The following is a 286,047-nucleotide window of genomic DNA, read 5'->3' on the forward strand; positions in this document are numbered from 1 at the left end:
AACACAGCCTTCACAGAGGGGTCAAGTCTCATGAAGTTACTTGAATTCTCTGATTATACTTTTAATAAACATATGGCCAAAAAAGATATATTTGATATAATCTACTTTCAACTCCAAAATGCATCTAGCAAGGTTTACTGTTAGAGGCTCTTAAAGAAGCAAACTAACGTGGACAAGAGGAAAGGTCTTCATGTAGCCAAATGGCTAGAAAACAAAGGGTAAGAATACCTTCTTAGCTTTAATGTTGTGGGGTCATTGAATCTCTGCTTGGGACCACACCATTCCCCTATGCGTGGGGGCTGTCAGTGTTTGTTAAACAATACCAAGTTATGCCAGGTAAGAAAGATGCCAGCTGACTGCAGAAATGTAGATGGCCCTTCCCACCGAGTGACTGAAACACAAAATGGCAGAAAAGTTCAGTGCAGGTAAATCTCAAAATGATACAGAAGAGGGAAATTCTAATTGTATGTTTATGATGCTGAGCTCTGAGCTGGCAGTTGCCACTCAGGAATAAGGCCACTGGGTAATTCCATTAAATAGTTTGATAACCTCATAAAAAATACAAACAATTATATTAAGAGTACTGGAGGGCAAAGTATCACAGGTCACAATGCAGTCAACTACATCTACAAAACTGCAGGAAATTCTTATTCCTCCATATCAAAATGATAGGAAAAAAATCACTAAATGCTGCTCATTTCTTACATTCTTACCTAAGCATCTGCTATTGACCTCTCTTTCAGGTGGCAAGGCTTCATGGGCCTCCTATTGTCTAATGAATACCATTTTTATTCTTTAGTATCTTACAATTTATCTATTTAAGAAAATTTGTTCTTCCTACTACTGTAATATAATGCTTCAAATCCAGTAAGCAGTGTGCCAGGAACACTTCCAGTCCTGGCAACTGGTGAGACAGTGATTTCAGTTTTACCACAAGTCCTTTTAATCTATCAAAACTTTTTGTATATATGCAAGCTTGAAAAAACAAAATGGTAGAACTTTGAAAGGCAGATGCTTGACATTTCATGCTTATGCCAGTTCACATTTGCTCCTGACTGTACAGTTTCTCAATGTTTTTCTCTATTCTCTAATTCCTAAGAGATGTTTTTTCTATGGCTAATATATCTCATGTCATTTCCCAGAGGTTGTGTCACTGTAATTTTCAGTCTCTACACATGGCAAAGACATCTGTGAGAATTTTAAACACCCACCCTGAAACTGCAATCTTAACTTAGGCAAAATTTCCTTTTGAATAAATGTGAATGGCCCTTCTTGAAAAAAAGCCAGAGGCCTGTAGCTGTAAGCACAGGAAGAACTCAAATTGCTTTAGAAATAATGAAGTAAGAGCAAGTGTTTTTCAGCACACTGTGTACTAGGCTGCAATCTGATCATTACATCCACTCAGTCCCCTTGTAACACAGAATATTCTATTATTTCACAAATAATCAGGTGGTCTCATTCTGAACAGCGTGATTTCTCCTCGATACGGTTAAACTGTTTCAAAATGAACTGTATGATTTTCTCTTGTTTCTCTCTACAGCAAAGCAGTATCCCAATTTGACACTTAGGTATGTCACAAGTTAAACTCAATCAAAACATGCAAGAACAGGTGGTGACTAAATACATCTCGCCTTCACCACCAAATAAGCACACAAAAATCTACTTCATATAGATGCATTTTACAGGCTTCTAGGTCCTCAACTAAACAAGAAGCTGCTCCCATTACCATCCCTCAATTTTATTACCAAAAAATACAGATCTTCTGCAATCTTACTTCTTTGACAATAGCAAATTGAAACATGAAGCTGAAGTAATAGGTGTTAGAGAAACACAGAGCAGATTCCACACCATCTGAAAGCCCTCACACAGTTCTTTGTCCTTTACTTTGGACATTTTTCCCCATTATGGACCGCATTTCTGTCTTTAGGGGGTTGACAGGTAATACATATTTTCAGCATGTGCCCATGGTAACATTTATTTCATTAAAAAAGAGTGCACATGCTGCACTGGCAACAAATTGACAGTATCAAAACTAATTCCAAAAATAATAATTACACTTTTTCACACTGTCAACACAGAAATTGCTAGCAACATCCCCAGTGTCAAATACTTACTCAATCCACTCCTGAACTCGACTTCTGTTTAAAACTAACCCCTTCCAGGAAATATCTGACAGTGTAAGTCTTGTATTGCTAAGGAACTACCAAAATAAGTTTGTACTGAAGACAGATACGAATTGACCAGAGAACTCTATACCAAGATTCTCAGGTTCATGTTTCAAAAAAAGCATCAAATGCCTTTTAACAAAGGCAGAGTGTCTGAGTTCAGCCCTCTCATGTATTTACGTAGTTGGAATAAGTTGCCTGTTCAGCACTTTACAGATTAATATTTACTTTCTTGGGTTATTGCTATACCAGTGGGATTTATGATGCCTCCAGCGATGGCTTCATTGTTATCTGAATGAAGCATAATTGCATATGATGATGGCAGAGTGTGTTTTCTTAATTTACTGCCTTAAATTTTGGATCCTTCTTAAACCTTGCATGGCCCAGTGCTCCCATCCAGGTTAATGCCTGAAGATGTTTCTCCTAGAATCATAGAATCACAGGATGTTCTGGGTTGGAAGGGAACTTAAAGATTATCTAAATCCAACCTCACTGCCATGGGTGGGGACAACTTCCACCAGAACTTGTATGCAATATACACAGTACTCTTGTACACAATAAATATAGTAGTACTGCTAAAGTTTGTAAGTCCTCACAAAATACACACATGTCACTTCTCTTTCAGGTAAGCATGCCAGCACTGATTCCAGCAGCAGAGTGGCTTCCTTGCCAGGTTAGGACAAAGTTAATATTCTTTGGAAAATTCAGTACAAATTAGCAGATCATTATCAGAACATTTCAAAGAAAATTAATTCTTTCAGGTTCTGCTGTAAGTGGACATCATTGTCAGTGGCTTCTAAAACTGGAAAGAACTCTAGAGAACATTTGGTACAGCACAACCCTTCATGCTCACAGAAAACTTGATAACCTCCTAAACATATCCTGTCTGTGTTAGATTTCAGCACCTGTGGCCTCTCAGTCATTAGGCCAGGTTGAAAGGTGTCTACCATCATCTTGAAAAGCTTATTAAATTCTACTTGGATATTAATGAGGTTGTAGAGGTCTGATGTATAATTCCAGTTCATGCCTCCAAGGTAAATGTATGTGAAGCAGTTCAGTCATCCAGAAGAGATGATTAAGGATGCTGACTAATTATATGTGCCCCACACCCATCGAACAAGCCCCATTCCCTATGCTTTATTAATGAATGCACTATTGGAAAATCCATGATCAATGTTCTTATTATGCAAAGGTCACAGATTGCATTAGCATTTGCAATACAGCAGTTTTTCTATAGGTTGTGCAAGTCAGTCACTTGTCAGATATGCAGCCATATAAAGTGCCCATAATCTTCCTCTCATTCACTCTCACCTAGGCTCAGAGCATAACCTCTCAGAAGTCAAGAATTTTGTAAGCACCAAGAAGGCATTTTTATCCATATTGCTCATATTTCCTCTAGGACACCCATTTTCTACAAAACATCTGCCTACAGAGATCTTCTGAAAAGCAGCACAGTTGAAAGTATCTAGGTCCCAGCATGTCTCAATGAATTTCTGTATGTTTTTTTTTGTGTTTTTTTGGTTTTGTTTGTTTTTCCAGGATAAAAATTTTGCCTGCCACTAATTTCTCAAATAAATGTCAGTGTTGTTCCCAAAGCACCGGAAACCCTACTTAGAAGACAAATAGGGATGAAAAACACAACAGTTTTTTCTTATACAGTTAACAATCCTTACAGAATTCTGAGGTCAAAGGATGTTGACATTCAGATCTTGATAATGAACATGACATTTTCACAGCTACATTATCTTCTCCAAATGTCAGAACAGAGTACTCCGGTCACAACACATTATTGCAAAACAATCAGGGCACTCAGAGGGATCTGATGTTCCATTCTCTCACACCAGCTTTATATCTGTTTGACTTCACTTATATTAATGAAAATGTTAAAAAAAAAAAAAAAAAGGAATAAAAGGAATATAGCAGAGGATTGGACCCAGTAATGATTTCTGAATTTCTGTGGGGAATATTTCTGTCTATACAATATCTTGGGTATTGTAAGAGCTGTAAAGATGATTATAATTTAGGAAGAAATCAACTCAGCCATTCTCTAATATTTTAGACAGTACAATGTCTGGAGCTTTTTTCTGATCTAAACCAAAACTGACATTTTCTCTGGTGTTTGGTACCTCTGTAAATGACCCTGAAAATTTGAACTAGACTTGCAGAAAGACATTTGCAAATCGGTAAGCAGAAACTGAAAAGAGCAAGCATAAAAGAAAGAACCAAACCCACAAACATTGGAGCATGTCCTTCAGGACAACCACCCCAAAAATTTAATTTTTTTTGGTCAGAATGCTTGGGAGAAAATATGAGAGCAATATGGGCACTTAAACAGTTAGAGGAGCTATAGTGCTGAGACTATCCACCGTATCACCATTTGCTGCATATGCAAAACATCGTAGTGAAAGCTAAAACAATCTCTGGCTCCTTATCTCTATTTATTTGTCAGGTACATCAAATTACTAGATTCAGAACTTGTAGTACAAAAAGAAGGAATAATAAGGGAGCACTTAATTTTTAGATCTCAACTTTATGCACCCCATACTCTCATAATGACATTTTTCCTTTAAATACCTTTTCAAAGGTATAGTTAAATAAATGCATATGCACATAAATACATAAATAGCTTTGATAACTTGTGTTTGCAACCTTGAGTGGAAAAAAAAAAAAAAAAAAAAAAAAGTATAATTTGGAAAATGAGAAAGTACCTTAGAAAGCAGAGAAAATGACAAGGGTATGATAGCATTACCAAATGAATGCAAGCTCAGAGCAATTTAATTCTAGGTAAGAGCAAAAATGCAACCTTACAGTGCATTAGCAGACACTTTCAGTAGAAGTGGTGAAATGGTAATCATTCTGTACATAGTTTTTTGTCCAGTCCTCATGTCACACTGACAAGGGTTCAGAAAGCAGTTCAAACAATTGTTCCATATCCAGAGAGAGCTTTGTTATCAAGGAATTAAAAGCTTTGTCTACTCAGTTTATCTAATGCAAGGTGAACAGAGCTTGATCAGTCTAGATATCTACACAGAAGAGGAATTTCTAAAAGCGTATGGGTCATAGCTAGCAGAGGAAAGACAGTAGGAGATTCAGCATGTAGATATGTAAACGGGTCTGTCCTAAAAGTAGGTGAGCAAAACCTTTGAAGCAAAACTAGATGAGGTTCTAAAGGCTATTAGCAATCATGGCAGTTAACAGTTAACACAAAAGATAGTGAAGAATAATAACAGTGATTTTTCATGAATAGTTTCTTTAATTCAGGACATGTTTACACCTGGACACTGTAACTACCAACAACATTTACAATATACAGGTATTATTGCAAGAACTTTCAAAACCAAAGCATTACAGTTAAATGTGTTGACTTATTTGGGACAGTCTGACTTCCAATTGGCCCCTCTCCCCAGACCACTGGTTCGGCATCATTTAAAGAAGATCACACATTACAATTTATTTTTTTTTCCCATGTGCAACTGTTTAAAAGGGTTTTCTCTGTTCTTATTAACTCCTAGCACTAGAATATAAGAAATCACACTATATAGAGAGAACAAGATGGCCATTTGCAGATGAAGCAAAGGAGGAACTATAAAGAGGAAGAAATTGAAAAGCAAGTTACTTCTGGTCTGATGCAACACCTCACCTATCCAATGGCTGGACACAGACCAGCAGGACACAGATATCACAGTCAGGCAGACTGAGATGTAGCCTTCAGAAAAGCAAGAACTGTGGGCAGTAGCTTCTCCTTGCTTCCTTAAATAAAGTGCATTTCTCTTGTATAGTGAGCCTGATCTGTTCAAATCACTCCTGTGTGGAACAAACAGTAGTTCTGATAAATGATGCTTTACATTAATATGATATCAAGGTGTAAGCATCACTTGTTTTTTATCACGTGTAATTTCATAATCTTTGACCTAAAAATTACTTTATTTGAAAAGCTTAAGTTATTTATATCTGTGATTTAATATGGTGATGAACACAGAAATAATGATTCCAAGAATCAGTAACTATAATATCTATTAAAACGCTTCAGTAAATCATATAATAACATAGTAGCCATATGATGAAGCATTTGGACCACTGGTAGGTGTGTTACTTCATTTTTAGCATGCTTTTTAGAAACCCCTTCTCCATCACTTGTTAGTAAAAAGAGACAGAAATATACAATGTCTTCCAAGTGCAGTTTTTTAAACATTTTAGATGATGAAGTGAATAACTGTATAAAGATTTTGTTTTGTTTTGTTTTCCTCATTAATTTCTTTTCCCACACTTTTATTCTCTCTCATTATTTTTGAAGTATCCATTCCAGCACTGTCTCTCACACCAAATGGCAAAATTGCAGATCCAGTGTTGTGTTTGACCACTGCACAATCAACAGTGAGATCTTGCTAACATGTATATATCTCATTGCTTAGCTTTGTGTTCTTGTGCATGTATTCAGCAAATCTTACTTGCTAGACTGTCTTGTTTTTGGATGTGGACACTCAATCAGCTGATTACCAAATTTATCACTTTGGTAAAAGATTTTTTTCTAAATTCTCAGTGTATGGAGAACACTTTAGAAAATTTAACTCTTAAGTTCTCTACAGTACTGAGACCACAGACAACAGCCCACTGAGAAGGGTGCCATATGATATCAAAACATGGACTTGAATCCAGTCATCTTCAGAAACCTGGTGGAGACAGTTATAGTTAAACTGCTAGAGACAAATCCCCTGCTGGCTTACAAAGACTCAAATTTGTATCGCAAACACTAGTCCAGAAAGGATCTGCTCCCAGTGGTTTGTATTCTGCACAGCTGCAAGCTGACAATCTTTTGCACATCTTTGTTCACTACACACTTACCTGAAGGGCAGTTGTTAGATCTTGAGTGGTTTGTAGCCTCTGACAGACCCAATTTCAAGATCTTTTTCATCTTGATATGATAAAAACTAAGATGCTCCATTTGTAAATAATTTATTTATTCTGCTATAGTTATTACTTAATGTTGTCTGCCTAACATTACAGGGTTATTTACTTTTCCTGATGAACCTTTTCTGTCTCACAGCTGTATTCATTTTTTATCATGACTAAAACAGTTTCATGTGAGTTACATGAGTTGACAAAAGATATTACAGAGAATAAAATATAGGAAATCTCTTAGCAGAATAAGCAAAACTAATCCAAAACTTTTTTTTTTTTTTGGCAATAACAATGTCGTTCTCTTACCCAGTCTCTCATTGCATGCTTGACAATGTCACATAAAGGTATTTTTCTTCTTCCCATTTCTTTAGTGAAATATTCACATTAAAAACTAGGTTAGATTGGATTATATTAGATCAGATTAGATTAGATTAGATTAGATTGGATTAATTAGATTTTGCTAACATTTGATATAAGTGAGAGAATGCACTTATGAAAGTCCATCTCCTTGTGTGTTGGTTCCCTCTCCTTCAATGAGCTGTGAGTGCTCAAAGCACTCTGCCACAGCAACGTAATAGAGTTTAAACCAGCTCCCAGAGGAAAGGCTATCAAAAGGGCAATCATTCAAAAGCCTCTGACTTGCTTCTCCACAGAGACATTGTGGAATGCCTTCTTTAAACAGCTTTTAAAAATAAAGCTCTTGGGAAAAAAAAAAAAAAAAAAAAAAAAAAAAAAGGAAAGAAAGGAAGTGGGTTAGTTCTCAGTGCTGATCCTTCCTAACTTACTCTACCTCCCAGTTAGCCTAAAAACTTTTGTCTCCACAAGGGTCTTCACCAGGGCCTTGTGCACAGTAGTATTCTTAGGGAATGTGCTTCACCTTTCTGAACCACAAGTGTATAGCAAGTAGCTCCTAGCGAGCCCTAGCAGCACTGATGTGGGTGCTTACATGGTTTCTGACCTCTGCATGCTCTCCCCTCCCTCCCAGCACAGCAGGCAAGCCTTCGTGCTCAGTGCCAGCAGCAGAGCTCCCAAGAGGAAGGCTGCCACAGTGGAGATGCTGAAGGATGCTTTCTGACCTCCATACGCATCCAGCAGGATGGTTATTCCAGCCCTCCATGTTCCTTGTGATGGAAAGCTCCTTCTGCTTGAGCTCTGCGACAAATGGGAAAGCCATGCTGCCTCCCTGCACACCCTTCATCTTTCTAACTTACAACTCAGCAGACTCATGAAGGACCGAAGGAAGCAGAAAGAGAAGAAATTCTTTTAATTCTCTGTTGCTCAGCAAGACATCAGGTTACGACCCCCGTGTCTGGTTTCTGTTGTATATGTACCTCACCACTTCGTCAATGCAATGAGGGGAAAGCTTTCCTCAGGAAACATTCCTAATCCCAGTTCCTCTGATTTTGTGGTTTACACTAGTTAAACCTTCTCCACAGTCACCCTACGCATAAAAGCCCTCCAGCCTTTCTTAGCATTGGCTTCAAAGAGAGGAATTAGCAGATCTGAATGCAACAAGAAGGGAGGTGAAGCAGGTCCAGTATCACACCTGCTGCCCAACCCATGGTATCATAAACATCCAGGCGAGGTGATAACATGGGGTCAGACGGAGAAAGCTACAATTTCGTACAGAGTAAACAGGCCTGCACTACTCAGGCCCATGAGATCTGTGGCTATAGAATTGTGTCCAAGCCAAAGGCCAAGTGAGTAGACTTAACTTCCACAGCCAGCCAAGCACTTCCCACATCATGAATCAGGCTCATCCACAGTCCAGCCTTTCCAACACCATCTCTCTGTCTTGCTCTATTTCACACCTTTGTTTCTTATTTTTCTAAAGCTTTTTTAAATTCAGGTAATTTCAAAATGGCCTGGAAAGAACTGGAGTATTTCCTAATTCATTAAAACAACACAGCACTGAAGAAATGCTTGTCCCAAAATGTTCTTTGAAAAATGAGGTAAGATTCATGTATTTTAAGTAGTCCAACACTGTAATGTTCTGTACTAGGCTATAAAAAAAGCAAGAAATAAAGTTCATAATGGTACCTTATTTTAAAAAAAAGCAATATGGATGGCATCCAATATAACTCAAGTTAATCCTCAACCAGGTTTTCTCTTACACACAAAAACAATCTTTACTTCAACTGGATCAGGACCAGTTACAAAGCTTTGTTATTTTTGGTAATGGTAGCAGTAACCATAGCAGTGAAAAAATAGCTTTAGTAATTTAAATGGTATTTCAAGCATTTTTAAAAACACAAGTTATTTTCTACATTATTGAAAATTCATTAGTCATTCATTTTGTAATGTTTGGGGAAAGTTTTATAGGATTGTAATTCAATGTATGACTGAGTGTTGTCAAACTACAAAAGATAGTATTAATATTAGTCTTTACATTGTATTGTGACAAATTCATATGAATTTATAGAAAGGCTTTGCAATGTGTGAGATGCCTTGATACATTTAGATAGCTATAGAAATGTATAAAGATCTCTAGAAATCCATCTACCACCTTTTTTTAACATGTTAGCCTCTCTCATGGTCGCAGAGACCCTTACAAGCAAGAGACAAGTTCATCCAGGAATACCTACCTAAGTACACAGCTGTAAGTCCCTCTTTGATGGACTATCTGTCTTAAAGCACCTAAAAGGCATCTGGAATCAAAACTACCTAATCAAGAACCAGTCATAATACTGGCTCGGGTGGGCTGGCACTGGAGTGAAAATAGTTGTGTTAGCGCTTGAGAGCTGGGTCACATACAAAAATAAGAGAGAAGCCTTTAAAGGAAAGGAAAGGAAACGGAAAGAAACCTGAAGTAGCCAGGCAGTTGGACTTGATGACCATTGGAGGTCCTATCCAGCTGAACTATTTTACATTGTCACCCTGGCCTGCAGCAGGTGCAGAGAGAAAAAAGTGAACAAAACACAATACAGCCTAAAGTGGACCAGATCTTCTTACTGAATTGCAAACGTAAACAAAAGGCACTGAATATATCAGAAGGACATATATACCATCCTCTTTGCCCTCTGTGCAACTTCCCTGCTGATATCAATAGTTAAGAGCTTTGTTCTTTGGGTAATTCACTGTCCTGATGTTATAGTCCTGGCTGCATGAACTATGTTACACCTAATTGAATTCTGGAATTCATTAGCACAACATGCCAGAGAGATTCTATGCATAAATAGGTTTAATATAATTAAACACATTATGGAGAGAAGATCTGTCAATAACTATTAAACATGATTAATATCTAACTTACTCCAGAAGCTAGAAGGAGAAACCTGGGGAAGAGGCAATCTGTACCCATAATGTTTCCCTATGCATCCACTGTTTACCACTGCTTGATAGAATCCCAGATTCACTGAAGTTGAAAGGGACCTCTGGAGATCATCTACTCCAATAGCCCTGCTTAAAGCAGAGTCACCTAGTGCAGGTTGTTCACAGCCATGTTCAGTCAGGTTTTGAATATCTTCAAGAAGAAAGACTTCACAACCTCTCTGGGCAACCTCTTCCAGTGTTTGACCACCTTCCCAATAAGAAAGCTTTTTCTTATGTTCAAACAGAATTCCCTTTTACTCCATTTGTTCCCATTGCCTCTTGTCCTGTCATTGGAAACCACTGAGAATTCTCTGGCTCCATCCTCTTTACACACTCTTATTTATACACACTGATAAGGACCCCTGACCCTTCTTAACTCCAGGATAGACAGTTCCAGTTCTCTAAACCTCTCTTCACTAAGGAAGCCCTTAATCATCTTCATGGCCTTTCACTGGCCTTGCTCCAGTATGTCCCTCGTACTCCCTTCCTTGTCTTCCCAGCTTGTCTCTCCCATTCATTGCAGCTATCCTACCACACTACAGTGATCACAGTGAGTCTGTAGCCCCACAACTGCATGCAGACCTGTAACTCCTGCTGTTCGCTCCTGACACTGCATGCACTAGCATACAGGCACTACAGAAAGGTACTTGGTGATGCTGATCTAGTGTCTCAGTTTAATCTTCGGTCTGATCCTATAAGGCCACTCTAATAAACTGGTGTTTTTCTGAGTTTTTACCTTTTCAGCATCAATATTGTAGGTAGTTACCATAAATTCATAAGTAATAGGTAGAGAAGGAACATTAAAAGGCCACCTGTTCTAACAGATGTGTTATATAGTTCAAGGCATCCTATCTCCCCCGTTATTCACATCCCTGGACAAGCCCCATCCCTTCAATTTTCTTTTCATTGGCTGTGCTCTCCTGTTCCCTGACAAACCCATCTGCTTTCCTTGGGACTCTCTCTGACCAGTCCACTATTTTCTTGGCACGCCTCCCCAAAATTGGTGTAATAGAGCAGTCAAGCCTGTCAAATAGAAAAAGTATGATAACTATTTTTCAGATGATACTTGACTTGTTCACAAAAGCATATCATTATGGACTCACATTTAGTTCATGACTTCTGAAGTATATAACTTTAAAATCCTTTCATAAAATACATACAGGCTCAGTTTACATCTTGGCTGAGGACTCCACAATACAATGTCTGATGGAAGAAAGTGGCACTTATTGGTCTTGGGGAAAAACCTCTCCCAACAATGGCTGAAAAAGGTTGCCACTACAGAACATGGGTGCAATAGCAGTCACAGAGGAGACATGGCAAAGACAGATGAAGATGGTGCTGCTTCTATTCAGCAAAGCATTTGTCTTTCCCAGAAGCCTGTAACACAGTTAAGTGCCCGACTCTGAAGACTCCTTAATTTTCTTTGAAGGGTATTAAACTGCATCACCTTGCATGAACATAGTGTATGGTATCTATTAACTTCTATGTTACTATTGAAGATAAAGCATGCAAGGGCCACTTGGCAAGGGTTTAAATGGCAAGGTTCTGGTAGCAGGGGACTGCAGGGGTTGCCTCTGTGAGCAGAGTCCAGAAGCTGCCCCCATGTTAGATTGAGAGACAGTTTAGCTGGTGCCAAAGGGACCTGCTGCTGGACAGAGCCAAGTCAGTAAGTGATGTTGGTTGCGCCTCTGGGAGAGCAGATGGAAGGAAGGGGAAATCTGCAGCTGGGAGAGAGGGGTGAGAGCTGAGAGAGCAGCAGCCCTGCAGCCCCCAAGGGGAGTGCAGCAGGAGGGCAGGAGGTGCTCCAGGCACAAGGCAGCACAAGTTCCCCTGCGGCCCCTGGAGAGGCCCCTGCTGGAGCAGGCTGTCCCCCTGCAGCCCATGGGTCCCACATGGAGCAGATCTCCACGCTGCAGCCCCCCCATGGGTGGAGGAGCCCCCGGTGGAGCAGGTGGATGTGGCCTGGAGGAGGCTGCGGCCCATGGAGAGCCCCCGCAGGAGCAGGCCCCGGGCCGGAGCTGCAGCCCGTGGAGAGGAGCCCACGCAGGAGCAGGGGGTCTGGGGGGAGCTGCCGCCCACCCGTGGGGGACCCGTGCTGGAGCAGTTTGGGACTGGGGGATGGACCCCGTGGGACGGAGCCGTGTGGGAGCAGTTCCTGAAGAGCTGCAGCCTGTGGGCAGCCCCCGCAGGCTCAGTTCGGGAAGGACGGCATCCATGGGAGGGACCCCACGGGGAGCAGGGTCAGAGAGGGACCCTGAGGGAGCGGCGGAGACGAAGTGCCAGGGACTGACCGCAGCCCCCATTGCCCGTTCCCCTGTGCTGCTCAGGGGGAGTTAGTAGGAGAGTGTGATGATGGGGGAAAGGTGGTTTTAGTTTGTTTTCTTTGTTTTTCACTGCTCTAGTCTACTAGTAATAGGCAATAAATCATTTTAATCTCCCTATGTTGAGCCTGTTTTGCCCATGACGATAATCATTGAGTGTTCTCCTTGTCCCTATCTCAACCCTTGAGCCCTTTTCATCAAATTTTCTTCCCCCTTCCCTCTGAGGAGGGGGAGTGAGAGAGTGGTTGTGGTGGAGTACAGCTGCCCAGCTGGGTAAAACCACCACAGCCACCCCTGTGAAATAAAAGCTCTATGTCTTCATTTACTTATTGCAAAGTAGTGCAAATACCCCATTATGAATTACCTGCTTTTTGTTTTGCATGACTCCTTACTGGTGAGACAGCTCCTCTGTTTCTTTGAAGGACAAAATTAGTTCAGTGTCATTCTACTTACTCTGTATCAAACTCCCATTAATCCAGGCTAAAATCAATCCGAAAACAGACCTTGCATCACTCATTCAATAGTACACAGAGCTCACACAGCTTTCCAAGTGGGAGAGGCCCCGGGAACACCTTTGCTACAACAGCAGGTTCACACAGAAGATCCACTGAAGTGACACACTCCTTACTTCAAGGGTTTCAAGCACAAGAGCTGACAGAAAACAAGGCTGTAACAACTTCTGAACTTTGTTTAAAAAGGTCATCAAGTGTTTTGTTTGTTTGTTTGTTTTTGAGTAGATCCAGCTTACAAGATCACAGGGCAAGCTAAATATTTAAAAATACAGAAACCAGTAAACTTCCATATGACCTATCAAAAGCTTATGATCTCATATACATGTATATTTGGGCATAGGAATTGTTTTGTGAAAGTGCTAGTGCCTTGTGGAAATGTGGCACTTCTGAAAATCAAAAATGTCTAAACCATTTTTAACATAGCAGATTAATTACATTAAATGAGGTCATCTTGCAGTTTAATGATTATTTTCACTTCCTCTTTTGATGCAGTGTATAACCCAACCTTTCCTTCTGGGCAGAAGTTCAAGCCAGTATTAGCATTGTAGTCAGAGCAAGGACAAAAGAAATAAATAAAGGGGCAATAAAAGCTGCATTTGGATTCTGACGGGAATTATGAATATTACAGACACTGTATTATTCAAGCCTGGAACCTGGAACGTGGAACTGAGTAGCCTTCTTCCTCTTCATAATAATTATGCAGGTGTTTGAGGTACCATATTTACAAATCCAGGTAGGTGATCTCAGGGGAAATCCCTCTATTAAACTAGGTTTTCTGGTCCCTCTAGCTTACTCTTCCCAATAACAGCTATTACAGATTGCCAAAGTCTTATTAGTTATTACCAGCCACCTGCAGATTTCTGTTGTGGAGAAGAAAAAAAAAAAAATTAATTTTAAAGTATTACAGTTGATACTTTATCCTAGGGAAAGAAGAGAGCAATATCCATCAGTCTTTAAATCCCTTTGTTTACTGTACCACTAGACTTTATGTAATGTTGTTTTTCTTCCTGAAATACATCTGCCAGTGATATGAAATGATCACAATGTAATATCCTAAATGTTTTCATCGTGTGTAATTATTTATTTTCATGCCATTCTGAAATCCTAGGCAGATTGCCGACGTGATGATCATGTTTTCCCCTACAAAACACTTAATAGTCAAAGACAAAAGCCTTAAAAGGATCAGAAATAGAAATGTTTACATAACCTGCCACTTGAATCATCAGAAAGTAAATGCTGTATTTTATTAGAAAAACACAAACAAGCTTGTTCTTATCAATGGCTTTTTATTTATTGTTTGCCTTAAACCTTTATCAACTAATTATAGCAATAGCTACAAAATAAAATAAAATAAAATAAAATAAAATAAAATAAAATAAAATAAAATAAAATAAAAGCTGACTGCACTCATTTGTATAATCTTGGAAAAAGGCTGACATGTAATTTCAGTTAATATTATTAATCTAATTGAATGTTTCTAGAACTGCAGTTATATTAATTCAATTTACAGAAATTTGCAAATACATTTTACAGTGTAGGCTATAGTTGTTAACCTGGATGAAGAGAAACCAGTAATGGCACCACAATCCCTTTTATTTGTGGGGAAAAAAGAAAAAAAAAAGAAAAAAAAAAAAACAGTAAATTTTTATAAGAGCTCAACTAAATCTGAAGTCTGCCACCAGGGTGGATAAAAATGTGACTTCAGGAGCATGGGATGGTCTCTTTAATGCAGCAGCATGAAAAATGCACTTTCTGCACACTTCTTCAAACCTTCACGTGTAGTAAATAATTACACTTTGGTCTTCTCTCAGTCAAGCAGGAAGCATTAATAAATCCTAAATCTAGTACATGGTTAATGTGCATGGACAGAACGCCTGAGAACTTATACAGGTTGGACTGAAGAGAAAACTTTTCTAGGCATATTAATAGACAGAACCATTTGGGTGGGATTCAGCTGAAGTTTGTAACGTAGATGTCTCTATCTCAGCTAGTCTCTGCAAGTTCCCATTATGGTCAACAGAGACGATAGGCAGTGTGACTCATCTGCTTTGCTTTAAACATCTCCTTGAGAAGTCAGAGACCAGTATTCTAAAAGTGCCTGTTCCTCTTCACTAATTAGAAGAGAATGGTCCAATGAATCATGTCCACATTGCAAACGTCTAGGAATCCATGTGCTTATAAACTGACTCTTGAGGTGGAAAACAAATGCCTGCTAGGGTTGCAGACATGATCACAAGTAGCAGAGAGACGGTAATCTGCTCTTCCCTGGGTCCTATGTCATTCTTGCCAGCTTATTCACAGGTAGGGCCTGTAAATGTTTTCAAAACATTTCATGTGATGTCATTGTGAATCTTCCAGGAGGAATCTGATGAAGCCATGCTGTTGTTTTGCCATCTTTACTTTTTCCCAGCCTGAGGTAGGTTATAATGCAGAACGACATAGTTTAACTGGATTATCTATAAAAGTTGATAATCCTTTTGAAGTCAAACCTTTTCATATTACTACAGGGAACCTGGAAAATACAATGTTCTTATTAGCCTCAAGTCTTAACAAAATTTACAAACTCTTATCAGTCCTAAGAAGAGCTTCTACTGCTACGTTAGCAGAAAAAAATAAACAAGGTAAATAAAACCAGGTAAAATTTTCAACAGAGTATTTTGGGCAGGGATTAATACATTTTTTATCAGATTTTCTCTCCTTAGTGTTTTCTTTCATATCTCCTTTCTTTCAGTTTGGCAATAATCTTCCTTGAAGTCCACATCCAGAAACTGCTGAACCAACCTCTTAATGACATGCCACAACTGAACAGACCACACAGAACTCTGTCTGGGAAGGATGGTTTTTAAGAGCTCTTGACCCAAAAAAAGTAAAAAATAAAATAAAATAAAATAAATAAAATAAAATAAAATAAAATAAAATAAAATAAAATAAAATAAAATAAAATAAAATAAAATAAAATAAAAATAAAATAAAATAAAATAAAAAAGGCATAAACTTTCAAGCCAAACTTTAGGCTCTTTCTTGGATTCATTAGCAACTCCAGGATAAGAACAACTTGACTTGGGGTTCTAAACGTATCCAGAACTGTTGGTGACCTGTTTGGGAAGACTGAAAAAAACTGGCCAGGGATGAAATGATCAGCTTTGCCTGGAATGTGACTGAGCCCCTTTGTACATGGAAATGTACTCAGAGGAATTCCTAGCATTTCTGATTTCCTGGTATTTTCCATTATTTTAATCAAGGCATGCTTGAAAAGTTTGGATTTGCTTTTCTCCTTGTTCCAGCCACTTCTCTTTTCTCCAATCTGGCTGTGTATGTGGTTCAGTTTGGAAGAACAGGTTTTGCATTTTCCGTTTAGAAATCCAGTGAGTCCTGGAATATATGTGATTTAGAGGGAAGAGCTTCCACATATAATTTCAGCCTGACAAGTGGGACTGTAGAAATGGAGAAAGCAACATGGAGAGAAAATCCAGCAAAGCCTTACCTTCACACAAGACAAACAGACACTGGAAAATCTTGAGGTTTTTGTCTCGTGATTAATGTATGTCATAAATTCTCGTTAAATATTCTCTGGAATGGTACAAATCTGAGACACGTGATACGTATTCACAGACAAGCCTAGAAGAGAGGGATCTGGGGGTCGTGGTAGACAGCAAATTGAATATGAGCCAGCAGTGTGCCCTGGCAGCCAGGAGGGCCAACCGTGTCCTGGGGTGCATCAAGCACGGCATCGCTAGTAGGTCAAGGGAGGTGATTGTCCCGCTCTACTCTGCGCTGGTGCGGCCTCACCTCGAGTACTGTGTGCAGTTCTGGGCACCACAGTATAAAAAGGACATGAAACTGTTGGAAAGTGTCCAGAGGAGGGCTACGAAGATGGTGAAAGGCCTGGAGGGGAAGACGTACGAAGAACGGCTGAGGTCACTGGGCCTGTTCAGCCTGGAGAAGAGGAGGCTGAGGGGAGACCTCATCACAGTCTACAACTTCCTCGTAAGGGGGTGTCGAGAGGCAGGAGACCTTTTCTCCATTAACACCAGTGACAGGACCCGCAGGAACGGGGTTAAGCTGAGGCAGGGGAAATTTAGGCTTGACGTCAGGAGGGGGTTCTTCACAGAGAGGGTGGTTGCACACTGGAACAGGCTCCCCAGGGAAGTGGTCACTGCACCGAGCCTGTCTGAATTTAAGAAGAGATTGGACTGTGCACTTAGGCACATGGTCTGAACTTTTGGGTAGACCTGTGCGGTGTCAAGAGTTGGACTTGATGATCCTTAAGGGTCCCTTCCAACTCAGGATATTCTGTGATTCTATGATTCTATGAAACAAGCTCTTGTCTGAATTAAGGTGCCAGAATGCCTGTTATAGGACGTGTAGGCATGTACTTCAACTGCTCTTCAAAATTTCTCACTGCTCTCCATCAGACTACAGTGGAAGGATTGTATCTTAATGTAAAGGAAAGTTTTTTGCCATTCCCAGTCCAAACAGTGTCATCGCTGCTAAAGTTAAGGCATCAACCAAAATTTTAATTGGGATTTTTTCACTCAAAACGTATTTTGCTCGTGCTATCAAATAGATTATGTACAACTACTTAAATACTGTTATCATAAATGGATTTAAAACATACATACAGCTAATCATGTATCTGAAATAAGCGTGTACAAGTTTCATGGTATGCATGCTGAATCATCTTGCTGTGGTTGGATGTAGTTCTCCAAAAATACAGGCACTGTATGCCATTATCACTCTACAATATTAAATTTTTATTAGGCCTTCATTTGATCACCAGGGTTAGAATCTATTGGTATGGAAATAAAAGCAAAGATATACTGGTCCATACCAAAAGACAATTAGTTAAAGTGGCCTTATGTCTTTCTTTGGCCATAAATGGTTGGTTAGAGCAAAAACATAAATATGGGCAAGAGTGGAATGATGCTTCTTTTAGTAGACTCTCTAGCTAACAGGACTTAGAGACTAAAAGAGCTATGACAGATTATGTCTGTATCATCCTGTCTAATAGTTCTTCTGGTCTAATTCGCAGACCATAAAATTGACTGATAGTATTTTAATACATTTATTCACCTGTAGGAACTAATTTTTATTGTTAACTTATGGATTGTTTTCTAAAGTACTTCTTGCTTAATGTAAGTCTGTCACTTGATCATTTTATCACGTCCCTTCTGGTTCTTATGTTACTTAGAAGGAATGAGCAATCATGCCTTCCTACAAAAAACTATCACATACTCTGTTCCTTCAGCGACATCCATCCTAAGCTGCAGAGTTATAGCCCATGTAAGCCTTTCCCAATGGAAATATCCGTATATTTCTAATCATTCACGGTGATCTTTATCTCTGACTTCAACTGCAAAGAACAAGAGTATGTTCCTGCTCATGGTTTGGAGTCATTTTTCCTTTTATGTTCTGTATGGCAATTATGAACCTCAATTTCATGCTCAGCATCATATGAATGTACTAAACAATAGTTTTCTTCACCAATAAAAGTTATTAACCATATATTTCAATCATTATTCCAGAAGAAAAAAAAAAAAAAAAGAGAGAGAAAAAAACAATGACAGATAGCTACACGAAAAAGGAAGCAGCCATTAGTACCAGCCAAGGTAAACAAAGAGAATTTCTGTTCATGTTCTCTTATTGTACTTCGAAAGTGAAACTTAAAATACAGATCTTTTTTTTTTTTTTTTTGATTCAACAAAAGCTCTCGGTGTGTTAATTCCCATATGCTGTATACACAGTAGCAACACTCAAACAGCAGATGTGCACCCAAAAAAAGAACAATACAACGATCATTTCTGGGAACAGTAGGTACAGGAGGCGTGCACTCATAGCTTTCTCTGGGACCACAAACATAGTGTTCATTGTGTTTTTAATACACTTTATGTAGGGTGTGACAGATTTAAAATTAAAATGTGCTCAGTCCTGAGAATATGTCTCACTTGCCTAGCAGTCTCTTTAAATTCTCATTTTCCTTTTGTCATTGATTCCATTACTCATTGTTTTTTCTTTACATATGAATAACACAAAAACCTTAAGAACTCTACCTTGTAGTAAAACACATAAATACCTTTACTAGCATAGGCAGAATTGATAGTAATTACAATGCCAGGGATTGGAATGGGTGTGGAACAGGGAAGTAATCCTGTTCAGTTAAGCAACATCACGACTATTGGTAAAGCAACAGAATTTAGAGCCAGAATTATGTGCTATTTCCCAGGGGTATTACCACTCCTACTAACCATCCAACTCCTTTGTCCACAGTTTTGGACAAAACATCACAAAACAGACAAAATATGCAAGGGGAGTTTATGACAGAATAACTAACTTGTTCGAGGTCATACAAGGAGTTACTGGAGGATTACTGTACTGAACTCTCATTTCAGGAGTTTCAACATCCAATCTCAAAACCATCAGACACGACTTTATTAACCATTGGAATAGTCCTTACCCTCCCTTCATCAATGCCCATTTTCAATGCATATGAAGAATCGTAACTAGTAAATCCTCTAAATGCCTTATTAAGAAACCAACTATTTTATGTGTGTTGGTTATAAAAGACAAAGAAGCTGGTAGTTTTGACTTCCAGAGAATTCCAGCAGGAGAGGCCAAAACTGAGCAGCCCAGTGTGATGGCTGAGAAGCTTATGCACGTGGTAAATCGTATCCTGAACAATCTGCTGTGAAGGGAGCCTCATTGCATATTTGCATCTTGAACTGCTGAAACTCTCTTTCTGTACAAAGACTGAAAGAGTACTGCTGATGCTTTCACTTTCATCTTTCATAGGTGTGATTCCTATAATCTTCTCAAAATTTAGTCCTCTACAAAAGGAAACCCACGCATGAATAAAGACGCAATTATATTTATTGAAGAAATTGAGAATTAATTAATAATGCAAAAGCATTTGTCCAAATGAATCCTCATTTCAGACTCTGAAAAATACAGGACTATTTTAACTTCAAGAATTTTTAATTTTCTGGTTGCTTCAAGAGATGAAAACATGTATCATCACATGTGTTCAGATTGTTCTTAGAGATGTTCTTCCTACTAAGGAAAGTTTCCTTTTATGCTCTCACATTGATTTTACAATGGTCAGTCTCCCACAAATTAAAACAAATGAAAATTTGACACAGTTTCTGTTTGAAAACTAGATATGTAAGAGAGTATACAGCACCAGCTCTAGCACCACTGACTGTTGAAATAGGAACTACTAAAATCCAAAAGGGAAGTAAGGGAAGCTGACAGATTTGATGTCACATGTAGTATCTACTAAGTCTCATCCCCAATAGATAGAGCCAAATGCACTGAGACTAACAGAATTTCAGCTTCCCCATGGTATTTGACCTGCTCTCATATTCAGGTCTTTCATCTAGCATCTCCTGTGATGTGCCTGCCCTCAGCCTTTACAACATGAAAATCAAAACTGGGAAATGCCCGGAAACTGATTAAAAACAAAAGTGAGATTCACAAATTTATAATCACAGTTCCAGATCCTGAATGTGCCTTTACAAACAAACAAACTAATGAAATGAAAATCAGGTACACTATACAAAAATCATAGCTAAACAAGATATCTAAACATGAATACCTAGCCTAGAGATATGAATAGTCCTTTTGGCTTCAAAGATGCAAACTGATTGAAGAAAAATTTTAATAGTCCTAAAGTTAGGCATATAGCTTACTGGATGAAGGTCATGGCAGAACCGTGTCTCCAGGGTAATTCCACCTACAAAGGGGCATCAACTGTATCATTAAGCAGCCTGTTCCAGGTTGTCCTGTTCTGACAACCCTCATGGTAAAGAAATTTTTCCTAATGTCCAGTCTGAACCTCCCCTGGCACAGCTTTGTATCTCACATTCTTCCCATTTTCACAAATAAAACCAGTATTACTATCCCAGTCAATGTTTGTTCTCTTAATCATAGGACCAGATCATGGCATTTATCTCAGCCTCCATCATGATGTATAGTGCATAGATGTTGACCAGAAAGACCTTGAAGGAAAACAGAATAAATATTTTCTCTGCCCGTTTCAGGTGAGTCATTCTGACCACTCATAGCCTTAGCACATGAAGTTGCAGCGCAGGTTATGACCAAATCTCCCTCCTAGCATGTTTTTCATACAGAATCTCTACTGATAGAAGAAGAGACCACACAGACATAACAGAGTGGTTATGTTTCTCTTAAGCCTTTGCCTCCAAGACCTCTGAATTTGACTAGCTAATAATTTTCATCTTTGAAAAACAAACATGCTACAGTGTGGCATGTGGTTACAATTTGCGTATAACTACCCTGGATCCAGTTAGTTTGGACAGTAATGCACAAAAAAAAAAAAAAAAAAAGACAACACTGCAAGCTTCACTGTGGACTGTAAACCAGACCATCTGGTTGCCCAGGTTACTGTGTCTTCACTGTCTTGCAAACAACCTGTGTGAAACATGGCTCGAGTTGTTCCTCCATGGATGAGCAGATCTATGGCAGTCAAAACTACATGCAGTCTTCTCAGCATGGTGCATTACAATATTTTCTGCAACATTATATTCCACAGACTATGGAAACACCATTAATGTAGTCTCATCCCACTTGGTTTCTGAAAGCAGCTGCACAGAGCCATGCTCTGTTGTTTGGTGTTATTTTTTTCTTTCCTGGAGAGCTTCTAGTTGTTCTGGAATACATATGCATGTATGCAGTTGAAATATTTGTCTCCAAAAAGCGTTGCTTAGCATTTGTCAGTGTTGGGTTCACATGTTACTCAAATACTGCTATTCCTTAGGCTCTAGTAAAGTTTCCTGAAGGCTCTGTGTACCTTTAGTATTTTTAGAGGCATGTTTTAAAATCATCTAAACGATAAAGGAGCAGCTTAAAGATACATTATATGACTGAGTAAAAACAAATTACAAGCCTACTCACCAGCATGCTCCTCTCAGCTATGTGTTTAGAACCTAAGAACATACGTACACATTTTATTCTGTACTAACTAAACAGTAATTTATATTCCAAAGATTTTGACTAAAAAGAATATTTCATGAAGAGGAATCTCAGATAAAAAATTTTACAGAGAAACCAAGTTTCTTTAAGATTTTAAAATCAAAGAGAAAACTTGGTTTGCCTAGAGACAGAATTTCATTTTCAGTGAGTGTAAGAGTGGCTGATCTGTAACACGCATTTCAGAAAGATGTCAACATCTTTTAGACATCTACATACTCATAAATGTAGTTGAAAAGCCCCCAGATAAAGCTCAGTGCCTACAAAAGCCTTCAGTCAGACCTCACAGAATACAGCAGTCTCTCTCTGTGATACTCAGTTCTATATTAGGGCCCAACTCTGTGCCTTGCTAGAAAATGCTGTGTTTCAGAAGTTGAAAGCTGAAGTCAGAAAAATGTCTTCTACTTGTTTATGGAGTCTTTATTTCCAGTTATCTTTTCTCTATTCGTACTACGTGGTCATAGTCTTTTCAATAAAAGTAAATAAAATTGGGAATATGTGCTCAGCCTTGCTGGTGGCTGGCCCTGGAGGCACAGAGCCGCAACAGCCTCACCTCTGCTGGGCTCCCGAAGTCAGCAACTGAACACAACGGGCAGAGCTCACTCGCAGTCCAGCCTCTGGCTGCCACTTCCCTGCACAGCCAAGCAGATGGAGCTTAAACAAGAAGGACAGTGGAACAGTCGCACTAAAAAGCTTGAAAGATGAGTATTAGAGGATGAAAGCTTGCTTCGAATGTAAAAGTTGTGTTACAAAAATCACAGTAATACTTTTCATCAAGATCTTTGATACCTATGAATTTTCATGTAATACTTTAACTATGAATATATCTGAAGACAGATTTGGCAAATTTCTTACAAGTTGTAGGACAGAACAACAAAAAAATGTAATGGAAGCAGCCTCACTTCAGTACTGATGCCACAAAACTACTTCTGACCAAACTGTCCACCATCACATTTACAGATGGTTTGTTGGTTTCAACCATCAGGGTGGGTAAGGAAAAGGCACCTGGCACACTCTGCAATTAAATTCATGAGTAGAGAATCAGATAAATAGTAGCTTCTGCATGTAAGCAATGAATAACAGCTACTATGAGGAAATGCCCATGTAACAACAGCCACTGACTGCATGGTTAAATGCAAGAAAGTCTGCATGAATTACAGAATCACAGAATCACAGAATTTCTAGGTTGGAAGAGACCTCAAGATCATCGAGTCCAACCTCTGCCCTAAGACTAACCAGTCCTCCGCTAAACCATTTCCCTAAGCTCTACATCTAAACGTCTTTTAAAGACCTCCAGGGATGGTGACTCCACCACTTCCCTGGGCAACCTGTTCCAATGCCTCACAACCCTTTCGGTAAGAATGGATCCAGCTCACTTCGTGGCCAGAAGCACTAGTAGTAACACAGGGGAAGAGTAAACACACAGCTGGGACCAGAAAAAGGCCAGGCACACCTTTTCAGAAACACCACAGGTTTCAGTCAACCTTAACCAGTCATAAAAAGTCATTTTAGGCACAGTGATGAGATCAACACATTAGCTGAAGATGAGTAAACATAAACTTTTACTAGAATGACAGTATCCAGCTAATACTGTTGTAGAAAATTAACTACTCACAATGATAAAAGAAGATTCACAGAAGAAAATACTAACCATAGTGTTACAGCAGAAATTATGCAAATTGGGTCATTTTAGAAATCACTGATATGTACATGCTGGCTAACAAAATGCCTGATGCTCTTGAAAAGCCTGATTGCATTTGTAGTATAAATAACCTAAACCTGGGATACTTCAGAAAAATATTATGAGCCAGAAACTGTGGGTGAGGAGCTGAGAGCAAGTACAGTGCACTCCCTCGTGTACCAGTGTCTTCCTGTTAGACCACAGTGTTTTAAGATTATTTGTCTAGTTTGTGTAAACCTTAGAAACTGGACAATTCAACTGTTAATCCTATGAAATCATTGATGAAATTCTACTTCCAATAAGCCTGCACATCCACTATCTACATACACTGCTTTTGGCCCTTCCTAGTGTAAGATAGAGGGTCCCCTTTCTTCTTTTAACACAAGTGCGGCCCCTCCCATAACATTTAGGGGAAAACTGTTTTTCTACTTACCATGTAATCACATGGATGTACTACAGAAAAAAATCCAATGATTACATACCAATTAACTCAGACACATATTCGCAGAATTTGTCATTTAAATTAAAAAAAAAAAAAAAAAAAGTCTAAAGAGTCCATTTTTAGTGCATTTAATCATTTAATGGTTAAATTTTGAAAGCAGAAATTCTTTCAGAGAAAGGGAAAGATATAGAGGAAGAGAAAAAAAAAGGATGCATTTGAAGAAATAAAAACTGCTACATGTTCCTGGCTGGAAGCTGGTCTACAGAATATATATGCATTTTCAACCTATATTTGACGATGATTTTTAAATATAACTATGCTGTTCACACCGAAGACAGTCTATTCAGTGTTGTCTTTGCCGTAGTGTCCTTTCTGCTATAGACAAAGCTACAGAAGCGGCTGAGATCACACAAGTGAAAGGCATCAGGACCGGTGAGCCCACCCATGGTTGATCCATGCTGCCATCTCGTGGCTCCCAAATAGAAGCACTGACGTTTTGCAATGAATTTTAAATATTATCTTGTAAAATCCAGAAACCATGGTAATGTTCTCTCAATAGCTGGTGGCACAGACAGAAAATCTCCATTATTTTCTGTACATTTACTGTGGTCTTTTCTGAAATATTAAACCAAATCGCCATTTTTGTGATCAGATTCTCAGAGTGGTATGAACCTAAAACTGAAGGGGTGCAGCTTATGGTCATTGTATGTATATTTTGACAAAGATACAAACAATACACGCATGATAGATAAAATAACATGTATGTATATATTTTATAATTCCTTGTAATTTGTGGGAGAGGTGTAGAGGATAGTATGCATGGCTATATTTTATGAATTTTAGCTAGCAGCAGAAAATAGTAAAAATATACTAAAACTAATTAGCAGAAAAATCTTAACTATCATGAGCATTTGTTGTTATTGTTCATTCACTTGTTAAATGCAACTAAAAATAAAAGCAAGGATGCACTATCATCTCGCCAAAGAGCTAATTAGGACTAATTAGGCTTCTCATCAAAGAGACGGTTAGGCTACTTTCTAGACAATCTTAGACACTGCTGGTTTAAAATTTCATTTAGACCTTTAATTCAGATAATCTTTCCTATAGTTTCCTTTTCTCGGCTACATTTAAAACAAGTCCATCATCACCTACCCTACATTTTACACTTCAGTCATTATTCACAATGTTCTTAGGTAACATTAATACAGGTATTTTTTTAAGCAGGAATTAGCTTAGAGTGTGGAACATAAAAACAAAATCTTGTGTGCACAAGCCTTTTGTCACCTTTGAAACAAAGGAAGCAATTTTCAAAGCTAAACTGAAGCTGAGAAAATTCCTAAGATTATTATTTCATTGAGATAATTGGTTGGACAATCAAAGGGAAAAGGCAACTGGTATTTACCGTGCAGGAGGAGGGGGATTAGCTCCTGTGGTTTGGAAAACGAGAGGGTTAATTGTCATCTGTCAAACATGAATTAACTGAAGACGCAAAAATGATGAAGTGCCATGGAACCAGTATCTAAATTGAGTCTATGAATTTTGATGTCAAGGAGAAACATGAATTTCAGTTCTCATCCCTGTCTTTTGATATTTTGTAGAACTACTTTGGAGATTGACTCTGAAAAACACTGGTAACAGGAATTTGTATTACACATGCAACTTCAGCCTCGTACATACTGATTTGCAGTCTCACAGAGAACAAGCTGGGGATGAGTATTTTAGGTGAGGTACATCTGCAAGGTCTGTAGCATTGCCACTGATTCAGCTGTGGTATGACAGTCACTGTAGTAGCTGTGGAAATCCATCGGTAGCTGTCACATTTGTTGTTCAGTCCTGGTTACTTCCATTAAACATGTCAACCCACTAGAGTTCACCTAATAAGAGACTGGATGCCTCGTCAAAGTCTGTCATGTAGGTTGTGGGGCAATTTTGCAATGGACTCCTCTCAGTGCTGGTTGTAATCGAGTTTCAAAATACCATCCCAATAAGGATGGTAAATGGCAACCGGGACTGCACAATCAGCAGGAGTGGGTCTTTTTGTATTAAAGAAAGTTTGAACCTAATTTGTTCAATGGTGTCATCTACCTCCCTGGGGAGTATCCTCACTGGGCAAATGCCCTCTTCAGTGAGCAGCACCGTATTTTTCTTGACAAATCTGACAATATCTAAGGGCCCATTTCTGCCTCACAGCCTTTTTGATGTAATACGTGTGAGTTTGTTCTTGCAGTGATGCATCTTTATTTTTTATGCACTTTGCTATTTACCAAGTGTAGAAAAAATCTTGATGAATAGGTTGTGGCTACCTAATCAGGGTTGAAATTATTAAGAGTCCACTTTTTGAGTCTAAGTATAGAAGATACCATCTGCGAGTTAGAGATGTGGGACTGGTTAATGCAAAGGCAACTAGGTTCCCTGGCCAGCAGATCTGGTGGAGCACACGGAAAACCCCAGGGTCAAGGCAGCAGTTTGATGTTGCTGGAGCTGTCTGGAAAGGGAATGTATTTGGGAATCTTTATTCAAAATTGAAATATAAACTGGTTTTGGTGTCTTTGTAGCAGGTGATACATGTTAGCCTCGCTGATGCACTGTCTGCAGTTCAAATTTACTATAGACTGCTGGATCAGTCACTACTTGGAGGACCTAGACTTGAAGATCTTTTCACAAATATCCCTCCCAACCTCCTAGAAGCCTTCAGCCTTACTAAATCTACAAGAATCAAATTTTCTGTAGGCCAAACCACAGCAAAGATATGCAGACTGGACACGAGGCACTGCTATAAAATTTTACAAGTCTCTATGAGAATTTCATACAAAGTTGAGTTTAATCAGGTCCTGGTTAACAAAGAGGGCTTCTGAGGGAAAGCGCTGGATCAACTTAAGGATAACTTGTAGAAATTTCTGTTCTTCTCAACCAAGTCATGCTGCAAAGCATACTCAAGTATGAATATTCAATTAATTAATTTACTAAAAGTAGTTGAGGAGCTAGCACCATAGAATTGGGTAATTTTGAACTCTACTGATCCTTTCTTCATGTTTGTTTGTTTTTTCCATTGAACTAGTCTCTATTGTGAATAAAGCGTAAGCAAATTTCACATGACCTTTTGAATTCTGCCTTTTTGAGTCAAAACCCCAACCTAACAAACACTTTTTTAGCACTGTTAAGGTCTTGGGGTAGAACCTAGATTTACTGTGCGAACAGTGCAAAGATTCAAATAACCTAAGGCTTGTTAGGACACCTGCTTCTTTGACAGCTGGCTTGGTTCATGATTTGGCAATTAAAGCATCTAAAAGTTGTGAGAGAATATCAGTGTATTTAACTATACTTTACTACAGGTGAATTAAACAGAAATCTGGAATAAAGTAACCCCAAAACTTCTAGAAAAGGAGAAGCCATTTTCAAAATCGGTCTCCAGCCCAGCCCTTGGGACGCCATTTCGCCCCAGCCCCACCTCGCCTCGCCTCAAAGCAAGAACATGGCGGCAGAGCCCGCCCGCCCGGGCCGCAGCGAGCACCGCCCTCCCCCTCCCGCCTCTCTGTGATTGGCTGAAAGGGGCAGGAGGGCTGACGAGACGCTCGCTGATTGGCGGGGAGGGGAGCTATCTTGGCGCGCGAAGGGCAGCGTGTGGCGATCCTGCCTTGGCGCTGTGGGGAGGCGGCGGTCGGTGCCCGGCGGCCTCGGTGCGGTCCCGTTATAAAGCGGTGGGGCCCGCAGGGAAGGCGGCCGTGTTGGGGCTGTGCCAGCAGGAAACCATCAGGAAAGGGTTGTGGAAACCCGTACTGGTAAGGGTTGGGGTGTGCCTAGTGGGGTATCTGGGCAGCACGAGGCAGGCGGACCAGCCTTCTGTTAATGTCAAAAGATTTCTGAGGAAAACACACCTCACGAGAATTCCACGTCTCTTTATTTTCCTTTCAATCCTTACAAAGGGAAGTAATCTGTATTTGCTTAAGTGAGGAAATGTGCACATTGAAGTAGGTCTGTCTCTTCTTTTTTTCCTTCTAAAGTCAGGCACACGATGAGTAGAAAGGACTTCATGGATGGCAGCAGTGAAGAGCTTACAAGAAGAAAATTAAAAGCTATAAGGCATGTAAATATTAAGACTACTTTAGTGATTTCATGTTCTTTCTGTTCTGCCTCTGTAATTTTTAGGAAGTAGCACTGAAGAAGCATAGAAGTAATGTTTGAATCGTGTGTTGTTGCAGATGAGTTTTTATGTACTATGTATGAAGATGTACAGTAATGGCATGCATAAAGTTTTAAAATTTGGGAAAGGAAAGGTTGAACTTAGAGTTTCAGAGTTCTTGGTATTTTAGAATTTGGTAAAGGTTTAAAGAAAGATATTTTAAGTGATTCTTGGGATGTTTTCAAATACTGGCTTATTAGGTTACCAGTATCTTCTATTGATCTAGGTATTTCACAAGTAAATAAGGCATTGATACATTCCACATACTTTCGGTTAAATAACTACATAAAACAAATGTGATTTAAATTGTTATATAGCCAGTTAGTGGTGGTTCTAGTGACTCTGAAAACTGGTTCTGGTTGCTTAAAAATTTCAGTATCACCTTCATGGGCAGTAAACTCAGTATCATGGAGGTAATGATCTGCCTTGAGTTAGAAGAGGATAATTATTCTGTGCAAGTGCTCTATGTCTCATTAACTGAACCTTTTTTCTGCATAATGTCACTTGGTAAAAAGCGGGTGAGCTTAGTTCTAAGAGCTGGGAGTTAGAATTCATGTTTGGTTTATGTCCCTAAAGATTTTAAACCTCTACTTCTATTTCTGAAGGCAGTGCCTTAAGATACTGGAAGAGGACTTAACAGAAGAAAGTCACAGAAGTGATCTGTGTCGTATATTAAATGATACGAGTGTGAAAGGTGAGATTTTTGGTTCTTGACTTCTATTGCCAGCAATTCTGTTTTGTGCAATATTCACTGTTCCATGTTTCTCACTTAAGTTTCAGGTGGTCTCCCAAAGATAATAAACAAGCTGCCAAATTTGATTTTATTTTTTTTTTTGCTTGGTGGTTTGTAAAATTTTGAGTATCTAGTATCTATGGAGGCTTTATGAAATCTGTTTTTTCCTGCAATATAGCTACACATTTTCAATGTGTTTTCTTTGCCTTTTTGCCTTCCCTTCCATGTGGTTTTCTTGTCCCTCATGTAGCAGCAGTATAACATACATATCATGCAAATAATGCCCTAAATCATTAAAGGTAGGTAAATTTTTGTAATTCTGTGTAACCTTTCATATCTATATATCTGGGCTTACTGTTGGTGTAATGTATTTGTAGAAGACTGTTGTAGTGATCATGTATTCCTTTTTGTGTCACTAGTTAAGGTGCCTTTTGGCTTAAACACTCACAGTCACAGAATCACAGAATTTTCTAGGTTGGAAGAGACCTCAAGGTCATCGAGTCCAACCTCCAACCTAACGCTAACAGCCCTCCACTAAACCATATCCCTAAGCTCTACATCTAAACGTCTTTTGAAGACTTCCAGGGATGGTGACTCCACCACTTCCCTGGGCAGCCTGTTCCAGTCGAGTGTTACCTGTGCTTGCTTTTGTAGAGATCAGTGATGGGGATGAAGAGACTGATTTTTCTGGTTCCTCTTCTACAGAGGTAGGTTGATGTAAATCTTTCTGTTCTGAAATCACTGCAGTGCTCCAAAATGGTATTACAGAATTCTCTAGGCTTCTATTGAAAGTGGCTAAAGCCTGGCTCCAGTCAGACAAGTGTGTGCCCTTTGTAGACTTGCGCTCTGCCAGCAAGTCCTTGCTAGCATTTCCAGCAGTGCAGTATCCCTGTGAAGTGCTCACCTGTTGTCCAAAGTCTGGTTTTAGAAAAATTGGTTTTACAATTACTGTTTTTTGTTGCTGACTCCATTCTAGCTTCTCATCTGCACATAAATGTGCAAAAAAGAACTGGTATAAATGTGTATTTAAAAAAAGTCTCCCTGTCAGTTCCCAAGTAAAGAGAAGATTTCTCTAAAAGACAATTTCTGTTTGAACAGTACCGTGTGCCTTACGAATGTTTCTCTCTTTTAACATAAGAAAACTGCTCTGCTTGTGAATACTTCGTGTTACAACATCCTAATGCCATTTTGGACAAACTGCATTTTTTTCAAGGTATTTTTAATGTAATCTGAAAGGTGGGGTGTGGCCATTCTGGTACTTCCATTGTGAAACTCAAATTCAGCTGCTATTGCAAAACACAAATATTCAAGGTAATTAAACCAATTCATTAAACTCTACTGAAGTTATTTCAGTAAAATTACTGAAAAATCAAGTTCACTGTTGCAGTATACTGGAAGCACTTACTAGTTTCGTGTAACAGTGGGGAAAAGTACTAAGAGCAAACAGGAAATTGCCATTCCATTTACTAGAAACACTATTGCAAGGATATGTTGACTACGAACTTCAGCTTGGAATCTGTTTTGTTGCACAACTGGTTGCTCAATCAACAGTGCTCGTTTTGAAGCTTGGCCTCATTGGAATATGTGGGGTGGGGGGTGGTTTGCTGAAGGTGAGAAGGGATTTGTAGGCTGTTTACAGTGGGAGTTCAATTTTACCCTGTATTTGAACTTGTTTTACTTTTCCCTCTGAATTTAGCCCAATTTGGATGTTAAACTTGGATTGAGTGGTAGCAGCTCAGAAGATCTAGGAAGGTAAACCTTCATAACTCAACTTTTTTATGTGGTTAGATGCCACACTGGGGTGGGAATTGACTGAGTAAGAAATTCCAGAAATTTCTCCAGCTGATTTTTTTGCTTCTATTTTTTAATGTGACTTAAACTTTACCAATGTGTTCTCAGGATGGCTGCCTGGTGCAACCAAAACACAACTTAATTGAGGGCATCAGACAAGCACTGAGGGCCTCCTGTGTTTCTAACATCTAAATATGAGTAGTATTTCATCGAAAGGGGGGAAAAAACAGATTTGGTTTAACTTGAAGTAGTTGGGACTGAAGGTTTTAAATGCTGTTCACGGTAACTCTGTGATAAGGGGTTAGGGAGACAGAACCACTGAAACACCCTGTTGGAGGCAGTCCTTCCTACATAAAGTGCATCTCCAGCTGCTCCTGGCACCATTGCACCTACTGCTTAGGTAACCAATTACTAGAAATATCAAAATTAGATGCTGGCAAAGTTCTTTGGTATTGCCATATTACATTTACTTAGCTATCTAGGCTATGTGAACTTGAAGTCTTAAAGAGGGTGTGTTTCCCTTACTGTTGTTGCCATGGAGAGTCATCTTCATATAAATAAGAATAGTTCCAGGTAATTCTTAGGGTTTTGTTACATGAGTGTAAGGGATGTATGGGAATTAATCTTTTGCGATAGGTGCAGATAAGATGGTAAGACACGTCAAAACTTGACCAAAATAAGGTAAATCTTAAGATTTTGTGTATGGGTGTCAGCCTGTGCAGCAGTGTTTGCCAAGTCCTCTCACAGTCCATCACACAGGAAATGGAATGTAGAAGAAACAACGCTGCTTTCTTACTGCAGTTTAGTTGTTCTTTGCAGGCTGTTTTTGTGAGGGTCTTGACAGCTGTTTACCATTACCATATACTTCATAAGAGAGCTGTGTGACCAGACAACAGAATTGAAGAGGCTTCCCGTATTGTTTTGGTATAATCTGTCTTCTATTAAAAGAACTTAAACAGCCTAGTACCTGATGGGATAGCTAAAAGAAAATACATGGGCAACAAAAGTGAATCTTGGAATATGAATGGGCATGCATTTGAGTTTCATTGGAGTGAAAAATCACTAATGCGTTGTAAGCTTTTGTTCCTGTCTTTTTTTTAAGATGAATTGTAAGCTAAAATAGTAGATCATACAGTTGAATTTTAAGGTGATGCTGCTAGGAAGGGACCTTGACAAAAGAATGAGGTATGTCTAGAACATGACCATGTAAACTGAACTGTTTTAAGAACAGTTGTGCACATGTGTTTAATGACAAATTCTGAAATGCTCAAATAGTGTATTTACATCTTTCAGGGAAGTATGTTTTTATTTAATGTGAGTGGGTCTTTCCTTAAAGTTCTGTTTTGCAGGCCCTCCAGTTCCAACACTGAAGAGAAAAATGTTCAGTGCCTGATTTCCTCAAATAGCTGTAAACCAGTTGTAGCTCCATCAGCAGACATGGTGTGTTAATATTGAATTTCTTTGTCACTTTTTTAGTAAGCATAATACTGCACTTCTTAAAACAAACCTGCAATCTTAACTATTAAGTGCTATTTTTCCATCCTGTTATGGGTTTGATGTACAACTATGGTGTTAACAAAATAATTTGACTAAAGTTTGTTCATTTTATTTAAAATGCTGTTCACACCCAACCAGGCTGTAGCTGAGGAAGACTGTTCAGCTGGCTGTGCTATCAGGTGTTTTGAACATAAAAATAAAAAGGTTTCACAGTATTTGATTTTGGGGTTTTCTTTTCAAATAGAAGACAACTGCAGGGCATCCTTAAGGCAGTCTAGTGGTTTATCAAGGCAACATGATGGGACAAATGGATCTCTGAAAACATTGTTAGGTTTTCTAACATGATCTTCCTGAAAGAGGTTTGTGAAGTTCAAGGCAAAAAAATAAGCTGACTTGTTGCATGTTTTAAAGTTCCAATAAAATGGAAATTAATGGAACATCCTCTGCCAGTCCCATGTTCTTGGATGGAGACTATCCTGTATGGTTACCTTGAAAGTATCTTAATTGCATATGCTTGTTTCCTAATACAGTTTTTGTTAGTGCCTGTTAAAGTTTGAAAATGGTTATTTTCTGAACATCTTTGGGAGATTTATCAGAAATAAATCTGCATCATGTTACCTTAAACTTCAATATATTATGTTAATAAAATACTAAACCAAATCATCTGAAGTCATCTTTAGAGTATATCATGTTTGAGGTCATAAGCAGTCTTTTGATGGTAGTTGAACTTCTGTGAACAGAAGTTATCTATTTGAAAAACTTGAGAATGAGTGGTGTCTGCATCATGAGTTCAAAGGATGGAAAAGTAACTTCCACTGAGATCGTAGTCTAATCTTGATGAGCTTCTGCTTCCTTTTGTGTTTTTTTTCCGTTTTTTCTCCAGAGTACTTTATTTGTGGCTGGTGACTTCATAGTCTGGCAGGATCACTTCTTAGATCACTGGATGAGAATATCCATGTTTTGAAAGGATATTTATTTATTGTCACTGACCATAATGATAACCATGAAGCAGATGGGTTACATGTTACTCCATGTGCTTTAACCTTATGTCTCCTTATACATGTATTTTATATCTTCAGGTTGGGTGGCATCGGAATGTGTAATTTGGAGGGCTTTCTGCTCTTAATTTTCTCTTGAAGATGAGACGTAGTTGATCTGAGCTGATCAGCTCCATTAGTTGTGTATCTGTTCTAGAGACGAAGGTATTAACAAGCATCTTAACAAAAAAAAAAAAAAACTCCAGATCATGCTATGGCAGCACTTTCATCCACCTACCGGATTGTTTGATCAGAGGCAGAACTGTTCCAGGTTTTCAAACTTGAGCTTTAACTTTTCTTTAGCTTGTATTTCTTAACTGATAAGTAACCCTTTAGAAATGAAGATATTTGCCAAAGGCAACTTAACAGACATGTAATGGAAGTGGGTTTCCCAATAGTGACAGATTTTACTAGCACCAGCCCTGACTCTTTGAGGCATCTTCAACTGATGATGATCAGTTAGCGAAATGCCAGCCCTCTTAACACTAACTTTAGTAATGACAGTGGTGGAAGAACACACTTATGTGTATACATTTGCTTCTATTCCAGTTCATACCAGAGTATTTCACTCTCTTGCATCAGCATTACACTGAGTTTATAACAGTTTCTTGCTGTTTTATCCCCAAGTAAAACTCCTAAATGCAGCACTTCTCTAAGCCACAGAATTTCCTTTATTCTCTCCTGCGTGCTTTCTTTGCTTTGTATTTGGAACTTTGTCCTGGTTTTTCTGTATGCTTCCTTTGATTCTGTTATTCTTTTGTGTATACATGCAAATATTTATGTATTTAGCAAAATCTGATACAGAGTCAGATACTCCAAAGTAATGTTCTTAGCCCACCTGAATTATGTTTACAAGTTATTCCATGCCTGTTGGCAGCTGTGGAGCTAGTCAGAGACATACAAAGTTCACCAGGGTCACCTACCTCAAGTCTGTCAAAAATGGAACTGTGTATAGCCTATCTTTCCAATCAACTTGCTTTCATTCCCCAGGAAAACAAAACTCTGGAAGGCATTGATGAAGCTTTGTGGATTGGTATTTGTAATCTCAGCCGCTTGCAAGATGCAGATGAGGTAGGTGAAAATATTGAAATCTGAAATGTTATGTGCTAGCCTTGATTAAAGCTTCTTGTCTTGACTACTCATGGAAATGTACTGTTAAAGGCACTAAGAGCATGTTTAAACTTCTTTACTTCAGCTGTTTGGACTGTTTCTGTGCATACACAGCATGTAACTCTGGACTGTGAGGAGTACCTGAGCATGTCTGTAACTTGTTCCTAGGTATATCTGTGTATTCGACGTAACCATGTATAAGCAAAACTTAAAGTACTGAGCTTGTTTCCTCAGAGCAGGGTGAAATCACACTTGCTTTTGCTTTGGCAGCTAAGTTAATTTGTGTTTTCTCTTGCTTCTTGGATTTAAAGGTAGAAAAGAAAAGGTGTTACGGCTTGCATTTGTCTACCATTTTACATTCCATTTGTATTCTAAGGTACACAGGCATGGAGGTGTTTAATGATTTTACTTTAAGCTTTTGGATCATTCTGTTTGGCACGGAGAGTCACTAAAACCCGTTTTCTACTCCCTCTCTAACTTGTTTTGTTGCAGTGGCTGATCTGCCAGTTAAGCAAAGTTAGGTTAAGTACCTGCTTCGGATACTAACTGCGTCATGTAAAATCCTTGCATTTCAACAGCTCTAACAACTCATGCATTTACAACTGGGGTCTTCTAACAGCTTGTCAGCAAAGGCTGAGTATTGCCAAAGCAGTTGTATTTCTGAGATTTTTTTCCCCAATAATCTCTTCATTAGATGTAGCTATAGCAACAGAAAACACCTGCTTAGCTGCAGGAATAAACTTACTTCTTTTTCTAGGTGCTCACAGTGAGTTTAAACAGTAGGAACCTTAGCTTGCTAACTACCTCTGTGTGGTGCTGTGTTAGAATGTCATGAAGAAAGTGAGACAGTGGGCCCAAGGTCACAGGATCCCAGGATGACTGGGGTTGGCAGGGACCTCTGGAGGTCACCTGGTGCCAGCCCTTCCCAAGCAGGGACACCCAGAGCAGGCTGCCCAGGACCATCTCCAGGCAGCTTTTGGAGCTCCCCAAGGAGGAGACCCCACAGCCTCTCTGGGCAGCCTGTGCCAGGGCTCCCTCACTCACACAGCACAGCAGTGCTGCCTGGTGCTCAGGCAGAACTTGTATTCCAGTTCCTGTTTTTTGCCTGTTGTATCTGGACACTTCAGTGGCCATGAAAATCCAGACAGTGCAAGCTGACTAGAAGTTAAAGAAAACAAAATGATTAATGATCTATAGCTATTCTTCCATTGTATTTGTGTAACGATCCTCTGATTGGTTTGCTCTCCTTTGTACCAATCACAGCACAGTTCAGTGTTAATTCCTCATGCTGGAGTGTTCATCGCTGCCTGGCTATTCTTTGGTTCTATTCTATTTTTTGAGTTTAAAAAATCATGAATAAACATGTTCACTCTATACTGAATGGAATAGATGCTGAAGTGCTTCGAATTGAAAATGAAGCAGGAAGGAGACAAAGTTGCAGAAACTGCAGATAGAAAATTTGATGAGCTTCTAACTTCTGTCCTGTCAAGGTAATGTTCTCATCTGTGAGATGGGGCAATGGGCGAGTTATTCAGATAAAAAGAATAACAGTCCAGGATTTCTTACTACAGTACTTCGTAATACCTGTATTTAACTCTTACACAGTATTTGTTCTTTCATAGTGGTATCTAGTTCTTGAAGCTAGCTTGTGTGGTTGGAAACCAGTAGCATGTTCAGCTTCTGCTTTCAAAGAAAATCTCAGAATAGCATTAATGACTTTTTTCCTGAAATAGCTTGGGGGGTGGGGGTGATGCTGCCACTAGGGGAATGATCAGTTTAAGGAGAATAACTTGAAGAATAAAGGCTTTCTGCAAGTGTTCAAGCTGATAAAAAAAAAAAAAAACATTCTTTTAAAGAATATTTGTCTTCAGCTTTTTATACATTAAAGCAGTACTTTAAGCAGTGCATGTCTGTTGCAAAGCTTAGTAGTACAGAAGAGCCTCTGCAAGGGGCATCTAATCTTTAATCCAACCATTAAGCTTATTTTTTTTAGGAGTTGGACTTGATGATCCTTGTGGGTCCCTTCCAACTCAGGACTTTCTGTGATTATCAGCTGGATGCATATGGAGGTACCAGTAGGCCTCAGTGGACGTGTTCTTCAAGTTTCTTCACAGAAAAAGGTTCACGGCTGTGAACTGTTCTGCTTCTCCTGATTTATCTTAGCTTTCTGTGCTGTCTGCACCTAACTATAAGAATAATGGAATTTCTGTGAGATGCATCCACTTTGTGGTATAAGTGGCAATTGTACTTTGTAGGCAAAGTTGGAATTTGCACTGCTGAGTGCTTACTGAATTCTGAAAAGTAATGTGTTTTTTTTTAATACAGGAAAAAGGAACTGTGTGCAGAATTGGTGGAGAGCATCAACAACTACAGTGCTGATGTTGCAAAAGCTAAGCAATTAATTGAAGAGAAGAAAAAAGGCTTGAATGGTGCCGTTAGGATAGCAAGGGAATTAAAAATTACACCTTCTGTAATAACCTACTGTGATCTGACTCAGGTAGTTACTGTGAAATTTTAGTGAAGAACAAACTCGTATTTGTATTGAAAGCTTCCATGATTTTTTTTAGTTCAATTTAAATATTGAAATTTCTACAGTCATGTACTCTGCCAACCCGTCTCTACACATGCACTGCCAGTCTAAATTTGGCCTTGGTCACAAATCAGTCTTGTGACTCAATTTAAACAAAAAAGGTGGGCCTGGTCTCAAAGAGCTTGCTATTGGCAATGGCAAATGGAGGGGAGTGACAGGAAACTGAGCCAGTAGTGTGTGAAAGGGCAGTGTTCTCAAGATCTTAGGCTCAAGTCTTCCCCATTGTAAAGTTCTCCAGCCTTCACGCTGAATGAACGACACCAGAGTTCAGTCTGTTCTCCTGGTCCAGGCCTCTGCTTCTATGTTTGTTCCCTGTCGTAGCCTCTACTTACAGGAACATGATACCTGCTGTACTGTATCAGAACAAAGCTCCTGGCACTGAGATATCCTGTCTGTGTCAACAGAGAAGGTGCTTGGAGGAAAATCTAAGAACCTGGGCATGTAGAGGTTAAGGGTTTTCACTGTGTATGTGTGTACATCTGTACTTTGCCATATGTGGTGACAGCTTGTTCCATGTTCTGGTACTTGTAATGAGGTGTGCATAGAGTTGTTCCCTCTGTCATTCTAAGTCTGTCACCTGGCTCTTTGATTCGGAGGCTTTGTAGTCCTTGTGTTAAGAAAAAAAAAAGTAACAATTGGTCACCAGCCATTCTTGCATGCAGCTTGATTTTTTTAAACTCATGTTTCCTGCAGTCACTTACTGCTTTCCATGTGAAGAAACTTGATCTCTCTCATCTGACCCAGGAAGGAATTCCAATCCCTCCTTTCTTCATGCATTTGTTTGCTCAGTGTGAACTCTGGAGGCTGGTGCCCACCTTTTTGTTTAGAATTTACCTTCCCAGTGGCTGTTCATGTAAAAGGAAATGTCAACTCCTGCTTCTAGTCTCATGCTACAGCTACAAAATACCACAGTGTTAAAGCCTTGTCAGTGCAAGACATAACTGACTATATAAGATTAACAGTTGGCTATTGGCTGTTAATGAGTAAACTTTTTGGTAGAATTAAATGTTATACTCAGACTGTCATATCATAGTTAATAGGCACCTGCATAATTCTCTGTGTATATTGCAGACTAAGACTGCGCTCCTTAATTTCAGGTTATTCATGATTTGAAGTTGCCGGTTGATGCTGAGCTCTCAGCAGTGAATAGTTTGAAGGAAAAAACATCTCCAAGGTAAATGACTGGAGTGGGAGGTATACTGGCAGATAAATAGGTGTGCTTGTTATTTTAATTACAAAAGCTGTCTGGTTAACAGTTAAGTGGCATTAATTAAGCTGCCTGGCCTAAATAGTTCTGAAACTGCTAGTTCAGGTGTGTACAAACATACTGCTGAAAAGGCATGATTGCCTTCATCTGAGGTGTCAGGAGAAAGCACAAAATTTGATGCTATATAAGCAAATACATGCATTAATATATTCTGACAGACCTGTGCAACTTCTAAACACTCTTCCAACTAGAAAGTAGGGAAAACGTTGGTTTAATTCTTTTTAAATAAAACTTTTTAACTTCAACAAAGACACCAGTATGTAAGAAGAAACTCATGGTGGTAGGTTAAGATGCAGAAACTCAGTAAGTAATGTAGAACCACTCTGTATGAGAAGTGGAGCAAGAGGCAGGAGAGTTCTAAGTGTGAATGTGAAAACAAATGAGCAACCAAATCGATTCATAGAAGTGGAGAAGTGAAATTAGAGTAGCTAATCACATATGACATGGAGTAAAAGATTGAATTTTGTGCTGAAAGACATGTATCACACAAGACATGTTTGATATATAGGTGTCATACATCAGTGATACAGGTATTTGTAATGTTTCTTCTCTCGAGATTTCTCCTGAACACTGATGAGATCACATCTTTTTTAAAGAATCTGGGGAAGATAGAATGGGGAGCATCTGGATAGTAAGTATTTCTTAATGAAGAGGAACAGGTACAGTAATTCAGTGTTTCTTAATAGTTAAATACTTATTGGAGACTAAATTTTAAAAAGTCCATGCTTATTAGTTTTTGTGTAAAGAACCAAAACTTTTTTGTTAAATGCTTGTGTTAGCATTCCAGTTGATCCATTTCAATTTTACTTTTCACTTAACTATATTCCCTAGTTTTTATGCTGTTTTATCAGCTTTAACGTTGATTGATAATAGAAGTGTTTATCACTTTGGCATATGAAAATTGGTTCATGAAAGTGTAAATCTCAGATCAACAAATACTGGAATTTGTAGTATTCCAGCTTCATGATCTCAATACTGAGCATGTATGCCAGAACAGGTGACATCAAAAAGTTACAATTGCTTTCATATTTGTCCTCTTCATTTTTTTCCTGTGCTCTTAGACAGAAACTTGAAAAATGGAATGGAGTTGTTGTGAAGGCTCTTCTGGTCAGCACTGGTTATGTTAAAAAGATTTACTGACTGTAACTGTCAGTAGTAAGACATCTAGCATGTCTTTTTTTTTTGCATGAACATCTCACACTACTGATGTTTTTCAAGTGCTTTGTGTTCATACCTGTGCTGTCTGATTATTGAAGCAGGGACAATTCTGTGTACTCAGCTGTGCCCAAGAACGTGTACCAGTTCTGTGCCAATTCTTTCTAGGTTTCAGAAATCCTGTGCTGCTGTCTTGGTATTGGAAAAACTACATAATACAGTTTTGTTTCAATGAGCTTTCACGAGGTGTTTTCAGAACAGTGATATTTTCTTAATAAAACCTCTGGTTTGACTTGTGTGCTTCTCTGAAAACAGATTGGATTAATGTGTCTAAAAATAAACCTTTTCCCAAATGCAGTGAAGATAATGGACAGAATGCTCTTAGCCTTGGTGACAAAAAAGAAATGCCAAGCTCTGATACTCAGCTCTCTGTAGACAATACGATTCCACCACCTTGCAGAGAAAGTAAAATAAAGGCTCGGGTGAATAAACCTGGTGTTCGCAAAGCAGTGAAAAATGTGCAAGTACAAGAATCACTTGCTGTGGTACCTCATCAGAACACTCCTGCTCCACCCAAGAGCCCGTCCAGCCCAGATGTCATCATAGAAGAAATAATTGAAGATGACCTGGAAAGTAAGTTCCTGAATACCTGATGCTTACAATGTTCAGATGGCAAGCACAATGTTACTTATGTTTGTAGTTAGCTTAGTGCAAGCTGTGCAGTGATAACTGTATTGTACTTTATTTTCCTTTGAACTCCTGTAGTACATCTTTCACTTCATTTAGCTTGCCTTAGGGAAGATGTTTCTCACAAGCTTTTTCATGTCTGCCTGGATGGTTCTTCAAATCTCTTAATCATTAGTCCCTTTCAGAGCGTGTCATTGGCTCTGTTCTGGCAGTTTGCTGGGCTTCTGAATCTTTTGAAGGCATTGTCATACCTTACCTGGCAACAGCAGTTAAGTTCTTCAGCTTGTTAGCTTTTCCCAGGGCAGTGTTAGTATAGCTCACAGGTCCAGCCTGTGGTACTGCCCCTCTGGTAGGTGCTCGACAAGACTGGATCCAGAGCGCTGTGCCCAGTCTTGGACCCTGCAGTACTGGCAGTCAGCAGCACACTGGAATGAGTCCTCCAAAGTCCTCCAAGGTAGAGTCCAGGAGGTGGCAGGGCAGAAGGCATCAGGAATGACTCGGAATGTGGAAATAGCACTTAAGGGGGGAAAAAGAGGACTATGGGGGGTGGTCAGTGACCAGTGCACCTGTAATGAGAAGAGCAACATCTCTGCTTGGAGTGGGTACAAAAGTAAGCTCAATAGAGTTGTAGGGAAGTTGGATTTTTCACATTCTCTAGTTCTATTAAAGTGGATGAAGCCACTTCAGAACCAACAATGGCTGGCTTTGAGAAGAGCTAATACTGTGGTACTTCAGCTACTGCCATACCTGCTTTGAAATAAAGGAACAACTCAGGGAACTGGTAATTTACTTCTCGCTCACAGAAGTCTGAAGAACTAATGAACTGTTCCTTGATCTTGTGAGGACTGTTGTTCACCCTGCTGTTTCTGTGAGGGGAAAAGAGTCCCATCAAACATTTCTGCCTGGAACAAGATAGAAAGGCTTCCATCTTACCTGGTGATGGATCTCACTCCTTTGGCACACACCTACTGTTGTGGTACTAAATGAAACCTAAGTGGGTTCAGATCTGGTTGGGTACCCAGAGAGCATTTCAAATGGTTTGCAGTTTAAGTGGGAGGGTCCTAAAATTTTTTTTAAAAAACAACTTGATAGTACAGATTTATGTTGCATTTAGTAGCAAAGAAGTTAGTACTAATTAGGGATTGAGTCTGCAGTCTGTTAAGATTGGGTCAGGATTAGGATACCAAATGCACTTCAGAAGTGCTTATGGAAAAATGGACTGTAGTTTGATAATGTATTGAGTTATGTTTCAGTTAAGCAGAAAACATCAGAGTGGAAAACAACTATACTGATGGCAGATCTTCAGGAAAATTGATCAGTGTTTGTGGTGATCAGTCTGACTGCTGAATGCCTTTTCATAGACTGGAAAAGAGCAACACTGGTAGATGCAATTGCTTTCCACCTCATGATAAGGATGTTGCGTTATTCTCACTGACAAAACAACCTTGTTCTTTGTCTAAGGCCAGGGAAGGGTTTGTTCCTAGAGGCTATTCTAGCTAAGCCAGTTAAGTTCTGTGTCTGGGCTGGATGCGATTCTCCTAAAGCAAAGCTGTCCTGAACTGTTTAGTATTGAATAATAGTGGTGTCTTTGGTGCACTTCAGCACTTAATTGTAAATCTGAGCCTTTGTTCAACACGTGTTGATAGCTTTTTTCCAAAAGTTATGTGCTGTATGAGTGAAAGATCTGGCCTCTCTACAGGACCTGGACTTAAATAATCACCTGGTCTGAGCTGATGGCAACTTCTCTGTCCATAGGAATAATGTTTGCAAAGATGGAAATGTGAAAAGTTGGGATAATGGTGATCTCCTTTATGTTTTTGTTCAGTGTTGTTAATTCATCCCATGTTTGTCAAGGAATATTCGTGTCTTCAGATCCTAGTATCTATTTCTCAATAAAGGAGTTGCTGCCTGTGTTAACAATCTGTGCTCTCTGAAACAACAGAAATCATGAAGCTTGCTGTCTTGTATTCACACTGCCTTGAATTCAGGATAAATTTAGGTGCTCCTGTCACTCAACACAAAGGATTTTAGCATGTGCCATCTACCTGTTGTTGCTCAAATGATGTCATTGCAAGGGCAGATGAGGTGGTAGAGGAAAGCTTTTAGATCAGGCACCAAACGAGGGGCTGTAGATCAGTGTAGCCTTCCATGCTTCAGACAGAGTATGCCCAGAGGGTTCCTTCCAAAAGCACTCATTCCTGGGGTGCTTCTGTCACATTGCATGTAGGAGTGACAGGCTTCTCCCTGAGCTTACTTTTAAGGTTTTTTTTTCCCCAAGTAGTTGAAATGTGACAATAAGACAATAAATTCCTTCAGCTTGCAATGAAGTTTTCACCTATTTATGCACATATTCAAAAGCCTTAGGTACAGGGTAAGCTTATTTAAAGGCAAAGTGAATACTGGAAGGTTGTAATATTAAAGTGGGAGAAACTACTACCAGCAGTGACATGGGGCTACTTAGAGGAGGCAGGTGACATTAGTGGCCTTTCCAGCTGCTTGTACCTGGGTGAAGTATCGTTCCTGGAGCTCTGCACATCTGTTAAAGCACCATACACCATTGCTGATTCTCAAACATGAGAACTGCCAAAGCATTTAAGCAGTTGAGAGGATGCCTGCTTTGGTGTAAATAGATGCTGTTGGAGTCTTCCAGGAGGGCATATGCACATTCATCTCAATTTTGTAGAGTAAATAAAGATGCTGTCAGTGCTGCAAGGGCAGAAAACCTCTTACCTAATGTCTTACCTAATGTGACACAGATGCACTCTCACAGTGGAGAGTGCAGATTGCCAGTCCATCCTGAGTTCTTGTTTCGTCTGTGTTCTTGTCAACACATAGTGTGGGGTTCTTCCATAATGAAGTTGTTTAACTTCAGCATGTTCTTTTTCTCATTACTCCACAAACATACTGGGTTTAACAGTCTGTGGTTGGTGACTTGGAGAAGGTGGGGATGATATGTAGGAGCATCTGTGGAAGCCTATGTTGTGTTGAGGGTGGGGTAAATTTCTTGATCCAGCTGTCTAAAAGCATATTCAATAATCTCAGTGGACTTTACGAAATGGTCAGAAAAATCCTTCAAGAAGCAGTGTAAAATGAGTTAGGCCTGTCTTCAGTTGTCTTCATGATAGGATTGTAACACTGGATTTAGTATGTGGGCTGGCCATTTATACGTAGCCTCTGCATCTATTTCAGTACATCTATTTCAGTCACACCAGGTATGAAAATGGTTACACACAAAAAAAGGATAGCAAATTTCCAGCTGGTCTGTGCCAACCCCAGAGAGGGCCTAGGAAGCAAAGTGGGGAATTAAAAGCATAAATATTTGTGTCCATGAAATGCCCCAGACTTTTCAGATGTGTGGGTACAATGAACTTGACCCATCACTAATTAATCCATGCTATTGAATTACAGTAATACTTGTCAAAGGAGCTCCTTACCTTTTAATCCAGGCATCCTTGGAGTCAGCTAATAGTTACTCTAACAGACCTTGGGAAGGCTTTCAAGGATAAGTTAGAGGGGCAGGGATGCGAGCACTAGCCTTGTTTTCCCCTCAAGTCTAATAATTGGCCATCCTGATAGTAAAGCCCTTACCTGCAGAGCTGGGCTCTCCTTGCAATGACCTGGTGTCCTTCAGCTCGCATACCCAGATGTGTATAACCCCAAAATCCTCAGCAGAACTTGAGTGGTAGCATGTGATACAAACCAACACTGTGTAGTAGCATGATGGGTATGAGTGTTAAGAAATTTTTATCAGTCTGCAGTGTTAATACAATATGTGTAACCTCTGTATTGTGCTTGCTGCTTTACTGCATATGTGTAAATAATCACCTAATCTAATTGACTAAACTTCTCTCCTAAAACAATAAACAGAGCTTTCCCCAGAACGCCACAATAAATGGAGGAAGAAACTTTCCAAGAAGGAAACACGTTCTGAACACAAAGCTGGTTAGTGATTTTCCTGTCTAGAAAGAGATTCTGATTCTAGAGATTCTGGCTAGTTAACACATACTTGTTGGTGTGTAAGAGCAGTCACCAGGCTCCTGAATTCCTTCGAGTTCAGATTAGTCTGGAAGGTGCTTATACTGCTCATGTCATTAGCACTAGCAGCGTAACTTAGCAGAAATGCTCCCTAATCAGCTCTCCTTACCAACGTAAAAACTATCCCGCTTTTGACATTTGTTCTAGAATGACTTGATTAGAAGATGTAATACGCTAAGTCCCAAGCAACTCTCAGAAACTCAATATTGGCAGTGATTCAGCACGTGGTAGATACGTGATGTGGTGGCATCAGCTTTCAAATAACTTGTACATTCACTAGCTGCTTTGTCAGAGTTGTGGCACGGTAGTAGGGAATGTAAGCAGTTTGAGTTCGTAACTTCTGTGGAAGTACATCATAGAGAAATTCTAATGCCCACAGTGAAGTTGGACTGTAGAGTTCGCTGCCGCTTCGTTACAGCGCAGAGTTTTTGTGGAGAAACATCAGTTATATCTGAGCCTTCCCAGGCTCTTAAGTTTGGGCTTCTGTCATGAATACACTATGAAAATCAGATCCCAGAGTTGAAATTATCATAGAATTGTTTGCTATGATCAGTTTTATTAGTAATATGCTGAAATAAGTGTTCCAGAGCTTTATGGATTATGGAAAGGACAGTTCAAAGCCTTATCAGTGGTCTAGCAAAGTAAAATGCATGCTTTTCCTAGTCTACTTGGGGCAAGCTAGAGACTGATGCAGTAACACTGAATTGCTGTACAAAAGCGCTTAGGATTTCTGTTCTCAGAAGCAGCTGTATTAAGCTTTCCAGCTTACTTTCTAGGAGCTTTGTACTTCTCTGTTAAGTAGAGGGAATAAAAGCTCTGAATTACCTCCGTAAGTTCAGGAGGCCACTTTGTAAGTATCGAGACAGCCTTCAGTTTTACAGGGTGGCTCAGGGGAGGTAGTTCTTACTCATTAAAAAGAACAAACTTAATCAGGAGGCAAATGTGTAACTCGCTTGAAACAAGTGCAAGCAGACTTCACATTGAAAGCTGTTTGAGGTAATGAGATATTACACGATTGCAACATAACTAATCCCGTGTCTAATAGTGTCTCACTGGAGTCACTTGGACAGCGTTTGATCAGTGTGGTTTTTTTGTCTTGCTCAGGTTCAACAGAGCTAGTGTTTGTAAGCCATGTTGTAAATCCATGCCACTTCTATATTCGTCGGTACTCGCAGAAGAAAGAAGGTGCTTTTTTGGAGGAGAAATTGAATAACTTCTGTTGTTGTAAAAGTTCCTATTTCTTGCCTTCAGATGTTCTGGAACTAGGTAAATGAATCATTTCTAAATGCATGAGCTAGCTTAAATTACCATCCTTTAGTATATCTTCTTCAGTAAGGTCTTCTTTCTCTATTTCTTTTTTTCCTTTCCCATTCCTTTTCCAAGGGAAGTATTTCAGTGTATTCTGGAATCTACAATTAAAACTGTTTTGTAAAGTAGACTTGTATTAAATCTTAAAAATGGAAATTAAGGAAACACAAAAAAGTTTCTTCACTAACTGGCCTTACCAAATCCAGTGTATAAACTAACAGCAGGAACACGCCTGGCTGTAAATGTTGATGTCTTCCAGTGTTAGGTGATGCTTGTTAGCTGTTAAGGTCTTTTTTAGAATACTGATCGTAATGAACAGACTTGTTCTTTCATTACCTCAGTAAATTTGCTTTCTCTTATGCAAGCAACGTGCCACTTCTGGTAGGTAGATGGTTTATGTTTACAGTTCACTTACTGGATAGAAACCATTCTGCAAATAAAATGAAAGACAAAGTAAGAATGTATGGCTAAGTAACTAAAAAAAAAAAATACTCGGCCTTACATGTTGACAATGTTACTTATTCCTAGAAGGTGTTCAGAAAAGTGATAAAAAGTATGTTACAATCCTGAATACAGAGCAGAATCAAAAATCACATTGGAAAGTATAGGTGGTTTTATTACAGTGTTTTTTCTGAATTTTGGAGATGAAAATTGAAAATTTTCAATTGAAAATTGATGAACATTGGGTATGTTATGCAGAAGTAGGGAACTTGTGAAGTATGTATATTTTCGAATGTTTTGATGTTTGTGGAGTAGACTTTTTTTCATACAGGTTTTCTTATGTGACTTTGACAGAACTATTTGTGACTCGACTAGACTTTAATGGCATTTCAGTAAAAGGTATAGAAGGCTTACCAGAAATGATTTGTTAATATAAGCCAACTGTCTCCTAGCTGCACAGACATTGTGTAAATGAATGAGGGGACACAGATACTAAGACAAGGTTATTAATGGTTTTGTGTCTTTGTTTAGCAGCACTGATCTTACTACCTGTGTGGAAGATGGACAACAACGGAATGTCAGGCAGAACAGAAATAATACTTAGAGTGTAAAATATATATTAATTCTTAATTTAGGCTTTTTTTCCTTCCATGTAGGTGTTGAAATTTTCATAAAGAGCAAGGAAACTGGAATGTGGTGTCGTGGAACTATCACCAAACTAATCCCTGTAAAAAGTAAAAAAGAAGAGAAGCCTTCTGATCCAATAAGATACAAAGTTTGTGATGTGGCAGTGATGGAAGTATTTCTGATTGATGTTGGGAGTTCAGAAGCTTTAATTTTCTCAGGGTATGTTCACAAAGAGTTGTTCTCTGCATTTGTCCTTTGAGAGTTGATACTTAAGAGTTTTTCTGTTAAGAAACAGTCAGCAAATATGCTTCAGTAGCTTTTTTTTTTCCTCATTGGCAATAGGTATGATGCTGCTGAACAACCTGAACCTTCTCCTTTGCAAACTATTGAACCTGATGACATCTGCTTGTTTGTAAGGAAGCCAGATAAGAATATTGAGGCAGAACTTGGAGCTGTTCCTCCTTTAGCAGTCCAGTGTTCATTGAAAGATATTGTTCCCAAAAATGCAGTAAGTAAAAGTTGTCTCTGCTACTTCAGGAGAATTTTATTCATTTTAAGATTTACATTAAAGAATTTGAGTGCATAATGTACCACAATCTTACTCCAGTCTAAACAGAATAAAACTTACTAATACAGAGTATATTTTAAAGTATATGTGTATCTATTAAAAGATGGCTTGCGTTGCTTTAGTTGGAAAGGAAACAAACTTAACAGCAGTCTGCCTTTAGAAAGCCTCTGGGTTTATGCTCATACATTTCAGATTTTAATATCAGCTTGACTTAGTTTTATGCAGTTAAAATACTTAATGGTCTATCACAAAATGATATTATCTTGTGTTGTCCTGGATATGAACTAAACAATCTGTGCTCTTAGGAAATACTGAATGCACTTCTGTTCAGATGCATCCATGCTCACTTCCTTGTTTCTGTCTTCTTTGACTCTCAGATATTATCAGGACTTTTGTTTTCTCTCTAACAGAGTGAAAGTTGGGGAGAGGAAGCAAAGACAAACTTTTTAGGGATGGTCAATAATAAAGTTGTTCTAATGACCATATTTAGAGAAGAGAATGGCGTTCTCATTGTGGATTTGAAAAAACCTCCACATAATAAAATCAGCAGTGACATGCCCGTATCCCTCAAGGATGCGTTAGTTTTTTTGGACTTGGCAAGGTAAGTGTCATCTGGTCTATGCTCTTATGACAGAAATGATAATGGAGTAATGATAATGTCATAAATGATACTGGAACTTAAAAAGTGAAGTTGATTGAGCAAGTTGTTTTTGCAGTGTTCGGTGTGTTAGTGTGTGATGTGTTCATGTTCAGCAATATCCGTTGATGCCCTTTTTTGCCTCCACTAATAAACACTAAACGTTCATTTTCTCTAATCAGAACTTTAATTGGACAATGAACTTTATTTCAGAAAACTATCAAATCTAAATTTCTGTGTAAGTTTGAGAACAATGGTTTCTCCTTTTACCCCCATGTCATTCAGCATCCCCTGCTGAGAGAAAAGCATGCCAAAACCAGCCTTGTATCTTTGATTTGGACGGGAGGCAGTGACAGCCAGGCTGGTCACAGTAGGGTGGGTATAAGGGGGAGCTTGACGTTGGCATTGGGACAGAAGGGGGCTGTTTCGGAGGGACTAACAAAAGAGACAGGAGATAGAAAAGAACAGTGAGTGCTTTGGTGGTTATTAGGCTGATGGTAATGATACGTGGGAGATGACTTCTGCTGCATCTGCATTCCTCTGGTAATTGTTTTCCTCTCATAAGTGAGGGAAAGAAGACTTAAAAATGTTCTGTCAATATAGTGGGTTTCGCCTTTTTGGGGGGTAGAGAGGGGACAATTTAAATGCACATTTCTGTTTCCCAAATAAAATACTTAAAGGGGACAGCTGGCAGATATCTTACTACTGTGGTAGATCTGTTGGGGGAGAAATTAGAATTGGCTGTGCAAACTGCAAGAAGGAAAGTTCAAGCTATTCACACAAATGTGGAACAAGTTACTTTTGAAATGTTTTTTTTCATTTTTTTATAGTAAAACTGACATACGAATATAGGTCTTCCTTCTCAGTCAACTTTGACAAAAGTTACTCAAACTCTTTTTGTACCTTAGGTTTAAGTCACATCTTCCTAATCACTTAGAAAATAATACGGTCTTGCGGTATAAACCACCTAAGATACCAGAAGAAAAAGAAGTCTTTGTTGTAGTTTGCCACATAAATAGTCCGAGTGATTTCTATCTGCAATTGGTAAGTTTAGAAATGAGGTCTGTTTAAATAGAACTCTGTACAGGTATTTTTATGTTGAGCTACTTGGAGTAAACAACAAATGAGTTACAGTTTCCATTATTTTCTGATGTTAGTCGTCATAGGATTTCTGGAATTAACATACTAGATTAGCTGTAAGAATTCTAGATTAATCCTAATTAAATGCAGGAATTTCTGGAATGCCCTCAAATTTTTTGACAGTTTGCTTACATGGTTAATTTCCATGGGGGTGTGTGGTAGTTTGGTGTTAAGAATAGTGACTGAGCAGGGCAATATTCAATAATCTTTAGGGTCTTTAGTTACGAACACGTGAAGTGAATTATTGGTCAGTATGGGGGTAAGGAGTACAAAATACACTGCCAGAAATAATTTCCTTTAAAAGAACAAAAATACTGCTGAAAATTAAGAATTCTGATCTGTATGTGTTACAGAATGTTTTGTTGCTCTTAATTTAGGTAGATAGCCTGGATACTTCAGCTTTTCCAAAGAAAAACAAAGAGAGACACAAATACCAGGATAGCAAAGACTTGCAAATTGTCTGCCCAGTTGAAGGCCAACCCTGTATTGCAAAACACAAAGATGGGAATTGGTACAGAGCACAAATTACAGGTTCTGGTTCTTCTGCTGTAATGCTAAGTAACAAAATCAGATGTGCCGCTTGATCAGTCACCCGTTGGATGTGAATAATGAATAAAAAACCGACTGTTACATCTATTAGGCAGTCATTCTAACAGCTAGGTTCATAAATTCAATACTGCTAATGTTTGTTGTATTTTTTTCTTACTCTGTGCTTCATATCCCTTGACGCAAAAGAAATGGTACAATTACTTTTTGGTATTGAAATTCTATTACATATTTTAATATTTCACATTAGCTTCAGCTACAGATTTGTCTATTATATCCAACTTCTGGTTGTAATTAGTATGGGGTAGTAATTCCTGTAGTAATTGCCAAAGTATTGGAGGCAGAGGGAGACCTCTAAGACGCCTGTATGGGCAGTGTACTTAATGTGCATGGATGTGTGCTTGCATGTCTCCTTGGCATGTAGTTCATATGCCAGCATCTCTTAAAATGATGAGATGTATCGGGTTCAGAATGCTTAAACTTAAGTCAAGAATCCAAAAGAGCTGACTCTTACATTTAAACAAACAAAAAAAAAATCATTAGCTTGTAGATCATGTGAAAATGTGATATTTTTAAAAGGGTGTAAATGTGGACTTTGCTTTGAAATTCTGATGATTTTGCTTGGATTTGATACTCCTTTTTGTTTGTAATAACTTGAAGATTTTGTCCCTGGATTGTTTTTCTTGAAGGGCTGCCACGTTCACAAGAAGTTGTGGTCAAATACGTTGACCTTGGCAGCGTCGCTAATGTAACTCTTAAAGACATATGCAAAGCAGAAGATGAGATTCTCAGCTTTCCAGAAAAGGTAAGTTATTGCTCAAACTAACAACTGAAAATAAATAAAATGCAGATGGATGGAAAGGGAAATACAGAATTGCTAAGATTATCAAGTAAATGAAATGTCAATTAAGTGATGTCAGTTTCAATTGAAATCCAGTGTTACCTTGGGTTGGGGTGTGTATGTGGGTGTGTATGTTTATTCAAATACTTCCTTTTACTCCATCATAGAAAGCATAATTAATTTTCACATTGTAACATTTTCAAATAGTAATCTAATAGAACTGTATCTTTGTTTTAAAGCATTTGAAGTTGGGTATTTTCTAAACTTTTCGTCTTGAAGGGAGTTTCCCCTCCTGGCAAGGAAAAAAATGGGTGGGAAAAAGTATTTCTGTCAAACAAAAAATGCACGCAAGTTTAAAAAAAAAAAAAAACTTCTATTGTTCATCAGATAGTTCTGGTTGTCAATCCTAATTTTTCTAAGCTTTAAAACTTGATGTGTTTGTTGATAGGTTTTATAGCCTGTTTTAGGCCACGGAAGTAGTGACTGTTGTAACTAACATTGGCTGGCATCTTGTACAAAAAACAGGATTTAGCTGTTTATATTTTGAACAGATGTTTCTGGGAAGAGTTTCAACAGAAATAATTCAGCTGTTCTATAATGACAGCAAGGGAGAGGAAACACTGAAAATGGCAAAATGCTTTTGCTGTTGCAGGAATTTAAGAAATACTTCCTATCGCTATTAGGTTTAAGGCAAGTAGTAGAAAGATGCGCAGGCCTGCATTTGCTTGCATTATTATGGTTTCATATCTCTTCAATTAAAAGAAAAAAAAAGGATTTAAAATCCTCTGAAACATGAATGAATACAACACTGCAAAACCAAGGATTCAGAAGGTAGGAGTATCAGAAGTGAAGCTGCTTGTGTGCAGGTCTGTCCTGTTGCACGTAAGCATTGTTAACTCTTAATACACGATCATGTATTCTGTAGACGTAAGTGTGAATTGGTTGTTACAAGAGATGTTAATTAGGCTGTTAAAGGAGAAGCCCGTTAATGCAGTTTGCACTCATTTTAAATGACTTTGGTACTGCAGAAATAGTGCCAAAACTGGAATGAGAAGTGTGTCGTGGTTTAACCCGACCGGCAGCTAAACACCACGCAGCCGTTCGCTCACCCTCCCCCCTCCCTCTCTGGGACGGGGGAGAGAAATGGAAAGTGAAGCCCGTGAGTTGAGATAAAGACAGTTTAATAAGACAGGAAAAAAAAATAACAAAAATAATAATAACAATAATAATAATGATGATACAATGGGGATAATACGAAAGTAATAATAGTATGTACAAACAAGTGATGCACAATGCAATTGCTCACCACCCGCTGACCGATGCCCAGCCTAACCCCGAGCAGTCCGGCCCCCTCCCCCGGCTAGCCACCCCTATATATTGTTTAGCATGACGTCAGATGGTATGGAATACCCCTTTGGCTAGTTTGGGTCACCTGTCCTGGGTCTGTCCCCTCCCAGCTCTTACTGCACCCCCCAGCCTGCCCGTTGGCAGGACAGAGCAAAGGCTGAGATGTCCTTGGCTTAGTATAAGCACTGCTCTGCAACAATTAAAGCATCGGGGTGTTATCAGCACTCTTCTCATTCTAAGCCAAAACACAGCATTCCACCAGCTACTAGGAAGAAAATTAATTCTGTGCTAACTGAAACCAGGACAGAAGTGTTAAAGTATTGTTGGTTTTGGCATCCACAGCCCTTTTTGTCTAACAGTTATTTAACCTGTCAGTCAGTCTTACTTTCTTATTCCTGACTGACTGTATCCTAAGAATATCTCCCAAACATGTTTATTTCCATTACCCTTATTTCCTTTCTCTTTTTTTTCCCAGCCTCTGTTACTCTTCTTACTTTTCGTGCAATAAACAAGAAGGAAGAAATAGTAATATTCAGTTAACTAACTTAAAATTGAGCTGTAGTATAGGTACCAAGCTTTGAAGTAAAGATGCTAAAGAGGAATTATTTTAAACAAAGTACTTCTCATCAGATTTGTCTTTTTTTTTTTTTTTTTTTTGTCATCATAATACCTTACCAAAACCTCCAAAAACCTCCAGAAGTATTCTGACATAAGTTCTGTGGTGTTCTGGCATCTCTGTAAAATCCTTGTTGTAGTCACGTTAGGCTTAAATGTTTTAAGTTTGTGTCGCTACATTAAGTTAAGCAAAACAGGTTTAAAGTTTTCCTCTTAATCTCTCTGTAATAACCTTTGTTGTCCTCTGCAGACAATTCTGTACCTACCCATGAAGGGAGGCAAGGAGAAGTAAGCTCTATTTCAGCAAGACTGTTACTGAGTTTGAGCTTTATGTCCATCTGCAGGCTACAGGGTTGGGGGACCACGTGGGTCTTAAGTCTGATCAAATGTTGTTAAAGTGGAATCCTGGTCATGCTGTCCTGCATGGGTGCAAAATCAAGGTGTTGTTTGGTTTTATTCTAATGGGATGGTACTGATACGTGATGGCAAATGGATAATTTGAGTTATTTTTCAGGCAATCAAGTGTAGGCTGGCTTACATTGAGCCTTACAAAGCAGCAGATGAGTGGAACAGAGAAGCCACAAGAAGATTTGAAGAAATGACTGAAGATAAATTTATGGTGTGTTCAATTGTTGGTAAGTTATCACAAGTGTGTTGGTTTCTGCTTAAGTATTATTAAATGAACTCAAATATAGAAACATGTACTATTACGTCTTTGAAATGTTTATATCCGTACTTGTGATGGGTAGCCTGGAGTGTGCACATCCAGACATGAACTAACTGAAGGAGGTGTAAAAGACACAACCTCAGATGAAAGTTCTGTTACATCTCTTGTTGTGGGCCACGCTGGTGGAACAGGATTTAAATATCCTGGTTTATAAGATGACCTTGTTTCCAAAATTCCAGTAACTCTCAACAATTCCTGACTTTAATGGTAGCTGTGAATGTGATTGTTGTTGCTCTAAAACATCCCCAACCCCCAAAAACAAATTTTGATTAACATATGTATGCCTTAGTAGAACTTTTCTCAATACCAGTTATTGTTAATATGCAGGTAGTTGTTTTTCAATATGCACAGAACAGTGGTTTGGAGCCTATCTAATACTTGAAATTACATGCAGCAGTTGGTTTCTTGTAATTAGTGTCTTCTGATTTTACAGATGTGTGCAAAGCTAAACCTCTCTATCTTGTTGATGGCTCAGAATCAATTCTATAAATCATATGTAATTTCACAAAATTTGTTGCTTCATGCCATTTGCTGTGTCTCTGGAAGAATAAGTGGTCTTTACTGTAATTGATTAATACTATGTTTGTTATTAATTCACAGAGGTTTTGAAGAACAACATTTTATCTGTTAAACTCTTTGACTCCCACGCTCCTCATGGAAGAGGCTCCAGTATTAACTGCCAGCTGGTTAAAGAGAACCTTGCATCCTACATACCTGGGTATGTGTTTGCTCTGCATAACTCAAAATAACTCAAAAGTCTTTGGAAATACTGGATTTGTGAAACAGAACTGTTGGCTTTAGTATGTCACCTGAGTGGCTGGAATTGGCCACTTTTGTGATGAATCTTCCCAAACTGGTTATTAAGGTTCCCATTCTTTTGTATTAAGAAAAGAAATATCCACCCTTACGTGTTTGAAGTACACTTAAGGTAACTCATCTCTTTGGAAGTTCTGCTACTAGAAGAGAAACTCTTGGGTAACCAACTACAACAGCGACAGACAGAAGAGTTGGGAAGAGATGAGGCCTTTGGAGACAGTCCTGCTCCATGTAGTTTGTTGGCTTTTAGAAAAGATATAATCCATGAGTATATTCGTGAAGATCAATAATTATTCCTTAATAACTTCTGACTGCTGATGAGAATAAAACGATTGTTAAATAGCTTTTGTTTTGAAAGTGGAATTCAAGTTCTGCTTTTTTCAAGAGGAAGCAAGTAATTGGCTTTTCATCTCTTAGTTCAGAAATACAAATAAATCCTAAGAACACTATTATTGTACCGATGACATTTTTAATAGCTTTTTGTAAAGTTAAGCAGCTTTATTTAAACCTGAATTGTTTCTGTTGGATTGCTTTGTTGTCACTAGGGTATTTTCTTTTGTTGTGGTTCAGCTATACTTAAAAGCCTGGTGTCAGCCTGCAAACAAATGGATATGTTACCTTCATATAAGATGCTGTAAGACTTTGGTAACTTGAGTGATCTGTTGGGTTTTAACTATGTGTGGTGGGTTGGCCTCAGCCATACAGTTGTTTGTTCACTCACACCTCCATATTTATACAGCAGGGAAAACAGAACCAGGAACAAGAAAACTCATGGCTTAAAACAAAGCCAGGGAAAGCACTTACCAAGTGCTGTTACTGGCAAAACAGACTCAACTTGGGAAATTTAACTTAATTCATTATTGATTAACATAAATTGTTAATATAACAATTGTTAATAGATTCAGGTACTGGAAAACAGAAGGCAAACATAATTCCTGTCTTCCCCCTTTAAATCTTCATTCCTAATCTTACTTCGATTCAAACACCTCACTCCTCCTCCCTCCTTTGGTCCCTTCTTACAGAAGCTCCCCTTGCAGACCTTGCCTTGCAACCACCAACACTTTAAATTCTATACTCAATATTCCTTTTAGTTGGAATGATCCTTATATTAGTGGGGGGTGGTAAAGGGATTGCTCTGTTTTTTTCAGAGGGTCTTGGCTTACGTTGTTTTACGCTTGTGGCTCTGGCCCTCCATAGATAATTTGTTGCACTTTTCTCCCTGAATTTTGCATTTGTGAAGACAGATGGCCTGCAACAAAGCGAGAGACTGGAGATGAATTTAAACCTATTTTTAGAACATCCAGAATCACATCTGTCATATGCTTACTCTGTTCAGTGATGTTCAGGAACACCAACGTCAGCTCTAAATGAGTGTGAGATGGTGTAAGCAGGAGAGCACAGTGGTCCAGTAAAGAATACTTGCTGAGAAGCAATATTAATTAGCAAACATCAGTAACTCTACTCCTGAGTTAAGTACATAAAGTTAAAGAAAAACTCCTGAACTCTGAAGTTCATTCCAAATTTATTTTTTTTCTGATGGTCTGCAATAATAATGCTATACTGGAGTTACCAGAGGGGGCTCTAGGGTGTGTAACATGTTTCTAATTTGGAGGTGCTTGCCACAGCAGACTGCCTCTGGGTGGGGACCATGTGATTGTTCAGACTCCTTGTACATGAGGCAGGCGTATAGATGAATTGTGGTGCTCATTTCAGGATGTTGTGAATGACTCAATACCTAAATAGTAAGGAATATTATCTCCAATAGTTTAATTCCTGTGAATGAAAAGAGAGGTAGTAGATCTCTGAAAACTTGGAATTTTCTCCTTGGAGGCCCAGAAATGGTAAGCAGTTAAACTCAAGCTTGCTGTTTCCCTCAGTCTGTGGTATTTTCAATAAGCCAGTTCTTTTTGCATTAACAGATGATTTTTCCAAGCTGTAGGCTGGGCTGTTTCCCAAATGGATTGCTGTGTACCAGCCAAGGCTTGATTGCTTTTGGGCTTTATTCTGTCTGGTTCACACTATTAAAACAAATTTTCATCAGGGTATTCACATGACCAGCTTCATGGAGTACTCTAATTAGGAAAGGTGTTATGTTGTATCCTCAGGGAATGCTAGAAAGGTAAAGGTTTCATGGGCTTAGTATTTCCTTACTTCTGAAACAGTTATGTACATATCTCGATGTTGCAAGTTTCACCCAGAGGCAACATTACTAATAGCATGCTTCTGGAAAGCAATTTGGTATCTTTTATCCAGACATGAGCATTAATCTTTTGCAGTTTGTTTTATATCAGGCTTGCTTCTCTTCTGGCAGCCTACATTTGACTGTAAAATTTGCAAGGATACTTCCTGAAGGAACATTAAAAGAAAGTTACTATCATGAGTGTTGAAGGACTATTCACAAATGCTTTTGGTTTTTTTCTTTTTCTGCTTTTCTAAGTTTTTTCTTTGTTCTTAATGTGTTCAGTTGTAACCGCTGAGCTCCTCTTGATTGTTGAAAATGTGTTTGATATTCGGATTCTGATTATTTCATGTTCTTTACAGGTACGTTGAAAGTACTTCTGTAAGGCCCAATGAAATATGGGATGTTCCCGTAGAAGAAACTGCTGAAAACTTGAAAGATTTAAATCCTATAAACATGAGACCACTGGAGGAAGAAAGGGATTTCAGATCGCTTGCTAAGAAAGAGCTACAAGTGAGAATTAGCCATGTGGTGTCTCCAAGTAAAATCTTTATACAATGGCTGTCATCAGGAAGTATACTGAAAAGGTACTCGCATGCAGCTTTTCTAGAGAGATGTTTATGTTATAAATGGATGAAGTATAGTTAGAGCAAACTGCTTAGGATTGCATTTAGCAGTGGGTACTCTTCAAATGTTTTTGATTTGTTCTGCTTTGAAAAAAGTACAGGAACAAAACACAGATACGCACTACGTTGTAATTCATTAAATATTTGTGATTCCAAATTAAGTACATGATCTAACTCCTATTGCAAATTACACTTCATGTACTAAGTACACTACCCAGAAAGACTAAATATTTCTGCTTTTTCTTCTCCTCTTTTCTTTGTTAGAAATCTAAATAGCAATATCTTTTAAGTCTTGTAACTTCAGTTAAATTATTTCTTTCTCCATGATTCTAATATGCTGTTAGAAAAGCTTGAAAGCAACTTCTAAACAACATACCAACTTTACTTGGGTACCTGGAAGCAGTCTGCTTAGGTAACGCTACCTGCTGCTTGAAGATGTTGAAATCAATGTCAGTGCCTAGTGCAAGTTCCTTATTTGCTGCCTCTTACTTTTCCTTCCTTTCTTCTTTTTACTTCCTTGCATCTGCCTATCTAGACTCCCATTAAATTAGTCATGGTGCTAAATGAATGCCACACACTAAAGTCGTAAAGAGAAAATAGTCCATTTTTCAAATAGTGCCATACAGAAGGTCCATAATCCCTCAGATAAATTCATCTGTTCAAGAAAGTGCTGTTCAAGAATCTTAAATGGATTGCATCTGTTTTTACAGTCTCGTTTCATGTATTCCTTATGTGCCATAAAGTAAAACTGTAGCATTATGTGTCTGTTAAACAACTTCTAAAATTGTTAGTGTATGCTAGTTAACTAGTAATTGACTAAATAATACCCTGCACTCATCCGATAAAATTTTACCACTAGGAATGTGCGTTGTTCAATGTTAGTTTACAGGAGAAGATGGCTGCCTTCTACAAAGAATCCCAGCCAGAGTCAGTGAAGTGGGAGTGTAATATGCACTGTGCTGTGTATGTACACGAATTGAAACAGTGGCAAAGAGGTCAGATAAGCAAGATTGTCTCTGAAACAACTGCAGAGGTAAGCTCCCATCATAAGAGGGTTCATTTTTTTTTTAAGTTTGTAATCATGCATTGATTAAATAATCTAAAACTTAAGCTGCTTCTCTGCTAGTATTTTCTCGTATGGCTTTTTGCTTTAGTCAAGCCTTTTAAGTTGCACTGTACATTGTTACAAATGAGATTACTGCCTCATAAAGCTCAAACGCATTTAGCAGGGAACCTGATAGTCAAAAAAGGCTCACGAGGTTGACTTTGTGTCTGTTCGTGCTGCACTTGGCAGCACAGCACAGATTGCCCAGCTGCAGCCCAGCAGTTCAGCTCAGATTCCAGAAGCAGTGCAAACCTGAGGGGGATGTTAAGTCAAACCTAATGAGCCTTGCTTGGAAGATGGGGCCAGCTGAACCAAGTGCCACGCTGCAGGAACATGGAGTCGTGCTCTTCCTTGAACCCTGTGCTGGTGACGAAGCACTGTGCCATGGAGGTGTAACTTCACCTGGCCTGATGGCCGCAGACGGGTCCCTATCTTTTAGGGGAAAAAGGATCCTGGGCCAGGAACTGGCAGGGCTCATTGAGAGGGCTTTAAACTAGGTAGGAAGGGGGATGGGGCTGAGGCTAGGATTGTTGGGGCTGTGCCAGGGGGAACAATGGCAAGGCTGGAGGATAAGGCTATGGCCCAGCTGAAGTGCACCTACACCAATGCACGCAGCATGGGTAACAAACAGGAGGAGCTGGAAGCCATCGTGCGGCAGGCAGGCTACGACTTGGTTGCCATCACGGAGACGTGGTGGGACCAGTCTCATGACTGGAGTGCTGCAATGCCTGGCTATAAGCTCTATAGAAGGGACAGGCAGCATAGAAGGGGTGGTGGTGTGGCTCTCTATATTAGAGAGTCTTTCGAGGTTGTAGAACTCGAGGTTGGGAATGACAAGGTCGAGTCCCTTTGGGTTAGGATCGGCAGGGACAACAAGGCTAGTGTCCTGGTCGGGGTCTGCTATAGACCGCCGAACCAGGATGAGGAGACGGATGAGGAATTCTACAGGCAGCTGACAGAGGTTGCTAAATCATCAGCTCTTGTACTCGTAGGGGACTTCAACTTCCCTGACATATCCTGGAAGCACAACACAGCCCTGAGAAAGCAGTCTAGGAGGTTTCTGGAGAGCGTGGAAGATAGCTTCCTGATGCAGCTGGTTAGTGAGCCTACCAGGGGTGGTGCCCCGCTAGACCTTCTCTTCACAAACAGAGAAGGACTGGTGGAGGACGTGATCGTCGGGAGCTGTCTTGGGCAGAGTGACCACGCAATGGTGGAGTTCACTATTCTTGGCGAGGCCAGGAAGGGGACCAGTAAAACCGCTGTATTGGACTTTCGAAGGGCTGACTTTGAGCTGCTCAGGACACTGGTTGGTGGAGTCCCTTGGGAGGTGGTTCTGAAGGGCAGAGGGGTCCAGGAAGGCTGGGCGCTCTTCAAGAGGGAAGTCTTAATGGCGCAGGAACGGTCTGTCCCCACGTGCCCAAAGACGAGCTGGCGGGGAAGAAGACCGGCCTGGCTCAACAGAGAATTGTGGCTTGATCTTAGGAGGAAAAAGAGGGTTTATAAGCTTTGGAAAAGTGGGCAGGCCACTAAGGAGGACTTTAAAGAAGTAGCGAGGCTGTGCAGGGACAAAATTAGGAAGGCCAAAGCTCATCTGGAGCTCAATCTGGCTACTGCCGTTAAAGATAACAAAAAACGTTTCTATAAATACATCAACACAAAAAGGAGGACTAAGGAGAATCTCCATCCTTTACTGGATGCGGGGGGAAACTTAGTTACAAGAGATGAGGAAAAGGCGGAGGTGCTCAATGCCTTCTTTGCCTCAGTCTTTAGCGGCAATACCGGATGTTCTCTGGATACTCAGTACCCTGAGCTGGTGGAAGGCGATGGGGAGCAGGATGTGGCCCTCATTATCCATGAAGAACTGGTTGGTGACCTGCTACGGCACTTAGATGTGCACAAGTCGATGGGGCCGGATGGGATCCACCCAAGGGTACTGAGGGAACTGGCAGAGGAGCTGGCCAAGCCACTTTCCATCATTTATCAACAGTCCTGGCTATCAGGGGAGGTTCCAATCGACTGGCGGCTAGCAAACGTGACGCCCATCTACAAGAAGGGCCGGAGGGCAGACCCGGGAAACTACAGGCCTGTCAGTTTGACCTCAGTGCCAGGAAAGCTCATGGAGCAGATCCTCCTGAGAGTCATCATGCAGCAATTGCAGGGGAAGCAGGCGATCAGGCCCAGTCAGCATGGCTTTATGAAAGGCAGGTCATGCCTGACGAACCTGATCTCCTTCTATGACAGAGTGACGCGCTGGGTGGATGAGGGAAAGGCTGTGGATGTGGTCTACCTTGACTTCAGCAAGGCTTTTGACACCGTCTCCCACAGCATTCTCCTCAAGAAACTGGCTGCTCTTGGCTTGGACTGGCGCACGCTTCGCTGGGTTAGAAACTGGCTGGATAGCCGGGCCCAAAGAGTCGTGGTGAATGGAGCCAAGTCCAGTTGGAGGCCAGTCACTAGTGGCGTCCCCCAGGGCTCGGTGCTGGGGCCGGTCCTCTTTAATATCTTCATCGATGATCTGGACGAGGGCATCGAGTGCACCCTCAGTAAGTTCGCAGATGACACCAAGTTAGGTGCGTGTGTCGATCTGCTCGAGGGTAGGAAAGCTCTGCAGGAGGATCTGGATAGGCTGCACCGATGGGCTGAGGTCAACTGCATGAAGTTCAACAAGGCCAAGTGCCGGGTCCTGCACCTGGGGCGCAATAACCCCAAGCAGAGCTACAGGCTGGGAGAGGAATGGTTGGAGAGCTGCCAGGCAGAGAAGGACCTGGGAGTGATGGTGGATAGTCGGCTGAATATGAGCCAGCAGTGTGCTCAGGTGGCCAAGAAGGCCAACGGCATCCTGGCTTGTATCAGGAACAGCGTGACCAGCAGGGCTAGGGAGGTGATCGTCCCCCTGTACTCAGCTCTGGTGAGGCCGCACCTCGAGTACTGTGTTCAGTTTTGGGCCCCTCACTACAGGAAGGACATCGAGGTGCTTGAGCGGGTGCAGAGAAGGGCGACGAAGCTGGTGAGGGGCCTGGAGAACAAGTCCTACGAGGAGCGGCTGAGGGAGCTGGGCTTGTTCAGCCTGGAGAAGAGGAGGCTCAGGGGTGACCTTATCGCTCTTTTTAGGTACCTCAAGGGAGGCTGTAGCGAGGTGGGGGTTGGTCTGTTCTCCCACGTGCCTGGTGACAGGACGAGGGGGAATGGGCTTAAGTTGCGCCAGGGGAGTTTTAGGTTAGATGTTAGGAAGAACTTCTTCACTGAAAGGGTTGTGAGGCACTGGAACAGGCTGCCCAGGGAAGTGGTGGAGTCACCATCCCTGGAAGTCTTCAAAAGACGTTTAGATGTAGAGCTTAGGGATATGGTTTAGTGGAGGGCTGTTAGCGTTAGGTTGGAGGTTGGACTCGATGACCTTGAGGTCTCTTCCAACCTAGAAATTCTGTGATTCTGTGATTCTGTGATTCTGTGAACTTCTCACACAGTCCTAGATGCGGGTAGATGACTGCTTCCTTCAGAAGCCTGGCTTTGTAGTAATACCGATTATCCAGGGCTGGTTTACAGCTGGTTCTCCCCAGCATCACCACATTACGCCTCAGGGATGCGCTTCATAGGAAGGAAAAGCGGGACTTCCTATGCTTATTTTGCATCATCACCTGCTTTCTGAGGCTGAGAGCCCGCAAAAAGCCATGTCAGTTACCATGTCAGTTGGAAATGCTGGAATTAACACAACTTTTTAAAGTTACGATTCTACAGATAGCAATTATTTATTGTTATATTGATTGCATGAAATGTTAGCTGCATGAAGGGCCAGTCAACCTTTACGAGAGAGAGCTGCTGGAAGACACAGTGCTTTTGCCAGCTGAGAGTTTATGGGTTAGAATTAGAGGGCAAACTGCTGTGGGTACTGTGGTGGATGTATGCTACAGATCACCTGATGTGGAAGCAGAAGACTTACTAGGACAACTGGAAAAAGCCAGTTTTCAGGCTCAGGTCCTCATGGGTTATCTGTTGGAAGGGCAACACAGTAAAGCAGAAGCAATCCTGGAGTTTTCTGGAGTGCATTGATGATGATTTTCCAACACAGGTGACTGAAGAGCTGGCATGGGGAAGTAGTTTGCTAAAACTGATGTTGATGAACAAGGAAAAACTGGTCAAGAATGTGAAAGTAGTGGGCAGCCTTCACTGCAGTGACCAGAAGGTGGTAGAACTCAGGATCTGAGAAGAAGAAGTAAGGAAAGGGCAGGATCCTGAAGGCCTGGGACTTCAGGAGAGCCAACTTGGGCTTCCTTCAGGAATCTACTTGAATGAATCCAATAGGATGAAGTTCCAGAGGGAAGAGAGGTCCAAGAGTTATTTTCAAGCATCATTTCCAAGGTCAAGGTGGATCCATCCCACATGGAAGAAGTCAAGCAAAGGCAGTAGGAGGCCTGCCTGGATGACCATGGAGCTCCTGACAAAACTCGTGACAAACCATGGGAAGGAGGATAGAAGAGGTTGAAGCAGGAGGGCAGGAGCAGCATGGAGATGCTGTCTGGTCATGCTAGGACAAGGTCAGGAAAGCCAAAGCCTACCTGGAGTTGATAGTTTGTGGGATGTGAAAGACTGCAAGAAAGGTTTCTACAAGTATAATGGCAATAAAAGAAATAGAGGAAATGTGGGCCTTCCACTGAATGGGGTGGGAGGCATGGTGCAAAGGACATGGAAGCAGCCAAGGTACCTGATGCCTTTTTCACCTTGCTGTGCTAGTAAGGTGCACCTTCAGGATAAGCTTGGCCCAGTAAGAAAGTTTGGAGCAAGAAAGACAGAAGAGAATGAGGATCAGGTATGGAAAACCCTTAAATAAAGGGGACATACACAAGTCGCTGGCCCCTGATGGGATGCACCCCTGAGGGCTGAGGGAGGGAGCTGACCAATATGCAAGGCTTCTCTCTATAATCTCTGAGATGTCATGGTGGTCGGGGGATGTTCCTGGGTCCTGGAAGACAGCGAATGCTATGCTAATCTTGAGGAAGGACAAGGAGGAGGATCTGAAGAACTACAGTCTGATAAGCCTCACTTCACTCTCTGGAAATAAGATAGAGAAAATATTCAAAACCCGTTTCAAAACATACAGCAGGAAGTGAGAAGTGAGCATGGATTTCAAGTGGGAAACTGTGCTTGACAAACATGTTCACGATGAGGTGATTAGCTCAGCGATAAGAGGGGAGCAGGGGTCTTGTCTTGACTTTAGCAAGGTATGCGGTGTTTATAGGTTTAGAAATTGAAATACACTGACACAACTGAGGGAAAATAAATTAGCTTAAGCAAGTTAACGGTCTCTGTAAAGTTGCTTACATGTGAAAACATTTGTGTTTTGTCCTGTCAGTGATCTCTTACTGCCACTTTTGTTGTGAGAAGGTCATTGATCATTGTGTACCTTGATGATTTCACTCCATTATAAATCTTGGTAATGTTAGGCTAAATTTTCTTTCCCCTGTTCAGGCATGCTTGGAGTTATCATGTTGTTACAGGCAATGTTAAGAGAGTGGTTTCTGTTTTGTTTCTTGTTTGTAACAGGTAATGCTCTATGATTCTGGAGCTGAAAAAACAGTGGATATCAGCTGTCTAAGAAAACTTGAGGAAAGCATGAAGAGAATTAAGACATTAGCAATTGAATGCTCCTTAGTAGACATAAGGTAGCCTTTCCCTTACACTGAAGCTGCAGCATTAGAAACCTGATAACGACATAGCGCAATATTTTCCTGTATTAATGGTGATGACCTAAGATCTGGATGTGGTTTGCTCCTTGGATAAAAAAAAGAGCAGTGAGAGTTGTCATTTCTTTTGCAAAGGTTTTGTTGTGTGTTTGTTTGTTTTCTAAGAGTTAGGCTACATACCAGTAAAAACAAACTGTGATACAGAACTAAAGTTTCAAGGGATGAATTATACAAAACTCTGGATAGATAATGCAGGGTTTTCTTATTTCACTGAATGTTTCTTGCCTTGACTGAAAATTTGAGGTGCATCAGAGCTCATGAAAATGTAAAGGATTTTTTATAGAGACAATAGGAGAGAGAATTGGCGTATTCCTCTCCGCATTTGTGTGCTTTTGTCTATAATGTGCAGAAAAACATACTTGTAATACTCATTCCATAAATTAATATAAAAGGCTCAGTTTGCAGGCGAAGTCTGGATTTGTCACCTATCTTAAAAGAATCGAGAAATACTTCTAGATCTGATCATTCTCCTCAGTTTAAAACTTTAGGGCTTATATTTATGAATTCTTCCTGTACTATAGACTGAGAGACAAATAACCATTCCTTTTTACTGTTGACTGTAATGCAGATTGTGTTTTGTTTTTTTTTTTCCCCTGACAGTGCAGGCAGTTTCAAAACATATCAAAACCTCAGTAAAGGGTAACTTCTCTTGTACTAAAGGCAATAATCTTTTTTGTTAGTCCAACAGGTGGAAGCACACAGTGGACAGCAACAGTGTGTGACTGTATATCCTATTACCTGACTGGGGCACAAGCAAAAATAATCATACAGGTTTGTAATCAAAATATTTTTGCCATATTTATAAAATCTGTATCAAGTTGTTCGTTACTTTTTTTTCTGGATATTCACACTCTTCAGAGAGTTCTGAAAGTAATTACTTTGTTCACTGGTAAATTAAAAGATGCTTTTGCTTTTTTCCACTCTTCACTGGAGCATTAGAGCACTTTGACTACCTGGTGGAGGGAAAAAATAATAATCCTAAATAATCCTTATTTAATGAAGAATAGCATTTATATCTTCATCTTCAGGATCACTGGCTGCTGACAAACCTAACAGGTGGATGGTCTTTTCAGTCAGATGCACTCACGGTCTTGAAGAGAATTACTTTAGCACCTACTATGTTAGTTTTCAAGCTTTAGAAGTTGAAAGAATGGGTCGGTTTTAGGTACAGTGTTGTTGTACTTCCATCAATTACCAAAACTGAATTACCACGAGTGTTGGATTTTTATTTTCTTTAATGTCTATGGGCAGCTGCCACTCGGGTTTTAAAATGTGTCTAGAAATAAAAGCAGTGATGAGAAAGTTACCCATGAGGGGGTTCCTGCTGTAGAATAAATTAATTACTTGTTAATTCTATCAAAACAGATAAGGGAAGAAGCAAGGTTCTGTTGTTACTTCATTTGAAGTCATGTTTAGAGCAGTTGGTAAAATGACGAGAACTGTGATATGGAGTAAGTAAACGTGTGCTCTGATGGGAGCATCAGTTGTTAAGTCTGATTTGCAGTCTGATGAACTAAAAACTGTGCCAGTAGTTTAGTGGAAGTGCCTATAACAATGTTTTAAAGCTCTCCAAACTTCTTGCAGGAAAGTGACACGGCTTGTGCGTTGCCTGTGAAAATTTTTTGCAAGGATGAAGCAGGACAATTAATTGATATTTCAGAACACCTTATTAAAAAGGGTTTGGCTTTTAGAAACAACAGGTTTGGATTCTTCTTTTATATTCTTTCAGAATTGATCTTCAGACTTTTATATTCTTTCAGACTTGATCTACATTGTGCAAAACTAATGAGTAAAATAAAACTGGATGTTCTACAGTGTATATAGCAACAAAACACCATCTTAAGTGAAGTTTCTTGAGTATTTTATGTTCTCCCATTCCACATTTCAGTTCTTTAAGTTGGTTAGTGAGATATTTAACACTGTGTAAAGAAGCATTTTCTATCTTCTGTATGTGTTTTTTTTAATTCCATTATCTTATTTCACACTTCCAAGTTCTTTACCAGTTAACGTGTTGTGATTTGATTGAATCTGCTAGAACTCACAAAGCTGCTGTGGCTTGTGCAGTCCCCAAGAAACATCCTGAAGTACGTCTAGAGGAAGAGAACCCACAACTGAACAGTTGTGATTCAGAAACTGCATGCGTAAGAGACGGCGCTGCTGAAGAGAAAGATGGGGATGTTTCAGAGAGTGAACAGAAGCCACGTAAAACGTACAAGTCATTGGTTCGTTTGGAAATGCATGAAATATATAAAGCCCCCATCATACCTGAAGCGAAAATTTTTCAAGCTGTAGTGAGTTGTGTTGGACATGATGGAACTATTTATGTGATACCAAAATTATTTGGTAAGATTGCATGCAAGAAAATACATTTATGTCTATGAACCTGATCACACTGGTACATCAGAATGTACCGGATAGGTGTTCTTCTAGACATGTTCTGAATCAGAACGTTGTTACACAAGGGTCATGTTTGGGAGTGCTGCTCTTGGGATGGGGACCTCATGGGATGAGGACCTCAGCTTGGGAGTGAGGGCTGTGCTCACCTGGGTAGGGGTTGCACTGCTGTCAGACAAGGAAAAAAAAAAAAGATGCCCACAAGATGGCACCACAAGAGGCTGGAATCCAGAATCACTGATGGCCTCACTGCTGGAAAAACAATGTCTAAGTGGTCATGTTTGCGTCTACTAGAAATTGAACGTATCTATTTTATCAGTATTGAAAACATTTTTTGGAGCAGTACGTGTATTTTATGTTTACACGTCTCTTCATGGAATGTGCTGACTTCAAGTGATCAAAATAATTTGTGGTTGAAAGTTAGACTGAATTTTGTGTAGACAACTGTTGTATTGTTGTTGGTTTGTTGCTTTTTTCCAGAAAGTAAACTAAAGGAATTGATGAGTGAAATACAAAGTAACTTCAAATGCCTTGGTCTTCTAGAACCCTATTGTTGGAAAAAAGGAGAAGCTTGTGTTATAAGAGGGTCAGATACCCTTTGGTATCGAGGTAAAGTTGTAGAACTTGGCGGTGGTACTCTCCAGGTAAGTTGGACTGTATTTTGTCTGTGCGTGTGAACGTTTGCACGTATATGGTAAATATAAATAACTGATTTGACTCTCTAAAATGTATAACTTCTATTTTTGTTCAGCTGATATCACTGCTCATTCTGCTTCAAATTTTGATCACTTTGCTGATTTTACATTTATCTTAAGTTGAATTCTGTCTGCTTATTTCAGTTGTTATTATTTTCCCATGGTAATCCTGTTGATGATAAATGTTCTTAAGCATAAAGCTGTCTTTGATCCCTTGATTACCTGTAGGTAATCCAATTTTGGTTTTTTTTGCTTTTTTGTTAGGATCATAAGCAGAATGCCTTGAAAATATTTTTGTTTTAGCTTGCACCTACCAAGCAAGTAGTTGTTGACTGTGAATTCTTTCTATGTTGTAGTTGCTATATGTTGTTATAGTTGCTATGTTATAGAGCTCCTTTTTCCAATTAGTAGTTATTAGTAGTTAGTATTATCTAATCTCCTGAGTCTATGCATGCTTTTTGGTTATAGATTTGCAGCTCTGACAAGTTCTGAGCTTACAGTGGTTTTTATTTCAGTTTTAAACTGCTGTAGCTTGCTTCAGAAGAGGCAGATCTCTTGAAAGATAAATGTCTTAGCAGTTCTTCAGTCTCTTCCTTAGCTATTTTCTTCCTCTGGAAAAATGATGCTATAAATAAGCCCTTTGCTTTTTGACCTTAAAAGCAGGAATTATTTTAGAAAAACCTTTTTGTGTAGGTACAGTACATCGACCGTGGCTATATAGAGAAGGTCCCTCAGTGTCATCTGTATCCAACTACGTTGTATACTGATACTCCTCCATTTTGCATACCATGTCAGCTCTACAAGACAGTACCAGTGAGTAAGGCTAAATTTTGAAGACTTTTTAGGTGTTTACTCAATTGATGATACTGCTCAGTCATACAAAGGTTGAGAGTAGTTGCTGGTGTTTTTGCTTTCCTCTAAGAACTCAGGGAATAGCTGATAAGGATCACTTCAGCAAGGCAGTCTTCTATCAGAAAATAATGGATTGCTTTACGAAACAATCATGCTTCAAAAGCAGCTGTCACTGGAATGAAATCCTTGAGTCAGGACACCACAGTGGCTGGCAGTGGCAGGATGATACTCTGAAGCGGCAGTTTGTTTTTTACAATAGCAGCAACAAGAAGCAAGTCCTGGATTTCTTACTGTAGAATGGCCAGAAAATTGCAAACTCTCGAGTCAGTTTTGTTACTCTAATTTGAGAATGGTGCATTTAGTAAGTGTGAATTACTGAAATGGCTAGCTTACCTTATACTTTTTTAAAGAAAACTATTTTATTGCTAGAAGCAGTTCAGATGGGTGAAAAAAGGGGTTTATGGGGAAAGATAGGCCTGTGGGTTGGCACGCAAATGGATATTGCAGAGTATTGAAAGTACCCAGTATCTTTGTTCTGTTATCTTCAAGTTTAATTCTGTATCTTCTGGTTATGTTTCATGTAATTTGCACATATACATGACAATTTGTATGTAGTACGGGTTAGACTTGGCAAGCAGCATCTCTTTCTAAGTCACTACAAGATCTGAAAATTGCTGGTCAGCATTGTTACACAAGGAGCTGTAGTGTACCAAATAGCAGACAGCGTATAAACTGTTGTAGACAACTCAGGCTAATTATGTGTGCTTTCAAAGAAGTTGCTCAATAAGACACATTTTCATCTCTTTTAAGAATAATAGTGTTACTTATAAGAATAATAGTATTATTTATAAGCACCTCACTCTTTAGGGGTTTCTTGCTTTTTACCAAATAGGTTGGAAATTTTTGGCAGCGGGATGCAGTGCACATCCTTCAAGAACTACTTACAAACGAAGAGGTTGAAATACATGTTCAGGTAACTTTGTTTATTCATAGATGTGGAGCAATGCTTACCTTTTTTTTTTTTTTGCTTTCTTTTTAACTTCTATTATGACTGTTAGGTGAAGGAATGTAGCAAAAAATGTATTTCTTAGATAAAACATTTTATCCTTAGTCTTTACGTCCTCTGAGAGGGAAGAATTGAAAGCTAAAGTTATTTCTCCAGTGACTTCAAGGCCTTAAATTTATCCTTTAGAGGTATTAACACTTTTGCTGATGTTTGTATTCTGTCAACATCTTACCTACCAACATTGTAAATTCTTCTAAATACAATTTTAAGTGATGAATGTTGGACATAATTTGAACATAATCCAGAAGTTGGACTCAATCTTATGGGGTCCCTTCCAACTCAGGATATTCTATGATTCTATGATAATTGAATGTGGGCATGCTTAAATTCATATATTAGCTTTATAGGAAAACAAATACCTATTGTCTGGGAAAAAAAATGCAATTTCAAATAATTTCTAGTGGTAAATTGTGAAAGGAAAGGGTTTATCGTTAAGCGAGCAAACCTGGGATGATGTTTCAGTGTTACACAGGTTAGGTGGTGCTGCCATTCCAGAGACAGATGCAGTCACGTTCCAGTTTGTGCCGTAATTGGTGTTAAGAAATCCTTACTGCTTTTGTGTCTTTGAGGGAATGAGTGTGGTGTCATTAGGAATAGCAGGTTAGAATCTCCTGGTCAGTACTTCCAAAACATCAGTCGTGCTATTACTGTTGTAATCTTATTCTGCCTTGTGTAAGTAGCAGCTACCGGATAACCCATGGGGCAAGCTGTCTGTCAGCCTGTATTTCGATGGAATGTCACTTTCCTCCTTCATGGCCTACCAGCAGTTCTGTGTCACTAAAGACTGTCAGGACATACCAAAGCAGGTGAGATTTTGGGCTTCTGCTGTTGTTACTCTAAAGAGTACCCAGTTTCTTGTTGTGACCTTCGGTTGATTGCTATTTTTTATATTGCAAAACCGTACAGAAATATAAACTGTATTAAGATCAAGTACACTGCTCCTGAGCATAACAAGTGTAGGTGTGATTTCGTCAGGGTATTTCTCTGGTAGTATATTTTTTTGAAGCAGCGACTCATGCTGGAAAGAAAACAATTCTGCAGTACAATGTGTACTGCTGTCACTGCTCATTTAAATTGTAGCATGCGAGCCAGTATCATTGTGATACAGTTCACGGAATTTGTGTGTATTAGGACTGAATAACCATGGAAAACCTAATTATAAATTAGTCTCTCATAGCACTTGATTTATATGTTTATCAAGGACATGTTGCTGCTAGATAATTCCTTTGACCAGAAATCACACACAAGCCAAGCTTGCATTTTATTACAAAATCTGACTCTTAACTAAAGTCCGTCTTGGTCTAGGAGCTGCTTGAAGGAAGCGCTCAAGTTTTGCCTTCATACACATTGCCACCACTGCCTGTTCCAGGAGATACCTTTCCTGTCAGAGTTACCCATTTTGTGTCCCCTAAGGAGGTGAGTGTTGATAACATCTCATACACTGCAGACAGAAAATGCTGCGGTCTCATCATGCTGATGATCACAGCTAACAAGTTTAGATAATAGAAAAATAGGTCACAAAATGCTACTTATGTATTGATACAGGTGGTCAAGTACTGCAGCTATCTGTATATGAGCTCATTTCAAATAACCCGGGGGAGCAGGTGGATAGTGAAATAAATACTACCTGTTGCCCTAAAAAAATCGGAATTGCAAGGTTTGTAGTATGGTACTTAATTCACCTTGTATAATAAGGAAGTGGGTCATTGAATTTTAACTTAGCAGAACACTAAGGATTTATATTCTTTATTCCCAAAAATTAAATTTCTGGGATATTGTTTAATAATGTGAACAGTTTGTGGCTATTACAGTCATCTGGCTGTCTCCGGTCGATGACTGGTCATTGATTTTTTTGTGCATACCCACACAGCTGCCCTGTGCAGTCTCCCAGGCAAAAGGGCAAATGTAACACTGATGATCAAAAAAAAAAAAAAAAAACATTCCTGTGTGGACTTCGAATATTGGATGAGACTGGAAAACAAAGCAGCGAGAAGATGATTGTCTCAAAAATGTTTTTTGAGTGGGTTGATTTATGTTGAAGTGCTTGTATTGTTTTGGTAAATCTGTAAATAACAGGTTTTACAGTATAGAAGCAGTTGCCTTAAGTTTCAGTATTACGGTTTGGTTACAAAGTCACTACGCTAACTTACTTACATGCATCTTCCCCAGAAAATGTATATTCTATGCAGACGATTGTTTTGACTAAATACAGGATGAAAGTGTTAGGATACATTAGAAAAGGGCTTTTCTTGGATTCTCCTCATGTTTCCCCTGTAAGAGGGGAAGGAGATAACCAACATGTATTTGGTTCATTTTTTGCAAATTATTTAACTTGTGCTTTTTATCATGGTATATAATCACAGACACCAGGCCCTGCTCTGGACTCATATATTTAAGTATCAGTTGCATGATGGAGTTGTGGCTTGGTTATAGATCCGTGTACAAGTAAGAAAATGAAAATTAATTTTCTTCCTGGCTGGTGAATCATAATGCTGAATTTACAAATACTGATAGCCTACTCATTAATTACTAGGACTATCTGTAGAATATCAATGTTATGCGATGTCCCTGTTTAAAAAACAAGACATTTTAAGTGATCTAAAATCTGAATGACTTGTCTATGTGTTGGTTAAAGTTTCATTTTCTTGGACCTGCAGCCTTATACTGATGACCCAGTTAGAAATCAAATGAATGGAATGTCTTTGCATAGCAAATAAAATGCAGTTTCAGAACTTCTTGCACTAATTTTAAAATTAATCTGGTTTGCCATTATAAAGTGAGATTCTTTACCCCAAGTGGTAGGAGGGAGGAACCCTAATGAGGGACACCTGTGAAATCTCACATGGGTATGTTCTCTATGAAGTGCATTCCTTTGCTTCTTTCTTTTTAATATTGAAATGTGGTGTTAATAAATGGTTACTCTGTTCTACTTTGGGGGGAAAAATGTGTAACTAGAAAGTTATTTGTAAGTTGAGGAAAGAAGAAAGGGGAGAGGTAAGTGCTGAAACCTTTCCAGGATGGAAATAGGTAATATTCTAATAATCCTTGATTAGTGGTGGAATTTGAAGGTCATAAAAAGCCTACAAAAATTGTAATATGGGAGCCTTTTCTTTGGATAGGTATACATCTGTCTTAATCCTTCTGAGAACGTTACCAAGCCGTCTGCCACAGAGGGAGATGCTAGCTGCAACTTGGACAGCCTCAATGAAGCCCTCAAATGGTGCAATAAAAATCTGGATTCTCTTCCTCTCCTGACAAACTTCAGAACAGGTATGTTAGTTTATTTATCTTCCCACCTGTTTTTCCATGTGTATAAACAAAAGCCTGAAATTCTTTTCAAAGAATCAGAATAATTCTGTTACTTACGGATATTTGAATAAATCTAATAGAGTAAAAAGTAAATCTGTATGATAATCATATGATACACTATGCGTTCTTTGCGTGAAATGGAGACTTCTCTGTTACTGTTTTTCAGTGGGATGATGAAAATAATTCAAATTTTGTTGTGTGTTGAAGCTGATGAATAGCATTTAGATTGAATATGGCAATAATAAAATTCTTCCCTGAAGTTATGGCTCTGGAAGTCTACTAAATACTCAAAAGACATAAGATCTGTACTGAAAATCTAGAGTTGGAAATTACTTGAACCCTAGAGAGTGTCATCTTGCTTTAATTCTGAATTTCTCAGATCAGGCATGGCATACTGCAGTTCTCCTGTCCACAGCTAGAGGGCCTAAAATAATAAACTGCACTCATCTAGAACTTTGTGAAGAAACTACTTAGTGCTAGTTCTTGTTTCTAGTAACTTGTAAAGTTCTGGTTTTATGCAGTATCCACCTTAAAAGACTGATCTGTTTGCTAACTGAAGTGTACAGGAGAGTCAAAGTGGAAATTACCAACATGAAGCAGTTTGGCTGTTTTTAACTTGACTAAAATTACATCCTAGTGATTGTGAATTGAATTTCAGAGAGAATATTACGAATTAGAGAAAGAATAGAATCGCAGTCACAAAGCAGAATTGATGACAAGAATTAGTTTGTATGGCACTGAGTGTATTTTGGGGCTTTTGTTTTTGCAGAAATGCCTTGCCTTGTAGAATACAGAGATGGTTTGTGGTATAGAGCGAAGCTCCTCTCTGTTGAAGAACTCAACCCTGATAAGATCCTGATTCAGTTTGTTGACTATGGCAATTTTTCAGTTGTTCCAACAAGCAAGTAAATAATCAGAAAAAAATGCATGTAAAATGTGGATGTGTGTGCATGTGTATGTATGTATATATGTGCTTATATCATAAGTATTTACAGGTGCGTGTATTTTCACAAATGCATTAATCACATGTCTATAGCTATAGATACACGGTAAGTAATAGTGCAGCATTAGATTTCAGTTGGAGAGAAAGTTAGGTGGCTGGTTACACAATTTGCCTGCAGAGCACTAGGGTGTGCACCTGCTTCTGTCTCTGGGGTAGTTGGGAGAAGCCCGTTACTATAATACCAGGTTTCTCCATCATTGGGTTACTGAACTTCATACCCTGTGAGGTAGGCTTGGGTTCACAATCTGCCTTTGCACCCAAGAAGGTTTTACCTGGAGGGCTTAGTCCCTGGTTTCTGTACAAATAAATCCTCTGACCCTTTGCAGCTCAACCTGTGTAGAAGACAGCTCGGGAATAAGATAAGGAAGTGACTGAACAAAGCACGCCCCACGCTGCTTATGAGGAAGCTGGAAGTTCAGATCCCTGTTCTTGCCTGATGCTGAGCTGCTAGGAACTACTCCTCAAGCACCAGTGCACAGGCATAGATGTCCCAGACGCTAGGCTTTCATGGTCCCCTAAGCTTCTCTGAATTATTTCTCTTGAAGCACTTGCATTTTATATAAATAAGTCACACTGACTTGCTTTTGATGTAGACTGATGTAGCAGTTTTGTTAGCTGCTCACTGGAGCAGCTACAGATTTACTTAATGGGGATTTGAACAGATTTCCTGCTTCCTGGGCTGTTACAGTCTTAGGAGATACACTTCAGGGTTGCGCTTCTTGTTCAGCATCCCTATTCTTTTATTTCTGGGATGGAAAGAGGGAGGTGAATGATGAGATGATAAAAACAAAACTAAGGTACTACATCAAGTAGTTGGACTAGGACATTTGAGTGAAGCAGTTTGAACTGCAAAGATCTACATCATTGTCCAGATGCACCAGGTGTAGAGGCTGCATTGTGTCCCTTGGTTTTCTTGGAAGTCCTGCTCTTCTGTTCTTCACTCCAGTCTATGTTGGGCACCTGAGACTCCTCCGTGGGTGCTGTAATGGGGAGCCAGCGTGCCTGGTGTATGACACTGGCCTACTTCATGATAGTTAGGATGCCAAAGTCCTTCAGAGACCCCAGCCATGGTGAATTGTTCAGCGTGACACCAGCAGGCTATTGTAGAGCAGGGCCCCTGACCCCATTTCCACACCTTAAAACCGTCCCATGAACCATTAAAACCGTCTCTTTGTTTTCAGTGACAGTTTTGCTTGACAGGTAGGTTCTTGCAGGCAAACACTTCATTTTTGTTGCAGGCTGCGCTGCATACCTCATCACCTGCTGCAGTATCCTGTTCAGGCAGTGCGAGCTCTGCTGGCTGGATTTAAACCTCTGTTAAGTGATACAAATGCAAAAAGAATCCCATATTGTCCCGAGTGGAGCGTGGAAGCACTGTGGGCTATGATGGACTGCACTGAAGGAAAACAGCTCTCTGCTTCCATACTTGTGAGAAACAGCAGTTTTTCTTCATTCTTGCTCAGCTCAGCCTAAAATTCTTTCTGGCAATCTTTGTATAATTTCTGAGTACTTGTTCTCCTGTGGACACTCATAATTTAAAATCTTGAACCATTTACCATGAAGGAACTGCTACTGAAGTGAAAAAATCATGTGGCTCTTTCCTGAAGTCTGCAATCAAAAAAAAAAATTGCTGAGCATTCCTGGTTTGGGGGGGAAAAAAAAGTTTCTTTAATTTCCTTTACAGAAATACTCTCTGTATTCACAGTTCCATTTGGTAGTGAGAATAGCCAGCAAAGTCCTTTTTACAATTAGTTGGTCTGTGAGGTTTAAACAGATCATTGTCATGTTTCTGAAAACTGTTAAAACTTTGATTTTCAGGCTTCTTCACCAGAGGTCACCATTTCCTTGTATGAAGATGATCAAAAACTAGTTCATATGAAACTGATAGAAATGGGACTTGCAGAGTTGGAGGAGTGACGTGTGAGTACTGTGAATACGAATTACAAATTCATATCATCACGAAGAGGCATTGTTTCAAAAGTTTTAAGTTAGGGTCTCAATATGCTAACTGATTGACCACAAACAGAATTAGATTTAAAAAAAAAAAATTCTTCTGTCCACACTTCCACTCTTCTAATTAAATAAAAGTTGTTTAAAAATGGAATTTAGTTAGTTACACATAACTGAAGCACACACAGCTTTAAGGACTAACAGGTACTGGAACGTAGGAGTGTTAAGGCAATAATAAGAGGAGCATCTGCTGGTAGTCATTGAAGAAGGTTCCTAGCAGGTGAGTGGCAGTGTACTCTATCCAAACAATCATATTAATAAATTATTTTCTTAATTTTCAGCATTTGTTCTCAACGTCCTGGGCCAGTGGTTCTCATACTGGGCTCTGTAACTCCTGGATGTCCATCCCTCTGAACACAGAATACTTGAATTGAAAAGCTTTACACCATGTGGTTTCTACAGAGAATACTGAAGACTGGTTTGGGTTTTGGCTTTTCGAATTCCTTAACCAACTTGATGTTATGTAGTTCTTTTCCCTCCCACTTAAGAAGCGCTCTCCTAATCTGCATTTATAGATTTTTACAATTTTGACTCTTAATTGAGATGTAAATAGATAGCTTCGCTATCTATCTATTCACATACAGCCTTAAGTGGTGTTTTGTGATAATTCTTCAATAAGAGTAGCTGGAATGAATGTGTAGTAGTAAGGAAATAGATGAAGAAATAATGTTGAGGATAGTTTTATTACTGTGATGTAACTCTTGTTCATATTTCAGTCAACTTTGGTGATAGTTTCCTGGTACCAGTCTGGAGCTAGGAATGAACAGCTGGGAGGTGGGGAATGTTACTCGTTTTGTTTTGAAACACATTTGCATTGTTGCTGTGTTTTGTTTTTGGCTTGGGTGTCCTTGCGCCTCCTTCCTACTCCAGGCACTGTAGCGTTCAACTCAAAGTGTTAGAATAAACTGGAGCCTGCTCAGCATACATCTGAAAGCTTCCTTCTCTTTCCTGCTATAAAGAGACATTCAAAGAAACCTTTTTAGTGTAGTGCATCCTTTATATTCAGTGCTCAGCTGCTTCAGTCACCCCATGGAGAATTTCATCTAGATTATCAAGGGAAAACAGAGGAAATTAGTGTAGCAAAATACAAGTCTTGAAATCAGACACAAGTGAAGGTGATAGTCTCTTTAAACAAAACTGACTCCAGCCTCTCATTCTCTTAGAGGTCTTTGTTACACTCACTTTCTCACAAATACCTAAATAGATAAATTCACCTGGATTGCTTGTGTCTGCCCCTGGACATGGCTTGAATCTCATTACAACCAGCTGGGTTTTAGGTGCTCTGTATGTCCTAGAAATCTGGTAGTGACAATGTGAGACTTCTGCTTCATTTTATTTGGTACTCCCTGATTTTTGGCATGACCTTTTGTAGTTTCTTACTTTGACCGTAGCCCTTAGAGTGGAGGAGGCTGGGCATCTTTAACTTTGTAGTCCTGCATTCAGTGCAAGTTCCTGTTTTTGGTAGAAGTATTTTCAGAAGTAAGCTCCAGTTGAGTCCCTGCTCGGATGGTGTTGAAAATGGCTACTTAAGTGTGACCAGAATATCTATGACCAAAACCATTCTTTCTCCTTTCTGCCCTCTGTAAAGATCAGAAGAGGTGTGTTTCTGTCCCAGCAAGTGCTGCTTGAGCTCCACCCTTGTTTCTTTGTGGTAGTAGCTGGAACTCAGTTTGCTGAAGTTACATTTTGCTCATTTTTTTGCCAAGTTAACAAGATGAACAGAGTTAGAGGGAAGGCAGCATTGTCCAGTTCAGGCTGTTGCAGCAGATGGGCTTGTACCATTGAATCACAGAGTGTTGTCACCTGCGTAGCCATTTCTTTACATTCAGGGGGAACCTCCTGACCACCCATCCCCTTGTGCATTTCTGTGTTTGACATGAATACGTGTACAAAACTTAACTACAGAGTTTACAGCCAGTCTGTGCACTAAGTGTTGCAAGTTGCCAGTTTATACTAGCACTGGAAGGATTAGTTCATGGGTTTAGTATGTGTTTTGGTGCTGAAACGTCCTACATGCCGTTCTAAATACCAGAGGTGTTACAATCATCTTTCAAATGTAATGTTGTTCTTATATCTATTAAAAATCATATACAACCATTGTGACAGAGACATGGGCCTGAATTACATTAAGAACTGCCACTTTGGGCTGCCAGAACTGCCATGACCAGCCTCTACAGCCCACCACCCACCTTCTAGCTGAGTAAGTGTACATCCCAGTGCGAGTTAATTTACTCCTTCAGTAAAATAGAGCACAGTAATTACAGAGCTTGCTTTCCCCAAGGAAAAGGGCAGTTAGGGCGTAGGGGCAGGAGGTATCTTCCACACTGCAAAAAGCAAGTGAAATAAACTTAGAATAGCCGAATTGGAAGGGACCAACAAGAATTATTACATCTACGTTGTCAGCATCCGCTGCAGCAGACATAGCAGCAGTAACAAGACTTTTACATGCTGGGGAATTTTTAAAGATGAGCCAGCTTACAAGTCTGCAACTGGATGAGGTGGAAGAATGGGATGAGAAGATTACCTTTGGTGGTTTCTGATGTTTACTCCCCCTTTTCTTTGAACAGCATGGAGAATTAACCTATTTCACAGTTGCTTTTGCTAGCCTTAAAGACGAGCAGTTTACAAAATATAGTTTGGGTTTGATGATGCTCATTTCCCAACTCAGATGAAAGAAAAATAAAGAATAAGCTTCAGCCTGACTGAAACACGCCCTTGATTTACTCTAACACAAGCAACTTTCACCTTAGATGGAATGGCTTTTCTCTTCGACTTCTAAAATAAGTTCATCTACAGCTGTTTGATGAATTTTCACTGACAGCCAAGGATTTAAAGGACACCCTTTAAACTACACCTCATAGAACACAATGAATAAACAACTTCTGAAAAGTAGAAATAGGCAAAACAACTGAAAGTAGTAATGTAGTAATACCAACTGAAAAATAAATTTATTTCAGGAAAACTATAAACAATATATACAAAATGTAAGTTTAAAAGTTGGTTCTTTTTGTTTACAGGAATGTACAATAGTTTTGCTGATGTGCCAACAGGATCAGCATGAACTTACTACACCTTGGTGTCCATGAGGATATTGCCATCCTTGTCCTTTACTCTTACTCTCCCAGAGACATACTTGGTTTCCTGGTGTCCATTCGTATACACAGTCTTAACAGTACCATCTGGATACTCCCGTCTCTTAAACTGTGATGTGTGTAGCTCTCTCTGGCCATTATTGAACTCAATAGTTTTGCTTCCATCTCTGCATTAAATACATATATTTAAGTGATTTTTGTTTGTAAAATTATAAGGACTGTAAGTAGGCTTAGATTTGTTCTTGGAACAAGCGTTGAATACATAAGCCTAAACGAAGAAATTAATACAGTATTTTTGAAAGGCCTCTTTTATTAAATACCATCCCAGGTGGTTGGTACTCAAACATGTTTCTCCAAAAGTGACATGGCTTCTTTATACTCAAGAGCGTCTGCTATGCATTCTCTGCTTTTAATCTATTTCTGCAAAGGTCCAGGAAAAGTTTAAAATAATTTTTTGAGCAGTCAGATTGGGTGTCAGACCTGCTAGAGGCCTTAAGTAACTTCTCACTTGTAATTCTAGAGAATGCTTAAGTAACTTTTTTTTTTTCTTACTAGAAAATAGACAGAGATACTCAGTTCTCCATCCTCTCTATGATACAAGAAAAACGCAAACAGTAAGCAAGCCTTCTCAGTCCAGTATATTCAAATATAAGCTTTTACAAATACATCACTCTATACTGCCTCTGGCAGGGAGCTCTTAACTACTGCTTCCCTGTCAGCAGTCTGGGTACTTAAAAACAAAGCTTACCGCTGAACACGAACAATAGTGCCATCTGGGAAGATGCTTTCTTCTTGCCCATCCGTAAATAAATTTTTGATAGTTTGATCAGGGAAAGTGATTTCTTTCTTGCCATCAGGATAGTGTTTCTCTGAAATGTATTTTGAGACAATATTACGTAAGTACAGGAGTGTTTTGCATACATATGTAGTAGTTTTGAGGGTTGGCTGGGTTGGATGATTTCTTTACCTATTTGTCCATTTGAAAATTGCAAGACCTCCAAGCCATTGCAGTATGTAGTATGAGTAGTCTTAGCATCAGCATAATAATAAATCTGCAGGGAACAGTGCAAATTAACGTATCCAGTCAGGAACTGTGTGCATACACACACATATAAGTATAGGGGAGAAGGTATAGGATGCATACCACTGTTTGATCAGGCATAATCTGCTTCACATCCCCATTGAAGAAGGTTATTGTTACGGTCTTCCCATCAGAACCCACTTTTTTCCATGTCCCATTGGGAAAAAATATGAGGTGACAGCCATTTTTCAAAACCTTTTCAACCTAATGAATGGAATGCAGAGATCAATATTTAGCCATCACATTCAGGTACCCATTCATCTTTCACAGCAAGTGTCTCACAGAATTTCAAATGCCACACTCTCATTTTACCTTTCCATCAGGATAAGCGATTTCTCTCTCTATCTCTTCACCGTCTGTATGCTCAGGTCCAGATGGTGCTGGCACAAAAGCTTCATTAGGAGAGCTGTCCTGAAATGACACCAGTAATATAAGCATAAACTGAAGTGAAACTTAAGTTGTCATCATGCAACTGTTTTCCCTAGGCTGACAAGCATTCTAGGAAATGTGAAGCATGAGGGTAGGAAGACAGGTCTGGGAAGTCATAAACCCAATCTGGATTTTATGCAACATCTACTATACGAGGTACTCTGGCTAGCAGTAGTTTGTCTGTGGTCAGTTTTTGTCCAAGCTGTAATGGAATTCAGTGCTGTAGTGTGGTCCTCAACAGACTGAAGTTATCCATACAAAGGCATGAAACAGCTGATGAGGTTTTATAAAACCTAAATGCTACCTACAGCAATTAAGAATTCTTAAAAGATTCTTGGATGGTTTCTCTGCAGGGAACATAAATAGTCAGGTTTTTCCCTCCTCTAAAAAAGGTAAACATTCTGCAAAATTCTAGGGAGTAGATTATTACTTTCTTTTCTTTCCTTTCCTCAGCCAAAGAATGCTGCAACAGCTAGAGAGAGGTAAAGCACTGACTACTGTATAGCCTTTAACTGCAATTTCATTACCAAGAAAAATAATATTAAAAAAATGAGTCAACAGCTTTCCAGGTCACCCTCCAAGTACTCATTTAAGTACAGATAACTTCATGGGGTTTTTTATTTGTTTTGTGTTGTTTTTTCCCCTTAAAAATCGAGATACAAGACTTACTACCATAAAAGTCCTAGAAGAATCTTCTAGTGCCGCTGTCTCAGAGTTGCTTCTGTCATTAGCAGGTGCCGAGGCAGGCGTTCTAGAAAGCTTTCCTACTCAGATAAACGTAAGGAAGTTAGTTTGGCCAGTAAAATTAAAGTACAGTTTAAGTGTTATATATGAGATGAAGTTGTACAGGACACCTACATTTCTTTAGTGCAGCAGAAAATGAAAACAGTACATTTATGAAAAAACAGCATGTCAGCTCTCTGGGACAAGTCATTTGCTTCACGTATTAGCAACATGCTTGACTGAAGAATCATTGCAACCAACAAAATACTTGCACTTTCTCTCCTATTTCATTTCTAGATCTATAGAGGAGATTATTTTCCACCTAGGGATCTCAGTAACATTCTTACTAGCCATACCTTATCATCAATAAAGCAGGACTGACAATCTTTCAACAAGAACAGTCTTTGGCAGACTTCTCCTGTGTCTTCCCTAGCTTTCCAGAAGGATTATCAAAGTAAAAACAGCATGGGCCTCAATTCTGGATTGTACTCCTCTAAGAGGTAACATCCTGGTTATCTGCCTTTAGAGATGTCAAAAAACAAACGAAACCTACAACCCTCCAGTTGCTTGCTATGTTTGCTGATTCATTAGGAAGGGATACAGCAACAAATGCTATTGCCAGCTAACTGCAAAGAAGGAAACCAAGGAACAGCAGCACTGCTCCCTCTACATTTATTTTCTGTTAACTCTTAAAGAATTTGCTGATTAGACAAACATTTATACCTTTTGCCTGTGAATAATTTTTGCCACTTATCTTGCCACCCTTCTGTGCTGGAAGAAGTGAAGATCCAGTTTGGCTTTTCAGGCCTCTATTTGGTAGACTCTGGAAGGAAGAGTTATTTGTGGGTTATGTGACTTTTATTCAATAACTGTTCACTTGCAATAAAATTTATAGACCATTTGTCATGAAACTAACTGCAAGCTTTCTTCACGAACTACATTTTTTGAGATTTAGTCAGCAGAAGGGTTTGCACGATGTAGCCCAAGCTGTGTTTTGGAACTCTTCCTCTGTCTGCTGCCTCCCTACCACCAATTACAGAATGTTAATTTGGTACAAGCAATCCAAAATAATAGTTTCAAAACTCAATATAACTTCTGTAGACAATGAACTGCCTGATTTGCCTGGCTGATCCTTGAGGTACAAAAGTTCTCAGGTTATATCCTGTCTATGTACTTTTCCTCTTATAATTGCATCATTTTGAATTTCAAAGATGACAAGTTTCTCAACAGAACAGATACTGCACATAATGATGCCTCCTTGGAGATCGTCAGAAGCCGTGTGGACGTGGTCCTGGGCAGCCTGCTCTGGGTGTCCCTGCTTGAGCAGTGACATTAAACCAGGTGACCCCCAGAGGTCTCTTCCAACTCAACCATTCCATGGTTCTGTGAACATTTACAGTTGGAGAGAATGTGAGATTAATCAAATTCTGTGTCTGGCACCACTAGTAGACTCCCCGAGATTAGTAAATTAAAAGTTAATGTCTAGGTTGTGGCTACTGGATTACAACTTTATGATCCAAAACCCAGAGTATTCACAGCCACCAACTTAAAACACTGAGATTAAAAACTTACTACAGATTCTGCTCTTTTTAGAGTCACCCCAGAATTTTCAATTTTCTTCTTGCTTCCAGCAGCTTCTACTTTTTTCCAGGCTTCAAGACGAAACCTCTCCATAATTTTGACTTCCTCTTTTAGCTCCATGTTCTCGTTTACTAAGGCTTCTATTTGATCTTTCAGGCGTCTATGGGTGGTTGACCATTTTGCTTCTTTTCGTTTTAAATCTTCCTGTAACTCTGCAATCTGCTGTTTTAAAGCCTTAGAAAAATGCACATTTATAAATTAAATAAGATCTTTTTTAATATATCAAAAGATCTTCATGTTCTAGGAAGAAACTTACAAGCAAAAGGAAGAAAAATACATACAAAAATACTTGCACTTATCAGCAAAAAGAATGATCTGTGTAATAGAGACAATGAAAGGTAGGGGAAGTTTTCTTCCCTGAAAATGGTAGGATCAACTTTAGGTATCAACTCTATAAGCTGAACTTAATCAGAGGATGTCTTTCATTCCCCTCTGAGCATCTTTTACACTTTATAGATTGGCCTGCACAAACACGCTTCAGGCAGAAATGTGTTATCTTTAAGGCTACCCTCCAGAGGGCCCTTAAAAGTCTTGGCACTGGAAATAGGGAGGATACAAACACACAAAATACACATGAATCTGCCTGGCCAGTTTAGCAAATGTTACTTTGACCTATTGAAGTAATGTCAGGAAGGTGACATACCCACATGTGAAGTTTCAAACAACTCATCTGTATGCCTAACATACCATAAATCCTGACAGTGAAGAAACATACCATTTGTATGTTTCTGACCTTTAACAAACTACAAGTAATCACAAAACACAACTTTGAAAATTGTAGAAGGTAACTATTTTTACCCTGGAACAGTTACAAACAGAATACAATTCAAGTATGGTTCTAGTTTGCATTTTGATCCATTACCATAATAAAAACTTGCAGTGTTATATTAGCTACAGTAATTTTGTATCAAAGACAAAGGAAATTGTACCATAGTCAAGTGCAGCTTTTATTGTGGAAATGTGACAAAACGATTTGCTTTTTTTGTTTGTTTGTTTGTTTTTTGCCTTGAAACCATCACATAACATTGTGAAGACCATAACTGCTTTCTCAGTTAGGCTGTGTCTACAGTTCCTATCTTGAAATGACTTGCAACCTTTCAAATTAAGTTATAAATTAGTTCTCAATTCCCTTTAAATTAATTTAGATTTTCCTGTGTGGACAAGAATAATAATTATCATTTTTATACCTGAATTTCATCACGTTCTTTTTTGTCTGGAATTGCTCTAGCTTCTGTGGTATATTTTTCAAAAACTTTACGCTCCTTTTGCAGTTTTTTCATTTCTTTTTTCCTATATTCTTCTATTTCAGCCAGTTCTTGGGCTTTCTGCTGTTGAAAGTCTGCAATTTCTTTCCTGTAATTATAAAACAAAGCTTTTTTTTTTTTTAGCCTGACTCCTACAAGTCTGGAGTGAGAAAATCAAAAAACTTTGAATTTTGCAGTCATTGATTAAAACCCAGCATCTACTACCCCCAAGAAGGTTTAACTATAAAGAGTATTAAGCAGTAAGAAATGTCACACAGATAGCATTCGAAGTCCAACTGTTTCCATCTTCTAGTCACAAAAGTTACCCTGAATTTAGCAAAGCTTCACCCAAATCTGCCAATAGTCGTTAAAGCAGCAGAACACCATTCCCCCAAAAGCAGTGTGAAAAAGAATCAGCCATTACCAGGTCCCACATGTTAGCCACCAACACGATGCTGTTTCCAAACAAAATAAATGTGACTGTGGTAGGAAGTAGGGAGCTTCCTTTAAGTCACCAGAGGATTATTTTGCTCTTTGCCACCTGCAAGTCACCAGGGGACTGAAATGAAGTCAAACTCTGTACACTCAAATATTCACTCCATAGGAAGAACCATCGATCACGTCAGCATGAAATCTGTTTTGCAAGACCGGTTTGGGACTGTGTTACTGCTCAGAACACCGCTCAGTTATACATGAGGAAATTCTCCCAGGTGTAGCCTTCAAGGATATCATATTAAACCAGTAGGAGTTCTTAATATTATTCCAAGATTGGCAATTTGTGAGTAATAGTGACGGTTTAATACAGCCATAGAGCAACAACCAGTTTCTTGACCTGTCTCCAGTTACTGAAACACACCAATTATTTATCCTTATCACTGTAACACTATTTAGGTACAAACAGGACAACATGGAACATACTGTTAGTGAACACCCCAAGTTGTTTTCAATTAAAACTTTCCTGATTTTCAATTAAAAATTACCTGATACTTGCCAGGGCGTGCTCTCTTTCTTCACGGAGTTTAGTTAGAGTTGTGTTTTCAGCTCTGAACCTCTCAATTTCCATTTCCAATTCAATGAGTTTCTCTCTCAATATCTGGGATGGAACAGCGTTTCCTACCAAAGGACAATCAGGTACAAGTTGTCTAAGCAGCCTTTGACTGAAGTAAACAATTACCACAGGCCATTTAAAATATATATACTATTATATAGATAGAATTTTCTTGCAATACCACTGCTAATACTGAAATAACATAGAAGGAACATTTAAAAGCACCCTGTGCTATATACTCAAGGGTGGTGAGGCCTGGCACAGGCTGCCCAGAGAAGCTGTGGATGCCCCATCCCTGGAGGTGCTCAAGGCCAGGCTGGATGGGGCTTTGGGCAGCCTGGGCTGGTGGGAGGTGTCCCTGCCCATGGCAGGGGGGTGGGACTGGGTGATCCATAAGGATCCCCACATCCAACCCAAACCTTTCTATGTTTCTGTAAGTACTTGATATACCAAGTGCATCTATCACCTTTGTAGAACTAAGTATGTATTAGGAATTGGAACGTGAAGGGCTTCATGTCAAGCTAGAGAAGTTAATTAAGGTGTGTTGAGGGCAAAACATCAAACAGGAAAAACTCATGGCTTTGAATTTTCCAAGTTGTAGTCACAACACAAACTGCTCACACTGCCCCTGAAATATCTTTAAGAGGCCCATAATCGTATCTGTGGGCTTCTTTGCCATCCCATTTTTTTGATCAGTCACAGCTTAACATTCATTGGGCTTCAACAGTCTGCTTCCGAGTATGCAAGTGAAGAGCCTAAGCACTGAACCTGCAGTGCAGTCAGTTGCTTCGTTCACTCTTAAAAGCTGCCAACCATTACTTCCGACAAACAACACAGCAAATTCCGTTCTCTGCAAAGCAGTAAGTAGATGTAGTAGCTTTTATATGAATTTCTAAACAGAAAAAAAATGCTAAATGGGTTCAAGCTCTGCTGCAATGAATTTACCACCTACCATCATCTACCAGAGAAGGCATACTAGGCTATACCATCGTGTTGTCACTAAACAACTGCATTTTTAGCAATCTTGCATAAATACAACTTCTGCAGGAGCTCTTAGAGGCAGCCCTTCCAGAAACTCATTCTGCAAGCTACAGAATGGCTAGATTGCACCAGCCACACAACCAGAAGAGATGAAAAATGCCATTCCCTGAAGCAGGAGTCTGTACTTAGACTTTTTGGTGTAAAGTCAAGTTGCAGAATAAGCCTTGGAAAGAAAAACATGTTTTCTTCAGCATTTCCTACCAGTTGCTGTTCTCTCAGCTCCCGACTCCTGTTCCACATTCGATTTGATTTCATGCTCTGAGTGACAGCCTGCCTTCTGCTTCGGTTTCAGCGAGGGAAACAGTTTCATCATGAGGTTTGAGGCCGGAGGCCCGTTTGCATCACTGTCTGCTGCAGGCTGTTTGGACAGCTCATCTCCCTTCTTCGAGGCAACTTTTCTCTTTATTGCTTTGTCTGGGACAGCTGTATCATTCTTGCTGAAAAAGTCTGTCTGTAAGGATGTTTTAGTATATTTGTCAGGTAAATCATTGTGAAAATAATATTCATCCAGATCACTCCATGTCCTTTCATCATCAAACTCGATCTTACTCCTATTTATACAAGACACGCTTCTCTGATGGTCTGAAGTTTGTCTAATCTTTTGCTTTGACACTGTGCTGCAGTCTTCGTCTGACAAGTCACCTCCACATTTGCTTTCTTTGCTGGTATCTGTAGAACTTCCGTACTCAAAAAATCCTGGATCACTTTCTCTATTGCTCTGAAAGGATTCCTTAACATCTTCATTTTCATTTTTTAACGTGGTCTCAAATTCCTGCTCAGAATCTGTAGTCGTGTCACCATTTTCCTCGTCTTTATCTTCATTTAGAGTCCATTGAGTACTTTTTAAAGCAGGAACTGCTGTCAAGGAAGAACCTGAAAACATTACACTGTCTGTTTTATTCACTGGATCCTTCAGTCTAGAAGCTGTTCCTGAATTTGAGACTGCATGTGTAACTGCTTTATTATTTCCCTGTGTGATACACTCTGCCTTTTTATTTTTAGCATTTATAAGTTTAACTGCAAGCTCCTTCACTTGCTGCTGTTTTGCCTTGATAGGGGTGGAGGACATTCTACGTCCTTCTGAGGCTTGCTGATCTTGATCTAAGATCCTTTGCACAAATGAGGAATTACTTGAGAAAGATATTTCATCTGCAGCTTGTTCCAGGAACAAAAATTCATCTAATTCTAGATTTTCTTTTTCCTTTTCTTTTTCCCAGTTTTCCAACTTATTCTGAAATGAAACTTCAAAAGACAGTTCTGAATCTTTTACAGGGTGACCTGCAGGACATTTAACATTAGAAAAGGCATTAGCCAGCTCACAAGACAACTGAGGCTTTTCCATGCCAGGTAATTTTTTTCTGATTTTGCCAGCATTAGACTTAGCAAATTCCACTACGTTCTCTTTATTTTCTATTTTGTGGGTAATTTCTGATGGGAAAGAATCTCTCATCTGTCCATCAAGATTTTTTCCTGGTTGCATTCTTGTTTCTAATGGCACGGTATTTTTTCCATTGTGATTCCTGAGTACAAGGCTCTTCTGAATAGGACAATATTTCGCTTTATCAGGCTGGTTATTTTTTTTACGTGGCATAAGAGGGCTCCCAGAAACGAGCTCTTTGCTAGGAGGCAGGCTTTTCTTTTGTATTTGTGATCTGTCCACTCTAACGTTTCTGTCATCTGAAACCCTTTGTGGAGGTTTCAACATGCTTTCTCCAAGCATTGTTATCTTAGATTTGGCATTAGTGAACCTTGTTAAACCTTCTCCTCTTTTCAGGAAGGGTCGTTTGATCACTGGCTTTTGAATGGCTGATCCATTTGTCTCCTGAAAGTGGATATGGAAAATTAACACGCAGAGAATGTTAAAAAGTCCTTTACACAGTTTTAAGATTTTTTTTTCCAAATAAAACCCACATATCAGTAGGAACTTACATAGCATATTTCTGCTGGGTTTCTAAAAACATCTTAAACAAATGAAGTAGTCAGGACTTGTTTTTTTTTATTTTTAAAAGTAAAATCTTCAAATGTGAATATTGCAATCAGTGTTAGCTTTTGATGCTAGAATCTGCCTTGTATGTTTTTAAAGCATTCATCACTATATACTGTATTTAAAAAAAAAGAGTTAAAAGTTAAAAAAGAAATTTAAAAACCTGTAATTTCTGGCTTTGCTTCAGACGTTGCTCCTCTATCTGTATCTGTTCTTCCAGAAATTCTTCAAATGTCTGTTTCTTCTCTTGAATCGCAGCTTTAATAGGTCTAGGGTAATTTAAAAAATCAAGTCTTACGTCTCTACGTAATTTAACTGCGTTTAGCATCCCAACTATTCAAAGGCCTAGGGCGCAATTACATAAAAAATGACGAATTATGAAGTACTTTAGTCATTAAGTGGCAAAGTTAATCTGAGAAATGATACCACTAGCCGCTTATCTTTTGAGAAGTGGTTATCAAATCCCTGCTATAATTAATACACATCTAGAAGCACCTTTATGCAGGCTTTGCTGTTTTTCCTTTCACTGCTTTTCTCATTGACCCATTCTGCCCAAACCACTGAATTTTCGCTTGGATTTTAGTCACACTGCTCGTTTCTGCAGTATCACCTTGCACTGGGTCTGGCTGGGACAGAGTAAGCTTTCTTCACAGTAGGTCACATGGTGCTGTGGTTTGGATTTGTGACTAAAACAGTGTTAATAACACATAAATATTTTAGGTATTGATGAACACTGCTTGCATAGCATCAAAGCTTTCTTTGGTTTCTCACACTGCCCACTTCTCTCCCCCGGCAAATAGGAAGTCGAGAGGAACAAAGCCAGAAGAGCTGACCCAAAGTGACCCAGCAGATATTCCATGCCAGGTAACGTCATGCTCAGCACTGAAACCTTTGGGCTTGGTTTTCTAAAAACAGCTGTTGTTCAGCAGCCAACTGGGCATCAGTCTGCTTGCTGGAGGTGGAACGTGACTGCCTTTGTAACACTTGGGTTTCTTCCCCTTTCCTTCACTTAGTAAACTGTCCTTATTCTCAACCCACAACTTCTTACACTTTCACTTTTCAGATCCCCCCACCTCATCCTTTCTGCTCTGGGGGGGAGGGATGACCAAGCAGCTGCCTGGGTGCTTAGTTGTTGGCTGGGGTCAACCTACCACAGCTTAGAACAAGATTTCTGGTCCTTGTGATGATCAGACAGACAAGCAGAGTTTCAAAACAACACCAACCACTACTTTTAGTCCATCCACTCCATAAACAAAGCTCCTACCACACACGAGAAGGCTTCTCCCACAAGCACTATTATTATTTCTTAGCCATACCCAGATGCTTAAACAACTCCTGGTAATAAACTAAAAAGTCATAGCCTTACACTCCTCCTTCACATTACATTTTTTGCCATCTAATAATGGATAGGAGATTGTAATAAATCAAATTGGGAACAATAATTATAACTGCTAATATGCTAAGCCTATACTAAGATGTGCTTCTGAACTGTGATTACTCCACGTTTCACACACCTCTTCAGCCAATACACAATGTCACATCTTTCATAGCACACGCAATTTCAAGCCAGAGCCTCTCTTACTACTGGTCTCCACCATGCCTAGCAAAATGGAATCCTTGGCTGAGAAAGCTATACAAACTGAGAATATTAGACTCTTAATCAGGACTCAGAATTCAATCAAGCTTGTGTTCGGTATTTAGAACTGTAAAAAATAATGTTCTGAATTACCTTTCCTCCGTATTAGTCACCCACAACTGCTTTCCTCTGCTGGACTTTTCAGAGAGATCTGCACCTTCCACACATAAAGGATCATTGCGTGGATCTTCAGCCTCCGTTATTTTTTCCATCCTTTGTTCTGGGCACCACATGTTTTTTCCTATGAAATTGATAGAATACTGTTGTTGTTGTGCTTTTTTTTTTTCCTCCCCAAAGCAAACAAATCCGTTTTCAGCTCATACTTTAAGCAGCACTCAGATCAGATTAAAGCCAGAAGGGAGCTTCATGGTCACGTATTCAGGATTCCCTCACAAAGTGAGTCCTAAAATTTCCCCAATTCAATTCTTATTTAGTTTTGAGCTCTCTTTTTAAAGGAACATTCTGATTATGTATAAGTTTTTTCCACACAGCTTAACAGCCCATTCTGATTGTTCATTATCTTTGCTTATTTATTGCTTAAAGGTAAAATAACTGAACAATTTTGAATGTCTGCTCTACTGAAAAGGTCTCATATCAAGATTCTGTTTCCTTTGTACAAATGTAAAAATTAAGATCAGTTCATCTTTTTGCAACCTCTTAGACCAAGACCTTGGATTAAGAGCTTTGAAATATGATGAAACACAATCTCATACCTTTTCTCTGAAACCTCTACAGGTTTACAGCAACCTTATTAAACAGCTAGATTAAAACCAAAACCCCACTCCAATTATAGCAGCTTAGCAGTTGTGCTGGTGTCAACGGTAGAACTATGAACAGAAAAGGTGAAGAACTCTAATGCATTTATTTTACGTACAGGTAAAATAGTCATGCAGTGGCATCTCTTTGCCAACCCATCTTGATTCCTAATTCCAGTTCAGTTATTAACCCTCACGGTGGAGTTGGACTGGAGACATTCTGTATCCCTGTATAGATTATTTCAGTACGCCACATGAAAACATGGGTTCAATCAGCACAACTCTCCACAATGAGATACATTCTTAGTTATTTAACTTGTAAAAAAACACCATTTTGTGTATGTGGAGAACAACTATTCAAGGCATAAATTCTGCCTTCATTGTGATTCCGATACCCAGATGATCACAACCAGTGAAAAGCTGTCAAGCCCACTGAATGCCTACATCTTTTGATTTTCAGCCATCAGAGTAGAGCTTGCAATTACAAGAAAAACACACCGCTGTTCCGCAGGAGAAAAGAAATGGCACTGAAGGGCAGGAACCAGCCTCTACTTTTACATTCCCAATTAGAAACAACTTATTAGGCAATCTAGTTTTTGTTCTAAGACTAAACCCTAGTTCAACTTTCTTAGATAGAGTAAAAGAAAGATAACCATTAAATCAGGTAAGACTGATACTACCTGCAAAAGAAGATCCCCCTAGCTCAACTCTGCCAGCTTTTTCCAGCCCAGCACTGTGCTCTCCCTTTGCACACAGGGAACTGGACTGGAAAACTAATCCTGTTTACAAATGTTTGTTTTTCAGTACAAATCAGCTCCCCAGTCTAGTTCAGTTCATCACTAATTGAACAAATTTGTTCTGCATGAGCACAAACAGGAAGGTATTACTTCATTTGGATACACTGACAGCTTACAGCAATCCAAAGTATTGTGCGAAACAGCTAATCAAAGAGGAAATCAACTGCTTATTTTACACTGTCTTTTATAATATATTCCTCAAAACAAGGCTCCCATCATTGATTAAGTTACAATTACTCTTGGCAATTTATAAAAGGATTTTATAACAGTCCTTCTACAGTAGCACTCATTTATCAGCCACTCAAACGATGCAGCGTTTGTCTTGGACTAATCAGGTAGTCTTAAGGTGAAGAACACTGAATACACTTTCAGATTTTAATGAAGAAATGAGATCAAGTTCTTCAGTTTACTGAAGTATGCCTTATGCTTTCTTTCTCGACTTACCAAGAATTGCTGTCTGGTCAGACACCATGCTAAGTAGCTTCTGCTGTTCTTCCATCAGCCTTTGAAGTTGCTCCATCTGTTGTTTCTTTAGCTGTTCCTGCTTCTGTTGTTGCAATTCCTTCAGCTTTTCAAACAAAGAAAAAAATGTACCAGAGGACATTTATTTATGTTATTGTACTTAAGACAAATATACCTAGAATGCACTGCAACATTAGAGTCATCACGCCAAGAGGTATTTCTTGTTTTAATCATGTTCCATTAGCTAAGTGCAACATGATGGAAATTAAGAATACAAAGTGCTTTGACGAACACAATTTTCAGTTCTATCTACAGATTGCACATACTATTTTCAGTTTGCACAGTCAACAAATCCACTCATCTTTAATTGACCAACCTGCAAACAAAAGGAATTAGAACAATCATTTCTATAGTATTAGAAAAACATTCAAATTCGGCTCTTTTAACATAACTTGGATGTGGTGGTTTTATTAAAATGTGAAATACCTCAAAATCAAGAAAGCTTTAGAAATGTATATATATCAGTATTCTTTATATGAATGTATCAGTAATCTTCAGTCTATCTGAGATCTTGGAAATAAACATTACATGTAAGTTATATATATTTTTAAAATAATTGTTAACATATATTAGATTGTCAATGACTTTCCAAGACAGGAGACTTAACAATTCCTTTTCAGATGCCCTTAACCAGATAATGTGTGTTAGTTAGCCACTGCTGGATACTGCTGACATAACAAAAACAGTGAATGAAAATTTTTCTTACATGTAGAACAGGGATGAAATACCTTTCATAAGCTTAGCTGTGGAATTATACTCTAGAGATTCACTCTTTGCCCCCCACGCTTTCACTTGCACAAAGATTTGCACTGAGGCAACTTCTAGAAGGGTGGACAAGGAATTGAGTTCTTCATCCTGAACCGCAAGACCTATTAAAGTGCGCCTTAATACCTTCAGCTAACATAATTTATATCTGCTTATTGGGGAGAGCTATAAGCAAATGTATTGCCAGACACAGCGGATCAGCTGGCAGGCTTGCTTTGGAAAAAAAAAAAAAAAAAGTAACATCACAGGGTTGTAATTCCGGGCCTTTTTGTCCTATTGTCTCAGATCTGTCTATATACAACACCAACTTCTCTCTTCAACTAAACAGAAACAGGTATAACGGTGCAGACACACATACAATGAGAACTAACGGCAGATGTTGCTATAGCTACAAGAACACACAACTTCACTGTGTTGTGAATTTCTGCACTGAAGCACTCCCACTGTAACGACCAGCATCCCACTGCCACATTTTTAAGTGAAGAAATAATGGAATATTGTAAAATTGTGTGCATCTTTCCTGGTTAAGAATACATATATTTTTGAGAACAAATATGCTGGCACTAAATACAATTCATTTTGAACTGGAACCTGTGCCAGTGAAAAACCAGTTAAACTGGCATGTCGTGAGGAGGACACCAACCTTTATGCATGCATAACTGACCAAGGGCTTGCTCTTTAAGCCTACTGTGTTCCATACATGGAAAAGATTTTGCATACTTTCAGGTATGAAGAATCATATATAGGACCAACATAAATCCTAATTTATGTATGTCAAAGAATTCTAGAACTTTTTGTTACCTGTTCAAGCTTCTGTAAGAGAGGATCACAGCAATCGGATTTATTCCGACCATCCACTTCACCACGGACAAAGTCTGTTTTAGAGCTTTCTACATTATATGCTGCTGCTGGGAGAGATGTTTCAGCGGTATCCTGCTGAAGTGTACAAGAGCTGCCAGGCTCCAGCATCTGTTCTTCACACAAGGAGTCATCACTTACAGAACGGCTCTCTGAAAGATGCAACCCTTCAGCAGGGAAAGCCGGGATGTTTTCATGTCCAGATAATAAATTGTCTGTGTTGATTTTCAAACCAGCAAAAGTAGGATCCAAGAAGACTCCGGCACGAGAACTATCAAACATGCAATGTGCAAGGAAGTTTCGTTCACTACTCAGATCTTCAACAGCTGGCATCTTGTAACTGGTATTCACATCTACTTGCTGATGTAGCGACAACATAACACTATTATATCTTGGAGTGTTAGGACAGCAAAATTTTCAAAGCCATAGGCACCTGGCGTGGATGATTACTTATTTTTAGCACCTAGAAATGAAGCAGATATACGAAATGAGAAATCTACAGTAGCAGAAAGTTACTCTCTTATAACTAAAGTATTTATAAAAATCAGTCACCGTCTACTTTTCCCTAGGCAATAGAAACAATTCGGACAATTACTAATGAACTTCCTACGCAGGAAGTCAGCACAATCCAACATTTAATCTTAATTGCAACTGCGCTCAAATAAATAATGCCTCAAATATTACAGAGCTGTGTATGATATCCTGTTCAGTAGTACAGAGATAGGTTCTGAATTTAAGAGTGTCTGCAACAGAAGAAGAAAGAAGGGATTTGATGAGGTGAGAGATGTCCATTATAGGATCCTCGTGTGAAAGCAGTGTTGTAAGTATGTCCATATAAATACGATGCTGTTTCTGTGAGTATTTCGACGCACACTTTGCATCATTCTCATGGAAATTCTGTGCCCATGCTGCCTGTTAGCTTCCCCCTCCCCTTCCCATCATCTTTTATCGTTATCACTCGGCTCTGCTTACCTCTAACGAGTCCCAGGGCGATTAACTCTCCACCTCCACACACGGTGTGTCCTGTCGTTTGTCGTGTGTCGTGCCGCAGGGAGCACAGAGGTAGGGCTACAGAACAAAGGACGCGACCGCAGGAGCCCGAGTCCCCAACAGCCCTGCGGGTCAGCGAACAACTTTTTAAAGTCTCCTCGTTCCCGAGGGATCAGATCACAGAGACTCTTGTTCAACCCTTGCTGAACCTCCCCACACGCCCAGCGCCCCGCTGCTCCCGTCGCCCTCACAGCGGCCGCTGCGCCCCCACCTCAGGCACCCTCACGGCGCCAACCCCCCCCCGGCGCTGCCCCCTCCGTCTTGTTACAAACCTGCCGCCATCTCACGGCCTCCCGGCGCCACTCGCCGGGCATGCCGGGAGTTGTAGTCCCGAGGCACGGCCTCCCCGCCCAGCTGGCGGGCGGCCCCGCGGTGCGCGAACTACAGCTCCCGAGGGGCTCCGCGCGGCGGCTGAGGGAGCTGGGGCTGGGTTGGCTGGGGAGGAGGAGGCTTGGGGGGAGCTCATTGCTCTCTGCAGCTGCCTGAAGGGGGTTGTGGAGAGCCGGGGTCGGGCTCTTCTCGCAGATAACCAGTGATAGGACTAGAGGGAATGGCCTCAAGTTGTGCCAGGGGAGTTTTAGGTTGGAAATGAGGAGACATTTCTGCTCAGAAAGAGCAGCCAGGCACTGGGACGGGTTGCCCAGGGAGGTGGTGGAGTCACCATCCCTGGGGGTGTTCAAGGAGAGGCTGGACGTGGTGCTTGGGGACATGGGTTAGTGGTGACATTGGTGGTAGGGGATGGTTGGACCAGATGGTGTTGGAGGTCTCTTCCAACCTTCATGATTCTGTGGTTCTAAACACATCACCTGCATGGTTGCCCTGAGGCTGGGTTCTGCCTTAACAAGGGGAGCTACTGAGCTGGGAAAGAGGATTTCTACCTGTGCCTTTTAAAAGCACAGCATCGTGTTTAATCCCTTGACATCCTCATGAAAATACAACAAAGCTTTGCTTTCAGTATTCCTGAACGCTGAAGGCCTGACAGGGCTCGGGGTTGTTCATGGTCTGGTTTTGGTCGACAAAAAATTACGTTGGGCTCCCTCTCCATGCTAGGAGCACAGTCCATTGCTGACAACGATCCCTAGCTTGCAGGTTGATAACTACAAATTAACTACATAGCTACATAACAACTATATAACTACAAGTTCACGCGACTTCTGAGGTCGTTAGGACCTTATGGATCTCCACCAAGCTAAATTAAAGCTGTAAGAATTAAGCAAGAAGCAATTGTCAGCAGTTTTCCTTTGCATAACTTTCTTATCAGCTATGAAAGTATTTACGAGCTGTTAATTCTCAACACACACGTTAATTATAATCATTCTCTGTTTGGATTTTGAATTTGGGAAAGTTTGCAGTTCAAAAGGAGTAAAGCCAAACGCTTTGCTAAAACTCCATGATGCTTGATCCTCTAGGGAGATAGGAGAAAGAAGAGAGGCTGATATTCGGAGGTCAGTAAAGAAGGAGAATAAGGTCCTTTTCACTGAAAGGAGGGAAGAACTGCTGAGGAGGGACAGCACAGGCTCCAGCTACATTTCCAGCTGCCTGTAAGGTATTTCAAAGCTCACTTTCACTTTAACAGTGCGTTTCCTCCTTCAAGCACAGCGAGGGCTGCTGCTCCTTACTGTTCCGTTGGCTGCACTTTGCTTGGTTTCTTTATTTGACAGGGTCACGATTGCTGTAGCGGTCCCTTCGGGCATTTTGCAGGCAGGCATATGTGTGCCCCAGCCCTTCCTACCTCCCTCCACCCAGCGCTCCGGTTGCCCTTTGCCCTGTTGAGGAAGCAGGAAGATCGTTCAGGAAGAGGAACTGCCAGAGAGGGTGAGTGTAAACAGTTTTTCACCCAAACCCTAAAGAGAGGAGTGGGATCGGGGCCATTTAACAGCTGTCATGCTGGGAGCAGAGAAGGGGTGAGGGGGGTCTTCACTTCGCAGACAAACTTAGCGAAGTGAATCTGCCGTTCCCTCAAAATTTTGCATTCCCTTTCTGCTTCCTGGTCGACACTACGGTTTATTTGCCGATCACTTCTCTCAAGATTTTTTTTCTTTGTTCCTAGCTGTATAGCTTTCATAAGCAAGCACAATATAAAATATTTTGTGGGGTTTTGTACCACATATGAGCTACAAATTCAGTTGCTTCTCAAGTTTCTGTGTGAAAGAGGGATGTATTGGTAGGAATGATGTTTGCGATAGCTTGTACATATTTCATTACCCTCCTAATAAGCTGTGTGTTTAGGCTGTGTGAATAGTATTGTTTCCTGAGGAGACAACTTCTGGAAACTTGAGCAATATCCAGACGCTGCTGTAGAGAATACACTGAGAAATGTGGTGCCTGCAGTGTTACAGTGCAAAGGGAGGCAGTGCCCCGACCAATATGATGCTTTTAATAAGGGAAACTTTTGGCAATGGTACATTTGCCTTTATATATGATACAAATTAATCTACCCAAGCCAAATTATATGGCTGCATCTTAAAAGATCATTGCCACCTCAGATAACGTAGTATCTTGCAAAAACCCCTTAGTTAAAATACAGGAAGAAGAGGTAGGGGATTTTTGTGTGTGTGAGCAGAGTACTTTTATGGCAAAAACACTGGTAATGCCAGACAGCAGAACACAAGAGTCACAAAATATAAGTGTATAGTGATTTCATGTGTCCTTTGATCCTTAATCTGCTGTCTGCCTCACCTAAACACATGTATCATCACTGCAATGTTGCCAGTTCTCTCAGATGTGTAGGGTAGTAGATGATTTGGAGTCCCTTTCTATAGATTACCTTTATGAGATCAGATTTTCTGTATATATATAATTGTGTCCGATAGTGTGGATTTTCTAGGTTTTCCTGAAACCCTAAATTCAAATGAATTTGGTTGCCCCCCCTCTCTGGCCATCTGAGAGTTTTTACTGCAGTGAAGAACAGCTTTATTTGCATTCACTGAAAATCCAATATGCCATAGAGTAAGAAAATACACATATTCCATCTTTGTTTCTTTTTTTTTTTTTTTTTTTGGTTGGTTTTGTTTTTCCTTTCCTAAACTGGCTTTATCTCAACCCAGGAGGTTTCTAACTTTTGCCTTCTGATTCTCTTCCCTCCATCCAGCTGAGAGTGAGAGGCAGTGAGGGACTGGCAAGCTTAGCTGCTTACCAGAGTTAGAAACATACCACTTTTGAAATGCCTTGGTCAGTGCCACTTAAAAATTTTCTCTGCCTTGTTAATATCTTTTGGGTTGTTTTCTCTCAACACTAAATCAAAAATGAACAGACGTGATGTAAAAGCTTTGTTAGCCTTGTAAAGGCGTTGGTGCAATTGATCAATATGAATTTCTAAGCCAGAAGAACCTGTTGGGTAATTCAGTGACAGGTTAGATTTTAGTCCTAAAAGACTGCTAGAGAAACAGTTCTAACAATGCACGTAAAAATATAAAGTGGTAAATGAAAGTAGTTCAAACAGCTTCTGCTTTCCTTTTTGAGGTTTTTAACATCGTTGTTTGTTTCTAGGAGTAGAAGGACAGGAGCTTAACCACAATCTGCCATGTATGTGGGAGCTCTCATCCATTTGGAGAAATGTCATTTTTGCTCTGAATGGCTTGTCCAAGAGAGATGACAGTTAATTTCGGACATTTTTGGCCAACACAAGAAGTATGTTTATTTTCAAACAAGCAAGCTCTTGTTTGTTTTGCCTCATTCTGTGATTCCAGGATGAAATTGGAGAGGCCAAATACTTCGGATTTTCTTTTTTTTTTTTTTTTTTTCCCGTTATCCCACAGTTAAAAGTATTTGTCCTTAAGTCACTGTGGAAAAAATTACATTATCAAATAGCCCTTCCAGAAATAGAAACAATTTGAGTAAAAACAAGTTTTTACCAGCGACACTGATACTAACCCCCCCCCCATCTGAAATATGGCCATGGCTTACTGGCAACCAAATAATCATTCAAAAAAAGAATTTATGATCTGAATAGTTTGCTTTACAAGCATATATTCTCTTTGTATTAGTTCCTGTAGCATTAGCAGTTTGGCTTGGAGCAGCAATGCAAATTTAAGGCAAATCTTTTGGTTGTCAGGAGTTCCCAAAGTGGTTTTGTGGCATACTGTCTGAATGCCTTTCCAAGAAAACTAAATTGGGCACGATGCTTCAAATATGTTTAGTGGGGAAATTAGTTTGGGGTTCTCTGTGAACTCACTTTGTCACTAAGTCCTCTAGCTCACACTTAGTTTTACCCTTTTGTTTACCAGTGAAAGGCTCTGAAACCCTGGAAAAGCTGTGATGTGCTGAAGCTGTGATATGCTGTATAAAGAGCTCAGTGCTCTGCATAGTGTTCTCATTTACACTATCATTTTCTTTATCATTCATCATCAGTTTTTAAAATAAGAATAACTTTACACTCACGAGTCTCCAGGAAAATTAATATGCATTGTAGTGGTTTATACTAGCTGCTGCCTTTACATTTTGTTGTCATAAATTCTGCTTCTGATTAAATAAAACTTTCCCAGCCTCTAATATCTTGGCATAGTTTGTCACAAATGACATACAGCCAATTTTCATTCGATTTATTTTACAGACAATTTAGGCTGACACAGCTGAGAAGAGCAGCAGTCACCCCACATCCATCTCTCCCCTGCTCCTCCATCACTTTCAGTGCCTGTGTAAATCTTTGTTACAGTAAATTTCTGTTACATTCCTTTGTGCCTGCGTAAATCTTTGCCCTAGGCCAGAAATGAATTCAATCAGGAAACAGATCTGGATTAAATGTCTCTTGTTCTGGTTTTTTTTTTTGTTTCTTGGTGCATCCTTTTGTGGGTTTTGTTGCTGTAGTTAGGCTGTGTTTAATCTGGATCAATTTACTGAAGTTCTTTTTAATTTATTTTTTTTAAAGATTACATGTACAGCACTGAGTAGAAACATGAAAAATAGTTCGTATTCTTGAAAAAACAGTTGTTTTATAAGGATACCATGTGAAAGGGGACCAGAAGGAGAGTTGTTCCAGTTTAAACTAAGATCGTTGCACTTTACTAACAGTGGATGCTAACAGCAAAAGGTCAAGGTATGAGTTTGACAATTAGTTCAAGCCATGACTTGACTGAAAATGTAAGTCACACTAAATAATTTTCTGTATCTATTTTTTTAAGTGAATAAAACTGATTAAGAGATGTTCATTGTCAATTTGATTACCATGCTGATAAAATGGGATTTGTTGTGGAACTTCCTAGAGTTGAAAAGGGAATATTTGGTGAGAAACTACTTAGGTAGGTAGTAGAAATGAAAGATTTCTTAGCCAAAATAAACTCCTTTTTTTCTGTCTTAACAGGAGGGCAATGACAATCTTTGCAGACTGTGTGTTCTTTGTTAAAGTGAGGAACTTGCCCATTCAGGAGAAGACCAGGCTAAGAGCATGCATAAAAGAAAATGGTGGAGAAATTCATTATGTGATTAATCGCAAGGTAAGTTCTAGATTTATTTCTGAGATCTCAGAAGGAAAATACCAAGTGGCGTAAGTGTTGTTGAGTGTTAATCTTGTCTCATGTCGAGAAATAAGGATTGTAGAGATTATTTCTCTGTTCAATATTTCTGCTTACGTTTCTAATGCATCTATCTCTGTAGAACTGAAATGTCTCATTAAAAAAAAAAAAAAAAGAGAATAAGAGCAATATTCACTCTCTACAAACGAATCAGGGAGGCTTTTTTTCCTGAATAAAGTTGCCATGTTGGTTTTCTTCTCACATCATCAGGGAGCAGAAGCTCTGAATAATGAGACACATCCCTGAATTGGGTTTTGGGCTTGTTGTTTATACTAATGCAAGCATTTGATTACAGAGAAAAGATGGTTGTAAAGTTAGAAGTCTGTGATACTGCAGTTGTTAATTTAAATACAGGTTTCTGTTTTGAGTATATACTGAACAAGCAGCATGGATAAATTATGACACACACAGGAATGAAATCAGCAGGCCACGTTTTGCACCCAGGAGTGTTTGTAGGGACTGTGGCCAGGCAGCATGACATGGCCGATGTCTGTACTAGTGAACTTTCTTGGTCGTCAGGGCTAAGTGGCCACATCCAGCCTGCCTTATGGGAATGGTTGTGGTGATGTTCCTCTTCCAAACCATGCATGGAAGCTGGGGGAAGTGAGTTGGTGGAGTCTAGAAGTGCCAAGGAACATGCTAATGCCAAAGCAATATAAGTATTCACATGCCAGCAACAGGGAGTGGATTATCTCACTTAATAGTGAAGGCATAATGCTTTGTCACTTCTGCCACTTGAAAATTACATTTATTTGCTCCCCCCACAAAGCTAGTACTTGCAACAAGCTCATAAATATTAGAGCTCTTCTAATCTGCCTTGGGAACAAGATAATGCATCATATTTTGATTTTTTGTTTTGTTTTCTCTGTATACTTTTTTAATTTTAAGAAGAGTATGATTAACAAACTAATTTCTCCCCCTCACTCTTGTGTAACATTTCCTTATAAAGCACTGAGTTAGTTTAAACTCTGCTGTTACACACAGTTTCCGTAGGTGACTGTTATTTCACAAACAACAAAAAACATATTTGATATCCTCAAGAATCTATAGATTGATTTGTGCATAATGTAAGGAGTTGGCATTAGATATTTATTTATTTATTTATTTATTAAGAAAAGGAATGCAAAGGAATATCATAGGCACATTATATTGTTTGGAGCTCAACAGTTTTCCTGGTAACTCTGACAATGCACGTCTGTTTAGGGGAGAAGGTGAAGAATTGAAGAATAACATATTGAGGTCTAACAAGAGTATTCCAAAGACATGGTGGATTTCTTTGCCCTCTAAATTCAGAATCTTCTAAGCTGCTTTCAAGGCCAGGTTAGGTGAGGCCCTGCGCAACCTGATCTAGTGGGTCCCTTCAGTCCTTTTACCAGCTTTGTTGTACTCCTGTGGATGCTTTCAAGAACCTTAACATCCTTTTTATGTTGTGGGGCCAAACACTGCACACAGTGTCAGAGGTGGGTCCACACCAATGCCCAGTATAGCAGGAGAATCACCTCTTTTGATCATCTGGCTATGCTGTGTTTAATGCATCCCAAAATGTGGTTTACCCAGGGTGTGCTGCTGCCTCAACGTGAGCCTGCTGTCAACCAGCACCTCCAAATCTCTTCCTGCTGAGCTGCCCTCCAGCCTCTTCTCTCTGTCTGTACCTGTGTCTGGCATTACGTTATCTCAGATGCAGCACCCAGCGTTTTCCTTTGTTGAGCTTTGTGCTCTTGAGGATTGCCCAGTGCTCCAATGTACATAGAATCCTCTGCAAGGCCCCTCATCCCTGCAGGGAGTCATCAGCACCTCCCAGTTTATTATCATCAGCCAACTTGCTGAGGATGCATTCCGGTCCTGCATCCAGATCACTGATAACAGTGTTGAACAGAACTGGCCCTGGAACTGAGCCCAGGGGAACACCACTAGTGACACCAGCCAGGTGCGGCCCCATTGACTGCAACCCTTTGAGCTCCACTGTCAAAACTATGCAGAAAGTTTAAACTTTCATCATATATATGATTCCAGTAAAGCAGTGTAAGGTTCTTTATAAGGCTAACAAAGCACATTACGATTGTTCAGGACTCTGTCCAGCCTTTTTTTATACTGTTATCCCAAAGAGTATTGGATTTATAACTAGCTGGCCACTGTAGAGCTTGGCCTGTTATTGGACCTGCTGTGTACTGCTAAAAGGTCTACAGAACGTTAGGCACTTGGCTGCCCTCATAGCTCTGTGATTACTGTAGAAAGATGGGCACGCTCTGAAGTTAGCCATATTTTAGTCTCCCTGTTGTCTATGGAGGAGTTGCAGAGGTATCATGTCTCTAAATCAGAAATGTAATCCAAAAAGGTTGTGTTTAAAATATTTCCTTTGGACTAGGATTTTACCAGTATGGACTGCAAACAGTTTGGATTAATTTTGTAGTTGTGTGTGTATAACAGTTGTAATTGTAACCTGTCTTTCAGTGTACACATGTTCTTGTGGATACAGCTGACGTCCTCAGTTGTAACGATCTAAAAACTATTCGGAAATATCAGCTGCCTGTTGTACATGCAGATATCATTTGGAAATCGGTTGAAAATGGGAAGCTTTTGCCGACTGATGCATATGAGGTTAATACATCACAAGGTGACACTTTGAACCAATGGCCAGACAGACACGGTAGGTACACTTGGCGTGGTGTAAGCACAATAAGTATTTCAAATCAAGCTTTAAGAAATCAGCAACCATGGATACTGAGAATAAAGTTGATATAAGTAAGATTTTTTTCTGAAAAGAAAGGTGATAGCGCAGCTAATCCTAAAACCCATTTAGAAGCACATGAAGGACAAGAAAATCATCAGGAGCAATCAGCATGGATTCACCAAGGGGAACCCATGCTTGACCAACTTGATAAGCTTCTAAAATGAAATGGCTGGCCTGGTAAATGAGGGGTGGGCAGTAGGGATTGTCCACCTGGACTTCAGGAAGGCCTTTGACACTGTATCTCATAAGATCCTCATAGATAAGCTATTGAACTATGGGCTGAAGAGGCAGACAGCAATGTGGATTGAAAACTGGCTGAATGGCCAGGCCTGGAGGATGGAGATTAGTGATGCAAAGTCTAGCTGAAGGTTAGCACCAAGTAGAGTACCCCAGGTGTCAATACTGGGTCCAGTCCTCTTTAATGTCTTCATTGAATGATGGGGCAGAGTGTTCGCTCAGCAAGTTTGCTGTGGACTCAGAACTGGGAGGAGTGGCAGATACAGCAGAGAGTTGTGCTGCCATCCAAAGGGTCCTCAACAGGCTGGGGAAATGGTCTGACAAGAACCTCAAGGAGTGCTAAACCCTGCACCTGGGGAGGAACAACCCCAGGCACCAGGACACTCGGGCCACACAGCTGGAAAGCAGCTGTGCAGGAAAGGACCTGGGGGGGTCACCAAATTGAACATGAGCCACCAATAGTGCCCTTGGTGATAAGAAGTCTAAAAGCATTCTTGACTGCATTTGGCAAAGCATTGCCAGCAGGTCAAGAGAGCTGATCCTAGGGTAAGTTAAATTAGAGAACCCAGATAATTTACCAAGTAAATAAATGTTTTGATTGCAGGTTTGGAAGACCTATCATCTGAAAACAAAAGTGCCACAAATCAAAATGAAAGCAATGACCTCAATCCTACTGTTATAGAAGAAAGTGACAACAAAATTGCGTTCAAAGTAGGGACTCTCAGGTAAAATGATAAAATTAAATATGTGTTTTGATACATCTATGTTGATACTTATGTAAAATTAAAAATAAACCTTCCAATCTGTTTCAGCGGTCAAGATCTCTTCTGGAGATTGTTTAGTACCTTAACAACAGTGTAGTGAAGGAAAAAGTTATTCTTTCTTCACTTTCTATACCATCTGTATGAATTTATAACTACTTCTGCCTTTTGTACCTTTGAATCAGACTGTGGAAATTGATTTTACATTTTTCCATCTAGTAGTGTCTTTGTAGTAAACACCTGCAATCCAGCCCATTAATGGATGCAAACCTTCTACCAACTCAGCAGCTGTTTATCATCACCTATTTTCTAGTAGTTTGGTTCACCTATGTTTTTATTTGCTTTCAAGTCCAGTTCATTGTTTTTAGAAGTGTTGAGCATCTCTCTCTCCTGTGAAAATTCTTGGGAGAGCTGAAAATCAAGGTCATGAGATTGCCCTTATTTGATAGGGAAAGAGTATTGTTCTAACTGTTACTAATTACTGACTTAAAGGAACAAAGCCAGCTCCAACACTCATGTTTTAAAATGAATTAATAAAATGCAGCTTTCACTTTTGGAGAGTGCAGTTCAGTGATAGGGAAGGTGTTCAGTTACTCTCACAGAATGTACTCGAAGTTATGTCTAAAAGTCCTGATGCTGAAGGATATGACTACAAGAACATACCCTAATGTGAAAATCAAGAATAAGAGAGGAATTAATATCAGGGAGCACGGGTGACTAATGCTGACCAAGGTGTTAAAAAATTAACATGCAATCAGGCAAAGAAAATCTGTGTATTTTCTTGCTTCCATAGTTTTTATAAAGGATGAAGGTTGAAATCTAGTCTTCATCTACAAATTCACATCAGACATTTGGGCCTACTAGTGCAGGTCAGCAGTTTATCACTGTGGGATTTTATTTCTCAAAACTTTTCTGTTGTTATTTTGCTGCTGAAAACCAGATTTATGTTCTTATATAAATTCTTGCTGTAGTGTGATGTTGCAGCCTGTTACAGCACAGTATTTACAGGGCATACGTGACTTCAATTGCTCTGATTCCGTTCTAGATTTTACACTGAAAATGATCGGGATGCTCCTTTTTTCCCTCAAGATTTTGAAGTTGCAAAATACAACATCCTTGAAAAAGTAAGCCTTTCTCTTTCTGTGACAGGATGTAGGATGATCAGTAGATGAGTACAAGTTTTGCATTTTTATACACATCAGCAATCATTCTTTTATGTTACCATGTTCTGCAATGCAAAGAGGAGTATTGGAAAGTACTTCAATACTTTTTGTCCTTCAGTGCAGCCTCATTCTACCAAAATAAAGCTCCACTGTTATTGGTGTAGTGTTCTCACCAAAGTATTGCAGTAGAATGACACATATATGCTTGTGACTAGATATATATTATTATGGCTATTATGTGTTAAATCTAATGTAAATGTTAATCATTTTTATTAAAAAGCTTTTCAAAACACAGAAATGATGGAATCATACAGGAAGCCCTGAGAGGAGCTTCTGCTCATTACGATGATACAAATAATGAGTAATTTTGCTTTTTTTTTTTAGCCCTAGAATTTGTGGTTCTAAGTGGGGTGAAAAAAATAAGTAGGACAGGGGGAAACATTTGGTGCAATATCACCTAAATGAAACATACTTAAGCGTTAAATGGGGGGCGGGGTCTTTATTTCTCTCTCCATTTAGATTAACTCCATGGGAAGCAAAGATTTTGTAGTTATTGAATTACAGTGCACCCAAGAACAGTATGACTTTCTGTTTCGACTGTGTGCACACTTCAGTGCTTCAAATGGAACCAAGGTATGAGCCACTCATTGATGTTACCTGTTTGTTTCTTTATGCATATTGAACACTCCTGTCCCAGAGAGCTTTACATGCTCTTCATTCTTACCTGCAGGCTGATTTCTTACATAAAGATAGTAGGATGTCCTTCTATTAGCTTTATCATAAGAAGTTTGATTCATATTTGGCTCCTGTACTCTGTGTGTTTGCTTACAACTCTCAAAAGACCTGCTTTAGAGCTTAGCAGCAGCACAGCATGGTTCTGGATGCATCTGCCTCAAGATACATGCATGTTCCTGGTAACATCTAAACTGTGTGATGTTTAACTGCAAAAATGTGATAAGGAATGATAGTGTGGGCATCCTCTTGAGAGACAGAAAAGCCTGTCTTGAGGGCAGCCTCAGGACATGTCTCAGCCTACGAGTTACGTATGTGCTCTGGTATAGCGCTGACATTGTAGCAACATTAAATTCAAATCAAAGGAGCTGTATCAGGGATGAACTTGGGATATCTCAATCAATATAAAAAGTTATTCCAGCACACATTTAGATTAAACAACTTGTCACTGTGAAACTTGTATACAGAGCCCTGTGCTCGTTCTTCATGTCCCACAAACCCTCATGGAAGAGGCCTGGCCAGAAGCCTGATAAACCACAATCCAAAAGTTGAGCGTGGATTTGTCAGCTGTTAGCACAGTGTCTGGTAAAATTGATTCTATACGTCTATTTATAGTTCCTCCAACTAACTTTGCTCTTTCAATTTACAGAATAATAAACAATTCATAGTAAATAAGACTGCTGAAGAAATAAGAGAAAATTATGATATTTTGGTGGCGAACCTGAAGAGCCAGGAATTCCTGCTCAGAGAAACTTTTCCACCAGAAGCAGGATGTTTAGCTTCTACAAAATTGCAAAAGGCTTGTACAATTCACTTGTTTACACTTTTCTGTCCTTAATTATTTGTTTTAGTTTCTAAATTTCTGAATGTGGTAAACACTGTCTAGATTACAGTCATTACAGTCATACAGTCACAGGTTAAGAGAAATTGTTTATAGATAAATATTTTGAAATTGTTTTAAGAATATTAAGAAAATCTTCAAAGCACTTAAACACAGTAAAAGTGAATACAGTCATACTCACTATATTTTTTTCTCTGTAGGTTTATCACCACCTTTTTTTTTAAAGAAGGGTATACTAATACGGCAACCAAAATTATTACATCGTGTATGACTTTGTCATCATTATTTTGCACCCTATACAGATGTCATAGGCTTGGCATAGATCTTATTGAAATCAGTAACAGGACTCCCTCCAGTGGCAATAGATGTTGGATTCGGCTCCCTAAAGTAGTTTTCAGACAATGTTTTACTGCTATTTAAAATATTTGCACTGTGAGAGAAAGCTTTTTTCCCATTTACTTTCTCACTGTACTTCATCTACTTCTCTCTTCCACCATGTAACTTACATTTTATGGCACAGTTGGAATAGAGAATATATCCAGCAGTGGCCCACATACATCATCTAGGGATCTCAGGAGTTTGTATGGCTGATGCTGTATAAACAAGTAATGTAGTGTGTGCTAATTGTTTAATGTCATCAAGTTTAGTGGAAGGTGCTAGACTTGAAGAACAATGATAAAAAGCCTAAGTAAATACTTAAGAATGTTCCTTAGATAAGAAAATATGTTTTCACAACTTTTATTGAATATATGAATTGCACTGATACTCATTGCCTTTGTAGTCTTCTGTTGCTTTACTACTCCAATTTTTTGTTTTCACAGTAGTAATGTCTTTCCCACCAGAGCTTTCTTACAGAGAACTACATCTATAGTTACAGTATCTCCAGTGTTTTATAACACTGATGGTTTTGAACTATCTGTTCTTTTACCAGCTGTGTAAAACTACTATGTCCTCATACCTCATAGTACAATATCATGTTAAAGATATCAAACAAATCAACTTCTGTCTTCTCCAAGATGTTATGTCCCAATTTTCAAGGTAGATCATGGCCACCTGCCTTCCATGCTCTCCACCTGAGAGAGTTAAAAAGGCAAAACTTCCCTTCAAGTTGATGGAACTGAAGAAATTATATTAAGCATGAATGTGTATTGTGTACTGTGTGGTTGATGAGAATAGGAAAGTTCCTCTTGCATCTTTGTCTTTCCACTGAATTGTGTTTGTTTTACTACAGTTACTTCTAGAAGAATCCATAAGTTCAAGTGCTATATCTCAGCAAGTTAGTGATTTTGTGGAACTGATCTGGGCAGAAGCTCTTGGCCACCTGGATAGCCTACTGTTTGAATCAGTAAACAACATAAGTCTAAATGATGTAAGTTAATTCTTGTTACTCCACGAGGACCCATGCATAAATGCTATTATAAGTATTTTTTACCCAGCAAACAAGAATGTTCTGTTTCAGATTGGAATTGGTAATTACATCGGGTACTCCTATACGTCAACATATCCATGCTTCAGAAATTTTATCTCAAATTTTGATTTTGAATTATGACACTAAAAACCTGCTGTACTCCCTAGAGCAGATGGCTGTCTTTTCCATTTTATAGTAATGTACACAGTGCTTATGGGAGGATCCCTTCTATCAAGTCCCATAAAAAGATAGTTGTAGAAGACAGTGCATAATGGTAGTTTGTTGTCTTCTGCCAATATGTTTCAACTGTATTTCAGTCAGACTTTCTCTTGTATTAGTAAAAATAGTTTTAATTATAGTCCATGACTGTATTATCAGATGACACATATAATTAACATGTGGCATCTCATGAAGGCCTTTGGATATTACAACTGTTACTGAAAGAAATTGCCTATCCATCCCTCTGTTAACTCTATGGTTCATTTAATCTTTTTTTTCCACTTACCTCAGTGGTTTTGCTTTCTTTCCTAAACAGTTAGGAGGCTAATGTTTATTCATGTGATTTAAGTTTGTATAATTTAAGTCATGGCTGCTTAAGACAGCAAGTTTTTTCATCTCTGTTAGTACTGGAGGAAAAAATATTTGGAGATTATGTTGGTTTTAAATTGGAAGAGCTTTGCCAGTAGAAGTTCCCTAATTCTGGAATGACTTTGCCCTGATCTTCATACATAAGACACTTCTGATTTGTGATTTGAATTTTGATCAATTGATCTATGGTAGGAGAATATTCCTTTCACTTTTTAATATGGAAGTATACACTCATGTAGATTGTGATGGGTAAGTGATACAATAGTGATGCTTTATACATTAACTCAAAGACAGTAGTGAGTGCATTTCATAAATCAGCAAAGACAAAGGAAATTCTGTTTATTGTAGATGTTTTCTGTGAGGTGCAATTGTTTCAATATCAAGATTCCTACCATAGGATAGGTAGGTAAAATTTGACAAATAGTTGATAATTTGATAAATAATGTTCAATCATTGGTAGTTTTTGAGAAAGCTGAATCATAGACCTAAAAGACTCTGCATCCCAATGCAGAGATTTGTAAGAATATGCTAAAAGTGTTTTCACTACCTTTTCCCACTTATAATTAGTTTGCAAGAGAAATAGCATTTGTGTAGAAATAAAAAATAAATAAATAAAAATCTCTGGATATTTGAAACAAAGAAGTGGGTTGCTATTCAATTAGATTAACTTTCCATTTTTTTCTGAAGGCCTTTGTGAGACTGAGACCAGCCTTGGGTCAATATTGAACTGCAGTAAGACTTTGTTATGCAGCCTCTAGTGTCAGCATTTTACTAGCTGTTGCATATGGCTCATGTAAATTAAAGAGCACTTTGCCTTTTTCCTCCTGCCCCAAGAATAAAAAGTAACATAGAGCATTCTGTGAAAAATTTCCAGTGAGAATGAATATGCAGACACAAGCAAATATATAGATTATCTGTCTAGAGAAACTGTCTAAAATGACTCATTACTTTCTTTTGATCAGTAGGTTGCATTTTATAAATAGTATTTCTACTCTGTTTTATGTATTTTAGGATAAATTATTGCAGTTAGAAATTTAGTAAGAAATTTATTATCATCTAATATATGTAGTTATTTCATCAATATATTAAAGCTAACAATGTGAATCAACAGGATGTCAAGTATCACTATCTTTCAATCTGATTCATATTCTGTTTTATTTCAGACAGGTTATTTTACTGCCTCTTAGCTCTTCCAAGGTACTTAGCAAGTAGCCTAGTATAAGGGTAGAATAATGTCTGACATCTAAAACTATTTTCATATCTGAGATGCAAGTATATTTTTGCTGGATATTGCATTAACAGTTCAAGTTTTATTTCAACATGGAATCAAATTATCCGTTTTCAGTATTTGTTGCTTTGTGTTCTACCAGTAATTTTGTGATGGCTTTCAGCTTAATAATCTCTTCTCTTAAAGGTGAGCAAAGCAGAAGGTATTTTGCTCCAGGTAAAGAATGCACTGGATGAGGGAGCTGATGAGGCAGCGCTACAAAAGATGATGATGGAATTCTATGAACTTATACGTCACAAGACTGAAATAGACTACGAAGTTTCCAAAAAGCTGTTATCTAGAAAACAGGACCTGTGTCAGGTAACTTTTCCAGACTGATAGTAAGCCCCAATCTACAATGTTCTACACAAGTTTTGAACACACTCAGTAGTTAAATAAACAGTCACAGACTGTCAGTTTAAAAAAGTCATTTACTGGAATTTTATGAATAAAGTAATGCTCATGGTGGGTACTGAATTATGTATATATTGAAGAAGAAGAAGGTATATGTTGAAGAAGAGGATCAATTGCCATCCAGATGGTGACAGAGTTTCCACTGCAATTATTGTTATGATGGGATCTTCAGCTGGATTAAATGAGACACATGAAACTGATCTTATCATCCTGCTGACCCTGGCAACTGCTCCAGTATACACATAATCAGTTTTTATTGACTATCATAAACTACATACAAAATACTTCTAAACTATTTTAACTATGTACAAAGACTGTTCTGTATGACCTTTCCTTTCCCATGTATGCAGGAGCAGTTTCAAAAGATGATTTAAAATTACCTGTCTATTGGTGTGTGCCTACATCTGCTCGTGTGCCCAAACTGCTCGGGGGGCTTCCCTGGACTGCAGATAGCATCTATCAGTTGGTCTAAGCATAGCTGCCCTGCCTAGGGGAATCTCCAAGGATCCCCACCACGTCTCACCCTCACGTTTTCTGCATGAATTAGTCACTTCCTTTGTTTTTAAGTTGTGTAGCAGTTCAGTCAGGTGGGAATTCAGTTACTCTGCCAGGGGAACTGATGATGAGGTGTGCTGAATGTGCACAGATGCAGCCCTTGCATCCAGCAGCTGTCAGAGCAGCAAGGGCAGGTGGCTGGGGCTAGGGGTGAAAGTTAGCAAGGCCAGGGCAGTCACTGCACTGACAGGGAAGTACTGAGGTACTTAGTTAGGAGCAGAGCAGCAGATAGTGACTGCTGGTGCCAGTTAGCAGGGTCAGACAACGGTCCAGATTGCCCCCTCATCATGGGCTTGTCCAGCTGGTCCAAGGTCTAACTAGGAACTCAGGTTCACAGGATCTGAGTCAGAACCAAGGACATACAAGTCTGGATGTAGACACGTCTGCAACATGGCTCAGCCAAGAAACCAAGAGCAAGAGCCTTAGCCTAAATGCATCTCTTGAGCAGAGAAGGGGCAGGATTCCACTAAGTTTTCCCACAGCTCTCTTTCAGGCCCCAAATCTTCACTGTCAAAGCCTGTTCAAAACTCAAGCAGCCAGAGTTTCGGGAGAGGTGAGAGGCACTCAGGGCCCTGACAACTGTATCATACTTCTAACTGTAGAGCAAACTCAAATTTTCTCCTTGTATTACAATTGTAATGTAAATTCCATAGATTCCGACAGAGATGCTTCTTGGTTTTGGCAAAGGATATCCAGAAGTCAGTCTTCTGTAAGTTACAAAAAATAAAGGGGGAGAGGTAGAGAGAAGGTGGCTCTCCATCATTCTAAAAGAATAAATGTTAATAGCACTTTTAACCTTGGAAGCCTTCTGCTATCAAAAAACTACTATGTCTCATAAAGTTTTCCCATGACTCAGTGAAGTTTAGCGTTACTTTTTATTTTTATTTTTTTATTTTTTTTTAAGTTAGATGTCCTTCTTGATCTGAGAAAAGTACGTGGATGCCTTGTGCTATTGCCCTAACTGGACAGGGGCATCAGGGACAATATGGTAAGATTATAGTAAGTCAGGATTGCCTCAAAAGCAAAATCAAAATGGTATCCAAACACAAATACTGGTCCCTGGAGCTGTTATGAGCAGGCTCAACGTAAAACTTGATTTGCAGTTCTACAGAAACAATTTATCACCTGCATACATTTTTTTTTTCTGTTTTGTTTTCATGGGATTCTACAGCTATTTGCTCGTGTTCCACCTGTTATCTAGCCAGTGGAAATGTTCTTTTCCATATTCTTTTTGTTGTTGCTGCACTGGCACTTTATCTAATTTAGTCTGTTTTATGTGGTTTCTTAATTAAAATCTAACAAGTATTTATAAATTTGTCTTTATTTTGTAGCTCATCCGAGACATGCTTAATATACAGGAAACAAATATGTCATGCCCAAACCCAACATCTTTGGCCAAATACCAAGCCCTGAGGTGCAAGATTGAAGCTATTGATCCAATAAGTGATGAATTTCGCTATGTTGCACAGCAAGTGTTAAAAAAGAATTACAAGTGAGTGTTTAATAGTTGTGCAATGATTCTAGCAACATGCAAGGTATGGTGCACAAAACACCTCTAAAAAGGACTGAATTATTAGGTTCTATGCAGTGTTACTATGCAGTGTCAAACTAATGGGATTGCAGAGCAGGCGTATTTGCCATAACCTGTACTAGAACCAATGGAAGTAAATTCAGAAAACTGAAAATGAGATTGTTAATTTTTTCCCTATGTCAAGAAGATATATGCTATGAGCTATTTCAAGAAGGTATATGGCTTTTAGGCTTGTTCATTCTGCTTTGCAATATTTATTACCAGGTATTTCATAGAATACAGGGAAAGCGAACATCAAAATAAAACTTGGGGGGTTGCTGAGAAAAACAAATATTTCTTTATGTGTAGTATTAGAATAAATATGATGGAGTAGGTGAGGAGGAGAGGTGGACTACCTGGTCATCTTTTTATTATCTACAGAACTTGATGTCCCTTTTCAGGTAGCTTTCAGTTGTATGAAAAACATGTATTTCTGGGAATCTATTCTGTGGATTTGCCTACTATTCTGTTTAATGTTCTTGACATTGGGTTCTGACTGGGTACCCTGTGTTTTTTGATTAACTAATGAAATGTAAAAATGGATAAACATGGAGAAATAAATTTAAAGAGAATGTCATTCTAGAAATTGAATAATCAATGAATAATCATTGATGCATAGAAGAATGGAGTGGGCTTCAGTTCAGCTATATAGAATCATAGAATTGTTTAGGTTGGAAAAGTCCCTTAAGATCATCAAGTCCAACCGTCACCTAACATCAAATCCACCACTAAACCCTGTCCCTAAGCACCACATCCACATGGCTCTGAAATACCTCCAGGGATGGTGACTCTGTCACCTCCCTGGGCAGCCCGTTCCAATGCCTAACCACCCTTTCCATGAAGAAATTCTTCCTGATACCCAATCTAAACCTCCCTTGGTGTAACTCGAGGCCATTGCCTTGTGTTCTATCACTTGTCACCTGAGAAAAGAGATCAATGCCCTCCTTGTTGCAACCTCCTTTCAGGTAGTTATATAGTGAGCACTTCACTTCAAGTCTGTTTTTACTGAGTAAATGTAGCGTTAAGCAGCTCAGGCCCTTGCTAAGGCCTAAACCCTAGCAACTGCTGGTTACTAAGCAGTTGTACCCAAATACGAATTGCTCAAATATGGAAGGAGCACTGTGCTCAAACATGCAACCTTCTGCTGGTTTTTGGCAAAGTTCAGTACTTGTGATACTTGACATTTTGTCTAAATTAAGTCATTTAAAATTAATAGAAAGAGTTTATGTGACTCAATTCCACCTTAAAGTTCTCTGAGACAGAACCAATTAAGTAAGCCTTCTGGAAATTAGCTGTTACGTGAGCCCACAGGACTGCTCTTTGTGGATCACAGTTATCAAATTTACGGCCTATAAACTAATTCATAGGCTCTATGATCTTCTAACTAGTTACAAGCACAGGATTTTTCACCCAAAATTTTGTCTTTTTTTTATACGACAGATAACAAAGCATAATTAAATTGCAAGAATTGGAGCATATTTAGTGCCTTTCAGTCTCTGCACCTGCAAACAGTGTTTTAACTAAAAGCAATCTCAAAAAAAAAAAAAAAAAAAAAAAAGTCAACTGCAGTAGAAACATACTAAAGGCTTAGGGTCCAAATTCTCTCTCAAAAAAAAATAAAGTTCATATGGCAAGTTTATAAATTGTTTACCACTATTGTTTTAGCATTTTGTTTAGCATATTGTTTTACCAATATTGTTTTAGCATTTAGGAACTCAAGACTCACTGAAATTTACCAAATCTTAAAAGCATGAAGCTCTGACTTGTAAGCAAAGGCTTGATTTGCTTTTACTTTCCAAGTGTACTGCCTACTTTATTTATCTAAATTTAAAATTGTGATCCCTAAGTCCTCTACTTAGTTGTTTTGTAAATCCTAAGGTTCCTCACTGTGTGACAGTCAGGAATCCTAGAATCCTCATACTATCTTCTGGGTATTTCTTAAGGCATTGCTACCTTGCCACTCTTGAGCAATCCAGTCCCCAGTCTAGGCTCTGTCATCAGAGGAAGCATGTTCCAAAGACGTGTACATAGCAGACTGGTAAAGCAGAAGGAAGGTGGTGAGCACACAGTTTCCCACTTGGGCCTCTATACAAGCAGCTAAATAAAGCATTCAGCTGGTAAGAAAAATGGAAAGAAGTCTGGAAGTCTGAATCTGTTGCTTAGTGTAATCACAAGGGAAGGACGTAAATCCTGGTGTGTGCTCTGCCCAGTAACTACGGTATGAAAAACACATAAATCTTGCTGGAGGTGGGACTGCAACCTAAGTTTTCCTCCTCTCAAGTGTATTTCTTAACTGGGAAGTCCAAGTTGCTACATTCAGATAGCCTGAATATGCTAAGATGTTCATGGTTCAGCCAAGATGGTGAGTTATGGAGCCTTCGCAGTAGGAGAATTTTTAGTACAAGATAGATTTGGCAATAATTTATATAATGCCAGACTCTGCAGTGCATAGAGTTATATGGGCTTTATACATCACATCTTTGAATTTAGGTTCCAAAATATCAAATGAGATAATTTCATCTGACTTCAAGTATTTTACATTTTACGTCTTTGCATATTTTATTTCTCCCTGAATGTCTGAATAAATCTTGAACTTTGTCATAGGTTTTAAATATCTCTGGTGTTTTCAGTAATTGCTGTTATCTTTTTTTTTTTTTCTTTTTTTTTTTTGTCTCTTACTGCTGTTACCATATTTTTTTGCCTCCCAAATTGCTAACCAAAACCACCAAAACCAAAGATTTAATGTTACTTTGAGATTTACTACAAGGCATTATCTCTTGGCAGTAGATTGTTCTTAAACAAGTTTTTGAAGTCAAAGATCATTTCAAATTTCTTGCAGTGATTGTCCAGTGAGAATTTTACAAGTGTATAGTGTTGGCAGAGTAAGTGAAACAGCAGAATTTTTGGGCAGTCTTGGAAATATTCGATCCTTATTCCATGCATCATCTGTGCGCAATTTCATGGGAATTCTCTCCAGGTAAAAATTTACATTCCATTTTTTGTGACATTGGGTTAGGGTTAATTATATATAATTAAATATATTGGATTTTAAAAAATGCTTTCTTTTGTGAAACTTTTGCATTATGTTTAACCTATTTTTTACTGTTAACATTTATATAACTATTCATATCCTTCTGCAGAACCCCGGAAGGGAAATCATTCTTTTGTAATGATAAATGTGATTACTTTCCAGCTGGATTAGCATTGAGATGGAGCTATTTGGTTATGATGAGGAGGGCTGTAGTTTAAATCCAGATGAAAGATGACAAAATGGGGAGAGTGGGAGATTAATGGCTGCATGGATAATTTACTCTGTTTTAGGAACGAATTCCATTAATGATGTCGTCCTTCCACTTCTTGTCTTCCCGTCCACTTCCACATTATTTACCTATGACCATTTTATCAGAAATAATTTTAGATTATCGTAATTTCCTGGAATAATGCAATATCTAGTTTTATGACAATTCTATGGATTCACTCAGGCATAGTAATGAGTCTGGGAAATGTGTTGCTTTTCTGCTAAATGAAAAAAGCAAACAGTCCCAATAGCTTATGTAGTCAATGTCTTGGTGATTCATATGGCTTTGGGATTTATTTTTGATGAATAGACTTGATTTTCCTTGAGTCGCTATGTATGGTTTTTGTAAAGTGTATTTGACTTAATCCTCTGTGGTTCATAATTGCACAACATGTATTAGCCCACATATTTTATGCAAAAGTATTTTGAACTTCATTCATTGTGTGACTTTTGTGACTTTTTTTTTTTTTTCCCTCTAGAGGACTCCTCTTGCCAAAAGTGGTTGTTGAAGATCATGGCCTGGAAAGAACTGACATTGGAAATCTGGGAAGTGGCATTTACTTCAGTGATTCTGTTAGGTGTGAATAAGACAGTATCTTTTGATAATATCTCTTGTGTATTCTTTTTGCTTTGCAAATTAAGTAGATAAAATGTTTAATACTCTTAAGGTAATTTAATTATTATTTCTTTCCTGATCATCTGTTCAAAAGTATTTGTGTATCCTTGAACTCCTAGGAGCTTTACTTTAAAATCAATTTTAATAAAATGTGCATGATCTTTTCTTTCATATAGTGCCAGTATTAAGTATTCTTCACCCAGTGAAATGGATGGAAGCCGACTCCTTGCAGTTTGTGATGTGGCACTTGGATCCTGTTTAGATTTGTATGAACGAGATTTTTCATTAAATGATGCACCATCAGGTTATAACAGTGTACATGGAGTCCGTAAGACAGCAGACATCTCTTCGGACTTCGAGGTACTGATCCTGCAGTGTTAGGATTTATTTATACCAGTGATAGGTAACAGAATTAGTATAACCTGTATATTCCAGTTCAGACACTAAATCACTAGACCATAATGCACAGAATCACTTTTGTCTATTTTATAGCCAGTAAAGTACATACAAAACATCTAAGGTTCTAAGTTACTAGTTGTGAGGAGATTTAAAATTTCTGCAAGAAAGCAATACTTAAAAGAAATATGTTAGCATTCTTTTTTATTATAACTGAATCATCCTATAAATATCTGATTTATGACATTGAAATTGCTATTTGGAAATGGTGTTCTGCTTTGTATGGAATAAGAAATCACCACCATGGAAGGTTCACCGTTTTATAATGGAATCCAACTGGTAAAATCCCGGTCCTTAAAGGTTGATACTCAAAGGCGATGATGAAAGCCTTACTGGTACACAAATAGATAAAGTCACTGGCTAGATACCCACCAATTTTTTTTTAATTTCTTTTTGTTCTTAGTTATTCTGAAGAATGATTGTGCGTTACAGTGAGTAAGAAATACAAGGAATGTGGAGAAAGCAAACATAACAGATGTAAATGGTAGTGATAAGGAGAGATTAGGGGAGTAAAAAAAAAAAGTAATATTTTTAGTATTTATCAAAAGTGATGTCATTTAGGTTCGTCTCTTAATAAATCTGCATTTTTAAAATATTATCAACAGCTTTTTTTTTAATTGTGAAATACCTTTCTTTGCTCTTCCAGGATGATGAATTTGTTGTGTACAAAACCGCACAGGTTAAAATTAGATATGTTGTTAAGTTTTGCCTTCCTGAAGATCAAATAAAACCATTTCAGCCTGGAACTGGGGTGGAACTGGCGAAAGATAACAGTGAGCCAGAGTCACAATGTCATGTACAGAATGAAAGTAAGAAATATTTTCTGTTTGTACTCTTGGCTTGCTTTCAAAGTTCCCTAAATATTTATCAGAATGCTTTTTTAGAGTTCTTGTATGCAGCTAGCTTATTAAAAAATCATTTGAAGTTTATTTGTGGATGTTACCGAATTAGTTATGTGGCATCCATGTAGCATCTGTTTAACAGATTTCCTGTAAGCCTAATTACCAATGATAGTTGGAACTCCTCCTGTCACAGTGTGTTTCAAGAGAAGCACAAGAAGCACTTTTGCATAAATCATGAGATGGTCTTTTAATAATTCAAATGCAAGGTTTTAAACAAAGACCTTGTAAGACCTTGAAGACTTATCATGAGCTGGTGACCGTCAGCAGAAGCAGTGCAACACAAGTATTCATAACAAAAATGAGGATTACTTTTAATTTGTGTGTTCTGAGTTGCATAAGTAAATATGGACCATTGATATAGGATTAGTTTCAAACTTGCTTCCCAAATGTGCATTTCAAAAAATAGGTTTCTAATATTTCATAAACTCTTTGTTTAGGCTATGCGTTGCCAAGTGCAAATATTTCAAATACAGTAAGAACTGGTCTTCAAGACAAACTGGGAAATCCTGTTCCTCTAGAAGGCTTTCATATTAAGGCAAAGATAATAGACTTTGTAGCACAGGTAAAGTATGAGATTTATTGTTCCTTCCAATAAGTCAGTCCTGAAAAATTATTTCAGTTGTTAAGTAGTGTTTTAATCATTAAAAAATAAAATTAGAAAAAAAAATAAAAAGGCAATTCAATCTCTAAATGAAGGAAAATCTTGAAACTGCATGAAAAGTTCTTATTTGTAGGGGTGTGTAATCAAACAAGTGCCAAAAGCTCTTTGGTCAGTGAAAGGCTTGGCTTTATTTTTCAGTCTGTTTCTGTTGATGTGCAATCAAATCAGCACTGCAGAGAAACTTACTGCAGTAGCATATGCATTCTGTTTCCGTGTAAAGACCTTCTTTTTCAGCTGTTTGCCAGCTGAATTATAAACCAGTAAAAAATACCTAGGATGACTAAAAATTTCTGGAAATATATTTGTGTGTTTTGTTTTTAACTTTGGTTAGACAACCTAAATTAGCTGTTACAAGTAAAATATCAGTCAGTACAAAAGAACTTGCTGTTCTAGCTTGAAAATTAGCTATTAAAGGTTAGCCAAAATTAGCTAATAAAAGTTAGCCAAGCAAGCTAAATTTTTTGTTTGGTTGTTTTGTATATATGCCCTAAGAACGCATCCTGTCAAGACGCAGGCTTTTTTCTGTCCTGGGGCATAATTCCACAATCTCTTTCCCCCTGCAACTGAGTCCTGTCTGGGGCAGTCTTGATCATGCAAAAGCTGTGTTTCTACTGGATTCTGTCATATGTGTCTCTGTGCACAAACATCTGTATCCTGGGGTGTCCAGTGCTGAAGTAGTCTCATAAGAACAATTCATATTTTTATTTGTTGCTGAAGTCCTAAAAAAGAAAGCAGAGCAAAAACAGGAGAGTAAAGAGATAGAAGAACTGTTGTCAGATGAGTCTGTGCTTAAACTGTTCTGACACTCACCACTGTTGTCTGATCAGTCTGATCCCTTTGAACAACTGTTCTTCTCATGAGGGATCATCATTATTTTTTGGTTTGCTTTCCTATGGAATGAATTACTGCACAGTAGCATCTGTGCTACGACCCAGTCCACCAAAGCAGAAAGCAGTCTATAAAGCAGAGCTACAGAGCATAAACCAGAAATGATGTGATGGCAAGGGACAATAAGAACAGCAGCAAAGGCAAATGAGGAATTCTTGGGATTTTGTTAGGACGCAAGGGAAGTAAACAGAAGAGCAGATGTGAAAAGAAAGATGCAATCTGCTACCTCAGAGACAGAAATACTGTCAGTAGAAAATAGATGCTACACATACAGGCTTATACAAACATCCCTTTCAATATATCATAATATTAAATAAAACTTTTTTTTATTAGTTTTGTTTATTCTTCCTTCTTGTTTAGACATTACCGGCTTGAAACTATTACAGACTTATTGCAATGGTGACAACTTTTGCAGGCAATAGCTTGACAGCTCCAGCTCTGCATCATGTAACCTTTGTAAAGTCACGGATTACTCTTCTTCTGGAAGAGATTTGATTAATAATTTAGAGAGTAAAAATTCCACGGCTCCTTGCATTTTTGTGAGATATTTATTTGCCAAGCACCAGTGAATGTTATACCTTCATTTCTAATGTACAAATAAATCATCAGGCTGTGACATACATATTGATATTTTGCCATGCAATGCAGTTATGCTGTTTCTCTTACAGTATTGATGTTTTAATCACATTTTAATGTTACGGAGCTATAAAAAAAAATGTTCATTTCAGGTAGTAATATTTCAGACCTACACCAATCAAAGTAGTAGTCCGATTGAAGCTAAATATGTTTTTCCCTTGGATGATAAAGCTGCTGTTTGTGGATTTGAAGCTTTTATCAATGGAAAACACATCATCGGAAAGGTAAGATGTTACTGTACACTGCCTTTGATGTAGGTCCTTCAATTTCAAGATTTGAAAGCACTTATTTAGTAATAAAGCATACAACACCAAAATTAATTTTGTTTTCTCTCAAGTTCTTTGTTATTACCACTTGACTGTCATGCGGTAATGTCATGTAAGAGAATACTGTGTTCTGTATATAGAGATGAAAGTGTTCTGTTTATGGAGATGAAAACACTTATTTTGGAAAATCTTTCATAGGTTAAAGAAAAGAAACAAGCACACAGAGAATATCGTAAAGCTATCAGTCAGGGCGATGGAGCTTATCTAATGGACCAAGATGCACCGGTATGTTGAATATCATGGTTTCATAACCTACTTGAAAATTTAGCGTTTGTCAGATTACAGATAGGTTATCTGGGCATGTGTGAATATTCCCATCAGAATCTTTGCTCAATTATGTCTTTGTTGGGAAGCTGCTTTTTACTAGAACTTTCTTGGAGCATACATTTGATCCTTTTAGTAAACTGCTATTGTTTCTTCAAGTATGTTCCACGGCTTATATAAAACAAATATTTCTTTTAGGAGCTTACATTCTTAAAGAAATCACAGCTTTTTTTTTAATAAAAGATTTATTTATTTAGTTATTACTGATCAGTCTTGCCTAGAAATCTTGAAAAGATATCAAAAGTTTAATACTTATTGTCTTAGCATCATTTTTCCTTATACACCTCAAAAACCAAGTAGTGTTTTCTGTGTTAGCATTTAAATTGATTGTGCTGTACCACCAATTAAATTATTGTTTTGGAAAACATGGGCTTTAACAATGACATTAAATCTAGTCTCTTTTTTTAGGATATTTTTGTAATAAGTGTTGGGAATTTATCTCCAAACTCTACAGTTCTAATCAAAATCACCTATATCACCGAACTGAGTTGTCAGAATGGTTGTATCACTTTTCATATGCCTGCTTCTGTATCACCATGGCAACAGGACAAAGCACTGAATGAAAACACGCAGGTTTGTTAAAATACAATCTTAAAATAGCATCTTCTTTTGAAGCAAGGATTTTGTACCTAGGGGATTGCAGTTACACAAGAGAGTTCAGTAAGATCATGATTATCTTCCGTTTAATTTCTTCTCTTTTTATTAAAAGATAATTGTGTTTATCATTCTTGTCATAACAGGATTTTTAAAAAGCAATGTGAACACAAGCTTAGGAGTGCCATGATCAGTAGAAAGCCTGTAGTATCTCTGAGGATTTATTTACTCTTGCGGTACTTGAAAAGTTGACTTGAGTTGGAACACATTTAAACTAGATCTCGTATTTTGAGTTATCTGTTGTTTCTGTCCTTGCTGTTCCTCCTTTGGCTCGCAAGAAAATAGGCATTGTGTATATCCCTCATGAAACAGCAGCTGAGCATCTGCTGAATGCTGCTATTATCCTTCTCTGCCTCCTTTGAGCAGGTTTCCCATCTGTTTCTTTGGATGTCCCTGATGGCTCAGGAATTGTTCAGGTGGGAGGGGAGGTCATCTCTGTTTAAATGCTGGCAAAGAGCCAAAGGTTGTCCTTGTAGTCCTACTCCCTGTGAGATCATATAACTGTGTCGTATGTCTGACCGTTCAACAGTCATGCCTTCTGCTTCAGAGCTATATTATACTGAGTTCTGAAGTTCATTGTGTCTTTGGGAGAGCAGCATATGCAGGCTCATCTGAATTTTAGCTGCAGTGATGCTCAGATGACAAAGCCATATGAATGAATGAAGTAAACAGGGTTCCAGACAGTCCCATCTTAGTGACAGAATAAGAGAAAGGAGCTCCAGCTGGATAGAAGTGTCAGGGATTACATACAAATACTTCACAACTGGTGCAGTATAAGATTTTTTTCTTTTTCTTTTGTAGGATACAGTAAAGAAGGTTTGTGTTAGACAAATAAAAACAGTGAAGAAGTAAGTTGCTTTCATTAATACTGTAATTTGATTTATTATCAATATTTTTAAAACATTAAGTTAAAATATCTGCATTTAATGTTTTTCTTCTTATATGGAATATTGCATTATCAAGAGACTAGTTTAATGTTTAATTCTAATCTGTCATCCTTAGATAGATATTATCATAAATACTTCCTTTTGTTTCAGAGACATTTCTGTTACTAAGGATTATACATAAATTCCCAATTTAATGAGCCTACCTGATCTTCATATATGCAGTATCATTGCACTTAACATTTTAGCCTTTCTTTGCACTTGTATTTTAAATTTAAAAATACAATTACCTGAAACGACAATGTGGCTGGTAAAGTAAGACTTCTTGGAAACAGAATATGATAACTTAATTCCCGATAATGTTTCTGCATGTGGCTGTTCTCAACTGGAATCGCAAGGCATGTAGGTAGCAGTAGCAGTAAATGTGTCAAAACTTATGTTATTCAGGGAATTGAATTTTCCGTATTAAAATCAAATGAGAAGTGTTTTTCTTGAGCATGTCCTCTGTTCTAGCTGCAAAGCTGGCACAAACAACATCTGTTGTAATTTTCTCAAACTGTATTTAATCCTGAAGTAGTGCTCCATACTGCTACCTTGCTTTTATTCAGTACAGTTACTGTTGATTAGTAGTAATATTGTACTGATAACTAAAGATTTGGCACTATTTCTGGCATATGCATATCAGAAATAAATTCACATGTTCATATAATACACATCCAGTTGTAGAAAATATATTTAAAAATATAATACAATTTAATTTTAAGGTGAAGGGACAATTCAACCAGAAAATGTGAATAAAAATTGGGAAATACTTAAGAATAGTTACTGTGTGAGGATGGAGGTCAGGTATTACTACCTCACTTTTCAACATCAGATCCTAGAGATAGCAACACAAAGATATCCGAGTTAGCTGCAAACATTTATATAATGCTTAATAATATAATAATTTTTTCTTGCTTCACTCTGGTTCTGCAGCTGCTCTGGGACTGTGCATACCTATTGCATATTTTATCCACAAGCATCTTAAAAGATAATGGAGATGTGACTGTAAATAGAAAATAATTGCTCATATACTGTGCAGAAGATACACAGTTTCATGGTGAATTCAATAATATTGAGGTTAGGACTCTGAGTAGTCAATGACAGTTTTTAAAAGGGGCTATTTACCAAAACGTAAGACTGAACAATAGAAGGCTACAAATAAAGGAAATGTTTGCAGCCCTACACACCTACAGTCTGGGAGATGTTATCCTGCAATATAGTGACTACCAATAACCCAGGTTTGTGGTGAGTCAGCAACCTGGAATGAATAACCATTGTGATAGTGTGGCAAAAATGGCTAATTCAGTCCCAAGATACACAAACCAAGAAGCAGTGCAGAGAGCAGGTAATATTATTTTATGAGACAAGATTGGCTGAAATTGGCAAAAAACAATCTGAATACCTTAAAAAAAACAGTGGGGACAGAGACAGAAACCTGTCTAAATAGTTTAGTATTCTCCACTTTCATCCAATGAGTTTAAAAGGTCAGGAAACATAGCTCATTCTCATGGAGATGTTGTTGCATGCAGATTGATCATCGTCTTCCCTGGACCACCATTCATTTGTTCTCTGTTTTTAGTGGATTCTCCTTGGATATGTCTATTGAGATGCCATATAGCATTGAACGCCTATATAGTTGGACACATAAGCTTAAAATAAAGGTAAACTAATTTCCCTAAAATTGTGCGTCTGCCTTAGGAGTTCTGCTGTGTATTTGAAAATGAACTTTAATCCTAGGAAATGTGTGTTGTAGATCTGAGTGGCTTTGTGCCGTGTTCATTCTGAACACTGAGAGCTTCTCTGTTTTTCTCAGATGAAAATGTCTGTTGTGCTTGAATCCTTTTTGTTTCATTTGTTTTCATATTTTAAAACACATTCAGGAAAGTGAATGATATTTTAAATAATATAATATGTACATAGCAACTGTACCTTTTAAATTTTATATAATCTTTCTAGAAAAGACTTTTGGTACTACCCCTATTAACTGTGCTGTCATTATTCCCTGTCCTCACGAATGACAATTTTATGTTGTACAAGTAAAAAATATTCACTGTACCGTTATTAAACAAATATTTAAATGCCTATTTTTTCCCCTTCCAGAAAACGGAGTGCAAGGCTGTAATTAAGACTGTGAAAAACAGCCGCTTGGACAGTAGTGGCTTTGGTCTAGATATATGGATTTCTGAAGCCTATCTACCCCGAATGTGGGTAGAGAAGCATCCCAACCAAAACAGTGAGGTATGGCGTAACTGTTACACTGTTCATGAGATAATGCTGAATATGCTAAAACATAATAAACAGACACAGTTCGATTTGGATGGGTAGCCCATGAAGAAAGAACAATTTCACACCACAGACAGTATTCTATTTAATCTCCTTATTAAGCTGAGTATTCTTCAAAAACTAGTTTTCAGTTCCATAGAATCTTGTTGATTTTTATTTTATCCTTTGCCTTGTAATAAACTGAAAGTTGAGGCACTGTTTCAATGCAGTGTCCAATCATATTTCTGTTAAAACACTTTTTTTCTAACTGTCATGCTCCTGTTTGTATTTCATAGAAATGTGACTACACTGTTTGATGCAGATGTTGCACTTACAGAAACGGAAGTGAACAAATAAGTTGTGGCTGAGGCTGGAACTAAGTAGCTTCAGAGTCATGCAGTCTGTATTCTAACTAGAAAATAAATAACATTTTAAATCATTAAATTTGTAATAATATTACAATAATATTTGTAATAATATTTACAACTCTCACACAAATATTTATATAACCCAGCAGTGGGTTTTTAAGGCACACGGCCTTCTTAGAAGATTGTGTTCTGCTGTGGTTATTACTGTTGCAGTGATTATTTTCAAAGGCATCAGCTACAAACAGAATGTGACAAATAGCTGTGTCACAGAAGAGCTCATTATTACAACTGGAAAACATTAACAAAAGGTTGAATATGAAAGAAAAGAACAGTTTAACCTCTTTTTACCTTCATCCACTCCTTGCCTGAGAAATAAACACATTTAGAATTTAAGAGCATATCTTAAAATATGTGATTCCAGGTTATTAGAAACTGTTTCATCCTCCTCCATTTTTTGTGACCACAGCTGTTCTTTTCTGGTATAAAAGTGAAGTCTGTGGCACTTCTAGCTATTTTCAGATGCTTTTTGATTTTGAAAATGCTGCAGAGGTGAAATGTAAAGTCTTGGTATTAACAATCTCTCAATCCAATTCTGAAATTGAGTAAAAGGAGTAAAACGACAGATTAGATTGTTTTCTTTTTGACAATGATGTCTCCTATTTTTCTTCTTTTAGTAAGAATTGTTTAGTTTAAAAGGATTAGTTCAGGGACATTTGTTTCATGCCTTCAATAATACAGATATTCCCCTGAGGAAAGGAAAAAGAAAAACATTTCTGTTTGTGCTTCCAGACTACAAACCTTTCTGTGCTATTGGAAACATTTTCACTCCTTCCAGCATTTCATTGCTCCACTTTTGAATGCCTTTGTGTTTTATAGCATCTCTGTTCTTAGCAAGGACAATATGCATTTCTTTGCTTTGCATATATGTATTCTTTAATTCTAGTCCTTCTAACAAACTGATGGTGGCAGTGATGATTATAAAAAATAATATCTGTGATTTTTTTTTTGAACTTTGAGAACAGAGTCCAATGCTGTTTGCCGGAGAGTAAATCGGATAAAAACACTGAACATCATAATTCCTTTTTCAGTTATTCATGTGAGGCTTGAGGTATATGTAAAGGATAGAGAAGTTGCACTTCTCACTAAATGCGATTAAAATAAATATATTAACTCAAACTTTCAAATATGGCTGTATTTTGTTCTCATTCCATAATGAGAAAAATGAAGATGCTTGAGTACACTTCAAATGCAATAGCATTTGCTCACTGCACTGATTTTGTTTCTGTCTCTGTAGGCTTGCATGCTCGTATTCCAACCAGAGTTTGAAGCAGCGTTTGATGATGAGCAGCTGTCCAGTGAAATTATTATTTTATTAGATTGCTCAAATTCCATGGCAGGTGCAATGTTACGGGAAGCAAAGCAGATTGCCTTACACGCTTTGAAACAACTTCGTTTCAGACAAAATGTGAATGTAGTCAAATTCGGCACAAGTGAGTTTCTGTTTCCTCTTTAACTATGAGCCCCCTTTTACCTTCTTGCCAAGACTTAATTTTATGTGCATCATTATTATCAGACCAGCTTAATACACTTAACTGCAACCTGGAACGTGTAGCAGTATGCTATATTTCTGCTCTGATACTCTAGTCATAAAACTTAAACTTGTGTTTCCTCTGTGTTGCCACATGCTAAATATTTTAATGTTCCTAACGTCAATCTTTGTTCACAGATTTCATAGAATTTTCCCCATTTTCAAAGGGCATCATAAAGGATCTGGCATCACTAACCGAATTTATTACAGTAAGTAAATCAGTTTGGTTGTATTCTAAAGAATGTTGCTTTAAAAGGAATGCTTATCATTGCAGAAGTCATCCAACTTTTCATCCTGTTTTCTTTTTCTTTAAGCCAGCTTTTAAGATTATTTTTTTATATAATTTAGACTATAATTTAGACCTATTTTCCCTAGTAACAAGCACAGCCACATCTGAATATTAATTCCGTTTAGTTTAAGGTGATTGCTTAAGTTGTTATTTTGAAGCTAAGTAGATACAAGTGTAAGAACATTTTTTCAGTGTTTCCTCCTAAATTTGACTTTTGGAGTTCATGCCTCTCATTGCCTGCTCACAGCACAAGAGAGGAAATTATTTCCTTCACAAAATCACAGAATCACAGGATGGCTGAGGTTTGAAGGGACCTCTGGAGGTCACCTGGTCCTAATCCCTGCTCAAGCAGGGACACAGAGCAGGCTGCCCAGGACCATATCCAGGCAGTTTTTGGAGGTTTACAAGGAAGAGACTCCACAGCCTCTCTGGGCAACCTGTGCCAGGGCTCCCTCATCTGCACAGTAAAGAAGTGCTTTCAGATGTTTAGACTTCCTTCTGGAAATCTGTAATTTGTAAGTGAAGCCAGCATTTAGGCCAAAGGAATTTCAGTGACAAGAAAAAATACTTTTGGATGATTATTTGCTGTTTCTCACCTCTTAGGTATCAGAGGCTATCCAACAAAATGATCAGTTGGTGGATTTAGAAGGGAAACTAAAGAGAATCATCAAATCATAGAATGGCTTGGGTTAGAAATGACCTTAAAGATCATCTAATTCCAACCCCCCCCGCAATAGGCAGGGATGCCACCCACTGGATGAGGTTACCCAGGATCCCATCCAACCTGTCCTTGAACATCTCCAAGGATGGGGCATCCACAAGTTCTCTAGGCAACTTGCCTCAGCACCCTCTGAGTAAAGAATGTAATCCAAATCTCCCCTCATTTAGTTTAAACACATTCCCCCTTGTCCTACCACTTTCTGTCCATGTACAAAGTCACTTGAAAAACAGCATAATACACAGAGGAACTCCTTGTCACACTTGCTATTGGGGGTAAACTGTAGTTAGTTCAGAAAGTGGGTTAAACAAATTAAAAGATGGCTCTTAGATGGAGTAATCTGGATGAGAATTGTTCAGGACATCCCCAAACCACTGATAACTAAAAGCTCTGAGAATATTGTAGGAGAAGAATTTATAATTTTTCTTACATATCTTGCCTATGCATTGTTTTGCCTAAGCCAGAGAAAATACAGCATGATATGAACCTTAAACTCCATCTCTAAGCATAACTATGGAAGAGCAGGAACAAAATAAAATTTAAGAATTAACCATTTATATTTGGGAACTAGAAGAACTGTATACTAAATAATAAATTTTACATTATATGTTATTTAAAAAGGTAAGTTAAGCTCAAACTAATATTGTAATACTTTACTCTTCAGTCAGCTACTGCAACATTGGGAAACACTGACCTGTGGAAGACCTTACGTTACTTAAGTTTGCTATTTCCTTCTCGAGGACAGCGAAACCTTCTTCTTATATCTGATGGACACATTCAGAATGAGAGTGTGACGTTCCAGATTGTGAAAGATAATGTCTACCATACAAGGTTATTTACATGTGGTGTTGGGTAAGTACAAAGTTAGCCAGCAATTTTATTTTAAGTGACAGATAATTAATTTGAAATGTGAGGTGAATAAGCTGAGAACTGTCAGATGATTGAGTGTACTGTCTTAAATGTATGTATGAGTTTAGATTAAATGCAGAAATGTTTATAAGGAATTTCAGAGATAAGGTACCTACAATAAACCTAATTCCATGTGCAGGTAGCCTTACCTATTAATATCTTTCTTCATTATAACAACTACTATCTAAGAATATAATTGGAAAATATGAGAGTTAACATTCTAAAACTTAGCATTTCATGTTTTTGTAAAGTCTCATTTTGATAGTGGGATCTCAATTTAACATTAATAGTTGTATAATTTCATGATTTAATTTTCATTTGTTTTGTAAGGTGATGACTTAAAGACAATGAATGTAAAGAATGTAATGACTTAAAGACAATGAAAGCACTAGCTTCCCAAACCTGTGATGCATTTCACTACTGGAATGCAACAGACTTCACAATAATGTGAAGATAAACCTCCTCAACCCAAAACCAGCCTCTGCCTTTCATTAGGCAAAACAGGGAGTAACTACTCCAGCACAGTCAATGTTTTTGCTGAACAGCCAAATTCATGCTTCCTCTTCTCAAATGATGGCAGGCAGGAAGGATGATTTCTCTGACTACCTACCCAGAGTGGGGGAGCAGGAGCAACTGCTGCCACTGTGACTCAGCACAGATCTGTCACAGCGATGGCAATAGTAGCGAGAATGAAGTTTGGAAACATCTGGTATAGACTCTGGTATATGGCTGGCTATAAGATGCCATCTGTGTTAAAAAGAGTTCTTAGGAATCACAGGAACAAGCAAAACCTCACTGAAATTTGCTGTGATTTAGTTTAACTGTATAGTAACAACAAACTGGAAAGATGTGACTAAAAATAAAAATAACGGGTTACAGTTGCATGTTTCAGATTGCCAGGCTTAGATGGGAAGGAGTCAGAGAGCGTTAGCTTCTTACTGTATCCTGGGGAGGCTGGCAAGGACACATCAAAATAAAGACCAGTGGTGAGAGTCATGTTCTTCTAGAATGTTTTTAATGATAACTTCATCAGGGCTCTATCAGCGTTTCCTGGTTGGGAGCTGCAGGCCTCCTTCCAGCACTGCATGAGCACACTGCTCAGGCCATGTACCAAACATCCCAGTGCTCTTCCAGTGTAATCCTTCACATCAACACACAACAAAGAACAGATATGGTGTGTGCCCACTAACATGCTGAAATCCTTTCCAATGTATTTGCAGTCATGTTGTGTTCAGCATACTTTACATTAATATTACTGATATGACTGAACTTGTCCTGGGGACAGATTATTTTAGTGCTGACAGTCTGAGAGGGCATGGTTTTGAATGGTTCCTCTAGACCTATAACACTAATGGTTGACATTATTGTATAAGTCTACCTTCATGAGGCAGGATCTATTTAATATGTTCCATTGGTAAAGTAATAATTGGGAAAGAGGTGTAAAAGAGAAGCTCGCTCTCTGGTTCATACTTTTGTGTAGACAGAGTGTTTTCTAGAAGGTTGAATTAACAGAGAATACTACATTAGTTTTATCTCTGATAATTCTCAGCAGGTAAGTGGGGAAAAAAAATCACACAATCATACATGTAGAATGGTTTAGGTTGGAAGGGACGATAAAGATGATCTATTTTCAATCATCCTGCCATGGGCAGAGACACCTTCCACTAGATCAGGTTGAAAGGTTGAACAAATACTTTTAAATAGTGCAAGATTTGTACTTGATAGAGTTGTATAAATAGCAAATCTGTAAAAGAAAAAAAAAGCTTTTAAAAGGGCAGTAAACCTTTTTAAGTTCAATACGTTAAGTGTTCTTGATATAAAATACAATTGTACTGTTTAATTTTGCCTGGAAGGGATTTGGTGAGGATTCAGTAGGTTTCTCTAAGACAGTGGTGTGGTCCTGTTGAGGAGTGAATCTGCTATTGTCTGACAAAGATCCAAGAGAGAGCGTGCTGTTTCTCACCCACGAGAATTCTCATCTGCTTAATTGTTCTCCTGTAATCCTCTAGAAGCTCTCATTTGTCTGAATACCTATGATAGCTTCCTAGTCGTCAGACCATTAGCCTGCTGTTCTTTCAGGCTAATAAGTGTTATCATATTGGTTATGTCCATGTTGTCTAGAAAGTGACACTCCCTGTAACATGACTGTGCCCATACTACGTAGCTCTGCTGAGACTGAGGTTAATTACTCAAGATTAGCATCATTTTGATCAGCCTTAGTGCTGTTGGGACATAAGTTAATTTCTCCGCAGAGCCCTGCAGTAGGACACGTAAAAGCTCATAAGCCATATAATTTGCTCAAATGTTATTGGGAAATCTGTAATACAGCATCATTTTCATTGGCTCAGTTGCTTCCTGTTGGTCTATACTCTGAGAAAGGGGTGAAATTTAAAAAATCAAATTCACAAGCCTTGCAGTACTAATTAAAACCAAGATATTTAGAAATGGTATCAGAGGTAGAAATGGTATCAGGTTACTTAATGATTTAATTCACTACTAACATGAAGAATTTTTTATGTTGTTAGTTCCGCAGCAAATCGACACATGCTGAGGTCTTTGTCCCAGTATGGTGCTGGAGCGTTTGAATATTTTGACCCAAAATCAAAGCATAACTGGGAGACAAAGGTACGCTTACAAATCCTTAATATACTCAACATGTGTGTCATTGCCTGACCTATCAATATCTGATAGTGATTGTCTTTTGTGTGCATGCCTTATTTTCAGCAGGAACATGAGTTAGAAGGGATAGAGAGCTGTGGAGCTTCCCCAGTTCTTTGATAAGGGAGGGAATTTATTGCTGCAGTTGCCCCACCTTCTCATTCAGATTGGTCACTTTTAATGTATAATATAAACCAAGGAAACCAAGACTTACTTTAGTTTTTCTATTCTTTTTGAGAGAGATCTGTATTTCTTGGTGATTGCAAATACACCAAATTAGAAAAACTTTATGGTGTCAAACTACGTAAATAATTCTCTCTGAATGGAAAACCAGAGTTTTGCTTCTGTCCTGGATGTCACAGGCGATCTACAACATTGTCCTTGCTGTGATGTTGAGGCCTGTAGCAACTGCATTCTGTAACTTTGGTCTGTTGGTGCCTCTGGAAGTTTCAGGCAACATAGGACCCCACGTGCAGTGCTTCTGGGTTTCCCAGTAGTTATGTGCCTACAGCTCTATGCTGTGCCTTGAATCTGGTCCCTCCTGACACAGTGTTAGTAGAGAAGGGGCTCCAGCACAGTTAATAGCTGACATGTTTTTGTCTGGGGGAAAGAATGAAGATCTATCTTCTGGCTATTCTGGCTGTCATTTGAAGGATGGAAAATTATCCTGAGCAGACCACGGAGATCTGCAGAACTGTTCACACATCTCAGAGTTCACATGCAGGAGGTGCTGTGTCTAGCAGGCCATATTCCCTAGCCTGTTTGGCAACCCTGATGAATAGAAACTTTACTCTGAAATCTCAGCTTTCACTTAAAAGAAGTCTCATTATTCCCAAAGCTGGTACAGTAAGAGCTGAGTGATTATCCTTTGACTGAGTTGTACCTGTATGTGGCAAAAATTTTAGAAGTATGTGGCTTTAGTTGTATCAGAAAGAAGGAAAAAAAGAAGGGAAATTAGGTCAATTCACATGGGAAGTATGGGTGTTGTGTTGTTTGTTTGTTTGTTTGTTTGTTTGTTTTATTATTATTATTTTTGTATTAAGAGATTGTATTTTCTCTTAAAAGCCTAGAAGGAAACAGGGCTAATTTCTTTTCTATCTTTACACAGATACAGCGCCAGGTGTCCAGAATATTTTCTCCAGGATGCAGTTCTGTTTCTATTAAATGGCAACAGTTTAATACAAATGAACCGGAGCCAATGCAGGCTCCTGCTCAAATACAGTCTTTATTTACCAATGAGAGGCTTCTTGTCTATGGATTTGTCCCTCACTGTACTCAGGTAAAGACTGGGATATACACTTACTACTGGATAGAAATTCACATGTAAAAAGATTGAAAAGGTCTTATTCTATTTTATTATATTAATTTTGTATTATATATCCTTTATGCAGTATATACTTAGCTTCATTTTCATTGCTAAATATAATTAAATTACTATTTAAATGACATCATTAGTCTTCCCAATAAGAAGTAGAGAGGAAAAGGTTACCTTATTTAATGTGCATGTCATTATACTTTAATAAATACAAGATTTCTTTATTTGCCAGTGTCCCCTTGTTGTAAGGGGAAGTGTTTTTAAACACAGACATGCAGAGAGTTACAGATTTGAGTTGCGTTCAGAACATGGAACAGCATGTATGTGTGCAAGTAACACAGTACATGACAAAGAGAATAAAACTTTTTTTCCCCCTTTTAGGCCACCTTAAAAGCAATAATAAATGACAAAGAACTACAAACTGTGGTGTCAACCACTGAATTACAGAAGACAACCGGAACGGTGAGTTTGGCCAACATTACGTGCACATATAGTGAGAGAAGCTGCTTTAAACAACAACATGCTGCTTTGGGCTCTTTTGAATGAATTAAAACCCCTGTTTTTGGTTCTTGCACTATTATTTTTGCTTCTGACATTTCAACACACTTCCCATCTTCAGGTTTTTAAAGAGAAACTATTTTACATAGAAGTGCCACATTTCTCTGTACTTTCTAGCACGAAACTTGAACTTCTCAGAACTGGAAGTGCTGCTTCTTATTCCAGCAACTTCTTTGGGCTCTAGCTTTGTCCCTGCATTTGCTCTTCTTCTTCAGGTGACTTGTGTGAAGGAGCTGCTGCAGCATTCTTTTTCAAGTTGTATGTTGTTACTATGTGAGAATCTTGTCATCAGTCTTTCATTTTAGACACTTGTAAATATTAAAGTAGTACTAGCCTTTTAGCTGCTTCAGTAACCAAGTAACTTCAGAGTATTTATATATAGGAAAGCTCTGCACTGGTGTTGAAAAGGAAAACAAGCTGAAAAGAACCATTTATTAGATCTAAGAGGTGTCTACACTTGAAAAATCAACAGAATAGTCATTCTTCAGTAATAATTCTGATATGACTCTCACCCTTTCCCCACTAAGGAGCTGATTTGTTTTCAAATAGAAATGACTTTGTTCCTTATTTAGTGTAATCCACTTTGAAAGCTACTATTGTGGGTTGTAGTCTAAGGACAGTTGGTTTCCATGGATATGCCCTTCTACAGACAAATGAAGCTGGTGAGCAGAAGCAATGTAATTGCTTGCCATAAAGAATTAATGCTTTAAAAAAGAAATCCTATACTACAAATTCCAGATGTAGTTAAAAAAAATAGGGCTTTGAAAGGTGTAAACTGAAATGGTAAAATGATTTTTTAAAGGGCCAAAATTAGACACAAATTCTTAATTATTGATGCTTTAGATGAACTCTGAGAATTCTTACCCGTTTCTTTTGTCATTTCACCTTAACACAAAAAATAAATACTGGCTTATGAGGTGTTCCACTGTAGTGCCTTTCTCCAGCATCTACAGTCTTCTTCCAAAAATGACTTAGTGGGAATGTTTGAGCAATTGGAGCTGGAATACAGCAAAACTTTGCCACACAGAGAGAGTGTTCCCTCCCTCTGTTAGCTTTAGAATATTGAGCAGACTGAAAGTATTTTTCTTTCCCATGAAAGACTGGTTCCATTTTAAAAAGCAAATTCTAGTTAATAGATTTCAGTATTCCCTTTTTCTGCATATAAATCCCCAGGTCAGAAATGACTTGATTTTTATAGACCTAATGAATTGTTCAAAGTTAAACACTCTAGATTCAATTTAATTTTCCCCCAAATTCTGTATTTGTATGCACAGGACTAATTTACCTAACTTCAGCTATCTAGATATTCTTACTTAAGAGTGAGGAAATTGTCTGGGCTCTATTTACAGTCACTATGGGGAAATGTGTTCCTCCAGAAGAGGGAAGCTTCCTACTTGTTTTAGTTAGCTTTTTCAAGATGGGATGGATTGCCTGGTGTTTTTTCTGTTCATCCATTTCTTTGCTTTTTCTCATCCTTTACCCCAGTGAGAATGTGTGCAACAAGAAAAAGACCTGGGTATCTTTTAGTTTGCTAAAGTTAAGTGAAATAAAAATGTACCTTATGTGCAGGTTATGATTGCTTTTTAAATGAAAGGTTAGTCTGACAATTAGAAAATTAGATTCTGTGTAAATATGGAAGCTAACTGCCTGGATCTCATAAATAAAAGGAATATTTTATTATTTATTTTTTTTTCAACACCATTAATTTCTTTCTAGGTGCTACACAAACTCACAGCAAGAGCTTTCATTAGGGACTATGAAGATGGGATTCTTCATGAGAATGAAACAGAACATGAGGTTTGATAATCTAAAAGCAAAAGTATATATTTAAAATGACAGATAGCAAACATTTAAATGGAATAGAGTTTTTTTTTTTTTCCTTTGTTAAACATAACTTTAAGGTTGAAGTTCCAGTGTCATCTTAAGGTTAAGGTCACCATATTGGAATACATTTTCCTTTTAACTGCAGTTAAACATGTTTTAACTGTGTTCTTCCCCATTATGAGAATATTGGCATAACATGTACCTATTTTTCCTAATCTATAGATTGTCATTGCAGGCCATTGATGGTTCTTCTTTCCCTGGCATATAACATTTTTGTCTCCAGAAGATCAAAACATAACTGGTTTTTGTATTTTGCATTATTCTTGGATTTTGTATAGAATAGGGTGGAAGATAATGGCTTCAGTTTTACAGATAGACAGATTTAATGATCTTTTAAAACAGATTTAAGTTTTAGCTACTTAAAAACTTATTACTTTGTCATCTTGGCTTACCTAGGGCTTCAAACTAATCCTAAATAAGGTACAGCTTTCTCTTACACAAGAGGAAGTACAGAACTGAAAGAAGTGTGTAACTACATGTCTCTACCAAAGTTAAATGAGGACGTAGAAAAAGTTAGAAGGAGCAGAGAGTCAGGCCACTATATTCTCATGAGACCTTCCTTTTACATGTCCCTATGTAGAGTGCATAAGTATGTTTATATATTCGGTTTTGGCATTTCTGCCTCTTTTACCTGATTATATTTTTTCTGCCTCTTTCATTTGTTAATATTTGCCAATATAGATGAAGAAACAAGTCTTGAAAAACAAGATTATTCGTCTTAGCTTGGAGAACTCAATTATAACCCAGTTTACAAGCTTCGTTGCAGTTGAGAAGAGGGTATGTTTTCTATAAAATATCTTGTTCTCACTAGCTTTTTTGTGAAGACTCTAAATTCTGTAACCTTGCACACATCAAAACCAGTCTTCCTTTGCAATAAACAATGTTTATTAATTTAAAATAGAGCTAGAACTATGTTTTTTTGAAATGATTCTGGCTCCTTCTGCAATACAGCAAGTTATTTTTGTTTTCTATTTCATATATTGCTTGTCCTTACCTTACAATCAGACATCAAACAGTAAGTATTCTCCTGTTGTGATTTGCTACAAGGGTTTGTAATTTGTGCTAGTGCTGTGGAAGCCAAATGGGTCAAAGGAAAAGTCCAGATGAAAAATACTCTTTAAGTAATGGGTTTGGACTGGCAAAGATCATTCCGGGACAGTCTGTATCAGGTGGTAATAAGAAGTAAATCAAAACTTGAAAAAATTATCTTCTAATACTGCGGTAAACTGTGGAAAGTTTTGTTTGTTTCCAAAATTAGAACAGTGGTAGGAAAAGCAAAACTTTGCAGCAAATGGAAACAAATACATACAAATGACAATTTTGAAGTTCGAAAGTCTGTAAAAAGAATTTTCGAATGGAAAATGGTATCGTGATAAGCAATATGGTATCACTTGGAGTAAGTAGTAGATGGTGCAAAAAGAATGGGAATTCATCTGACCGTATATGTGTATGTACATTTAGTGATAAATTGGTCATGTTTGACTTTTTATTGTCACCTGAAATAAATAGATATTTCTAGAGCTTGATTCATCTCATCCTGAAGTTAAATATCTAACTGTGAAGTTATGTTTGCTGCTTATTGGTATACACTGAGTATTTTTAATGTACTGCATTATCCACTTTTTCTGTTTTCAACACATTCCATACTCACACAGAAAAAAATGCACTCTCTGTTATGACAGAATTTTCTGTTACAACATCTGTCACAACTAAGAATTAAAAATTGAAGAGAACTTTCAAGTTCATAACTGTGATAAATTTTGTTTTAGGATGCTAATGAAATTTGTCCTGCTGATGTTCCAAACATTCCGGAAATTATAGCACAAGAAGATGTAGATATTTTACCATACATGGACTGGGACCAAAAGCCAGTGGAATCTGAAAGTTTATTTTCAGGAGGATTTTCCCAGGTAACTATATTTAATATATGTTTTTATGGCTAATATTTCTCATTTGTTATCCAGCTGTGCTGCTGTATTTTATGTGATAATACACAGCAATTGTTAATGAAATTAGGTCAATTTTTAATTTTTTTTTAAAAGTCATTAACTCCAGACAAGTACTGTGTAGAATTTTATTGTCCCAAAAATAAAGTACGTTTTAAAAAATAAAATGAGAAATTTTGAAAGAAGATATCGTATAGGACTCTTCTACCTTCCAGCAGAAACTAACCCTTCTTGAATTCAAGGCTTTATGTACACTAGTGTATTCCTATGAGAGAATTCTTTAATAGTTTTGTTGCACTGCTTGAACTACTCTTAAATGTCCACAGTTTAGATAGCACTAGGCTCATAGTTCCATCCTTGCTGATGCTGTCTTAAACAGGGATGCCAGCTGTCATATTGATCTTAGCTTGCTTAGCTGTGTTTTGCTGACTATATGCACTCTTACCTACACTACAATACCCCACATTCAGCTACAAAATACCTTGCCTATTACCCCTCTTGTAAGTCCTCAGCTGAAATTCATTTGCAGATCATTAGATCAAACTGTACTTCTTGCTTCACTTGACTGTAGTTCATCCATATGTCACAGACTGGTAGACAACTCTCAAAATAACAAGCAAGAAGTATGTCAAAATGGTTGCTTCTTGCTTTTGTTTCTGCTGCTGGTAGATTGTTGGATAGAGGCACTTTCACTCTAAGAAGTTGGGGGGAGGGGCCTTCAAGGAAGATCAAGGTTTTGATCCAAACCTAAGTCTCCACTAGCAGAGGGATACAGCCAAAGCAAAGAGATTACTGGGAATGGGGGGCAAGCATTACTGTAAGAAGAGGAAATATTCCTGGCATGGAACAGGCCAGTCCCTGGGATGAGGGGGAGCAATGCAAGAATCATGAACTAGTGAAATATGATGTTTGCTAGTTATGGTACTTCTTGACTTTAGAAATTAGTTAGCACCTATAATTCTTTTAGCCCTTGAAGTCGTAACAGGTTGAGGCTTTACATCTCGAAATTTTGTAGGGGAATCAAGTAAATCATTATTTGTCTATTAAATTATGTTGTAAGTGACCATGATGTGCATTTAAAACAACCGAGGAACATCATCTTAACCTGTAGTCTGTAATGTATTAAGAATGTGGACTATTTAAATTGTCCCAGTGTATGCGTGTACTATAACTTAGGTCAACTCATATAAAGCTTTTTTTTTTTTTTTTTTCTGATCCTTTGGACCAAGAACTCCTAGGTAGCAGAACATCTAGAAGTCTACGTTGGTGTATGGTGGCAAGCCTACTAACTTGTATGCAGCAACTACTAGACCTCACCTAGTACATGTACCAGCATTGCTATGCATCATGTGAACATCCCAGCTTGAGTAAGCACAAGCAGGATGCACAGTTCAGTTTACATAGATCTATCTTCTGTGTATATAAAACAATATCAAGCAGTGGAACTTCCATGGCTCCAAATTATCACTTATCACTCAGATATTCATCGTTTTTATCTTAGTAATGTAAAACACTCTCCGCTCATACTTTAAGTTTTACTCTTAATTGGACCAGTGTAAGGTTCAATAGGGTAAGAAAATTTTAGTCTAACTGATGTATTACTTTCATTTTGAACATAAGAATGACAACATAATGATACTGTGCACAACATAAGAAGAAATAACAGATTGATTAAAAAGAGGAAAATATCTTAATATTTCTGGAATTATTTTGTTTCCTTGTCATTTTACTAAACAGGCATGTTCCCCAGGAGTAACTGATGCTTGGTCAGATTATTTCTTCAGTGACAGAGGTGAAACTGAAAGCTTCCAATTTCAGTCTGAAGAACTTCCTGTTATTCAGGAGAGCACCTCACAAAAAGTGACAACACAGGGCTTTGGAATTTTTTCTGAAATTCAAAGTAACACTTGCAGTCTCAAATCAAATTTGAATTTTGATAATGGCATCACAAAGGAGGAATCTTCAGGAGCAACGTCATCTTCACCACATGAACCTCACGTGCTGGATTATTGCAACACTTTCTCATTTGGTTCAGAACCTAAGATAGGAGCATCTTATGTGGCTGAAAAAAAATCACTTCAGACCTTTGCACTTCCAAAACTTCCAGTTTTTTGTATGAGTGCTGGTGCACCTCCTCGTCCCTATTCTCTTGAAAAACTGGCAGAACACATGGAACCTGCTTATTCTTCTTGTGTTTCTCAGATACAACCTTTGGGAATGTTTGGTTCACCTGCTCCTATAGGCAAAACATTTTCTGATAAAACAAATGTTGAAAAACAAGTTATTCCCAAATGTCCTGTTTTCCAATGTGACAGCAAACCAGCAATGACACAGCGAAAGTGTAAGAAAAAACTAGTAGGTCATCGTTGTGCTACAGCATCTGAAAAATTTACTGAGGACACTAAGGTTTCGGTAAGTCTTCAACTGAGAGCCTTTTATATACAGGATGCTACAAATGTCATGTTGAAATCGAGGCAGCATTTATCTAATGGAAAAGTTGCCTTAAAAAGGAAAGCTGCCTTAAAAACATTTGTGTTCTAAGGTGCATTCCTGTACAGCCCAAAAAGAATATGTTAAGGGTGGTAATGAAATTGCTTTCCAATTCAAGAAATCTGAACCCGAGATGCAGAAAGCATTCTTTTTGTTTGATTATTTTTTTCATTGTTCTTGTTTAAAGTTATAAATTTACAGTCTGAATTCTGCTGCTTATTCCTTACTATTCTGAGAGAATAGTAAATTTCTAAATGGAGAAAAAAGGTCTCACTAACTCTGGAATTTCAAATACTTTCCTAAGTAGGAGAGAATGAACCTAAAATCTTCCAATTTCAACCTGAAAAAGAAGTTTCTTTTAAGAGGAAGTTCCTTTTAAAACTTTTAATGAAATTACTTATTTCCATGATATAGTAGCTGAATGAATAATGGTGGTAGAATAAGATTTTTTTGTGAATATTATCCTCTTCAGGAACAATCAAAGAGCATTGCAGCAATAGAGAAAGAAAAGATTCGACGGAGACTTGAGCTGACTTCTATAAACTTGAAAGAAGTTTTTGAGCTCCAAAATCAGGTACAGTACCCATAGTCTATTTGTGCATTATTTAAAAAGAAGATACATGTAGAAAGAAAAAGTATTTTTACTTTACTCAAGTCCTGAGATAAGCATTTTATAAATGTACTTATTTTCTTTACTTTTTGAACTGATCATAAAAAGTATATAATGACCTCAGGGTCATGCTATGTTTTATTGCTCTCCTGGGCACCTCTTCGATGGGTGCCTAAGGAACAGTGTAAAATCAGGGCCAACAGGTAGTAATACACCTCCATTTTAGAGCCTCCACCAGTTTGCAGCTTGGAGACTTCCTGGGACATGTATAAAACCATATATGGGGAGACAGATTGAAGAAGTAGGTGCAAATAATGCACATTATGCAAGTAGTTGGGACTTAGAGGATTACACAGAGTACAGGAGGAACTTCTTCAGGATAGTCAGACCAGCTGAATGGCTGGTGAATTAAAGACAAGCTGAATTAAGCAATATCGTCCAAGAATTCCGCAAGTAGGAGTCAGAACAGGTAATGTTTTGCCTTGCTTAGGTATGATCTTGTGGTTGATGTCCACTGCTTCACCTAACCCATCGCCAGCTGGTGAGCTTACCAATTGATGGGGTGAGGTGGTGTGGTGATCAACAATCAGATCGTAGGCCAATACAATCCAATACAACCAATATCTGTATGTAATAAACAGGAGGAGGTCTTCAGTAGTGCTACATGATCCAAATGAAGAAGCCACCGTGGTATTCCCTCAGTGGAGACTCCTGATGTTTATCAGCAGAGATCGGCCATTCAGCCTGGTGCTTTGTTGAATTCCCTTTGTCTGGGAGTATCCTGGGTACACTAGATCCAGCATGTCCATTTGCATGCAAAAGTAGGAAAAGGAAAGTAGGAAAGTATAGCTGATGTAAGTGTCAAGAAGAGATGCCTATTTTTCCTATATTTTTGACAGGTCACTTTTATCAAATTATTTTTAAACATTGAATCATTACCATATGCCACGCATGGGGATATAATGGGGAATAGATTTGTGATTGACTCTTATGGGAGTTAACTCTCAAGGAGAGCTTCAGGATTGCTTTTCTTTTTGAGCAGAATTGCCAATTGTCGAATTATAGAAAGAAAAAGTTTCCCACAGTTTTTTACACTAAGTTTAATGATCTAACAGAATCTTACTTTTTAGGTAATTTAGAAACATGTATTGTCTTCTAGCTTACCTTATATGAATCTGTAAATTGTTATGAATTTGTGTCTACAGTTATAGTTATCTATGACATAAACCCTCAAGGACAGATAGAAGTTTTGAAAGTATTTAACACTGATGAATAAGTAGTTGAAAATCCTGTTGAAAGCCTGTCTTCCATCTATCTGAGAGTAGCAAACTGATGGTTTTAATCAAAGTTCTCTAATTTTTGGCAGGGAAAGTCAGATAAAATAGGATTGGTCTTGTTAATACAGTATTTAACAACATAAATAGCAAACTAAATTTATAGAGACTTTGCATTCCCTTCAGAGGAGAGAGTTTTTTGTTTGTTTGTTTCTTTTGGGTAAGACAAATGCTTATTTCCTGAGCACCTTTAAAATAATTTTCCAAAAGATTTTTTTTTGAAATAAATTTGACTAGGTTAATGTTGTCATTGTGCAAGTCAGTTCAAAATTTCCTTGTTCTTATTGTTTGAGTTGTTTTTTTATATAACCTAACTACAACATTCCACATCAATTACAAACATTTGATGGTTTATCAAGGGGTTTGGAAGTTTAATATTTGCATCAACTAAATGGATCACATGGATTTCAGTTTGGTGTTTGTGTACACTTTTAAAATGGTTTTAAATAAATATCCTATGTTTAAGTTTGTTCCTGACAAATACATTTTCAGTGCCATGAATCTCTCACTTATCCATATCTTTGTTTATTCCATAGAATGGTTCTTGGAATCTCAGTCCGCAGTTGGGAAAAATCTTGAAATTTGATGTTGATTATTTAATTAATCAGTTCCTTATCAGAAAAGGCATTCAGTCACTTGGTAAATACTTTTTCTGTTATTAAAAAAGCAGTGCATTGTATTACATTTCCTATCTTTGTGTGCTATTACTCTGTATTTCTAGGAGAACTTGCAATAAGATACACTCAGAATTTAAGTGGGTCTCCTAACTAAAAATTTTCAAAAGCATCTGATTTTAATAATACATTTTCTTCTCAACTTCTCTCACAATATAGTGTCCTGAATGCTAAGTACCTCTCCTGGAGAAATATGTGTGGAGTATGTGAAATAGCTGGAATAGCAATAGAGGTTCTTTTATCTCAGCTATTGTATCTGCTGTATTAATATCTACTTTTTTTTTTTTTTTTATTTAAAAAAAAAAAAGTGTGAGGGAGGAAAGTCTCTCCTAGGAGAGAGTCTGAGACCACTTCTGCTTTTCACATTTCAGATAACACAAATAATATTTCTACAATTCTTTTCCCCACATGCTGCCTGCAGCACATTCAGTATGCGTTCTGTCTATGCACACTTTGCTGTTTGATTCTGTCAGTTGGCGCTCACTGCTGGCAGCAGACCAGAAAACTTGGGGAAAAAAAGGCAATTCATTCTTTTTAAATTATTAGAAGATGCAATGCTTCATCAAAGGACAACACTCTTACATTTTTCCCATTCTTACACATTCCCATTCCCATGAATTAAAATCAAAGTTGATTAGAACCCAAGCAAAAGCAAACTGCAGAAATCCTAAAAAAGCATTAACAGACACAAGTTTGAAAGCCAGGAGCATGCTTGCCAGGTCACTAATGTGAATATTTTTCATAGTACTGGTTGTGTGGTGAAACAATTAAGTAGCATCAGAAGTTTAAAATTTTTAAATATAAAACTTTGTAGGAAGTACCTTTTCTGCTATCAAGAATTCATTTAAATGATTTCCCTTTTCTTCTTCCTTAGGCTCAAATGGAAAAGAAAAGCTACTGCAGTTGATTGCTACTCTTCTTGTGCTTCAGTTCATACGCTGCACAAAGGAACTGAATGGGATAGTTTTCAAATCGCTGATGAAACTGGATAATTTAACCATTTCAAGGTATGCTTTTAAAAAAAATCTTATAATTTAATATAGTAATGTAAACATTCTCAACATATGTGAGATTAATCTCATTATGGAGAGTAAATGGCTATGCTACAGGATGAGGCAGTAGAAAAGGGAATGGGAATTATTAATGATATTGGTGACACATGACTGCTTCTAAGAGGGTGGATGGAGGAGAGAGTATTTTGCAAAATTTGATACAAAAAATGAGAAATCAGAGCCAACTCAAGTGTTGGGTAAGTTGTTCAGAAACTTGCCCAGCTGATTTTTAAATATCTTTAAGGATGGAGATTCTACCATCTCAACCTTTTAAGGACTTCAGCCTTTTTGGATTTTTCATGCATGTATCTTATTCCTCTTGGTCTACATCCTTTTTCAGCATTTTATTTATGGGTTGATGTTCTTCACAAGCAAACACTATAAAATACAATACTTTTGAAATCGTTAAGGCACAAGATCACAGCACAACTTCCACTTTTTCCATTAGCCCTGGGAAATGCTGATACTGGCTCATTCTGACAAAGCCCCCTCACTTCTGGATGTCCTAGTGCTCTGTTATCTTTCAAAGACAGGGGTCCCTGCATCTGCAAATTCCCTTCTGTTGGGGGTGAAGAGAACGATTGTCAGCTGGGAAGTTTTTTGTTATACAGGAAAAGCAAAAGTTGTAAAAGATGCATGAAGAAGTAGGCCTTTGGTGAATCTGGATTGCCCAAGCCACAAACAGATTGTGGTGCCCAAACGGGAAGCTTGTACCGTTCGTGCTTTACAGGGAATATAGGACAGGATAAAGAAACAGCAAGGAAAGCCCTGCAGAGACTTCCTCCCTCTCTTGAAACCTCCTGACAGAGGGAAAAATGGTTGTATACTTTGGGCTAGTCTGGTGTGAAATGCAAACAAAATCATATTGACTGCTGGATGAAAGCAGTTTGGATAGGCCACAAAAGTGAAAGAATTCTGACTTGTGAATGTACAAAGAAGGAGACAAGTTTGCCATTATGAAATGCACAGTACTTCACCGTGGTGATAGGAACAGTGCAAATGAATGCAAGTAATGGTTATGGATCCACATATGCCCCATATGGATTATTCCAAAAAGATGGGGCAGAGGAGATGATGATGTAGATTCCTGTATCAGGTGATATTTTACATAGGCTGGGTCACTGTACTATAGACAATTTTCTCTTTCAAATGATCACAGAATAAATGATTTTCTTGCCTTTTTTTGGCGTGATTACAAGATTTTATTATAATAAAGCTTCATTTCTATATACAGTGGTGTTCACTGGACTTTTGAGTTGATCAAGAAAGCAATAGAGTGGGTAAGAAAAGTTGACAAGCAATTTCCAGCTATTTACTATCGACTTGAACTTGGGAAAGACTGGGATTCTGCCACCAAGAAGATACTGGGTATCACCTTTAACTAACATCAATTTTCTTTCTACTTAAAATATTTAAACCTTTGTTTAAGATAATAGTGAAATAGCTTTTCTTGCGATTCTACCTAAAATGTTTAAATTGAGGACATTTGATTGTATATTATTCTTGAATAATTCTCACACGCAGACAAAATTAAAGGATCTTACGGTTAGTCAACTTTACATACGTAGTGTTTTACTTAGCTGTGACTATAAAAAAATACCTCCATATTTCATAATTGACATTATTTTTCCAGTATATTGCATATTCTTACTACTTTTACATCTTTCATATTTCTCTTTCTTCTAAAATATTTTATTCTTCCGTGGCACTGTAAGTGAAGTGCAATCCAGTAATTCAGTTAAATACTGCAGAATGTTTTGACAGATACAAAAATGTGATTAGTAAAGATCTAATAAACATCTTTACAACATATCAGTGTTGGTTTTGTGATTCCTGCAGTGTGCCTTGAAATGCAAACAGCAGAACTGTTGTTTTTCTCCTGCACTGTTTTTCTTATTAGTCATATGTCAGTTTGTGAATACATTGGTCAATTTTGTTAGGAGGTATGAGTTCTCTCTTTTTGTCAGCTATTGCTCTGTATTCCGATTTTATCCTGAGGAAAAGCTACTTGATTACTTTATACCAGACCAAACACGTAAGCCTAATAGTAAATCCAGAATAAAAGTGATTTATCTTAATTGAATGTGTTTTTCACAGGTGCTTAAAAGAACACATTACCTCTTTTAAATTCAGGAGCTGTGGAGTCACTCTTTACTATGCTGTGATCGGAGAAAGTGTAGGTAGTGAGTAATAAGACAATTACTTGCACTGAGGCAGGATTGAGTGTGTAGAGAACAGACTCTACACTTGTTTGTCCAACCACTGAAAATGTTCAGAAGCAGCAGATTCCTCAACCACTTCAGGTAGGGTGCTGCAGTGCAAACAGGACATGCTTCCTAGTATTTGCTGAGAGAAAGAAGCATTGTAAGGCATCGCTAAGGAAAACTGTGAAATCTCTTTTATAGATGTTTTCTTGAGAATTTAGCAAATACCTGCCAAGGTTGGAGCATATTCCATTAATCCTGCCTAAGTACAGGAGGTTGCCAAGAAGATATACTGAGAGCCTCGTGTTTCTGAGATGCTAGGAATCCTAATGTTCACATAAGATACTGGCTCTTTTCAGTGAATAACACAAAGGAAAAGTGTTGTACTACATTTTCTATTTGATAAGAGCTCACATAATGGTTTCTTAAGAGCTAGGCAGACTCTTTAATTTAGAAAACTGAGCAGGTTCTTAATTTGTGAAGTCTTTGCATGGGCACTGGATGCGTAACTAGAGTTACCTCGGAAAGTGAGCACGTGCAAAACTATGAATAAAAGACTCGATTTGTACTTTCCTTTGCTACATTTATTTATTCAAATAGTTTGTTGCTTTCACAGTTGCAATGATACATCCCACGTGGGTATTTTTACAATGCAAGTATGCTTGCATGCAAAAGCCCTGAAGTTTCATCTGGGTGATGTGTATTCCTTAAGGAACTGCTTCCTGGGTAGTTTTGTTAACATACTGGCACTAGCACAGGCGGTTACAGTAAATAAGGCAAAAAGGTATGTAAAAGTAAATGTAAAAGGTATGTAAGGTAAATGAGGTGTGGCTTTCTTACATGTTTGTTTGTTTTTTCTCCTGTATGTTACCATAAAAAAATTGTGCTCACCTATAGGCAATAAGTTAATGTGCAAAATACTAAAAAATGTAAAGGGATTTCTTGTTTTTTCCTTATGAGAACCCCCCTTCCCCACCGGGACCTTGCCTTGAGGTGCCCACAGCCATCCTTTTGGCGCATTTCCCCCCAAACCCGTGGCTGCCTCCTGGAAACCCTCTCCACGCCTTTCCACGGACATGGGGCGAGCGGCGGGGGCTCTGGCCACCCGTAGCGCCATGGAGGTCCCTTTTTATCCCTGTTGATCCCTGTTTGTCCCCATGTGTCCCACCGTGTGTCCCCGTGTCCCCCCGTCCCGCCGGGGCCCCAACCCCGCTCCCTCCCCGCCTCAGCCCCGCGGGCGGCCCCCGCAGTCTGCCCAGCCCCTGCGTGCGTCACGGGCTGGCTGCATTCCGATTGGCTGCGGCGGCCCCGCCCCGCCCGGCGGTGGCTGTCGCAGCCGCTTTTCCCCGTTGTCGGTTGAAGCTCGCCCCAAAATGGCGGCGGCGGCCGGCGGCGGGGCTGAGGCGGCGGCGGCCAGGCGGGAGGGGGCGGAGGAAGAGGAGGAGGAGGCGGCGGCGGCCGCGGCCGCTGAGGGGGGAGAGGGCAGCGGGCCGGGCGGCCGTGAGGCGGCGGCAGGAGGCGGCGGGGAGGCCGGAGGAGGCGGCGGGGAGAGCGAGGAGGATGAGGAGGAGGAGGACGAGGAGGACGTGTTCGAGGTGGAGAAGATCCTCGACGTGAAGAGCGAGGGGGTGAGTGCGCGGCGGGGCCGGGGCGCGGTGCCCGCCCTCCCCTCACGCAGCCTGCCCCGAGACGGGGTTTTCCTGAGGAGAACCCCTCGTGTGTGGGCGAGGAGCCTTCCCCGGCGGCGCTGCTACGTGAAACGCGGTCTGCGAGCGAGGGTTTCCCTCTCTTGCTGCACCAGCTTAAAAAAAAAAAGCAAACCTGACTCCTTACTAACTTCTCTTTTTGTCTGCAGCGCTGAGGTGCGCCGTGCTGCTATGCCTGAGCTGCAGGAGTGCCTTGGTGTAAGGTGTTTGGGCAGGGGGGAGCGTAATGGGGAAGGAACTTGGAGGTGGTTGCAGAGTGTATTTTAGTAGAAGTGACAGGAAAAAAATGCAGGGAGACCCCTCAAAATAGAGGGACCGCTTCCAGTTGAAATAACTAGCCCTAGAGATCTTCTGGTTCGGTTTAGGAAGGAATATCTTACCTTAAAAAGGTAAAAAGCAGGACTGGATTTTTGAAGTTCTTCCAAAATTTCTTGAACTTCTAAAGCAAAAACTAATAAATAAATAAATAAATAAATAAAATCACCAAAGATGGCCTCTTTTAAAGTGCTTTATGTATCTGCAAATTGTGCATTCTGGCTAACTTACGTCTTCGGTTTCAGGCTTCAGTCAGGTATGCGATGGCACGGAAGGCGCCCTGCTTAGTGTGAAACGTGAGGGTTTTGGAGCCCTTAGGTCAGGGAAACTTGAGGTGAAGAATTGCTCACGTGTTCGTGGTGCTGTCACGAATAGGCAGTTTCATGGTGCAGAATCTTGATGGCTTAAGAGGTAATAGCTTTCAGAGGCTCCAGAGGTAATAGAGCATTTCTAGTTCTGCCTGTATAAAGTGTCAATCAAAACAGTGGGTCTGGCTTGAAAGCAAGAGTACTTTTTCTGCAGTGATGGCAGTGAAAATCAGTATACTGGGGGAGAAGGAGGAACGTACTGTTCCACACGCTTCTAAAGAGCACCGGAATGCCTGGAGTCCCCCCCTTAAACGTGTCAGTGGTGTCTGCTGGCTCTGGCAGCCCATTCTGCTGCAGGCCCTGAATGCTGGGTGCTGGAGGTTGCCAGGCTGGGTCAGAGCACTGAGCATTACCGTGTGCGTGTGCCTCACCCAGTGCGTGCTCACTGTGGCCTCGTAGCACGGGCTGCAGTTGTGCCAGATCGCCTTTCTGTTGCTATTCAGTGGGGTGCCATGCTCCTGTGCTTCAGACGTGCTGGGCAAGGCAGGTAATTGCTCACACCTAGTCCTAACATCTGAAAGGAGTGGAAAAAAGCTGCATGGAGCATTCAGTGGAGCATACGGCGTGTAGTCCACTTCAGGACAGTGATTCCCAGGTAGGTTAGGAAGCCCAAGGAGATGCTGAACCAGCTGTTGATTTCGTGTGCTGTGTGTGCCCACATGGGAGAGCCCAGAGCATGGCACAGAGCAGCTCCTGCCACCTCTGGTCCCAATGTTGCTGGGGCTGGTGGCAGCACAGCAGGGCAGCACTCTGGGCACAGGGTTGGGCTGGGCAGCTAGAGTTGCTGGTAGATGAGACACTAACTTGTCCTACTTGAGGCAATTAGCAATAAAAATTTGGAAATGTTATATTTAGAAAGCCTTTTGGACCACACTGAAATTCTACTAAAATAATGGGTACTAAGGGAAACTGTGACATTTCCCTGTAGAAATGGGTAACATTAACTCTGTTCTTTAATGAGGTGGTGATAGGAGCTCTAACCTATCACTGGCTCTTGTAGAAGTTACAGTGGCGTAAAAATGTTTTGAAGTTTTCTGTTATTTATAAGTGACAGGAGAGAAATAGTGTAGAATAAATTAACTTTGTCAGGTAAGGGAAAGGCTGTGTATGCATCTTTAATATGATGCTCCATCTCCTGCCTTCACTTACGCTGCATTTTTTCTATTATTTGCCGTATGGTGGATGTAGTCGTTCAACAGATAGACCTACGTTTATGTAAGATTTTATTTTATTCAGCTTTCTCAACTAATTAATTAACTTCTGACTGCTTTTGTACCTGAGTTATGAGGTGTAATGGTGGCGGTAACAAGCTGAAGGAATGGAATAACCCTGTGCTGTGGGACAGGAGGGTGACAGGCTGTAGGAGAGCACCTGGGGGTCCCTGCAGGCAGGTAGGTTGAGCAAGAGTGAGCTGTTCCTGCAGCAAAGAAGGCCATCAGCATGAAGAGAATCGAGGGTGATGCTTCCTCCTCTCTTAGCACTGCTGAGATGCCCCAGGAGTGCTGCGCTGAGCTCTGGGAGAGACATGGACACAGCAGAGTGAACCCCGTGAGGGTTGTGAAGGCAGCGTGGGGACCTGGAGCACAGGGCACGCAGGGCAGTCTGATGAGATACAAAGGAAAGATTTCTTTGCTTTGAGGGAGTGGGAGGAGTTCAGAGGTGTTATGAAATGTCCATCCATGGAGATCCTTAAAACTTGACAAATTTCTGAGCAGCCTGATCTAGCTGGAGCTGCTTTGAGCAGGGCATTGTGCTTGTTAGTTCCAGAGATCACTTACAACCAAAATTATGCCGGTGTTTGTAACAAGAATGTTATGAGTTGCTGCTTTCATGAGGAACCATGTTAGAAGAGAGGAAGAGACAGGTGAACATTAGGTTTAAAGCTAATTCCTGAATCAAGAGTATGGCTAAGCTAAATTATAAGAGGAAGTGTTATGTTAACGTATCTGAATATAGGCTTTTTCATTTATTTATTTGTCTGTGAAGCAAAATAAGGTTGTAAGCAGATTTGATTGCTGAAGTTTTATAGTTTTCAATATGTGCTGTATATATGAATACACTTCTTGAAAGGTCAGTGGTGCTCAGGCAAAAATAGAAAAATACAGAAATAAACATTTCTAATACTAAGTGTCAAATAGCAGTTCTTTTGAAACTTTTGTTCTCCAGGCTTAGTTAGCAGTGTAGGATCTTTGGGAGCATCATCAATCTGTTTATGAAAGAAAGAGATATTGTTATTTCACCTCTCTGAAGGTGTTTTGGTTAGCAGCTTTGTGAACTTCTTTAGAAAATAAGTTTATAAAATAAGTTATGTTGCCTTATACTCATTATTACCCTTTTAATGGAAAATGGACTTTCTTAAATTTGCTGCTGGTCTTTGTTATACAGGCGCTTAAAGAGAACGCAGGTTTAATCCATGAAAGGAACCCCTTGATTTCATGGGATGTGACTCTGCTTTTTGGTTAAGCTCGGTGCACACAGCCCAGAGTTGCCACTTGTCTGACTATGGCAGCATTATGCTTGGACCAATAAGCCTTGCCTTGCAGCGAGAAAATGAGTCTGTATTGAGAAACATCAGGATTCAGACTGCTTTGCTTAGGAGAAAGCAAGAGAGACTTGGGTGAAAAGCATCTTTTTCTTTTTTTTCTCCTTCCCTGAATGGTAAAAGACTTTCTAATCAAGTAGAAAAACTTGGAGACTATAAGTTGTGATACCATCCTCCAATGAAGCCAGATACTGTTGAAACAATTGGTCTAGGGCTGTCATAGCATCTTTTACCGATGTCTTTGTAACCAACTTTGGGATGTGCACAATCAAGTTTCATCTAGATTTGACTTGATCTCATTGAAAGATGCTTTTTTCCTGAGCAATTGTTACCATTTCGGTAAAAGTGACATCAAAAGTGACATTGCTTATAAATCTAACACGTTATCAATTCCAGTTAAGAACTGTGTGAATGGTGTTATTGCATTATAAATCTTTAGGCTTTAAATTAAGTTCTTCAGCAAAGAGCAGCAATTAAAACTTGTACAGAAGAAATATTAACTTAATTTTGTAACTGTCAGAAAATCAATTTCAGTAAAATGTCTGGGAACATATGTGCGTTGAAACTGTGTTTCTGACAAAAATCAGGTAATACAAATACTTGGGTTAAAACCACTACAACTACTGAAACTTTACAACCTCTTTAATTCAGCATGTGATGCAGATGGGAACAATTCTAGGAATTCTTACCTCAGCATGAGGTTGAATTCCCATTATATTCATTTTCACATACACAAAATGATGCATCCACTGATTACCCACAAGAACTGAGTACATTGCATAGTGTTGTATTTTATTAAATGTTTGCTTGTTGTTTTTTTTTTCTTGCAGGGTAAAATTCTGTATAAAGTACGGTGGAAGGGATATACCTCTGATGATGATACCTGGGAACCAGAGGTGCATTTGGAAGACTGCAAGGAAGTGCTGCTTGAATTCAGAAAAAAAATAGTGGACAATAAGCCTAAACCTGTTAAAAAAGACGTGCAGGTGTGTTTCTCTTTCTGTTATCTTAAAATGAAGACAAATTCCCTATCTAGACTCTGTTAATGGAGGACACAAGAATGGAAGACATCTGGGATATGGAATTAAAAATATTCTCTTTGATCTAAAACTGTTTTGTTTCAGCAGAAACTGAACGTTGCTGCTGCTGTTTGGTTAAGGTTTTTTTTTTTGAATTGACAGGCTTGCTTGTAGAGTCGAAATTCATTAAAACTTTATTTCAATTTCTAATGAGACTATATAAATGATGTATCGTCATTGTGGTTTGCTTTTGACAACAAAACCAACCCCTTTGCCTGCCCACAGGCTTATTCTTGTCACTGAAGTTGGATGCTGCTTGTTTCACCCTACTGCTTTGTGTAGCAGATTAAATTAATGGTTAACAAGCAAAACCTTTTAGATAAGATAGGAATACAGAAAAAAAAGAACTGCAAGAAGGCAGCATATGGCTTTTTTCTCTTTTTTTTCTTGTTCATTTTTGTTTAACTCTTTAGTCATTTTCAAAATCATGTATAGGAATCTGAAAGCTGCTATTTCTGAGAAACCTGTGGATAAATCTTACAAAGTCAGGTTAATTGCTTTTGGTGTAAAAGGCTTGTGATTTAATTCTGTTCTGGAGTCTGACTGCTGGATCTCCAGTTGCCTTGGTTTCCTTGTTTATGTATTGATTCTCTTTCAGGCAGTTAGAAATATGATTTAGGTAAGTGAGCTAGAATTGTGTTTACAAATTTTACAATTTGGCAGAAAGGAATGTTATTTGTAATGTTTAAACAGCAATTGACTTTTCCAAAAAGCATCATCACTGCCATTTCTGGATGGCTTATGCTAAAGTGATACAGTTTAATGAGGAAATATATATATATATGTATATTTTTTTTTTTTATCTTTTCTGTCCTGCGTTTTAGAAACTCTCTTTAAATGATGATGTATTTGAAGCAGAATCTGACAGTGACCGGCAAAGTGAAACAAAAGATGATGTTTCACCAAAGAAGAAAAAGAAAAAGTCAAAAGATGGAGAGGATAGAAGTCCAGATGACCCGAAGAAGAAAAAGTCTAAGTCTGCAAAACTCAAAGAAAAACCCAGAACAGAATGTGAAAACTCCTCAGATATTGTGGTTTCAGATTCAAAACCAAAAAAAAGGACTTCAGAAACGAGGGAAGATTCAAAGGATCCTAAAAAACAAAAGAAAGAAGATAGTAAAGAAGTCAAGAAAAAGAAAGGAGAAGTTAAAGATGTAAAAGTAAAATCAAAAGAAGATTCTAAAGAAAATAAAAAATCACGGAAGGAGAAGCAAGATGTTCAGTTTGACTCAGAGTCAAGTACTTTAGATGATGCACTTTCTCAAGGAACTGATAATGAAACCTCAGACTTATATTCTGAAAATAAAGAGGAGAAACAAAAGGTGAAATGTGGAAAAGAGAGATTGGAACAAGAAATTGCTGAAAAAGATTCCATTGCTGACAGGCATCTGGATGGATCAGCAAGTAATGAAGATGATAGTGTTGAGGTTAAGGTTAAAAGAAAGAAGAAGAAAAATCTGAAATCTGAAGATTATAAAGACGAAGGTAGAAAAGTAGAAACTAAAGATAACTATTTAGAGAAGAAGAGCATGCACAAAAGGCAAAAAGGTCAAGAAAAAGTAAAAACTGTAGCTGCGGAGTTGGAGAAAGTGCCAGCTGCTCCTGCACCAGTGCAGAAAGGTTTGAAGTTGAGCGCTGATGAAAGAGGAGGCAAGTCCACGGATTCAGCTGGGGAGGTAAGCAATGTTACAACATTAGGGTGGGGGGGGAGGAAGGGGTTAATCAAACACATTTGAGGTGGTTGAGGTACTTCAAAAGGCTACTGTTTATGATGGCAAAGAGAAAAATACGAATCGGAAGGTTAATGAGGTGAATAAAAAAGTCTCAGTGCCCAATCTGTAGGCCAGGCTGAAATATTTCTGGATTCTGAACACTGGAAAAACGGGGAACGCTGTAGGAGAGACGAGTGAGTGTCTTTAGGTGTGAAAATATGAATTTCTCCTGTTTTTTTTGCGTACCTACTTAGGGCAAAATTTACTGTTCCAGAGACACGTGCTTTCGTTTTCAGTCTCTTGTTTCCCCTAGCCTCAACAGTAGGGCCTCAGTCTGACTTTTTTCTTCTTGCATAGTAATGCTTTCAGTCTTGTAGCAGCTATCCAACGCCGCACAATGAAGCACATTTTTGAGGTAAGACGAACACTTGATCTGTCTCAAAAGCCAGCCACTCAGTTGTGCTTTACATGCATTAGCACCTTCCGAAGAATCGGAATGCTGAAATTGCTTCAAAACCAAAGTCTCTAAGATAATTGTGCAGCTTGTCTTGTCTTGTTAGAATTCCTGTGCTGCGCACAGGAGATGCTGAGTTGCACGGCTTGGTGTCATGGTAACTGCCAATGCTGTACCTATTGTAACAAATGAACTAATCAAATACTAATAGAATATTTAATTTCTCTTATTTAATTCAATCAGGAAACCCGGCTGGTAAAAGCAAAAAAAAAAAAAAAAAAAAAAAGTGTGTAGTGGGGGGAAAAAAAGCATTATTTCTAGAAAGTTTCTGAGAAAAAGCTACTTTTGGAGGATTTTTGTTCAGTTTCTTGAGCCTATTCTAATACAATTTGCAGTTCTTAAAAAATTTTTTGCCCAGAGATACCCCTTTCTGGTATGGCTGCAGCCAAAATACCTTGATACTTAACAGATTTTATCCCACTCCTTCTAAGGCCACAATTCCATGGTGGCAAGTGCCTTATTTCTGTAGATTCAGCTGTGGTCCTCTGCTTCAGACTGTTTTATGTATGGAGTAGGCCACCTTAAACATGATCAAGTTGATTTTGGACAGAGTATAGAAATATTACATGGAGTAATCTTGGAGCAGAGCTACACAAAGTACTATTTTTGCAAGAGCTTAGTGGTGAAAGCTCTTGTAAACAAGGTTAATAGCATCGAGGCATAGCTGTGTCAAACAGCTCTTTAAATAATCCTCTCTAGACTGTTAACTAACTGGAATGGCATGGCCCTGTAGTACTCCAAGTATGTTTGAGGCTACAGCATTCATAAGAGAGCAACATTGGTCGTGGCAATTGGATACATCTTTGGAATCCTGTTTTATTTACCAAAGCATAAAAATCCTGTCATGCTAAATATGAAGAAATAATTAGCAGGTGGAAGCCTGTGTTTTCTTTTGGTTTTTCAGCCAGCACTGTCAATAAAATGTCTGTATGTCTCTCGTGTGCTGGGGAATCATGGAAAACATGCTGCTTTTTGCTCTCTCTCTGGGACCTCAGACAATGTTTGCTGTCACTGGCTAGTTGTTCTCCAGAGCAACTGCGGACTGATTACATGGGTGGGTTTGGTGGAGAGCTGTAGGGTTTTTTATGGCTTCACAAAGCTGTTGGCCCAATCAGATCATTCCTCTCGGATAAAATTGTCGCATCGTTCTCAGCTACCTGTCCGTGATTGTGCAGCTCTGATTACAGAACATTGTTGTGTCAATTTGTAGCACCATATTCTGTTTGAAGTCATTTTGTATGCTGAACCCTCCTTTCCTTTTGATTTACCTCCAAAAATAGATGCAGGGTGCATTGTGCATCTAATCAGTATTAGAAATCTGGAATAGAATTCAGGGTAACTGATTATAACAGCCCTTGTGTTTAGCAAATACCTGGTAATGGTTTTGGTAAATCACTTGTCCCCTCCTACTTTGGGCATCTGCCTGGGACAACAGCTGCCTGTGCTGCCAGTTAATCATGTCTGTGATTAAAAGCTGGAGTTTTGTGGGGAAGGAGGGGGAGAAAAGGAGGGTTCAGTGCTACAGCTCTGCTAACACGTTATCGTATGCTAAATTAATTTATTTTAATTCTTTACCTTTCTAAGAAGTGGTAGCATTTAATGATGAATTCAGTCTGTAGTGCTTTGGTGGACTTATTCTGGTGGCAGTTTTTCAGAAAGCCTGTGCTATTCCATGTACCCAGTTAGTGTTGGGGCTGATAAAATACTCCTCCCTCCTCTAAAAATAACCTCCCTCCTACTCTATGGTTTGGAGGTTGCTGACTGAATGTAAAGAGAGGTTGGAGGAGAAGAAGAAAGGCAACCTTTGGGAGGAGGCAGTTGGTTTCTTATTTTTGGTGCAGTTGGTTGTATCTCTCCATCTGCCATAATTTATCTGATACTGGTAAAGCTAAGCTCAATCTTCTGTGCGGATAGAATAGATTTTGGTGGATTTTTTTTTTGATTGTGCATTTTCCACAAATGACTGTTGCTACATTGTTCTGTACGTGTAAAGTGGAAACCCTCAAACCTTCTGTATACAAATGTCAAGTTTTCTCAGTTATGGTCAAAGTCAGTTGTGTCATAACTGCTTTGAATATGGTGCTACGAAGGTCTTAAATACTTAGAAATGATTGCATTGTATTCAAGTTAAATATTGGAAACAAATGAGAGGTTCACAACTTCAAATTTCCTTCCTGCAAATAAGTGTTTTATGATCCCTGAAGTACTTTGAATGTTTGTGCCTCCTTGATCTGTAATCTCCTTATTTTTGGACCAAGGGATTTTAGTTGTTTTGTCCCAGTTTTAGTAGAGAGAATACTTCTAAAATTAAGAGACTTCTGGTTTCTACTTGCTCTGTATTCACAAGTGATTTACCAGCTAACGTTTAAGACTTAATGTTAAATAGAGAAAGTTTCGTGTTCCTTTTTTTTTTTGTCTTTGCTTTATATATATACATGTGCATGTGTGAATATCTGTCTGTCTCATTTTGATGAATTGTAAAGCACAAAAATTTTAAACATATGCTGGTTTTGGCATATGTAAGCACCTTGCATGACTGGGATGCTGCAAAAGTCAGAATTGAACTTCCTTAATTTAGAAATAACATCTTTTCTCTTACTGAAGAAGCTTTCACAGAGTAACTCCTGTCTCACCCATTTAATTCCTTTTCTTAGGAATGTCCACAAGCCTGCTATGTACAGTTTTCAGTAGTAGTAATTGTAAACATGAGATCACTGGAGTAGTGAAAGGAGATTTATTTCCCTTTTTCTCCCTACCACTTTAATTTTATCTTTTTCTTGATATTAGGAGAAAGAAATAAAGAAAACCGAAATAAAAGACAAATCTCTGAAAAAGGAGCCTGAAAAAGAAGAAAAAAGCAGAAAAGAACAGAAGGGCCTAAAAAGTAAGTGCTAATTGCTAAAAAGAGAAGGGGAAGACCCTTCAAGGCATTCTCTTCTGATAACTACAAGAGCAGATACAGTATATTTCTGTAGCACATTTCAGAAACGTCAATTTTTTGTTCTTATTTTAGGAAGCAAAAGCCTTTTATGGCTTTGTTAACGTATGCTTCATGAGAATGCTGTATGTGCTTTCATATATGAGGCATGAAAGTGTCTATAAAAACATGAGAACCTTCTTACAAGTCAGGATTTTGCCCTTTTTCATTTAGTACTGTCAATTATGCTTCATAATCATGCTGTTAATAGCAGTCTTTTTGGATGAATTCATCCAGTGGTTCTCTATTTCCAGAATTGTTTTGTTATCACTCGATATACACATTCTCTATTTTTAGAGTAACTTGGAGAGGTTCACTTCAGACAAACTTCCTACCTGGTGGTTTAGCCACATTGAGTTATTGTTCAATAACAGAACAGGTTGCTTTGAAATAGGAAGAAAAGTCTCTAGGTTGTGCTTCTGTTCTTTGCTGTTTAATAGAGTATTGATATTACCACTCTTGATCTCAGTAAAATTCTGGATGATTTTGTTCAGGATAAATTTCCTTGCTACTCTGACAAGGATAAACTGAGAGGAAAACAAAGTAGTCCACCTTTGGTCATTCTGAATAGGTATAGGAGGAGCTCTAGTACTTCAAATAGTTATTGCCAGAGGAACATTGTTCACTTAAAAGATAATAGATGCTTACAGTGCTCAAGAAAAGTGGTAACAGACTATTAATTACTGTTCCACATACAGCATGTGTCCTTTGTTTATCACAGGAACTGAACCATATTTTCAAAGTAGTAACTTATGCGTGATTCTAAACCAAATTTGTTAAAAAGGTGGTGGTACTATGTAGAAAGCAGCCAGAGCCCAGACTTCCAGGGTAGTTGGAGGTGAACTTGCTTTCCCTGATTTTGGCTTATACTTAAGCTTGCTGCTATGCTCCAGCAATGATTAAGTTTTCTGAATGGACTCTGGTCACTCACTTAAACTTTGTTATGTGATAGTCTTTAGTGGCTCAAGTAGTCACTCTTGGTAACTGTCTTAATATTCTAGGCTTTAAAGACATCAAAAGTGCATTTGAATTGTTTAATGTAGCTTCAGAAGAGAAAAATGACTATTCTGAGAATAACCGCAAACGAGAAGAATCTTCGCTAGAATGTAAATTCATAGAAGAATTAAAATCAAAGGACAGCAAGGTGTACAAGGAAAGGAGGAGCATAAGAGATGAAACAGAAACATGGAATTACATTGCTGCAGAAGGTGATCGAGAAGTAGTGGATGTGTGTCAAATGGAGGAGAACTCTGGTGAGCCGTAGAAGCAAATCTAGGAGAAAGCTGAGCACTTGCATTTAGTACTCTTTCCATTCCTGCTTGCATCTTTCAGTGCTCCAATTCTTGTTTCCCCTGCTGGCTATAATAATGTTTTCTTTTGAAAACTCATTGATAACTTCTCAGCTTATCAGTGTGTTCCCAGTGTATTCCTGCTATTGCTGTAACACCGCTCACCATCTCTGATCCCTTCAGCCTAATGCTGTAGGACAACTAAGAGATTTCTTTCAAGTGTCTGCTTGTAACGTGGCTGCTGTTGTTTGGAACCATTTCACACTGGCTTCCAGAGTGTTTGAATGAAAAGTAGCATGTTGTGCTGCTGATCATTGAAGCAGTGAATGATCTGGAAACAGATAAGTTACTAGTTACTTATTTTTTTGTTTTCTTCTGTGAAATCAAATATGTGATAGATGGCAAGCAACAAGTCCTGAGTTTGGGTATGGACATGCAGTTGGAATGGCTGACACTAGAAGACTTCCAGAAGCATCTCGATGGAGAAGATGAGAATCATGTCTCAACAGAACCAATATCCAGCAGTGAGTAGTTGCTGGGAGGAACGGATGTTTCTGATCTGGCATTTCAATGTGGAATATTCTATAGCTGCATTAACTTTATTTTCTAGCACTCCTGAGGGATGCTGTCAAAAGTGGGGATTATATGACAGTGAAGATGGCACTTTCTTCAAGCGAGGAATATAATCTGGATCAAGAGGTAAATGCTCTGTAATAGAGCTGTTGAGGGGGGTGGGTGGGAAGTACAAATGTGGATTGTTTGAAAGGCTATGTCCTGCTAGTAGCAGATTTCTGTTTCACCTTGGAAAAAGCACAGTGGGAGAAAAGGGAGCACAGAATACAAGGTTTCAATATTTGTTCCCATTTCATCCAAAGAAAAAGTGAAGTTTCATAGAAACATCCTACTAGCTGGATTTGCAAAGGATTTGCCTACTGGATTTGAACTGAATAAGAAACATAGAATTTTAAGTGGTATAAGGAATGATGATAGCTGGCAGATTAAGTGCCTGAAACATGTAAAATGTCTATACATGGAAAAAAAAGTTGTTTTTTTTTTGTTGTTCAGCAGACTGGGACAACTTCACCCCATGAATAATTTTTTTTGTCAGCTGTGTGCTTACTGGTTTTTCCTTCAGGGGTCTATTTTCCTGTTAAACAGTACTGCAACTCCGTTTCGAGAATTAAAATCTCTGACATCAGGATTTTAACCAGTGACCTTGTGCACTCATGTAGCATTTTGAGGACTATATGTTATGCTAAAACTTTCATAGTGTGGGAGAAAAGAAGATGCAAAATGAGCTATTGAGGCAAGCCCATGGTTTTTGAATTGTAGTGTCTGATGGACAATGCAAGGAGTGGTGAGGAGACTGGCTGCCCACAGGAATCTCTTCGTATTTTTCCTCAGATAAAATCCAAAAGCTGTGTTGTGGTAGCAACTGGCTTAAGGCAATGTGAATTTTCTCCAGTGGTTCTCCTTTTTTTCCACTGTCTTGCCGTCTTCCCCGCCATCACATACCTTGCTGCTTTTCATCCTGCTTCGTTCTGTTTTTCCTTCTTGTTCGGCTCGTTAGATTTATGAAGCGCCGAGTGTGAGGCCTGTGGGCGAGGGAAGTGGGAGGTGATAGTTTGTCAGCATCTGGCAGTCATCTATGTGTGAATTCTTCTGCTGGGGAGGAGAATCTCTGTGAAACCTGTTGATGCACTTGCAGTCTTTGTTTTGCGGCTTTGATTTATCTTCAAGTATTTGGCAACGATTGTTGTTGCAGGACTCGAGTGGAATGACCCTGGTGATGCTTGCTGCTGCTGGTGGGCACGATGACCTCCTGCGGGTCCTGATCAGGAAAGGAGCCAAAGTTAATGGCAGACAGAAAAATGGAACAACTGCATTGATACATGCAGCTGAAAAGGTTGGCTTGTTTTCCATCATATTTGTAGTTCTTGGCTCTTTTATGTACATGCAAAAGTGGGATCTGTTTTTTTCTGCCCCTTTAGCTGATCCCCAAAAAGGGAGACCTTAAGCTCTTCTCAAAGTCCAGCTTGATTAAAGTTAAAGGATGTTTCCTGGTGCTCTCTGTTGTTCATACTGGTTCATGAGCTTTCCAGGTACAGGAGGTACGAGGCCAAAGGAAAGCTTGATTCCAGGTTTGCGGTCAGTGCAGGCTTTTTTTTCCCCCTGAAGCGATTACTGTTACCAAGCTAAGTAAAAAGTAAGAATTAGAAATGCCTATGGCTAGTTATTTGCCAGAGTCTAAAATGAGTTTTATGAGCAATGGGAGAGAACAACTGCAATTGTGACATGCTTATATTTTGAAAATGAAAACTGAATATTTTATATTTACTTGTTTTGTGCTTTTAAGAATTTTCTTACAACGGTCGCTATTCTTCTGGAAGCTGGGGCCTATGTGAACATGCAGCAGAGCAGTGGTGAAACTGCTTTAATGAAGGTAAATTCAATATTTTTCCTGATGCAGTTTAACAATAATACTTGGGAAACTAATAGAGTATAGAAGACAAAAGTGCATTTGCAGAGTTGATTTAGTCAGGGGACATATACTGCATTTGAAATACAAATACTACTCATAGTTACTTGAGGCAGTGTTTTGATCCATTTTTTTTAAGGTATTATATCTAAACCATGGATCCAGATGTCATCAACCTAGTGTTAGATGTGGCTTCTCGTCTCTTCCACTGTTTGGGTCAAAGAAACGTGGACGTGGTCTTTAAACTGAGATAATCTGATTGTCAGCAGGGAGATCAAAAACTCCACAAAGGAGAATCTTTCAGAATGTTGCTGTGAAATGTTGACTTCTGTCTTATAATCGCTGGCCAGAAATAAAGTAACTGGTTTACAGTCACCTTCCCACTGCCTGTTCTGCACCTTTATTTCCTCCAATCACAAAGGAAATAATTTGTTTATGTATTTACTGTTGTTTTAATGGGAAAATTCTAAGACTCTTAAAACAGCCTGTGCTCCTCTTAATATTTTCTGGTTTGTATTGGATAATTCCGCTGAAGTTCCTCTTCCTGATAAACTTGCTCTGTTTTCATGGAGGCTGTTTACAGAAGAGATTACAAGAGGTTTTCTGTGCAAGACAACGTCATATTGTTTCTGTCTTAACCTCTGCAAGGCTCAGAGAGTTCATATCTTCTGTAAAGAAAGTGGTGACACATTTGTGGTTTCCTCAGTCACTTACATCCAAAATCTCCTTGCAGTTTGTCTACCTCCATGAATCTCAGTTTCGAGCTTCATATTTCTTCAGCAATATTTTTCTTGTTTGATACACAGCTGTGCATACTTCCTAATTGGCATCCTACAGTGACTTATTCCCTGTATTTATTTGCTGTGCAGATATGAAGAGTTGGGTCTTAATTTCCTGTAACTTACTGAAACAAGTTTAGCCATGTGTGGATAAACATACCGATGTGTTTATCAAGTCACTCTTTCTTAACCTGAGGAGCTGGATCTTACTTCTGAAAGCGGGGGGAGGGAAGTCTTGGCAGTTCATTTTTCTCAGAGGTGATATGTGATTTTTGTGGTGTTGTAGGGTTCTTGTTTGTTTGTTTTTTTTTTGGGAGGGGGGAAGGGTGTATCGGTTTTGTTTATTTATGGAAGATTAGGGATTGAAAGTGGATATGAAAGTTCAGGCCTTAAACAAATTTCAGATGTTCATTTCTGAAAGGCCTCGTGAGGATAGAAATTTATATTTCTTGTGCCTTTCGCTAATTCTGAGTGAGATGTTTGAAAACAAGCTGCCAAGAGTAAGTTTGCGTCCTTTAAAGTAGGGCTTTATTTAGCTTTTCCTGTACCTTTGTCCAGTCTTCAGTTGAGATGCCCTGAAATTAAATTCTTGCTGGAGGTAATGTTGATCAGGCTTGGACACTTACACAGTTGAAATAGTATCTGTCTAAAATGGCTAAATAATTTGGGGGAAATTCCACTCGTTTACTGGAAATCTGAAGTAATGGACGTTTAGGAGTGTTAGATCAGTCATCCTGAATGCTTCTGCAGAAGCCTGTTTGTTCAGGCATGAAGGCAGTTTACAGTAACTGTCCTTGAGCAGCTTAAATCTTGTCATAGAACTTCTTTTTGTCTTTTTAGCAATCCTTTTGGCAACCCTGAGTGTTGCTACTTCTGTGGGATCAGCTGCATAGTATTGCCTGGGTAAAGGTGAAGTATTTACATGTATGTGGCATGATCCTGAGTTAGCAGGATTTGTGCTAGCATTCCCTGGATGCCTACTTAAACTTGTTTTCTGAATTGTAACTAAATTTGGATTTTAATTTGTTTCTGCAGTCCTGCTTTCTCTGGTGTTTCGCTGTTCTAATGGGATTTTGTTGTTGCCCATCCTTCCCTTCTCTCTGCACAGGCGTGTAAAAGAGGGAATTCTGACATAGTGCGGCTTATGATTGAGAGCGGAGCAGACTGCAATATTTTGTCAAAGCATCAGAACAGCGCACTTCATTTTGCTAAGCAGTGCAATAACATACTGGTATACGAGCAGCTCAAGAGTCATTTGGAAACGTGAGTAAACTGTACTTTGAAGTTTGTTCTGTCAAAGCTGGAAACACTGGGCCTGTCATAATTTGAAGTCATGGGGAAGAGAAAGAGTTCTGGAAAGAAAGCATCTGCTTTGGGCACAAAGCTAACTGATAAATCATGTGAAATGCAAACTGTGTGAGCTAACAAGTAGCAGGAAGTTACTTAAACACCGAGTAAAAAGGTGGGGAGGGGGAAAAGGGAACTAGTAGAAGTGAAAGATTCCTCAGAGTAGAAAAAAAGTAATCAGAAAAAATAAAAGCTAAGTATTGGACAGTTGAATGTAAAGTCTTATTAGGGCATGGAAAGTAAATCATTCATTTAAAAAAATAAAAAAGCAGTCTTCTATTTTTTGTTGGGGGTGGTAGAAGTCCCTGCAGACAGGAAATAATGAGGGTGTTGCTGAGCCTTAAGAGTCAGTTGTGAGCGGAGAGTTCGAGAACTCTGTGCTGGAGAGGTAGGTACAGCTCCTGTTCCAGTAAATGATGGAAATGCAAACATTTATCATGCGACAGAACGGCCAAAGAGCAGTGCAGTGTATGTGGTGTGTGGTGAAATACACAGAACAGATTAACAGTGATACAAAGTAGGGACAAGAATAAAAGTGGAGAGAAAGAGTAAGCTCTTCGAATGTCAGTTTGGAAGAACCACTAGCTAACTGATAGCGTATCAGAGCAGAAGTTCTTAACCTGCCATCTCCAAACTTGAGTGACCTTTAGAGAAGGTCTCAGCTTCTGCAGCAGGTGAAGTATTGCCATGAGTGCCTGAGGAGTGCCAGAGGAGTGCTGTCTCAGTGCAGGTCTTTTTGTTGTTTTATGATGACTTCCGTTCTTTGTGGTTTTTATGTATAATTCAAGAAGACCAACGTATCAGGTGCCTTGTAGTCATTCTCTTCTTTTTTAGTCCACAGAAAACTGTTTCCATCTCTGGTCTCGTTTCCCATCAACTAACTTCTTAAATCTATTTTGACAGAAACCGCCTCTTAAATGTCACTGCTGCTTGCTGTAGTACTGCTAATACTCTTATTCTGTTATGAAGCTAGTAGTAGTCTTTCCTTTATAACCTTATAAATGCTCCATTTAAGAATACCAAGTGTAAAAAATTAATATTAAGCAAATATATAAGCAGATGCTCCCATACGATTGTTGTGCTGATGTTCACAATGGAGATTACAGAACCCTTCTGTAAGGCAGAGAAATTTGTGGATTCTTTTGTAAAAAGTCAGTAGAAGACATTTTATTGCAAACCAATAAAACCTGAGTGTATTTCCAAGGCTAGGGGATATTTGCCCGTGATGTCTAAAGGAACTCAGTTATGAAGTTAGTTTGGTTGAGGTTGGCAGGGCCCCTGGAGGCCCCTGGTGCCCCCTCTGCCCAAGCAGGGACACCCAGAGCAGGCTGCCCAGGGCCACGTCCAGGCGGCTTTTGGAGCTCCCCAAGGAGGAGACCCCACAGCCTCTCTGGGCAGCCTGTGCCAGGGCTCCGTCACCCGCCCAGCACAGCAGTGCTGCCTGGTGCTCAGAGGGAGCCTCCTGGGTGCCCGGCTGTGCCCATGGCCTCCTGTCCTGGCACTGGGCACCACTGAGCAGAGCCTGGCTCCGGCCTCTCTGCACCCTCCCGTCAGGGATTTAGGGACATGGATGAGATGCCCCTGAGCCTCCTCTTCTCCAGGCTGAGCAGCCCCAGCTCTCCCAGCCTCTCCTCACAGCTCCAGCGCCTTCATCATCCTGGTGGCCCTGCCTTGGGCTCTCTCCAGGTCCCTCTGGTACTGGGGAGCCCAGAACTGGACCCAGCACTCCAGGTGTGGCCCCACCAGTGCTGAGAAGGGAAGGACTGGACCATGGGCACTGGTCTCCAGCTATACTTCCCAACGCTGTCTTTTTGCTGCAGTAACTTGTTCAAATCCGGCTTGATACTGGAGGGGGTGAAGCAGTATTGTGGCACCAGTATTTTTAATGCACCATAGTTTGTCTGAGGTATTGTAGATCACTGCATTTAACTTAATTAAGTGTTAAAAGTATAAAAACTAATAATAAATTTTCAAACATAAAAAAATTAAGTGAGCAAGGGCAGGTGAAGTAGATAAATTCTCAAGAGTTAGCTTTTTGAATGCAACAGCAAACACACAGACAAATGTGATCTGGCACGTGCCGTTCAGTATATTGAATCTTTCTTTCATTCACTGCTTGATTCCTTTCCAGACTGTTTTATATTTAAAATCTGCCATCTTCAGGTTTGGCTATGCTGCATGATCTGTTTTGTAAGATCTTGAACATGTAATTTTGCCAGTGAAAAGGCAGGTGAAATGAAGTACTGGTAAATGCAAAGTGATGTCTGTGGGGTTTCGCTGTAATAATGTGTATTACAGAGAGTAAAACAGCTCTTGTGAATTGAGAGGGCTTCTGCACTCACCATAATTACCTGAAAATACCAGCTCAGTGCTGCCTTTAAATCAAAAAGGAAGGTAATACAGTAGTAGTGAAGCTGAAAATAAAATCTAAATCCATGTTGCCTGAAGGTCTTAAATAGCGTGTCCCATTCCCTTCACCTCTTTTCAAAAACAGATGAAGCAAAAAAGGTGAAGTAGAAATGGTCAGAGAGACAGAGCAGAAGCAGCTCCCCCTGGGGCAGTTTGAAAGCTCAAAATTTCATTTTTTCAGTTGTCAGGGGAAAAAAAAACATGAGGCAGGTTCTAGAGGCTGTCCATTTAAATGATTAATAAGTGGGAAACGGAGGAGTATTTTTGTGCAGGAAAGCTGAATTACGGATTTCATTGCAAAATTCTGTGGTCACGATTGCATGGGAATTAAGAAGGGATTAAGCGGATCTGCGGAGAGGTGCGGTTTGGTTTTGGATGCCTCTAAATGGGATTGCTGGAAACTAGGGCAGCGTACCTCAAAGACTGCTGTTCAATCTCCCTTATTTATATAGCTCTGGAAACTGGGCTAGGTGAGCTTCTGGGCTTGCTTTGGTATGGCAGTTCTGGTGGTTTCTTTCCAGTGAAAAACCTCAGGTTTTTAGGCTCTGTGGGCAATAATCTCAGGCTGGCGTGGAGGGGAGCTGTGCTTTGAGTCATGGCTCGGAAAGCTGCAAAGCAGAGAGTCGGGACCTTTGCCTTGCAGAGGCATTTAAACCTCATTTATGTCAAAACAGCTTTCCAAAGAGGATTACTTGATAGCTGGCTTGTCAGAGTGCCAAATACCGTAGGTTAATGGGGTCTCTCTGTTGAAGGACAGCCTGCATGCTTAATTTAGCAGCCCCTGCCCTTCCCAAGTACCCATTTTATTTATTGCCTGGGGGCTATTTAATTGCTGTTTTTTCCATGGCGTTTTAATAGAGCTGGGAATAATTGGGAATTGCATTCCTCTAACAGTATGACCAATAAAATTATAGAGTGTCTGATTTACCTGGTGTTGTACTTGCAGTCCATGGATCAGCCATGCTAGAGAAGCAGTTCCTGTTCAGCCAGCTGGTACGTGCCTGATGTTTCAGCAACATCTTCCTACATAAAGAAGCACGTGGCTGGTGAGAGTTCATGGTATCTGCTGCAGTGGACTTGTCCACAAAAATGAACAGCGGAGACCTGATGGATGGATTTCACAAACAGATCTCTTGATAAAATGTTCAATTCCCACAATATTGGGACCTGGGGTTCATCTACATGTAAATGTTAGTAATGAAGCCCTGAAAATTGGGAATTCAGAAAGGTGATCTAAAATCCTGTTTTGTGTCGGCTCTGATCAAGTCTGCGTCTGGTAAGGTAATTTACTGCGTGATGTACAGGCCTCGCTTTGCTCTTCCAGGCTCTCAAGAGTAGCAGAAGATACCATCAGGGACTATTTTGAAGCTCGTCTTGCTTTACTGGAGCCAGTCTTCCCAATTGCGTGTCATCGGCTCTGCGAAGGGCCAGACTTCTCTACGGACTTTAACTATAAACCCCCACAAAATGTCCCAGAAGGTAGGGATTTTGTTGTGTTTCCTACTTTCTGTTTTTTAAAAAGTAAAATAGCGCATTGAGAAGCTGCCCTTTAAGGATGTCTTAAGTGTCTGCTAGGTGAAATTGTTTTTGTCACCTATTATAATAGAGTGCATTACGTTGGGGATGTTCTTTATACTCAGATTAAGGAATGTGGAAGTTGAAAGAAGGAAGCCCTGCTTTAGGGAGAGGAGGAACATGTTTTAATGCATTGTGGGTGGGTTTTGTGTATATGTGTTGGTGGTTTGGGTTTGGGGGTTTTTGGTTTGGCTTTTTTTTTTTGTGGGTGGTTTTGGTTGGTTTTTTTTGGGTCACCACATAGCTTATGCAACACATGAATTGAAGGAAGAGGTTGCCTATGTGACAGGTTTACCTTAGGACAAATAATAATTAGAAATATTAATCTAAGAGAGTACTTTAATATTTAGACATCTTAACGTAGAAGTACTTTGAGAATCTAGTAGTGGATCACCTTGTTTTGTATACAGTGCCTAACACACTGGTATCTTGGTGTGCAGTCATGACACTATTGTGACCCAAACCCAACTTAGAAAGGCTGTAAATAAAAGAAGCCGGTGTCAACCAACTCTGTTTTGCCTCTGAGCCCCTTTGACAAGCTGAAGATCAAATTCCCAAGATATTTAGGAATACTTCTTCATTCTGTCGGGAATCCAGAGAACAATCTCTGATGCTCTTTTTAGCTGAGTCATTTTTTCTTGCCTTTTGAGTGTATCAGGGAAATACCTTCTGATGCTGATCTTGGTTTTTTTGTGTGTGTGTTTTGTTGTTTGTTTTTTTTTTTTTGTTGTTTGTTTTGTTGTTTTTTTTTTTTTTCAAAATAATGCATTGATGTGATTGAAATACTACTAAAACTAGGATTGTGAGTGGTTATGTCTATCCAATTTTTATTTGTTTGGTTAAAATATATCCCATTTTTTGATGCAGTGTGCTTTGTAGAATTAGGAAACATTATATATTATTAAAATGAGGCATTTGGGGGTATTGAAGGCAGTTGCTTATGAATTTCAGTGCAGTTCTTAAAAATCTGTAGTTAATTGAGCTCAGTTGTCCTTACCAAAAAAAAAGACAACCCAAGCTACATTAAATTCCCTGACACTTTAGATAATTCTAAAAACACAGAAGTGAACTGTACCTGAGAATTACTGGATCCATTTTGTTTTCCTTTGTAATAGCCACGTGCAGTTAGTCCTGCTGCCAAAAGACCTTGGCTTTGTGACCTGCTCAGTTGTGTTCCGTGTTTGGGTTGTGCTAGGGAGATCGGATTTTGCATATTTGCTTTTTTTTCATATTGCTTCAGTGCTCCGTTGGAGTTTAATATTTATACATATTTATACATTTATAGAGGTGCCTAACTGTTTGTATCCAAAAGTTCAGCGTATGTGGTTGTTCTAAATAATGGCTCTTGTTTCAGCCTTATGTGACTGAGTTGCCTTCCCTTTTAGGATCTGGAATCCTTCTCTTTGTTTTCCATTCAAATTTCTTTGGTAAAGAAGTCATTGCTCGGCTCTGTGGACCATGCAGTGTACAAGCTGTGGTTTTAAACGACAAATTCCAGCTCCCTGTATTTTTGGTAAGTCACCATATAACTGACTGTAAAACTGCTCTGTAAAGTCTGTGGAACAGCCTGGGAAATTTTAGAGCCTTAATTTGGATTTCAAGTGTTACGATGCAGGTGTGGTGGTGGTGGTGGCTGGTGATGTTGGTGTGTGTTGTTTTTGTTGTTGCTGTTTACTTATTTTTTAATTTTTGAAATGAACTTTTTTGGTGTGTGTGTGTAAAGAACTGCAAACCCTGTAATATTAGATTCCTTAAAAAGTTATGACTTAAAAGCCAGGGGCATGGCTGTGGGCAGCCTGCTCTGGGTGTCCCTGCTTGAGCAGGGCTCAGACCAGGTGGACCCAGAGGTGGCGCCAACCTCAGCTGCCCTGTGACACTGCGACCTCAGGACTGAGGGCTTGAGCAGGGAGGCAACAACTCTGAATCTGAAGGTGCTTCCCTTCACAAATTCCCCTGGCCTCTCCAATTTTTCACCCGAGTCTGTTATTAAATATAACTGTTTTGCCTTGTTTTAATGAACTCCCTCATATTTCTACCAATTAATTTAAATTTCTTGGTGTTTTTTTTCCTGTTAAACACATCACTGTGCACTGTTTTTTTTCCCTGCAATTATGACAAAGGTTATTTGCAGCATGTGCAACTTTAAAACAAAGAAACAGGCACACACCCCCTAGTTTAAATGTCATGTTCTGTTATTTCAGTTTGCTCCGCACTTTTAACCATATCCTGCCACTAATTTTGGTGATTTTCTTTTTCCTTTTAGGATAGTCACTTTATTTATTCCTTCAGCCCTACTGCAGGCCTTAACAAGCTTTTTATACGGTTAGCAGAAGCTCCTACTGCCAAGGTACCAAATGCTCTCAAATACTATGTGCTGTACAACAAGTTAACTCTTCTGTAGTCTGAGTGCTTCTGGTTGTGTGTTGCAAATGTAAAACCAAGGACTCCCCACTGTCTTCTCAACCCACTTCTTATCAGGAACTTGTGCGCTGGGATAAACTAATGGTACAACCAAAATTTTTCTACATCTGTACTGTGAATTTAATGACAACTACAGGGAGTTGTCATCTGCATACAGATGTTTGTTGTGTGCCTTTAGAGTTTGGAAGCATTCACCCCAATATGCAGTGTGCTGTTAAACAGCCTGTGGTGTCCTTTGTGTGTGCTTCCAGGTGGTTTGGGCAGTCGTCCCACTGCACGTTGCAAGAGGAGTTACAGATCCTGTGTAGTGGGGCTTTTTATGGAAGATGGACCAGTAAATTTTCTAGATCTTCATACCTAAGACTTAGATTGTTAAATATTTTATTGTGCTCTTCAATTTTTTAATCCATTATGAATAAGCATGTTCGTATGAAAGTGTGTGTGCATGTCTAGTTCATACTTTTCCTTTTTTTCCTCTTCTGCTCATGACTGAGCAATCTCATACATGCCTTTCCTCATGCTGTTACATTAGCAGAAGTGTTCAGTACAGCTTCACGTGAACAATCTGTGTATGAATCCTTTGCTTGCTTTTCCAGGTAAAGCTGCTAATAGGAGCGTACAGAGTGCAGTTGCAGTGACCTCACAGTTGCAGACGTGTTGAGTGGACCGACACTTTTGGAAATACTTCTGATTCCTCTGCTCAGAGACTGACAAAGCAGTTTGGAACTTTTTGGCACCACACCCTTAGGACTAAGCTCCCATCTCACTGGCGTTTGTTGGCATTCATATAGGAAAGGATGTGTTGGAGAGCAGCTGCGTGTGCTACACTGGTTGGGACAGGGTTGTCAGCATTTTTTTTACCTTGTACAGATGTAGATGTAAGTATTTGTGCCAATACACACAATTCTGTTTTTCTTTAACTTGTGGAGTCCAGACTGCGTATTTCAGCTTTTCCACAATGTGGAATGGTGCATATGAGAACTATTTAAGGTAACTAAGTAAAATGTTTTTTAATAGAAGGATCTTTTCCATTTGTAAACTACAGTTTTCTACTTACTCTAACTGTAATGTTTCTATGTAAAATGCAGAACTGATGTATTAGAGCCATGGGTAGAAGTTACACTTTAAAGTTACTGCATTAGACTTAACCTCGAATCGCTAGGGGCTGCGTTCTGGTTTGAACCTCTTCCTTATGTTGCTTCCTGATGATAAAGCAGGTGTGCTGAGAGGGATTCCCTTCGGACACACAGTTAAGTCCATGTGCAGGTATGAAGAAAGGCATCCAAATAGGCCCAGTTTGCAGAGGGCTGCGGTCAGATTCCTCCTTAGGTCAGTGCTTGAAAACTAATTTTGTATTAGAGAAGCAACTGATAGTTTTACAGGCATCTTAATTGGGGAGTTTTTAGTTAAGTGGCATATGGGAAAACAAAAGCTGCAAACAGCAAACCAGAAAACTCATTAACCTACCTTCAGTGTGCGGGCAGTGCTTTTTGTAGACGAGAAGGTACAGAGGGCTTCAGGTGTTCTCAGCCTGGTGAGAACACACATTGCCCTCTAGTTCAGAAGTTCAGTTCCTGAGTGCAAAGAGCTGCTATCTTTTTTTTTTTAAATGCCTCATTTTATTGGATGACAGCAGTTCTGTGATGGTTCTGTGCTATACTATACAAATCTAACACTTCTGCATGAGGTACAGAGCATTTTTCTTTGTAAATTAAACATCTTGGAAAGTAAAGGGGGAAAAAAACGGAGAAAAAAAACAGATTGTGCCTTTGCTGTTCTGGTTGCCACAGGTAGTTTACATGCCACTATGTGCCTATACTGCTCACAAAACTATTGTGGATAAATTCTTTAATGTATTTGAGTGCTCACCATCAAAATGGTGCAGATGTATCCTTTTAAGAACTGTGACTTTGTATGAAAAAGTTCAGTTAGCCAGGTTTTAATTTTTGGTTCTTGAAAGTTTAAAACTTTCATAATGAGAGATGCCAAATTATCGTAACGAAGCACACTATTTCAATTTTGTGGAATGTCACATTAAGCTCTATGAAACTAGAACAGCAGCACGACGTACTCGCTTCTGTTTGGATTTAAAATAGTCTTTTTGCAAACAGTATTGATGAGATGTTAACAGGTCTGGGTTTTGAACAGACGTGTTACCTCCGCCTCTGAGACACGTGAGATACCTCATTTTGCTAAGTTTCGACGCCTGAGATGCACAAGAAGCGCTGGCTGAGAATCAGGTTTGTCCCTACCAGCACTTGGGAATTTTGTGTAGCTGCGTTTCTTCTTCGTCACTATTAACGAACTTTTAAGCATATTATGAAATAATCCTGGAAGATTAATAAGGGTAGGGTATGTTCTGAAGTGTTTCCTTACGTTGGAGTGATCTCTGTCATGTACGTGGCTACCATTTCCTCACTATCCCTGCATTGTACGCTTCAGAGTATGGTGCGTGCGTGGTGAATGCTGTACAGCACACCTCGGTGGTAAACGTTGGAGCTGTTCAAGGACTGTGCGAAGACGGGGACAAAGGGTTTGTGAACAAATGTCCATATAATATTTAGATGCTATTTAGAACCTGTTGTACGGTCTAACCTAAAAATGTCTAGTACTGCTCCAAGAGTTGGCGTAGCAAATAGTTGTCAAAGGTGGTGTTGGGGGGGGATTTTTTTTGTGTGTTTTTTTTTCCTCCCTTCCCTTGAGGTGTTTGGGAGGGAGGGAGGAGTTCTGCAGGACTGGGGAATAAAACCTGAGTTCATAAAGCTCTTATTGAGGGATGGATTTTGCAGCCATCTCTTTTGGTTGGGGATATAAAATTTAGATCCCTATTTAAGATGTGTAAAAGGTGTATGAAAAGATGTTTAAAGCTGTTACTTGTCTGACTTTACTACATTGTTTTTATCCAACTGCTAAGTAAAAGGTTTTGGTGGACAAAGGAGAAAGAGAAGGTAGCTATAATAAAAATCACTTCTGTAGACACTGTGCAGAAATACTTCTGAAGTATGTGTGGTTTTTCTTGCTGCTATCAATCAGCAAGGCTGAGCAGCTGGCCTTACGATGAATGGCAGTGGCGATTGTCCTGATGGCTTGGATTTGTCATATTTCACTGCTGCAACAGCAGCACTTGTGGTCCTGACGTCTCTCGCAGGTAGTGGAGGCTGGTGGGTGACAGAGGTGGCTTTCTCACAAGTCATCTGAGCTGCATCCATGTTGTGAAAGGGAGATGCTGTAGAATGATGATGAAGGCACTGGAGCATCTCTGCTGTGAGCAGAGGCTGGGAGGGCTGCGGCTGCCCAGCCTGGAGAAGAGGAGGCTCAGGGGGATCTCATCCGTGTCCCTAAATCCCTGACGGGAGGGTGCAGAGAGGCCGGAGCCAGGCTCTGCTCAGTGGTGCCCAGTGCCAGGACAGGAGGCCATGGGCACAGCCGGGCACCCAGGAGGCTCCCTCTGAGCACCAGGCAGCACTGCTGTGCTGGGCGGGTGACGGAGCCCTGGCACAGGCTGCCCAGAGAGGCTGTGGGGTCTCCTCCTTGGGGATCCCCAAAACCCAGTTCCTGCAAAGCTGCTCCACTTCCAGTCTTATGTCCAGGCTGCGCTACTGCCTGAACTTACTCTGTGCCCAGAATCAGATTTTAGTTTTTGCCTTTTTTAAACTCCGTGAGATTCTTGGCAACTGCTCTGTTCTATTCATGGTCTCTGCCTCACTGCCTTTCTGAGGTCAAGAAACAGAAAATTGATCTATGAATAACAGGAAGTTTATTTGAAACAGTTTTATTAGAAACAGAAATCCCAGGGGAAAAAAATCTGCAGTGCTAAATTACAGTGCAATGGGAAAACCTCATGACATCGAAGTGCATTTTTCATTGTTTGTTTCCGTCACTGGTTTTCATTTTTCATTAGGCAACATTATTGTAGCAGGCATTTTACATTATAACATCAAGCTCAACCGCATAGATGGTGAAATCTTTCTCCAGTTTTAATTTTTGCTATTGGTGAGCATTTCCTCAGTTTTCAGCTAGCCTGTTGCTGGCTTACAGTTTTCTCCAGGTAGCTAATGCTTCTGTGCAACATTGCAAACTCAGTACTGCAACTTAAATACAACGCCCACTACTGTTCTTTATTCAAGTACAAGACTAACCACACTTTCCCATCTTTTGTCATATTTTAGTGCTTGATAATATTTTCTTATTTGTTTCATCTAGCTTTAAGAGGTTTTAGTCCAAAACTGATCATTTAATCAAGAAGTGGTACTTCAATACATCATTTTCTCAGAGCCCTGTTACTGCATGTACAAACACAACTCCTTTTATCAACACCATTTCCCAGTACTTGACTCTCCTGAACACTGGATCCCATCTCCTCTGCTGGAACTTGAAGCCATCACAGCACCTGGAACTTGCCTCCCTCTCATACAGGAAAATGCTTCTTGAATAAGGAGACAGCAGATTTCTTCTGGTGCCTCTTTCCCAACATGGAAAAGGGAGAGGTAAATGAGATGAACGCGGTCTGGGGCTGCTGCCACTGCCTGCAAGCAGGAGCACAGCCTGGGTGAGAGCGATCCATCCCTGCTGCTCAGCTCCCTGCCACAGCTTTAATTGCTGTTGTATCGGATAGCAGCGCTGTTCTTGTGCCCAAAACCAGAGAACACTGAGGGAGAAAGAACGCATTAGACAACAGACACAAAGAGACTGATCATTAATCTAGCACGCAAGAAACATCACCAAATCACACCGACCATCACGCATTCCAATGGATTAGTTTCTCACCTCCAGTGGTCCTTTCAATTCCAACTTGAAGAGCAGAATTTTGTACACAGGGCATAGCAGGCAGGCAGCTCCAGTTTGAGGCTATGTGGCCGCCAGCATCTTTCATCAAAACCTGATCCAATGAAGAACATTTTCAGGACATAAATATAATTCAGGCCAAAGAGTTAGACACTGAAATGATTCAATTGATTCTTGAAAAAGTACTTTTGTAATCAACATGCAGCAAAACTCAAATAGCAAACTACAGGGTGATGCGTTACAGCAAGTACAGTTGGACAAAGAGCTTGGAAATGCTGACGCTTTCCCAGATCGCAGGATCAGAGGTTATCTGAGCTGCCGTCCACCATCCTAGGAACCCCAGTGGCAGGAAGACTGATGGAACATTTTGACCTCACGATGAATTAAATCAGAGCCCAGTACCTCTGCTGGCACAACAGAACTGTGTGAAATTTGTTTCGAAGTTGAGAGCTGAAGAAGGGAATTGCAATGGCAAATGCACAAAGACAACATTAATCTCTGCAAAATTCTGCTCATCAGAAAACTGATATAAAACTGAACAGGTGTAATTTTGTTCTTATTTCTTTTTTAAGTGACTGATTTGGCTGACTCAGAGTCTTTTGCAACATGTTTCAGTTTGCCATTGCACACTATGCCCCAAGCACAATGAGAGCCACTCACATTTTAATCTAATCTTTTCAGAGTTTTTAATGCAATTTAATTAGGCCATTAGGCTCTGCCAGCCAGGTTCACACCACTGAATAGTGGGAGAAAGAGAAGGGAAGGGTTTTATCACTCCGCTGAGACAAGAACTCATTATTTAGCCAGTCAAAGGAACATTTGTATCTCCAGGGAGCCTTGGCCATCCTCTCTTCCCTTCGCAGGAAGGAAGGAGAGCAACTCGGGGACAGACAGAGTCTGAAGCACCCAGGAAGCTTGCCAAGCGCCAAGGCTCCCAAAAAGCCCTTTTGCACAGCGCTGGTCTGATACCTAAGGGAAAGCCAGAAGGCTGAGTTCCCAACAGCACTTGGTCAAGACAAGAAGTCAGGTGGACAGAAAAAAAAAAAAAAAAAAAAAAGCATAAATAAGTGGTTGGATTTTTTTTCCTTTTTTCCTTTTTTTTTTTTTTTTTTCCTTTTTCTTCTCTGATGGCAGAAACAGTTTTACCTGTATTACCTTTTTTTTTTTTTTTTTTTTAGATTTTATGAGTAAATGTCTATAGCTTATTTCTTTAGCCTGGTGTACGTTATATTGTGATTTTTACAAGTCTTAGAAATGACAGGGAACAACTTGGACAACAAAGACCAGTTGGAGGCCAGTACCCAGCAGTGTGGCCCAGGAACGCAGCACTGAGGCCAATCATTTCCAAAATCTTTGTTAATGACCTGGATGCTGGGACAGAATGCACCTAACAGCACGTGTGCGGGAGATGCAGGGCTGGAAGGAGCGTGTGAGGGGGCTGTGCTGCCATCCAGAGGCACAGTCACAGGCTGGAGAAGTGGGCTGACAGGACTTCATGGAGTTCAGCAGAGGGAACAGCCAGCTCCTGCCCCTGGGGAGGAACCACCCCAGGCACCAAGACAGGCTGGAGGCCAGCAGTATGAAAAGCAGCTCTGCAGAAAGAGCCCTGGGGGAGCTGAACACGAGCCAGTGATGTGCTGTGCCCCAGCAAAGGGCAGCAGCAGCATCGTGTGCTGTGTCAGGAAGCTGTCAGCAGGCTGAGGGAGGCGATCCAGAGAGCTGGGACTGCTCAGCCTGGAGAGGGCTGGGAGGAATCCCATCAATATGTACAAACAGCTGATGAGAGGGCAGAATGACCACGGAGCAAGAGCCTTCCTGCTGGTGCCCAGTGACAGGACAAGAGGTGAGAGTAGTCTTAGGCTGATGGTCAGACTTGATGAGGACCTTTTCCAAAGTAAGTGACTCTGAGCACCAGGCAGCACTGCTGTGCTGGGCGGGTGACGGAGCCCTGGCACAGGCTGCCCAGAGAGGCTGTGGGGTCTCCTCCTTGGGGAGCTCCAAAAGCCGCCTGGACGTGGCCCTGGGCAGCCTGCTCTAGCTGGCATCTCGCTTTGAGCAAGGTGTTCAGTCACAAGATCTCCTTGGCACCCTTCCAACCTTGGATATTCTGTAATTATGTGAAGATCCAGCCCCAATTTCAGTGCAGAGGTGAGGTTAGCACCACAGGGCTCCAGCAGCAGCAGTAACGCAGCTCTCTGGCTCCTCACTGGGTGACCAGAACACCAGGGAGCAGAGCTCCAACGCCTCATCTGAACCACGTACAGAAGAAACTTTTTCTTTGGAGAAATCCTTTACAAAGCAGTGCTACCTAAATAGATGTAGCAGATAGAGTAAAAGGTAGAAAAAAAGGAGAGGGCTGCTGTGGAATATAATGGGAAATGTCTGTCTTGGGCAGAAATTTTTAACTATTTCTGCCTGCAAAGACTACAGAGGCAATTTTGCAGTACTTTGTAATTCCTAGTCCAGTTTGAGATTTGTTACTGCAGAACGACTTTTTCTCATGTTGCCCTTCCCATGCTTTTTTTTTTTTTTTTTTTTTTAAATCAGAATAACAAAAGGTCCCGTCACATTTATACTCCCCAAGCAACTCAAGTTTTACTGCTTACTTCGCACACAATTACTGATGGAAATCAGTGAGAGGATCTCTGATTAGCAATAAATGACACCATCCATTGATGGGGCTTAGTATATCTTGATTAGTTCTCTTTTACTGTAAACATAACTACAGTGACAGCTCTCATTTACCAGGCCAAACATGGAGAACACCCATGAGAACTAACCCGAATTCCTCTTGCTTGATCAGTACAGCTAAAATCTCAGGTAAATCCCATCAGTGCTTAACAGGACTTTTACTCTATAAAAGCTACTGATAATTTGGAATTCCAGAACTGAACCAACCTCCCTTTAAAACCTGCACGGTGTACGTTAGTCCCACTACCAACACCTAGGGTAGACACAACAAACCTGCATGTTCGGGAACTGAGCTCAACCCCAGGTTTTACAGAGGACATGGACACAGCCTTGTAGGATAAAAGCCTGCTGGCTAATCCTGAAGACTGTTCAGAATCAGGAACTACATTGTATTGATCTACAAACTGGATTCTGCATGCAGTGACGTCCCTGGAGGCCTTTAAAAGATGTTTCGATGTAGAGCTCAGTAATACGGTTTAGTGGAGGGCTGGTTAGTGTTAGGTTGGAGGTTGGACTTGGTGATCTTGGAGGTCTCTTCCAACCTGGCTGGTTCTGTGAATAACATCCAGCAGCCTGGACACTGCAGCACTGCAGCAATGTGGCATTGTGGCGTTTGTTTGGAAGAAGCACTATGAGTACCCAGATTTTGAGCTGTTTGCAGAATGCTCTGTATGTACATTTCAAGTTGTTTAATAACGTGGTAACGTGTGACAGGAATTACGAAATGAATAGTCATATATTATCTGAAAGCAAGTATTAGTTGAAGCATATAAGCAGAATTACATAAAATCAAAAGCATGAAAGCAAAGCTGGCTCCCAATTTCAGTAATGGCTGAATAAAGGCAAATATCCCAATACATACCTCATACTACAACTCGGTTTAGGATTCCCTTTTGTATTCAGAAGGTAGCCGGATTCTACAAAAGCCAGTCTTCATCTGCATTTTAACATCTTAATGATAACCTAAAAAAATAAAGAGACAGCAATGACACAAACTGGAAAAACAGTAGCTTCTCTTTTCAAATACCCATTTTTTAAATACCTTTATGTATAATATCAGGAAATAAATGGATTTTTGTGGTAAAGTCTCATTAATGTTTATCCTCTACCTATTCTTACCACTTGGTTGTTCCCATGGATTTCTCTATTCTTAAAATTTTAAATTGAATTTGACCATGTAGCAGTTAAAAAACAGCTGGTTCCAGGCATAAACAGGCTCCCAAATTTCATACTTCACCCTGATGTAGAGTAAGTGCAATTCTGCTCCCGAGTCTTGTCACCATTCCTTGTAGGGTTTTAAAACACACATACTCAAACAAACCACTGTTTTCTGCTAAGCCATATGCTAGGCCAAAGCTGGGTTTCATCCTTCGCATGTTATTGCCATTAAGAAAATTTGGATCCCTGCATACAACCCAGTGTCTTTAATTAAATGTGACATAACTACTCTCACTGTCATGCTGAGATCAGGTAAGTAAAGTGCAGTCTCCTCCACGTTCCTCAGCCTGCTGTGGTGCAGACATTGAAGAGGTTTAAAACCATGTGTGAAAACTAAATTGGAGTAGGATGTCCTACTTTAAGATCTTGGAGCAAAACTACATAGAAATCTCATCAAAACATAATTAATACTAATAATAGTAGAAATTGATGCAAAAGTTTAAGACTTGCCATTTCAAAACTTCTGTAATAGGTGTGCTTGCATTTGCAGTAAGTGCAGTCACAAGAACAAAGAGCAAGTCAGTATAATTTTATTCCTATTAATTCATATTAAAATTATTTGAAATATAATAGAAAAATTGCCTAAGATCAAAACAGTGTTAATCAGGGTATCCATCTTGAGCTCTGTGTGGCTTCTTCTAGCATCCACACACAAAATAATGTATCAAGTCAGAGTATAAAACCCAACAGCTCCCTGTCCCTGTTGTTTGGGCTTCAAAACAACTTTCACACACGCACACACATTTCCACCCTCCCCTATCCCCAGCTAAAATAGTCTCTTCTATACAAATGCCTCAGATTTCAAACAACACCCAAGTCCTGCAGTGTTTGGTAGGGTTAACATACAGCCCATTGCTCGGGCTGGGGAAACAGAAGCATGCTGCAGAGCCAAGGAGCACTACAGAAATCTGTGTACAGAGCAAGACGGACTGGGAAAACCCCGACTACAGCAGCACAACAGGATGAAGAGCTCTGTGTTCGCTCAGATAAGGGCTTCCTAGAAGAATTACCGACATCTTGAGGTCCTGTTTGATGATCAGAAAACTCAGCGCATTGAAAAATACTTCTTACAGAAAGAATTACTTCCAAAAGCCACACACAGATTGCATCTTTTAGGCTGGATTCACTTAGATAACAGCCTCAAAAAGCAAGTCGGAGTAACACGTGCAAATTGCAACACAACCACAAGCATCTACAGTAGAGGTACCTGATCAGATGCAGCTGTAGAATTGCAGCTCAGGTTACACACAAAGGTGGTAAAATTTATGTCCAAGACCTCTAAAAAGTGCTGGTAACTTCAACAATTCCCCCACTTCCTTTCCATCTCTTCCCCCTGCCCACAGTGCAGCTCGCTACACGTCCCATTTTAAAACTCCTTTGCCATCTCCATGACGGCCGGGCAGACAGATGCCGAGGCAGCACAGAGCACAGCCTGCCAACCCTCGATAGCTACAGCTCTAATTTTACAAGCCCTACTACTAAAATCCTTTAACTGCTCAATTACAAGTTGGCTATGACTGTCAGACCCAGAGGCCAGGCCTGAATTGTCTCTATAAGTACTAGTGGCAACGCTTGTAGTGCCCTGTGACACGGCCTCCATATGGTGAGACTAATTCAGCTACTGAAAAACATGTACCCATCTTAAAGGGAAACTAATTACCAGTTGCCATTTTTTCAGTCTACATTTTAATATTATAAAAAAAATAACACTAATTAATAAGCCTTTCTTTATTCCCTTTTCCCTGTCTACAAACAGCAAGCCTAAAACCCCCCGAGGCCTAGCAGCCTCCGGCTCCTGTAACAGCCAGCACGTACAAGTTCTCTTTCTTGACTACTCAAATTTATTGAAGAGAAAGCAGAGACAGATTCTTGGCAACTTAAATGTTGGTATTAGTGACAAGTTTTTAGCCAAACTCCCAGAAAACATCTTTGTTTTTGAAGACCATGCCTAAAACCAGCAGCAAGACCATATGGTAGTGTTACCGAATAACCCATTTACCATAACTCATACTAAAAAGTGATCGTATTATAGTGGTTTGGGTTTGTTTCTTAGATGCAATAGGTATCCTCCACACTATTTCTTCAGAATGCTATCCTCACAACAATCAGAGACCCCTCCAACCTCTCTGTGCTGTCAGAGACTTCCACAGTTAACAGTGATTACTCTTAGCCCTGACATACCCCGGCAGCTAATGCTGAAGCAAAACATATCGCTATTTTCAAAGAACAGACTCCAAATCACCTTCAGATGAATGATAAAGTGTTTCTTTAAAGTAAAGTTCAGTATGTCGGTGTTGTGCCAGGCAAAATGTATCTGAAATACTCTAAATGGCCAACAGCATGGCAAAAAGGCATATCCTGAAGGGAACAGATGTGTCAAGCACACACTAAAGCAATACTATGCACATATTGTGTCATTATAAAGGAAAAATGAAAACCAGCTCCTCGGTACAACCCATCTCAAGCTGTATGCCTTCATTTACCGGGGTGCTCTCCACAACCTCTTCCCAATACAGACTTGCCTTGTTCCTACCAAGCAGACACAGCCGTGGCAGCCCATGGCCCTGAAGGATGTTCCACATTTACCTTACATACCCATGCTGTTGTGCTTCCTTCTCAGAGCACACACTGGCTGTTTTTCTTTGTTTGTTTTTTTAAATTAATAGGATTTTGGGTGGTATTGTAAGAGAACCCATCCCCCTTTATTTTACATCTACGTTAAAAATTACCTAGCAACACAGAACAGCAGCATAGGTAAACTCTGACTTCCCGTGCAGTGGAGCACGTGGCACTTTGCACCAGCAGGTAACATCCTGAGTAGCACAGCCACCATCCATCACACAAAGGAAGAACTCCTGATTCCGAGCTTTTTTCTCAGGAAAACACACGATCCCTTCTGGTCATGTATTTGGGGCTACCAAAGGGAACCTGAGCGAGACGATCCGCAGAGCTGTGTTCATGTCTGCATTTGGTTCAGGTTCTCCTATCAAAAGGTAACAGATAACAACGTTGGCTGAAGTACTAATGGAAGGTAGAGCTAGACATTTCTAAATGGTCAAGCGATCTTATCCTCCTCGTTCTCTTAGATTTTACTCTAGTCAGGCCAAGCCTTGCTCACCTCTATCATGAGTAGCCACTACTGAGGACAGAAACATACATTTACATCAAAAAACACCAAGAGTAAACCAGTAATTAATTGGACATCATGGTGTGGCTGCCTGTGACTACAGGAGATGAATCCAATACAACTTTTTCCAATCTTATGTTCCCAAAATTCTGTCCCTAAGAACATACAGCCTTACAAAAATATAGAAGTAAGAAAGAATTTAAGGCAAACAGTGAGCATTACCAAATTAAGGCTCTACAGGAAGATTAAGTTCCTAGAAAGAAAAGGACAAATAGTACTTAAACCGATCCAGCAAGTCATTCATTTTCCTTGACTATTAAAGCATTTTTATCTATTTCTCAATTTTCAGTCTATAAATTATAGGGTGTCTGAAGTTAGCAACTTACACAGAATAAGGAATGTGAAAGTATTAATATTTCTTTTCTGGAATCACATTTCCAAAAAGAAAAGGTGGTGACAGTTACTAGAATTACTAGTTACTACTACAGTCTAGGTGACTAGATAATAAAGCCATTACCAGTAACAATACTGTAATCCAGGGATTTATTTTTGTTTTGCCTGGATAATAAAACTGCACTCATGCAAATTATTTCTTCCATGTTTGGGCAATGATGAATGTCTGAAAATATCTTAAAAAGGACAAAGATTTCATGTGTGCAGCTTCAGCAAGGCCCAAATTTGAAAACAAAATAAGGACATAGTAAACTTTACAAAAAAGTCTTCACTGGGGAGTCATTATATTTCTAGATGGAAGGTGTTTTTTTTGGTAAAATGTAAAGATTCCCTAAGATCTCCAAGAACTCTGGATTTGATCAGCAGAAGGGAACTTGGTGCTTAAGTTCTTAACATCACAGACCCCCTACTGCACGAAGTAATCTATCATATATATTGTAACAAAAACAAAAATTAACTGTGAGGCCATAGTCATACACAGTCATTAAAATATTCCTATATAAAACAGCAACTCCACCCTACATTTTGGATTGCTGGCTCATCCCCTGTGTTGCTCACTAACCTTCCTGTGTCAGGCCAAGCAATCTGCAGCAGAGCTAGCCCATCAGAAGGTTACTTTCACAATTAGCCATCCTACACATCACCATTAATGCAGCTGTGAAGTCTTCTGGTGTCCAGATTTCTAGTTCCAATGACTGTGTTCATGTTGAGCAGTTTGAAAGAGTTTGCCCAAGCCATAGTGTCATTTTCTCCACTCAGAACTCACGTGCCTTTTAAAACAGATGCAAAGCTCCTGAGCGCTTTACCATACCTCGCCTTATCACAATCAACTAAATACAGAGCTGTTGAAAGGAACAAGGGAATAACTTTTAACCCTCATCATCTCTTTCCCCTACAAAGTGATGCATAGATGTGACTTCAAAGAAAACTCTAGCATCTAAACCAGTTCTATCACTCAGCATTGAAGTTACAGCTAAAATTTCATGAACTTGCTTTAAGTCAGGTTGTAGAATTTCAGAGCAAATTCAACCAGTATCAGGAACATACAACCTGTTTACATACAGAGCTTGGAACTTAACTCTGCTGTAAACCAGACAGTTACACCAGCTCAACTAGCAGGTATCTGAGTACAATCACTATTCCTCTACTACTCTAACACAGCCAGAAGTCAGGATGTTATTGTACTATGCACTCTGAAAGTGAGTTTACAAATATGCTGAGATGAGAACACCACTTAGAAAAATCTAGAGATTCTAGAAATATGCATAGTTTATTCATGTTAATTCAGCCTGATTTACAAATCTTTTTTAAAACGCTGTTTAAAGAAACTAAGGATGCGTATAAGCAAAGCCTAGGAGCTAGTTTACTCAGATTTTACACTTTAACACCACTGAAAATTAGCAAAAGCCTTGTATTATAGAAAAGAATTTATATACAGCTCAGATGTGATGATCTCAATAGCTTAAGAATATTTTAGATTTTCAAAAAAAAAATGGAGGGAGGTGTCTAGTTTCAAGGGAAACTTCCTGGGTTTTGCAAAATCCAAGTTTCTTTAATATTTAAAAAAAAGGAAAAAAGACAGTATCACTAAGGATTTGTGAAACTAGCTGATATAGAGAGCATTCACCTGTGACATGTTATAGCAATGCTGCATTACACAACTTTACACAACATTCCCCATTCCCTCCAGTAAGATTCCTTACCTGTCGTTTTTGCAGCAGGTGCCAAGTTAGGCCCGTGTCCTAACTTCCTCTTCCAAAATAATGAGAAGAATTAGTTATCTTTGTGGGGCTACAACTTCCGAAGCCGTAAGACTGTGCCAGGGTACAAGGGAAGGGCTGTGGTTGTATGGTCTTTACAACAAGAAACAATTCACGTTTCACTCAAAGAGCTTTCACCTTTGAAGCACTCCATTTGAAAACGTATCGTAGCAATACTAAGCAAGAGATACTTCTTTATTAAAAGGAAACCTAGTAAGGAAGCAATCAAGCAGCTAATGATTTAATAGGTTTTAACATTAATTTATATAGATTAAGAAAGTCAAAGCTTTATTTAAATTAATGGCTAAGGTTGGCAGGGCCCTCTGGAGGCCCTGCTTGGGCAGGGGTGGCACCAGGGGACACACAGAGCAGGCTGCCCAGGGGGTTTTGCAGATCCCCAAGGAGGAGACCCCACAGCCTCTCTGGGCAGCCTGTGCCAGGGCTCCGTCACCCGCCCAGCACAGCAGTGCTGCCTGGTGCTCAGAGGGAGCCTCCTGGGTGCCCGGCTGTGCCAATGGCCTCCTGTCCTATTAAAAGGTCTTGTAAATATTTTACCTGGAATTTCCTTCCTATGCTTTTAATTCTGCTGAGTGACAATTTTGATTTCTGATTGCTTTATTGTGACAAACACAGAACAGCTACTTCTACCTTCCAGTGTAATACAGCCATATTTGGTAGGAAAAAATTAGAATCTTACATTAGATTGGAACACAGGAAATATAATCCGTATTTCTGGACAAAGATAACAAAAGAGCATTAACAAATTGCAGGGTATTCTGCAAATGTTCTATCTCTTGGTCCACTGAAGTAACTTACCTGTTTATGAAAAACAAACCAATGTGGAATAAAACTACCAAATCTCATAAAAATGTGTTTTTATGAAGACATTTACTTATCTGTTTCAACATGGTATAACTAGTCCTTGCCTGCACTTGCCCGGTCTAAGCAGATAACTACTCAAACCAGGGCTAGCAGTTATGCACAGTAACACCAGAGAACCTGCAAAAAAACTTAAGGCCGAATATATGATGAACTACACTATGTAAAATCAGAGAGCAGATTCTCAACTTGCTATTGCTAAGTAAGATTTATTATCTGGCAAATTAAACCTGAAACTTGATTTTTTTTGTCTGTTAACAGTACAATTGGACATAATGCTGATACTACATTAAGATTTTTCAACTTTCTGTTACAACAGACAGAGTAGGATGGTAACAGAGGTGGCTCCTACCTGAAGATATTGTTCCTACCCAAAATGAAACAGCTGAGTGAAAATCAAACAAAAAAGCAGTAAGCCTCAGCTCTCAGACACAGCTAAGGAGGCATCTGCTAATATGTTGTGAAGAGAACCGAAGAGGATGATACTAGCAGTAATTGAGTAATAGATTTAACTGTTGAACACCTCGTTGTGTCCTAGAAATATTATTAAAACTAACTCCTCCCCCTGGCCCTTGAATGACTCTCCAGTTGGCTAAACTTTTCTTACTTTGGAAACAATGAAGTATGAAAGCTTTAATGATGAAACCAGGTTTGACGAGAACAAATGCACGCAAGAAAGAAATAGGGGGAGCTTCCTTTTGTTGTCAGCTTACACACAAGGGTAGGTCAGTTGGCATCATATTCATAACTAAAATATTTTGAATCAAAGACAGACTGACTGTATGTTTCTCAATGGAGTTCACTCAGTTTTCGAGATGTAAGCTCATACTGTAATTTTCACATATTAAAAGTTATCAAAAGCATGTCAGGAGTCAAATTTCTAAATACCAAACACATTAATGAGAAAACATGTATGAACACAGGCTGGAACACAGAAGATACCTCAGTTACCTGTTTCCAACTTTTGATGTACACAATGACAAAATCTCCATCTAACACGCTATAAACATCATTTTCTATGTCTTGAAAAGAAACTCCACACAAGCAAACAGTGATTTCTTCAAGGAAATTCGTATCACAAACCCAAACTTGTGTAACTATCTGATGCATCCATTTCTTCAGAAAATTAACAGATTCTCCTACTGTTTTTTATGGACGAACTACTAAAGAGCTTGTAGTTAGCTCCCTTAGTCCATTTGACCTTGTTCCTGCTTTCTCAAAACTTTATTGCCATGCTAGGCCAACTTAGATTTCAAGCTCTTACATCTGATCAGCATCTACTACGCTTAACGGTATATAGTTTTATGTGATCTTAGTTTACACTGAAGTGTGTAAACTAGAATAAATGTAGATATCCAAATAGTTTAAAGATGATACTCAGCACCTGGCGACAAAAGTAGAACCAGGACTTCACACCTTTATCACGTAATCAGAGAAACAGACTGCAATAATCAGCCAGATTCCTTTTCTCTGGCACATCTTGAATTATCAAAGGGATTTGTGTTGTTGATAGTACAAACGTAATGGTTTGTATTACACCTCACTGGGAAAAATAGCATCTCTACTTCATAAAAGGTAAAGTTTGAAAGTGCATTGCAGTGACTGAAGAGGTGTAAGCCAAGTCAAATGTAGCTGGCATGAGCAAATGGTGACTGAAGTACTTCATGTATGAAGAACTTCATGTACTTCAGTCATCATGACTACACCACTCAACTCCCAGACTACAGTAGCTGCCACTGTGTGACTGAAACTCACTAAGCCACAGGGAAGATGACGAAAACTTTAAAGGGCATCCTTGTGGCATCATTGTTAATCATAAACAGAAATCCTGAAAGCCCTATTTCTGTTGTCTTGCCACAACCAAGGCAAAGAGTAAATCTGTAATCAACAGGACCTCTATTGTACAGCACTTATTTTTAGACAGGAGCTTATTTCTCTACTTGAAGAAGCATCAAATTAAGTTATACATATTTAAACTTTTTTTTTCCCCCCCCAGCATGATTTTGGCCTATATATTCAGCCTTCCCTTATACATCATTCATAAATTTCCATTTATGTTCCTTTTAGGTAATGTAGGCAAAAAATAAAAATATGAGAAAACATAGCAAACTTCTCATTGACATTACTTTCCTCCGTATCTTCATGAAACACAGGCTTCCAGACTTATTTTGTCCATTAAAGCATGTTTTTTATTTACATATTTACAATAAACTAGTATCATTTATTGCAGAAGTCTGAAACAGCATTCAGGAAATTTAAAGAAAGCTTACCAAGACTCGTATATAACGCTTTAAATTCTATCATAGCTTCCAAAATTTTAGAAGAATTTTAGATGAAACGAACGGAAAGATGAGGCCAGAACATGTCTTCCTGCTTTTCCATGTTACCATTTTCTTACCATTTTCCCCATGTGTAAATTCACAAAGAGCTCTTTTCTATTTTGAATTTTCCACACGCTTATGAAACAAGGAAGGCTACTGAAGTTCTAATGTATTTTGTTACTTATGTATTGGTTTACAAGAGAAAATTTTAAATTTAATTAAAAGAATTACATTTTTCCTTTCAAGAATCACCATTAATCCTCTTCTTAAACACTCAACAGGTTAAAAACATATACGTGATATCATACACATGATATTCATATACTAACAAAGCACAGGGGATTAATGACTTGCCAAGTGATAGGAAGAATTGTTTTTCCTGTGCATTTGACATCTTCCCTTTCCTCTAACCTATTTGTATCGAGTTTATGTATTACAACCCCTGAATAGTCTTATACAGATCATATCATTAAGAAAAGTTAAAACCTTTTATAGCAAAAGAAAATCTGGAATACAGAATAAGGAAAGGAGTCCTAAATGATACCCAGAGGAGGCCAATGACAATCTTCAGAGACGCAGGATTCAGCCCAACAGTACAGTCAGTAACATCACATTACTTCCTCACATCACTTCTAAAACTTTGTGGAAGGGAAAAAACGCAGAATTTTCACCATAATATTTAAGTAATTCACCATAATATTTCACCATATAATCGAAGGCTTGGGCTCCACAATGTCTTCCATGTCAGAGCAGTGAAAGATTTAGAGGTGTAATACTTCACAAATATATAAAATCTCTAGTAGAAAGCTCTTGCACCTTCTTGAAAGATACACCATTCAGCTTCCTTGACACTGCAGTTTTAAAGATTTTTTTTTTTACTGTAAATATTAAGATTCTACATAATTTTTCCCACCTAAGGCCTCAATAATTAAGCAACCTTTGCCCTCCCCTAGAATAATCTAGGGATTAGCACTTTAAAACTTGTGACTACAGCAATAAAGTAGAGACACAAATGATGTAAGTGTGATTACTGAGGTTGCAGGCAGTTTTTAAAATCAGTGTTTATTTCCCCAAAATATCAGACACCTAAGAAAATCAGTTTCATGGTTAACCGGAATAGGATACATGAAAGAGTTCACTTCAAAGATAGCATAACTAATGCTTAAGGTGAGCATTTATCCAACTGGACTTAAAGGCAAAACACAGTATCAGTCTTCAGTATCTACCATCATTGAGTTACCCTATTTCTGATATTCACACTGCATGGCATCATCGGCAGTAAAGTACATGCACCTAACCCAACCAATTCTACTTTAACTATTCTAAAGATGCTAACATGAGTTAATACTAATAACTGTGTAAAGCAAGACAAGTGGTAATTCTTTTTGTTAATAAGTCTTTATAACAAATAGTTCTGCACAATGATCTCACTTTAAATAGTAGAAAATACAAGGCCAGTAACATATAAAGCAACTCAGACAAGAGCATCATTTCTCCACAAGTTTGTATTATTTCCCCCCTCCTCCCCCCTGTGCACTCTTTTACTCTGAATACAATTTTTTAAGTTTCACTTTAAAAATGAAGTAACTCAAACTAATTACCTTTTTTATATTCAATACAACTTGGAGCATTACAGTACTGTTTAGAGCAAACATCAAGTCATTTGTGATTAAATTACTGTTTTGTACACATACTTGTAATTTTAGAACTGACCTATGGACATTGATTTATTTTTTTTTAATTTTAAATAAATACAGATGTGGCCCATAAGCATAAAAACTCTACACATAATCATGCAGAAAAGTATTCCAAGAGAATTTATTCTACTGAGCCAGCAGTCATTTTAGAAACATTAAGATGCATCTTCAGGATTTCAGTTTATGAATAACTACAAATTAACCTGCTAACACACACACACTTAATAAACACAGTTAAATGACTTGATACGTTTTTCCCTCATATGCAATAGAAAAAGCATATTTTGCACAAAACATGGAAAGTGAACACAAAATAAAGCAAGCTCAGCAATGAAAAACTACTAAACAATAGTTACATCACAGTAAACAAATGCTCTAGTACCCCCCTTCTACAGGCATTTGCATTCAGCAGCGTGAACACAAGATGAAACCATACACAACTGAGATGCGAGAATTAATGATGCTGAAACATGCATTAAATGGTACTACAAAAGCTGCATGGAAAGCATAACATGGCAACAAGAAACTGGCACATATACTAAATAGCTCTAAAGACATGGACATCTCAACTGCCAAGTTGACAATTTTCACTTATAGACATGTGATTCAATATGTAAGTGTTGTGTTTTTGTTTGTTTGTTTTTTTCCCCTTCTTCTTTTTAAACAATTTATTTCAGAACTCTGAATTTTCAGTTTTGGAAATGTAGTAATTGCATTTGTCACAGATTAAGTCAAAAACAACTTTTGCATTACGTGGCACAGCCCTGGTTCATCATTTCAGACCAGTATCATGCTGAGAGTCCTAGAAGCAAAATATTCTACATTGGCACAAAACATGAGATGAACTGCTGTTTCATTATTGCACTTTTCTTCCTGTGCTTTCCGGGAAAGACTTTTTATTATTCAAAGTTGATTGAAACTGGAGCTGCAGCTTACCTTTCATCCTTCATCACTTAAAAGTGCTTACAGGAATATTTGAAACAATGCAGTGCTATTGTTATCAAAGAATGAAGAATGTCAGCCTTTTAAAAGACAGTGTTTTCCATCTTTCTAATTGCAGAGTATGTTTTCTTCAAAGAAAAAATATATTGGAATAGTTTTGCTTCTCCAAAACCATACATATCATCTTTCCTGGAGAAAGCACGAAGAACACTTTTTCATTTTTTATTGACTTGCATATAGCTTTCTGGAAACTGCAGGAAGTGAACAGACAGGCCAAGCTCACTGAATCTGGCTCAACATTTTAGTGGTAAATTGATTCTTCATTATTTCAAATATTGGCCCTCTTAGGTCAACTATCACTAAGAATGTAAAATGGAATGATGCCACTCAAGAGATCTGAAACCCTAAATACATTTCTTACCTATTTCTAAGCTATATATTTCCTAGAAGTACTGAAAAAGTATCCAATCTCACTTAATGAAGACATACATAAAACTATATTTTCTATATTCTCTGCAGGTACAGCACAAACTAACCTGTGTCCACAGTTCTGGAGCATCTTGTTCTACTGCCCTCTCCTTGCTGATCTTTCCCTCCACATGAGATGAGCAGAATCAGTCCTACAGTTGGGATTTCTCTTTATCCTACTCACTGCACCAAGCATGGGGCACAGAGATGCAAGGGTGGCACAAAGCAGGCAAGCAGCAGGACCAAGCAGCAAGGAGGGCAAATGGCTATTCCTACCTGCAGCAATTGTATTGAATTACCGTTTTTTAAAATGTACATAGATTTCAGATTTGTTGGTGATTTCCCAACAGCATACAAATATGTAAAACATTTGTAAGCAGCTTAGAAGACCACTTCCAGCTGGTAGTTCAGACTACACTTTGCAGTACTGCAATAACTGGTTTACACAAGGTTTTTCTGGAATTTTACACTAGATCAAATATTTAAGCTTAGCAACAGCACTGCAGAATAAATCCTTTTACAGCAAATAATGGAGGAACAGCAGTATCCATACTGGAGCTTAAAAAAACAAGGAAGCACGTTAAAATGCCAAAAACACGAAGAACAATCATCTGCAAAGGAATTATAATAAATGCTTGTGGTTTCTGCATCTTGAGACTGATTATGTTTCCTATTTCCACCTTAACAGTATGTGGTCATTTAAAGAAAACCATTTTTTCCCAAAAATGTTCACTAAAACTACTGTCCCTTCCGCAGAAATTATTACAGTGAAATTAGGGCTAAAGAAACTGAGGAGAATACCCTAATTCTATTCCATAAACACCAGGAAATACTCAGTATTCTTTCCCCTTACACTGTTTGCTGCTTCTCTGGCTATAATACCTAAGTGTAAGTTTGGATTCCCAGAAGCTAACCATTCTAAAATCAGCTGTTTCATACTTACAAAACCATGAGGCTTGTGCACTGTAGGCAGTTGCTGTAACCAGACAAAATTCAAGTCCTACAGAAGAACTTTGCAAGAGTAACACAGAACATAGCCTATTGCAATGACCATCCCTGTAACTCATGAGTATTTAAAAAAAATCCATTTATTAATTCATTTCAATTCTTCTGATTTTCCTTGGCGGTCTGCAAAATGCTAAATTCGAGGTTTAAAAAATGAAAAACACTAGTGTAACTGGTATTTCTTTGTTTTCCGTTACCATGAGCTTGTGATTTTCATGTAGAACAAGATTTCAAGTTACTGTTGTATATCTAGTGAAGATACAAAAGTAAACCACAATTCTCCTATTTTTATGTTTCTTTATTCCCCCCTTCCCCTGTTTTCAACTTACATACAAGACTTCACACTTACTCCTGTTCAAGGTTGTGTGCAATCTTTTTTTTTTTTTACTGAGAAATCAATGGCAAGGACAACATCTTTATTCTCACTGTTCTTAAGTCAAGCACTTTATGTCTCACATACATTTAGCATGTAAATTCAAATTATACAGCTATGTTTTACTCTACAGAAATTAGATATAAAAAAGCACACTAGAAGAACTACAAACAATAGAAGCTCTAGACAAACCGTTTACCAACACAAAGTGATAGAAATCATCAACACCTGGATGCAGTAACACAGTGAAGTTCCTTTTCAATCTCATACCTCTTATTACGGGCATTTTGTCCCCTATTTAAGGGACTACATACAAACCAGCACGATTTTACTCAGATTTTTTTTACTCAGGTTCATAAAGCTTTATTTTTTCCCTGTTAATGCAATATGGGCATAAAAATCATTATATGATAGCAGTTTTTTAAATTATTTTACCAATATGTATGCTGTTTTTATCTCCAAACGATTTTTCTTTTTTTTTTTTCCTTCAATGAGAAAAAAAGGTTGCTGTTAATTGCTTTTCTGAAGAAAGTCATCCTCCTGCCACCTTTAGACATCAGGCTAAAGTAATTAATATGAATACCTCCAAATTTCAATTAATCACAGCTTAAGGAAGTTCAAGATGGAAAAGACCTATTAAATCTATCCCATGAAAAATGAACACACAGAAGGCTTGTTTCATGTGTATTTAAGATGAAAGTATTGTTTTGTGAAAATTGGATATTCAGTCTATCCTACAACTTAAATTTTTAGAAAAAAAAGTCTTCAGCTATGATTTTAAAAACATTCTACGGGGAAAAAATACAAATTTACACAACAAATTTCTTCAGCAAAAGGCCAAACTGAGAGGCCACCTAAGTATATTTTATGGTGTATCCTAAAAGGCAGCAAAAAGGCAATCCTATGGGAAAAAAACATTATACATGACTAAGTAATGCAACTCAATCATTCTACTGTTATTGAATTCTCACATTTCATCAAATTGATTTTAATGAAAACAAATACTTTGGGGATGAGGCAGTCCTGTGTTTGCTGCCAAAAGAGCATTAAAGAAATAACCAACAACTTAACAGAGCAATGTCCGACCCCTGTATTTTCCCAGGCCACACTCGCTGCCTCCCCACTACTGATGGATGAGGCAGGTTGGACTGATACTCCCTCATGTTAGAGCAAAGCTAACACCCCAAGGAAAGCACCAAATCCCAAAATAATTTTTCACGTTAATGGCAGCACAGTGCCCAAATCAATAAATTCAGGGCACCTAAGGAAACAGTTAAAGAGCATTTGGAAAATATGCTATCAAGTCCCCCAGTCCTAGCCCAAAGCATGAGCTAACGAGACACTCTGGATGCAGGCTGTGTGAGATTACGTATGGATTGGCACCACTCCACGCCTAGGAATGGCGCTGAGCATCCATCCACACCTATGGCCCAATGGAAATTGACCCTATTAGTCACCACCTGGCCTTCCCTGCTATTTTAATAGCTCCATTGCTGAATATTAATTGGAGAAAAGACTTATCTAATATACATTTTTTCTTCATAGGAAATTGTATGCCAAAAAAATTTGTTCCCTCAATATGCTTAAGTAAAATGACCTTCATGCCTTCAGAGCACACCATTTATTTGCTGAGCATCTCACATCAAAATGTAAGGCTGTTGTGGTTTTATTTTTTACTTAAGAATGTTCTTTTAGATCAATTACTTCATCATTTTTTGGGCCAAGTTATCTCTAGGCATATTGCAACTGTTTATCAATCAGTACTTCATGGAGTTGATGCATTTTTGTGTCATCATTTGTTAAAAGAATACGTAATTTTTCTTTAAACTTTGAGAAAAGACACTAAAGAGGGAACAATGAGTTTGGTATAAATTTTAACCTATGACAATATACTATGGATCTCAATGAGTGCAGACTACAAAATCCTGTTGAGCATGGTTAAAATTAAGTTCATATAATATTCATTTTATATTGTGTCTTTGCCATCTGTTATAACCCCTTTTCTAATAGGAGTCACCAGTCTGGTGTATCTTTAGATTGAACTGGATAAAATATAGATGTAGACAATAAACAACTTAAGGTCAGCTTTGCTTTTTACTTATATGGAATAGTAATACAAATATTTAAGCTTTACTATATTCAAGTACTGAAGTTGTATCTCATAAAAAAATTAAGCAATTTATATCAAGATTTCAAGAATAATCTAAAAACTCAGAAAATACCAGAAGTAATTCCATTACAATCTCATATCCTTTGCAAGATCATTTGCACTGCCCCAGCAAAAATGGTAAGAGTTCAGAACTTCAGTATATGTGTGCACAGAAAAGCTGATAAACTACTACTAAGCTTGATGAGGAACAAGAAAAGCTGATAAGCTACTACTAAGCTTGATGAGGAACAAGAAAAATAAATCACTTCCAGCATATGGGCTGTATCTTCAAGCAAAAACACTGGTCGGCCATATCTCCCTACCATTTTTAACAATTTAATTAGGACCAATCCTTTTTTAACAAAATTGTTTGCTGAAGAGCTAGCCAGTTACTACCACATATGGCAAAATGAAAAGCACTGCCTTTACCATTGAGCTGCATACAATCAACATGGCCAGACAGTCCTAAGAAAAATTTTATTCAGAGCAGAACTTAGCAGCCTGTCATTAGCTACAAAAGTAATTCATAAAATGTTTAAAGTGCATCCAAATTCAACATTTCTATATTTCTTTCCAGACTTAAAGGCTTGTTACATGGATATTTAAAGACTAGATGATTTTCTGTAGTAAGGACAGCAGATAAACATGCATTCTAGCATGCAGCAGAGCCATTTATGACCAAAAGTTTTAATATTGATGGTGGCTATTAAGTATGGAGTGAAGATCACCAGTGTTACACTTAAAGTATACAGGAACTTTCAAGTAAATACATAGCTTGGTTTGTTAGCAAAAAAAAAAAAAATGCAGTGCAAACATATGCACTTAAGACAGTCTGAGGCTGGCTGGGGAAGAAGGAAGCACTTCTCGCAGATTAGGTATGCTTAATGAACTTCTGAAACACATTTAGATACTACAGAGATACTAGCTTATCTACCTGAATACACGGGAGTTGGCCAAAAGGGCCAAGTGACACAGCCTTCTCCTTGGGGAAAAAAAAAAAAAAGGAACAAGCCTCCTGAACCTAGTTCAGGTTACATTGTTTAAAACATGTTCCCCTCACAGCTTTGCAGTTTGGAATTAATAACCTCACCTATCTTTCTCAATCCCCATAAAAATGCTATGTTCAAAACAAGGCCTGAAAAGATGGGACAAAATAGTATTTACACACCTTAATACACACTAATGTAAACTGCATTTTCAACTGAATGCAGAACATGAAAGCAGAAATCTTAAGTAATTGCTCTAAATACTAATTTATACCTAGTGAAAAAGCAGCAATTTTCCCAAATGTTAGATTTCCAGGACCAGTATGCTCAAGAAAAGCAGTTGCAGGTGTTTTTTCTGGAAGAATGAGTGCTGTAACGTGATACGTGTATCAAGGAGGGAACAGTATGTCAGACTTTAAACCTAACTCGCTATTGCATAACGTGGCATGCATCTCCGAGCAAAAAAGGCAGTATTAAAGATAGTCAAGAAGAAAATGTTTAGTAATTAGAGATGTCACAAGTGAGGACTTATTCATATGGTAACTCTTGAATTCTAAGAAAACAATCTCGCATTACCTTTGGCCATACAACATCGGCAATTCAAACAGTATTCTTCCAAAATGTTAGCAATGCCTTTTTTTTTTTTTTTTAATTTTACTCATTTACTCACAGTTAAATTCACCAAGACCATCACTGCTATATTAAAGAGTAACACATACATGCTCTCTGCTGCTTGCATCCCATGCTTTGAGCTACATACATACCATTCCAATATAATTAGGGCACAATGTTATCTTAAATCAGTTCTGAAGCAATTTAGTATCACTATTCATGCATATAAATTTTAATTATTTCTACTTGAGAAAACGTAAGAACAGATGCAAAACAAAACACTTTCACAGGAAAAAAAAAGCCATAGTAACCAAACATATCCCTACTTTCTTGCCATTACAGGAATAGAACCAATAGGCCTTTTCCATCATCTTCCATGACTGCTGAAATCTGAACATAAGAAGCTTCTTAGCAGCTTTATCATTAGTTCCAATCTCAATACTCATTCTGCAAAACTAGTGTGTGTTGTGTTGGGAATGGATATTTTCCAAATTTATCATTCTGCAAAACATTTTTCAAGAATACTTATGTGCAAGTCCTTCTAGATGCATATGAATCCTCTGCTATAAGCAAACAACCATTTTAACTAGAAAACCCCTATTTGCCTCTGAATTAAACAGTTAATTGATGATAACAGATTTGTTTCAATGCAACCAGTGGGGGAAATATATATCTATAATAATGCATCGTACATCAGTGGAAGGCTTTAAACCAGCTTGAACAAGTGTTTCCTCCCTTCGATGACAGGATACTTTAACAATCAGTACAACACACTCATGTCACAACAATTTTTCTTCTGCACAAGTATAGTTTAGGTAAATTCATTCATACCATCATGAATAAAGTAAACATACAGATTCCTTTTCCAGAGGTTTTATGTTTTTCGTTTAGTTTTTCTTTCCTCCAAAGTTATTTTTTTCAGTGATTTGAATGACAGATACACTGTAAGTCTGCTGTGACTAAGTTTGCAGAGGGAGACTGAAACAAAAGAGGACACAGTGTCCTTAAGAAAACACTTTGTATAAAACTTGATGCTCTAAAAGTTGAAGCAAAGGTAAGCAGTTGCAATGTAAGTTCTCATAGTATGTACTGCAACATGCACTTCTAGCTGAATACGTTCACTATTAATAGATTTTTTTGACACACAGTAGAAGCTACATACTAAGAAAATGCCACTTATAATTAAGCATAAAATTATTCTCACCCAGTATTAGTAATAACATTCCCAAAATCCTTTCAAGTGATTTTTATATTTTATTGTAATCAGATAACTGCATGTTTTACAGCATAGTCACACATTGTATTTTGCTAGTCACAAACACATTGCCTTACATAATGATCTGCATCATTTCTGCTCTATACTACAAAGCCTATGACTGAATACAAAAAAGTTTTACAAAAGAAACCGTTTTAAAGACTACAATAACAATAAAACCGTTTCCAGATAACAGCTAAAATTATAAAGGCATATCACCGTATATTTTTACCGGAATTTCTTAACAGTAAGGAATGAAATAAGTTTTAGTATCTGCGACGCTTGTTAGGTCCTTCAAAGTTGCCCCCTGGGTTTCCTCTACCAAAGCCACCAGGTCCACCACTCACGGCACCTACACCACTCATTGGCGGCTGAGGAGTTTCAGAGCCCGTTCTACTAACCAGAGGTGAACCCATCTGTGATGGACCTCCTTGAGGGAATCTCTCATTATGCTAATACAAGTCCATTTGGAACGTGCCAAATGTAAGTTACAACAAAACCCACAAGTGATGTTGGCAGGAAGGTCAGCAGATAGTCCAGCAGAATCAGGATCACACATAGAGGGGAAGAAAGGAGCAATTCAATTAGTTATTATCAAAAAGGAGCTGGAAATTAAAGACTGCTAATGCTACCCTCCAACTTTGTAAAGTAAATGAAAAATTAGAAATTTAAGTATGCAAACCAACTCTGGTGCTGAATGTAACTTCATCCTTTCAAGCACATCTGAACAATACATATTCTCTACGTAACAGAAGAGCAAACAGTGATTTCATACCCGAGTCCTAACATACCAACTACAATGCTTCTCTGTTAAAGGAGTTAGACACAGAAATATTGTCAAACTAGAAAAAAAGTTGAGCTTTTGTATTTCTAGAGACTGCAGGTTTATTCTTTTAACAGTGAAATAACCTGAAGGCTTACATTTCCACAAACGTGTAGATTAAATGCATTTCAGTCCATACTACCTGGTGTCAGCCTTTTGTATGGCACTTCAGGGATCTTTAAACAGACTTTTAAATCCCAATTCAAATAAACTAGTGTAACTAGTGATACAATGCATAGTTGGACTATGCTTAGTTTAAAAGTGAAATTTAACCTGAAGCATCAATAGAAGATGAAAATCCAGTTAATGTTGCACATGTTCCTTATTTCCATACTCAACATTAAGGTGTATGTGCTTAAACAGTCTTGACTATTAACAATTCAGACTCAAAACTGAAAACATACATCTGAATACTTAATAATTCAGCATTTGTGTGTCTAAAAACAGAACCCTACACAATGAAATTTAAAACATTACCTCAACATAAGTTAAATCATTAAAAGCATGGATGTATGGTACAAGCAGATCTTTAAATAACTCATCCTTCAGCTGTTGAGGACAGTTACTTTCAGTAGAAATTCCTTCTGAGCAGAGCGCTACGTAACTGCCCAGGTATCCAGAGTTGAAAAGGCACATTAAAGACTGTCTCGCTATTTATATGCCTGAATCAGAATAGTTTTTCAGAAGTCTAACTTCAGGAATAGTAGTAGAGCTCAAGAGTTCCAGAAGTCACCTAATTCATAACTATATATGCATATATTTTTATTTAAAAGCAGTATTATATCTATATAAAGTTCTATAGAATTTAGAACATGGTTTATGTTTATATATATATATGTGTGTGTGTGTGTGCTTATTTAAAAGTTCACATTGTACAAGAAAAACAGTTATTCAACAGCTGTATAAAGATCTACTACTGCCCTCAAAGAACCTTAAAATCTGCAGCACTGGTTAGAAATACGTATTTTTTAAGTGTCTTAAATGCTTACAGCTTGCTAGTGATGGATATGAACTTTAAAAAATAGCTCATCGCATACTCCTGTTAAATTTTACCATTTAACTTTTGGACAAAAACAACTCTTTCCAACAAGACTCCTCTATCCAGTAGGTAGTAAACTACCTACAATAAGCTGTGAGGAAAACAAAGCTATTTTAAAAACATTATGTTCACATATATTTCAAAATATGGCAGTAAAACTAGAACAAAAAAAGCAGTTTACTCCAATTTTCCCTATATAATTTATAAAAACGCTTAATTTTTAAAAGATGAAAACCACCTTTCTGGTCTGTAAGTTGTATTCTCCATTTCTCTTAACAGAAATGGAAATTAACTGTGTTTCAGTAGACAGCCCTCACAGACTCTTTGAAGTGTCTTTCTAGCAGCAACAAAAACACAAGAAGGGCATGCCTTTCTGTAGGGGCCTGCCCCCAAATTAAAAACCTTGAAACTACAAAATGAAAAAAGAGAAGCAATTAATTCATCCCTTTAGTGGTGTGCAGAAGAAAATGCAAGTTAAATTTTTGTTTTTAAAAAGCACATTTTGAAGTGTCAGTAGATTCCATTCTCTACATTTCCATAACTGGAATGACTTTTTGTAGAAAAACAATTTGAGATTGATATCATGATATCAAGACAGCATGCTTTCCCCCCTACACACACACACCTCTTTTTTCAGTGTCTATAAAATCACAAAAGTATGTTCCAGAGGTGACCAGTCAGTAACACCAGTTTTGAGCGGACACATCCCCATCCTTGTGAGAAGTCACACAATCAAATGAGCTGGTCACTATGACATGAAATAAGGTCGTCTTCTTGCACTGGTGAAGACCGGACTCATTCTGCATTTAGCACTTAATCAAAATCGTATTTTCCTTTAAGGAACAAAGGATTTTGTCAAAATTTCTTTATAGAATAGCTCAGAGACTGATGCTATTGAGAAGGCATAGATAAAATTTACAGCTACAAAGTGCCTCAGTGTTCCAATAAAACTATAATGGAATCACTGCTTATACCTCATACTCCTTTATATCACACCACTGCCAGAACATCTGCTTACAAAAGAATACTTAAACATACATAAATTTCAGGTTTAAAATGCTATAATTGTTTCTCTACAAAAGACATTACAGCTAGGAAAAATGACTGGCTGTAAGAACAGAGCAAAAATGGCCAGTGTTTTAATTGGAGCCCAATAGCATATCCTCTATTGATAAAAAAATTCCAGATGTATACCCTACATTCATTCCTAGTACCCTTGGCAACTGGGCAAGACTATTTTCCCGTGTTGACATGACAGTTATGACTAACAGCTGTTGACATACCTATTCTGTAAGTGTTTACTGTCAATCTTGTTTTTTCAATACCATTAGAAAAGTAGTACAAAAACACTGAAGTCACTTTAAAAAAAATCTAGTTTACACAAAGATATCTTCACACTATGCATAACTTCCAACATTTAATTTTTCATCTGATTATGGAAAATCAAACTAATACATATGATTTAGTTTCATAAAACAAAAAAATAGCAAACGTTAAAGTTTACAGATTACTCCGGTATGTGGTTTCCTCTTAAAAAGAAAACACTTTTGAGAAGTTATCAGCAAGTTTTTCAAGACAGGTTACATGTGAAAAGTTTTACCATGAATAATATAAAACCTAATCCCAATTCTAAAAGTCTGGTTATGGAACAAAGAAGTCACCCTTCTGGAAGTGGGATTTTCATAATGGTCTTCTAAGACCAAATAGTGGTTTTCTCTGCGTGTTGTTCATGGACAAGTCTTATCAATTACTTTTAACAGACTCAAAACCATTTAGCATGCTCTTATTCAGTGTGAAAATATCTTTGGTAACGAATATGTGCCATGAGACATGACATCTATTCAAAGGAATTAAATTTGTGATACGTTACCACTGTTCCATTATCTGGCATCATTGGTGTTCCCATATTTGCAGCTCCTTCTGGTCCCATGGAAGGACCAGGACCCATTGCAGGGCCAGGTAAAGTTCCTCTGTTGTTCATATTCATACCCATCATTGGAGGAGGGCCTTGGTTACCAGCAGGTGCTGGGCTAAACGCATCTATGCAAAACAATCTATACTTAGAGCTGTCCTATCTGAATTTTACAAGAATAAACAAACAATTTACAATATTTAAAAAGCCAAATGTACAAGACTTCCAATACTTGAAATATAAAAGATATATATTCTTTGAGACTGTACATTTACCTCAATCATCTGCTTTTAAACAGATTAATTACTCCCTGTTATCACATTGCATAATCTGCCTTCCATAGTTGAGAAGCCTGAACTTTGCAGCTAAATATAGCTGTACTGTTTCTGTGCAGGAATTTAACTGTTCATATAGCACATACATATGCACTATACACACCACAAATTAGAAAAAATCTCAAGTGATTTTGCAGTAATTAATAGCTGTAAGGCAACTCGGCCCTTTCAGGATTTTAACAGTAAATATACAAGAACTGTTCTACCAGTATTAATGTTACATGCTGATGCTAGACTAATACACTGCAATACCATATAAAAGTGATATCAATGGTGGCACTCAACTTTATAATGAAATATTTGTAACATGATATAAAGAAATCTTGCATTTAAATGCATGTTATTATAGTAAAAGTACCAGAAATAAAGGAAGTTTTGCTGGAATTTAAAGTCACAGATAAAATTCCTTGAAAATTCTGATTCGCTGGAGGAGGGAGCAGAAAAGCTTAAAAACCTTTTTGGCTCTTCTGGAGAGGTCATTTGGTCACAACACTGAGCTAGAAACCACCACTGCCAGCACCCACTAACACACTTAAGTGAACTGCATTCAAAACGTTTTTTCATGCTGTAAGAAAAAGTCTGATTATATAAATCATTTATGCCTGCTACTATGAGATGTCAATCTTTAAGACTGGTTTTAAGACTGGTGGCGATGCACTCTTTTATCCCCACAATGGTTATGCACACTCTTCAACCAGAAGTGCGCATCTGAAATTTGATAATAAAAGAAATCATGCCTTTGGAATCTAGAGTATATTTCAAGTCATGATAATGCATACATAAAAAAAATAAATCAAGAGATCAGACGTGTTTGCCAGACTAAAAAAAAATTGTCATTTTATTTCAAAAATCAGCCTCTCACCTCTGTTCATAACTTCTTCAGTAAAGTATATACATGTCCACCACTGTAAGCTGGTCACTGAGCACAAACACAGTACCAGGATTATCTGCACTTACGCAAAACTGCAGCTGTATTACCAGCACTGAGCACCCATCGCAGCAGTCACTGAGATCACTACATCAAGATACTGCTGCTAAAATCATAAACTTAGACTCTCTATCATACACTTATATCAGAAAGTGCTGCAGAAAGTGCTGCACAAGTTTATTAGAAGCAATAGGGAAAAGTATTTTAAAAAGCAGTACTTGCCTGAGCTTAGTCCTAAATACATCAAGACCTCTCCCTACAACATGGAGCCAAAATACCAGCATATTCAACCCAGATCGTTAACTACCCACAAATGTGAACAGTTCATTTAGCAAGTAAAAGATTGTGCTGTAATACAAGACAAAATTATAGCTGAATAGCCAATAAAACTATTTTTCAGCATCAACCATTCAAGGACCTCACATGGAAGGAAAAGGAATCTAAATTGCTAAAATAAGGAGAAACGTCTATATTCAAAGGCTAGAAGTGCCCTAATATGACTGTCATGTTGGCAGTACTCAGTGCTGGTAGTGAAAAATGACTAGAGACAGTCAATGCTCAATTACCTTTTATGGCTTACCAGCCTGCTAATTAAACTTAGCCAGCCAGCTACATATGTAGGTGATGTTCACTAGCCTTCAACTGCAACAGTGTTTTTACCCTCTATACCACACAAACATATCCATACCTCTTCCAGGGTGACATCAAGTTCACAATAGTGTTATAACAGTAAGCCTCACTGCACTATTAAGCCATTTTCAAGCTGTAAGTTCTGTCAGAAGGAAGGCTGGGAGTATAAATACAGGGAGAGAGCAGGGTCCTGCACAAGTTCAGTAGAGGCTGTTAGAGCACCTTGATCTTCAGATGTGCCAAGGTTTGGCACAGCTGGCAATAAGTCACAGTCAATAGCCCTCAGCAATGCAGAAATAGTTCCCAAAAAAGCTATTTTTTGCAGGTTAGAGAGAGATTTATTAACTACACCCATCACTGCAGATCTAGTTAAGTGCTGTGCTGTGGCTTTACAGAGCCTCTCAGAACTTGTTTGCTGCAGATGATGTAAAACTGAGTGGTCCTGCACACATCAACCCAACACTAGTTAAACCCATCTCAGAGGTATCTTGCTTTCTAATAACACTATCATGTAGGTTTTTCCATTACTAAAGATACTCCAGTTCGCCACTGTCCCACATTATGAAAAGGTTTAAGTGGCACATGGAAAGACCAGTTAAAATTAAGTTACAGGTCCAACAGAAATGTTACGTGAGGAAGGAAGTTAAGATCAGAGATTAAACATCCATTATTCGAAGGTTGCTTTGTTTTGCTTTGTAATTATTCATTTGTTTTGAGTTTGGGTGGTTGGGGTTTTTTGGTGGTAGGGTTGCTAATGGTCTGGAAAAAAAGTCTCTATGCAGAGTTTTCCTAAAATCCAGCTACTGTAAAACTATACACTTTACCTATTCTGTACGGGTTATTTCTCCCTTTTTAAAATAGCTGCTAGCTGTTACAGCAATTCCTTTTGAAGCTACACATTTATTTCTAACAAGTTTAAAATCTGAAGTCATAGCAAGAAACCTACAAACCAAAACAATGACGGATATCATAGTTAAGCATTAAAACTTCCTTCTAGTGGGAGGTGTCCCTGCCCATGGCAGGGGGAGATGGAATTAGATGATCTGTAAGGTCCCTTCCAATCCAAACCTTTCTGTGATTCTATGAAAACCTGACAAGAAAAGTAAGGGGCTGGAAACTGACTGTTATAAATACTTATTTTACTATAAATACATATTTTAAATCTGTATAATAAAAGCATACCCTACGAATCTGGAAAACTGGTGTTAGCAGTTTCCACAATATCAATAATTACAAAGCCTCCTAACAGATTGAAATTTTCAAGTAGAATACGCTGAAACAATATGTAAAAAAAATACGTAAAAATGCAGCTATCAAAGAAATGCAATTTATGCTTCAGATTACTATTTCTAGATAATTTGATCTTTACAAGAATTTCTGTTAGAATTATTTTAGCCTCTTCATTTTCTGCAAATGGAACAGCCTATTGCCATTTTGTGGCTATGAATGTTTCTCAGTCAGTGAATGCAAGTGGTGGATAACGTATTTGAAATGGGGACTGAAAAAGTACTTCAGTCTATAAATTCACATTACTCGAAGTCATGCCGCAGCATTTACTGAGCTTTATATACACTTTCAAGTTTAAAATACACAAAATACTAATTTATTATTTTTTTTAATGAACATCAGGGAGCTTCCTAAAGATATATATTGATAGTTAATAGTTTCATTTTTTAAATATTCTTAATTTCAGTCTTGTTTAAAAGCAGATATTCTGATTAAGTAATATTTCAAATTGTTTCAGTCTGCAGATACGGAACAAATACTGATGATGAAGAAAATACTTTTTTAGATTTCACAGTGGCAGTTTTTAGCAGTGACAATACTCTAAACCACGAAAATGAACTGAGAATATTTGCAAATAGAGACTTGCAGTAAGCAAACAGGACACCAACCACCTTATTTGCTAAACTTCTGTGAAGTACGTCAGCAGGAACTGACCTATTTTAAGGTGTAAATCATTTCACTGCTTACACTTACAGTCCCAACTTTTCTGATCATGTAGTCCCTCCAGAAGAACACTGAGCACTTTCACAACTGAACATTACTGTATTGCATCATATAATTTCTAGAGCATTACCCTGCCTAATGGTTTCTCTTAACTTTAAGATCATTTTCTTTCTCTTACCAATTTTCAAAACATACTTTTCAGAGAAAAACAACTGTTTAGAATAAAAATGTATGATTTTTTTTCTTATTTCCTAATACTATTTACTCGATTTTACCAGTAGTTGTCACCAATGAATAGTACTTGAGTAACATGTACAGTCCCAAAGAAAAACAAATTTTACATTACAGAAGCCTTTTCCTTCAGATCCCTACCTCCCATGTTTATTGCTCCACGAGGACCCATATCACCCATTCTCATTTCCTGTTCTCTCTGAAAGTAAACATAGTTTTCATGATCAACCTATCATTCTTAGAACTTAAAACATTCCCATATATTCCATGAAAATAAAAAAATCTCAAGTTTCTAAAGTTCCCGTTAATTACAGAACTGTGCAAGGAATAAAGTTAAATATACTGCTCTACTTTCATAAATATCAAATGTAGAAGTTCAATATTACAATGCAGTACATTTTTTTTGCATAATGCTAAAGGTTAAATATCACAAGTTTCACTTATCAGATACAATCTAAAGTTTCATTAAAGTTATGTAACCAACTGAAAATCAATCCATCTTCACTCAATGTTCTTCAATAATCAGCAGTATATTTATATTATAAATAAAGACATCTTACAACACTGTTGCCTAGAGGCTGTGGTTTAATAATACAGTCAAATCTGTCTTCATGACTCAAAATTGATGGTGTTGACTGCAAACCAAGCTCTGATGTGTTACGGTATATAAATTCAATCTGCCAATTCAACTTTGTTCAAAAAAAATTTTGACTTAACTCAATTGTGGTACATTTTTGCTGTCTCAGTACAGACACTGGCCGTGTTTTTGAAACTAGCATAAGAACTTACAGCATATCATGCATTTAAACTAAATAGACAATTAACATGTGAAATTGATCCAGATTTAATCAATGCTCAATTATCCAACAGCAAACAAGTTCTGACATTACTATCATGAGCCATGTCCTGCTGTGAAACAATATGCAAAAGTTATCACTTAAGGGAAAACAAAGCACACCCAGCACAGATAATTCCAAGGAAGTTTGGTATTACTGTTTATATCAGAAGGATGAAATAGAAATTTCACAGCTTGTGAAAAACAATGATGCACCAAAAAGAGGTTGTAATGAATTTTCTGTAAGAATGTTAAAGTATATTCCATCATCAAATGAATATACACACATTAAGAACAAGCGTATACAAAATAAATTTACCTGATTCTGAAAATTTTTCCACTTGCGATTTACAAGTTCAGACACATTTTGGAAACAGTTCTGTTATCCCAACTGAATTTTTGCACTGAATATTAGTCATGTCAAACTGCATTCATATTTTTGTTATTGTTGTTTGTTTAAAAAAAATCAATTTCACAAAACTTGTTTTAGTTGAAACGTGTTTTGGGATGTCAAAAATTGAAGGTCCTCTGTAACTGCACATCTAAAGCAACAATATCCAACATTTGAAAGCACAGGGTCAATAGTTTTGCAAAAATATGCTGGTATAGGAAATTATCATAAGATGTATGACAAAAGGATCTTGAGTCAGTGACTTTGTCTCTGGGAACTTGTATTAACCTAGGAAATGTACTTAAGATTTTTGGAAGGATTATGCTTTAGCGTGGAGATGAAAAAGAAGAAACATAAGGCCTTGTAACTAAAAGACATGAGTTGAATTCAAGGTCCAGCTACAAAAGGCAGTTGTTGAACACTTTAATCAGGACTTCTGACACTAGAACCTATGGTAGATTTCATTTATAAAAGAACATGCAATGACTTTGTCAGATCCTTCACTCCAACGTCAACCGACATGAAGTGAAATCATCTGATTTCACTTGATCCTACTAGGATCAGTCACATAGATGATTTCACTTAATGTCTGTTGGACTAGGATCAGTCACATAGGCAGCTGCAGAATCAACAGGGTCGTATGTGATATTAGTCTGTTACTACACCTCAGCCCTGACATCAAGAGGCAAAAGGAAAAAGTGGGATTTCATCCCTGATGTCAATCACTCAACCAGCACGGCAGAAAGACACCATAGCTACCAGTTTATATCAGTTGGATTGTGCATGCACATGTGCATGGCCATAAATGTGGGTGAAAACAGATTTCAGATAAAACACAAAAAGCTGAGAAATATTATTTAGCTATGAGTAATGCACTGGATTTTGAATTATTGCACATAACCTACTTTGGGGGGCTTCCAATTCTTGCAATGCAAAGTCAGGACTGATGCCACTAGAAGATTCAGGGGTTTTTTGTTTGTTTGTGTGTTTTTTTTTTTCCCCCCTAAAGTGAAACATGCCATACAAGGCAGGGCCAAGTACAAAGCCACTTAAAGGATTTTTATTTTTTTTTTTAAAGTACAGAGCTAGAAAACTCTACTACTTGCTAAAATTTAACTAGTTTTCTTTGCAAAGAATAAAAGCACGAGCAAGCTATAATATATACTAAGATTCCTCCACACAATAAACCACTTTTTTCTTAGCTTGAAATTCTGAAGGTCTTCAGTTAGCAGTAAAATAAAAAAGCAAGAAGGGTGGAATTGACACCCACGTTTTGTTGTTACTCTCGTGTGACCTTTGTAACAAAACCCACAAAGTTATTACTTGCCATTTGTAGCTTTAACTTTGGTGTTTTGTAGTTTTAACTTTGGTGTTTTACCATATAAAAATATTTCAATGGTAGACTATAGATAAATATGTTTCTATGAACATGCCTTATGGTCTCTGCTACCTATCAACATGCCTACAATAAGTATTATTTCTGTTGTTTTATGTTCACAATTCACAGCATTTTTGTACGTTTTCAGCATGGGGAAGTTATTACATAGTTATCACAGAATTAGCACATTTAAGATAAATCTCCTGTTAGAGAAAATACAGTAACTGACAGAACATATCAAGAATGTGATTAAATGCTTACATGCTAACTGTTAAAACATGTACTTTTACATTTACTAAAGCTTTTATTTGAAGGAATCCCTGTAACAGAAAATACAGCCCTATCCCACACAAAATGTGACCTAACATTTTTTTTAACATGTGAGTATGAAGGAGTGCAGGTAAGCCTGGTCAGCTGTTCTCTGGTATTTGCCTAAACTAACAGAGAAAGAAATGCCAACAGGTGGTTTTGACAGAGTAGCTGAACCACTGCTGGCTGATATTGTTGAATGTTACAATGAGAACAGAGTTTTAGAATGGAATTTTCTTCGCAGGGCTTCTTTTCCTCCCCACGACTACTCGTCTTGTTTAGTAGCAGCCTGCTTCAGCCCCTCCCCTGAAGCCAACCCCCAACCACCCATTACAGGGAGTTAAAATTGAGCAGCAAGAGAAAGGAGAGTTAATTTTTTACTAGAGAAATCCATAGGGAAGCAGTTAACCTCTGAAGTCAGCAGGTACCTGGGAAAACAACTTAAACTGGAAAAGAACAAGAAAAATGGGTGACATACAGTTACGAGGGCAACAGTTCTACAACAGATGTGTAGTGAGGTACAGCAATCTTTACAAATAGCCTTTAAAACAATGAGTAATACCCTGTTTTCAAATTACAATTCTTTATAGTATCCTTTATAAACCCTTTTTACCTTTTCTTTAACTCAAAACAAAGTTTTCCAAGCCTGTTGCATGATTCTCATATTACACAACTAATGTAAACAAACCTCAAAAGGGTCCCATTCATCTGAATAATTGGCTTTTAGTAAAAATGATGGCAACTAGAGCACCATACTTTCCAATTACTTCAGATGCAAGCATTAAAATTTGTATTTCCTTTTTTCCAACTCCTTTAAACATTAACTAGACCCAAACAAAAATACTGAATACCTTTTTCAAATTACATACACATTGTACATTCAATATAGTATAAAATTTGTTTTTTTCTAGGTATTATAAACAAGATTTTCTTGAGCACTTAATGTTTATCACGTGCAATGTTCCTGCACCCCAATAACCACTGACAGCAGCAGTCAGAAGCATATAGAAAATTGCCAAGATGATGCTTCAGTTTTTTAAAAGATATTAGTATAGCCTTAAATAGACTATAAGAACACAAAACTAACAGTTTTGGAAAGACACCTATGATGAGATACAGTAGAATGTACCAAATACAATTCCTTTCCCACACTGAAAATAAAACCACTAGTAGTTATAAAAAATAATATACATATTAAACTTAACTGATAAACTGTTACTTCTGTTTTTCTGGAAACATGACTTTCAATTATGCCAGACTAAAGAAATTAGACTTTTTCTCCAAATGAAGCAATACTCATGGTAATAAATTGTCAAAAATGTATGTCTGTACGGTTGAATATTACAAAATAGCAAAAAGCAAGGTATCAACATAAATATTAAGAAGTGGCCAAACACTTCCAAATTCGGGTAGAGGTATGCACTCACCTTTCAGCTAGGGGCTAAGGAATGGTAACCAAAGTAACAGTAAGGCACAGCATCAAAACAATGCCTTATCAAAAAAAGAACACTTACCACATCAACTTAGGTTTGCATATTATAATCAGTAACCTAATACACAGTTATCCAAGTTCCGAGTGCACAGCAAAATATAATTCACACCGATGTTGCTATCTGTTCTCACTGAAGTGGAAACTGAATTCATCTCCCTAACCAACTTTATCTGACAAACCAGGCAAGACATTCCTGTACCTTCGTATAAATAATTTTCTTTTATAGATTCTTCTTTCATTAAATTCTTTCTAGTTTAAGAAAAACTTTCATTTCCAAAAATGATTTCTAAAGTCTTCACCAGGAAGCATAAATAATTTTGGAATAATTTTCCTTAACCCTTACACAAAATCATAATTTATGCAAAGACGTATTTTAAACACAAATTATTTAAGTGATTAACAGCACTGGATAGGCACTCAAAAATAAGAGCATGTGGAACACTTTTTGACTATACACTATTCACCCATTCCTCAGAATGTTTTGCCACTTCAAGCCAGTGATTCCAATGTTCAGCTCACTGGAAGTAATATTGCCAATGAGGAATTAAAGAAAGAAAAACTTTCTCCCACATCCAACCCCTATAACCTTTCCCTCTGAGGTTTATCCATCAATTAAGACTTATGCACAAGATTCTGGAATTTATAATATCACAAAATATTGCACTTTATTCTATCACATGAAAAACGATCTTATTTCAAAATGCAAGACTTTTGTGTGTTCCTCAGCAACGTGGCCTAAATCCAGAGCTAGTCCTTCCTCTGAGATGAGAGCTGTACTGGGTGATTGCATGGAGCCTGAACAACTCAGCATTTCTACAAACAGCTCCCACCCAGGCAATTGAAAATAATAGTAATAATAATAATAAAAAAGCTCCCTTCCATTACACAGAATTATACATGTAAATACATTAAACTAGATAACAAGAAAAGTCTATGCAGCTGCAAAGCATACAGTATACATGAAGCTACATCAAAAAAAAAAAACACCACAAAAAGTAATTTTTAAATACAGAATCTAATGAAAAGAATTTTCATCACGTTTAACAATTGTCAACAGGACTTGGTCTTTGTGAAAAACAAAGCAACAGTGCTAGAGCAGGTGATTAAAACCAATTTCCTCCTTGGCAAGTCAAGTCATAAATAGAGTTAATGGAGATGACTCATTAGGTTAAACTATTAAAGAATATGTACTGCAAGAATCAGTAAAAACAGTAACGTGCTCTGCATGAAATAAATGCAAACATGTTATTCCAGTAAAGGCTGCAAGTTGGAAAAACATTCCTAATGATAGCAAAAATGAGTATTTGGCTGTTGAGTAAAAAATTACAATTCCCCTTATGGAAAAAAAAATACATGGTTAATTCAGTGCATTTTTAAGTACTTCCATTATTTCAGTAATATTGTGAAGTGTTATTAAAACAGGGGAATTTCTTTAAGAACTAATGAACAGCAAAAGGATAGGAATAAGTCATTTAAACCAGCATTTTTACAATCTGATCGATTCTCTACTAAGTATTCACATAGGAAAAAAGTTCCATGCTCTACATCTTTCTCTCTTTTCTCTTTTGGGAACAAACGAGAGGTTTTCAACTTCTGCATGACCTTCCCTTGCTTCCCTTCTACATCTCTCACACAACACTGAGTATCTGAGGGCATCTCTCAGCATTTAAATCCCACAGAAACAACAAAAGCACTTGAAGTAAGCTAAAAATATTTATTGCTTTTTAAGATGAAGCTTTTCTTTAAAAAAGTGTTCAAATGTTTTATTTCTAACAACTTTTTAAATTACTTCCTAGTTAATTATTAGGTATTTAATGAATGCTCTTGAAATTATGTTACAAAATGTGCAGAAAGGCTAACAGCATAATATGAAAATTGCCAGCCTTAACATACCTTGTAACGTATACTAGAACATTTTATATGGGATTGAAGTGGATAGGACAGTAGTTTATCACGGAACCTCATTACCTCTGTAACATATACATTAGCGCTGGCTGAAAAACTGAAGACAGAAATGGGAAGAATTGTTCAAGCACACATGCCTCTATGGTTCAGATTCAGAAAAAAAATGTTTTAAAATAAAATGTTACATGTTCTTGTAAATCCACCTTTATTTTAACATCTGATCTTTACAAGAAGATGACGAAAGACAGTTTAAGGTCTTCCTTTGTCTAGGTAACAAGACCTTCCTTTGTTAGCTCCTACTCTCCAAACCACGCAATTTATTTATTTTGGTCAGGACTTACGGTGTTAAGTCACTTTGATCCTCCCAGTTTCTTTGTTTTTTAAGCCACCCCCCTACAGCTGGGCTCAAAACTAAATCTGAAGTCCACTTCCTTCAATCATCAATCTTTACGTGATGTTAAAGTCAGGCCTACATTAGAAGAGAGTTTAATGTCACTAATGTTACCCACATTATGACATTTATGGGACAAATTACCCATTTAATAATCACATTTAATAAATAAACCCCTGAAATAAACCACTATTTAATAAAAAGGACACAGCCACTAGCTAATTTAAAACAGGTTTAGCTGGTCCACAAACTAGCTGAAAAGTCCCTCAAATATGTAAGCACTGAGGAGACTGGAAAAATATAGTAATGTTTTACTAGACACTATAATGAAAATCTCACTGTACACGTTAACACTCAAAGACTGTCACCTATAGCAGCTTCAAAGTTATGAGTGCAATCTGGTAAGTGTTGAAAATATTCAAGAATGCACAACCATTACATTCTATCAGATCTCAGATACTGCTGCAAGAAAATGTAAGACTAGTTTCAACATGACTTGTAAGATTCTTTTCCTCGGCCAAGGAAATTTTTCATACTTTCCAAACACACCTGCTATTTATAAGATGCGGCAGAAAACATATTCTTTAATTTATAATGCAGAAGAGACAATACTTTATCTACTAGATTTTACTTACATTTCAGGTGTCCCTTTCTCTCATTTGATTCTTTTTAAATCCAAAATTTTCTAGTTAATCCCATCTCTAAGAAAGCAAACCTGTGATAGCTTACAGAACATGAGTATATACACTTATACAGTCAAAAGTAAAATTCAAATAACTATATTATAAAGCAAATACATAAATGTATCAAAAACATGGATGAAAACACCACCATAAAAAGGGGATTTTTTTTTCCCCCTCAACACCAAGAACTCCCCCAGCACTCCTGCTATTCAACAACCTCCATATGGCACACTGGGTCTGTTCCAGACTGGAAAAGTTTTTCAGCTACTACTACACAATTACAGAAAGGAAAACTCAGATAGCTTATAAAGAAATATTGATGCAAGAAGGCAACCCAGGAGCTGAAGTTGTTTCAGAAACTGAAAATGGATAACATTTTCAACTGAAAATGGATAACATCTTAGACTGAAACATGTCTGCAGTAAAGAGTCATTGTCAGTAAATTATTAGATAAATTACTGTCAGAAAGTGATTTTTTTCAAAATTTAAGTTTGGGGGAGAAAGTTAAAAACCAGATTACGAAAGAGACAAAAATACTTGCAACTGTTACACAAAGGAGAAGTTTTCTCACTCCTATGTCACGAGAAGCAGAAAATAACCACTGCCCTGAACTATGTGAAATAAGGCAAATGAAGCAGGAAAAAAAATGAAGTAAAAAAAAATGAATAGTTGTTTTTCCATCTCAGAGCAAGAAAAAGAATACTTAGCTTCTGAACCAGAACAGGCTCAGAAGATTTTTAAGAGACTTTTTTTTCCTAAGACATTTATTGGAGTTTGTCATGAAGACAGCTGATAATTCAGATAATTCAGGCACTGATTTGGATGCTGAGATATTCACACATCTTTGATATTAAAAACTGGTCATAAATCACGATTACAGAAGTTGTCTACGTTCCTATACCTTTTTTTAATGTCTTTATCTTGTGATCTTACACACTAAACTTGAGAACTGCAATCTTTTACCAATCAAAGTTTCAATAATTTGAATAAAAGCACCAATAAATATAATATAAATAAAGCAACAATGTTCATTAAAAAGCTTGTGCTGTTTTTCCTTTAGGTATTTTATCATATAAGATATCTTATATGATAAAATAATCATATTTTAAATATGATTGTTTTATAAGATATATAATATCTGAAGGAAGTATTTACATATTTATATTTTATAAACATAAGTTCTGCAACTTTGCTTCACACGAAACTCATATTTTCAGAAAGCTTTATTACAGGTCAAAAATTTCATGTGATAAACTGAACTTGTTACCAAAACCAGGAAACAGTCCAAAACTAGCCAAGATGTACAACAGAACGTATTCTGATTCTACAGCTTCGTTCCAAATTGAGATGTCTTATCTGCTTGTCTTGTAGTTACTTGCTGCTTCTCTGCATTTTAATACTGTATTTAAAACATTGCATTGATATATCATTATTTCCCAGATCTGCCCACACCCACTTCCATTTGTTATACAATAAAATACTGTCTAAACAGCATCACAAAATAAAAAGTTGACTGTAGTTCCTCATTTTCTCACAACCTGTGGAAAGTGTTATTCAGCAACTAAAAAAATGTATACAGATGGCAAAATCTGGCACCAAACAAATTGCATGTAAACAAGAATAGCTAGGAAGAAAATCTAAAGAGTTTAATTACATGCTCTAATCAATCACCATCGCCTTATCTGTTCAGTTAGGGGAAAGCTTACCAAATCCCTTCACTGTCTATGGCTACACAGATGAAGTGCTGAAGGCATAACGGCAAAGAGATTTCTTTTTAGATCTGTAAACTATTTGAGAACAAGCAGGAACAGAGGTATTCTGGCCTTGATCTAACACTCACAAGGAAGGTAAAATTCTGCTTCTCAGCATTTAAAGGTAAAGTTCAGAAATACTTTTCACAAAACAGAGGTGCTAAGAGAAGGTAACTGCTTCAGCAGGTTTGGAAATCCTTCCCCACCCCCATGAAAAAAAGGAAGACATCTATCTAAATCTATGTATTACACCTGATATCAACTTCCTCATTACAACTCTGTTGATTACTTTGGTTTCATGGGAGCTAAGAACCACTTCAGTTCCACTGAACTAATATCTTAAAACGTTTCCTTTTTCTATTACATTCATTTTTTGAATAGTAATGAAATGAAAACATGAAATACATTTCAACATCAACAATTTACTATTATCATTTTTAAAGGCACTTAACTATTTACTTACCTTCTGTAAGCAATATCCACCAGTACCTCCCAGTTTACAATTGTTACATGTAATCACTTCACAAAATATTAACGGTTCCAGAGCCTTATTAAAGAATTCTATGGTGCAGCTTGTCTTTGAGTTACTCTCTTTTTTAGCTAAAGAAATTGCATGTGAGTAGGTAAATATCAAAACAGACTATGATACATCCATGGAAACATGAAAGATCACTTACTTTTACAGAACCAGTTACATTTAACAAGTACTCCACAACTCACCCTGGCAGGTGTGGAGTTGGAGGGCTGTCTAACCAGTAACAAAGTCTGGGCTAACTGTACCATCATGCAAAAATCCACAAGCATTTAACCAAAAGTTGGGTGTTCTAAGCCAATGCTATATTTTACTTTTCCCATATATCGAGTTTTTGTTGCACATGAAACAAAACCAGCCAAATTATCAGAATGAATACTGGAATGTCCCAAAATGGCAATTCTTCCTAATTGCAAGATGAATTATAAGATGAAGCCAAAGATTACTTAGAAGAAAAATTAACCTGCCAAGAACATACTTGTATCATGAAGTATGTGTTCAATGTAAAAACAACTATTTTTTAATTTGAATTTGAAATACAACATTGGAAAATCACCTTAAAACACTTCCAAAGCAGTACTAGTTATAGCCATAGATTTTTCTAACTATTATTCTTTTCTGGACTTACGTATTAACGTGTTTTTCCTCACCAACTAAATTGTGATTAAATCAAAGTCCAATTGTAGATGCTATTCAGTAACTGATCTGAGTTACCAGGTGACTAGGATATGCAAATAATTACAAAAGTAGAATGGCAAGGTTTTAAACCAAGACAAAAGCGTATTCTCATCACTAGAAAAAGATCCTGTAGGACGAACTTCTAAAAAACACATGCACATCTTTTGTATGTATTATCAATGTTCCTTACATTCAGGATAGTTAAATATTGAAGATTTTATCACCAAAGTTCTGGCCAATTCACATATACAGCACTTAAGGTATATTAAACACAAACAAAAAAGCATCAATGAAACTTCCTGGCATGAAACCAGGCTCCATATCCCTCCACAGCTTCCCAGTGAGCTTTTTTTTTTTTTTTTTCTCTTTTTATTACCTGGAAGCCTTTACTGTGAAACTAGAGGAAGATGAGGTAGTCTAATCATCTGAATAAAGAAGGTTCTGACTGAATAAATCTAAATACTTGGTACCTGACAATTCTAGTATTTTAATCAAAAGTTTAAGAAACTATTCACTTGAACAAATCAAAATGGATTATGAAAAATATTGCCTTCTAGTTCCATATACAGTAACCCTTGAGCTACGGAGTCTGCTTTCATCAAAAGTTTTGTTAATACGTACTACAGACCTAGAGTTCAAAATCATGTAAGAAACAATAGGAATGCCATTATAATGGGGACAAACAAAAATGGCTGGTTCTTGCCTAAGCAATATACGAGTTCTCAAATTGATGTTTAATAATTCAGAACGTAGGTTTCTTCATCACAGAAGAGACACAAGCTAACTTGTCACAGGCGTAGCCATCACCAGAACCGCCTTCAGCACCACCAGAAAAGGCAATGTGCTTCTTGTCATGTACAAAACACAGCTAATACAAATGCTCTTTCATCTTACACAACACTACAGCTAAGTTAGAGAGTCCTTCATTACCTGTTGCAGGAAACTGTGTTTGGAAAAAATTATTTAAGGTTTATCACTTAAAGAAAATTTCATCAACACCCTTTTAAAACCATGAAAAGTTAGTTTCCATTAACCAAGATGGTAACTGTTAGTTGAAAATGTGCTTGTCTCTTGTTTTCCAAAAAACACCGCTACTTAAAAAAAAAAAAAAAAAAAAAAAGCTAACTCATCTAACATTATTACAACAGATCTATGGAAAACTGAAGTAGAACTTTAAGAAAAACTTTGATAAAACTTTGAACTTCTTTGATAGAAGACAGAAATATTACTTAGATTCCATATTCCTCATGGTAGATTTAGTAATCCAAAACAAGCATTAGGTAATGAGGTAAACCAACTCAATGCCTATACTTTAGAAATGAAACTTGTCAAGGAATCATTAGAGAAACCGTACATGTTTTAAAACAAACAAAAAAAAGGCATTCAGCCTGATATCAAAAGACAGGCAACCTCACCAAGGTGAGCACTTTTCCAGGTCTCAGTTTACTGAATTACCATTGTTACAGTCTGCTGCTCTGCCAGCTACTGAACCAAAGCCTTAGAGGCTAAGCCGGTCAGAGGCTTTCTGCTCACACTAAGACAGAAAAAAGCTACTCAGAAGGCACTGCACCTTGAGAGAGAAAAATCATCTCTTATACATGATCTCTCCTCAGACTCAGCAATCAGATGCATTAATAGGTTTCCTCACATCAAAATACACTATTTCTACAGACTCACTTCTCACTCCTTTGGTGTTTTGTTCTTCCTTTAATACAGACCCTTTGCATAAAGACCAACTTTTCTATGCACAGGAACTTATTTTGGCTGCAAGTCCCAATGCCACAAAGTAGAATCTCAGGATTCACACAGGTGGATGAGTCCAAAATAGGTACTGAGTAGACAATTGAAAGTGATAGTTAATCTCTTCTTAGTCTGTATAAATACATGTACAAGCTCCGAGTTAAACTTAAATCCAGTAGCTGAGGAAAAGAAAATGAAAATGATTAAGGCAAATATTAATTTTAGTTTCTTCAAAATATGTACATTTATCAACAAAACAATTATGTTAATGCATGACTTTAAAAAAAAATATTTACCAAAGCCTCATTCTGATATGTCAGAAAACTGAAGAACAATGCAGTATTTAGGAAACTTTGTTAGGTAGTTTTTTTTAAACTTGTGAGCTGTGACAGTTTTCAGAAACTACATTAAATACATGGATTATAGTCTTATTAAATTTGCTTTTTAAAAGATCTTTTCCATATTCATCTGTAAAAACCATGACATAGGGAGAAACTAGGTAAACAAATGGAGTATTGTACAAATAAGCATGTGTGAACGCAACTGGAGTCCTTCCATTAATGAATCATCAAAAAAAAAAAAAAAAGCATCTGCTCTAAGGCCTCATGACAAACTAAGACTGATGAGAATTTTGCTGTTGTATAAAAAAGATGTTTTTCTGAAGATATTTTAAGTTTCTTGATCCATCAGTCTTACTGAAAGAAAGTTTATAAACAAAAATCTATAAATCAGAAAAAAGTCCATATCAATTACTGCAGAAGAGAACAAAACTGGGAATGCTTACAAGGAATAGTACCACAACACCTGAATTTGCACTGGAGATTTATGCACATTTGACAGCACATGAAAGAGCAAAAATTAAGAATGGTCATTTGTTTTGTTTGCAAGTTCACTTGGAGTAATCATTAGTATGTTCTAAAGCGATTTGTGCAAGCATGGTAAGCTGACTGCAACTGAGTAGAAGATAAAAACTTTAGTTTCCTAAAAATCTATAACACAACTCAGCACAGTTAAGGTTACCACATTACCCAAAATACTCATAGTTCACACTTACTGAAATATAAAGTTACAAATGAAATGGAACACTGCAATGATTTTTTGCTCCATTGCTGAAAAACTACCTTAGTGGTATCCTTCATACAAATCAATCTAGAAAGTCAATTATGAACCATCCTAAAACAGTCATAAAATAAATGCCAGTTAAAATCAAAAAATAACTTATTCCACAAACAGCTTTGGTATATGTACATAAGCACATAGTATACTACATTAAGATGACTGAAGTTCTGCACTGATTTTTCATGCAATGTCTTTTTGTACTAAAAGCAGATATCACAGTTAAATAGTTTTCATACCAACATTATAATTAAAGGCTGGAAATAATTTTTCAGAATGTGTGAATTGTAATTCCTACCTAAGGCAACAAAATATGTATCTAAAACACCAAGGGGCAGAAGGAATGCAAAATTGAGTTATCTATCTAAGAATACGTATCATTGCAAGCCTGGAAAAAAAAAAAATAAAAAATACTGTTACTGCCAAAACCAAGACCACCCACAAAAACACAAGCTGTATTTTTATAAACTGCTTGCTGAATGGCCTATGCTGCCTTGTGCACAGGAAGAAACTTGATCACTGAAGTAAAATCACTGCCAAGAAAGCAGAAATCACTTGTCAGCTTTTTTTCTTAGTTCTAAGGATTTGCCTTTCTCCAAGCTAGTTTCTTTCACCTTATAATATTTTTAAGGTGCCAAATGAACTGCTTTCTTTTTCCACAAGTGTATGTATGCTGGATTGCAAAAGAGGCAATTCAGCTCTCCCAAACAAACTTTATAAAAGAGGGTTTTTTTTCTTTTTATAATGCAGCTTAATTCTATAGCAGTTCGTTTAGAAACAGATTATAATCACATAACCTGACAAAATTTCACCACCCTTAGTTTCACCAAGTACACTAGGCTGTCAAGACAAAATAAATTTATTAGTAGGGAACAGATCAAAATTGAAAAGACGTGTGGAAATTTTTATCAGTGAATTTATTACTGGAAATCTGCCTTTGTTTTGTTTTTAACAAAGAAAGAATTCTGCATACAGTGGGAATTCAGATTTCCTATATAACTGGGACTTTGGAGCATAATGGAATCAGAAGATGGAAAAAACACAGTTTGATTCATTAAGGAGTCCCCAGGAACAAAAACTTATTGCTGTATTATGGAAGACTAAGGAAATCTAATCTCTTCTCCTCTCAAAAGTATCTAATACTTGTATGGGGCATCCCTAAGATGTATCACTGTAGGCTCAAAGTAGTTGAAAAAAATAAATAAAAGGGAAGCTTCATTTGTGAACTCCTGCGAAGGAGGACAAAATTCTTAGACTAAATACATCAAATGCATCGAACTACATCAATCAAGTTTCTTGCATGGCTGAAGCTACGAACTTGAATGCCGTTTTAAGATGTGTTTTTTTATCTCTATGTTTTCCATGACCTTGCAGCTTTTGTTTCTCCACTCGTCTTTGCTGTTGAAACAACCTCCACTGCTTCAGCATCTGCCACTTTATGCTCGTACTTGCTACATACCTGAGCAGTGAAGCTTCGAAGAAAATAAAAGGAAAGCAAACCAATCTCCTAGAGTTTGCAAAAACTAGATGAGTAAAAAATGAATTATGCATATACGAAGTCTTACACAAAAGAGCAGTAAGCTTTTAGAAGTTAAAACTGATAACCCTGCAACAGTTTCTTACCTACGCAAGTTACACTTGAAAAGGGGGAAGTTTCCTTGTGGGGGTGGGAGCAAAGAGGAAAGAAAAAAAAAATCTCACCACTCTCTTCAAACCATCAGTAGGAACAGCTGTAAGCTGTCAGGCAGCAGTCTAGCTACTGTTTCATCACATAAAATACCCACCTTTACAATATTTTGCAGTATTACCAGGGAAATAAATATGAGCTACATAAAAACTCTAAGACTATAACTTCTACATATTTTGTTCTCTTTTTGTAAAGACTTGAAAACTATTTCAATACACTAAAATAGATCATTCCCTTTTCACTCTAAATCAGTGGCATCAACTAAAAATAATTCCTGGTACTGGAATTATTTAGTGAAAAGGCTCTGATTCAGAATTAACAATATCTCCATAAGCCATTCATGATTTGCTAACCATAATAACAGCATTTACAAGTACTGTGTTTTAATTTAAAATATATTTCTGCTGCTGAAAAATAAAATATCGTTTCTAATCTCTATCAGCAAGCTCCTCTTTTAGCAAGAAATACATATGCAGAATAAAATTTGACAAAATACTGCAGGAAAAGTTTCCTGACTAAGCTATCATGGAATTAGAATGGATATAGAGAGAGCTTTAGCAGCAGATTTCAACTAACAAAACTTTAGAAAGCGGGGTGGAAAACCCTAAACAATATGGAAGAGTTTTTAAGTAACTTACCTACTAGTGATCACTCAACTAGCTTGATAAATTGCCTGGGCATCACTAGGCTGCTCACTATACAGTAATAGTGTATTTTTTAATATACAACATGATAAAGAATGCTTTAGCGACTGAAAACACTTAATAAAAAAAAAAAAAAACAACTCTTTTCTTTGAATCAACTAACTAAACCAAGTAACTGGCTTAGCTGACCACAAGACATTTTTCAAAAGAGGTAATACTGAAAATAAAAGTTTAACAAATTAGAAAAAAGATACAGAAAGAAACTTTAAACAGGAAAGCCTAATACAGCAGCCTTATATGACAAGTTCCACATCTGTTTGCCATTGCACTTACCATGTGTCCTCCTTTCATACTGAACAGTAAAAAGGGATAGGATATAAGTGAAGGAAGCTTACTTTTCAAAGCTTTTAAGAGATAAAAACAAGCATTAGCAAGTTATCATTTTCTTTCTAAATACATGGTTGGCAGAAGATTCTAATACGTTATGGAAGTTATGCCAAAAGAGTTTGAGATCCAATACGGTAAAAACCATTCCACCAGTATCATAAAATGCACTGCTAAGAAAACAATTTTTAAACCCTTAAAACAGAGAATAATTTTTTCACTGTATGCACAATGGTAACAATGGGACTAGGAGAAACTACCAGATGAAGTCTGTTTACAGTAAATAAAGTTAAGAATACATCAAAAACTTCAGCTGTATTAGAAATTCTACTAAATCAAAAAAAAAAAAGTATAATTGTGCAATCTCAGAACTGGTTTAAAATTCTTATCTGTTTCAAAACACAAAGGCTTTTTCAAACTCCCATTCATACATTACGACTTAAGTATGGTTGTCTAAAGATATGTTAGAATGAATGCTTGTAGAATGATAGGCCGTCCTTGTTAGAAATAATTGTTAAAGTAAAAATATATCACTTCCAATTTTAATTCCTCATCTTAAGGTTTAAAGGACACTACATGTAAAGTAGAAGTTAATACAAGACCAGAATACTTATTGTATATGCCACTTCAAGTTTGCATTATGTTAAAAATAAAACAGCTAACTATATATTCTTGTATACAACTTGTACTACTTCTAGTAAGCTTTTCACTGCACCGCTGCATCTATATGTTCTTGCAGTGCATTAATTCCAGATGAAGGATTTCAGTAATCAACTCTGTGGGAGAGTTGCACACACTCTTCCAAAGCTTTCTTCCACCTTTACTTCTCTGCTCAAAAATTTCATCAGGTAAAAGTCACAAAAATTATGCATAGTGGTTGAAGTGCTTTCCATCTGAACCATTCCTCTTCCCTACTTATGCTACATTTTTGCCCCATCTAGGCACAAAAACTTCAACAGTTTCTATTCATGCAGACTTAGGAATTTAAAAATGCACCAGCTGAAGGATGGCCAACCTGTAGCAAGCAATCCAAGCACAGAAACCATGTAACCTTATCTCAGAGAGCTGCAAGAAGCAAACCAGCAGAGCACTTGCTGTGGCCAATGTTACCTGCTTCTCCCAGTGCCTTAAACTGCAGGGTTTAGGCCACTACCTCCTGACAACAAAAGAATCCAAGGGAGCTAATCCCATCTCATCCCTGTGGGATGGCTCCCCAGCTTCCTCTTCCTGCAGCTCTCTGCAGTGAGCAACATGGATCTCCTGGCTCTGGCACAGGACGATTTTGACACACAGTTTATATGGTCAGGAAGTTGTACTACCCCAGAAGATGTTATATTAGAATATTAACATGCCATGAAATCTCATACTTGGCACTGCAGAAGTCGGGATCACAGAGTATCACTCGTAAATTACATCAGATGATCATTACACGCTATTTCACAAAATATGACAGTTTACTATTAGGTTGGAACGCACTAAGGGACATAAGTATTGAATTCTTGATCTTCATCACCCCCAAAAGAATTGCATACTTGAAAGCGGTTTTCTTTTTTTACAATGTGAGCACATACGGAAAGAGAAGATTGACTATTTTTCTACTGCAGGTTTCTCAAACACAATCAGTAAAATCAAGTGGTAAGTTAGTAATATCACAAAGGAACACTTTTGTTTCCCCACTATCTTTACTAAAAACGCTAAGAAAAGAAGTCCTGCAGAAAACAGGAAATCATCTTTTCTAACTAATTCTCTTAGAATGCCTCAGAACATATTTAATATAGTCTTCTCAGTCCTACAGGAAGTGTTACTGTACAAAAAGTAGAACAGTTAGTTCTTCCACAAAGCCCAAAATCAGAAAGTAGCTGAGAAACTAGCACTTTGTTTTATGCATCAAGTTGTACCTGTAAAGAGGAGCAGAATTCTCCCAGTGACTATAATTAAAATAGTATAAACAAGTATTATGTGGATCACTTATTCGTTGCTTCCTCTCTAAAAGTAGCTTTAGCAGTAAAAGGTATCCCTCCTACATGAAACTAAAGCATTCCTAATACAGGTTGTGCTTATTTAATTGCTTTGGTTGATAGAAATCATACCCTTGCCCAATACAGATCATCCTGAATATTTAGAAACTGACTACTTTGATATCCCTATTTTGCTAGTCCTTCAGGATGAATCTTCAAAGGCAGAACAGACCTAAATTACTAATATAAGTAATGTAGAAATTATAGCGAAGAACATTCTTAAACGATCTTTTGGTCTCCTTTGGTAAAGATCTTCATATTTTCATCTTCAGTCTTACAGTAGGGTCAAAGGGGAGAGGGATTTCAGGCTCCTTATGAAGTTAACATCGCCCAATTTGTTTCTGAAGTGTATTATACTTAATAAATTCAGCATAAAACAAAATAAGCAATTCAAACAAACTAACAGTTTGAACTGCTTTAAAATTTAAAATCTTCAGTCCAAATAGGGCACCCCCTCATGGAAGCATTAGGTATTCCCATGACTCCCACTTAAATTCAGTAATTTTACAAGAAAAAATAGTTTCCTGAATAAAAAAGGCAAATGATTATCTGAATACCTTCACTTAACTGAAATGTTGCTTCACCAGATTGTAGGAAAAGTGTGGTGTCATCATACAAGAAAGTAACTACATTGCTAAATTTGTACCATTCCATTCATGAGAATGATGGAATAGTGAAGGAAAGACTGTAAGTAAGAGGGCATCTTGATAAGATAGACTGAATATAAAAAAGTACAATGTATTTTAAAATTTGACTTTAGTCAGGTAAAATTTACTTACATTATCCATGAAATTTGGCTTAAATCCTCCCTCCTGCTGTCGTCTCAGTTCCTCCTGTTCCCTCTGCCGTAGCATCTCTTCTTCACGTCGTCGATGTTCTTCCTCATGCCTAGAATATTTTTCAAAAACTATGTCAACTCAGACTCGTGACCTGTTCACTCAGTCTCAGGAGCTAACATCGAGCACAAACAAAACTAGTCATTATTTACTTTTTTATTCAGTGTAAGGAACTAATCTAGTCCGCCTGATAGGCTTATTATTGAAATATTTTTGTTCAGCTGGTTTACAGGTATTCACAATACCAGTATATTCTATAACCGTTCTTCCAGCTACAGCTTACCTGTTCTAACTGTTAAGCAGGTTAAAACACGTCCCTTCCTTCCCAACCCCCTAACAAGTTACTACAAATTAAATTATTTCAATACTGCTGGAAGCCGTATTTTTTAACTCTGTAAAGCGTTTTGTTCTTTTCTCTCATCTATATTTCTGATATTTAATATAAGAAGTGCTTAAGTAGAAATCCAAACACACATGTTCAATTAATATATTTTCTTAAATTTTATAAATTTAAAAATGTTATAAATTTGCAATGCTACTGTTCCACATACATATGAACACCCCTAGATCTTACAAGTGTGTTCTACTACACAGCTATGCTTCTTCCATCAGATGTTCAAAGCAAATAATGATATGAAACATTTATGTGAAGACATTTCCAAGCTAGTTAGGCTCGGATATTTACAACAGAACTAGCAGAGCTGAAATGAAATGAAAAGTACTAGAAATAATTGCAATCATTCTTTCATATTAGCATAAATCACCACTTTTCTGTGGTAGAACATCAACGGAAACGTACCACATCATGCTTTTGAAACACTTTTAAATAGCAGAAATGTTTGTATTTCATATTAGAAGTTTTACATGCTACAGTATCTAAATTCATGCAGGCTGACATCAGCTGTGTCCTTTAAATTACTGCCACAACTTCACACAGTACAAGACAGAATACCTCAATTGTATCTGCTTGCGTTTTTGAAGTTCTTGATTCCGAAGTTCTTCCAAACGCCTCAATTCTTCTTGGCGTCGCATGAGATCTAACAGGATTAAAAATGTAATCAAGATGAAAGCTCTTAATCTACCATATGGAAACCTAGAAAACGCTACTGCCATCAGATTATCCTTGTTGTATTCAATTTTAAAACAAAAGGAGTTTCTCGGTGTATTTAACTAGTTCCTTCCCATAAAATTAAGTTTAGCATATGAAAAACCACACCAGACTCAAGTCTCACAGAATCATGGAAAGGTAGAGGACTGGGAATGCTTCCAAAGCAGATTATGGAAACAGAAATTTGAAGCGCTCAAACAAAGAAAACAGTAGGAAAAATGAATCACTTAGAAGATGTCCTGCTTTTACATCTTTGGCAAGGCATCTATCTTCTCTCAATGCTGTGCACTGCTGAAGTAACACTAGCAAGGAAACAAATACAGTACATACTCTCCACTATCCATTGCAAACAACTGCATGGCACATCAAAAAAAAAAAAGTGAAGTGTATGTCAGGTGCATGGGATCTGAGCCTCCATAGAGATTAATCACTTGACCATGCTTATACTGACTTATAAATGCCTGATCTTTAACACCACCAGAGAGAATAGCTATATGGTCTAAAAAGCAGGTCCCAGCTAAAGGTAATGCTGATTTCTCCCTGGAAATTCACACAATCTTCAATGACTATTAGTTCTACCACTCATTACAATAAAAGCAGTTGCTTTTTCTATCTTCATACAACATTGGCCACAATATTTATGGACACCATGACAAAAATTCCACCCTACTACCTATTACATGTTTTTTATGCTTCAGATCAAATACTCCACATATTTCTATGTTTTTCTTCACTATATTAACTAAAGCACCTTTATTAGCCATACAAATTATTTTTAAACTTGCAGCAGCATATATTACAATTTAATCTTTCACACCAGTACACTTTACCAAAATATTACGTGTTTTCTTTTAACAAAGATTACCAGATTTTTACTAGATAATATCCTTATTGACAATAGAAGTCCTTTCTCTCAAGCAAATTTTGCAGGCTTGCTTTTCTCCCATTTCCTCTGAAAAATCAACAGAGAATGAAGATTCACTCATATCACAAAGCCTGAGGACTGTGTCTTTTCAACAGCACATGCCACAGCAGACTTGGCCAACACTGTATTCAAGGAGTGACACAAAGTTTTTAAAATAACCTTCAGATTGTTTCGGAATACAACTGATTTTTTTTTTTTAGTTAATTTTTAGATTGTTTCATGATTTAACTAAGATCAAGAATCCATCTGTCCTGCATTCAATATTGCCCCCATGGTGGGCATATAAAAAGATTATTTCCTTGTAAGTTGTCTTTACTTTCTTTGCTATTCATGTAGCGTTCCTTTTTTGTTTTTTACATTAATACACTCAAACAAGATTTTTTTTTGCCTTCTATCACTAATTGCTATGAATTTATTATTTAATTCCCTTTACTTTAAGTTGAATAGTCCTAGTTTTCCCAGTCTCTAAATTTTTTTCAAGGCATAATTATGATTATTGCCGTCCCCAAAATTGTTTGTACTTTAAAGGTCAGCAGAACAATTGGATTCAGTACCATTTGTCAACAGCAGAATCTTGGCACAAAGCTTTACTAGCCAAATGAAAATCCAGATCTGGATGTTCAGGCTGTGCACAGAGCCGCTCATATTAGAAGATCTGCAATGCTGGTAATTCTGAGCTGACATATGTTGGGGACGGGCCCTTTCCCTGAACAGAAATAAACCTGCACTAAAGCAGATAGCTGTGATGAGCCAGAAAGCATGACTATTAGCTTCAGTACCTTCTTGTGCTAAAAAAAAAGTCTTCAATATTCAACTTCCTGCAGAGCATAGGACTGAAGGTGAAAGTGTACTTTCACCTGAGGAATTAATCCTGCAAGCAAGAATAACAAATCCAAACAGATTCGGTTGTTTTAGCTAATTTTTCAGATTCTAAGAATTGAAAACAAATGTCTGATTTCCATATAGCCAACAAAGAATGAAGTTTCTTGTTACATTTAGTCAAGATTTCCATTATTTTGATAAACTACTTAACCACCATTGTAATATTTACAAAAGCCTGAAGCATGCCAGCAATATGTAGATCTGAAACATCATGCCAATTTACTTACACATGGAAACACGTACTCTGCTTTACAAACCACTTCTGACTCAGTCTGTCAAAACATGACACTTAAAAGTGAAAAATTACACATATCAGAAGAATGAAGTCTCCCTCTCCAGCCTTAATACCACACCATGAAAATCCAAGTATTTAAGCCAGCACATTCTAGTGCAAGTCCTCATAGCTTTCATAAAGCAATTTTTATAAAACTTTTCCCTTCATCTGCAGAAGTATATGGACTGGAGTAAACTTATCCTTCTCGCTCCTGACAACTACTATACTGCAGCTTTACATCTCATATTTCAGAATAACTGTTTCAACACACTTTGAAATCAATACAATAACATTAATTCTAGGTTTTGATGCCTCAAGTCTCACTGTATCTTTCTTTAAGTGCCTTTCTTAAAATTAGCTCATTGCTAATAAATATTCTTGGTATGGTCTGAACCACCTACTCCCAGAGACAGTTCAGACCAGCAAGTTTCAGAAGCAGCTAATGTAAAAATACAGGAAAAACTAGCTGATTTTCATATACCCTGAAGCTGGTAAGAGAAAAAGAAATGGAACTAATGTTTACTAACCACTAAAGCTTGGCAAGTCATATACCTGCATGTCAATAAGCAGAAATCTAAGTGTCTTAGCAAAATTCCAAGTTGCTTAGTATGAAGCAGAAGCACTCTGCTAATCAAGGAGGACGGAAAAAAACTCTTCCCACAGTGAAAAAAAAAAAAAAAAAGCACGTTTCCTCACTGGAATATTAGCACCAAAACTATTTGTATTCTAGTGGCGCTTTAGCAGGAGGAGTAATTCTTTTTCTTTTCCATATAAAAAAGTGGATCTTAATACCTATTCAAAAAATGAAACAATTTTTCCTTCATTGTCTCTAAAAGGAACCCTATTATCCATGGAACACACCAAACCTTTTTCTCCTGATTTTTACCATTAAGATCTGTATTAATAACAAGCCACTGTCTTATCTCAGTTTAGAGCATGATTCAGGCATGATAATTTAAGAAAGATATCCCTAACCTTGCCCTCAATTACAGGCAACAGGTAGATGAATACTGAAAATAAGGTATGAGTAACAACTCTCGAACTGGATCATTAGCACTGCCAACTAACAATTAGTGAAGCCAATGATAAACATATCTAAACTGAATTTCAGCACTGAATCATCTTCACCAGTATCAAATAGTCACACACAAAATTAAAAAAAAAAAGTATCTAATTAATGCAGGCTTGATTAAAAAAGGATGGGGAAGCACCATGTATTACGTGCATTGTTATATCACATTAATATTCCTTATCTAAAATATGACAATTTCAGGTGCTATGACAACTATTTGGCATTTTAAAACTGGTTTTGATTTTATTATGCTCTGTATTTCAGTACAAGTTCTCATAAAAACATGCATTCTTATTAAATACCAGCACACTGGTTTAGAAAAAACAGGCTAGATAAACTTTTTCCTAATGACAATTTCCATTTGCAGCAGAACTTGAATAGTGGAATACTAAATAAGAAAACACAATATGCTTCTTTAAACTCTCTTCCAGTTAAGATAATGTTTTAAAATTGATTTTAAGAGACTATGAATTTATATTCAATGTAACCAAGCAAACAAAGAATGTAGGTGACTTTAATGCCACCAATCTAGTGAATATCCTTGTCCACCTCATGCAGGTATTTTTAATGCCATTCAAGTCAGCAGAAAAAAAATAAGATGAACAATTCTCACAGAGAGATGCTGCACTATCAACAAAAAAAATGTTAAGAGTAAAGTTCTAAGTAACACCAAATAATTGCAACAGAAAGTTTGCATGAGTTACCTGGGTTTAAATTTTGAAACATTACTACTTAAAATCTCAAGAACTTCAAATACCTTTAAAGTGACAAAGCCTATTCAGACTTTCAAGTTAGTTATTGAACAGTCATGATTTAAGGCTAAGGATAAGAATCTTTTTAGTCAGCCATGATCTCCCTTCATTTAAGATTTTTTAACAAGTTAAAATACTTCAGCGTTGCATTTGTGCAAAGAACCTTGAGAAACTGATTTCAAAATCTCAAGTCTTTGCAAAATCAAAAATCAGGACTCAGAAGTCCTGTAATGTGAACTAAAATCAAATGGTATTCAATAGGCCTCAGCTGGAAAGCAATGCAAAATGCAGCAATTGCATGCCTACATTTTGGGAAGTGTTTTGCAGAGAAGGCTAATAAGCAGAAAGTACCAGGTACTTGCCCTCCTACTGCCATCTCCACCCAACTCCATTCTCAAAGGTAGGGCTTGTAAACAATTGCTGAAGGGCTTTCTTTCCTGCAAGACCAGGGAGAAAGCCAGCTCACATAATTACAGAAGAGGGACACGTGATTTCAGGATTTCAAGAATGACTTTAAGAATGGTTGGGTTGCAATGGTTACCTGTAGGATCATACATAAGACTACTTGGTTGGGTTTCAAAAGAAAAAAATAAATAAAATTAGCTATTAGAACATTTGAAATTGTATCAGAGGTACACGGGACAGCCCAAATAAATAGGAGGGATCATTTGAATTTCTTCCTGCACAGGGCCCCAAAACAGTGCTTAGTCCTTTGTTGTACCATAAGCAACACCAAAACCAGAAAAATAATTTTACTGATGAACGTGAAGCTACCATTCATTCTCTTTACACAAACTACTTACATTTGACAAACTTAAGTGAAGACACAGACCCAGGCAATCTCCCTTTTCAGTTTCTTAATCCATCAGTGCCAGTCATCAAGAAGCATGTGTAAGGGGAAAAACGTCTTCCTTTTTCTCATTTCAATGCATTTAATTAAATAGTGCCTAGCAAAAATCTCTGCATTTAACATATAGCTCAATATGCTACAGAAAGAAAATCTGAGGAAAAAAAAATTAATACTAGTAGATTATCTGGTTTTTACCTTGCCTCATCAGCATTAGCTGATGCTCATGTCTAGCTGCTTCCATTTCTGCCTCTAGTTTCTCTTTGGCTTCTCTAATGTTCCTGTCAACCTGTTCACGCTGTTGCTTTTCCATCTCATCAAGAGCCTTCCAACGTGAAGCATACTCAAACTCAAATGTTCCAGGTTGAGCAAAACGCGGAGGCTGTTCTCTTTCCCTAATAAAAATTTTGCAGTTAAAATGTACAGAAGGACACATTTCCATCAACAGCTGTAACAGCCAAAGAATTTCTGAAGAATCACTTCAAGTGTAGACCTGACTTTAAATCAGATTATTATAATGTAAACCAGTTTGACAATGTTTAATTCAGCTGTTAAGGTAATATAACTAACCTGAGCTGAGAAACTGTCTAAATAAAAATCTGTTCAATTTATCAAATTTGAAGGTAAAAAATCATATTTATAATGGTACAAAATATTAAGCTGTGATACTAGATTAACTGTTCAGCTTTCTAAAGTGGTCAATTCACACAAGCAATTAAGTGCATACAAAGGCTTACTGAACAGATCAGAATATCAGCAAGAATCTTTAATAAAGGAGCCAACATTTTATCTTACATTCTAGCAGCGAACACTGTAACACTGCTGTATTTTTAAGTGTTATTCTGCAGGCTTACCTGCTTAACAGAGTAAGGGTTTCAGTTTCAAGCAACATGATTTCTAAATGGTAATCAAATCTCAAAATCAACAATTATTTTTTAATGAGATGATGGAACTCTTCTTTCACCTTGTGCTCAAGACTTTCTTTTATGCTCAAAATTTTATCTGAAGCATAGAAGCTGCCAAGATTTACATCCCACTGACTTTACAAACAGTTAAAGGGCTAATCAGAGTACAAAATGTCTGTGGGTGTACAAATCTGCAAAATCAGATCACACCCCAAGTCACAGAATCAGAGTGGTTTGGACGGGACCTTAAAGACCGCCCAGTTCCAACCCCTCTGCCATGGGCAGGGATGCCACCCAGGTTGCCCAGGGCCCCATCCAACCTGGCCTTAAACACTTCCAGGGACGAGGCATCCACAGCTTCTCTGGAGAAAGTCCACAAAAGAATGTACACTGACTATCAATAATTTCCAGTTGGTTTCAGTGGAGACCAGAAAACCATCGACTTTAATAAAACCACAAAAAGTTAAACTAAGGATTCAAGTCTCAATTTTACTATAATTAGGAGAACTTAGAAAGGTCCTATTCAATCCTAAATGTTACAATGTTTTGTGTCAAAGAACAGTTCAGCTGGAAGAGACCTACAAAGACTGCAGAGTCCAAGAGGTGCACACTACACCCGGTGACAAACTGCCTGAACGGTAGAGCTCAAAGGGTTGTAGTGAATGGGGCCGTACCTGGCTGGTGTCACTCGCGGCGTTCCCCAGGGCTCAGTTCTAGGGCCAGTTCTGTTCAACACTGTTATCAGTGATCTGGATGCAGGAGTGGAATGCATCCTCTACAAGTGTGCTGCTGATACTAAACAGGGAGGTGCTGCTGACTCTATTTAGGGAATGAAGGACCATGCAGAGGGATCCTGGCTTGTGTCCGGAATAGTGCGGCCAGCAGGAGCAGGGAGGTGATCGTCCCCCTGTGCTCTGCTCTGGTGAGGCCGCACCTCGAGTGCTGTGTTCAGCTTTGGGCCCCTCAGCACAAGAAGGACATCGAGGCCCTGGAGCGTGTCCAGAGCAGGGCTACGGAGCTGGTGAAGGGCCTGGAGCACAAGGCCTGTGAGGAGCGGCTGAGGGAGCTGGGGGGGGGTTGGTCTGGGGAAGAGGAGGCTCAGGGGAGACCTCATTGCTCTCTGCAACTGCCTGAAAGGAAGCTGTGGTCAAGATGGTCAAGAGAGGTGATTCTCCTGCTATATTACATTGAGCATGGGTGTGGCCCCACAACATTAAAAGGACATTAAGGTACTTGAAAGCATACAGAGGAGGGCAACAAAGCTGGTAAAAGGGCAGGAAGGCATGTCCTGTGAAGAGAGGCTGAGGACACTTGGGTTGTCCAGTCTGAAGAAGAGAAGACAAGATGTGGCCTCATTGCTCCATGGAGCAACCTGAGCAGGGAAGTGCAGAGGGAGGTGACGGTCTCTGCTCCCTGGGAATCGATGGCAGGATGCACAGGAACAGCACAAGGCTGTGTCACAAGAGGTTCAAACTGGGCATTAGGAAAAGTCTCTGCACCATGCGGGTAGTGAGACACTGGAACAGGCTTCATAGAGAGATGGTTAATGCCACGTGTCTGTCAGTGTTCAAGAGGCATTTGGACAACAACCTCAATGATCTGCTTTAACTTTTGGTTAGCCCTGAACAGGTCAGGTGGTTGAATGTGATGATCCTTGCAGCCCCCTTCCAACTGAACTATTCTAATTCTGAATACGAAATTACATGGCACCTTTTTGTGGGAAGTGAATTGACCTAAGTCTGCCTTTGCTCTTGGCTGTATAAAATAAGCATACAAAATATTGCTTCCAATTACACAAGCTTGAATTAAAAAGAGTGTATATTTACTAAGCTAACAAAGTAATTAAATAAATTTTTAAAATAAGGTTAAACACAACTTACTTGTGATATTGTTGTGTTTTTTGCATTAGCTTCTCTGGAAGCCCATCTTCATCATCAAATTGCTCCATTGGTTCTACAACAACAGGTCGAGGTGTTCTGGAAAAGAATTTCAGTTCAGTAATTAAAACCATAAAAGAAACTGTTTAAGATCTTATTTTGGTATTTTGAAGATGCTCTCTAGAAAAATAGCATGTTATCTTGAAGTCCTAAGTTTTACAAATGCTTACATAGTAATTTTTAAAATCAGGATTTGTTGGAATTTTATCTTTGAAAGTGATTATTGGTTCTACACACAAAACTAGCTATTCTACCTATAAAATACAATTTACATTATGTAGTTATGTTAATTGTGAAGTATAGGAATATTTAAATATTTTTTAAAATCTCAAAAACATTTTCATCAGAAAGGCATGATTATATTTGGAAATGACCAAACCCAAATCAGAGTACTCACCCTATTCATATTTACCAATTTTACTCTTGAAAGTTACTCTGCAATTAAATAGGCTTGGTAATTTGGCATTATTTTTCCAATGATAATTAGAAAATGACTTCTGCATAAATTATTTAAAGCTCATTCTTTGAATTCTCAGTATCAGCATAAGTGATCAGAGGCACGTGTTAGCTAATGCAAGGATAGCAGAATAAAATCCTGAACTGTAAAATAAAAAATAAAAAAAAAAAAAACAACTCTGTACCAGTTTTGGAAACACCCAAACAAGACCTTAAAATTGTAACAGAAGAGCTACAAAGCTGCTATTTTCAGAACACCAGCTCGTAACATTTTGTTCCACACTTTCATGTATGGATCTTTTCAGGGAGGGAAAAAAAATGTGTTTTAACAACATGGACAGCTGGAAAAGAAGCCTTTGGGTATTGAGGCAATTCAAAAAAAAAAGTCTAATCACAGAGCACAACTTAGCAACTATTTTTCCTAAAATTATCTGCATGACAATTGCTGGCTGTTCTAGCATTTAAATGCAAATGATCTGTGGGGGTAACAAGCTGATGATTTAAAAGAACAATTTTAAATCTCTAAATTCACATTTCAAATGCCTCATTTTGATGCATTTGGCCCATGATTTGAAAAAAAATTTTATCTATTCAGGCAAAGGAATCTCACCTAAAATGTGAAATTCCTGATTCTGAAGCAAAACGTTAAAAAAAATAGCATGGCAGCAGACACATACTAAATATGATTGCAACTGTGCATTAAGGGACATGTCAGCCACTTAAGCAAGACAAAGATCAAGTACTTTTTCCTCACTCAGGCCATGGTTAGATGATCACGTCCATCAAACAAAACTATCCAGCAGCTACTAAATCAAGACTACCCTCCCTTGTATCCTAGCTTCTTTTTCCCTGCCACATCTCTCACACCCAGAATAGTACTCATGTAACTCTATAGCATTCACTGAACTAGATTAGTTGCCTGGTTTGGCTCACCAGGCTTCCACTCAACCACTAGTGCCAAGAAAATCCAGACAAGAACAAAAAGGAATCAATTGCTGGTGCCCACTGATAACAAAGACTTCCTGAGATTGAATTTACTACGCATCTACTTGGGTCGGATTATCAGGATTCGGTTAAGTGACAAGATTTATGAGATTATCACCAGAAAGAGGAGTTCCAAACTTTTTTTCCCCCATCCACAATCTCTTCACTTTCTGAAACGGTCAAAAATGAACTTAACAAAAACAACTGAATATCTTATGTTTTTTCAGCAAGCACAAATGGCTTATGTAAGCATCAAAAACAGTTCTCAAGCAGTTAAGAGATCAACAGCACAGTCAGGGCAGGAAGAGAAGCAACCACACATTCCCTCATTTGATGGCAGCAAGCTTCAATGCTGTGGAATCACAGCCTTACTTTCCCAAATGATAAGGGGGAATGTTAATCTATCACTTCACACTGTCTCTAAGAAAACATTTGAAAATGTCACAAGTTAACGTGTGAAAGTACAGCCGTTAACAACTCTCCTCATCAAGTACAGAAATAAGAGATGTTAGAGAGAAGTGATGCAATATGCAAGCTCGCTTGCTCTTCAAAGATTTCCAGAAACTGCCATCAACTTGTTCAAAATTTATTTAAAAAATAATAATTACTTATGGCTTAGGAAGCCACAAATAAAAGTTGTTGATGGAAATAAACACAAAAACATTTTCCTGAGTTTACAGAAATATCAGCAATGTAGTGTATTCATTTGCCAAGAAACAAAAGAATATTTTGTCGTATTGTTAGTGGGATCAGAAAGCTCAATCAGTGGAAATAAAGCCTCATTAGGAAAAGACCTACTAAACAAGGGGGGGGAAACAAAACATTGCTATTGGACTGAAATATGGTAGTTAAAAGATGTCTAAATAGTCAGCAGAAAAATGTGGTTCTCCACACTAAAACAAAAAAAAAAAAGAGTGTATTTTCAAGTATTTGTGTAAATCACTTTAATTTCTCACCTCATTACTTTCATCATTTGATAATAAGATGTAGGGAATGCCTAAGTTTTTTTTTTTTCTTTCACATAAGAAATACATACTCAACACAAATTCAAACAAAAACCTGTGAACTTACGTTGTTAGCAAGAATGCCCCATCACTGCATCTTTCTAGAGCTTTCCGTGCTGGAGGTTTTGCTGCAAACTCTACGAAACCTTTTCCTGTAGCTCTGCCACGATCATCTACTACAACAACAGCTCTTTCCACTGGCCCAAATTGAGAGAAAGCTTGTTCCAGCAGCTCATTAGAAACCACAGGTGAAAGATTCTTGACTGTTAGGGCAGCTCCATGTGTAGCAAATCGAATTCGAAGTGGTCTGCTCTTCAAAATTGTACCATCAAGTTCTGCCTTTGCTATTTCAGCCAGTGTCCTAGATTCCTTTTTCAAGATATAAAATATTTTATATATTTTATTTGCAAAGACAACAGACATTGCTTTTGCATTGGTTATTTTTCCCCCAGAAAAGTAGCAATTTTTCTTCCCTTAATTTGAGCACATTTGCATTAGGGTCATTCAGCATTCTTTTTTACCCAAAATTTCCTAACCATGGAATGAAAGAACATGCATTTTTCATTCCCTGTGGTTTAATCTAAAACATGACTTGGATGTAAATTTTTGTTGCACGTTAGAGGACTTACATGCTGCTTCGGTAAAGGCTTTCAGTAGAATTGAAAACTTCACAGTTTTTCACATATGCCTACTGAAGTCTTTATATCCATATATTAGTTAACAATATTTTCAGAAATGATACTAGAGAATCTAAAATGTTTTTTCTTACTTTTTTAATAAATGAAAATATTGTTTGAATGAAAATATCACACATGCTCATTACTCTTGTTGGATGAACTCTAAATAGATTCAAAGTTCATCAAGAAACAAAATTACCTTCTTTGCTCATATATTCACTCCTCTTGCATTTATGGCCTTTCTGCACCCATATCCACAACAAAAATCTGTCTCAATAGCTGCTTTTTTTCTCATTCCAGAAATTCTTACCAAATATTATACCCCAAAAGCCTTGTATTTAAAGAACTCTTTAGATCACAGGCAATTTTCCAGTTCAACCTACTACAAAATGTTAGAAAATAGTATATTCCCTAAATATAACAGAAAAGGGACATTTGAATAAATACTATATTTAATTTACCTTACATACGAAATTGGGTAATATATGCAAATCTATCACACTTCCTCCAGAAAAATATTTCAGGTTGGGAGATTTTGTCGTGGTCAAAAGCATATAGCAGAATGCTACTTATCTTTGCACTTATCTAGAACAACCAAAAAGATACAAAATCCTAACCAGTAAAATATACAGAAAAATCGTAACCAGGTTAACCCAAAACACTTTAAGTGTTTATAAACTCTATAGTTCTTTTCTCAGAACTAGACGAAACAGCCTTCTAAGCACGGAGTCATTAAAACTAATCCTACACATTAAATTGAAAATTTTAAATGCAGGATCATAAGCTTTTAGGATGCTTTTTCTACATGCTTGAGATAATACTGATTGAATTGTATGAAGCCTAAAATCTAGTCTTATCTGGACACAATTCAGACAAACGACACTCCCAATTCTTTGCAATATTGAAATTGTGTATTTGTAGCATTCAAGATGTGCAAAGAGTATTATTTCAAAACAAACCAGTCCAGTCTTTAAAGTTAACTGTGTTTTCATAGGCCAAACCTATACTCATAGTGAGCTGCACAGATTGAAATTTGGTGTGACACAAAGAGGTAACATTTCCAGTCCTGAAGTATGCTAAGTGCTCCCAATTAAATAAAGAAAATCTTTAAAATATTACATGAAAAATGTATTTTTCACAACCATATCTTCCTGTCTGGAAGAGTTACAGGCTGCAGGAGCACCCGTAGCAGCACATAAACTGCAAACTGGTGGAAAAACCCTGAGACCAGCCCCAAAACCAGCGGGGGTTCCCAGCAGTGCCCTGGAAACCCCAAGGCAAGGGGCAGGGGAGGCTGCTCACAATGCAGGCCTCTGGCTTGGATGGATGGAGGTAAAAAGGGAACAGGAGGAGAAACCAGAGGAAGCTGAGGGAGCAGCATGAGCAGCAAAGGAAAAAAGAGAGGGGGGGGCAGCAGCTGCCTTCTCCTAGCGGCGAGGGGAGGGCGGGGAGCGGGGGAATGGGGGCTCCCAGCTGCAGAGGCCAGGTCACGAAGCGACCCCCGGGGGGTCATACGAAGCCTCACCAGGCGGATGAAGCCGAAGCCGCGGTCCCGGTTGATGAAGACCTCGCTGGGCTCCCCGTAGCGCTCGAAGAGCCGCTTGAAATCCTCCTCGGTGATGTCGGTGGGCAGGTTGCCCACGAAGAGCCGGCAGCGCTGCGTGTAGCTCTTCTCGCCCGGCTTGAGGAAGCTCTTGATGTCGATGGTGAAGCCGCCCTCCTGCTCCTCGTCCCCAGCCTCCTTTCCCGGCACCAGCGCCATGGCGGCCGCCGCCGCCGCCTCGCTCTCCGCTTCCAGGCCTCGCAAGCCCTTCAGGCCGCCGCCGCCGCCGCCCCCCACCATACCCAGCGGCGCCGCCGGCGAGCTGTTCTCGATCCTCACTTGCTTCAGGTTGCGATTCGCGGCCATCTCCGGGGCCTCGCTCGCTCCTGGCCGGCTGATTCCCGGGGGACGCGGAGCCTCCCCGCTCCGCCGCCGCCTCCCACCCGCAGCCGATTCAAAATGGCGCCGCGGCCGCCCTCGGCGAGTTGCAGCGTCCCTGAGGGGAGCCCCGCCCCCCGCCGCCGCGCGCCCGGAGGGGGCCGCGCATGCGCCGTGGGGCGCGGCGGGGAGTAGGGGGGCGGCTGTAATGGCCGCCGAGGCGGGGCGGGAGGGGAAGGGAGCAGGGGGGTGAGGGGAGGGCTTTTGTTGTAAATAAAGGTGGTGGTGGCTTGATTCTTGTGGTATGAAGGCACACGTTGTGTTGTTGGGGCACTCCTTGTAGCTAGGGCTGCAGCACGGGGGTGTATTTTAACCCCCCTAATTGTCTATCAGATGCCTGTGCGTCTGGTTTGCCAGTTGTTTAGTTTGATGTGTGCGTTTCAGCCAGGAATCCAACCGCTGCGTGGTATTGCAGAGAAGCACAAACCAATTTCAGAGGGATTTCCATGTTAGATGGGAACATTCTATCTGTTTTTTTCCATTTGAGGTACCTCTAAGCATGTACCAGAAATCTGGAACAAAACAAGCAACCAACCAAACAAAAAGCCATGAGTTCCCAAACATCAGGAATCACTTTCTCAGCCCACCTGTTTCTGAAGCAGAATGTTGGGTACAGAGCATTGAAATGAACCCAGGTTTAAAGCTCTGAAAATCAGAAACTACAGACTGGAGGAGGGTATCTACTCCCAGCTAAGGCAGGAAGTTGAGCAGTGTAGGAACACGAGGGGAGAGTATCAATGGGGGATCCAAAGAGGTATGGTTTGTAGTGTATTTAGCATTCAATAAAGATGCTGAGTTGAAATAAGGAACTACTCGTAGCAAAACAAAATATATTTAAAAAACGGATAATTGTGTAAAGGGAATGGAACATATGTTAGAAATGATGTGACAATGCATTGTAGACAGTGAAAGCTCAATAGATAGGAAAAAATAAGATAATGTAGTAATTACTTGTTATTGCCAACACTGTATAGTAAAATTGCTATGATTTTCAGAGTTTTATGAATCACTTTAGTAACACAGGCTTCAACCATTTAAATACACATCAATGATTTCACTATAAAAAAATCAATAGGAGGAACAAGACATGTTTACAAGTTCCATGCTATTCTTACCTTTCCCTAGCTACAATAACAGTAGCTCTCAACAGTAAATCATAGTCTAACAAAATAGCTCAATAACATTCCAAGTTCCAGAAACAAGAAAATGATAAATATATCTTCAATATATGCATGGATTTAATATGCTCGGGCATCCATAGCCTGCTTTTGTTAGTCACAGTACAACTATAACACATATATTCGTGTTGTTTTTAGACTTTATTGACGAGGAGCTGTTTGCACATGCCCTACAGTCAAATGTTGTAGTGTGATGTACAAAAACAGGACAATTTCTTCTGTGTTGACTCATCTCTTTACTCAGTGTTACACTGTATCATTTAACAATTTGCTCATTCATCAGGACAACCCTAAATAGTTCATCTGGTACCTAATGGTCTAGAGTCTTTGTGGCAAGATTAATGCTACACCTTGGCACTGACACCACTTAACCAAAAACATTTTGAAAGTGACAGAATGGATCCCTAGAAGTTCTTGTTCCAATGTTTTCCTTCTGTTATAAACATTCGTTAACATTTTTATGACTTAGTAGGTGCAGCTTGTAAAATGTGAGTTCTGCCAAACTCTTCCAGCCACTCTCTGTAAATTAGGTATTAATATATTTAATATGCTGAATACAGATGAACTACATGAAGGTCATTTCAGAGGAATGGAGGAGTAATAGTTATGATTACATGGCAGTTTGTTTTCCCTCTGTAAGTCTTCAGATTTTTTTTGTAAGCCTAAGTTTATTCAGCTTGACATTCAAAAGGACAGAGCAGACCTGATTTTGTACTAACAAAGTTGGTTTTGGCATGGAATTTATTTAAGACTATAAAAAGTTTACAACATCTTGTATTAGTAATATACTGCCCTTACATCTACTAGGCTCCCTTTTCTGAAGCTTTATATTATGATTTCGTGAATGGTTCTGTATTTTTTTTTTAACAGAAATACAATATTCTGCATATGCACTACTGTCTATAGTAGTACAATTGTTGTCTAAAAATATTGTCTATAGTACAATTGGTATTCCTTTGATGACAAGAACATTTCAATTGCAGAAAACAGAAGCAAAATTGTGAAAATCACCAGTACTTTTCATTTTATCTCCATGGTGTATGCTGAAGTTTTAACACTAACAAGAGGCTTGAATGTATTTCCAAGATATGCACCATCCAGAGCTGTGCCATATGAGACTTGGTCAGAAGCAACTGTTCTAGTTTTCATTTCATATATCTCAGCATTTCCTGATGAAAGTCAAAGAGTTATACAAGTTGACCTTCAAATAAAAATCTCAAACTACATGTACTTACCCCTGAAACAATTTCAAAGTGATTGCTGTGATAACAGCATCTCAGTGGTGACAGCTGCATTAACGGTAAAGTCATCTTCTCAACAGAAGCAATTGCCCTGGATCAGGTGATTAGTAGTAGCTTACTACTCAACACATTTCTGGACTCACAGGTTTGTTTATTTTTACTTCCTAGAATCATAAAATCATAGAATCACAGAATATCCTGAGTTGGAATGGACTCACTAGGATCACTGTGTCCAAATTCGGGCTCCATGCAGAACCACCCAAAATCCAAACTATTTTGTCTGAGAGCGTTGTCCAAATGCTTCTTGAACTCTGTCAGACTCAGTGCCATCTTCACTGCCCCAGGGAGCCTGTTCCAGTGCCCGAGCACCCTCTGGGTGCAGACCCTTTCCCTAACCCCCAGCCTGACCCTCCCCTGTCCCAGCTCCATGCTGTTCCCTTGGGTCCTGTCACTGTCCCCAGAGAGCAGAGCTCAGCGCCTGCCCCTCCGCTCCCCTCGTGAGGGAGCTGCAGGCCGCCATGAGGCCTCCCCTCAGCCTGCTCTGCTCGGGGCTGAGCAAACCAAGGGACCTCAGCCACCCCTCATATGTCTTACTTCTGGACCCTTCACCACCTTTATTGCCCTCCTTTGGACACGCTCATTATTTTTATATCCTTCTTACATAGTGGAGCCCAAAACTGCAGGCAGTACTTGAGGTGAGGCTGCAAAGATGCTAAGTATAGTGGGACAATCACTTATTTTAACTGGTCAGCTGTGCTGTGCTTAGTGCAGTCCAGCAATATGGTTAGCTCTTTGCTGACTCACACTGAGTTTACCATCAAACAAACGCTCCATGTCCTCCCCGGAAGGGCTGCACTCCAGCCACTTGTCCTATAGCCTATACGTACATCCAGGATTACACTATCCCAAGTGTAGAATCCAAAATTTGTTCTTGCTAAATTTCATATGGTTGGTGATTTTCCAGCACTCTAATCTATGAAAATCTGTCTGTAACATGTCTCTGACCTCAAGGGAATCGATGGCTCCTCCTGATTTAGTAACATCCACAAATTTACTTAGTGTGCACTCAACTCATGTCAAGGTCACTGATAAAAACATTGACGAGAACTGGCCCTGTCTTGGCCTCCAGACCCTTCGCCATCTTTGTAGCCCTCCTTTGGATGCTCTTTAATACTTTTATGCCCTTCTTATACTGTGGTGCCCAGAACTGCCTGCACTACTTGAGGTGAGGCTGCACCAGCACAGAGCAGAGCAGGACAATCCCTTCCCTCAACCGGCTGGCTGTGCTGTGCTTGATGTGCTCCAAGTTGGCCGTCCTGGCTGCCAGGGCACACTGCTGACTCAGATTCAACTTGCCATCAACTAGAACCCCCAGATCCCTTGCCGTGGGGCTGTTCTCCAGCCTCTCATCCCTCAGATGTATATAAACATCTGAAGGGAGGGTGTCAAGGGGATGGAGCTGGTCTCTTTTCAGTTGTGCCCAGCAACAGGATGAGAGGCAACGGGCACAAACTGAAGCACAGAAAGTTCCATCTGAATATGACAGGGCATTTCTTTACAGTGAGGGTGACAGAGCACTGAGACAGGTTGCCCAGAGAGGCTTTAGAGTCTCCTTCTCTGGAGATATTCAAAACTCGCCTTAATGCCATCCTGTGTAATGTGCTCTAGGTGATCCTGCTTGGCAGGGAAGTTGGACTAGATGATCTTCAGAGGTCTCTTCCAACCTCAACCATTCTAGGATTCTGTCATTTATGAAAACATTAAAGAGAACTGGGCCTAAAATGGAGCCCTGCAGCACCCCGCTGGCTGCTAGCCTGATGTAACCCCATTTACTAAAACCTTTGAGCCTGACCTATCAGCCAGTTATTCGCCCATCACATCAAGTACTTGTCTAGCTCTATGATGGACATTCTGTCCTGAAGGGTACTGTGAGAAACAGTACCGAAAGCTTTGCCAAGATCCAAAAAGTTTACATCAGCTGGCTTCCCTTGGTCAACCAGTTGGATAACCTTGTCACAAAAGGAAATTGATTTCATTAAACAGGACTTTCCCCTCATGAACACGTTGACTTTGACTGATGACTGCGTTGTCTTTCAGGTGCTTTCCAATAACTCCCAGAATAATTTTCTCCATAATTTTACCAGGCACTGAAGAGAGACCAACAGGCCTGTAATCACCAGGGTCTTCTTTCTTGCCCTTCCTGAAAAGTGGAAAAAACATTTGCCAGTTTCTGTTCAACTGAGACCTCTCCAGATTCCCAAGACTGTTGAAGAATAATTGGGTGAGGTTTCATGACGATGACATCAGCCAGCTCTCTGAGTACCTGTGTTGGGTCTGTCCGGAATGGAGTCACCTTTCCCTGCAGCAGCCCACACAGTGCTGTGCTCTGCACTCGTAGCTGGAACAGCACTGGTATCCCTCCAGTGTTGTGTCTATTGCTGCATAGTGCTGGCACAGCGTCAGGACTCCTTCCAAGCCCCCAAGAGCCAGCAGGCTGGGGGTGGGCAAGTGATGGGGAGGGATATTGCCAGGGCAGCTGATCTAAACCAACCCCAAAGGGATATTCCATAACACCTGATGTCACACTCAGCAATAAAAAGGGGGGCTCTCATGGGGGAGGGGGCTGTTCCTCCTGAGCAACCACTACACGTTTTGAGGCCCTCCTTCCTAGGACGTGGCCGAATATCGCTTGTTGATGGGAAGTAGACAATATTTTTTTTTTCCTTCTCTCTGTGCTTCCCTGCAGCCTTATTGTTTCTTTTGTTTCTTTTTCTCCCCATTCCCTTTCCCTTTAATTAAACCATTCTCATCTCAAACCTCGAGCTCTCTGTGTTGTGTTTTCTCCCCCTTCCTCTTTGAGGAGAGGGGGAGTGAGAAAGCGGTTGTGGTGGAGCTCGGTTGCCCACCCGAGTAAAACCACCACAGTCCTTCTTGGCGCCCAATGTGGGGCTCGAAGGTAGAGACAACAGTAGAATTGATTAAAGTATTTACAACTAACATACTGCTAGTCACAATGTTCGGATTTCTGTTAGTATTTTTCTGTGTGACTATGTTGTATGTAGTCCGTTCTCTGTTCTCTTGTTTCCTCTACATCTGATCGGACAACGTGTTGAAGTCTGTGTTTGGCTTCTTTATCATGCTGTGCTGTAACATGCTGGCCTTCAGTTTCGTCTGGTACTCAGGCCCTACACTGTTATCATTCTGGTCTCCTGGAGATTATCTTTTTGGAAATATTAAGAATTACACCACCTTCTTTTTCTCCCCTAGCAATCTGTGAATAATATTGGGGGTGGTGCCTTCTTCTTCACTCCCTGTGGGCTAATTGCAGCAGCCTTTGATTCTTTTGGATACCCTAGGTCCGATGTTATCCTCCTATTACTAGTTTTAGTGTTTGTCTTCCTCCCTAAGGTCAAACAATTTGTTGAGAATATCATCCAAGGACCTGTCCTGAGACAAAGCAGTTGTGGGTGGCAAGGTGTGTGTGGGGATATGGGCAGGTACCTGTCACGGTTTTCTCCTCCGATGGTTCTTAACTTCACCCCTGAACAAGTGCAAAATCCAAGAAAACTGGTAGAATGTTTGAAAGACGTATGCCCTGACCCTGGCAATACCAGAGAACTCCACCAGCTTGCTGCACTGTGCTGGGGTCTGGCTTACGCCTATCAAATGTCAATTAACATTGCCCAGCACCCTCAAGGGGATAGGGAAGTTCCTGAATTCGATGATGAGGTAACACACACTGTGAACACCCCAGAGGACCAACCATCTATGGTATCAGTCATCCCTATAGTCAAGACAAAACAATGGAAATGGAAGTCAGCTCACTTAATAAGGGAAGAAGCTCCTCCTAAGGGTAAGGGAGAAGAGGAAAAGGCAGGCAGCTCTAAAGCAGCAGCATCACAGCAACATCAGGGAGAAGAGACTGAAATCATAAATGAATCAGAAACCACTCGATCTCTACCCTTGAGTGAGTTGTGAGAAATACGAAGGGATGTCAGTCATCATCCAGGTGAGCACATCCTCACCTGGCTGCTTCAATGGTGAGACACTGGGGCCAACAGCCAACAACCAGAAGGTAGTGAAACCAAGCAGCTGGGATCCCTCTCTAGAGAAAGGCTCATTGATAGAGTAATTGGGAGAGAGGCACAAGGTCTCAGCCTCTGGAGGTGACTCCTAGCAGCTGTGAAAGAAAGGTATCCCCATAAGGAAGATGTTGTATATCAAGTAGGCAAGTGGACCACTATGGATAAAGGTCTCCAGTATCTGCAGGAACTACAACCTGTGTTGTATTTTCTCCCCCTTCCTCGTTGAGGAGAAGGGGAGTGAGAGAGCGGTTGTGGGGGAGCTCGGCTGCCCACTGGAGTAAAACCACCACAGTACCCCAGGATGAATCCCACTGGGCCCATAGACTTATATGCATGCAGCTGGAACAGCAAATCCTGCACAAGTTCAGCGTTGACTGGGAGTTTTTTGTTATCGCAGTCAGAGTCCTCCAGCATAACTGGTGTTGAAGACAAGTGAAGAAGGCATTAAATGTCTCTGCTTTGTCTAGTCCCTATTCCTGCAATGAGTCACAGTTAAGATCTGTGCTTGTAACTCAATCTGCAGTGGAAGGTCATGACAGAATATACGAGGGAGCACTCGAACTGAGAGGTTAAGTAGGGCATGGAGGGGAGTGACCCATCTGACAGCACATGACTGGAAGAGAGAAACAAGGGGAAGCATGAAATTCTTCAATGACAAAGTGGGAATGCTATAGTCAGTGGTTGATGGCCTGAAGTTGGGATCTGAGTTGGAAGGGCAGGGCCAGGAAACTGAGGCACACCTCTTTCAGGTGTGCAAGACCTGCCACAGGTGGGAGCTGCTGCTGCTGCCACTGCTCATCTCTTGCAATTAAAGACCATGTTTGCCTGAAATATTACTCCTGGCAATATCTGGACAATTAAGCTTAGTGTAGGTTTTGGTCTACACTATTCAGTTATTCTTACAAAGTTAAATTAGGAATATTAAAAACAGTAGCTGTCATAGCTGTGCCAGCAAGCCTTAGGGTATTAACATGATTGTGTGGAGAAAGAAGTGTTTAATACTATCCGACAAAATGATGTACGCATTCTTTGTAATTAGCTGATGAATACTCGACTAGTACTCGGGCTTTAAGAGTGGTTACAAGATCATGACATTGCAGTGCCATCTGGTGACAAATACCGGTATTATCAGTAGAACTTCAATAGAATAAATCAAGTGAAAATAAAGACAGAAAACCTACAATAAAATTACCTCGTTGGTCCCAGATGGACAGGATGACTTGGATTTTCTATTTTTAAACCTTGTGGGCAGGTCTCCTTTCTCTGTTCTCAATATCAGCATAATTCAACAAGACAAATTTATTGTGTTTACATGGAGAGAAAAATGTATGAATATCATTTGTAAAATAATCTGTAAATTATAACCTAATACAGTTACTAGACACCTCTATACATGCAATATTAATATGTATATTTTTTAAAATGAAAGAAAAGCCAGTATTTCAGAATTACCTGAGACATCAGTATTATTCTTTAAAACAACACTGGAACAGTGTCTCAGGGAAACACGGACTGAAAACATATGTAAACACATTTGTCTGTGAAAACATACGTGTCAGATTGACATTTAAGCTTGACAAAATTTACATAACTTTCTCAAAGCTACTTTCCTCACTCGTATAATCAATGCATACAATGCAATTCTTTTTGAATACTTTTCATTATATAGTCCTCGCCTATTCTCTAGAAGAGTGACGGTTAACTACTAAGCAAAGTAGGAAGTTAAAGCCTTAAGGAAGCATCCCCCAAATACATTCAGCCCTAAATTTATCCCTGAGCTCATATTCAGCATGCTGTCAGCACATCATACATAAAGGCTCCTGAGAGTCCCCGGGATTATGTTTGGAAATAGGAGAGGTTTGTGAGGAACAAAGTGGCTGGCAGACACCTAAACTGGCTGCAAAAACTGAAAGAAAACATTGCCACACCCGCATTTCTTTCAGGCCATTTTCTTCAGACCAGTTTAACACAAACTGAGGCAGCTGCAATTTACCATGAAGCTGAGCAATTAGCCCAACCAAAACAGCCTGCAGGCCCCAGAGGCCTTCCTCTTTGCACTTCCCACTGTGCATATTTACCTTTCTCTGGCCCCAAAGCCCATCTCTCCCTCTTCAGTCCTCCCGAGTCACATTACACACGGGCAAACTTTAACCAGACGCTGACTCTTTAACCCTGATAAGAGCTGCTCCAAGACCCAGAACTGCCTGCTGTTCTTCATTCCGTACTTTGCACACTATGAAAATGATCCACCACCAGTCTGTCCGTGATTATGGCCTCTGCAGAACAGCTACCATCCAAATAATCACATGCGATGGTGATGGAAACATACAATAGTAAATTTTGCAGTGGAATCACTCAAAATTGAGCCGTGTTATTGGTATAGCACTAGGGCCTTAAAAATATTAACCCCTCACCCATCAGTTGTTTTATTCCTCGATACTTGTGACACATTCATGATGCCGGAAGAATTTGTTGGGATCACATCAGTACGGGAGAAGCACTGGGATGAAGCTGAGGAAGGAGTATGTTGCCAGCCATTGAGGATGAGCCCTAAAAGTGTAGGACAGATCCTGATCACAGCATCACAGAGAGGTTGAGGTTGGCAGGGACCTCTGGAAGCCATCTCGTCCAAGCCCTGCCCAAGCAGGGACACCCAGAGCAGGCTGCCCAGGCCCACGTCCAGGTGGCTTTTGGAGATCTCCAAGGAGGATACCCAACAGCCTCTCTGGGCAGCCTGTGCCAGGGCTCTGTCACCCACATAGCACCTCTCCTCTGCTCCACGATGCATTTAGGTGCCAGTGGTAGGGAAGTGCTGAGCCACTCCATCTGGAGTATGGGTTCACAGAGTAGGAGAGGGCTGTGGCATCTCACTGAGAGGTTGTGAAAAAACGTCTCTGGTCCAAAAGACAATTGTGAGAGTATCACAGTAAATGTGTGAAACTTAGCGTAGCTGGAAGCAGGGGAAGGCTGGAGATGCTGTTAATAGCTAATGCTCAAATTCTGGATAAGCAGGAGACAGAGCTGGCAATGAGGTTGTTGATGTTGAGGTAATGTAGTTCCAAGTACAGACTATCTTAGTTTCTTACTGTAGACTTTTCTGGGGATTGTGTACAATTCTTTCCAGTGCCTTCTCTATTGTCCTAACGATTGTGAATAAGATTTCACTGCATTAGCAGGCAACAAAGAAGCTGGGCTTTGAATGAGCTATGAACTCTTTCCTTTATTAAAGGGATGGACTCATAGTTTGCACATATAGTGATCTAGTAACAATGCTCACACTGTGCTTAAGATACATTTCCACAAACAGCCAAGCTGATCTAATATTTCACTGTCACAGGAGTAAACAAAGCAAAGGGGGAGTAAACACTCCCTTCCTTCCTCTACTGCTTCTCTCTTCCCCGCCTTCCTCTCCCCCTTGGCCATATGGTGCTCATGCTGGCTCTCATGTCCAGCAGATTCTTCCATGATCCATTTCAGCTCAGTTATACACAACTTTCTGTTGAATTTATGCTGGGTTAGTGAAATGGATCAATTCAAAGAGTAGGTAATGGACATCTACTGAAATATAGGAGGCTCCCTCTGAGCATCAGGCAGCACTGCTGTGCTGGGCGGGTGACGGAGCCCTGGCACAGGCTGCCCAGAGAGGCTGTGGGGTCTCCTCCTTGGGGATCCCCAAAAGCCGCCTGGACGTGGTCAGATGGACCAGATGTCCCTTCCAACCTCAACCACTCTGTGATGCTGTGAGAACAATTTGGCTTTTTAAGGTTTTCATTCAACTGAAGGAACATTCATATGACTTCCAATAGAATGTGGTAGATGGCACAGGGTATGTTGTCTTTTACTCCAAATCATCTCTGTTATAATCTGTGGGAATATACCTATCTTGCCTTTGATTATTTGCATGTTCTCTAATCTCTGATTAAAATAATCTCATGTGTAAATTTTCTTACATAATTCATCCTTCTACAGTAATTTATTTTCATTTCCTAATTGGGACGTAAGAATACCTGTCTGTGAATTGACTAATTCTTCCACAATTCAACTGAAAATATTCTATAATCTGAAATATTTGAGAATCTTTGCAGTAGATGGTGTTATATATGGAGTGGTAATTCGTGTCGAGAAAACAGTTGATATTAATAAAGAAGGGGGAGATTTGAGAGTGTGGCCATTGGGGTCGGAAGCCCCATGGTTGGTGAGAACATCAGACTCCTAATGATGAGGCCATCAGGAATGTAAAGGAGTTTAGAGGGAACAAAGAAGGGTGATTCAGGAGACTCCATGGGTTTCCTGTTCTCCAGCCATTAAGGCATGGAAGTTTCTGGGTGTTTGCTGTTGCTGGGCAAAGTTGTTTGACCAATGAAAAGTTGTTTTTGAAAAGGACTGCTGTGGGGAGAAGGGTATAAGAGGGGAGCCTGCCCTCAAGATAAAAAAGGCAACACGATGAAGTTACATCATCGATAAAGAAGCAGGACAAAAGAATGAATAGGGACTGGCTAGCAGAACGGAGACCCGGACAGGAACAGGCACGTTGATCTCCTCATGAAGATAGGTTCGGCCAGACTCAGCAAACCGCTCAGAGAAGCTCGTACAGAAAGTCGCTGGAAATGGGCGCACTGGAGCTGGAAAGAAGGTCAAGCTGAGAGAAGCAGACCCGTGCACGCAGCTGCCCCTCGCTGGTCAGCAGCTGCGCATTATGGGGAATCATATGTCCTTAGGAACAAAGACTGTCCTGGTAACCTTACAGCTTATTCTCCTTATTAACAATTGGACAGTTTATGAGCCTGAAATATGATGGATATGCTTTTCTTCGATGCGGGAAGAACGGGATACATAAGGCCCGAAGGCCGAGTTGCTTGACAACTTAAAGCGAGACATATTGTTCAAAAGGAATGGAGACTGTTAAGTCGTGGAACTTAAAGGATTGATTGTTACCTTTTCTGATTGTACGTATGTAGTATGTAAAGCAATGTTCTGTATATTGGGAATGTTTGATGTTCGTGTGTGCGTGTTGGTGGAGTGTAGACTCCCCGCACACTGAGCGCTGTTTACTTGCCTTTTATACCTTTTCTAAATATTCCTTTTATAAATATTACTAAATTCAGATTGAGTTGAGATTTCATTTATAACAATGGTGACTGTAATTTGAAAAAGTATGAGACATTTCTCTGTGTTTTTTATTTGTCCTTTTCAAGTCTAGCATTGGGTTTTGTGTTTAGCAAGGAAAGGAATTTAATCCAATTAGGAATGTATAAATCCAGTTTTCAGTAACATAAAAATATCAAATAAACATTTGATATTTTTATCTAAACCTCTTTGATTTCACTCATAACCATCAATCACTCTTACAGCTAGACAAGAAATAGTATTTATTATCTCTGAGCATTTTCTTCAGGTCAAAATATTTTAATATTCTGAAAATTTAATCACTTAACAATTACCTAATCAAAACTCTGAACTAATGTGAAATTAGGTGAGCTGAAACATTGTTTTGACATTAAAAAATCATTTTCATTTTTTAATTTTATTTTAATAATTATTAATAATATTTATTTTATTTTATTTTATTTTATTTTATTTTATTTTATTTTATTTTTGTATGGTAGGCTGTGGTTTGTAGTTTAGCATGCAAGAATTCAGGAACTGCCATAACAGAGAAACCCCAAAGCCTGACTAGTTCACCATGCTATCTTTGACAGGTAGTTGTGAGAACAGGGAACAAGATCAAGGAGGTTGATTCCTAGGTCTTAGCTAGCACAATTGTAGGTTAATGACCCAAAGATAAGGGAGTAAAAGAGTGTAAGCATAGATAACAGAACCAGCAAGAACTAGCTTGACTGCTGAAGTCTGTCGAAGACAGGAAAGGCCAGAAGATTAGCAGTGAGGAAGACTTCTGGCCTTCAACAAAAGACCACCAGAGTACGCCGAAGGACCACCCAAGGCCTCCAGTACTCCTGAGAATAGGGACAGGAACCTATGTTAATGATTCTTCGGAGACCTGATTAATACGCAAGAGACTTTAAGGAAATGAAATGAAATGAAATAAAATGAGTATGTATATGTCTCACTAATACAAGCACACTACCAGTAACTGTTGGTGCACAAGCTGGGTGGAGTTATCCCCCTTGAGCCCAGCATGTGTGCGCAGAACTGAATAAACATACCGGCTTTATAACTAATTTCCACAAATCAGTTGATGCCAGATGTTTAAGAGAAAAGCTTTGACCTGTGTAAGGAGTAGATGCAAGTAGATGTGTAGTTTTACCTTAAAAAAAAAAAAAAAAAGTGAACAAAAACGATGAAAAATGTGTATGGTTGCTAAACTAGATGTCAGAAAATAAAGTTTCTTTTCATATGATTTGCTAATTCGGGTGTATGTCTAGAATTATACCACACATAGGTCAGTTTTTAAACATGTTATTTATTTATTTATTCTTTTTGTCAAACTCTGAGAATCTAATTCATGTGACTATGGCTATGTTGATTTAAAGATCAAAGCCGAATTTCCTTAAGTGGTATATTCTTTATTGCAGCGCTGGATGCACGGGGGATCCTTCCGCCTATCGTGCATGTTTGAAGTGACAAACTATCTCGTATTTATACAGCGAAACAATGAATATTCAATTAGCACTTATACATATTCATTACCTAACCCCGCCTACCCTCGCTTCATATGCTAATTAGCTTATCAGTCCTTGCGCTTGCGCAAAGCCTTCCAAGGATTGTGGGCCAGGGTCTCCAGGATGTGGGCAGTGGTCTTTGGGAGGAAGGCCGTAGGTCTTCCTCGTAATGCACTTTCTTAATCAGTTGTTTTCCAGGCTGTAAAAATGCTGAGTTGTCTTTCGGTTTAACTGGGGGTCGGCGGATAACAGGATGTCTCAGTTAACAGGACATAACAGACAGTTGACTCAAGTTATCTCAAGTCTCAGCCTGACTGAGTGTTAACGGATAATGGGGTGTTTTCAAATAACAAAATGCTTAAACGTAACAGAAGGTCTACGGATAACAAGATGTTGTTTACTTTGTCCTTGCTAACTTTTAATCACAAGTTCTATTCTATCCTAAAGTAAGTTTATACAATATCAATCCACAAGCTTTATTCTATCCTAAAGTGAGTTTATACTATATCATTCCCCCCTTTTCTTGGAAAATCTAGTAAATTCTTTTACTTAATACGAAAATTTTTTTCCCAGTCTTTATGATATGTACCCCTCAATACCTTACCATGCACATTTGTCAAGGAGGTTAACATGGACATTCGTTGTAACAATTTCCAATTCCAAACAAGTAATACAAAAGACAATATTAAACTTATACCAACTAATATCAATAAAGCAATAATTGGGTGACTCAATGTGTTCAAAATTCCAGTTACAGTTGGCGACCATCCAAAAAGTGTATCCCACCAGTTGTGACTTGTGTCTCGTTTTACTCTTTGCAAAACTCTGCTTATTTCCTTTGTATCATGATGGACAGTAATTAGAGTCTTCTCTCCATTTTCCTGAATGTCTTTTAAAATTTTAATCAGGTCTTGGTGTTTAACTAGTTGCTTCACTAGTGTGAGGTTCATCCCAATAAGTGTAGGTAGTAACTTATGATACATTGTGTTGTTAGACTTGATCAGCTGGTGGGATACCACTGGTGCCAAACATAGAAAATCACACCCAACGATTCTAACAAAGCTACGAATACAAAAATTAGAATGATTTTTGCTATGGAGAGTTATATTCTCCTTATCTACTTCTACAAAATCACAAGCAGTTCTTAAACACGCACACCCTTGACTAACATATACAAGCGCAGTCTTTTGACTAGTATTTGGATGAATTTCAAAGTGACAGATACCTTGCTTGGTGTCAAAACATACATCCTGAGCATCAATTGTATTACTTTCACAAATAAATCCTTGTTGTTCCCGTGTAACACATGATTCTAGATTTACAGACTGCCATTTCCCATTCTCCATTCGTGCCCATGTTCTATGCTCCGAAGGATAAAGCACTGTCTTCTCATGGTTTAATCCTAGTGCAAGGATCGGGTGAATAACATGAACTGTAGCATTACGTATAGTAAGCACGAAGGCAGTAGCCATGTTAACAACGGGATCATAAGTAAAATTCACCAGGGTCCACCAAGACTGGAACTTCTTTTCAAAATCATTGGTATTGTCCCAGACTGCCTTTCGGACTTCAGCTGGAAAAATGCCTTCACTTCCTTCCCTAATGATCAAGGCAGCCATTGCCTGTAACCATAACTGTGCTTGCATACAACTAAGAGCTAAGGATACATTATCTTGTGCTCCTAATTTTTGCCATTCTGATGGTTTACATAAATAGTTACCATTTGTTCGCCAGATGACCATAACTGCTAACTTTCCATTAAAGTTCTTATCCTCTGTTGTTACGGCTTTAGTTCAAGGCCACCCTCCATTCTCTATTATCACAGAGGCACCTTCTTGAATCACAATTACAACTATAAGCCATAAAAACAAAACAATTCTATGAACAAATTTTCTGCCAACCATATTACCAAATACTCCCGACCATAATGTCCTCATTTTGTTCGACTAAGCTTTAGTTTCAGTTCATCGTCACCTAGTGTTACTTTCCAAGGAGCTCCTGGAGCCTTCTTCACTCGGGAATAGTGGATCCAAGTGGCTTGTTCTTTAATCTTGATAGCAGTGTAAGTTGTCAGCATCACTTGATATAGTCCATTCCATTTTTCCTCGAGGGGTTGTCCTGAAAAAGTCTTTATATATATATTCCCCAGGCTTAAAGGGGTGGATTGGTTGATCCAGCCCTCTAACCCTGGTCCCTAACACAAATTTATGTACTTTATTTAATTGTTTTTGAAGTTCAGTTATATAAGTATATAAATATTCAGATCCCAGCTGCATTAGATCATTTCCACTAAATAGAAATTGATATGGCCTTCCATACAAAATTTCAAAGGGGCTCAAATTCTCTTTTACTCTAGGTTTAACTCTAATTCTGAGTAATGCTAAAGGAAAGGATTGAAGCCATAACAAATTAGCTTCTTGTCCGATTTCAGCTATTTGTTGTTTAATCAAATGGTTCATTTTTCTACCTGTCCACTTGCCTGTGGTCTATAAGGAGTATGCAATTGCCAATCTGTCTTTAGAATCTTACTTATCTGTTGTACCACTTGCACACAAAAATGTGAACCTCTCTCAGAAGACATTGCTACTGAAATCCCAAAGCATGATATTATTTCATTTAACAAGACTTTAACCACTTCTCTTGCTTTGTTTGTTCGACAAGGAAAAGTTTCGGGCCATCCTGAAAACGTGTCAGTCAGAACCAGAAAATAACAATACCCCCCTTTTCTAGGGAGTTTCGAAAAAATCAATTTACCACTGTTGTCCCAGATAAATTTCCTTTACTGATTATTCCAAATTTTATTCTATTCCTGGTATTGGGGTTATTAAATAAACAGATGCTACATTGTTGAGTTACTTGTTTTCCCCAATGTGTTTTATTGTGTTCCGTAAGAACTATGGGCCATGTCAAATTAGAGGGTATTATTACACAGTTATCTTTTAAATATACTCATCTATCTGGTTTCATTTTACCTTTCAAATGTTCATGTATATAGTTTGGATTTTACTGTCTGGTATTAAAGACGATGCCTTCACCTCAGTTATTTCAGCTGCCTGTTTAGCCTCCTGATCTGCCAATCGATTTCCAATTTCAAAGTCAGCGTTCCCTTTTGGTGTCCTTGACAATGAATGATAGCTACCTTTTCTGATTGTTTTACAGCCTCTAACAATTTTAAAATTTCTTCAGCATGTTTTTTTTTTTTTTTTTTTTCTGTTTTCCCTGAGCAGTCAGCAATCCACTTTCTTTCCAAATTGCTCCATGAGCATGTACCACGCCGAATGCATATTTAGAGTCTGTCCAAATATTTATTTTCCTTCCTGCTGCTAGTTCCAGTGCTCGTGTAAGAGCAATTATCTCTGCTTTCTGGGCGGATGTCCCAGGGGGTAATGGTTTAGATTCGATTACCTGTTGAGCAGTTGTAACAGCATATCCTGCCTTACGTTGTCCTTGTTTTACAAAGCTGCTCCCATCAGTATACCAAGATTCATCAGCATCTTCTAAAGGTTCTTCCTTAAGATCGGGTCAACTAGAATACACAGTCTCCATTGTTTCTATACAATCATGAGTTATAGGTTCATCCAGAGTTCCGCTAAGGAAAGAAGCTGGATTTACGATGTTAGTGACCACAATTTCCACATCATCTTGTTCTACTAATATTGCTTGATAATTTAAAAATCTTTGTGGTGAAAGCCAATGATTTCCTTTTTGTTCCAAAAACTGTTGAGACCATATGGGAGACTAACACTGTCATTTTCTGTCCCATTGTAAACTTCCGAGCTTCTTGTATATTGATAACAACAGCTGCAACAGCTCGAAGGCATCCGGGCCATCCTTTACTTACTTCATCTAATTGTTTAGAGAAGTAAGCTACTGCTCGTTTATAGGGACCCAATCTTTGTGCTAGTACTCCCAAAGCTATCCCTTGTCTCTCATGAGAAAACAACCAAAAGTGTTTCGAGAGATCCCGTAATCCCAAAGCCGGAGCTTGCGTCAATTCTCGTTTAAGTTGTTTAAAGGCATTTCGTGCTTCTCCAGTCCAGACTAACTTTGACTGATTACTCTTTATCAATTCATATAGAGGCTTTACCATTAGTCCATAATTATAAATCCAAAGGCGACACCAACCTGTCATTCCTAGAAAGGTTCGTAGCTCCTTTACCGTTTGGGGTTCTGGAGTCCGGCAAATGACTTCCTTATGTTCAGTTCCTAGTTCTCGCTGACCTCCCGAAATTCCAAATCCCAGATAGGTCACACTTTGTTGAACCAGCTGGACTTTCTGTTGAGAGACTCGATATCCATTTAAACCCAGAAAATTAAGGAGACTTATAGTCCATTGAATACAACTCTCTTTAGTCTTGGTAGCTATTAAGAGATCATCTACGTATTGTAACAAAGCCCCTTCAGTGTCCGGAGGTATCCAAGTTTCAAGTTCCTTTGCTAATTGGTTTCCAAAAATAGTGGGGCTATTCTTGAATCCTTGAGGTAGCACTGTCCATTGTTAGCTGCGTCTTTCTGCCTGAGTCAGGGTTTTCCCATTCAAAGGCAAATAGATTTTGGCTTTCAGTGGCTAAAGGTAGGAAGAAGAAGGCATCTTTTAAATCCAGTACGGTAAACCAGACTTGACTATTCCTTAATTTAGTCAGCAAAGTATAAGGGTTTGCCACTACTGGATGTATATCCTCAGTGATCTTATTTATGGCCCTCAGATCCTGAACTAGCCTATATCTTTTTCCATCTGCCTTTTTAATTGGCAATATGGGTGTACTATATTCTGATTCGCATTCAATCAATAATCCATACTGTATAAATCTATCAATTATCTCTTTAATTCCTTTCCTATCTTCTATCCTCAAAGGATATTGATTAAACTTAACAGGTTTCTCTCCTGGCTTTAATTTAACAATTATTGGGGTCACATTTTTAGCTCTTCCAGGAACTTCAGTGGCCCAAACTCCTGGATATACTTTATTTATGATCTCTAAGGGTATTTCACTTTTAAGGTCTGTTTATATTAGTGCCAGGCTTAACACATTTATTAGTTGTTCTTCTCCTATCCTTAATTCCATTTTCCCTTTTTCAAAGATAATTTCTACTTCTAATTGTTCTAACAAATCTCAACCTAATAGAGATTTTGGAGATCCAGGTGGATATAAAAACCTATGTATCCCCATTTGTTTCCTGTTATAAATGAGGTCTGAATTTTGTAATATTTATAAAACAAATATTTCTAAAAGGTATATAAAAGGCAAGTAAACAGTGCTGGATGTGCAGGGAGTCTATGCTCCACCAACACGCACACACAAACATCAAACGTTCTAAATACATGTATACAGAGTATACAGATATTATATATTATATATTATTATTACAATATATTATATATATATTATATATTGTTTATATATTATATAGTATTATTGCAGATTATTATTATATAATATATATATCATATAATATACAATATACAATCATATATATATATATAATTATATATTATATATTATACATCACATATTATACATTATATATTGCTTTACATAATAACCCGAGTATGACTATACATACATACAATCAGGATAGGTAACAAACAATCCTTTAAGTTCCATAACTTAACAGTCTCTATTCTCCCAGCCTGTTCCTCTTCACTTCTTTTTCCTGCTTCTTTACTGATGTAACTTCATAGTGTTGCTTTTTTTTTTTTTTTTTTTTTTTTTTTTTTCTCCTTTGAGGGCAGGCTCCCCTCTTATACCCTTCTCTCCACAGCAGTTCTTTTCAAAACAGCTTTTTTATTGGTCAAACAACTTTGAATGTAACAACAACAGCAAACACCCAGAAACATCCATGCCTTATGGACTGGAGAACAAGAGAACCAGCTGGAGAACAAGAAACCGGAGACTGCATGAAGTCTCCTGAATCACCCTTCTTTGTTAATATCAACCATTTTCTCGACACGAATTACCACTCCATATATAGCATTTCCCCAAATTGTACTTCAAAGGTTCACGAAAATAAGCCTTTTTGGTTGCACCCTTTTGCCCTAACATAATCATTCCATAAAGGCATTAATGCTTGATTTAGAACTGAATACGTTGCCCCATATCAATAAAAAAAAATCACTTCTGTTCCTCTCCTAACTTCATTATAATCAGTGGAGGATTTGCTAGGGTAGATACCCCAGGTCCCCCTTAGACCTGTTGAAATCAGGGGCCGATGATTACCCTAGAAACAGGCTAGTCAATTTGTCGTCCGAAGCCAGGTCCAAACCATTGTTTTTTTGTTGTTGTTGTTGTTGTTGTTTTTTGTTTTTTTTTTTTTTCTCCTCCTTCCCCATTATATTTCAGAGTTGGTTCAAAAATTCCACAGGGGTTTCTTTTAGACCTTATTGGAAGCATATTCTCAATTCCCAATTCGTCCAGATTTTAGTATTTACTTAACTGTTCATAATTTTCAGGATGATTAGGGTTTTAGTGGGGGTCGGTCAGGGAAATGCAATTGTCCACAGTTCCCTGAGCGATCCCATCGGCAATCTGAGCTCACACATGAACTCAGGTTGTTTTAAGAGTTAACTGCTTTTCTGTTTCTGTGACAACTCTCTGGGACCCATCATGATCCCTTTGCCCCAGAGGGCTAACACCCAAGATTTTAAGATCTCAGCCCCGGGCTGAGGCAGAACTGTTAACATTCCTACATCCTCTTTCCCTGCTCATTCAACTTCAAACAGCTCTGTCAAATACTACATGCCACACAACCTTTACCACCTTCAACAACCCTTTTAACACTTCCTTTATCTTTCTCCAGCCTGTACTTTTCTAATGCCAGCACCAAAGGTTCAGTCAGGGACCAACTTAATTCCGTACCTTTTCCCTCCAAGATGCTGACAACATTCCATTCTATTTTCCTTCTCAAAAACAACATTGACTGTAGCAACGTATTATGGTTTAAGGCTCCATTAAAAGGCCACTTTTTTCCATATTACAACTTATAAAGCAGCCACCATTGATAACAATATTTTATCAGAGTTTTCTTATTTTCACCTCCACCCGGGACCCCTCCTATATCCTTCCAATGACTTAAAATACAGCCCAACGTACTTTTCTTAGGAATTTCACTGCTTTCTCGCCCCCCCATTTTCTAATTCACAATTTCAGAATATATGTATCACTTACAAAAATGTGGGCACGCAGGTATCTTTCAATAGCGATGTCACAAAACTACTATTATTACCAGGAGATATTGCCAAAGTCACAATAACAATAATCAGAGTCAAATTCCACATGCGATAGGTCAGAAAACCAAAATATGTAACACTGTAACGATATCTTTCTTATAACAACGTCACAAAACTTATTATTATCACCAAGAAAATAGACAAAATCGCAGTAACAATAACCAGAGTTAAATACCACATTCCATGAGTCAGAAAACCAAAATAGGCAACACGATTCCAGATGGACCTTAAAGCGAGCTCTTTCCTTAAGGTCCCCAAATATACTTATGGTTCTTACCACAAAGTATATACCAAATACTGCCTTGCAGAAGATCACCTTCCGACTTACAGACAGTTCCAGATCCAGATGGACCTCAAGGTCCCCAGATATACTTGTGGTACTAACCACAAAGTATATACCAAATACTGTCCTGCAGAAGATCACCTTCCGACTTAACGGACAGTTCCAGATGACCGGTCTACCAGAAAACCAAACCAGAATAAAGAATATACTCACTTACAATGATGGGGTCCTTGTCTGCCTCCGCAGTGATCCAGTGAGTCGAGGAGTCCCTCCGGGAAATCCCGGGGGTACCCTAGGGAGTCCTGTCCCCAGCGGGTCCTGCAGACTGGCAGAGAGGTTGTCCCATCTGGGGTGCCAAATTGATTTAAAGATCAAAGCCGAATTTCCTTAAGTGGTATATTCTTTATTGCAGCGCTGGATGCACGGGGGATCCTTCCGCCTATCGTGCATGTTTGAAGTGACAAACTATCTCGTATTTATACAGCGAAACAATGAATATTCAATTAGCACTTATACATATTCATTACCTAACCCCGCCTACCCTCGCTTCATATGCTAATTAGCTTATCAGTCCTTGCGCTTGCGCAAAGCCTTCCAAGGATTGTGGGCCAGGGTCTCCAGGATGTGGGCAGTGGTCTTTGGGAGGAAGGCCGTAGGTCTTCCTCGTAATGCACTTTCTTAATCAGTTGTTTTCCAGGCTGTAAAAATGCTGAGTTGTCTTTCGGTTTAACTGGGGGTCGGCGGATAACAGGATGTCTCAGTTAACAGGACATAACAGACAGTTGACTCAAGTTATCTCAAGTCTCAGCCTGACTGAGTGTTAACGGATAATGGGGTGTTTTCAAATAACAAAATGCTTAAACGTAACAGAAGGTCTACGGATAACAAGATGTTGTTTACTTTGTCCTTGCTAACTTTTAATCACAAGTTCTATTCTATCCTAAAGTAAGTTTATACAATATCAATCCACAAGCTTTATTCTATCCTAAAGTGAGTTTATACTATATCAATGTGTAGCAGCACCACTTGCACTGTTTTAAAGAACCTCTGCTCCATTCTTTCCCCTGACATTTTTTTGCTGTCCTGTTCGTTTTTTAACACATTTCTCTGCTGCTTATACAGCCACATATGAATGGGATTGGGTAACTAATCCAGCTAAAGAAATAAAGTGGGGTGGGGGTGGGGGGGAAATGAGCAAATGAATGGTTGTTTCAAGAAGTGTTGATAGCAAATAAATGTAGCACCACATTTTATGCTAGTCTCAAACAGCGTTTGTTTAAGAGGCTTCATCTTCCCCAAGGGCAAGGAAGAAACACTCCCTAAAGTAAACACGCCCCGGGAATACTATCTCCTTTGAGATCAGGAATTCAGATGTATCCGTCTGCCTGAGCATGACAAAGAGCGTGTCCCTATGACAACTTCACCTGAGGAATTTGTGGAGGAAGCCTAGCACATCCTGCTGCAGTTCAAAACTTCTCTGTCCCTGTGTCAGCCATCTCTCCTCCAAGTCTTGCCAGCTTTCTGGTACACAGCTCTTCGAATTGGACATGGGCTAAAATAGGAGGTTGGACTGGAGCAAATGAGGCATGGACGCATATTTCTTGCTACCAGCTCTTCTTGGGACTAAGATAAAGTTACCTTGGCAAGGAGATAGCTCAGCCAACAGGCAGACAGCAGACTAACATGCTGAATTGCTATAGTAAAATTAACCAAAAACTTTGAGACTAATGAAAAAATTAAATATAGACCCACTTTTTTTTTTTTTTCCCCCCCCCCAAAGATTATAGTCCATGTAATAGCCCAGTATAATCCATTTTATTTCTTTCCAGAACAGAATAAAGAAGGCCACAGGTGCCCCAGTTAAGTCTCTAAAGCAAGCTTTAATCCCTAAATAAATGAAAGGCCAGTTTAGTTCATTTAACAAACAAATACAACCAACCGCTCACTCCACATGCCTCCAAGTCAGGCAACCTTGTCGTGATAGCCTATTCTCGAAGGAAAATGTCTCTCACTTAAAGATGACCCTCCTGTAGCTAGCCAATTCCTACTTCTGTTGGGTAGGACATTTAAGCCTTCTAGTGGGGAATTGTTGCCTTGTGTGCTTCCCTGCCACCACATTAGATACTGAGCTGCTCCCATGGGTCTTTACAGTGCTGCTACGTTGCATGAGAGTTACTGCAAGTCACTGGTTAAATCTGTAGCATAGCAAGATTGCTTGGTTGCCCAGCAATGAAGAAATCTGTTAGGAATTGTACCTACTGTCTCACATAGAAGTTAAGACATCACATCTTGCCAGCTTCTAGATAGACATATGAGGTTTTTTTGTTTGTTTGTTTGTTTGTTTTTTTCCCTTTCTGGTACATAAGCACAGTAAAGACTGTAAAGGGAGCTAAAATTGGGTTTCTGTTCGAATGTCAGACCAAGAGCAAAGGCAGATACTTCCTGCAAACACATTTATCACATTACCCTGTTAACATGGGCAACTTACTTGAGTATTTTCAATAGCAGGTGACAAAAGTTTGAATGCCGTAAGTACTCACTATATTCAAAAATAAGGCCCCTTTTATATATGTGTCTATAGGACATAGAGTCTACAAATTCTTGATGTTCTTAATATCTCAGTTTCTGCACTGGGGAAGATGTTTACTTGCTCCACAAGGGTAATATAATGTAATATGAATTAACTTCCAAGCACTCTGAATCCTCAAATGAAAGGAACTCTTCAAATATAAATTCCCATGGTTAACAGTATATTATCACACACAAAATCCCAGTTATCCTATGAAAGAAATGTGAGCACGACAAATCCTCAAAGCAACTTCTGTTCATTAGGTGTTCCAATTGGGACAAAAATTGTGACACTGTGATTTATCAGGCAAAGGACTGAAGGTACTGCTTGTAGGAACAGGACTTGAAAGAATAAAAAATGTTATAAGCCAAATACCCCCATTATAACTGCAAATCAGCTCATGTGGACCACATGATGCCTCACAATAAGGCATCCTCAATGCAGCATCCATTGCAATATGGGCAATGGGATGCACTGCACACATGCTCAAGCCTGGTTAAGGATCTGCGCCTACTGGCTAGGGATCAATGCCTAGTTTAGAGTGTGTGTAAAACAGTGTGAAGTTTGGGGAAAAAAAATCATGACCCAGAAGCACCTGGAACTCAGTGGTATTCCAGGACCTTGGAGTATCCAATAACCCATGTCCAATTCCATTGGAATGGACAAATCAAACTGGAACTGTATGGTGACAAAAAGTCAGTAATTTAGCTTTTCGCAGATGGGCTTGATGGATACTCAAGGGACAGCTGTGACCTAGTGGAGACACTTTTTCTCAAACTAGCCCAACGCTCACACATTATGCTGAGTGTGATAGGGTGTAGAAAGAAGTGAGGAGACTTTTCTTGGACATGTCACACACTTTCAAGGACAGGCTTCAGTTAAACTTTAAAATTGAGAGGCCAACTCAGTTGGCAGGGTGTGGGGAAAATAGACTGGCTGGAGTCCAGGTGTGAAAGAATACTGCTCTTTCTGAGCCTGCATAGGGACAATAGGCCTGATGAGAGAAGGTTGCTTTGTTTGGCTACTAATACCTTGATGACTCTTGCCTGAGTTCTCTACAGCTTTTTTTTTTTTTTTTTTTCCCTCACTATTTGGAACGGTTCAAAAGAAAATAAGAAATAAAGTCCTTTTGTTTATTGTCACTTTTGCTTTCCCAAGTGACCAGGTGAAATCTTTATGTGACCCAGCCCTGGACTATGTCACCTCAGCGTGGCTTGTGACCAGGGCCAGAAGGGCCACACTCAGGCAAACTACTCTCATGCCTTGCAGCTGAGTTTAAGTGGCTTTGCACTCAAGATAATTTGAGCATAGGAAAAATTGGCCATAAAGACAGCTGCAAGACTGAATATCAAAAGCTAAGTACAGAAATGGAGCACTGGTTTGGCAGTTTTAAGCCATGAGGTTGCATCCTTTCAGGATCTAAAAATTAGCCTAACGTGGTAATCAGTGGACTGAAGAACTCATCCCCTACTTTTGAGAACAGCAAAAGAACCATAAAGAATGGGTTTGAATTGAGAAGACAAGGCAAAAGAGACTTTCTGCTATAATCATAGACAAAGACCTGATGTTACTACACACAACTGAGCATATGGTGAGGTCAACCACCATGTTGTTACACTAAAAAGTGGCAAAAGGCAACTTTCCAAGCTGCACATGAATCGTATGAAGCTATGCAGGTCAATAATAGGGGCAAATTGAAAACAACTGGTGACGTCCAGCCCACCTACCAAAACTGATATGGCCAAGTCCAGAATATGGATGATAAAACAAAACTCAAATGCACCATAATCTGCTTAGTTTGCAAGGCTAGAAGAAAGAAGGTGCATGAGCAGTGCTGGGGACCAGCTGAATAAATGCAGTTGCTTGGAAGTGCAGCATCAGACAGCATGGAAACATCACTATGACTTGTTCATATTGCTGTTGTTAGTTGAATCCCAAGCCATAACGCTTGAGGGACATGGCAATGGTTGGTCAAAAGACCAAAATACATTGAGGGCTGAAGCGATTTTCTCTGGCATGGTATCACACTACCACCTGGAAATCATAACAGACAGAAGCCTTGATGGTGTGAAAAGTAAAATACTTTGCAATCAGCACAAAAATTGGCAGTGGAAGAGTAGACAGCTGAAAGGGCGAAGTAGAGGAGTTGGGCTATGTGAACAGCAATGGATCTAGCTGCATTTACAGTAAGTGGCCAGTTTGGTTTTCAAAGTGTGAATTGCTTTAATATTATTACACATACACACATATGCATGTTATGTATATGGTAATTCTGTTAGTCTACAATTGCAAAACCGTTCATACCACCATGTATCCCCCATTCTAATATCTTACCATCTTTTTAGCAGATGTACTACTGTAGACTGTCTTTTAAAACACTAATTTTGCACTGATGGCACAATTCCTTTTTTAATTATTACTTTTCCCCCCTGTAACTGGAGGCTTATCAGTCAGCAGCGGCTGGCTGACACACATCTCCTGTAAGGATCCTCATGAATAATTGATCTCTTCCACAAAGCCTTCGCCTCCCATTTTTCTCAACGAGGCTGAGATCACAGGCTGATGCTTTTTTTTTTTTTTTTTTTTTCCGGAACAACCACCCTGTGCCATTGTTCTCCCAGGGCCGAGCTCCTCGCCTGCCGCCCCCCGCCAGGCCCAGCCCGCCACAAAGCCGCCGCTCTCAAAATGGCGGCCGGAGGGCGACAGCGACTTCACTCCCGTTGGGAGCTACGTGGGCCGGCCGCCATTTTTAAAGAGGGCGCGGGCCGCCGAGCTGCCTAAACCCGCCTGGAGGGTGAAGCTCCGAGTCGTTTGGGAAAGTCGTCGTGAAGTAAAACCGACCTCCAAATGTCACCCTAAAAGTTAGTGGAGCTTGAGGTTCCTGCCATTTGCAACAGCACTGGAATCTGAGATTCCCATGCACTCCCATAAGAGGACAAAGTGTATACAGATACACTTTGGATACAATCAATTTTAAGTGCTAGGCTAAGATGTACATAATCTTCTAATTGACTTTCTACTCAAGAAGAAATCTTCAGAAGTATATTCTCTGTTTTTGTGTGTAGTAAATCAGGTGACTACACTGGTGCCTGTGCTCAGGTCTTGAAGTTTTGGGTCCATCTCCCAGCATGGGATCATCTCAGCCCTCAGTACTCGGCGGTGTCACCTGGCTTGACGGTGCCGTGTCCCCTTGTATGCACACTACTTTCTGAGAATAGTGGTTGCTCCTGCAACAAGAAAGTGAGGTATAGAAGGATGAAACAAATAACTTTTTATTAATTCAATATCATCTCTTGGAGCACTTTTTTTTTTTTTTTTTCCTCAAGTGCTCCTCATCCGAATATCTTTTTTAAAGGATATTGCTTTATAACAGCAATCTTTAATAAATACATGCACTTACAATCTGGACTTCAGACTTCTACAGTTTTTAGGTTGCCACTGACTGATCTGACCCAACAGAAGGGCTTATATTTGTACTCTTGTCTAAAAACTTGCATATATTCTACAGTGATCTTCAAACTAGTAAATAATACAAGCTACTCATACTTCTAAAATTCCAAAGACAATATGAATTCTAGAGTACTATATGTGTACTATTTAATTAGTTTTTAGTTAATGAGTTGAGTTGGGGTGATGTTTTGAAGTAAAGCATAAATAATAGTAATATTAGCTATCTCAGAAAAGCTATAGTAGCACAAAGTCATTTTTTAAAAGTCTGACAAAGAAATATATTAAATGTTCCTCAATAATGTTACTCAATAATATTTATCCAAATAGCTAATGAGAACTTCATGCTTTTTTTTTTCTCTCTCTCTCTCTCTTTTTTTTTTTTTTTTTTTTTTTAAGATTGCCTCAAGCTAATTCTGACAGTGGAAGGAAAAGCAATGTGTGTGCTAGGGAAGCTAAGTGGAACGTTTTGGGTAGATATATGTATTCTCAACTAATTGTTTCCTTCTAAAGTCTGCCTTAGATATGATGTCAATATGCACACTCCTTTTTTATACAGTTTTTATAATTTCATTTCATTTCAAACTACAATTGCAATATGTTTTACAGCAGATACTGATTGATCTCTTGGAATTCATTTAAAACTCAATATTAATTAGTACATTAGACTATATAAAGTTAAACTGAACATGCTTAAAATGCAAATTCTTTGAAACAGATATTAAGATGTTTATGAAGTCAGTAACATAGTGGGACTAAGTGATATTGTGGAATGTATATTCAAGTGATGCTGCAATGTAGAACATTTGATTAGGTATGTCATTATACCATTGGATTTATCCTGTTACCAATACAAGTACTGAATATTGTATTATACAATCCTATAATTTATTAAATAAATAAATAGATCACTAAATGCAGAAAGATGAGCATTCATTTTGTACCCTCTTACACTCTACAGATAATGCTGGTTACAAATTGCTGCTTTTTAGTGAAACAGTTGCCAGCATGTAGGCTGAAAAACACTGGGTTTAATTTAAAACTTTATTGCCAGATTTCATGCTTTATACTTAGCAAGAACTGTTTCTTGCCAAGTGAACTTTCAGGAGACCATACTGTGCAAAATGGGCGATACTGTATTTGAAAAAATAAGCATAAATCTGTGAACACAGACTGCAGTCCATCCAGACAGTGTGAATGTTTAACCTAGAGAAGAGCTGCCTGTGAGAAGCACTGTATTTACTGTTATGAAACATTCTTTGTATATTTCAAAATCATTTCAGGGAAGCCTATTCCAACATCCTGAGATGCAGGCTGTTTTGAGAGCGTGACAAAAGTTTTTAGTTAATCAAGAATTTAAAATATATTTTCTATATTATGGTAGGAATCTCTTACATCTCCCAACAGAAATGTTCAAGGATCAGAGGAGCAAACAACGCAAAAAGGAAAACTGAATACATTGTAGAAATGTGGAAAAGGCTCATATCATACAGAGGAATCAAATAAGACCATCAGAAGCAACTAATACTCTTTTTCTGAACTTGTGGTAAGAAACAGAAGTGCAAAACTTACTCTCCAGGTAGCTTAAATAAATGGATAAATGGTATAGAGGGATCAAAACTGAATGAAATCTCAGCAAAGAAATAACAGATTATATAGGTCTTCTTGACATGCAATTATTTTATGTAGAATGGCAGGAATTACAGTGAAAAGTGGTTCAGAGATCATCACTATGCACTCAGCTACCTGTGTAACACAGTGAAAAAATGAAGAAAGAAAAACATCCTTCAGCCAACTTAGCTGCCGCTCTCAGAGGCTAGAGATGCTGCCAGTTTATGTTTTTATAGGACTATATGTCCTGCTTTTGCATTTTTCTCCATTCAACAGGTTTAAAGATCTGCTGTGTGGGTCTGTTTGGGAGCTGGTCACAAAACTATCAACCTAGAAAGACAATCCTAATATCGCCATACGCCAGATGTTCTTATCAATGTGATTTTCAACGTTTTGCATTTCTTCTTAGTTACAAATACAAATCCATTTCTGTTCATCTCCCAATTTAAGTTGTGTAAAGAGACTGTTTGGTGATAACTGTAAAGTAGAAAGAAACTGTGGTTACTTAATTGATTGTCAAAAGGCAGAGCATTAAATCTCCATTTATTCATTTGAAGCTAGGATGGGTCTCCCAGTTTCCTGACAATTTTATGACAATACATTGTTCTTTTCCTGTAGTTAAGCATGCATCTCAATGTGTTCAATCTTACCTATAGAAACCATACTCCTACAGTTCTAGAACTGTTGTCAGCACCAATAAGGTTCTATCTATGTTCTGTCTTTAGCCCTATGCTATTTTATTTTAGTAAATGTTTAGTCAGAGCAGTTATACTGACTACTGCTGAATGAATGTTTTACTGGAACAGAGGTTGTAATTAAGTAAAACTATAAATAATTATGACAAGTATATTTCAAGAGCAGTAAGTATCCCTGTCACTTACTGGAGTACTGCCCACTTAAAAATATTGGGAGAAGTTTTAGGACTTGCTTCCAAACTTGTACATACTGGATCACCTTACCTTACAAATTTAATCTAGATCAAGCCTGAATACAGACTGGCATTTCTATCACACTTCAAGAGCACTTGATACAGTGTTTATGGTACTTTTATTGTGGCTATCCTTTTTCATGCAGTGTACAGCAGGACAAAAGTTGTTTGATTCAGCATGAAGTCAAAAGTAGCTTGGTGAGATAATACCTGGTCCAATATCAAATCCTCTAGGACAAAGATAACCTTCACATTTTTTACATACATGTACACTTGAAGTTGCATTGTGAGATCGTATGAATTCAGGACTTTGCATAATGTAGCTGCAATGCTTTTAATCCTATACTATAAGACTTCCTAAAATGCGATCGACCACCATGTGAAACTGTGATCTTATGGTTTGTTCCTATGAACCAAGCAGAGGAGGGGTGTCTTCGGAAACCAACTAAAGGATTTTTATTTTTTTATTTTTTTTTTTTAGTTAAAGCACCAGAGTAATAATTTCAACTGCACTGTATAGAGATTATTAGCAAGAATGATTCTGAGCAAGTGCACTGTGAAAATTACTTAAATAGGGATATTTCCAAGTAATTTTTCATTCTCACAATAGAATGTGCCACATGCAAAGGCCATTGTTTAATCTGAGAGTGCAGGAGAAGTTTTTCGGTATGCTGGAAACCGATTGTATAGTCACATAGTAGTGCCTTAAAAATATGAGTTTTCTTATGGGAAATCTAAAATTATTATCCGATGTCCATATTTCAGTTACTAAATATATGGCTTGATTTTGGACAATACTAACCAACAAATAACTGCCACTAAGTCCATTTGGAGCTATCAGAGGTGTGTCACTTTTGAAAATACAGTTACTTATTCAATGTCTATTTTACTATCTTATTGTTAGCCTATCAAATAACATGATAGAAAATTTACCTGATTTAAACAGTGCATTGTAATATTTTTTTTAGGACATTGAGAGCTAAACTTATCTAGGGAAGGATTAAACCCTATATTAGATCCCAGTGCTTTGTGTCTACCTCCTGGAAGAGTGTACTTACATATAAATCTCAGACTCGTATTTACAACTTAAAATGCACATTTTTGGCCTTGTGGTTGCAAAGGCAATATCGAAATCATAAATTAGGTACGACCGATAGCGATGTTTTATCTCCTAGCCTAAATAGGAAGTGTGAACAACAACCACCACTTACAGGAAGAACTCTTTGAACAGACAAAAGGAGTCACAGATGGCTTCTTTCACACACAGAAACATGCAAAGCATTACAGAGAAGTACTGTCTATCTCTGCATACCCCTTCCTGCTCCTGCTTCTCTGGAGGGAAACATGGATTCCTGTAGTCACTGTATTGTTCCTGAGAGGAGGCATCCCCTGAGGCTTGTATGGAAGGGGATAAAGGCATCTGTGCCACTGTGTGCCAGGCTGGTGGGGAAGGCGAGCCCAGTCAAGTAGCCACAGTGAAGCTAATGGGAACCCCATGTCATGATATACCTGAGTCCATGGGCATACTTCAAAGGCTAGAAGAAGATGCCCCAAAATCATAGAATCATTTAGGATGGAAAAGACCCATAAGATAAAGTCCAATCATGACCTCACACTTAAGTCTACCACTAAACCATGTCCCTAAGTGGCATGTCCACATGTCTCTTAAACACCTCCAGGGATGGTGACTCCACCACTTCTCTGGGCAGCCTGTTCCAATGCCTGACTACACTTTCTGTGAAGAAATTCTTCCTGATGTCTAATCTAAATCTTTCCTGGCACAACTTAAGTATGTTTCCTCATGTCCTATCCTGTCCCACCTGAGAAATGAGACTGACACCCACCTTGCTTCAACCTCCTTCCTTTCATTTAGTTTTAGAGAGAGATGAGGTTTTCCCTCAGTCTCCTTTTCTAAAAAAAATGTGTGGATAGTACAACAAAGATTTGTCACGTCTTTTAGGCTGAGAACTTGCTGATCCCCACTGTAGAACATATAACACTGATACTTAGAAGATGAACACCACTTTCCTTCACCCCTTCACTTAAATACAGATGAGTTCTAAATGACTGGAAGTCTAATAAATGGTTCAAATTATGTTCAAATCGGCATAAGAAATATTGTACTATTGTTGAGGGAACTAGAATATTAATGGTTAGGAAATAAGCAAAGGCTTACCTTTTTTTTTTTTTTTTTTTTTTTTTTTAAATAAGCTGCAGGTGAAAGAAGGATATTTCCTGCTGAAGATGTCTGAACAAAGAATAAAGGAAGCAAGCACAAGTATGGGTATTACTGTGGTGGGAACCTATTACATATTAGCAAATCAAAAGCTGTGAGTAACTATTTGTGTGCAACTATTTGATAGCAATAGGACAATAATAGGAAATAGGAATCCAAGATCTTTAGGAAAAAAAAAAAAAAAAAGAAAAAAAAAAGAAAGAAAAAAAAAAAAGAGCAAGCAGAAATTGGAGACAAGCTGCTGCCAGTTCCTGAAAGAATTTAAATACACAAATGTGTACTGTTTCATCAAGTAGGAAAGATAGTAAGTGTACACAGAGACCAAGTTGGTTAAATCATCATTTTCTCATTCTTATCAAACAAGGAGGAAACTTCAGTCTAGGATACTTAAAGCACAGGGGGAAGTAGTGAGCAGCTATATCTGAAAATTCATGAAAAGTAATGAGAGATTAGAAAGGGGAAAACATCATACTTGTATCCGAAGAACAAAAAAGAGCAGAGCAGAGCAGAGCAGAGCAGAGCAGAGCAGAGCAGAGCAGAGAAGAGAAGAGAAGAGAAGAGAAGAGAAGAGAAGAGAAGAGAAGAGAAGAGAAGAGAAGAGAAGAGAAGAGAAGAGAAGAGAAGAGAAGAGAAGAGAAGAGAAGAGAAGAGAAATTAGGGAATTCTAAACCAATCAGCCTAATGCCTTTCTGTGTAAAAATACTGGAACAAACTACATATAAGAACCAAAAAGAACAAAAGTAACAGCCAGCACAAAGCAAATCATACCAAGATAATTTAATTACTATGTCAGGTTAATTGGTTTTATAGATGAAGAAGCAGTCAGTGTATGCTTTTGTGTGCTGACTTTAACGTTTTTGATACTCCTGTAAGTGAAATTCTAATAAATAACCTACAAAAGCATGGCCTAGATCAAACTACTGTAATGCAAAACTGTACTAATAGAGTTGCTATTGATTGTTCTCTGCCCAAGTGGGAGAGTGGAGAGCGTATTGACTGGAGTTCTGCAGGGGCTGGGGCTGGTATTGTTCACTATTTCAAAAACCACCTGAGTAGTTAAATAGAAAATCCAACTTTGCAGGCAACACAAAAATAGGAGATAATTTAACTACATTTACTAAGGATTAGAATTCAAAAGAGTGGTGGTAAATCACAGAAACAACCTGGAGAAAAAAAGGATATAATTCAATAGGGAAAAGTGCAAGATGCTACCTATGGGCAAAAGTAATCAAATGTAGGATGGAGAACAACAACATGCTCAGGTGACTGTTCTGTGAAGGAGGATGTTGGACTTCTTATCAATATATAGTGGTGTTAGAAACAAAAACAAAAACCAAGCTGAAACAAAACCAAACCAAACACAACACTGAGATGGATAAGCAGGAGTACAGTCTACAAGATACAGGAAATAATCCCTCTTTATGTGGCTCTAGAGATGCCAGCGGGATACTGTGTCCTGTTCTGGGCACTCAGCAAAGTCGTGCATCAATTAGCAAGTGTCTAGAGGATGCCAAAAGGACAATTAAAGGGGTAGAAAATATGGTCAGAAAGAAATCAGGGATATAGTCTCAGGATATTTGTTCTGAGAAAAAGATATGAAGATCTGTTGTAAGATTTCAAATGGATTAATGGACAATATTTGGAGGAAGGCAATACTCTCTGTCCATTTTTACAAGGTAAGAAATACATGGTCTTGATCTTCAGCAAGAAAGATTCAAAGTGGATGTTAGGTAAGGCTTCTGAATGTTGAAGTTAAAGAAGGGTTGGAATAAAATTCATATGGTGGTAGAGATTGTTTAAAAACAAGCTGAGAAGTTTTAAAGAGCAGGTCAGGAATGATGAAGTTGTAAATAATTTTGCATTGGGCTAGAGTGATAGACTATGTGACACTGAGAGCTCTCTCAGCTTTAGTTTTCCAGGTCTTCTCCACAACCTAATTAATGCTACGAGATTTCAGCCTAGTGAGGCAGAAGACCAGTCTCTGTCCCAATTACTCCAGTTTTTGAAACTACTTCAGATTTTTTTATTATTATTATTTTTAACAAGAAAACTGCTTGCTCAAATGATTTTAGCTGTGATCAGGCAGTCATAATATTTCTTTTCAGTATCCTTCTGTAGATCAAGGATTAGGACATCCTGCTGAGGCCTTAAATTAAGTCCTATAAGCAGTAGTACTAGCATGTGTTTCTACAGACAGAAGATGATTGTGTTGTTAACTAGCTTGTGCTGGCTAGCTTAATACTACACAGGAATGGAGCACAGATTGCTTTGTCAAATGGCTGAATGAATCATTTCACTAATCCATTCATGGCAGGAGGGTAAGAGGCTGATGTGTCACTTTGATACCACTTCCTTGAAAAGCGGCTGGAACTCTTCATATGTGAACTGAGCCATTGCCACTTACGGTCTGTTCAGGGAATTCTTGTTCTAGGGCCTTATTACTTTCTCTATTTCCAGCTAGCTGTCTGAATTTGCATAAAATACTTAGGACTATTTTAGACACCTTTCGCACATCAAGATTCAGCACAGTAGCCGAAATTGAATTAATTTTTCATTCTCCAGTGAGTATCTGGAAAGTGCCAGGATATTTGTTTGATGTTCTAAAAAGAGCTGGTATGGCACGCTGTCACATGCTGACCCATCCTGATCACTCACCGTGCACAGGTTGCTACAGGGTGATTAGCCATTCCCAAAGGTGCAACACGGCTTCTTCTGCATGCGCTGTGGTCCATATTCTCCTTGACTCTGTCATTTTTTCTTATTTGTGGAACATGCTTGTGGCAATGATTGTCATTTTTACCACTCCCAATGGTAAATTTTCCAGAAATAAAGTAGGTTTCTGGTGCTTCTTTGGAATATGCTAAACTATTTTATGCAAATAAAGATGGAATCAGTTCTGCTGACTTACTCTAAGTCCTTTTTCTTGTTGTAATACCATGCATGTCAGCCAGAATTAGAACACTTTTGGTTTAATGTTGCATCTTACTGTTTCCATGGGATTCAGCTTGTGCCATACACAACAGATGACAAGTTGCTTCTAGTTATGTGTCTTGATAGCCTCACCTGCCATCACTGATGGCAAAAGTGAGAAGTCCACATTGCTGGTTGCTAGTTTTGATCTCTGTATCATAGTCAGTAGGTGTCCAGAACCATCACTTTTTTTTCTCTAACTGTACATCTGCTGTTGTAGGCACTCATTTTCTGGATTACACATAAGGGTAGAAGGTCCAAGCCACATCCTTCCTAGCCTCCCTCCCAGTCCCTCATAGCTAAGGTGCACTCTTCATCACATGGTAGATAAAAGGGGGCACCTGGATCCAGCCCCCATTCAACATAGGAGCTGCCTCCAATCCTGAAAACTAAAGCTTGTTGATATTACCTACAGCTGAAGTAAGTTGCTTCCCATATCAGTATGGGTGATATTTTTCCAGTTACCAGAACTTCTTATCAATGAAAACATGTGTTTTCCATGTGTTTTCTACAGAGGTAGGAAGTTTAGAAATAAAACTATAAGAACTTTCAGTATCAACTGAAGATATTCAAAAATACTGCTTGTCTGCAGAAGAAAATGACAAGTTATATGCAAATATGTAATATGACATGAAAGAATCATTATAGATTACAAAAATTTAATGATAATTGAAAACTTTGGTCTGCTGAGACCAACTAAATTTTGCTCTACCGTGCAATGTTTCATTTGATTTTAGCTACTCTGTCCCAGTGTTGGGCTATGGAATTGCTGAAATGACTAAAATACCCAGAAATGAACCTAAACAAATCATATTACAGAGTCAAAATGACTAAAGACAGCTTGCCACTGGTGGAATTCATCTTTATCAGTGCTATTGTCACAGTCCACAGTGGTACTGTTGTTTTGTTTGAAACCTTTTGCTTTGTTTGCTGGAAGACCACACACAGCTGCAAGATGCATTTTGGAGTTAAGAGGTGCTGTTTTTCATTTGTGTTACTGAGGAGTAAACGGCCCAAAGAGCATCATCACTTTGAGGACTGTATACTGTTGTGTCCTGCAGTCAGATTGCTCTGGTAGTTACTTTCTGGGCTAATAACCCATAGCTGATCACAAGTCTTGACAAGCTGATGAGGTAGAAGCCAACCCCAAAACGTTGTCCCCTGTATTTAAAGATCTACCTCATACATTTCATGTGCACTGTAGTTCTACTAGCTGGACTTTGTTCCTTAAGTGTATTTCAGTTGTAATCATGCTCCTGATTTGAGTCCTTACTGATGATATTATTGAGATCTGCTTTCTGTCGTGTGTTCTTTCTCCTCCCACTCCAGAACTGGCACTTGCTTTTGACCAGATTGCCCCAGCTCCCTGCATACACAAGGGCTTTCTTTGGTTCTTTTTAGCTTTGTCAATAGACATACTCTTAACTGACTACTCATTTTGGCAAATCCTTCAACAGTTCTGGCTTCCTGAGTTCAGCATCTGCTTCTTCATTTACAATGAAACCCTGTGTTTTTTGCTGTGGTCTGTTTTACATGGTCTGTTATTTGTTGAGTAATTAATATATATATTGTTTTAAGTGTTTTAATTTCAAAATGCTGCTTTTATCTCCTTGGGCTAGACTGATCTTGGAATAATGCTTGTCAACAGCTAGTAAGTCAAACATATGCAGCATTTTAGACAAATAGGGTTGTTCTCAAGACACTGTTAGTTAACCTGAGATATACATGTAAATTAAGAACTCTGTGAGAGTTTATGTTTTATGTTTCCTTCTCCATAGTACAAAATATCCTGGTTTAACTTTGCTCCATATTCAAGCAGTATTGCATTCCCATGTTTAAAAGTCTCATGCTATGCAGAAAAAAAAAATAAATCATAGTGATCTTTTCTAAAAGGTTAGCTACTTCTGTATTGCTCTGGAGATTTCTCCCTCCCTTCCTCCCTTCCTTCCTTCCTTTCTTCCTTCCTATTTATATGGCAAACATAGCCGAATATTCCTCAGCTATTCACTATCAAGTAGTAGATAATTCCTTCATTTCCTATGATGTGAGTGTAACCATGGTTTCACGTGCCAATGACAAATGTACACAACGACCACTACCTCAGCTGGTATATACCTGGGAATATTCAATACATCAACTTGCTCAAAGAAAAATGAGAAAAAAAAAAAAAAAGAGAGAGAGAGAAAATTAAACCAGGAAAATGCTGCAATATCTCTACTTTTTTTTTTTTTTTTTTTTTTTTGATTTACAGGTGATTCACATTTAATCTGAAATTTAAAAGTGATCGATGCCCAAAAAACACTGCTTTAGAGTGTCTAGAACAGCAGGAATTGGGAGAAGTAGGTATCCAGTATTCTGTGAAGCTTCTGAACCCTCCACTGATCCAGTGAAAAAGAAAATTAAAATATTTCAGACTTTTACTCTATATATGGAGAAGTTCTTACTACAAAAATGCACATTTTACAATATAGAAACAAAGGTTTTGTTTTTAATTTAATTTGTACAGGCCAAATTTCTGCTTACCTCACTGCTCCTTCTAGTGAAATAGTTTCATTTTCATTCTGAGAGCATTGGATCGTATTGGATTTATATATTTATTGTGATAATGATATTCCCAGCAGTGACAGATTTGATATAGAACTGCAACAAATCTTGAATGCACCCATTAATCCACACCAAATCCATGAATCTGATTATTTTTCTCTAGCAAATACAGGATTTGACAACAACATAATTATTAATTTAAAATACCTATCTGAGTTTGCATCTGGGTAAACATGAATAAAATTAAGCTCCTTTGTTGTTGTTGTTGTTGTTGTTGCTGGAAGAAAAACAGAATCATAGAATATCCCCAGTTGGAAGGGACACACAAAGCCCACCAAGTCCAACTCCTGGCTCCACACAGGACCACCCAAAAATCAGACCAGATGTCTGAGAGCGTTGTCCAAACACTTTCTGAACTCCAGCAGGCTCGGTGCCATGTCCACATCCCTGGGCAGCCTGTCCCAGTGCCCTGCCACCCTCTGGGTGCAGAACCTTTCCCTAACCCCCAGCCTGACCCTCCCCTGTCCCAGTGCCGTTCCCTCGGGTCCTGTCGCTGTCCCCAGAGAGCAGAACTCAGCGCCTGCCCCTCTGCAGGTCTTGTCCCTGGTTCCCTTGCACTGACCTGAGATTGACAGGCCTATAATTAACAGCGTCTTCTTTCTTGCCCTTCTTGAAAACTGGATTACATTTGCTACTTTCCAGTCCACTGGGACCTCTCCAGATTCCCAAGACTGTTAACAGATAACTGGGAGAGGTCTCACAATGACATTGGCCACCTTGTTCAGTACCCTAGGATGGACACCATCAGGCCCCATAGATTTATGCGCATTTGGTTCCAGCAGCAAACCCCATACAAGATCAAAGTCAACTGGGAGTTTATCACACCCCCAGTCACTGTCCTCCAGCCCAGAGCTCCAGGGGTCCCCAGGCCCCTCACTGATGTTAAAGACAGAAGTGAAGAAGGCATTAAATGTTTCTGCTTTATCTTTATCCTTTTTTGTGAGGTGACCAACCTCAACAAGTAACAGTCCAATGTTTTCCTTTTTCCTCCTTTTGCTATTAACATATTTTAGAAAGCCTTTATTATTATTATTATTATTATTATGATTATTATTATTATTATTATTATTATTATTTTTAATCCACCATAGTACTGGGTGGCTTCAACTCTCATTGAGCTTTGGCCATACAAATTTTCTCCCTTCAACAGCGAACAGCATCTCTGTAGACCTCCTGTGCAGCCTGACCTTCCTTCCAACATCTATACACTTTATTTTTCTGCTTAAGTTTCAGCAGGAGATCCCTGTTCAGTCAAGCCAATCTTTTGCCCTGCTTGATTGACTGCTGACACATTGGAATTGCCTCCTCCTGTGCCCTTAAAAAGTGACCAGCATGTATGGACCTCAGCATCCTTGAAAGCAGATTCCCACGGAACCAGTTCCTTAAGCAGTTTAAAGTCTGCTCTCCCGAAATCCAGAGTAATAGCTCTGCTGACACTTTTTCCTCATATCACCAAAGATTTTAAACTCAAACCCTTCATGACTGCTACGGCCTAGACAGCCACCAATCATCACTTCACCCATGAGACCAACAGATCAAGGAGGGCAGCTTTCCCAGTTGTCCCTCTTAGTACCTGTATCACAAAGTTATCTCTGAAGTGCTTCAGGAATCTCCTGGACCTGTGTGATAGCCCCCAGCTAACATCTGGGGCACTAAAGTTGCCTATGAAGCTTTCTTATTAAAAAGGGCAATTGACCTAAAGATTTCCCTTAATTCCTTATAGAATAATACATAAGTGTCATCATCCTGGCTGGGTGATTACCCAGCCCATGGTAGACTCCCACAGCAACATCCACTTTATTCACTTTTTCCCTAATCCTTACCCTGAGGCTCCCAACCATGTTGTCCCTGACTGCAGGCTCGGTACAGTCCACCCCCTTCTTTACATACAGTGCTGCTCCTCTTCCTCACCTGCCCTGCCAATCTCTCCTGAATGAAATGAATGCAATCCACTTACGGGAAAAACAAACAAACAAACAAACAAAACCACAAACCACAATAAACAAACAAAAAGCTTGCTAATTATTATTAAACATTCTTTGTAAATAAACACACATGTTTTTCCTGCTGTGCTTATTTTGGAATTAATCATCCTTGAAACAGGATCTCTCACTAAAATGAGTAATCCCTACAAACCAGTCAAAAAAAAACCCTGTTGAGTGGAAAACGCCAATGCCACTATTTAGTTTCAGCAGTTATCCCAACTTTGGGTCTTGATTTATTTCCTCCAGAAGAAAACTGATACTAGAGTCAGTTACTTCTTGATGTGATCCCACTTATTTCCAAAGAAATAAAAAAGAATACATTATGATTAATATAAAAACAATTTTATATTTCATAGGAAAAGAAAAAAAAGTGATGGTAACTCTTCTTTAGCAGTTCTACATTCTAAATTCTTTCCTCTGCAGTTCTTTGATGTGCCATCTACTTACGAATAATCACATCTAAATGACTAGCAACATAAAACTCATCAGCCTTCCTTTGACAAACCGATTAGACCACATGTAGTTTAAGCGTCATGGGACATTTTGTCACAGGATGTTTTTCCATTTTTCTTCCTAATTCTTGAATCTAGTTAAACTACCTGGGCCCTGCTAATGACAAAAGGATAATTCATGATAGCTTCCCTGATCAGACAGCCAGAAAGGACCATTGTGTCCTCTCTCCTGATTGATTCTAGAATAGACCCTTGGCTGCCTGATCAGCACAGACCAAAAGACTTTTTCGGAATGAATTCCTGTGTGAGTTATATTATAGCTTTTAGGAAAAAAATATAAACATGATTTAACATTTGTGGTGATGAAAAATCTGTAACAAACATTGGTAAGTAGTTCCAGTGCAACTCAAGCCTTTATTTTGTCCAAATATGTCTGACTGCATCACCTAGGCAATAAAAGAGGAGCTCAAGTACTACCAAATGTAAGTTTTCCATGGGACATATCTTAAAGTTAGGATTTGTATGAAGCTAAAGCCAGATGAGTTTCTCAGTGCAATGGTGTCTCCCACTGCAGATTGGCTTTGCTATTTCAGACATCCAAAAGTTGGGTGCAATCAAATGCACATAAATCTATGGGGCCTGATGGCGTCCATCCCAGGGTACAGAACAAGGTGGCCAATGTCATTGTGAGATCTCTCAGTCATCTGTTAACAGTCTTGGTAATCTGGAGGGGTCCCAGTGGACTGGAAAGTAGCAAATGTAATCCAGTTTTCAAGAAGGGCAAGCAGTCAATGGTGAGAGAAAAGTACATGCAAAAATACTGTACTGTCTACAGGATAGTGCAATTTTGTGAGATGAAAACAACAGAGTAAGTCCAGTTTTTCACTCTATTATTTGTTCTCCATGTTTTCTCAGTTATTTGCTCTAATTTTGCAGCATATTTCGGACCATGTACTACAGCAAGAACAGTACTTTGTCCAGTACAGTTGTAATATAACTTCACTACAACCTCTTAGTATTATTTTCTTTATATATTTAAGTATTATTTCCTTTATATATTTAAGTATTATAGCGGTCCTTTTGCCTACAAGACAGTGCTGAAAGATCATATTTCACTGTGACCCAGTTAACTCTGGCCAGGATAGAGCCACCTGGCTGCTTGAGATTGTCAAATTTCTTCCAGCCTAATAAGCTTGCATGTAGAAGTAATAAAATGTATATTTCTTCCTCAGACCCCCTTACTAAATGATCGTATCATTCTATATGTGACACATCCTTACAGAGTAACTGTATATATCAACAACCTTATAGTCAGAAAACAAGGAATACTCCAAATTACATTTTATAAATAGAATAGTTCTGTTGGAAGGGACCTACAAAGCTGTCTTACTGATACAAAATATATTACTGGATCATGTTGTGCTAGAGTTCCTCTAAATTATGCCATCAGTGTGAGTTTTGTTGTTACTATCAGTGACCCAACAGATACAGTGCAGGACAACTCTTTGATACTCATTCCTTTCCCATTCACAGATTGTTCCTTACTTTAATTCCCTGTCTGCCTCCCTAGTCATCTGCTGATGGAGATGTCTTCATAAGGGGCATTTTGCATGGATTATTTCTAGCCCTTTTGAATTTTTTGTGTTGGAAAATGACTTTGTAGAGCAAAATTTCCAGTCCAGGATTTTTCCTCACAGATGTTTTCATAGTTTTACTTCTGATCCATACTTTTAGATTTTTTATTTATTTATTTATTTTTTTACTAACAAAATAGAAATAGAGACAAGTACTCTGTTTCTTTGATCTGTAAAATGTCTCTTGATACTTTCCCATTAAATTAAAGGTCTATAAAGTGTAGAGGGTTAAAATGTATAGCCTTTGGCTTTGTTGTAAAGGTATTTATAATAAAGTATATTTAAAGTTCAGATTAAGCTTTTTCCTGCAGTTTATCTTGTTGCAATCTTCTTTCACATGTTATATCAAAGGTCTACTGCTCCCTGGTCTCACAAATAACTGGCATCTCTCTTCTATCTGAAAGGAAAAAAAAAAAAATCCACCTACCTCAGTGGGTCATCCATAGTCTAGCAGAACAGTGACTTTGGACAGGTTAGGGTTGTTTTGACAATACAGTAAATGTTAGGTATCTTGAAATCCCAAATCTTGAAAATATGTCACATGGGTAATTACAATATCCCAAAGCCTAGCAGCAGAGCCCAGATAAATCCATTAATGTCTCCTGTGTGTTCCAAACAAACCTTGACACCTATTTATTTAAACAACTGTGATCAATGGTAATATATGCAACCTGTTGTGTCCCACCTCCCTCCTTCCTAACTTGTATCTACTAACCTATATTTGAAAAGATACAAGCTGGAGGCTTACAGAATATTTAGAGAGGTATCACTCTGTAGCTGTCTTCTGCTGTTCTCTAGATATCCACTACTGGCCACTGTTAGAGATGGGATCCTGGGCTAACAGACCTTTGGTTTGACTTTTATGTTTCTATATTCCTGCAAGCCTAAAAATTCTCTATTTGCCCAAGTTAGCTTGTAATTAAATTCTTAGATTCCATCCATGTAATTAAAGTTCCAGGTTGAAGTGCAAACTTTTTCTTCAACAGCTTGCTATAATACCAAGAACTGAGAGCAGGGAAGCTGTGTTGGAGTGTGGAAATACGAGAAGATAAATGCGAAGGGATTAAGTTATTATTGAGACAAGGAAAGGATGGGAGCTGGAACAAGGTTTCAAAGAGATACAGGACTAGTATGTAAGCCTCAGATGTGCCAAGATGTATGTCCTTACACTGGAAGTTAAGATGTGAGAAAATGGGAGACGAGATATAGGCTGCATGGCAGGCAGTGACAGAGAAGCAAAGGGAATACATCATTCTTTTGAGTGCAGATTATGATCCAGGATTCATGAGTTAGCTGGCAAAGAGACAACATAAAATATTAGTTTATCTCTCCCTAATGATTAGTTTGCACAGAATTCACAGATGATAGTTTTCTGTTGCTTTTATTTGCTATTAGATCATGTCACCAAGCTTTGCTCTATAAACTCCTGAGTTTTGAACTTCTTGGATGAGCCCCCAGGATGTCAATTTGCTTCATCAAGACAGAATTTCTGATGGTTGTTTTTTCTAGACTGCCTCCTAAAGGTGATTGGGAGAGTATGAAGATTACAAGAAATGAGAACATTCAAAAAAGTAGAAAACGCTGGATCTCAAGCTGCTTGCAAAAACTTAATTCAGACTCCTGGAATGTATGTACTGTGATGCAGTCTTTTACTTCTGAGATCACATACTATTTTTACCACAGGCCATTCCTTCCTGCAGTACAGAGGATACCTAGTGTTCAAAGTATGAAGTCGTGAAGTTGCTTGTTGTTTGTGTGACCCTTTGCTCATCTAGTACAGAAGCCAGGCAGTGCAGTGACTGAGGCAGAAGAGTTCAAGAAGAAAAAGTTGTCTGTGTGCTTTGGACAGCAGAATAAGTATCTTCTGAACAACTGGACTCTAACCTTGTCTCATTTCAACGAATCCTGCATGAGGCTGAAACTCATTTAATTCACATTTGGGATCGGTGATGAGAGATGTGTATTTTTCAGCTCCTAGTTGCCCAGGCTTATGCTCTGGAGACTTCTCAACTGAAAGTGAAATTGATGTCAGATGTGATTGCCAAATAAAATGTAAAAATAAATGCTATATCCTTGACAAAAGCAGGCATCCAAAACAGGCACACAAAATTAACATATAGTTTTGTTGCTAATCTAATTGTACCTTAGTTCTCTGTGTGGATAAGTGAACTAATGTTTGTGAAGCTCTCATCTGCCAGTGACAGGTGTCAAAAGAAAATTATTTAGAGCATGGAGCTGCTTAAATAAAGCACAAATTAAATACCCAAACATGGGAATAAAACAAAATGTTGAACAGCATTCATCAATGCCATTCACTTTATATACTGAATGAGACAGATGTGATACGAAAAATAAGAGTATTAGTGTAATTAGGAAGTATGATGCAATGCATATGCTGAAATGTTCACTGCCAATTAATAATTAACTCAAGGGGTGGAAAGCATAGGAGCAGGTCTGAAGGTGGGAGCACAGGGTGGGATTTTTGAGTCTGACTCAGCATGGGCTGACAGAGTGTGAGGAGGAGCTGCTGGTTGAGCTGAGCATAAGCTGTGTGACTCAAGGATAGGAGGCAGCTCCAGCGAGTGGAGGGTATAGGAGGCAGTTCTCAGGAGCCATTTTGGGAATTGGCTGTGATTTCTACAGTTGGCTTTATACAACTGAACTAATCCACAGTTGCATGGGCAAGTAGGGAATGTTGCATTTCCTAACCTGTAGGTATTTGACTTGGCAAACTTACTATTGCTTCACTTATCTTTTTCTATATATGCGATACATTTATTTATTTATAATAAAGAGCACAAGAATGGTTTAGAACGACATGAAAAAAAAGGTTTGTGAAAGGTGATTAGAGGAACAGCAATGCATTGAAGGGATACCCTAAGAGATACTAGAAAAATAAAAGGGAATGATGGACCTTTGGAAGATGATGAAAGTAAAGAACAGACGCAACACATTCAGAATTTGGGACAGAGGAGAGAGGGAATGTCACCAGTGAGGGGACTGAACATGAGGATCAAGCATCAGCTAATTCAAAACCAAACCAAACCAAAAACAACTAAGGAAGAAAAATTTTGTAAATGTGGAAAAAGAGGCTGCAATATGATGACAGATGTTTAATGAACAAGAATTTTAATTTCCTGGCCACAAGTGAAAGTCATATTTTATAGTCATTCTAAAGGAAGAAATTGTAAGGTCCGCAAGGAGTCTTGTAAGAGTCTCACCACACAGTACTGTCTTTGTGGAAAACAGGCTTGGGTCCATCCCACTTACATGGTTCTGTGTGGCACATGATTTGAGTCTCATGGCAAGTGAGCAATGGTGCTGTTTAGCAAACACTCCCATCCACCCTAAAGTTCAATGAAGCCCTGGTGGAAAGATCCTGTGGTAAATTTCCTGGCTGCATCCTGCCTGAACTGATTTTTCCAAATGACCTTTTAGCCTGTAAAACAGCAATGCATTAATTTAATCTGAAGGTAGTGATGACCATGGCACAGTCCTCATCCAAAAGGAAAGGACAAGTTGCCAAAAAAAGCTTCCTTGTTCACTGCTAGAATGGGCTGAGACACTTTGAATGAAACTGAAGAACAGTGGTTTTGCTGTGAAAATGAAAAGGTTTGCAAAAAATTACCCTTTTGTTCCCCAGTCCTTTTCTATGAAATGTGTCAAAATATTGTTAAAACCATCATCACAATGATTCGTAGTTTTTTTTAATTTTTTTTTTATTATTATTATTTTTAAATTGAATATCCTACCATAAGTTTTAATATTTCAAAAGCTGACAAATTTAAGCCTGATGAAATAGAATTAACTTCACAATTTTATATTGTGCATTTTTTCCACTCAGCCGGTTCTAAACAATGTTAATAACTTATTAAAAACTACATTGTAGATCCTACCGAGATAAAACAGCAACCAGTCAAAACATACTCCTTCCTTTTCACATATATAGCATCGCTTTGATTTATGCAGGCTAGCAGTGCGGTTTCACAGATGGGATATGCGTTGTTCCCCTGTGCTTCCCACTGCACCCTCCTTATCTGGCAGTATTGCTTGTCTGGTTGCACATGCAGCGAGATCAACATGTTCATCCAACTGAAAATTGGCCAATTTTTAGCCACATGAATACTCATGTCAGCACAGAAAGGTGACAGAAACGTGTAGCCAGCTGTAGAGGAGGGAACAAGAGGGAACTTTAGGCAGTGGCTTTCTCACACAGCAACGTGCCTGTGGTAAAACCACAGACTAACCTCATGGAGACTGATCTCATTCAAGCTCCTCGGTTTCACAAATACCAGGAAAATAAAGGAAAAGTATCTGCTAGGTTTAATGGAAAGAAACAGAGTTGAAGGTTCTTGTGTACTGAAGCCTCCTTTTCCGATACTGTTCTTACAGACACTACAAGAGCTATAGGTAGAGAGATCTAGTTTAGGAGGAGACTTAAAAAGGTTTGAATGACTAAATCCAGTACTTAATATTTGTGATCAAATAGTATTTGAGATCCACTGTTGAAAACCTAGAGAGAAATTGGATTTAGAAAGAAAAAAGATTTTTCTTTCTAGATGCATATACATATATAGACAGCGCTCCAAAGTTAGGTTGTGGTAAGATGAGAGGCTAGGCTCATGTAACAACTCCCTCTTGCTGAAATGGAGTAATTCCACCCTTCTTCAGGCTGCACGGTCTACTGTGCTGCCTGGGGGGGCTTTGGTACCTGACTGACCCAAAAGTCACTTCAATTCACTAAGGTGGCAAAATAACAAATTCACTTTGTTCCCCTGATTGGTTTAGTAGGCTGGAGAATAAGTATTATTAATGGTGGCAGGACCCCAAATACAGCTGAATGTCAGACTAGCAGCTTTTCTCAGCAAAAGGTCACTAAACCAACATGTAAGGATGCTATTTTAGGGCTGGACTTACAGTTCGAAGACAGTACAGAAAAGCTAGCTGTAGAAGATTATCCTGAAATTGATTTAGTGTAAAATGAATGGAAAGTAAACAAAAGCAGGTCTGTATCTAAGCCCCCTGATTTCATAAGGCAACTCTTGGTAAACTAAAGGACCCAGATAATCAAGTCAACTGGACTGAGGAGATTGGGAATTTGAAATGGACATAGTTTGCTGTTACTTGAAGAGGAAGGTACAAACACAACACATTAAAGGATAATTGAGAATGTGTAGAGAGCTTTCATGGAAAGGAGGACTGCTTCGCTTTGCTAGGCTTGGCTTTTGGGTGGTCCTGTGTGGAGCCAGGAGTTGGATTTGGTGATCCTTGCGGGTCCATACTAAATCAGCATGTTTTAAGATAACATAAAGAGGCACAGAGATAAGATGTTATTTGCCAGAGCAGAATGAAGGAAATGGCAGCTGGAAGTACCGAACAGGGAAGTGTCAGATGGAATGGTGTCTGCTAGTAGATTTCTTCAGGATTTATTCTTGGGATTGATCTTATTTGTTTGTCAAAGAAGAGAAAATAAGCTTATCGCATTGGCTGGTTTCACAGAGTCAGGCAGCAGCACCAACACGAGAGCTGCAGTCGGATGTCGTATGGAAAAACAATGAATGACCCTGAAGATTGAACTAATGGAAACAAAACTGCCATGATACAAAATGCAAGGTCATGCACCTGGAGAATAATAAAAATATTGCTGTTAACTGAGAACTCTTCCAATAAACTAGCGGGGTAGAAAATAACATGGGTATTGCTAGAATAGATGGTGGTTACCTAATGCAGTTGTGCAAAAAAGAAAGTGTGCACCCAAGTCTGAGATATTTTCTGCAGATATGGAAATATTAATGTATTGTACAGTGTACTAGTTCAATTTAAAATGCAACATAATGGGAATTTGAACCCATATTTAAGACAGATGAGTTCAGACTGGGGGTTCTGCTCAGGCTAGTGGAATGATCAGGGGAATGAAGATCTGTTGAGCAAGAAGAGACGAAAAGATCTTTGTCTAGTCTTGCAAAAGGAAGGCTGAGCAGGAATATGATTACTGTCTATAAATATATCGGGGTAAACACTGGGGAGGGAGAAGAGCTATTTAAGCCAGAGGACAAACGCTGGCACAAAAACAAATGGGTTCTTGAATAAAATTTGTCTGGAAATTAGAAGAAGGTTTCTAACCACTAGAACAATGAAATTCTGGAACAGATTTGCAACAGGAGTAGGGGGTAAACATATCAAACTACCATTAAGATGGAGCTTGAAAAGTTTCTGGAAGGGATTATATGACACAGTTTCCTGTAATAGCAAAGAACTGGATTCAGTGACCTAGGAAGTCTCTTCCAGTCTTAAGGTCCTGTATTCTGTTTTACACTGTCATTTCTTATCCATAAAGACATTTATCCAACTAAACCCTTCAGATGTATAAAAAAGAATAAAAATATTTTGCAAGTAAAAATAATGTTGATTATTGTAAAAAAAAAAAAAAAAAAAAGTGATTTCAGAATAACACTATTGGGCAATACATTCATGGACAATTGGGATGACTTCTGTGTGGAGGTTTCCCAGTTTGTCATCCTTTACTTCTTCAAAACTGAAATATGGGATGTGGCATAAGGGTCATTTCAAGACATATTATATCATGCAATGAAGAGTAATCTTATAGGATAGTGTATATTCTCTCACTATTTGACCTTTTGAAAGACCACTTTTGGACAAATAAGCTGCAAATTAAACATCTGAATGCAATTTATTTATAGATACATATTGACTTGTTTATAAATATTATGAGAAGTATACATACCTCAAAAACCATAATGAAAACCATAGGCAATATTTTGTAGAAAGCAAATTTTTTTCAATTTTATATGGTGTGGGGTATGTTATGTACTGAACAAACATATACACACATATGGTCTTTCTTTTAACGGTTTTAGTCTATGAAGAGTAGCTGAAATACCTAATGAAACTCCAAAATTGGAGGACAATTAGGGGGAATATCATAGAATAAAAATAGAATGATCAAGATGTTACTGATCACAGGTATTTTAAAAAATTCTTTGTTGTTGTTGTTGTGCGGTTTTGTTCTTGTTTTTTAATCTTTTTCCTTACAATACTATTTCTTGAAGTTATGTTGATGAACCAGCTAGTGGACCATGATACCATGACCATGAAAACATGACATGTTCCATCAACAACTACAGTTTTTCCACATCTTTCTTTCTGATGGTGAAGGAAAATGCCAAAGGGAATTGAGACTATATAGAGGCAAATAATTGAGATTAAGGACAAAAGAAAAATAAATATTGCCAGAAATGGTAGGGGAAGAAAGCATAGAGGGTAAATAAAACTGTAAAAGGCAGTAAAAACGTGGTTTGTGGGACAGTACAGTATGGAAGCAAACAATGATATAAGAGAAAATTTGGGGTCACGTTTTACAAAGGATTAGTCTCCACTTTCGCTTCACATGTGGTGGAAACACACAGACATTTTTACAAACCCAAGATTTATTTGCTGTTCAACCACAAGTTTTTTCCAAGCCGATCTTCAAATCAGCTGTAATAGTCTGTGTTTTGAAGGGTTCCATGAACCACTGCTTTTGAAGTGTTACATATATGAAGTGGTGAAAGACATCTTGTTCAAGTACTTCCTCTTCCGTCCTCAGAACTCTGTTCTAGACACTGGGACAATTATACTGATGCAAACCTAAACAGTGTTCAGGCTGAAGAAGAAGTCCTTCAGGAAACGGAATATGTTTACTTCTACTTCTGGAACAAATCCCACTATTTATAATCATAGATAAACACTGCTGATGGCAGGAGGTAGCTTTAAACTATGTACATTCTGATCTTGCAATTTACTATGCATCACTTGAAGGCTGGCGTGGTAGTGTTCCTAAGGTTCCTGCTGAAACATAAACTTTTCAAAATATATCACATTACTCCTTCTCAGATCAAATACTGTTGACTGCTTTTAAAGACAATTTTACTCTGTGACAGATAGAAGGATGTCACTTGTGTAAGTCATTGAGCGTACCGTTGGTTCAGCTTTCTTGAATTTGTCTACTACCAGCCAATACGTTAAACATTTTTTAGTGAAGTTGCTGACATCAGGCCTGTCCATGAAAGCAGTGGTGTGGAGCCTGTAAGTACAACCATTTTGGATCTGTGGAGTTTATGAAGAGATTTTACTGCTTAGTGTTTGAGCTAATGCTAGCTTTCTCACCATAAAGAAGAATTACTTGATCTATGTTGTTGTTAAAAATAATCTGAATTATCATGTTTTTAAAGATGAGGAAGAGCTTACTAGGTGTCTGAACGTATTTCTCCTTTCTCCTGATGTCACACGTAAAAATAATAGAAAAATATGTGCTGTATCTCATTATTTTTGTCTACTTTTGAACACACAAATTCAAAAATGGTGCTATATGTCTACATGGGGACTACGGTCCTCTAGAGTTATAGACTTTTATATATAAATACATTTCAGTCCGGTTCCAAAATTGCAAGCAAAATCATTACAATTTCTGTTAGAACGGAATAAGCTAAAGCATTAATGGAAAGGGTCTACATTCCTATATAAAAGTCCTAGATAACTTTGTTAGGTAATGTTTATTGCAAGGGCAGTAGTAAAAGGAAGGTGTTCTTTGGTTACTTTTTTAGAATAACTAAGAGTGAGTGAGTTTCACTTAATGTGTTCTAAATGAGAAAACCTCTTGTTTCCTACCACCTATCTTTGTGCATCAAAGCTCTCAAAACCTGGGACTTAAGTCTTCTGGAATTTCTTTCTGAACTTCATTATAGTAGACCAAAGATATTTTCCAGAGGTATGCAACTGGAAAGGTGGGAAAACGTGTAATGCAGAGGATGACTTAACATGTTTTTGACTTTTACAAACCTAGAAGGTTTTCAAGGCTAATAAAGGAAATGCTTAGGAACCAGCTGACCTGATTGAACATGTAGAATCATAGAATCATTAGGGTTGGAAAAGACCTTCAAGATCATCTGGTCCAACCATCACTCTACTACCAATGTCACCCACTAAACCATGTACCTAAGTGCCATATGAGATTTAGTGTTGAGATTTCAATGATTGTATGGCTACTATGAACATAGTTAGTTGGACAGTGTTGTCATATAGAACAATGCTTATGAATTGTTTGAAGAGACCTTCAAAATGAGTGGCAATAACTCTCCTTGGCATGTCCCACAATCATCTCACCTCCTTCATCAAGGAATGAGCAATGGTGGCACAAGCTGCCACTAGCCCTCAGGTAACTGTCACTCCAACACCAAGCAGCCCTCCAAATTTCATCAGAGAGGTAGGATGGTGTGAAAATTCATAAATTCCTGTCAACAACTTACAGTAACAGCATTGGGCAAGCCTTTGGCTTGAGCTGTTGACTTCACTATGTGTCTCCGGGTGGGACGGTTGGGAAGGAATTAGATGTATTGTTGTGACAATAGAAGATAGAACATTTCTCGTCTCTCCCACACATGAAAATTATTAACCGAGCACACCAAGGGTGGCGAGGGAGAAGCACGCCCGTCGGCGACTTGGAGCGCCGTCGGTGGGCTCGCTCCTCCGCCGGTTGCCCGGGCCGGCCCCGCGGGAGGCCGCGGCTCCGCCACGGAAATGGCGCCGGCAGCTTGAACCCGTCCCCATAGCCCCGCAGGAGGCTCTCTCCGGGGGACAACACCGCGCCGCCCATCGATCCGGGCTGGCGAGGACGAGGGCGGGTGCTCGCTCCTTCTTCCTCCTTCTTCTGGGCAAGGGGAGGACGAAGGGATGGGGCAGAGCGGGGCCGGCTCGCCAGGTCCTCGACCAAGCGGGCGTGGGTGCCATGGCCGGAGAAGGGGCACGGCGGCGCGCAGGGGAAGTGCGCAGCCTCCATTTTGGCAGAGGGCGGGCGGGCGGCTTGGCTCCGGGCGCCCGGCTGCCGTCGCTAGCCCCGGAGCTCTCCTCCCCACCCCACGGAGGGGGGCCCCCGGGCTCCTCTTCCCTCCGGGAGCCGTGCATGGGCGCCTCAAATGGACGCCCCGCTGCGCCTCCCCTTGGTTTGAATTGGTCCCCAGCTCCCCGCAGCGGCTGCCGACAAAATGGAGGACGCCACCACTGCTACCACCACCACCACCACCACCACCACTACCAGCAGCAGCTCCTCCAGGAGCCATGTCGGCTGCTGACACGGCTCCTTCCCCCATGGGGCAGGAGGGTGCCCACAGCCGGGGCGGCGCTGCTCGGCGGGGCAAGGGCTGCGGCTGCCCGGGGGCAGGCTCCTTCCCCGGGGCTTCGGGCGCAACCTGGCTGTCCCCTAGGGGAGCAGCTTCCATTATCCACCCTCCGTCCCTCCTCCACTCATGGAGGTGGCCCCGGGCTCGCAGCACCACCGGGGGGCGGTA

At 38.7% G+C, this 286,047-nt stretch overlaps 5 protein-coding genes across 7 annotated transcripts; 3 read left to right on the top strand and 2 right to left on the bottom strand.

Annotated features, from left to right (window-relative positions):
* Positions 1–28,329: 28,329 nt before the first annotated feature.
* On the top strand, positions 28,330–74,896 carry RNF17 (ring finger protein 17; the record flags this gene model as incomplete). The annotated part of the gene is made up of 34 exons (XM_084306235.1): positions 28,330–28,397; positions 29,103–29,191; positions 29,885–29,937; positions 30,927–30,982; positions 32,371–32,461; positions 34,546–34,626; positions 36,055–36,155; positions 36,991–37,162; positions 38,353–38,429; positions 40,036–40,310; positions 45,504–45,665; positions 46,805–46,994; positions 47,118–47,283; positions 47,754–47,944; positions 48,889–49,024; positions 49,498–49,651; positions 50,356–50,471; positions 52,984–53,104; positions 53,797–53,914; positions 56,554–56,778; positions 57,700–57,850; positions 63,461–63,579; positions 64,341–64,431; positions 65,245–65,360; positions 65,696–66,003; positions 66,535–66,698; positions 67,443–67,562; positions 68,494–68,574; positions 69,348–69,497; positions 69,973–70,083; positions 71,787–71,937; positions 72,746–72,881; positions 74,218–74,407; positions 74,798–74,896. The coding sequence occupies 34 exons, from the start codon at positions 28,330–28,332 to the stop codon at positions 74,894–74,896; spliced, it is 4,629 nt and encodes a 1,542-aa protein (XP_084162361.1).
* Positions 74,897–78,055: 3,159 nt separating this feature from the next.
* CPAP (centrosome assembly and centriole elongation protein) lies at positions 78,056–93,697 on the bottom strand (the record flags this gene model as incomplete). Its single annotated transcript, XM_084306245.1, has 16 exons — positions 93,578–93,697; positions 92,549–93,068; positions 90,905–91,028; positions 89,002–89,149; positions 87,436–87,541; positions 85,490–87,110; positions 84,180–84,312; positions 83,143–83,308; positions 81,887–82,129; positions 81,038–81,137; positions 80,264–80,355; positions 79,475–79,573; positions 79,226–79,366; positions 79,049–79,133; positions 78,830–78,950; positions 78,056–78,248 (listed from the first exon to the last, which is right to left on the bottom strand). The coding sequence occupies exons 2-16, from the start codon at positions 92,981–92,983 to the stop codon at positions 78,056–78,058; spliced, it is 3,807 nt and encodes a 1,268-aa protein (XP_084162371.1). The 5' UTR covers positions 92,984–93,068; positions 93,578–93,697.
* Positions 93,698–98,959: 5,262 nt separating this feature from the next.
* On the top strand, positions 98,960–143,531 carry PARP4 (poly(ADP-ribose) polymerase family member 4). Its single transcript, XM_084305906.1, has 34 exons — positions 98,960–99,087; positions 101,617–101,812; positions 102,738–102,858; positions 103,940–104,018; positions 104,577–104,690; positions 105,439–105,588; positions 106,862–106,999; positions 109,041–109,214; positions 111,194–111,354; positions 114,272–114,409; positions 115,210–115,308; positions 115,523–115,706; positions 116,449–116,611; positions 117,142–117,266; positions 118,982–119,113; positions 119,354–119,440; positions 119,948–120,112; positions 120,995–121,041; positions 122,699–122,780; positions 123,220–123,357; positions 125,044–125,239; positions 125,476–125,546; positions 127,009–127,196; positions 129,779–129,878; positions 131,020–131,190; positions 131,608–131,688; positions 133,501–133,581; positions 134,350–134,445; positions 135,438–135,578; positions 137,352–138,026; positions 138,577–138,678; positions 140,585–140,687; positions 141,597–141,729; positions 143,009–143,531. The coding sequence occupies exons 1-34, from the start codon at positions 98,962–98,964 to the stop codon at positions 143,157–143,159; spliced, it is 4,908 nt and encodes a 1,635-aa protein (XP_084162032.1). The 5' UTR covers positions 98,960–98,961; the 3' UTR covers positions 143,160–143,531.
* Positions 143,532–145,351: 1,820 nt separating this feature from the next.
* On the top strand, positions 145,352–170,412 carry MPHOSPH8 (M-phase phosphoprotein 8; the record flags this gene model as incomplete). The annotated part of the gene is made up of 14 exons (XM_084282586.1): positions 145,352–145,606; positions 149,740–149,895; positions 150,813–151,664; positions 155,002–155,098; positions 156,193–156,444; positions 156,879–157,004; positions 157,091–157,179; positions 158,246–158,386; positions 158,837–158,923; positions 160,847–161,001; positions 164,819–164,973; positions 166,455–166,582; positions 167,333–167,416; positions 168,087–170,412. 14 exons carry the CDS (start codon positions 145,352–145,354, stop codon positions 168,126–168,128), a joined length of 2,619 nt encoding a protein of 872 aa, XP_084138712.1. The 3' UTR covers positions 168,129–170,412.
* Positions 170,413–171,292: 880 nt separating this feature from the next.
* On the bottom strand, positions 171,293–234,632 carry PSPC1 (paraspeckle component 1). Of its 3 annotated transcripts, none has more exons than XR_014618287.1 (9): positions 234,178–234,632; positions 232,043–232,344; positions 229,475–229,570; positions 226,888–227,084; positions 221,782–221,866; positions 220,773–220,881; positions 175,829–175,929; positions 172,258–172,369; positions 171,293–172,138 (listed from the first exon to the last, which is right to left on the bottom strand). XR_014618287.1 is itself a non-coding variant. In XM_084284151.1 (9 exons), the coding sequence occupies exons 1-9, from the start codon at positions 234,559–234,561 to the stop codon at positions 194,478–194,480; spliced, it is 1,587 nt and encodes a 528-aa protein (XP_084140277.1). In that variant the 5' UTR covers positions 234,562–234,632; the 3' UTR covers positions 188,983–194,477. The 3 variants fall into 3 exon arrangements, 1 of the variants encoding a protein (XP_084140277.1); XM_084284151.1 differs by lacking the exons at positions 171,293–172,138; positions 172,258–172,369; positions 175,829–175,929 and adding exons at positions 188,983–194,663; positions 197,944–198,113; positions 202,201–202,258; XR_014618288.1 differs by lacking the exons at positions 171,293–172,138; positions 172,258–172,369; positions 175,829–175,929 and adding exons at positions 194,536–194,663; positions 197,944–198,113.
* Between the last annotated feature and the right edge of the window lie 51,415 nt (positions 234,633–286,047).

The sequence above is a fragment of the Netta rufina genome (assembly GCF_964035555.1).
Source record: "Netta rufina genome assembly, chromosome: 1".
NCBI lineage: Eukaryota > Metazoa > Chordata > Aves > Anseriformes > Anatidae > Netta > Netta rufina.

Bases quoted from the DNA above. Each gene is read 5' to 3' on its own strand.
- PARP4 (XM_084305906.1), top strand. From the start codon at position 98,962: ATGACAATCTTTGCAGACTGTGTGTTCTTTGTTAAAGTGAGGAACTTG. The intron at 116,612-117,141 runs GTAAGAAATATT...CTCTTTGTTTAG, and splicing joins ATGTCATGTACAGAATGAAA to GCTATGCGTTGCCAAGTGCA. The intron at 134,446-135,437 runs GTATGTTTTCTA...ATTTTGTTTTAG, and splicing joins TCGTTGCAGTTGAGAAGAGG to GATGCTAATGAAATTTGTCC.
- PSPC1 (XM_084284151.1), bottom strand. From the start codon at position 234,561: ATGGCCGCGAATCGCAACCTGAAGCAAGTGAGGATCGAGAACAGCTCG. The intron at 232,345-234,177 runs GTGAGGCTTCGT...ATCTTGAAAAAG, and splicing joins GCTTCGGCTTCATCCGCCTG to GAATCTAGGACACTGGCTGA. The intron at 202,259-220,772 runs GTAAGTAAATTT...GTTTACTTTCAG, and splicing joins AGCCAAATTTCATGGATAAT to AGAGAACAGGAAATGAGAAT.